The following is a 288358-nucleotide window of genomic DNA, read 5'->3' on the forward strand; positions in this document are numbered from 1 at the left end:
TAGTATATGGATGTAGGTCACTTCATATATAGAAATCCTTGTGCTTAGTGTCTTGTTTATACGACCACATTAAATATACTTGATTACAGCTAAAATGGAACATTTTAATGAAGGTGTACTGAATCGTAGTGGCTGCAGTGAATTGCGCTGGGTACCTCATCACACAGGCAATGGACAAAAATGCCTTTATGCCCCGTTCCTGTACTTACATGCTTGAATTAAACATGTCCATAAGTGTTTGTGATGAGAGCTTATGTCAGCAAATTTTCCTTTGCAGTGCTTGACCTGTGTTTTTTCTTGTAGGGAGAAGTAAAAAGGAGCTCAGTTTCCTAATGGATTAGGAAAACAGATGACTATCTTATGTTTCTCACAAGTTGTGAGCTAGCGAGATACTTGAAATACTGAGGCAGGGCTGGTCTTATGTAGTATGGAGCTCCAAGCAAAGCTTGGGCCCTACATTTTTGCACCTATAAATAATAGTTGTTTTGCTTTCCTGAGCTCCTCAGGGCTCATACTGGTTCATAGCATAGATCCCATCCCCTCTTCCTCTGCTTACCTGGCTAATTTCTCACTTTTTCAGTCCAGGACCCCCTCCCACATTTTTACCTCAATAGTAGGTTCTGGTACTGCTCCTGAATCAGTGGCTAGCTGGTGGCAGTAGCTGGTTAGGAAAGAAGTTCATATGTTAATGGCTCTGTGCTTCAAACACTGGGATCAGCTGAACAGGAGTGTGTATTTTATATATCCCTGTGGACCAATCAGCTAATGTGCAGTAGCATGAAATGGATCTTCAGAAACAGAAGACATGAAATAATTCACTTGGACTGCTTATAACCCAGACTAGTCTTGATTTAAACTGTTCAGCTGTGGGATTGTGATGTAGCTATATAAGCCATTTCAAAATGATAATTAAAGGTTTTAAAACAGGTTTTGAGTTCAGTGAGCCCTCCCTCTCACTTGCTTAAACAGTGATTTATACATATATAATGACTTTAACTGACTTAGGGGGTAATTTATGTCATGATGTGCATGATATATGGATTTAAACAGACTAAAGAGAGGGAAAAAAGAACCATCTGTTGTCTAGAAAACCATCCGCTGTCAGAAGGATTCAAGAACCATGTTTGAAAAATGTGTTTAGAAAACCAGGAATAAATTTATCTAAATTTCTTGTGCTGTCTGGATGACATTCTCATCAGGTATATGTTGCACAACAACAAAGGTTAGCAACTTGAATTTTTAAGCTTTTACAAGACTTCATATTCCATAAGTTGTTCAAAAGCCTGTATTTTTAATGAAAATATATAATGTCTTTTGTCCTGATTTTCACAGTGCTCATGGAACACTGGTTTTGCAGCTATCGGATGGATACAGAAATCCTAACACCCCACTTCACAAGCTTACACGCTACCTGCACCAAACAAGAAAATGGAAGTGACATTTCCTGGGAGTAGCAGGGTTTTATTTAGGGCAGGCAGTTAAAAGCAGAGGTATCATTCTCTGTGCCTACGCACCTAGTAGAGTTTGTCAAGTGAGAAATCTCCTTGTGCCCTTCTCTTATGCAATAGGAGCAAGTTAACTATCGTAAGAAAAACATTTATACATATTCTTAAATTTGCACATGCAAACTTTGTATGATCTTCAACAGAACGACTCATGCATGCAAAATTAAGCAAATGCACAGGCACTTGTGGGATCAGGGCTTAACTTTCTGCCTGAGGGGGAAAAAATCATAGAATATAGATATGTGCAGCAATTAAAATACAAAGGTGGACTGGTGTGTGCTCCAGAAACGACAGACAGCAACTGGAAAGGCAGTTGCAAGTTCTTTTATGTTCTACCTTTTTTTTTTTTTTTTTTTTTTTTTTTTACTACTACAGGGTTGTTGGTTTTTAAATTAAATAATTAAATATATCTGTAGCAAGCTCAGTATTTAACAGCATGCTGGAAGAGACATTTCACTCCAAGGCTACTTTTAAAGTCACCCTCTCCTGGTCCTTCACCGGTGTTTCCTGAAGCCCTTCCCCGCGAAGTACGGAGACAAAACTCGGTCCCCGACCTGACGCCCTTAGGGGAGCACCGCCGACCCAGCCCGCCGCCGGTCCATGGGGCAGCGCGGCCCCGGCGCCCCCCGCAGCCGGCAGCCCAGCAGGGGTCAGTGCTGCCCCGGCGTGAGGGGCCGTGGCCGCCGGGGGCGGGGGGGGAGCAGCCGTGGCAGGAGCCGGAGAGCCCGAGACGGGTAGACCTGGGACCAGGACCGGGACCATCGCCCCCGCCCCACCGCCGGCAATCGCAATGGGCACAGCTGAGCCGCGGGAGAGGGCAGCGAGGGTCCGGCTCCAGACCTGGGATGCCGGTGGTGTACTGTGAGATGCGGAGCGGTGCCGCTGGCCGGTCCGCGTGCTGCGATGGTACCGGTGCCGGCGGGCGGGGCGGGGGGGGCGGGCGCGGAGGAGCCAGCCCATGGGCGGCGGCGGCTCCTCGGCCGGGCAGGTGCCGTTCGCCAGCCTCCGTCTCAAAGCGGCCCCGGTCTGCCGCCGCCTGCCCCGCGAAAACCCTGCGCAGCGGACAGCAGGAGGCGGCCGGCGGCTGGGTCGCTCCCGGCGCCGCTCCCCCCGATCCCTCCGCCCCCGCCGGGGGAGGAGGTGAGCGGCTCCCGGCGCCCTCCCTACATGGCCGCAGGCAGCCAAGGGACGCCAGCCCCGCGCCCGCCGGGCACCGCGGCCGCCCCGCTCCACTAACAGGATCCGCGGCTGGAGGTAACGTGCTCGTCGGGCGGAGGACCCCCCCCCCCCCAACCGGCCGCGGCGGCAGAGAGGGCTCCCCCGGCGCCCGGTCCTCCACACAAAGAGGAGGCGCGGAAACGTGCGCGGACGGGGCGGGGGACGGGGCGGGTGGGGTGGGCGGCTCGGTACCTCCCCGGGGCGGCAGCAGCGGGGGAGCCGTCGTGACAGCCAGCCGTGGGCGAGGGCTGCGCCCTGGGCTCCTTCCTAAAAAGCCGCCGGTCTCTTTCTTCTCCCTTTCCCACAGGGAGCGCCCGGCGCCCCCGGTCGAGGCTCTTCCGCGGGATGGCGGCGGCGGCGGCGGAGGGCCGCCCTGTGGGGCTGGGCGCTGCGCCCTAGCGTCCGCCGGCCTCCAGCCTCTGCGGCGGGGCGCTGACCCGGGCGCGGACCCGGGCGCGGCCCAGCCCCGGCTGCGCCTTAGCCCCTCTCCGCCGCCGCTTGGGGCTCTGCCCGCCTCCCCAGCCCGTCCCCGGCCATCGCAGCAGGCATGGGCTGTTTCTGCGCGGTCCCAGAGGAATTTTACTGCGAAGTTCTGCTCCTGGACGAGTCCAAGCTGACCCTGACCACCCAGCAGCAGGGCATCAAGGTAAGGGCGGCCGGCGGGGCTACGGGAGAACCCCCGGGGCCGGGCTCCGCGCCGTGCGGTGCGGCTGCCCGGCGGCGTCCGTCTCCTCACCGCGTTTCGGTAGCCGGGAACGGAGCGGCGGTAGGAAAAAGGGGTTTTGGGGTTCCGCGGGAGGAGAAGAAAATAATTTCGTAACTTTCGTTGCGGTCGCTCAAGGGACAGATGAATGAGGAAGACGCGTGCCGGTGGGGTAGACGTGGCTTTGGGGACTTTAAATGAGCAGGTGCCGATCACTCGGGACACTCGGCACAAGTATTTTTTTGTACATGCTACCAAAAAAAAAAGGAAAAGGCTGCTGTGTGCACGGGCTGTTGAGCACCAGTGTTGAGTCACTCCCCTCTCCCTCTGCCTTTGGCCGCTGCTCCCTGCCGTGCCCTCCCTGGAGCTGCTCGCCTCTCCGGGAAAAAGGCCTCTGGCATCAGGGCAGAGCCGGGCGCCTCCCCCCGGCCACCGGCGGCGGCAGAGCAGCAGCTCCCCGGCGGAGGGGCGAAGGTCCAGCCTTCGCTCCAGCCCTGTGGCCGGTGGCCTGGTCGGTGGGAAAAGCGCTTGCCCTGCTGCAGCACGCTCGGCGCGGATGAACTCTTCAAAGTAGTCATCTGCCAAACGTTAAATGAGCCCTGACAGAGTATGTGAAAACGGGGATTTTTTTCGAAAGGCCCTTAACTTGGTCCTGTTTGGGTAAGCCTGATGACAGCATGTTTCAGACACTTGAAGCTGCCGTTCAGAAAGCTGGGGACTTGAATTTATTAGCAACATAACAACATGGTTTCAGTGTTGGATCAGAAAAAAAGAAAAAGAGATCAGTTAATCTAAAACTTATTATTGAAAAGGGCTAATCTATTTTACCTAAGATATCCAAAGAATAGAAGTCTGCATGCCTGTATGTTTCAGCTTCAATAATTAAAGTTTGGTGAAGCAACTGGGAAAAGGAAAACCCAAAGCAAGGGAGAAGGAGTCTGAATTTAACAATATCATTTTAACTATAATCTGTGGCACTACCAGCTCTACATGTATTGAGAACTATCAAGCTCTGCTGAATCAACTGCCTGCAAATACGCTCATAAATCCATGCTTAGCACAGAGGAGTAAGCAAATCAGGTGACGCTGGAATTCAGTACCTATGTAGGGTCTTTGAAGTCTAACTTTAGACACTTCTGAAAAACTTACCTTTATCTGTGCACATGTGGGTATGTATGCTATGCATGCATATTGCTTTGTAAATGTGCAGTCGTAGAAGAACTATATTAAAAGAATAATCCACAGAGATAGTCCTACTTCATGGCTGGCTTCATGAATCCAGACCCTGAAAGGTGACAGGTTTGTGCAGCATCTAATAAAAATTAATGTCCCATGGGAAAGAAAAGGTCTGAAGATTTAACTTCTTTTTAAGAATGTGTGACTTACAGTGTTGGGAACCATATAATTTAGGATGAGGGTGTGGTTTCCTACCATTCTTAGTGTGATCTGAATGTGGCATGACGCTAAAGATTTCAGCCCTTCCACCTGCTCCTTCTCTGTCTTGAATCTAGCCATGGAGCAGTCACAGGGTCAGTTGGAACAGTGTGTGGATCTGAGAGAAAAGTAGTGGTTCGTTAACATTTTGGGGTAGGCACTGACACTGCAAAGCAGGGAACTTTAGGGAGAGGAGAATCTATCTCCCTTTTTGTAGCAGTCTGGTTTGTTTTGGGTTTTTTTTAAGATTAAATTTGTATAATGTGAAACCACACCCCAGCGCTGTAGCTCCATGAGCCTTTGAAAACCTACAGAGAGGAACTGCGTAGCTCTGCCCTGGTCAATGGTTTCCAACATTGTTTTCTCCCTTGCCTTTGTACTTGCACAAGTGTTTGTGCAGCTGCATCTGAAGAGCAGCGCATGTCCAGCTGAAGGGTAACTACTGGTTTTCCTTTTGCTGGGTTAGTCTTCAGATGGGTCGGTGCCCTGATATGCTTTGCAGCTGGAGGAGGGCAGAGCTGGGTCTTTCAGCTGAGTGCTGGCTTATGTCATTTTAAACTGCTCAGAGAGCATTTGTGTTGTTTTTATTCTCCAGGTTTCCACTGAAGTTATATCATTATTTCTTAGTGAAACAGAACTTAAAATTTGTCATGTTCTGTCGTTCAGGACTTCAACCTTGGAATATGAATGTTTTGCTTTAATTCTTTCGTTAGCATGTACACATCTAAAAATGCAGAGTCTCACATTTGTTTTTATAGAATTTCATCTTTGGCACTGAGGTATAGATTATAAATGTTCTTACCTATTTTATTTTAAAACAAAGATTTCCTTAGAACTTTGGATTCTCTATGTGATCTTTTGTCTTCACACTTTTGTTGGGTTCACAGCTACACAGGAAACGTGTTTTTAGGTACTCTTTCACAAATCTTGAACAAGGTATTTCAAGAGCAGAGATTTTAGGTGGTTATACAAGCAACTTTGTTCCCTTCTTTTTCCACAAGTAGATGCATATCTGCTAGAAATAAACCCCACAACTTAATAGCTATTTACTGTCTATCTACTTGATATTAGTGGATTTAGTCTTGTTTGCTTTGAAAGGTGGAAGACTGAGCTCAGTGACTGTAGGAGTCCTAGATAAATTTGTTTCTTTGGTGAATCTGGAATAAAGGCATGAAGTAAATACTTGTTTCTGAACTGATGTAGAGTTTTGAAGATGCATTGCTTAGTTTGCATGGTAGTTATTTCTGGCTTGCTATGCTATATGCAGCAAAATATGTAATTTTTGAGTTACTGTTTGTATTAACACATTCTTGGTACTACAGTGGGCTTTAAGTTGTACTTCAGATTGAAACAGCAGAGGTGGCAGAAGGCTAAGACTTTGAGTGCAATTTAGAGATACGTGTCTCTCTGGATTTCAGCGAGCTTGTTAGAGAAAGGAAAGGATTGTTTTTTTCTGGTTCCAAGTGGGGAAGCTGAGGTGCAAAGAGGTCAAGTGACTTTTCCAAGCTTGTGCAACAGGTCAACATCAGAGTCAGGAATAAAGTTCCCAGCGCTCTAGGCTGGCAGCAGCTGACCAGTCTGCTGTGGGCCGTGCTGTCTGGAGGCGTTTGTGATGGTCTCTTCCTTGTAGTTTCTCGAACTGACTTTTGCTTCTCATAGTTTGTTTCTGTTTTCCCACTGTTACCAGTGCTGTTCTTCCTTTATATCTTCATGGTTTAAGGTCAGAACACTGTTGGGCAAAAATGCGGAAGCTGGCTCTCCAGCCTTCAGGTTTACAGCAGGCTGGTTAAAGGTAAATAATCAGGAAAGGCCATCAAATACCTCATAATCTCAATTTTTATGTTTCATTATTAACAGTGAGAAATATTTTGGAGAGTACATGTTTTGAGATAATAAAGCAATGGCAGTTGTTAGTCCAAACAACTTTGGATTAAAAAAGACCCTTCACTAGGTCTGGTACAGTTTGCCTAATCGAAGTATATGGTCTCAGATTGGGGCAGCTTTTCCTCTAAAAAGGATGTTCAAGGTGCCAGTTAAGAAATAGGCTTTTAACAGGCTTTTTCTACAAATATGATAAGAATCAGCTGTTAACTGTAAATCAATCACTTTTCCAGGATTGTTACTTTGACTCATCTTCACATAGATTAAACAATAACTTAGGCATTGTCGTGGTACAGTACTACCTTCTAAGTAGGTATAGCTTATTTGTTGAAGTCACAAGACATGCCAATAGTGTTTTGACATGATACCTGACTGATGGGTTATGGGCATTACATATTTTGACTCTGTTAAGAATTGGAGTAATTGTCCCCACAGAAAGAGATTGTTGTGCCTTGTTGCACTGACTTGTTATTGGAGGTCACCTCTGTGCACCCTTAGAAAGACTGCTATGAAGTCTGTTTGTGATTAGCTGTTTCAGAAAGAACAGTCGTCCTGTAATGTGTCTATAACAGGAATTTAACAACCTTTTTACTTACTTTTCTTGAAAATATAATTTGAGGTAAATGTTTGTTTCCTTTTTCCCGAAGAACTTAAAAATACTATGAAACATCTCTGTTTTATGTTTGTATCTCTTTGATTGGAATAAAGTTCTTAAAAAAAAAAAAAATTAGCTACTGCTCCAGTGAACAAGCTCGCTAATGAGTCTTAAGGCATCTGGTCATTGCACTTTTGAAGTATTCCTTGAAATTCCTCTCTGAGCGCTATTTTTGTGCTAAGTCCTATTTATTTTGACATGTGTGATGGGCCAACAGGAAAGTTTCATTATAATAGCATAGGATAGGTACACTAATTCTTCCTGGAAGACTGTTTACAGTATGTGTTCTGTAAGCATTATTTTATTAGATAGTACCATCTAATAGTGATACTCTAGCCACCATACCAGTTACTGGGTATGTTAAGGTGTTGGTACTTCTGTGGTATAGAAGGCTGTCTGGCCCTCCGTACAGAGATGCATTTCATGGTTGGTAAGCTACACTTATAGGTCGAATCTTTGTCTCCAAAGAAACTGTGTGGTTTTTATCTGGCGAGTAAGCAGACAGATCTTTCTTCGTGATGATTTACTGAGAATTTAACAAAATGAGATCCAACAATCTAAATGCAGGCTTGTGTATCCCAACATGATTAAAAAAATAAACAAAAAACCACACACACACAAATATCTGAAGTAGTGACTGACTGAGGTTAGGAACTGTGTTAAATGACTTGATATGTAAAAAATATGAGTGGGTTCATCAGAAAATTATATATGTTGTTAAGAAACTTACAGAATAATTCACAATATGGTTTAGTATGATACATAGAAATAGAAATAGATAAATACACAATTTCTTAGAAAGTTTTCTGGGGGTTATTCTGACATTCTTTTTTCACTCGCCAGTAAAGGTGGTGGGTGTTTTGGTGTTGGGTTTGGGTTTTTTTTGGGGGGGGGGGTGTTGGTGTTTGGGTTTTTTGTGGTTTTTTTCTCTTTATTTTTTTAATCTAAGCAGTTCAAAATGTGCCAGGCTTCATGCCTTCAAAATTTACTATATACAGAAAATGTGGGGTGCACTTTTGGATCAAGCTAATTTAGCTCTAGGGACTCCAAGGAGTCGATATGGGAATGGTATGCTCCTGTTTTTTTCCCCGGTGAAAATGCTTAATGAATGCACATGTCAGCAGGAAATAGAGCCCTATGAATAGAAAGATCTTACATTTTGTTAATTATTCTAATTGACAGTTGACATTAAAAGTCAAATTGGTAGTCATTTGCTGTGTGAATATGGAATGTAGTTTTTTTATAGTGACTTCTGTTGTTTTATACTTCTACATTTTTTAAAAAGGAAAGCATCTTACTGTGAGAAATTTTCTCAATTATGCAGGTATACTATTGCAGAAATCCTAAAAATCTTTTTAATGGTAGATCGCAGTTGCTTTCTACCTATGGTAATTTGCTTACCACCTACAGTAATTACCAATCTGTAATATCAAAATTCAAGCATATTAAAGCGTGTTCTTTACTTTGCCCTGTTTGGTGTTGATTAATAGATACTTTCAAGGCAGATTCCTCTACATATTCAGAATATTGTTTTGAAAACAATAGTTGATAAAAAGTGAATTGGTTAAAAGGACAGAATCTTGAAATCCAGCTTTTTTTTTTTAAACACTGAAAACAGTATTTAGAAAAACAGATACCATTCTAAGTCTTGTTGGCAACCTCATAATTTATTTTCTTTACAAAGCTACAGTTTTTTTGTTATGTGTACATATTTTGCACAGCAGCAGGGAAACTAAGTAGATAATATTGTCAAGCTCCAAGGGTAAATAAGTATGTTTTCTTCTTTAATGTTGTAGATGCAATACATCTAAGGATTGTTTGTAACAAAAGGGACAAAAAAAATTTAACAAAAATGTGAATTAATGATACTCCATAGCATTTCCATATTAGAAAGATGCTGTTCTTTCTTAAATTTCTATTATGGGTATAAAATAGTCATCTGGTTGCACACTGAGTACAAGATGGTGCATGTGGAATTGTTCACTGTTTCAGTCCTCTAGAAATGGACTGAAATAGTGCACAATTCTAGTTAAAAAAGAATGAAAATAACAAAAGGGCTCATGAACCTTGCTGTTAACTACTTCTCAAAATTACTGTCACATATTTGAAACAGATTACTAATTTCACCAGTATCTTTACAGATGAGACCAGCAATTTTGAATACCCCAGGGGATAACCATAAAATAAATGAACATTGAGACACTTTATTTTCCCTAGGTACACTTAACTAAATTAATGAAACCAGCATGACAGCAAGAAGGAAATCCATTAACTTTTAAATGAACTTACCTCTTAGTGAACCTGAGGTTTGAGCAATAATATTGTCAGAGGGGTCTGTTTTGCTGGTTTCAATGAGCAATAATTTCTTAATATAACCAGGGCAAACGTAAGCTGTGTGAGGTGGCCTTTTTATTAAGCGCTTTTGGATTTCTGTAACTTGGACTGAGCATTTCTTATATTAGAGTATTTAGTGTAGTTAAATATCATCTGGTGATATTTTATTCATTTTAGTTTATTAAAGTTCTTAGTTTATTAAAATTTAACTGCAGAATCGCAACCCTTCTACTTAAGGAAGAAAACTGACAAAAATTTCCATGTAATGTGAGGGGAACTCTTGAAGAGACTGAATAATTTGAATGGTGCTTCAGAAGGAGAATTTCATTAAGAAGCTATAGTTTTATGTCACTTCACACTATAAAATATCTGTTGCCAAGATGGTATTGAACATGTATGAGGAGAATGGTCTTGTTGCATCATTACTAATATCCATATTTTTGGTAGAAAGATGAGAGATTACTGATGCATTCTCCTTTCTTCATTCTTGTCACTTTTTTTTTTATTTTATTTAAACTCTTATTTTCCTCGAGCATTTCATTTTTGTAATGATAGAGCAGCTTTATTAGCTGCATTTTACTCAGAAGTGAGATCTTTGCAAGTGAATATTCATGTTTCAGTATCTGGGTAGAATTTTGCAGTCTGCATTTTTAGTGCACATTTTAGATACTCTCTTTTTGATCAGATCTTGTGCTTGCTACATACCAGTTTAATTTCATAGTTTAGAATGAAGATTGTAATTTCAGTATTGATGGTGCTCTTGTTCCCACTTCTTTCTTTGCATCCTGTGTTGGGGATGGTTGAACACTGTAGGCACTAAGGTCAAAGGGACGTGCTTAGGGTCAAGCCGTGCTATTATTTAGAAGTGAAAAGCCAATAGAAACATTGCAAAATGAGAACTCTGCTGCTTTGGTTTTGCTGCAGCATTAAGAGGGGAACCTGCCTGTTTTGCTAAGTGGGAAATGTGCTTTTTTAATCTCTGATAGAAGGCTGTATTGCTTGGTTTGTGACCATAAATACTGGTTTTTTTTAAAGCTAAAATTTCAGTATCACCTTAAACATACAATACCTTGTTTTGCCTGTTATCCCACTGGTCAGAAGTAGACTCTGCTTAGTGACTCTGGGAGGCAGATGATTACCTATAAGAAAATGGGTTCCGTGTGAGGTATATAAGGGAACGCGGGCAGCAGTAATCACACAGCCAGTGGATTTGCATTCTTTATTTGAGGAAAGGAAAAGAAAAACAGTAGTATTGGGGAGGTTAGAAATCGAGAGAGAGAGAGAAACATTTGGGAATATGAGTGAGAGAGGAAAATAAATGCAATGGTGAACTTTCCAGAGCTGGAAAAAAGACACCTCAGTAGTTGCTTTGAATTGACAGTACAAATCATTGTTATTGAAAATAACAACTAGAATTTAAAATACCCACAAAAGGATTTTTTTATCATTCTTCATGCTAATCTTTAGTAAGTTGAATGCATCATTAACCTATAGTACCAGGAGTGTTATATTAAAGCTTGGTTGTTAGAAGTCTCAGAGGTTTGGAAGGATTCATTTTAAACAAACCCTTCTTTCTCACTGAATGTTTTTAGTCTGTCTTGGTGTTACGTGAGGGAAGAGCATACAAGTGACAAACCCTCCCTCCTACAGGTATTTGTACCAGTTATGTTTAATAAGGAGAACCCTTTACATACTGTGAAATCCAAGTGCTGCTTCCACCTACACTTAAAATATATAATAAAGTCATTATAGTCATGGATAAGTTACTAATGTGGAGGAAAAAGTGGGCTGTATTTTGTATGTTTCATGTACTTATTTATTTGTCAGTTTTTACCTTTTAAACTTTGCAGGGTTACAAATGCCTTTCTATAAGCCAGACAAGAAGACACTCTGTCTTCCTGTAGTTCTTGAAGTTTTGGGTATGTGGGTAAAATCTGTATGTGGTTGAGTGAGCCAGTTTGATAATAAGTGGCTCAGCACTTTACTGTCTTTCCTGTGTTCTCAGGAAAATGAGAACTGAATGCACTGAGGGATAAATTCTTTGGCTATGTGAGACAGAATGCCTTTTAGCAATGGAAAAGGAGGATCTTTTATATCTCAATTGCATGAAAAGTATTTGGAAGGCAGAAAATGGCAGTTTCCCTATGTAATTAGTGGTAAAATTTGGCATGGCTACTAATGTATGTAAGCACATGCTTTAACACTTTGCAGAACTAAGGGCAGTTGAGCATCTTGCAGGATTGAGCCAGAAGAAAGATCATCCAGATAAAAAAACATGGGACCTCGTTCTTGTTTTCCACACACTACATTGCACTGTAAGTTCTCATTTGTCTTAGAATAGGCTATTTGTAGTGTCACCAAAAATATTTTCTATCTACAGTAATATCCACTTCTTATTTATTAAATATTGAAGATCTAGTTTATTATTAATCTTTTAAATAAATTAAATATGGAAAAATTACAGTTCTGGTTTTGGTTCATCAGTTTTATTCAGATTCACAGTGTCACAGTGTAAAGAATTGCAACAAACTTCTTTTGTATTTGGTGGATGAATGGTGGCTAGAAGGAATGTAATGGGGTTTAGTTCTTTTTCCCCTCAGAATACCAGAACAAGAGTTGTCTTTATAAGGGGCTACATTCACAACCATAAGGGAAAATACATTTTTTTTTAATGCCATGCATGAGTACCATAGGAAACGCATGAAACTAGCTACTCAGAATTAAAAAAAAATGAGGAAGAACACTTAGGTGAGTGATGAGGAGTGAGTTCAGCACTGACTTAAACTCAAAGCAAATGGTTAGATAATGGTTAGATATTCCTTCTGAAAAGAAGTAATCTCTGAATATTGGTATGACACGTAATATGAAAGCAGACTCTCCACATCTTCCTACCGAGGGCATCTTAAACTGTCCTCAAAAGTAGCTGGTGTTGGCCGACACCAGAGACAGAAGAACACTATGTTAGACCTTGCCTCTGCTCTAATTCTGTTTAAATGGTGTTATCTATTTGCCTATGTTATAGAAGATGGCTGTTGTTTATAAAGCAGTGTAATCTTCTCATCGAGGCTGTTGAAGGGAAAGGAAGTCACGTGTTATAACCAAATGGGACTGGAAAGCCATGACTGCTACTACTTTTTCAGTTTTTGTTCATGCTGAGGAACCGTCAGATTCTCCTTTCTTGTAGTTTTCTGTGGCCATGTCTGTACTACCTCAGAAAACAGTATAAGGGAGTTCAAGGAGCCCGCTGCATCCTGGGCTATGTGGTGCAGCTGGCCACATCTGCGCTGTGTTGCACACAGCCTAGACCTCCCCCTTTGGGGGTCCTTTGAGGTCTATTTGATGCTGACAGACAATCTCTTGTCTGTATGGTTGGTTTGTTTATTCAATATGCCAGAATAAAGGAAGCTGAGTCTCAGACTATCATAATTCTGATTGTCATAGCATGACTGTAAGGGGTGAGTGATATATATTGGGGTGCTTTGAAGGCACATGCATTGCTGGGTAATGTTGAAGGCTGGCTTGAATGACTGAAGCCAAGCTGTTTATGTTGGGGACCATGCAGCAAATGATCCTGACAACTATGTTTGGATCTCCATTCTCAGGAAATTAGGACACTTTAGAAGGGGTCATGGGAGAAAGGCAGACTGAATTCAGTAGTCGTGATCAGGAGAAAAAGGCCCTGTGCAAATGAAGGAGAGATGCAAATTGACAGCATGGTTACGCTTGCAAAAAACTTTGCTCGTATCGCTGTTTCCTCTGCAAAAGAAGGAAAGAAAGCCACAAGACCTTGTAGTGGAACCTTTTGAAGAGATGTGTGAATGTCCTGACTTGCCCTCAGCTTTTTAGGTTTAATTTGCATTGGCTGCTTCGGGTAGGGGAGAAGAGAGTGGGCTTGAAGGTGTTTTAATATTTTCAGGAGGGAATAAAGCTCTTAAGTTCAAAAGATCAGATGTTTTGCCTCTGTTTTGAAGTGGTCAGATTCTTCAGCAATATTCTTCCCCTTATTTTTTTTTCTCTCTAAATGTCCCTAAGCAGGACCTAGATGTTCCAAAACACATGACCATATGCCTTTTTTTTCTGTATATAACATTTGTCTGAACAGCTTTCTTTCCAGTGTGTACGTTCTTCACCTGGAACATAGCAAGCTCTAAAGCTGTGGGATCATACTTGGAAACAAAAGCTTTTGGTGTCCTTCAAAGGTACCACATTTGTTCTGGATTATTTTGAGTAGTCTTTTGTTCTTCTGTGTTAAGGCTTGACAAACTATAGTGCCTTTAAAATCAAAAGGCATTTTTAAAATTAAAACCAAACTTACTCCAAAAAAAGGAGTGTATTCTCTGCTCTCCCAATGCTCCAAATAGGTATGGATGAGATTTACTATTAAGAAAATGTTCTTGGCCTTGTGATCCTTTAGCTGTTTCTCCAGTGTCCCTGGGCTGTTCCCACAAAAGCCAATTCTCTTCCTCAGGCAGAGATTTGGTAATAATATTTCTTTTTCTTGTGAAAGCAACAGTGAGTTACCAAAGCCTTTCCCTGATTTGGTAATACTTGAAATTGTGGACCTGGTTTCAATTCCAATGAAGACGATAGCTGTTTTGGTGTACTTTCACACCAACTTCAAGAGGAGCCAAATTGGACCCCCTTTTTGGGTTTTTTTTTTTTTTGTGAGCAGGCTCAATTAGTTAATGATGAAGCTGAAAATGAAATATGTTGGATCTTGTATGGAGATGTTAGATGTTTTCCACATCTTTCTACCTTTTAAATAAAAGTTAAACTTTTTCTTAGTCATCCTCGGCCTTTCACCAGCATTGAGATCTTGAGTCTGTTTAGAGCATGAAAGCTGTGTTTGCTGCTTTCATGACTGAATCTTTATTCCATGATCTTAGATCTGTTTTTTCTCTTCTCCCACTTTCCTGAAAGAAATCTGCCATAGAAGCATGTTTCACAAAGTATCTCCTGAAGCCTTTGTTCAAAGACAAACTGCCATGCAAACCATGGTTGTTTATGATGTCTGCTGCTTTGTGAACAGATGAACAAAACTCAGCATGGATGTTCAGAAAAATAATAGGTTTATTTTTGATATTGCATGTGTGTCAGTACAGAAATTGGAGGGATCTTGTCATGATGAAATTAAGTTTGGGGACAAGAATCTACAAAATGTCAGAAGGGAAGAAATTCCTCACTACTTCCTTTCTTTTGTTGTAAATCTTTCTTTGTAGTGATTTGTCCCAGTTGTGTTTTTGTAAGAGCTCAAAATTTTCACTGTGGCATGCAGAAACTCCAGAAGGCAGAAGTCCTGCAGGAAAGCATGCTTCTGACTAGCATACTTTGTTGAGAGGAAGGTTGGATTGGGAGGGAATTAAACCACCTGTGTTGAGTTCACTGCAAATGAATGAAACTCAGCTTTTTGTTATAAATGTGATTTTTTTCCTGTTACATAGTCTGTATCTGAGCCCATGATGTTTTCTATTTTCTTGATTTTTTTTTTAATTTCTTTTTTTGTCCATGAGTATTACGTAGGTCAGGGTTGAAGTTTTGCAATAGGGCAGCATACAGAAATGCTTTTGTTGCTGTGTGTGACATACATGTAGTGTGCTTATGGAACCCTCCCTTCAAGAATATTAATCCAGAACTTCTGATAAGCAAATAATGCACCCATAGAAACTCCAAAATTAAAAGGGTGAAATTTTCTTCAGTATTATTTAATCCTACCATGTGTCTTCTCTTGATGATGATTCTAAACAACTAGATTTTTATACTCCTGCTTGACTGAAATTTAAACATGCACTTGAAAAGTGACAAAAGTACAAGTCAGTATTCATTACTGCATTCACCTGTCTTTCAAAATTACATAAAGCTATGCCCATCTCCATGCTCAACTTGAGGTGATTTTACTGTGTGTGTTTGTATCTAATCCACTAGTGGATTGATGTAATTCTGTTGAAATTGGTGGAGTTTCTTCTGCCTTTGGCTACAGTGGATTAAGGTTCTTCATCTTAATATGCATTTTTTTCCTACATAAATCTCACCACATAGAGCAGATGGACTTAGTATTATTATCTGTAAGATGAAGGACATCTAACAGGGTGCTGCTTATTATCTAGTTTCTCAATCTTGCTCTGATTCATATTCCTTTTCTTGCATACAGAAGGGATATGGGATAAGAAAAATAACTTGAACTGTAGAAAAGTAGTGTAATTGAATTTTGAGCATTGATTTCTGAGTGTACAAAAAATGAAGCGAAAGAATGTACTCAAGCAGTAAATTACGGGAGCCAGCAGAGTGTATAGTGCCTTTAAGAAGCAGGTGTTTGCTATGAAGTTCACCCTGCATACAAATGTGCTTGCATTTTGAGTCAGTTAGGAACAGTTACAGGGGAACAGGAAACCTGAGCGGCCTGATACGGCCTTTTTCTATTCAGTACAGGCTTGTGAAAAGGAAAAAAAATCATAATGCAGGGAAAAGCATGATTCTTCTTAGCTCTTTTAAGTCTGAAGCAGGAGGGGGAGACCAGAAGAACGATTTAAAGGAAATTGCAGTAGTGATTGTTTTAAGTATACACAAAGGAAGCCTTGCGCTCTGTCAGGAGCACTAGCCATTTTCAATGTGGAAGAAGGTACTGAACATTTAATTAAATGATGCCTTTGACTCTATTAGTTTATGCTCCAGCATTCATGATACATGTAGATTTGGGTTATTTTTCAAGTGTACAGCTGTTCCCTCCTGCACAAAGTTGGGGCTGGAATTTTTGTAGAGGCGTCCATTGTTTTAGCCATGCTAGCACTTGAGCACACCGGTAAAACATGAAAGTACTCTGCAAACAGCCCAGGCAGAGACAGGCCCTGCCCCAGAGAGATCTCAGTCTAGGGCTGCAGCAGCACACAAGTGAGCAAATTGACAGTGTGGGAGAGGAGCTGGTTAGGGTGGAGAAGGAAAGAGGCCAAGCTGTCAGTTCAGGGAATATTGTCTCGAGGCGGTAGAATAGCTGCTTAGTCTGGGGTTGCTGCTCTGGTAGTATAAATTTGCAGCATTCTGCTGTGAGTAAATTGCACCAGGTGTCTGCCCCAAATTGTAACTGCATACTGTGGGTAGCTCTGGACTGATGGTTTATGCGTAGCTGTCACAATTTTAGTTAAGGGTGTTCTGTTTTCATCGCAAAAAAAAATAATTATAAAGGTAAACCAGCACAGAAACAGTTTATACCAATACAAATAATTGTTCTAGTTACCTAGCTTAAACTTTCCTTAAGTGAGAAAGATAATAGATTAGCATTAGCAGCTCAGCTGCCCTTGCCTGGGGCAGGCTGGGAGGGAGATACACTGTGGTTCCAGGAGCAGCGTGAATTGAAGAAAGTTTCTAGGCAAGCCTGAAGGTTTTAAGCATCTCTAACACAAAGCTGCAAAGGTAGCTCATCTGCCAGAGGTCTAGCAGGTAATTCCACAATACATGCTGACCTTTTCAAAGCACAGAACCCACAATCTATCAAACCCGTTTGATCAACCCATCTGCCCTGCCAGCCATCAAACCCCCAAATATTAATATTTTCTCTGCATGCGAAAATTGCCTTTCTGACTAACTGGATGTGCTTTCATGGGGAAAAAAAAAATAAATCCCATAGTTTGTTTGGCTACATATCATGATAGTGCTCATGTTATATAGGCTACTCACTTGTGGGAAAAGGGATATGTTGGAGAAGGTTAAAGCACCTTGAAACATATATATATCCTTCTATGCTAAGGATTAGAGCAGAAGAAATATTTTGGTGAAATAACAGGCTTGTTTGAACCCTGGTGGAACAGATCATTTTTGTGATTGTTTTTCTTAATCTATTTCATTCAGATAGAAGACTGGATCTGCTTAAAAGATTTTTTTTTTTTAATTTTGAACAAAGGTTTGTTCTGGTTTTGGGCTCTTGCTTCAACTGGGAATTATATCCTCCAGTGACACTTGATTAAGCCAATGTAAGTCAAGCCAGTGGTTAGGCTTTAGTCTGCTCACGCACATTCTGCTACAGGAGACAAAAAAATTATACTACCCGCTGTTTGGATTATCTCAAATGTGTCAGCTATAATGTATCAAAGCAAACAAAACTCAAATCAAAACAGAAAAAATTATGCATATGAAAAAGAAGAAATTGGAATGATCTGATCTTAGTGAGGAAGATGCTGTTGGTGTCAATGGGGACTACCCTGTATCACATAATCATAGGCAGGATTGGAATTGTACACAAAGGATACAGGCATGATACTTATTTTCGAAAGCATTCAGGTGCTTGCATAAGAGTATTTCAAAAGTCTTTTCTAAAGATTGTGCTTGGCACTCAGCTAATTGTGAAAAACTGTCTCAAGGCCTGAATTACCGGTTACAGAGTAAATATCAGTACAACAGTATCACTTAAATCGAGGTGCCTTTATGATGCCTGGTGTATGAGAGCTGGACCCCCGAGCTGAAACTGGGAAGCAGCATCTTAGTGTTATGAGTTGGCATTTTTTTTACTTAATGAGAGAAAAGGAAAATAGAGGATTTTATGCTGCTGTGTCTGTATTTTTAATAAACAAACAATCCCAGATAATTAAATGTGGATTTAACAGTTTTAAGGAACAGCTGCCGCTAACACAAAGAAATGTTTGCCTCTAAGCACTACAGTAATTCTTCACATAGGGACATATTAAAACTGTATTTCAAAAGGAAGATTTGACTGTCACAGAGTTATTTATGTGGTGACATGGAGCTGAAAGTTGTGTGATTCAGGTAAGTGTGTTACTCTGTCTAAAATTAAGTTCTCCAGCGGGACTACAGTATCTAAATCTTTTACTTGCATGCAGTATTTGTGGGGTCTGCTGATTCTTACCAGTTTCTGTTGAAAAGTTTGGGTACATGATCAGGCTGGTAAGTGTTCAGCTGTGGTAGCTATCCACATGCATGAATAGCAAATATTTAGTAATTTGGTTTAGTTTAGATTGCAGTAAGAGGATTTAGTTGCATTACCTTTCATTTGCATTTGGCTGAAAGCCTGCACAGGTTGTGGTAGTGGTAGTTCAGCTTACATAGATGTCGTCAAGGGTCTCTGATTTCTTTGGAAGGCTTCAAATCTGCAATGATACAGTCTGATTCTTATGGTGGATTTCACTTAGGTGTTTTCATCAGTGCAATGTGTTGGAATTTCTTTCTTGCTCTCATTTAAAATAATTTAAACTTTCTGTTGTCATGGTTGCAGAGAGGAACTCAAAAGCATGAACCCTGCTGAGTCCTAAAACCAGTAAGCCTGCATATTTCTGTGAGGAAGCTCAGAATTAAAGCAAGTGTTAGGAATCCTCTTTTTTTTTTTTTTTTTTCCTATGAAGATAAAGTCATCATTTCTCAATGGCTAGGATTGCTTCTGTAGAGCAATAGAAGCTCTAGAATAGTAGAAGGGAATTAGATGAATAGGGTATATAGTCAATTTATAGTGAATTGCATTATATGAGGGCATGGTCACAAATACATGGTTCATTCTTTATGGGTTCTTTTCTCCTGATCTGTTTTTGAAAACCTCAACTAAAGGAGGCTCCCAGGAGCTCAGCTGCAGTCCTTTGTTACTCTTCTAGTTAGAAGGCTTTCCCTGACGTCTACCCAGGGACACTTTTGTTTTCAGTTAAGCTACTTTCATTTTTCCTAACTTTAGTGGGTCTGTGCATAGACTACATTTGATCCTTAACCTTTTTTAACATGCTTTTTAATAGTATTTTAGGAGGCTTGATGCTAGGAAGTGCTGAAAGCTTTGACTTTGGGCAGGGACAGGCACTCAGGCAATTGTCTGGCACCCAAGATGAGGGAGGTTATGAATATATGGCGCATTAGGTTGTACACAAATGTCTTCCACTATCAACTCATATTCATGTACTTAGGGAAAATATCAGGACTGGTTTGCTTTAGCTGTTTCTCTCCTGCCCAATGTTTTTGTGTACCCCTATGAAACTTCATCATTGTTTCTGCAGTGGGTCCTCACTGAAATCCTGCTTTGAAGTTCCCTTTTGATTTCACTTTTTCTTGAATATTTCTTCTTGTTCTATTATTTCCTTCCTGGATGATAAGGAGAGAACTAATTAGTCTAAACAAACTTCCTAGTCTTCCCTCACCTTCTTTCATTTGTTTTTTTTTCCTAGTCTGGTAAGCGAGAGGGAGACAGAGGCCTCCCAGCAAGCAGATGACAGCATATACCTTGCACCGTCAATGATACAAAAGCAAAAAACTTTGAGCAGTAATTTCATCCATGGGTAGAAGGTTGTGCATAGATTCCCTTTCTCACTGTGTGCAGCAAATCAACTAACGTTTTTAGCATGTTTTAAACAGCATATACTTCTATGCTTCTGTATGGATACTCTTATTTGAGAGGTTGAGCAGCAGTGGTCCTTAGGCTGCTGCCTCTAAGGGTTATTGTTCTGCTGTGTTTTTCTGAGAGTCTCCATTCAGAGAGGACTTAACCTTGTGACTCTGCAAAAGCTTTCGCATCTTCTCCCTCCCCTGCTCCAAACCACAACACACTTTCTGATTGCGTATCGTTATCTCTGTGCTTCACGTGTGTCATCCCTGGAGCTATTAGCTTGGCAGAACGTTGCCCGTTCCAAGGCAGGTTTAAACTGAGCTAGGCTGGGCTCCAGCAGAAATCCAGAAGATGTGATATGAAACAATCTTCTGAAGAAGATGATGAGGAGACTGAAAACTGGTAAGATTGGTCTGCTGGCCAAAGCCTTGAGATGCTATGTAAATGCTTCTACCAGTGTAACCCCCTTAGGAGGGTCTGGACTTCAAGTCTTTGCACTTAAGAAAGGGGGAAATTGTATTTCCTTTCCCTCCCCTCCCCCCATCTTGCTTCATTATTTTGACGTTAAGTTTTGGGAGTAAGGACTAGTAGATGTATTTTTTACAATCCCTACCACAGGGAACTACAGTATTTGGGTGTCTCTTTGTGTCTTATCTCTGTAAATGATGATGCTGGTAATAGAGCAGAAGGGGCAAGTGATGTGAGGGGAAATAAGCACTGTGGTGCGAAACAGCTCCTTTTTATTTTAATTAAAATTGATCTTATCAGATGTAAGTCCTTCTATCAGATACGAATTCTCATACAGTTTGTTCTTAGAAGATCTGAGAGGACCTTGAAGACTGGAAATGTGTTCAGGCAAAAATCTGGGGTTTCAGTTAACCTCAAAGAATAGGGGTTGACTTAAAACAAACCCACAAAACAGAAGCAGAGCGAAAAAATATGCAAACAAACCTCAGCACCAGCTCTGCCAACTTCCTGACCCCTATCCCCTTAAAAAAAATGCCTGCAGCCATAGACAGATTTAATTCTCTCTGCAGACTTAATTTTTAAGTTTGTTGGCTTGGTTTTATGCATCTGATTTTTGACATTTCCATGATACTGTTGCATCCAGTGCCCCTTCCTGTTTCTAAAAGTTTGAATTCACTTCCCAAAGGTAAAACTCGTGATTTTAGAAAGTTTTTGGAAAACTCATGATTTCTAGAAGAGCGCTCTGCTTTCAGGAAGTTCCACAAAGTGAACTCATGTCTTCCACAGGCAGAGTTACTTGAAATTCTGAATGGCAAGCTTTTGCAATTCCGAATTCTCAAGCTTTGAAGGACCTGAATGTGTCATGGCTTCTTATTAGGCAGGTCTCATCTTTCGTATTTGAAAAGTTCTCCAGTGTCTTTGTGGTCATGTTGTTCTTCTGACAGTGTAACATTAGGCTGAATCTGTAAATAGGATTAACCATCTTTCTTGCCAACTGCATTTCTCTCTCTCCAGGTGAGAAAATTACAGAAGTAGAAAAAGGGCATTGAACCAATATTTTCTAGTGTTGCTTCAGCTTGGGTTCAGTTTTACTGAAGTTCTATAGAACTTAAGAATAACAGTTTGTCTCTTACTTGATTCTTGGCTTGCTGAGATGCTTGTCTTCAGGGACAGCCTGTTTTGAGTTACCTACTTGATGGATCTTCTGGGGACGAGGAGTACCTACCTTCATTCTCAGCACTGGCATTGCAGTTGAATTTTTATCATCTGGCCCCTTCTTTTATGATCCAAAAATCCTGAGTGCAGCAAAAATAGAAATGATATGGCAAAGGTAATATTCCCTTCCATTTGTGCTTCTTCCCGCCCAGACTTGCTAGTATTTGTATCTGCGGCAGCAGAGGTGGGAAGGACAGGAGGGGTGCTACAAAGACCTTTGTAAAACTGTTAATGCTCGACCAAATTGAGAGGAAAAATGTTTTTGATTAAGAGACTAAGTGTGCCTTGAACTCTATCCTAATTACAGCTGCGTGTTTCTCCTCTCCTGTCTTGGCCCAGCCCTATCTAAGGTAGCCTGAGGTCTACTTTAATTTACTCCAGTTGGCTGTGATTCCTGAGGAGTTGTATGCCACCTGGCTGTGGCTAGAACAGGGCTTATCCCAGCCACTCCCTTTCCCCACCCTGCGAAGGCGCTGTGGGCAGGAGTGTGTGGGCGCTGGATCTCTTGGATTGCAGCCCGCCAGGTCTCCCTGAAGCGGGGAGCCCCCACTGGGGAACTTGCTGAGAGTTTCCACGTGGAGATGTTTGGTGTGCAGAGAAGGACCAAATGCTTGCTGACCTCCTTCAGATACTCCCATGTCCCCATGATGAAAAGTTTGAATGCTACTATCCAAAGCCCTGTAATTTTAAAGATCAGCATGACGACCTCTGCACTGGAGTCAATGTGTCTTGTCAGGGACCTTCTCTGTTTAAAACTTCTTTAAACAACACTGTGGTGTTTGAGTCAACGGTGCTAATATTTTGTCTCTGAAGCCTTTGCAACAATGTGACCTGCACAAGCAAAGTAGGAATATTCCAAAGAGAAGTTAGTTTCCTTAGTTAATTTACAAAATATGAGTTTATTGTTCATCTTGCTGAAAAGTTTTATCATGCTGTTTCACTTAACTGAGTGCATATGAATGGCAAATGCAATAAATAATTACAGAATACAGTATTACACAATAAAGTCAAGTCATACTTCATTCAACCTGTGTACTGGTTTTTTTCCCCACTCCTCTCGATCAGAAATACTTTAGTAAATGCTTTTAAATCTATCCTTCTGCCTTCACCGCCTTATATAAGGCCATGTTTTGGGAGTCATTATTAAAAATGTTTATGCTGAAGTGTAGGAATTGATTTCTTGTCTATGTTTTTTAGAGCTACTGTTTCTTTAAAAAAACAAAAAGGCACCTCCATTGATGATATGCTATCACCAATACTGTTTCCAGTGTTACCTTCCTGCATTATGTGTTTATTAAGCTTCATGATTCATATCTAGGCCCAGCATTGACTTACGTCTTTGTTGATAGTAGAATTAATACAACCACACATTGGGATGTCTTTACAAGAGTTTACAAAAATAAAGTGCTGTGCCAGTGCATTGTACCAGTTCTAAGAAAAATGTTTTTTGATACACGGGGAGATGTTCTCTGCAGCTTACTTAATCGGCCCATCATTCTAGAAGATAAATATTAAAATGTGTTTTTCTATAATGTTATCACAAAAGCAGAACAAAGGATGGTTTCTTCTTTTGTCCATCTTAACCTTTTCCTTTTATTCCAACTTCATGTTGCAGTAGCGTGTTGTCAGCAAGAGAAGGTTTCAGTTTACCGTTCAGCAGATTAATTAATGGTGAAAAAAATTTGATGTGTCTGGTTTACAGAACATGGGCTGGTTTAAGATTATAGTGAACTACAGTATTTTAAGCTGTGTAACTGGAAATATGAAACTTTGAGTAAATATTGATTGTGAAATTGAATTTTCTGGATTTTTGAGCATCTGGATGTGTTCTGTGCAGTTTACCTGTAGAGTTTTTTAATGGGTTTGGTCTTACTGAGTAGTTATTGAAAACATTACCCTGAAATTGAATAAAAAAATACACAGTGTAAAAATGCCTTTCAAAACCATTTCTTGCCTTTTGTGTGATAGGACATGTGATGAAAGCATGGGGGGAAAAGATCTATAATCTCAAAAAGTTTACTAATTATGGTCATCAAACAAATCCATTACATAACAGTTTTGACTGTATCTTTATTTTATACTATAGTGTCAATTTTTTCATAAAGTTATTTTTCATTCTTTACCCAGAACTTTACTTTTCATCAGTAAATTTGCCATGGATTAATAGTATAATGTCAAAATGGAAAAATTATGCTGATGCTCTTTTGGTAAAGTGAAATAATTGTTTTAATTGGTACTATATCGAAGTTCTGTGCTTGACTGTGCAGTATTTGGCAAAAAAAGGTATAAAATACACATTTTCTGAGTTTATGAAAAGACTGAGCTTTCTTACAAAACAGACTCAAACATTTTACTGTCATGCATAAAATTACTGAATTGTGCATACCTGTTTCTTTAATATTGCTTCCTTTGATCTGGCATGTTCAGTACTTTGCTTGTTGGGCAGTTTAGAGTGGAGTTACCATAAAGTGTTGGGAGTTTGTAATTAAGTTGAGGATTCTGTTGGAAGTTCAGTTATGTTAGGTCATTTTTTTCTTATTTTACATTTTGAGGAATTAGTATCCTGCACGTCCAGCTCTAGTTTTGGTAGTGTTATTCCCAAGTCAGATGTGTTAGTGGTACCAATTCTTGGTAGATGAACAAGTGGAGGACTAATATATATATGTGTGTGTGTGTTATACATATATGTGTGTGTATATATAAAATACATATATAAAAGAGAATATAATATACATAAAAGTATAAATGTACTATATACTCCATCTATCTATCTATCCATCTATTTATCTATCTAAAAAGTAATTGAAAGGCCAGAGCTCTTTTCCAGGAGACTAGTGGCTGAAGAGAGCAGTGTGCTGAAAAACTGCTGTAGCTCATATGCCATTCCTAAAAGTCTGCGAAAGGGTTTTGAACCCTTTGTAAAGGAAGAAAGGTGCTCAGTATTTTCATGTGAGTTAGTTGGTGGTGGGATGAAAGTTGCAGATCTGTTGTCTGTGTAAAATGTGATATTCATCATCTTCACTGACTAGGATGTTGTAAATTTGAAGAATTGGAATTGTATCTTTATATATGTAGCTTAGTTAAATATGGCACTCAGCATTGTGACAACCAAGTGAGTTACCAAAAAAAACCCCACCCCCTGCAACTTCTAGCTTTATTCCCCACCACTCTATTGTGTGCATGAGAGCACGTTTGTGAATAGCTCTTTGCATTTTTTTTCCTCGTATATTTAGTGATCTAGGTTAGATGCACAATTGTTGTGTCAATGGAAATTTTCCCACTGATTTCAAAAGGCTGAGAGTCAGACTGTTGTCACTTTCTCCTTTGTTGAAAAAGACTTTTGATAACCTTGATGGGGGTCAGGAAAAAATGTGTGTGTGTGTTTATGTGTAATTTTCTCAAAAGAAATCTGAAGAACTCTGTTTGTATTACATAAATGTGGTTCTAGCAGAACTAGAATTGTTGGAAAAAGCTTCAGAGCATCAGTATTCACTGGGATCTTTTAATTTTAGATGCAGTTGTGCACACATGCATTCCATAAAGATTGCTTCATGTGTTAATCACCTTTGTCAAGAGACAAATGTAACATGTAAAAACAGTATTTACATAAAAAAGCATGATTTAATATAATATTATGTGACTGCATGATCTCAAATTTTGAGCTGTTTAAATCCTAAAAGTAGTGTTGCTTCACATTTTCCAGTATCATCTTCAAAAAAACATAAGGCCAGGATTTTCAGGTACAGTTTTTAAGTGTTAGTGGCATATTTGGTATCTTACATAGCTTTGTAGATTTTTCCTGACTGTGCATTAAACTTGTAAGCTATGGAATTTGTAAATGTTCCAGATATAGGATTTTTGTATGGTTTATGTTATTTGTGTATGTTTTATCTAGAATTTTTTTATCAGTTTCTCCTCCAATTTTTTTTTCTTTGCAGCTTTTCTTTTCCAGTTCAGCTACTGACTGTTTTAAAATATTGTTAATCAGACTCTTCCCATTGCTTGCATTGGATACTAGAGCTGATTCTAGCTGTATAGCATTAACATTGAGATGCATTTCCAGGTATTTCTGCCTATGACATGGAAAAACAAGGTATCAGGGAAATCGGGTCAGTGGAGACAGAATTGCTTGCCTCAGTGGCAAAACCTTCACAATAGCAGGGAGCATGAAATCCCCCTGGAAGCAAAGAGCTCATTTGTTTTTGGTTTTCTCAACGATGTTTACAATGCTTTGCCTGAGCAGGCCAGGTGTGTTTTTGTACTTGCTTTGTGTGCAGCGGTGTGTTCTGAGCAGAAGTGGGGCCAGACTGGGAAGCCATTGGATATGATCTGAATCTTCCCAAAGTTTCTATTAGTATAATGTTTAGAAGTGAGTTTATAGCTGTTGTCTGAATTTTAAATAGTTTGGAGGCTTGTGAAGAAAATAGCAGTATTACAGTTCCTGGTTCACGACAGGTTTTGTGGAGCATCACTGTGGAAGTAATCTGTCTTGACATGACTGCAGGGTGCCAGTCTTGGCTTGATAAAATCAGGTATGCTTCTGATGGCGTCACAAACGAATACAGTCTTGGCCAGTTTTAAAAGTGAGTAAACAACAAATCTGAACAGCACATCTGGGTCTGTTTCAGAGAATTTTGTAGGTTATGCCTGTGGTTACCAACGCGTTTAGTAACTTTCTGGCAGAGCAATTACATTTTTTTCTTCATCCTTACATGGGTAAGCAGGGGCTGCCAAAAAGCCTCTGTTTCTAGATCACTTCTCACAAATTATTCTGTCCTGTATTCTGTTTGTGAAACACTAAACCAGCTTATCCTTTCACCTGTGTAATAGCAGCAAGCCATGGAGAAGGTAGAGACTGGAGAAATCATGGGATTTTTGCCTTGTAGGTGGTAAATAGTATGATGGGAATATAAAGCCAATCCAGGCAGTGTGCTGTATATTTCACCTGAATGGGAGTGTTCTGTAATTAGACTTAGATGCAGTACCCAAGGGGAAGTAAAAATTATGCTTTTAAAACCTGTTACGGATAAACTGCACAATAATGAGATACCTGACAGGCTCTTTTCTGTGCTTTTCCTTGTGCAGTGCACCTTGGTTGCTGCTTGGTTCCTATTTCATCCCCACTTTCGTCGCACCTTTCTTCTTTCATTCTGTTTTTATTAGGTGTTGTGAGTGCATGCGTTTTTCTTTCTGTCTCTTCGGTTGCTTGCATACGCTCATTATGTATGGTCCTTCTCACCGTGTTGTGTATGTTATGTGATGGTTCTGCAGAGCCCACGTTTCCACAGCTGGAATCTCACAACAGTGTGAGAGAAAGAGCACGGGGCACCGGGGACGTGCAAAGCTCATGTGCTGCTTCCTGAAGGCAGACGTTTGCACTGCTGCCTCTGTTAGGCAGAAGGCAGAGCTGAACAAGGTGCTTGGTATTTCACACACGGCACGGTGTTTGCAGTGGGAAGAAAGAAGGAGCTGTGCTACCCCTCCCTCTGCCTCTTTCTGCTCTTGTGCTCTGCCTCTGTTTAATGCATCTGCGGGTTTCTCCTTCCTGATTGCAGCTCCAGGGACACCCATCCTTCCAGTTCTTTCAGGTTTGTAGCAGGAATAAAAAAGATTTACTTTAAGAAATCAGACTGCGGGCTTGAAATCTTTACTTTGTTGCCCGACTGCGCTGAAAGTAGACCTCAGCTGCTATGTGTGGTGTTGCTTATCAGTATATGAGGCCTAACGCATGACTGCGTTTGGTACAGCTTGAGACCTTTTGGTCTCAGGCACGTGGCTTTCAAGCAAGAGGCAAATTTTGTAAGGTCTTTTTCTCATTCACTCAGCCAGAAAGATCCCACAAAAGGGAACCCTTCATTTTAATCTTTCCAAAATGCATCCATGTCTGTTATTAAACTTCACATAAAAAAGAGTCATCACTAAGACAGGGTTGGTTGAAAACAGCTCATACTGGGTGCATTGCTGCCATTGCTAGGGCTTCCCAGCGGAGTGTGGCTTCCCTGCCAGGCGTGTGTGCATGCGTTGTGTAGCCATGCCTGTATCTGCAGGGTGAAGGAGGGAGGGTTGGTTTGTTGCTCAGCTGTCTTCAGAATTGTTTGGAAGGAGCTTAGAGTTGATGGCAATTAACAAAGCCATCCCTTTTATTATATCCAATTAGCATTTGTACAATCAGTTTCCACCATTTTTAAAAACAAAACCCATTCTCCTCCTAGCTCACTTCTTTTTGAGGAGGGGAACTGAAGGGTGTTTTTTAAGTATCATTTATCTATTTTTGGTGTAGATCAAATCCGTCACGGAAAGTTAAGTTGCATATGTGTCTTGCATATGTAAGTCAGTGTGACACTTTAAATGTTCAGAGTACTTTGTGTCCACCTGACAAAGATAACTGTTAATGTGGGATTTGTGGGGTCTAGTATTACATAAATGGATAAGTGTCAGTGAAATACAGAAACCTGACAAGAGAGGGTGAAGTCCGAAGAGACCTGCTCAGAAATAGCTTCTGTTTATTTAATCTAAAGAATTTAGTAATTCTTTATGTTCTTAAAAAAAGCATCATCCATAAGAAGAAAATATAGTGTGGTTTTTTTATGGCAGATTGTGTTAAATTGAAGTGAAAAACCTCCATTACCGGAGGAAAAAGATTCTGTTTCTGCCTTAAGTGCTAATTTCAATGCAGCTTCAAATCTGGAGCAATCATTATATAAAACATTTTGCTGGCTTATGTAGTTCCAAACCAGCAGACCCAGATCTGACAGAACAGCCTGCCTGGTAAAAGAACCCCAAGAAAGCTAAGTGCTTAAAGATTGGCACTCATCTTTTTTCAGACAAAATGCATTAGCATATACCTTTATACCTGAAATGAATTGATTGTTTTCTTGATCTGCTGTCACATTTGTTCGATTATTTTACCTTTCATATAACGAAACCTAGAGCCTCAGGATATCTACTGACATAGCAATTGCAATGGAATATAGAAGTAATTTTCCCAGCCCTTTCACATTGTTCCTGCTCATTTGGGAGCACATTTTATCCATCACCATTTGAATGCAGTATTGCTTTCTAGCTATAAACAAAATGACTGTTCTGTGAAGAAATCCTAAAGACTAGTGAAGGGATGTAGTCTGCTGGAAATAAAGAATGATATCTGGTATTGAGGTGGGAGAGGGGGGATGAAGTGACCTAGTGTATTTACTGAGTAATCATCCATATTCTTTGTATGATATTATGTAATACAGCTATGACATAAAGCACAATGAGTATGTTTCATGTAAAGTTTAGCTTAACCTTTGTCCTGGTTTCAGCTGGGATAGAGTTACTTTTCTTCCTAGCAACTGGTTAGTTCTGTGATTTGGATTTAGGATGAGAATAACGTTGATAACACACTGATGTTTTAGTTGTTGCCAAGCAGTGGAGGACTCTTCAGCTTCTCATACTGCCCTACCAACGAAAACGTGGGGAACAACCACGAAGCTGGCAGGAGACACAGCCAGGACAGCTGACCCATACTGGCCAAAGGGATATTCCATACCATGTGACATCATGCTCAGTATATAACTGGGGGTGAGCTAGGAGGTGACATGGCTCAGGAACTAACTGGGCATCAGCTCCAGGTGGTGAGCAATTGTGCTATGCATCACTTGTTTTGTATGTTGTTGTTGTTGTTACTATTATTATTAATTTTCTAGCTGTCTTTATCTCAACTCACAAATTTTACCTTTTTGATTCTCTGCCCAGTCCCATTGGGGGAGGGGAGTGAGCTAACAGCTATGTTGTTGTTTTAGCTGCCACTGTCACAGAAGTTTTTGTAGGCTCTGCTGCTACCTGATGCAATGAGAAAATCTGAGCCCCAGCAAAGCCAATGCTTTGATCTAGAGGAAGTAGAGTTTTCCCAGCCAGTAGTGCCTTTTCACCCCTTCTGGACAGAAAAAAAGAAATGAACTCGTTGTCCACCACAGAAGTCTTTAGCTTGAGGATTGCACACACACCCCCCCCCCCCCCCCCCCCCCCTTCATGGTACATAATTTGTTGATTCATTTTCATGGTAATGTGCCTCTGGATCCTTAGCGTTGCTATTGAGGAGGATTATGGAGAGTTTGACTGGCAATGAGCCCTTCTGCTCCCCCCCTCCCCAGGAAAGGAGCATTAGGAATCAGTAGTGATGTAAGATGTCCATGGCAAGTGAAATAGGGCTTAATCTAGAAGAAAGAGAACTGTTGAGGTTTGCTTTGCTTAATGATATGTTTGACAGAGCATGTGTATATCCATTATTTCTCCCCTTCCCTCTGTCCTTTTCCAGTTCTACTCCTGTTCTTCAATGTACCTTCACCCACATAAACTCATTCGATACCCATGTCTTCCCCTACTATGAGCAAATAAAGCTTCACGTAAACATGTGTAAGCTGAGTGTAGCAGGGGAGAAGCGGGCATGGGTTGCAGCATGGCACTGGGTAGGAGTGGAGGGTTCAGGAGTGTCTGCTGGGTTCTGCTGTCAGTGGAGAGGTGGGAGAAGATGCAGGGACGTGGGCAAGGGTAAATGTGTGCAAGGGGAGTGGTAAGAAAGAGGTGAAGGGGATTAATACCTAGTGCATGGTGAAAGCCACTTATCTTGGTATGTGTGGAGTGTGATACTTGCTGATAGAAAACGTACCCTGGGAAATACCCTCAAACAAAGAATGTTTTGCAGCTCGGTGTAGTTGTTGTTCATTAGCAGAACAAGACGTCAGGAGGTTTATTGTTACTGGTGCTGGCAACTGGTTAGGCGGATGAATGCAGCTGGCAGTGCTCTGAGGAAACTGGAAAGATGAATGTGTGAGTCGGGTGTCCGGGCTTTGGAATATGTATGCTTCTGATGTAATTGTAGATAGCCACATGTCCTTCACTGGAGCTGTGATCAGTAACTACAGTAAGTACCTCCTTCATTTTAGGGTGACATCCTGTTAGCAGTCCTGACCCAGAAACCGTTCTGTCTTCATTAGTTAGTGATAATTTAAATATATGCAGTACTGCCTCTTGAGTAATTTGTGCTCAATTTTTAAAAAGTCAGTGATGAGAATTTAAGGTTTCAAATTAAGAATTACCATATCACCTGTTAGGTTGTTCAACATGTTCATCGTCATCACTGTTAATTTTATTTTTTTTTAATACTTAAGGTAAATTTGTGTAGAAATCTTTTACCCATTTCACCTTACTCTGTTTCTTGTTAAAAAGCCATCTGTCAGCTGTCTTCCTTGCGCTGATACTGGGAGGCCCCGACCAAGTCACCCCTTTAATCTCTTTCTGATAGACCGAATATTTCAAGTTTCTTTCACCCCTTTCCAAATGACAAGCTTTTCAGTGCTTCCCTGTTTTTTCAAACCCTGGTCTGAACCATTTTTAGTTTCTTGAAGTATAGATGCAACGAACTAGCTACATTTCTTCAGTTATATGAAAGTGTTGCCACCTTTCTACCCAGATGCTTTTCTGTTCATAGGGCTGTTGTATTCTCCCCTGCCCCCACTTACTAACTGCATCACTGTGATCTCGCATTCACTTGCTTATTCTTGGTGATGCCCAAGTCCCATTCAGAGCAGCGGCTTTTCAGGACACAAACCTTACTTCATAAAATTGGCATAATTTTCTTGTTATAGATGATCTTGCCCTTTGCAGTTTAGAATGCATGCTTTCAGAAGAGCCTGTCTGATAAAGTAACTTTTTTTTTTTCAGACATAACTGGCTTGCCTCATTATTTGTCACTTTAGTAGTTTTTGGGATGTCTACAAATTTTACTAGGGTAGTTTTGTATTATCTTACAGGTTGTAGATCAACTGTTACAAAACTCTGCCTGAAACTGGCAGACAGTTCTCTACTAAGAACTGTATTTTGGGATTTATAATTAGAGCCATTTTTATTCAATTTAATTACTAGTTTGTATTGGGTTTTTTTATTTTTTTATTTTATCATACTGCTTTTTAACAGTGGCTAGGGTAGATTTGCTTCTTAAAATTGCTAGAGGTCTCCCGTACAGTGTTGCAGTTATAACAGGCTCCTAATTTTGAGTACATGTGGGGGAAAACCAGATCCCTATCATAATGCTCATTTATTTTATCCAAAGGAAATTGCTGATTTTTTTTTTTCTCCCTGACTGTGGTTAATTATATTGGGGAAGGAAATGTTCTATATGAAATTTCTGGTGCTAGAGCTGAAATGTTACAAAACCTCTAAACAAAGCTTCCCCCCCCCCCCCCCCCCCATCCTCCAGAATCACATCATTATTGAACTGTATCATCAGACTCCCAAGGTCTTATTCTGTTATCTATTTACACAATTGTATTGGGTTTACAGGGCAAGGTTTTTGTAGCAGGGTCTGCAGGGGTGGCCTCTATGACGGGAGGAGCGGAAAAGTGGAAAGGAAGGAGCAGGAGAGAGGAGCTATTGTGGACTGATCAAAACCCCTATTCCCCATCCCTCTGCACTGCTTGGGAAGGGGAGGAGGTAGAGGAGGAAACGGAAATGAAGTGAGTTTGAGCCTGAGAAGAAGAGGGGGAAGGTGTTTTAAGTTTTGTCTTTATTTCTCATCATCCGACTCTTATTTTTAATTAGTAAATTAAATCACTGTTTCCCAAGTTAAGTCTGTTTTGCCCATGACCGTAACTGATGAGCGATCTCTGTTCTTACCTTGACGCATGAGCTTGTAATCTTGTATTCTGCCTCAGTCCAGTTGAGGAGGGGGAGTGAGAGAGCAGCTGGGTGGGCATTTAGCAGCCAGCCAAGCCAACCCACCATAATAAGGAAGATTTTTAACAAAAAATGTTAGAAGGCTTGTTTCCTTGAATTAGAACAATAATATGTTATTATAAAGTGTTATGATAATGCTGGTCATATTGATGAATAACATTATTGGATAAATGGAAATACATAAAAAAAATTAAGTCAGACATGTGCTTGGCAATAGTCATGGTGGATGACTGCTCTCCCTCCCCAGTTCGAGCACTGAGTTGGTGCATTTTGTTTTATTTTACCACTGTATGTAGTTCAAAAATCTGGTGCAGAAGAAATAGCTTTTTTGACACTTTTGATAATTTAATTTTTTAGGGTTTTATATGGCATTATATACTTGGTGTAAAATAATTACTCTTTTATGTTTTTTAGTATTGGTGCATGGTAATACTATTCTTCCCTTAATGGAAATTAAAAAGATAATTGAAGAAAGGAGGAAAACATGCCAACATTTATTATTCATGGAAGGTCTTTGTAATCGTTTCTTACTGCAAGCTCCAGTCAGTGGGTTTTGGAACAGCATATGAGAAATTAATGCTGATAATGAATTACTGATAGTTTATTTCGGAATGTGGCCAACATAAAATTTTTAAAGCTCTGAGGAGAGAGCGTGGTGAATTAATATATGGATTCAGTGCCTTGTAAGGTGTATTTTGTATTTATCTACTAATATCTTGAACATTGACATACCTGCTTTACTAAGGGGCACTTTCTTTCTGAGTTTTTGCTTTCTTCTTCTCTAATTCTAAGCCCACATAGGCTTACTTCTTCACTATAACTATTTATTGTATTTAAATTAACAGGCACAGATGTACCATGGTGGGCTGTAAAGAGTACATCCCCTGTCTGCTTCATTAGTCTGTCCATAGAAGCATGTAGGGGTTTTTTCCAGTTATTAAATGTCATAGTAGTTGTGGGAACATGGAAGTCACCTATTCAGCCGGGTACTCTTGTTTTCTGTTGAAGCTTTTCCTAGTACAATCAAATCTTTCAGAGGGCTTAAGAGTAAAGTGCATATGTTGAGATCTGTTCCGTCACCAAGATGTTACTAATAACCTACAGTGAAAAAGACTACTTTTATTATTACTGTATTGATAGAGAATAGCAAGCATAAAGGCATCACCAGGTCTCTCCACCAGGTTTGTGAGATACGCACTTGTGAAACTTATTTGTTTCGTGCTCCACAGAGCAGTATGTTTTCTTTTTGTGTCTTCTTTAACTAATGCCATGTGTATCATATCTCAGAGCAGAGATTTTATTTTCAAATGCTCTCCTAGAGACTGAGTTAGCAGAATGAGACCTGGTATTGTGGCTTTGGTTTCATACAGAGACAAGATTTTATTTCTGTTTAAAGTATTGTGCTAAAGCCAGCAAATTAGGAATGAAATTCGATTGGTGTTTACAGAATGTTTATCTTTTTCTCAAAGAAACTGAAAATTTCTAATTGAAATACATGTTAACTGGATCCTGGAACATCTTGTGTCTTTTTCATTTCAGAGACATAAAATTGCCTAAGATTGATTCACGTGTCCTTCTGGATGGATGATGCAAACACTGGCAAGTCCAACTTGCCAACTTTTACATGCTAATCATGAGAATTGCTCTTTCCATGCTTGTAACAAACTCCTCTGCTGGGATGCTGGCATCCCACACATTAGCAGCTCTACAACTTCCCATACCAGAGGCAACTGGCAGACACACTGGTGCCTGGCCATGGCCTTCTCAAGCTTGCAGCAGGTTTGCTGCATATTCCTCAGCTTCAAGGTAGCTCTGTGGCCTGCCAGTAGCTGATCTGGGTGGAGAACGTGGAGGACTTGTGCATCCTGACATGCCACCGAGATGTGTCTGTCTCGTAGACCCTGTGGGCTGGATTTCAAGGAATTCAGGAGCTCTGAAAGAGACAATAGCGTCTGAATAGTTAGGTGTGTTATCATACGGATGAATGAGCCAACAATGTTAATAGTCCTTGTTAATGCCAGTTTTCTGTATTCTTAAACTGGGTCATATAAAACATTTGGAACTATGTTCTCATGTTTAAAATGTATTGCTTTTGTGGAACCTGCCCATGGAAAATGGTGTGATTTGAACTAAAAGACAACCTTCTCCTCCACAGCTTAATTTGTGGATTGAGACCTGATTCAGTTCTCCTGTTTTATAGAGGAATTGGACCAATGCCTAATGCAACAGCTTTAAATCAAGATTTGCTGGCATATCTGTGTGGGGTCCAATTATCTCAATATTCCTTTACAAAACAGTGCCTGGGGCTGCAGTACCACAGATTTGGGCTGAAATTTTGACTTAATTTATTTTCCTTCTAACAGCTTTATAAAGATAAGAAAATGATGGACCAGTAAGATAAATATCTTATTTTCTGCATTATTAACATAAATGTCTTACATGCTAGTTGATTGCGCCTATTTAAACCCATGTACAGGTGTAACCTGATGAAGGGATCAGTTAGATAGCTGCCTATATACCAGAGGTTATGAAATAGCATTTAATTTGGATCATGAAATTACATAAGCTTAGAATGTTTTCTTACATTTGTCTGTATAAAATAGTAAATGAAGAAATATTAGAAATGTTGCCTGAAAGACATATAAGTATAAAATTTTAAGGAGTACACTGGCTTGAAAGAAACTTTCCTTTTAAATGTTAAACTTACACAGTTGTGATGGTACCTAGCACATTATTAGCTGAGACAACTTTAAAATTACCTTGCTTGTTACAACTAAGAAACATATCCTGCCTTTAGGACAATCATCATTTAACAAATTTGAGCTTAAAAAATTTTAAAATAATTAAATTACTCACAGGTCTTGTTTTGGAGATGACTTTTGAAGTGTGACGATGCTCTATGGTCTGCCTGAGTTTTGCAGGCAGATAGCACGTGTTTCTCCCTTATGGAAAAAAAAAAAGAGGAAAAGGAAAAATTCAGATTAAGATAATTGGAATTTGTATTTTTCACCTACAGTATTTTTCACCTACTGTCTTTCTCATTTCTGTGTATAAATGAGGAATGAAGTATAATCTTAGCTTTAAGAAGAAAAATTGATGTATCCACAGATCTAGCTGTGAACTGCTTTAGCTGTAAAGTAAGAAAACTGTCTATGTCTCTAATAAAAGATACATGTAAGAGAGATGTTTTTCTTTATCAATAGAATGTTTCCAAAACATAGCAGATTTGGCTTTATGACGTAGATGGCAGAAATGACACCATTAACAGCTACAGTTCAGTGCTAAGTTCTGACATATCTAGTGTCTATAGTGGCATGGATCTTTTTTAATTTCTGCCAGTTCATGAGCAGTAATTACTGAAGAGTGAAAGATTGATTTCCAGTTTCTGTTGGGACTGGTTTGCTTTCCTCATTTAGTCAGTGTAAGCAAATTCAGTGTTGCATTGCCTTTCCCAGAGGAAAGTCAAAGCATTGTTCTGTTACAATAGAGGTGATTATAGCTAGCCCTGTTTAAGCTGTCCAAACAGTTTTCTCTTTTCAACAGTAATAGTTCATAGTAGTATGTAAAGCTAAGTCGGTTGCATAAAAACATGAAAGACAAAAGTAAATGTAAGAATTGCAAAGTTAGTCATCTATGTTATAATTAATGCTAAGCTATCAGATCATACTGTGCTTGAAATGGCTTCTATGTCGGTCACTGAGATGCCTGTGCCATTGTTTCAAAGTGGACCTGCTGGCAGTACAGTAATTTATTGAAAGTAGGCTGCTTGAACTAAGCGACTTCTGTTAATAATTATTTAAAGGAACTCATGACAAGTGTTTCTGGCCTAGAGTTTTCTAACTATTCTCTTTAGAAACTCCTCAGAGGTAACATTTCTGGAAATTGTGCTAAAGGTAAACAGAGATTAATAGTATGATTGACTTTATGTATAACCTATCTTTGGTTTGTTTGCTTTTAAAGTTAAGCAGACTTGCTGGTTAACACCAGAATATTTCACTGTAGTTAAGAGTTGTAGTTAATATCTAAGAGCTTTGGATAACTTTTTTGAAATCCTGCTTTCTTTTTATATAAATATAAGCAATATAAAAATGAACATAAAATATTTTTGAGGGGGTAGTCTTTATGAGTGTGCGTGCTGTGAGTTAATCATATGCTATCACAGTTTAATAAGAATATTTTTCAGTTTGTGTATTTATACCCTCAAAATATGTTTTCAAGGTTAAAGTGACTAGCATTTGGCTAAACAATATTTTATTGTTGTCGTGGTTTTACCCCAGCCGGCAGCTGAGTACCACGCAGCCGCTCGTTCACTCCCCCCCATCTGGATGGGAAAGAGAATCAGAAGAGTTAAAGTGAGAAAACTCGTGGGTTGAGATAAAGACAGTTTAATAGGTAAAGCAAAAGCCGCGCGCACAAGCAAAGCAAAACAAGGAATTCATTCACCACTTCCCATGGACAGGCAGGTGTTCAGCCATCCCCAGGAAAGCAGGGCTCCATCGCGCGTAACGGTTACTTGGGAAGACAAATGCCATCACTCCAAACACCGCCGCCCCCCCCCCCCCTTCCCCCAAGCTCCTTATAAACTGAGCATGACGTCATATAGTGTGGAATACCCCTTTGGTCAGTTTGGGTCACCTGTCCTGTCTGTGTCTCCTCCCAACTTCTTGTCCACCCCCAGCCATCCCGCTGGCAGGGCAGTGCAAGAAGCAGAAAAGGCCTTGGCCTCGTGTAAACACTGCTCAACAATAAGTCCATAGAACAAAAACATCTCTATATTATCAATGCTGTCTCCAGCACAAATCCAAAACGTATCCCCACACTAGCTACTATGAAGAAAAATCAATCCTCTCAGCTGAAACCAGGACAATTGTCTTGAAACAGTAAGTGTACTGGTTTTAAACTTTGCAGTAAAAAAGTACTGATAATGCCTGTTGACCAGACCACTTTCCAGTGGGGTTTTTTTTCAGTGTTTATAGTGAAAACCATTATATACATTTCTTGTAATATTTTGTGTATTTTTGTGTACAACATCTATTAAAGTCAGGGATACGGGCATCCTTACCCCAAACTACTATTTCCATTAATTCATGTTCAAGTCTAATTTCAGCCAAATGCAAGTAAAGTGATACAGCATTACTCTCTTCTGTAGATTGTGTCATGTATGGCTGTTAAGTTATATGATAGGCTCATTTACATGGGAAGGAACCTCTGAAGGTCATGTAGTCTAGCTGCCTTCAAAGTTAGACCAGATTGCTCAGGACCTTTCCCAGATAAGCTTTGACTATCTCTAATGGCAGATGCTCTATAACTTGCGGGCAGCCTGTTCCTGCACTTACTCACTCTCCAGTAAGGAATTTCCCTTCCTGCATCTTGTGATCATTTCCTTTTCTTACTGTGCATCTTTGATGAGAGTCTGGCTCTGTTGTTTCTTACTGCAACTACATCCTCCCTTGATTTCTCTGCAATGTAGACAAACATGTTCTCCTAGACACCTGTTGTATGTTCACGCGCTGCAGCTCCCTAGCCACCTTTGTGGCCCTCTGCAGAACTTAATTCCATTTTATCTTTGTACAGGACTTGGGTGACTTACTGCCGTTTCCTTTTGTTTCTAACCTACCAGAGATCTTGGTTTAATTTATAACTGTAAGACTGCAAACATTTCTTTATTTTACATTAACACTAGTGTAGTATGAGAGAAGCGTCAAGTAGAGTGGAAAACTCAAAAGGCGTGCTGGGTTCCTATTGGTGTGGTAATCTGTGTGGCGGGAGTACCAGAACACTTCAGCTGAATATCAAAAAGGTGGTGAGCTGCACCTTTGCTGAAGCTGCCTTGGACCATCTGGTAAACCGCAGCTTGGGGTGTTCGTGACAAGTGCTAGTGGTGCTGTGTTTAATTAATATGTCTTTGTCTTCTGTACCCCATTTATTTCTGCTTAGTGATGTTCCAGCTGCAACAGAAATGTACCAATTTGGTCTGTAAGAGCATATCCTTGCAATTTTGTCTGGTTGAATTTAATCTCATTTCTATTGATACTGTTCTTCAGGTAGTTTTCTTTTTGTAAGGTGTGTCTATCCTCTTCCTTTGTACGTCTTAATTTCAGACTGGCACTTATATTAACTGCAGAAATGCAAAAAATGGAAAGTAATCTATGTTCTACCTTCAACCTTAGAGGAACTTGTTTTGGTAATGTTCCTTAAAAAAGTGAAAAATCTCCTGTCATTTTTCTTTAGCCACCCTGTGTGTTTTACAGTTCTTTTACTAAACTCTACTTTATCCAATTTAATTAATAACGTCTCATGGGATACCAAACCAGATATTTTACTGAGCTCAGACTGGTGAGACGTACTGTGTTTTCTATTCTTGAGAATCACTTGTCAGCAGTGAAGGGTGGTTCCTTAGTGTATCAGAACAGCCTACAACCAGTGAAAATGTGTTTTGTTGCATCCTGTTTGCCTGTGTGGCTTTCATAATTGTTTTCTTCAAAATTATTCTAAGTTTTGTATGGTAGAGAGGCCAGACTCACAACCCATTTTTACAGAAGAGGAGGCTTAATCAGTGTGATACAACTCAGGCAGACAGTACAGAGCGAGGAATAGACATGAATTTTCTCATGCCTGCCCATACATAATATGCAAAAAAGGTATCTTTTATCTCTGTCTGGCTTATGATGATAATAAATTATCAAGACTGATCCTAATGAGCCTAGAACTCTCCCAGAATGGTAGACATGTAAATATGCCAAATTGACTGCAACCAATTTTAGCTATTTCAGGTCTGGTTTATGAAGGCAGGCAAAAATAGGTATTACAATATTATAAAATTACTTGGAGGGGGATGCATTTGTGCTCTTCATACTTCTAGTGGCAATCTACTCTGCTGGTTATTTTTAATGAGGCATCTGTTTCTCAAGTAAATTACCGGAAGAATTTGGCAGCAAAGTATCCTTTTCCATAAAACAGAAATCTTAGACTTTCCAGGCTAAGTTATTTAGGTCTTAAATTAGTGCTTAATTTGGTAAATCTTATCTGTTTAAGTGCTTCTGTGAAAGACAGGGTTTTTTGAGTAGTATCTTGTTTGGGCAGTGAATGCAGCATTAGGGCACAATGAGTTGAGTGTCTGCTGTCAAAACAGCTATGTCACCAGTTGGCTTGTCAAACAGTGAAACATTTTGAAGCCTAATTGTGCCACTTGGTTTTGACAGTGACTTCCACAAGGCTCTTTACACCGTCTCTCATAACATCCTCTTAAGCAAGCTTAGGAGGTGTGGGTTGGATGAGAGGACAGTGAGGTGGGTAGAGAACTGGCTGAATGGCAGAGCTCAGAGGGTTGTGATAAGTGGCACAGAGTCCATTTGGAGGCCTGTAGGTAGTGGCGTGCCCCAAAGGTCAGTGCTTGGTCTGGTCTTGTTCAACATATTCATCAATGACCTGGATGAGGGGACAGAGTGTACCCTCAGCAAATTTGCTGATGATACAAAACTGGGAGGAGTGGCCGACACACCAGAAGGCTGCACTGCTATTCAGTGAGATCTGGAGAACTGGGTGAAGAAGAACCGTATGAAATTCACTAAGGGCAAGTGTAGGGTCCTGCACCTAGGGAAGAATGACCCCAGGCACCAGTACAGGTTAGGGGTTGACCTGCTGGGAAGCAGCTCTGCGGAGAAGGACCTGGGAGTCCTGATGGACAACAAGCTCTCCATAAGCCAGCAATGTGCCCTCATGGCCAAGAAGGCCAATGGTATCTTGGAGTGCATTAGGAAGAGCATGGCCAGGAGGTTGAGGGAGGTTATCCCTCCCCTGGTGAGGCCACATCTGGAGTACTATGTCCAGTTCTGGGCTCCCCAGTACAAGAAAGACAGGGAACTACTGGAGAGAGTCCAACAGAGGGCTATGAGGATGATTAGGGGACTGGAGCATCTCTCGTATGAGGAAAGGCTGAGAGAGCTGGGTCTGTTTAGCCTGGAGAAGAGAAGACTGAGAGGGCGTCTTATCAATGCTTATAAATATCTAAAGGGTGGATGTCTAGAGGAAGGGGCCAGACTCTTCTCAATGGTGCCCAGTGACAGGACAAGGGTTAATGGGCACAAACTGGAACACAGGAGGTTCCATCTGAACATGAGGAAAAGCTTCTTTACTGTGAGGTGCCAGAGCACTGGAACAGGCTGCCCAGAGAGGTTGTGGAGTCTCCTTCTCTGGAGATATTCAAAACCCATCTGGATGCAATTGTGGGCAACCTGCTCTAGGTGATCCTGCTCTAGCAGGGGTATTGGACTACATGATCTCCAGAGGTCCCTTCCAACCCCTACAATCTGTGAATCTGTGACAGTGGAGTAATATTACCTTTTCTCCTTCATGGCAGATCTGAGAGCACACATTTTATAGAACAAAACAGTGAGGCTTAGAATATTCTGCTGTTTGCTATATCAACAATGCTTTTGACTTTTCAACAGCTGTGCATTTGAACTATTCAAACATTTCCTTTAGATTCGTCACCTGGAACAATACAGCCAACTGCTTTGTAATAGTTGTTTGAACATTGGGTGGTTTTGTGTGTTGTGAATTGTCCTGTGGACTTAACTGAAGCTATTCTAATCTGTATTAGCTGAAGACACTGGAAAGTCTTGACTCTCTAAGGACTTGTTGCACTAATAAAATTAAACAGATGGGAATTTTTTCTTTTGCCATTGTTCAGTTAATCTGTGCCAATGCAGTTATGATTCTTAAGGAATTAACTTGAAATTGGGTTTCATAAGCAGAAGTGTAATTTTTTTTTTTTTCTTCTAACCTGAAAGAAGCAGTTGCATAGTGAATGTAAGGTTCACTGGTGTATATTTGAAGTGTAGACTTCCTTAGTATAGTTTGGACAATTAATCTGTTTTAGCTACTTGGATCTTGGTATTGTGTGATGGTATTATGTCTAGGAAGAAAAGGCTGAATTCTCCTCTGACATAGCTCAGCTGTATTGATGTAAGTAGATTTATGCCAAAAAATAAGAATGGGCCAGTGAATACACAAATAAGCATTTTAGTGGTTAGTATTTTGTTTCTTAATACAGAAAGGATGAATGATCATGCTTGTAAATGTGGAGATGAAAAATGGAAAAATGTTGATTCTTACTGAGGTACCAAGGGAAGAAGTCCAGAGAAGGCTTTCCTATCACATCAGGAGGAGCTTTAATAATTGTGTTAAAAAAATATTGACCAAAGGAAGTCAATACAAACATGCAAACATCCCAGTCTTCAAATATGAACATACTCTTGTTTTCTTACCTTTAGTGTTAGGTGTATTCTAGTTTCAGTGAGAACATGCGATGTTTTTGTTCTTGCTAATTGTTAGGGTTTTGTAAACCAAGATTTAATCCTGTAGTGACAGACTAACGCAGAGTGATATAAAGAGCATATGCTAAAGTGTTACCTCAGGTATATAGTGATGAGAAACCGCCCCTCTCACCTCCAAACAGTGTTGTTAATCAAATAATTTTGCCTAAGTGTAGTTGTTGTCCTACCTAAGCTGAAAGCTGTAGTGTTTTTTGGGTTATTGCAACTCTGAACAGGGCAACAGATGAATTCCCTTTGTTTAGCAAGACAGATTTTTTTTTGCTTCAAAAATGTTGTCAAAACCAGCAACTCTGAATTAAGCAAAATGCGTGTCTGGGTTTCTGAGTACAGCAGCCTGGATGGACCATTCTCAGTGCAGCTGTGCAAGTGGAGGTGATGCTGCCTCTTATTTTACTTGCTTTCCGTTGTCTGCACCTGATTATCATACTGTGCTGCTTCTATGCCAAAATGTGACATCCCCAAATCCATCAATTCCCTTTCTTAAGGAAATGTCACCAGCTTATTTCAGGCTTTGATAATGTCTTCAAAGCACGGTGTCAGTGCCGCCTTTCTTCAATGTTCCCAAGAGAAGTTTCTGCTCTCATAGCAGGGAGTGACAGCCAGGTAATAGCTGAGTTCATAAAAGCCTTCAGACAACTCTAAAGTGCATAGATGTTAACATTTTGAATGTAAAAATGTGAGAACTTCTTCATTCTGGGAGAATGTCTGAGTCTGCCTAGGACAAGGCAAACCTTCAGTGTCCAACTTGTCTATTTTCCGTATTTTGTTAGTTAACCTGGATGATCTTTGATCATCGTTCTGTCAATGAGGGATTTGTTTTGGTTGGGTTTTGTTGTTATTGGGGTGGTTTGGTTTTTTTTTTAATAGTAGATTAGAATATGGGAAGATACTGGGATTGTGTTGTCCACTCATCCATGAAAGAGAACAACCACTGCATTTTGTGGGGTGTTGCATGGCAGCAGGTCCAGGCTTGAAGTGTCAAAGCTACTGACATTAGGTAATGAACTCCTCGTGAATAGCTGGATAAATGACATGTACATCACTGGCATAGCGTTGTATTCCTCCCAGGCCCAAGCTAGAAGTAAGTCTTGTTTTTTAACAGCGTAACTATTTCTGTTAAAATCTCATGCATTTTACATAACTGGAGGAACCAAGTGCCTTGGAGGCCTGTGCTGTGGCTGGGATAACTGATCACTACCCAGTGTAACCAGTATGGTTTGGGGAACTTTTTTGTCTTAGTACTGATTAGATACTTGTATCCTAAAATTCCTAGCAGGTTTCTGACAGAGACATCAGCAGGCTGTGGTAAGTCAAAATCTGTTGGATTTGTACAGTTTAACTGAGAGATCTGTGCTAGCCTGGTTTATTTTCAGTGAAACCAGGTGAGTTATGCCCCCAAGAGTAGCTCAGCAGAGTGGGGGCAGCTGCGTAGACTGGCATCCATCATCTCTTCAGCACAAGGAAGGGGATGTGTGGCACCTTTGACATCTGGCCAAGCAGCAGCTAGATTTGTTACAACTGGCAAGTTGGGTGGGACTGTCCTTGAGGAGATTTGTTTTGTGAGTATTTGTATTACATGAAATTCTAAGGTAGGGTTTACAAGGCAGATAAATGAGTGCCTTCATCCTTTTTTGTGGCTGAGGCGTTGTGGTACATGATGGTGGCTTGGGAGCCGAGCCTGGGAGAAATAGTGCTGGGATGAATCTTTACTGTGGTGTAGGTGGAAACTGGACTAACACCTCTTAGGAAATAAAATGTTTGGTTTACAGTTTTATGGTGAAAAAATGTTACTGAAACCTACCTGGGAGGTTTTTGACTCATGTAGAACTGCATCTTTCAGTGGGAAGACAGTCTGCTTGCAGTCTTACCATCTGTCCTCCATTTATTAGCTACATGGGATGAAGTTTCAGATTTCACCCTGACTGGAAGGCATCAGTATTTTGGGGGCTGCTTTAAATAATAAAACAGCCTCCTCAACTTTTAAACAATTATTCAAAAATAATTCTAGGTATACCTTGTAACTGTGTACATTGATACGTGTATATATATTTTCTAAAGTTCTGATTTTGCGTGTTGTCTCATGTAATAGTCCTTATGTAGTTATTGTCAGCAGAGAAGTTGCGTAAGAGTCTATATCACCAGAAAAGAAAAAAAAAAGCAAAAATTTTTAAAGTCTTTATTTTACAAGGAAGAGTGCTTAGTAATATTTCACTCTGGGATATGAGTGTTCCTGACTTTCTAATAGGAATTCAAGAAGCACTACCTGGGCATATCTCATTTACTAGCCTATGGCCAGAGGGTTGAGTACAGGCATAGTTGAGGTCCACATGAAGTGGCATGCCTTAAAAACTTGCACAAATGGTGCCTCTTAACTAAAATGCAAGGGGGAACCTAGGGGCTATTACTTTATTCAGTCCTGCTGAATATGCTGCTAGTTTTACTCTAAGTAAACCATATTATTTTACCCTCAACCAATCAGATCAAAAGTGAAGGATGTGAGCCTCCTGTCTTCAAACAAAAGGGGTTTTTTGCCTTTGGATTTCCGTGTGAATAGGATCATGTCCAAATTGCACAGTAAGCTATATTTAATGTAAACAAAAGTAATGCTGCCCAAAGTCTTCTATTCAACGCAGATCAGAGATGAATAATTTTGGCTTCAAAAATAAATATAACCAAGTACATTTCAAGCAAGCTAAAAATGAAAGTAGTGATTTTCTATTGGAAATTTAATGGTGTAGTCCACAGAACAGGTTATGATTTGCCTGCAGTGAAAGAAGTGCACTGAGCATATCCAGTATTTTAAATTAATTCACTTTAAAGCATGATCATTTGCGATTTATCTAGTGCTGTGTGGCAGCGTACAGCTGTCTCTGATGCAGACTCCTGACAGTATACTAGTGGCTTACCTGCAAGCATGTGATTTGAACAGAAAAGTTTTTACAATCAGTTTTCAGTTTCATAGTTTATTTTGCTTTGATTACAATCACCAGTTTTTTACTCTGCTAGATTACTGGGAGGGAGCTGGGAGCTGTTTACTGCCTGGGTCCAAACAAAGGTGATTAAGCTCATGACTCCATTGGCTCCACTGTGAGCAATTGTTGGCCTTACACAGAGTTTAGGCTGAAGGCTTGAAATCCTATTTCTAACATTAATCTAAAATCCTCTGCCTCAAAAGTCAGTAATAAAATTCGTACTGATTTAAACAGGATCAGCCTTTCACTCTATCAAAATTCCCTCTGAGTAAAAGCTGAATGAGGTATTTCACATCACTAGTGGGTTATAAACAGACTTTTTTTGTCTTCTAGTATTAATCGACATTTTTTTCTAATGTGAAATATGTTTGTGATTTCATGTCTGTATTCAGAAAGCTGTTTTAAAATCTGTTTTCCTTCTTGCACAAGATGTGTGAGGAGGCTCATGGCGTACAGCAGATAGCCACCCCCATTACCAAAGGATAGCATGCCTGAGGCATTTTATTAATTAACCTCTTGAGTCTGATACTGAAGATGCTGCAAGGATGCATTTTTCACTAGAGTCACAATATGTAGCCTATGAGCATTCAGGGGTTAGCTGCTCACATCTCTGTTAACATTTTTGTTAATAAGCAGACATATTTGTTAGTTTTCTACTAAATGTAGAGAAGGAAGGGTCTAGTTCTGCAAAATTCTGTGTGCCATATTTGTGTATAGAGCTTTATGCTATGCTTATCACTAATTTGCCTATCAGCTGGGAGTGAAGAAATTCATCCAATGTTGCACATGTATATAATCTCTTTATATTCTCCTTCATGGAGATGTACTACAGAAGTGCTGATTAAGTAAGTTTTTTGTTTTCTTTTTTGTTGCTTCAATATGTGGAATATTTTTGTTAGCACAGGTAGGCAGCCACCATATATATCAATATATTTCATAAATATATATATATCATACATATCATATTATACCATCTATAAGATACTTAAGTTCTTGTAGGTTCCATATCAAAGAACAGTAACGTTCTGTAGGAATAGATTTCAAAGCCAAGATACAGCAGTTCTTTGGTTTGTATCCTCATGTTAAAAATTGTTGGCCTTACCTTTCCCCAACAATCTCGATATGTTAAACATTTATTAAAAAAAAAGATTATTGCAATTTTATTTTTATCAATGAGTTTACAAATTAATCATGGCAGGTTGTACATACAGTTTTAGAAAAATCATTCTGGATGATCTTTAAAGTTATACAGTGCATATGAAATCTTATTTTCTATACATAAAACTGTGGTATATCTGAAATTTTTACAGGTTCATAAAAAGATTTTTCAGAAGGCTGTCTACAATGTTATATGCTATAAAGTTTCAACATAGATTTAGTATTGATGGTCAAGTAGCTACTGAATGTTGACTGGTTGGACATTGACCTACTGTTCCTTATATGTGAACATGCAAAATTGTGTTCTTAGGTATATGCAGTTTTCCCATAGCATATAAAGGCACTTCAAAATATACTAACCATTTCAGGGAACAAATGAAGACTTAGCAGTGAGAAAGTGGTATCCTTGTCTGAATCACTGGGATTAACATCAAGTTACCACTTGAAAGGTTTAATTACTAAAAGGGGAAAGGAATGGAGGTCACAGGGAGAAAAATGAACTGGTTGAAATATGCCAGGGTTTCTCTTAAAACCACACAGAATATTTTGTGCATTACTTTTTCAGAAGAGGAAAGCTGGGTTATCAGTACAGCTCCATGCCCAGGAACTAGTTCAGAACAATACTGACTTTTTAATAAAATCTCTGAGGAAGTAGCTATAAATTCAGTCTGAAAAGCTGGTGGGGTCTTCCTGAATAGAATGTGCTAGGGAGAGGGTTGTTACCATTACTGAAGTTACTTAGTCTGTTTGTAGGTTTGCCAGTCATCAAGTTTTGAACTCAGTCATGAGTTACGGTATTTCACAAAGTTTCATTCAAAACAGTTTATTTCCAGTTATTTCCAAGGATGAAGCAAGGAAAAAAATTGGCTGCCAAAGAAAAGGAAACCCAGACAACTTTTATCTGAGAAAGTCTTGAAGCAAAGACTTGATAATTGCTGTCAGTATGGTCACCATGGCAGGGAGGTGTTGTTCTCTGTTCTTTTAAGGATACATGGACAATAAGCCTGTTTGTGATGCTGAAATATCTCAGGAGAGATTTCCTCCAACTTTATCAGTTAAGTCCTGTAAGGATGCTATCTCTCACCCTCCCTGTCAGGTCCTGGTGGCCACTGCATCATTTGTGTAACTGGTGTTTCTGGTACTTGAGTTTGGGCAGCAGAACTGAAAAGATTTTTCCTGTGTCTGGAGTTGTCGGATGTGTTTCTGCATTACCTGTCCCACAATACAACACTGTGGAGAAATTTCCTGGCCTGATTTATGTAGGGACTAGGGCCAAACTGGTGGGAGGGAGTGAAGAAGTAGATTGGTCAAAGTAGACGAGGGAGGAAAGGCCTGTGATTCAGTGCACAGGGGGTTCAAGGAATATGCGAGAACCAGTGGGGATGACAGGCTGAGGGAAGCAGCAATTTATGTGACAAGGGAGTGTGAGCGTGGGGGGTGCTTTCTGCAAAGACGGGTGGTAGGAAAGGACAAGGAACTGGGAAGTGGTTAGGGAAAACACAGGGGAAAACACCTGACATGGTAGGTAGATCTAATTAAGGAGCTCAGGACTGGCAACCAGGGATGAGGAATGATGCCAAGGAGAAGATGATGATAGTCCTGTGTGACACAGTTACATACATGCAAGAGGCTGAATTAGCTAGTTTGCAGTTGCTTTAATGCTTTAAAATGTTATTTGTGTGTTGTTATTTGAACTTAAGACTTGCCTTGTGTGTTTGTTTATGTGCAGGGGTATCATTATTCAAAAAAAACCTGGCTCAGATTCCGGTTTACCTGAATATGCAGTGCTGAAATCTGCAGTGATTCAGGAATTGATTGACAGCTGAATGATTCAGGAGTGGATTGACAGCTGAATGAGGCACCCTTGCTGTGAGCATGGGGGTGAAGGGATAGGCAGCACTAGTCACAGTATGAAGACCAGCGAGGAGCTGTGACGGATGCGTCCTTTTCATCCTCCTCTGCTGCCACGTCTAGTTAGAGTCCTTCCGTTCCCATGCAGGGGCTTTTTTGGCTTTTTTTTTTTTTTTTTTAGTCAAGGTTGTTAAAGTTGAATGCAGCCCAGTACCAGTAAAATGGTAATTTGACCCCGTGCAGTGTGTGGCACTGGATAGCAGCTCTTGGGGACAGCCAGAAACTCTAGAAGGGGCAGGAGAGAATGCAGGTGTATAGAATTCCCCATTAGCAGCCATTACAGGCTGCTAATTGATAACGTATTCCTGCCCTGGCGCAAACATGTTGACTGTTTTTTTTTTTTTTTTGGGGGGGGGGGGGGGCGTTGCTAAAGAGAATATCTAGAAAACTACTTTTAGAACAAAAATACTCGCAGTGTATCTTCCATTGCTCTCATGAGGAACATCTATTAAAAAAAAAAGGGCATTTTAAAAAATTTCAATCTTTTTTTTGAACAAAATTCCAGAAGATTACTATGAGAAATTTTAATGAGAATTAAGTTTCCAGTAGAATCAAATCAGTTTTATGGGAAGCACTGTAGCAATCAAGTTATCAAAGCTGTACAGAAGAAGTAAGTACATTTTTTAGGATAACAAGTGTATCCTTTTGCCTTCTATTGGCATTGCAGGAGAAAGTAATTTTCTAGTGTCAATCAAAATGAGAAGTTAAACTCCATTAAACTGGGAATAAAACTTTTAAATAATTAAAATGCTATAAAGTTTTGGAAAAGCTCTTTGGGAGTGTGGTTAACGATCATTACATAGACTGTAAAAGGACAGTATGTGTTCCAATGAAAATATGTTCAAACACAGGTGAATCTTAAACTGAAAATAAGCACTCTAATATATGAACTATAAGTTTATATATAAAAAAGATGGTGTTGGTTGGTTGTAGTGTAGATTCATCACCAAAGTACCCAGTTTGCAATTGACAGGTAGCAGGAAGTAGTTTGGCTAGCCTGTAGGAGAGCAGCAAATGAAAATGTTTTCTTGGCAAGGCAGGGGCTCTACGTGTCCTGATTAGGGATGCTCCAGAAATAGACCACAAGCACCTGGCAAAGCAGAAGACAAGTACATGCGAATTCATAACGCATGCACTTGTCGTGCACTCTCACGGATTTATTTTAAATAATTCTCCATGAATACGGAAGATGCATCCCTTTGGACCCACCAAAGGCTGCGAAGCTGAGAGACGGGGCAAGGCCCTTTTCTCTCCAAAGCTGTGAGCAGCTCCACAGTCGAGCAGGGCTCTCATGGGTGCATGGTGGAAGACGAGAGCTCACACCCCAGCCCTGGGCTGCCTGGCCACAGGCAGCGGTGCCCAGCAGGGTGGAAGGGGGAGCCCAACACGCCAGATGCTCTGCAGGAGCCCCTTTGCGGGCAGGCTGCCTGCAGAAGCACGCTGCCCCGGACTAGGGGGAGCAGGGGTCACGCTGCCCACCCGGGAACAGCACCCACCCGGGTGGAGGCTGCTTCACCCGAACCTCACCCTCCTGCACTGTGCCACAGCCCCCCGCGGGCAAATCCCACCAGCAGTAAGAGCAGTGTGGCTCTGCGACGCTTCCCCAAAAGACAGTGCATAAAACCACTCTTGCTCCAAACCCAGGGAGCACATGAATCCCTGCAAGTGTAAAGGCAGCGGGCTTTGGCTGTTTCCGCAGAGCAAAGCTCAGTGCATCCCGAGCCTCTGTATTCTGGCTTGCACCACCTCTAGAGGACAGCTCTGGTTCATAGCCAGCCGGAGCCGCCTTCACAGGTGCCTCAGCAGAGTTTTCTCCTGGCAGAGAAGAGATGATGTACTTAGTTTTTGTACATTCATTCCATATAAATGAAGCATCCTACATTTTCTAGTTAATTTTCTTTACATTATTTTTGCAAAACCTTTTTCCAGTCATTGAAGCCTTCCTTGAAATCTTTCTCATGTAAATTTGATGCAATTTTAAAAATCTATTTTTTATGTTGCTTATGTTGTCTTGTATTAAAATAAATCTGTTCTGAAGCCTTTTCAGTTTTGATTTTGTCACCTTTTCAGTTGTTTTGCCTTATTTCTTGTTTCTTTTGCCCTATTTCCTTTATTCCTTATGTTTTACTGGAGCAATATATCTCTAGGTTGGTTCTATCAACCTACATACAAAATACAAATTGAAGATAAATACAAAGGCACAGTCTTTTCATTTTAGTCATCTAGTTCTGGTATGTTTGGTTCTATTCCACCTCTTTGGTAGACTTTGTGATTTCTGCCTATGTGCAAATGGAGGCACTTTAAGTACCAAAGCCTCACTTCTAACACTCTAAAGTTTTCCTCTGGTCATGGTCAAGTGGTCCAAACACTTTTAAATTAGGTGTTATATGCATTTTTATAGAGCACATTAAACATGGCAGTTTGGGAGCACAAGAACCTACAATTTAAATACGTCATGTGATTTGATCAACTGCAAGACTGTCAGAGGAGAATGTCAGTAAAGAGCTAAATACTAAAAGGCTTTCAGAAAGAGAAAATTTTAAAAATTAAAGAGGAGACACTCATTCTGTCATAGTGTTTCAGGATTTTACTACTACTTCAGCTGTTAAGCAGAGCAGTAATGGAGTAATACAGTTACAATCTTGTAAGAAGTTGGCTTAAAGTATTAGTAGAATTGTGAGGGGGGGTTATGTTGGACTGTTTGGGGATTTTTTAGGAGCAAGAAGAATGGGAAGGAGAAAAGATAAGCGTACATCTTGTTAATCCTTTATTTTGCCATTTCTTTCATTCAGAATGAATAGCTGCACTGTTGGAGTTGAGCATACCTGCCAAAGCTTGTTTGTACAGAGCACCACAAGACTCTGACCAAAGAGCAAACCACCTTCTCACACTCCCTCTCTCCAAGAAAAACCTGAACTTGGTGTCCTGATTAGCACTTGCTATCAGCCCCAATGACACTGTTGCCCTCTTGATAACATTTTCCTTCAGTATGACACCTGTAAACGCCCTCTTCTTCTGTTTCTTAGGATACTTATTTCTGCTATTCCCTGACTTCTACCTGTGTCATCCCACTTTTTTTTTTTTTTATTTCCCTCTAGCTTCTACTTTGTTTCTCTAAGTCTTTTCAAAGCTCTGGTTATGGCGTTAGGAACTTACGATGGTAATTTCCAAATAAATTATCAATTTGTTCTTTAACCTTTTTTCAACTCCCTTTGGGCTATGATGGAATAACACAGAAGTTTAAATCTATGGCTTAAGTCAATTCACATCTTGGACCCCTCTATGAAGCTAAGTTCAAAAAACATTTTTGAAAAATTTCTCTTATCTTCCTTCTTCAAAAGCAAAGGTGGTAGTATCAGACTTAGTTTTGCTGATCATTTGATTCATTTAACTGAACTCAGTATCATTCAGTCAAGAGAAAAAGTTACCAGAAAAAACAGTGGAGTCCTTCTCAGACACAAAATTAATGGAAGACCACAAAGAGAGAATTCATTAATCGAAAGGACAGAGGCTCCTTTTTTTCTGGCTCTGACATTGGTGATGCAGGGAAAGAAGAAAGGGGAAAGTATAACAAAAAAGAGGAGCCCACTCCATTAAATGAGCCTTTCAAAGCACACATATCTTTGTCTCTTTTGCTTCTTTCCCTCTGCAAGATGCACACTCCAATGATGCAGAGCTGACCTTTCTATGGACTGAGCTCTACTGAGGCACCTGTGAAGGCGGCTCCGGCTGGCTATGAACCAGAGCTGTCCTCTAGAGGTGGTGCAAGCCAGAATACAGAGGCTCGGGATGCACTGAGCTTTGCTCTGCGGAAACAGCCAAAGCCCGCTGCCTTTACACTTGCAGGGATTCATGTGCTCCCTGGGTTTGGAGCAAGAGTGGTTTTATGCACTGTCTTTTGGGGAAGCGTCGCAGAGCCACACTGCTCTTACTGCTGGTGGGATTTGCCCGCGGGGGGCTGTGGCACAGTGCAGGAGGGTGAGGTTCGGGTGAAGCAGCCTCCACCCGGGTGGGTGCTGTTCCCGGGTGGGCAGCGTGACCCCTGCTCCCCCTAGTCCGGGGCAGCGTGCTTCTGCAGGCAGCCTGCCCGCAAAGGGGCTCCTGCAGAGCATCTGGCGTGTTGGGCTCCCCCTTCCACCCTGCTGGGCACCGCTGCCTGTGGCCAGGCAGCCCAGGGCTGGGGTGTGAGCTCTCGTCTTCCACCATGCACCCATGAGAGCCCTGCTTGACTGTGGAGCTGCTCACAGCTTTGGAGAGAAAAGGGCCTTGCCCCGTCTCTCAGCTTCGCAGCCTTTGGTGGGTCCAAAGGGATGCATCTTCCGTATTCATGGAGAATTATTTAAAATAAATCCGTGAGAGTGCACGACAAGTGCATGCGTTATGAATTCGCATGTACTTGTCTTCTGCTTTGCCAGGTGCTTGTGGTCTATTTCTGGAGCATCCCTAATCAGGACACGTAGAGCCCCTGCCTGTCATGAAGATACACCAGGTCATAAAGCTATGCGTGAAGAGTACTTTCTGAAAAGTAGAAAAATCATAGTAACCAACATCTTAACCATTCTAAATGAGTGGTTGTGTGCTGCATTTTTGAATTTCATTATTGTTATAATGGTTTCTTTCTTTGATGGAAAAATTATTCAGTGTGCATGGGAATGATGGAAATGATCATTGTTACTCAGTTCTGCAGAAGAGCTCTTTTCAGTGAAAAGTTGACATGCATTATTATTGGTACCTTAACTCATCTGTCATACAGTAAATGTAGATGTTAATGAACTGGATAATGTTAATATTAGAGGATAGATAGTGAACAGATTTTTAAATAAAATTGATATGGCCAAAATCCCTCTACACAGAACCGGTTGCTGCCATTTTATGAAATATCATTCATGTCTGATGAGACATCAGTTTGAAAGCATTAGTAAGTATTTAATTAGGTTTTCAAAATTTAGTTGTCTTTCCATTATTTATTTGCTTTCTCTAAGTTCCCTTTGTTGTCTTACCTGGACTTCAGTTCCTGCTTGGAGCATTTCTTGTAATGTTTGTGCATGTACAAATTGCATTACTTACCAAGTAAATGCAGTTCCTTATATCTACCCCAAAGAAGGAGCCCACTGAGCTGAAGTAGTTTCCCGTAAGCCCAATATTTTGTTAATTATTTCTTGTTAACCTTTTTCTTCTATGTATCTTTTATCAAAGTGCACTCTAGCCAGTAGTTACAAGGGGAGAGTTTTAACTAGCTGGAGACCTTACTACTAGGAACCTGCCCTTCTCTTAAGGAGTTGGCCCCTAAGTAGATTTTTAAAGGTATTTATATATTCAGGACAGATACACTAGTTGCAAAACCAGACAAATAAGATGCGCCTTTGGACATTTTTCTAGAATAGCATTTTCTAACTGGAAGACATTAGATTGACCATTAGTAAAAACAAAACGAGTCTACAGGCATCTTGACATACAGCACTTAAAAGTCAATGCCATAGGGTATATCCAGCAGACAGATCTGGCACTGTGTCGAGTTCTTGGGAACAGAGGTGGGGAGGTCCATGCATGTGTCTGTAAATTTGTGAGGACTTCTCAGAAAAAAAACGCTGGAAAGACACTGGCATGCATGCTGTCAGTGAAAGCTGAGGAAAGAGGGAAGGATGGATTAGTACAGTTTGGATGGTGTATGTGTATGATGTATACTTAGGGCAGACTGTGGTATTACATTTGCATGTGTTAAATCCTCAGTTTCTGAAAATATTTACTTCTGTTACGTGATTGTGTTGGGGAATGTCTGCACGTATAACGTAACGCTAATGTAAATTCTCCTCTGTTTGGACGTGCATTCTGCAAATTAAGGTCAAGCTGTTTTATCTGGATGAATATTTGTAAATATTTAGCATTGTTAATTTAAAGATTTTTCTCTGCTTGAACATGCAGTGTGCAGATTGAGGTCTGGCTGGTTGACCGCCTTGGGGAAAAGGGGTGCCTACTCTTTTTTAGTAAAGACCACCAAGAAATTTGATTTTAGAGCCTTGTGCCTTGTTGCTTTTATAGATGTAAGGTCATGGAAAGAAAACTGCAGTGGTGTCTGGTCTTTTCTGAGCTTGATGTACAGGGGAAAAACGGACAAAGAACAGTGAGGAAGTGTTCAGAGACACCTGTTCCTGTTACGTATCTACCAGGAATGGGATGAACTGGTGGGTCTGTTCACCCTTATTTGCATGACTGTATGCTGCTTTTGTACATACTTTTCATGTCTCCTTAGTACCCTTTTCTTAGGGCAAAATACTGCAGTTTGGTCTCTGAAAATGCTGCATGAAGTTTACTGTCTGGAGTACGTCTGCCTCAGTACACTGATACTGTCTGGCTGGTTTTAAGGCCTTTTTTGAGTGAAGGCTCATGAACTCATCTGCATATTCCTTAGCATTTATAAGGTTCTAAGAGGTAGAGTCTGTGGATTGAATTGCTTGCAGGAGAAAGGCATGATGGGTGCTTGAACTAAAAGAGATGATATGTTTTTTATTTTGTTTTTAATAAAAAAGAGGCTTCACTACCTACACCATTTTTCTTTCAAGAGAGGGATTAGCACCCTACTGAAGCAGACATTGCTGCATGTCTTGCTTTGTCTTTAAATTCAGTTGACATCGATCATGGATCTGATTTGGCCTGCACTGCTGTACACAATACAACAGAGAAAATATCAAAAAAAAATCCAACTAGAGAAACCTCATTGGAGCTAAAAAGCAATGAGCTGTGTGGAAGGTAAGAATTCCTGATGACTAAATATACAGTAATGTGAATATGTTAAAATATAGTATTGTATGTACCATTTTTAAAAGAATGATTTCTTTTTGATTTAAAAAGTACAATTAAAACAGATCTCTCCTGAATGTTCTGTCATTTTGTTCAGCCAGTAAAAACCTGCCTTTCTGGTTTATGAAGCCACAGTGCTAACATGTAAAGCAAGATGTTATGACTCATTCGAACAATTCTTTGTTCTCTCTTGAAAGGATTGCTGATGATATTTTCAAATATACTTGGGTTTACTCCTAAGAATGCAAGGCTCTAGCAAGTCTGAGCTTAATGCAATGCAGATTATGTAATTTTCGCAATGCCATATGATGTGAACGTAATCCTGTTAACATCTTTGATAGTTTTAGTTTGCCGTTTTGCTGAATTTTGTTGTAATTTTATTAGGGGAAATAAGATGGCTTTTCTTAGTTTGCAGAACTTTCTTCAAATGCAGTAAAAATGTATTTCAGGACTGAGAAGTAGCCACTTAGGATTTTGTCAGCAAAACTGCTTTCTTAACTCCACTTGAAGAGGCAATTTACTTGCATGAAACCCTGAAATCATGTGGCTTGAAATGAGAACTTAAATTGAAAATGAGGCTGCAGTGATTTCAGCAAGGGTCGGTGTTTTACCGGAAGAGTGCTCCTCAGTGCTGGGAAAATATGAGGTTAAGGAAGGTGAGGTTAGAGGAGTGTGGGGATACCTGCTGGCTCTCATCCTGAGAGTTCCCTTGTGAAGCACTGCCTTGCGTACATGCAGGCATTGCTGAAGGATGTAGAAGAGATTGGCGAGAAGGGGTACAGAGACTCCTGCACACAGTCTGTTTTGGCAGAGGATAACCAAAGCGTTGAGCATCTTGCTGCTGTAGAGGGGGGAGAACCCCCAGCCACTGTAAGTTGGATGGTTTTGCTCACAGCTGGACCACCTGCTCCTGCAGGACCTGCAATGATGGAAGTGTTGACCCTGCTGTGTCAAGAGCATAAATTAACAGGCATTTATGTTTTCTCTTAGCCTAACAATATAAGTTAAAAGCAGTTAAAAAGTTTTTTACTCATTATTACCCTTTATCTCTGAAAGGAAATAAGGGAGTCTTTCATTTCAGCCAAATCAGGTGTGAAATGTGCGTGTTTCTTGGGGATAAAGCACTAGTTTTAGCCTCCATGGGAGGAAAGCTGTCCCAAAGACTCTTCATGTGGAGCCCACTGCAGTCCTCAGCTGACTGAAGATTTCCAGCCAAGAAGGCTAGCTGAATCCTAAACAGGTGCAGTTATGTAAAATAAACTCCTATAACACTTAAGCTTCTTTGTTATGTTAGTATCTTTGATTACTCCCAGTAGTGTGTTGCTTGGAGTCAGGGCTTCTTGTTTTCCTGTGTCTGTTTCTAGAGATGCCTGTCCAATCCTAAGTTCCTAAGGCATTGTGGTACTGTTTAAATGATAATGGAAACAGTTCCAGTGGTGAAGGTTATTTGCCATATGTGACACATGAATGATAATTACGTGCTTTTTAGTGGGACATCTCTCCTGCTTCTTTGAATAACAACTGATTTAAAGATAAAATGAGACAGGACAGTCTTCAGTCTTAAATCCTTGCCGTCTAATAATTTAACCTATATTTTAAAAAAAAAAACTAAATTGTGTTTTGTTTCATTTCTGTCTTTTTGCAGTAGTGCTCCTGGTAGTCACTCTGTAGCTCAGAGGGGCTGATTTTTGTCTTGCATTGTTTTTAAAAGGCAAGTTCAGTTTCTTGTTGAGGACTCTGATGATAAAATCCTTGTATTTTTCTGCGTTATCCAAAATGCTAAAATGAGATTTAGTGAATATCTGCTCACCTTAATAATGTTTTCCCCCAGATTGTTTTCTGTTTTATGGTTGATCATCAAGTCTCACTGTACATGCTGAGGGAATATGTAATTACAGTTGCTTAGAGTAAACAACCTGTATGATGGCTTTAGACTGTTACACACTGAGAACCTTCTCCTGATTTAAGCAAATATATAGTAAATCTGATGAATAGCATGGATACACACTTCCCCAGCCTACCAGAGATACTTACCTTGTCATGGCTTGCTGAGAGTGTGAGTGGCCATCTGAAATGGTTGTATTGGCCCTGTCCATTTGACTAGGTACAAATCCTGACCAAATGCACCTGCTGAAAAAAAAGGGATGCATCTTTCCTGTCATTATGTGAAGCTAAATTAAATTATTTTAAAATAAATATTACCTGCCATTTTAATTTTGGTATTTGTTCATAGGCTAAAAAATTAAATAGCACAGAAAATATCCCACAGCTTCCTCTTCCTGTTTCTTTTCTCTCTGGTGACTTTACTACAATCTAGCAGTTTATACAATATGAAGCCATTAACCAAAACCTAATTTTGAGTTATGTCCATATTTTCTTGTGGAATTTAGGGCTGTAATAGTCAAAGGCTCTAATTGATTCTGAGGGAGGATCATTCTGTGTAATTATTCTCAGTCTTCCTAGTCTGTTTGTTGTAGGCTGCCAGGCGAACTGACAAATAAGAGGCATTCAGGTGGAAGTGAGCTTTTTGTAAGGCATTCTCAACAGTACAGTGTTGTTTGCAACACTGTCCCCAGCATTGTTTGCAAATACTGGCATAAACCCCTAATGAAGTACTTTACAAGAAAACAACAGGATTATTTCAATTCAGGGTGTTGGATTGCTCCCTCTTCTACTGTCAAAAATATTTTAAAAGAAAACAAATAAAACTTAACCTTCTTTACAAAGAGTAGTAACAGAGCAGCTAACGATGTATAATTTAGATCTTAAGAGCAGAGTTTGGCCTCCTCATCTTTGTTGTCAGAGTTTGAGTAACAGGCCCATACTGGAAGGGAGAGTATGATTTTAGAATTAAATATGTCATGGGGATTAGAATTTTGATCAGAGAACATAAATTTCATAGAAGAATGCAAGATTCACCAGGATCGTGCTTATGCAAGTACACTTGAGCGTTTTTGGGTTTTGGTTTTTTGTTTTGTTTTGTATTTTGAAACTACTGACCTGCCACGTACCTAACAGCGTTTACAGAATGATTCATTAAACCTGTATGAGGACAAAATATTTTCTTCTGTACAGCTGAATTTTTTGTTAAAGGCACTGGGAGCTGCCTCCTTTTTTTTTTTCAGACAAAGCTAACTGAATGCATGAATGCCACTGCACATAGCTGACAAAGGCAGAGCATCTTTGTAAAAAGGCTCTGTAAATTCTTTCCCACAGAAGTCAACGAAAGGGTCGGTTGTCCTGGGCTACGTATTTCGTCACTTAAACCTAGCGGAGATAGATTACTTTGGACTGCGCTACTGTGACCGAAGTCATCAAACGGTGAGTAAAAGGCATGACACATTGGATTTTCCATATGTAAAATTTACCGTGTTTATGCCATTTGCCTGTAGAGCATTAGATTGTCATACTTTCACTAATGTTCACTATTTTCCTGATTTGGGTTTCCAGTAATAATTTCTGTGTGTTTGTTTGCATTAAAGTCTTGGAATAGCCATTAATATCTTAGATAGGAACAGAATCAAATGCTGAATTTTGTTGAAAACTAAATGAAAAAAATATAAATAGTACAAAATTATGATATGAAAGTAAGATTAATATTTTTCCCTTTTAATACTGTGCCCTGAAGCCAGTGCTTGGTGCACTATGCTATCCAGCTTTGCTTGGCCCTGCGATGTCTGGGAAGCAACGTCCTTGAGCATGTCATGGGCTGTTTCACTTGGACCACTGGCTGAACCCCTGTTTCAGAGTGTATCATGTGGTTGGTGTGGTGGCTGCCTGTTCACTGACAGAGACCCAGGTATCAGGGTGTTGTCAATGACATTTTCATTCTGCCCGAACCATCTCTGGGTCCTTGAGCCCGTGTTCTCTTGAGCCTTCTTGACAGGGACTCACCAGACATCTGAGAGCTTTTTCCATCAGGAGATTACAGTCCTAAATATAGGCAAGAAAATCAAAACCAGGCTAATGTTTCAGCCAAAGCAGGCAGTGGCTTGGGGCAGTGCTGTCTGGAGTGCCGCTTTTCCCCCCAACATTGCCTGTGCAGACTTACTGCAGTCAGAGGTGTCGAGCAGGGGATGCCCAGCAGGTTGGACCAATGCTGTATTCATAGGGTGGTCTTCATATTACCATAATTTTATAAAGTGAATAATGCCTGTGGTTAAATTAAGTCAAACAGTTACGCTTTTAAAGGCACTGTTCTGTGCTGAGGGTACAATGACATGTACAATCAAGAGATGTCATGTTTCATCTAAAAATAATAGTTATTGAATTGGCTAAATATTTGCCAATTTTCTTCTGTTTAGCTCAAGTTGAACATTTAGAGCCTGACGTCAGAACAATATTAGCAGAAGATTATTGATTGCTGCTGAGAGCTACAGACTACCTTACTCAGTATATCTTTGTTTCTGTGCCATAGTCTAGACATTTATGAATTCAGTTCCTTGATAAGCTTCTAACCAAGTTTCATTCTGTGGAGAATTCAGATGTAGCTGTGAGCTAAAAGTAGAGTGTTAAAACCAGTATTTTTGATTTCCTGAGTGAAATTGAGGCGTGAATGAAGAGCAGGTAGGTATTTTTTGCTCTTAAAAGTGTTACCTTTTTCCTGTAGAGGCAAATAAAGTAGAAATGGCTATTATTGGGAACATTTCCAGAGGCATACACACACTGTATATTTAGTGGTGTAAATGGCATTATGAACATCAGAGAAGATTACGTCTCTTCTGTGGAAGGCTTAACACATAAAGGTACATTTTAGGATGCATCCTACTAACAGACTAGATGATTTGATTGTATGATACCAGTGCATTTTGTATTACGGTAGTGTGCATGAGCTGTAGGCCATAACCCCATTAACTTGTTATCTCCAAACACAAATACAGCCTTTTTGCCTTTTTCTCTCACATGATGCTGTAGTGGTGTAAATTTAATGTTAGCCTTTGTCTTTTTTCTCTGGCTAGCCCAAGGTTGGGAAGCCACAGTGCTTCTTGATTTTCCCATGGATTAGAAGGCATTCATCCCACCTCCCTTGTTTGCTTGCTCTTGCACCAACACCAGTCATGTCATGGGGATACAGGTTGTACTAGCACAGATATGGAGCTCCATCCTCTCTCTGCACAGAGGTGTACCAGCCCGTGTTTTGCCTGGCTTCTGCACTGGTAGGCAGGCATCTCTGCCGCGTGCTTGTATTCCTGGTCCCCTGACAGGAGTGCTGTGTGTCTCCCCCCACCTGCAGGTTTTTTTGCGGGGAAATACCAGGTGTGTGGGAGAGCGGTACACACATCAGCTGTGTCCTGACATGCTGCTGGGAAGCAGCCAGGAGGTACAAACAGAGACCACAATGGTGGGCCGTGTTACGGAGTGCATCTCCCCTGTCATGTAGATGCTACCACAGTGACCAACTGAGTTTCTGCTGCAGGCTTTGCACCTGGGCTGTGTTGTAGCAATATATTATGAAAATGCCTGTAATTAAAAGTTGATTGTTTTATCTGGAAAGTTCATAAATGAGTAAACCTGTGCTACTGTGTTTAGTTTTTATGACAATTGCTGCTAGCTTGCTATTTTTAGTGGAATCTTGTAAACTCTTAAGAATGGCTAGAATAAGGGAGAGCTTCCACGCAACAAACAACACCTTGTGCTTTAGCTGTAAACATACATTCAGTTGTGCACTGAATTTGGCTAAAACTGTCTGGGTTGTTGTGGGAATTAGTCCTGTAATGGCTGGCAAGAAACCTAGATTTGAATTTTGGATTGGATATGTTTTGTATTAGCCACAATAGATTCCCTAAGGGAAGGGGGAAAAGGTTACCTTGCTAATTAGTTTTAAAACCATGCTCCTGAGTTAGTCTCAGATGGAAAAATGTGTTTGGAGGTTTGGCTACCTATTAATACATTGCTTGTGGTGGGGAATATTTTACTATTTGCTCTGTCAGGTTTTTTTTGTCATACTATATATTTAACTGAATGATGAATAAAGGGTGGACAAAACTATGTATTTTAAAGACTGCAACCCAGTCACAAAAGAAACACTTTTTTTATTAAGGGTTTGAAAGAACTTGTTTAGTTATTTCCCCCATTACTTTTGCACACCTCAGCACTTCCAGGTGGTCTTTTAAATGCTGTATTGGTGTGGTACCTCTTATGTGGGTGGTATCATAATTATTTTAGTAGTACCAGTAGGGCTCTAGTCAGTGAACAGGATTTCACTGTGCCATGTAGTGTATGAATACATAGCATTAAAATGGTCTCTTCCTGAACAGCTAACAAACTAATTAGCAAGTGAGAGAGAATAGCTGGATGGAGCAAACAGATTGACAGAACTGGATGGCACTGGGAAGACCATCAACAGTAAGATAAAGTATGAATTGGATGACACCGTCTCAAGGGTAGTAATTTGTGGATATTACACAAATTTCATTTTAATGACATTCCCCAGAACTCTAATGCTAAAAGGACAGTATTTAATTTTCAAACTCAGGTTCTTGAAAGGTTAGGGGTTGCCAGGACACTTTCTTCTTGCAGTGGGTAAGCTTTATCTATCTTGTGTTCTGAACAAGACAGGACTTCTAAGGAAAAACAAAAAGCATCTTGTAATAATGTGGTGGATTGATGCCGGCTGGAGGCCAGGTGCCCCCGAAAGCCACTTGTCACTCCCGTCCTAGCAGGACAGGGGAGAGGAAATACAGTGAAAGGCTCCTGGGTTGAGATAAGGACAGGGAGAGATCACTCACCAATTACTGTCATGGGCAAAATAGACTCAAGTTGGGAAAATCAGATTATTTCCAATAAAAATCAGAGTAAAGTAATGAGAAAATTAAATAAATCTTAAAACCCCCTTCCCCCTACCCCTCCCTTCTTCCCAGGCCCAACTTCGCTTCCCATTTCTCTCCCTCCTCCCCCGCAGTGGCACAGGGGGATGGGGAATGGGGGTTGTGGTCAGTTCATCACACGGTGTCTCTGCCGCTCCTTCCTCCTCAAGGGGAGGACTCCTCACACTCTGCCCCTGCTCCAGCATGGGGTCCCTCCCACAGGAGACAGTCCTCCACCAACTGCTCCAATGTGAGTCCTTCCCACGGGCTGTAGTTCTTCCCGGCTGGCATTGGCTCTACCAGACATGGGGGCAAGAAGCCACCCCCGTAGCTCCCCCCCGCTAGCAAAACCTTGGCCATGGAAACCCAATACAAATAATTATTTCAAATCCAACATAGAATATTTAAAGAAAAATCTTGTAATATAAAACTATGCCAGAATAAACAGATGGGTTGAACTAAAGCTATAGGTTGTCAGTAGTGTTTCCTAATCTCTGAGTGCTTGGGTTGACAGACTGCATAGTGCTTTTTAATGTAATACATGAGTACCTTTTTCTGTGCAAATACTTAAAAGGAAGACCAGTTTTGAGTGCCACTGAATCTCTCAGTGTGCCTCATCATTAGCCCTTCACCTGAGCCTTTTGCATTGCTGCAGAAACTGCTGACACTTAAGTTCGGCTAAGCTGAGAACAGATACAATTTTTATGCTTCTTTATGTGGATAGTCAGCTGGGTCCTGATTGACAGGGCGATTTTGTCTTTTGTCTCATCTGCCAGAAATATGGGACATTGTGCTCCATCTTGTATTTTCAGGTGAGACATGATCACCAGAATCTTTGTTGCAGAAGCTGAAAGTGACTTAGGAAACTCTGTCCTGCCTTTTACTCCCTCTCATTGTTTTAGTATTTGGGGAAAACTGGCCCAGTGATGTACCTCTTCTTTAGTGAAGGAGGGGCCAAATGCTGGGTAGGTTGGTGTTAGGAGGGTTGTGTAGGTCCCCTCCCCCTCGCACTTCTGGTTCCTGCCATCCTGCAGCTCCCAGGTGCTCCCCACATAGTTCCTTTGCTACTGCCTTTGTGGCATCTCCAGTGTGCCTTAGGATAGTCGTGCTAATTACTGTTCTGGCAGGAGGCCAGTATTTTCTTGAGGCTCACAAAAGAGAGAATGGAAGTGGCAATTTTAACGCATAATATATCAGGAAAAGGTGAGCAGAATTTGATGAGGGAAAGGGCTCAAGGAAAGCCCAAGGGCTTTCCCTTGTCAAATCACAAAGGCATGCTGAAAAGAGTCATGCTATTAGAGCATCTCTTACAAAAAAGATTTTGAAACTCTCTTATTGCAGAAAGCTAGACAACCAAAAGCATTTTAAAGGTCTGTTGATAACAAAAACTTTTTCTTACTTCCAGAAACCTGGTTGCACTTCTCAATCTCACACTGGCCAGGTTGCCTCCTCACCATCCCTAACCGAATTCTCGCATTAAACCTGCTTAACCTAAAGCTGCATCACAGGCTGTGATGCAAATATGCTTTTCTTAACCTATATAATGCTAATCTGACCTGTTATATTCACAATGTATAGTGTATTGATGTTTTCTTAGGGCTCTGAGGGGAGAAATGCAAATACAGAAAGCTGTATAACCACGTTAATTCAGCATAGCAGCCAAGCTAATGTCCCCAGCCCCGGTTAGTTCATGTGCAGTGCTGTGTGAACACGTGTGTACTGCTCCAAAATCTGGAGCTAATATGAGGTGGGCAGCACGTTCTCTCTGTACCATGCATCCACTGTGAAGTGTAGATAAGTTTTTTGTTCCCTGCTATGAGGAACCTTTGTTTTGAGCATACAGACCTGAAAGCACAGCAGGCAGGAGGTAGCCCATGGCAATGTATTTCACAGCTGCATAACCCAGGACTCAGTTTCTTGTGAAGCTGAACTTTTTACTGTGAGTCGCTGGGCTGCAATGGTAGATCAGGTCAGCTGTGGCAAAGCTGAGCCATGGAGTTGCATATCCCTGCTGTACAAACTCCTGTGTCTGAAAGATACTGCTTGATCCATCCAGCATGATTACTGAAGTAACTGCAATGTGCTCAGATTGCCGGTTACTAACCAAATTGGATAGGGTAACAGACTGAACACACTGTATATAACTTAACTGTAGAAAGAAGGGCATGATTTTAACAAAAGGTTTGTTTACGGTCAAAAATGTTTGTTCTGTAGGGAATTACTGGCACATAATGTGGTGTATGTTTTGATCTCAAGATCTTAGAGAAACAGATGAGCTGTACTTAGTTTGTATTTTGTTTCTGTATGGATTTTTATTTTTGTATGGATTTGACATTTGCCCATAAGCATGGTATACTAAATTGTCTAGAAAGAATAAGACTTGTTATACTTATTAAAATAGATGACATATCCAGTGAAAAGAAAAAGGAGACTGATAATTGTTATTAGAAGCTAGACATTTTAGAAGATTGTTAATGGATTGAAACAACTTAGACAAAGCTGATGGTCAGGTGAGTTAAAGGCAGTAAGAGTAAGCTTTTAGAGTATAGCAGGATCAACAGGAAACTCACACTGGCGATCTAATACTAAATATAATAAATATATCTTCAGATTCTAATGAAGAAAAGACAGAAGTATTAAATATATATTTGTATTTTGTATGTAGGAATTGCGTGATGATTTATATATTTCTTATATAATAAGGATGTCTTGAGCTTAGCAGATTTAGATTCTTTGCAATGAACATTTGCAGAAAAAAAAAGACAAAATAATTCTAATTGTTAGTGTTGTCTTAGATTGTGGAAAAATTTTCATAGTTTCAGATTACAATTGAAAAATACTGGGGTTTCTCTTGAAAACTGTGTTTTTTTCTGTTGTAAATGTGAACAAAACCTGGCACGTGTGGCATGATGGGTACAGCTTCAGAAGAATCTGATAAAGACAGCCATTTAGTTTGAAGTTGACAGATTTTTCTCCACCAGACACTTAATTGATTGATACCACAGCAAACATTTCAGCCTAGTTAATATTTTCTTTCAGACAGGTTCGTGGAATTTGACCCAGGTTTAACCCTATGCAGATTCAAGCAATGGAAGATTCCAGATTTGTGGAAAAATGTTTGCAGTCATTTAAAATGGCTAAATATGAAATACTGCATGGTGCTTTGATGCGTACTGCTTACACATCTAGCTTGTATGGGAGCCAGATTTATAAAAGTACGAAGGACAATAGAGTCTGTTTATTCTTAGATATGCTGTACTTGAAAACATAATCTTTTTATAATTTCTACCTAAAAATTAAAAAGTAATTCTTTTCTTTAGTAACATTGTGCATTTATAATCCGTTTTAGTAAATAAAAAAAATACTAAATTAAGCTTATACTATGTAATCTGTGTAAATAACAACTAGTAAACCAGTGACCATTACTTTAGCAATTGGATAGTTCCATTGATTAGGACTACTTAGAAATCATGATTTCCTCCCCCATTTCTTCTGTAAATATTAAATTCCACTTTCAGATTCACAAAATTTATCACCTGCAGTTGCATGGGTATGTACGGGGCCCTCCACCTCTTTGCAGTAGTGGTGAGCTGTTTACAAGTCAGATAACCCTGGCTGTCTGTGCAGGAGAGATACAGATGGGAAATCACTGAGAAGTGTCAAGCTGACTGCCAAACAGATAAAAAGAATGAGACTGAGTGTTGGAGCTACTTTGGCATTCACAAATGCAGAGTTTGTTGTCAGCACCTGCTGTGCAAGTGTATTGGATTAATAAGGCACTCTGATTTTTTGTTCTCTTGGCACTTTAATATGCAACCTCAAAACTGTAACTATACCCAACAATATTTATATGTATATGCAAGCATTTAACATGCATCTAATAAACATCATTATGTATGCATGTGTACGTATCTTGGAGGGCTCTGTTGGAGGGGTTCTTGTTTTTGTAAGTGTTCTCATCTTTATTGTCTAATGTTGGCTTGAAAAATGCCTTTTCATTATCCATGAAATTCCATTCATCTTTGGCTTATAAATAAAATGTTAGAAATCTCCATCTCCTCCCCCAACCCCTTGCATTCTTCAGGAAAATATTGGCAGCCTTTAAAATAATAAATAGCTACAGAGTGATTCTAAGTGTGGGTTTGTGGCATTGCCAAAATGCTAAATACTTACTGGAGAAATGAGAAGGTAGACAAGACTCTTGCCTCTTCCCCACTACTCTCTGTTGCAGCAGTAAACTGTCCTAAGCCGAACTGTTGAACTTCACCTACGCAGCACACCAATCTAGATGCCCATGGTACCCTCAGATGAGCATATTATTTCATGCCAGATGCTGCTGCTTTTCACTAATAGCAGTAGCAGCCCTCTGATGAGGGCTCAGAGTGCAGTTCCTCCTGCTGCCTTGAAGGAAAGGATAATAACCTACAAATAATCAGGTTTGTTCCCTCTCCTCTCTTCAGATTCCCTCTGAATCTGAACTTGCAGTTTTCCCACTGAATTTTGCCGCCCTGCCCCAAGCTTGGAAATTGCCTTCAGAAGATCGTACAAAGAATATAATTTGACTTGCAAGTCAAGTACAGCCTAGTGACAATTAAGACTTCTAACGCAGCTCTGTTTCAATTGTAGTGTCTACAAGTGCCCATACAGTCTTTAATGACCTAGCCCAATTCTGGTTTGTCTCATGGCAGCCAGTGAATCACATGGATACAAGAGGCGGTGGAATTCAGCTTGCAGAGACAACCAGAAATCTGTAACTGTTGTATGCTTGACTTGAAAACTTGAATGATGATCCATTAATATACTTTTTTTTTTTTTTTTTAAATAGCCTATCTACCTATGCATATAAAGCTAAACTGCAAAGAGGGGTATAAGGCAATATATCTTGAAGCCGATTTCATTTCAGAACTTAATGAAGGAGTTATTCTGTGATAGATTTTGATCTGATTTTGAATCTCTTGCAGTGTAACATAGAGCTGCCAATGAAAAGCAAGCTAGCTTGATGATGTGCTGTTCATACTGTGATGCCAGTTTTGGGAAGAGGTCAGGCCACATTCTGACCATGTTGCATAGCCAGAATGCACACTGCAGAGTCACTTAGCCTTTTTTCTGCCTATTGACTGTAAAATCTATTTATCAGCGTATTGTATTAGCTCAGATTATTGCTCCATTGATATGGAGTTCTAGTGGAGTATTTAAACAAATGTGACAAGTTTTTTCTTTCCCACCTTCTGTTGAGGTTAAGAGGGTTTATATTTGACTAGTTATTGGATGTATTCAATACAAGCATGTACCAAATATTTTTTTTCCTTCAAAATTTAGGAAATTTTCTTAACAAATATTCCTGGATTTGAAATAGCAATGGACAAGAACAAGACGTACAGCTGTTTCTATTACAGGTGGACCAGAAGCTAATGGAAGTAGTTTGTTTTCAAGTTTTGTCAAAATAAAGACAGTTGTTGCAACCACTTATGAAATTAATTTCTTGAAATTTTCTACTCAAATGCTTTGTAGTTTTTTTCTGTCCCATTTTTATGCTACTCCTTGCAATAATGAAATTCTCCAGTCCAGAGAAGTTCTCTTGATAGAGGAGGGAGATTTTTTGATTAATCATTTTATTCTATGTAGTTCCTCAGTTAAAAAAGGTATGGGTACTAAGGGAGTAGATTCAATCCACCTCAATTTGCTCTTTATAACAGCTGTGTTCTGCAGCGTTTTTATTTCCAGTGTTTTAAGAAGGGGTGCCAATCTCAGTTGGTCCAGAAAGTTTATGTATGAGGGAAAAGGACTGAAAAAAAGGAAGACAAGAATGATCTTGGCAGGTGCCTCTGCGCTTTCTTCCGAAACTGAATCATAGATATGTCAAGCTAAGGAAGAAATAAGTTGCTGGAGAGATTAAAAGAACAGGATGCTGTGACCTGAATAGCCATAACAAGAAGTACACAGCTGGTCTGTGGTCAGTAACATCAGAATAACTTTTATTAGAAGTTTGATAAAGACAGAGCAGACTAATCAGTGAGGGATTACACTGCAGATTGTCTCTTGATCAAATGTTATGGGAACAGTTCATCCTTCTGTGGTCTGACACATTTGTCCAACTAGTCCTGTAAAACATCTGGTGGAAGAGTCTGTGCACTCCTTACCTTGATGCCAATTTCCAGTCATCTACTTCCCCTGCTGCTAGAAACTGTTTCTGAAAATCAAAACTAATTTTTCTTTGCTTCTAGTTAAGCCAATTTCTTCATACTTAATGGACATGAAAAAAAAATTGATCACTATATTCTTACAGCAGTTTCTCAGGTGTTGGAAGAGTAGTTATGTCGATTTCCCCCTACAGTCTTTGTTTTTCAGAAAACAAGTGAAACCTCTTCATACTTTCCTTGTAGGTCCTGTCTTAAATGCTTTGTTGCTGCTGTTATTTATACTTATCCTGCTTAGCTTAATCTCCCAGGAAGAAAAGAACAAGGTTGCACATCCATATACTAGCTATAGCAGATCAGGTAGACAGCAACAGGTACTTAGTAGAATACTTCTGTAGAGCCAGATTCTTATGAGCCTGAGATGTGGTGGCTCTTACTAAACAGATTTCTTTTTAGGAAGACCCCTACACCCAGAGAAGATACACAACGTTAGACTTGTACAGACAGTGTTTCTCTGATCAGAAGCTGGCACAAGATTGTCATTAGCAGACTGAAGTGTGTTAGTCGGCTAATAAATATCAATATATGAATAAACACAGATTTGCAATTGTTTGGTATTAATTTTCCATGTTAACTGACTAATTTCCTAATTATCTATCTCACAGTACTGGCTGGATCCTGCAAAGACCCTTGCTGAACATAAAGAATTGATAAACAGTATGTATTTAATTTGAACTTAACGTATCTGAAGATGAAGTAACAGAGGCAAAGTTCCACATATACAGCCTGTACAACATTTATTTTCTAGTCACAACAGATTGATAGTTCTTGAACTGTTATTACTACAGTTCATAGCTGTATCAAAATTTCACACATAGATTGAACATACCATCATTTTCCAATAATTTGTGTGATTATCATCCAAAGATTTCTCTGTGCTTAAATTTTATTTTAGAGTAATAAATTGTGCTGTTCTTAACTTGTATAATATAATTATTTTTATAGTAGCTGTGATACCTCTGTTGTACTGTACCATACCATAGCCAACTTAGATTCCTGTTTGCTTCTAAAAGTAAAAGTACTGCTTCTTACTGATAATAGTGTCTACTGTTACCGTCACTCTTCAGATATCACAGATGCAAGATGTGTTATTTTTATTATAATTAAAGAACATGATACAATTATTTTATGTAAGAATTTGAAGACCTTCTATAAAAAGATGTAGAAGTGGAGCATGTGTGGAATAAATGTAGCTGTAAGAATTTTGGTATTTTGTTAACTGAAGCTTTCAGGAGAATAACATTTTTTAAAAGTGAATTAGAAAAGTTCTTCCAAATATTTCTTAATTAAAGTGGTACATAATTTAAGTTGCTCCATAAGATACTTGAAAGTGTGGGAGGGATTAGTTTCAGTGGAAAAAGTATCTAAAGGTCAAAATCAAGCAGTAAAAAACCCCCCAGGCTTGGAGAAATAGTAAGTTAGCAATGAAATCTAAAGTTAAATCTTCAAAATAAGCAAAAATGCCAAGTAGACAGACGAGCTGTGAATACATTAACACAAGACAAGAAAAATAATAATTAAAATCCTTTTCTTTTTTTTTTCTCCTCATGCGTAGTAAGTGTAGATGTATGGATTTACTATGTGGGTGTAAGATTCTTTTCTGAAACTTTCAAGTTTCATAAAATAATAAGATAGGCTTCTTAGTAGCTGTTGTGTAATCAACTAGTAACAATTCATAACAATTATTTGTTCATAACAACTAACTTTGGCACCAAATACTTTTTTTCCTTCAGCTGGACCACCATACACTCTCTATTTTGGCATTAAATTCTATGCCGAGGATCCATGTAAACTTAAAGAAGAAATAACAAGGTACAGTATTTAATAAGAGTGTAGTTTGTTGATTCCAAGGTAGTAATCTATTCCAGCCAGGTGCATATTATTGTGATGTGGCTGGGTTGGGGTTTCTTTTGCTTAAAAATCTGAATGTTTTTGCTTGAACATGTATGTGTAGGAAGAGAATTGTGACTAGCTTCACACTGGTTGGTATGGACAACTGTTTGGAAGCCCAAGATGAAAAGGTGCTGTCTGGTACATCAAAAGCCAAAGAGACTTGATGTGCATTTGTGGTTTTTTGGGGTTTTTTTAAGGAATGTATTGTCACATCTGCATTTATATTGTGTTATAATCAAGTTTAGAGTTTACTTGGATGTCAAATATAAATACAAGGAATTTTCTTCTTTATTTGCCATAGCTTAAATTCCAGAACTGTTTTTCAAGAGGATTTATTTTGGTCTTTCTAAAAATATGCAAAGGAAATTGAAAAGTTGCATGCTTTTGATTCTTTTAACTAAGCTTAGCCTCTACAAAATATGAGGATGCACACACTAACACATGCACACACATGCACACAGACACATACACATGCTTGCCTGAACTCTCACACACAGGGTTTTCTGTTTATTTATGAAAGGTCTCATACAATTAGTTTTAGGTTCAAAAGGACATTTGAGAGTTTGGATAGGTAGGCGGACAAAATTAGTGCTCTGGCTTGCATTAATAAATGCCAAAATATTTCTTTTGATGTCCTAGGAATATGACACATGAGAATTCATTAGAATGCATGTAGGGTTTTTAATTTTCCTTAATCAAAGGTGGCAGCTGTTGCAGCACAGCCAGGATATTTTTCTTGTACCAGAGAAGAAAATTCTTTTGTTTCCATTCTAGCACAGCAGGAACAGAAGTCTCCACTATAACAAGATTGAGGGTGGCGTGGTAAAAATAACAAACACTGTGACTTTGCTGGTCAAAGAGAGTAAGCTGGCCACAGCATGATGCCCCTGTGCTGTGAAAGTTTGATGCAGTTTTCCTGCGCTTTTCCAGAAGCACTTCCAGCCCTGCTCACGGGGGAAGACAGATGGCCCTGGGAAGGGAGCTTTGGCCGCTGAACCTGTTGTGATTGCTACGTGGGAGGCAGGGTGTATTTCTGTCTGGGAAATGACAGGGGCTAAATTTTCAGAAATTTTATTTGTCTCGTGATAAGGTCAGTCAGTGATTTGCACTGCTAATTAGGTGTGCAAATCTAGTCGAGAAGCATTTTAGAATAATTAGCAAGCCTGTCTTCATGTCTGCGCACTGTTTGGGCATGCAGAATTTGCACCTTAGAAGGTAAGAGGGAGGGCATAAGGAAGTGATATGCTTGTATTGACACTCTTCGACAAAACACATTGAATAGTCAAATGCCCTCAACATTTCTGAGCATTTAGTCCTGTAAGCTCTTAAACCTTGGAACAATGGTATACCTTTTCAGAAAAAAAAATCTAACAATAATAATAATAAAACCCCCTTCTGCTTAGCAGGGATTAAAGGCCAAATTTTCTTTAAAATAATAATTTTTTGCCTAAGTATGTAATTCCAGTGATGTGTTAACTGTTTTGTGCTAACCAATGTGTTTCTTTGGAGCATGTGCTTGTTATTTTAATGGGTATGAGAGCAGAGTCAGTTGTTGTTAGATGTTGATGATCTGTGGCAGTGCATGATTACTATTTGCAAATAATGAAAACCTGTCAAATTTGTAATTGCTTCACAGCAGAATCTATCTGGCTTGTAGGCAAAAGGTAACACTGAGGTGAATCCTATTAACATTTTCTGGATGTGTTTGCTAGAGCAAACTAGCACCATTATGTATGCATGACAAACTCGACAGCAGGTCGAGGGAGGTGATCCTGCCCCTCTACTCCACTCTGGTGAGACCCCACCTGGAGTACTGTGTCCAGCTCTGGGGGCCCCAGTACAGGAGAGACATGGAGCTGTTGGAGAGAGTCCAGAGAAGGGCCACGAAGTTGATCAGAGGGCTGGAGCACCTCTCCTATGAGGACAGGCTGAGAAAATTGGAGTTGTTCAGCCTGGAGAGGAGAAGGCTCTGGGGAGACCTAATTGCGGCTTACCAGTACCTGAAGGGGCCTACAGAAAAGATGCAGAGGGACTGTTTATCAGGGAGTGTAGTGACAGGACAAGGGGTCATGGGTTTAAGCTGAAGGAGGGTCGATTTAGACGAGATGTGAGAAAGAAATTCTTTCCTGTGAGGGTGGTGATGCACTGGCACAGGTTGCCCAGAGAGGTTGTGGATGCCCCATCCCTGGAAGTGTTTAAGACCAGGTTGGATGGGGCTTTGGGCAACGTGGTCTAGTGGAGGGTGTCCCTGCCCATGGCAGGGGGGTTGGAACTAGCTGGTCTTTGAGGTCCCTTCCAACCCAAACCATTCCATGATTCTATGATACTAATGACATTTCCAGAAAATTGTTATGTGGTGCCCTGGTCCTTTGAGGTGGAGAATATTAGCCATTTTTTTTAAGGACAAACGTTCGTACTATAATATTTTTCACAGCACACATTCTGGGGGATCATTAACCAGAAGACACTGGTATCCTTATTCAGAGGCTCATCTGGGCTGATAAAGTCTAGTAAGTTTAATTGGATCTTAAATGATTTGTAGATAAGCTGCAGTTACACTTTTTTTTTTTTTGGTGACCTTCCCTGAAATTGACTGAAATTGCAGTGCAGCTGAATGGCTCTATGTAAACAAAGTTGAATTAGTGAATAATGAAAAAGCTATATGCTTGTATAGATGACCATTTTTTTCTTGAAAAAGTTACCTTCTCAGTGTTGTTACCTTTTGTATGAACTTGGTGCAAGAAATTCGCTTAGGATGGTGTGAAACATTGCTTAAATCTATTGCAATAAAACTAGACAAAACCCATATAGATTTTAAAAGATTTCCTGTAAATGAGTATGGGGAGTTGCAAAACCAGGCAGATCCTTTGTTTGATGGATTGTTTTCTTGACTTTACTTTTCTGTTTTGTGCATGTTTCACTGGAAGTGGTCTCAGTATGTGCTTCAAGTGTAAAAGCAGGTTATGACTTTGAAAATTAGTTTTATCCCTGCTATCTGTGTTCCAAGAAGGAGTGTTCCCTATGCCGTGACAGATGCAATTAGCTGCTGATGGTACACCCATCCATTTTTTCTCATGGGAGCATGGACTCCATCAAATCTGCTTGACTGCTCTAGAGTGTGTGGAGAGGAAAATGTTGAGTCAAGAAGTACCCAACACCCAGTTGTCCCTTACTGGTCAGGTAAAACTTTGGCCCTTTGATAGGTTCCTTGTTCAATTTTTCTGATTCCTAGCCCTCTTCCCCACTTCCTGACTGCTCTATGAAAGTCAAAAGAGAGAAATTACGGTTTTAGGAGGGAAATTAATTGTATCTGCACAATTTAAGCAAGTGGGAAACCCGCAGAGTGCTCCACCACCTATGTTCTTTCACTAGATTAATCTTAGTTGTTACTTCAAGGTCAATAGGGGAAAAGTTGTTCAGAGAAGAGTACAGGTTTTGACTGTCACATAGTTATGGTACCTGGTATGTCTTCTGTAAACTGGAAGATGATGAAACATTACTTGGTGCATCAGACTCTATTGAAATAATCACTTTGTTTTCTCTCTGTGTTTTAGGTATCAGTTTTTCTTGCAGGTCAAGCAAGATGTTTTACAGGGCCGTTTGCCTTGTCCAATGAATGCTGCAGCACAGCTTGGAGCATATATAATTCAGTGTAAGTTCTGGTCAACTGAGTGCTTATTTCTTTTAATCCTGTATTGTGATTAATTTTAAGTGGTGACTGAAGACTTCCCTAACACTTCATTCATTTCGAAACAGAACAAAACTTAATATGAATTATTTCAGCTAAAGAACTGTAAATAGATAACCATTCTTAACAGATAATATAGAAGCAATATAGAAGTTAATGTAAAGAAGAAACGGAAAAGTCAGTCTGAAGACCCTGCCAAACACTGTTTGCCTTGCTGAGGAGTACCTCATCATGTATTTATGACTTTGTGACTTACTCTGGATTATGTTTAGAGTATGACAAAACCTTCATAAGGAAGTTTACAGATTTGATGGGCTATTGGCAGCCTCCAGCCAACAAAGTCTGCCAAATAAAAGATTCTTGCAAAAATTACATTCTGTCAGTATGAATGTGCCTATGCTTGAAGAGAGGATGTGCTTTGACCTGAAGCAAAGAATTTTAATTCTATCTGTCATTTATCTGTATTCACCCATCAGAAGTTAGCTTTTCAGAAGTAGATGTTATATCCTGCATACTTGATAGAACTAGCAATCAATTAGAAAAGAGCTGTCTACCAGTTAGTTATTCCTTTCACATTACAGCTCAAGTTCTGTAGTTAAACACAATTGGAAACCAAAAATCATATGATGAGCCGTGCTGGGACCTATATCTGTGATTTATTTTATGTTAAATTTAGATTTCTCATGAGTTATATTTATTAAGCAATGATTAGTTGCATTATTGGTATTTCAAGTGTGACTCAACAGCACTTAATACAACATAAAAAACAGTCCTCATTTCATTTCCATTTTAGAATTACAGGGCAGAATAACTTGTGTATGAAATGGGAGTGGGCATTATACAGAATTTCATGGTGTGTTATATGTGTTTCCAAAAAGCTAAACTTTCAGGCAGCTTTTTATTTTTGTACAATTATTTCTAACTTCACTTTGCCATCTAGGAAATGTGACGTGTCATACTCTGAAAAACTGTTTGCAATGCACATTTCACTTTACTGGCATAGGTGCCTTCCCTGAAAAAATACTGCAAGTATGAAACAGGAAAATATGTAATGATGGTAACATCTTAATCGTATTATGAGAAATGAGTAAAAAGAATAAATTCTTGTCCTTTAGTAATTTTGTAAGGTGGTTAGAGTACAAGGAGCTGTTGTTTTGGTATAAAATGCTGTTCCTGTGATTCTAACCTCAGATACTCTGTTGGAAAACAATGAGGAAGCTCACGTGAGAGAGGAGAATAAAGACATGGCAAAGATTACGTACAGTAGGTTAAAGTTAGCCCTGGCACCAGTAAGCATACATTCCCATTGACTTTATAAAAAGCTTTGTCCTTTTATTTAGGGCTTGCAGTTGTTCAAAGTATATAAAGACACTTGAGAAATGTCTGTGTCAGATACCCAAAATATGAACCCAAAGCATCAGCACCAGGGTCAGTAGCCTTTGCAAGGGTGATGTGCCAGACCATGCTTTTTTCTTTTCCAAACTGAGATGAAGTGCATTTGTGGGAATTGAGTAATAGCTGAGAAGCTCTGCTTCTGCAGTGGTGGTGGTGGTATCTTTCCCAGTGGAGCTAGCAGCTGCTGAGATCTGGAGGAGGGTCCCAGGCCACATAGTCTCCCAGAGTCCTCTACCCATGTCCTGCTCCAGCCACGGGCCCTGCTTTCACCATGCAGGTTGTGTCTATGTGCCATCTTTGGTGTCTGGGCAGGTCCTGTCCTCAGCACATGAATCGTTTCCTCCTTTCATGGCCAAAGACTGCACACTATTATAGTGGTGGTGGTGGTGGAAAAAAATCAGTACCTATGGCACAGTTTGCAGAATATACCAATTTTCCTATTGGGAATGCTGGAGTTGTTGCTGTTATGGTCATTCCTGTTCTTGTTCCTGCTATGGTCAAGGACCACATCGGTTTTACAGAGGTTTTCTAGAGAAACTTGTCAACATCTCTACTGAGCAGATTGCTGTCTTGTTCTAGAAGCATCATTAAATTCTGGAACGAAAGATGAGTTATTAGATAAGTCTTTTGCTTCTTGGCTCTTGATGCCTTCTTTTGGCTATGTTTTTGGCTTAGTGGGCATTGGATAGAAACTTTCCATTAAACTTTTCTCAGAGAAGCCCAGTCTAGACAGATTTTACTCATGGTTATTAAAAAATGGAAATACTAACTTTCACAGAGTTTCTCAGAAAGATGCAATTAGAATTAAGATCCGTAGGAATGAGTTCTGACCAAGGGGCATACCTGTGTTGTAATTGCATGGTAACATGTAAACTGGTATGACTTACGTATTGAAATTCAAAGTTGTTTCAAAGAAAATTATGTCGGCTATTCATTAGGTTATTTTCTTTAAGAAAGTTCTTTTAAAAATTATTTTGATTTTGAAAGTGAGTTTAATGTTCAGGAAATATATTGATATTTTATTGGAAAATGAAGTCTTGTATTTCCTCATAAGAAATGACACCCTTAGAAGCGCATACCTCTAGGTGTCTCAGGATATTTGTCTCCATTCCCATTCCTACACAGACATTTATGTCAGGAGTTCCAGCAAGAATATGGATTAGTTCTGTCTGTAATATTACAGCTTATCATGAGGGTATTCCAAAAACTAGAGTTTGTTTCTACGCTTGTTTTACATCTGCTGCTAAATGATATGTATCATCAAATTTCAACTTTGCTGGCTTGGACAAAATTATATCTAGTCCTGCAGAAGTGGTAGATTACCTGTCAAAACTTCTAGCTCTTTGAATGTTCCGTTTCTCTTTTAAAAAGTTTGAAGACATTTTTTCTTGGATTTATGTGCGCTATGTCTTTGAGTTTTTTCACTGACTGCATGGTAAATTGACAGCTGGAAAGAGGTGCATTGGCAACAAATACATGGATTATATAACATATTTTTTGGTTAACATAAAGCACTGAAAATAGGTGACCTTTCTTTTCTTCTTGTGTCCTCTAGCTGAGCTGGGCGACTATGACCCGTATAAGCACACTGCAGGCTATGTCTCGGAGTACCGCTTTGTTCCAGACCAAAAGGAAGAGCTGGAGGATGCCATAGAGCGGATACACAAAACTCTGATGTAAGAATTCAGTTGGGAACTTGGCCGGTCACATCAGATTTGGAGGTGCTTGGTAGATGGGGAAGGGAACAGTTTGTGGTGCAGAGTGGAGGTCTCTAGGCCTGAGGAAAGAAGGGCATCCAGTTACGTCCCTCAAAGCATAAAACTTTTTACGTATTTAGAGCTGTTCTTTTGGGAGCTGAGTAGGACAATAACTGGAAATACGATGTCTGTCAGGCCTAGGTATGGGTGTTTCAGAATCAGCAGTTTTAATATAGCTCTTATTTCCTCTTAGTTTTGTAGTGGAAAAGAAGGAAATAAAAATCTGTGAGGTCAGTTGCCTGTTCCAGGACAGATTTCCTGCATAATTTTGGACAAATTGATTATTATGGCCATGCCTCAGTCTACTGTCTGTAAAATGGGGATAATAACATTTCTTTTCTTTGTACTGCCCTGTGCATTCAAGTGAAATGTTAGGACAAAACCACTTTTAATCTAATAATGTACAGCACTTGGTACAATGAAGCCTCTATTTTCTTGCCAGATCCTTAGCTGGGGTAATGAAGGAGTGCTTGTAGCAACCTGCATGAATCTTTGTGGGAGCAGCTCATATTGCGGGAGGTACCAGGAAAGCAGTTAGTATGCCCATGGTTTAAGCGATAATCTCAGTTGCAACATCTCCATGAATTAAGGAGACAGTTTCATTTTATAAGCATAAAATCCTTTAATTTTATTAACCAACATACCTTGCATAAAACATATTGGCAGTGGTCTATATAATGGATTCCACTCTAAGGAAGAACATATGATTTGTAAGTAAAAAAGCAGCACCTAGAAACAGTTTTATCAGGCAGTACTGAATAACACAGGGCACTCAAAGTCCTAGTTTCTGGACAAAACCCAAACAAATTCCAAAACTTTGCATGAGACCTTTAAGCAGTGGGAACACAAGGTATCTGGTGGGCCTCAAAATAATTTTGGTTTAAACTGAACAAGGCACTACAGAAGTTCAAAGGCATTGAAACTCTACCTCGTAACATTTCTTATGTATGAGAAGGCAGAAATAAGCTAGAGTTATGGTACTTGGAAGGGGCAACTGTTGAAGAGTTTGCAGGAGGAGAATATTAGACACACTGCAAACAGGACAAAGGAGAACTGCAGAGATCTGAAACATGTATGTCAGGAGACATGGGAGATTCATGCAATCTCAAGCTTCACAAATTTGGAAGAGACAGATTCATTTTTATAACAGAGACTGCCAAACTTTAATTCTCCATCTTCCAGTTCCTGGAATAAAACATGTGAGTTGTACTATCGTTGACATTCTGGATAATCTCTGCCTGATGGTGGATCTCAAGATGCTGGTTTTGGAGTCACCTAATTTTCTGTCAGACTGCAATTTGTGCATACAATGCTGTCCTGGTTTCAGCTGAGAGGATTGATTTTCTTCATGGTAGCTAGTATGGGGATATGTTTTGGATTTGTGCTGGAGACAGCACTGATAATATAGAGATGTTTTTGTTCTATGGACCTATTGTTGAGAGTATTTACACAGGGCCAAGGCCTTTTCTGCTTCTCGCACCGCCCGGCCAGCGGGATGGCTGGAGACACAGACAGGGCAGGTGACCCAAACTGCCCCAAGGGATATTCCATATCATATGACGTCATGCTCAGTTTATAAGGAGCTTGGGGGAAGGGGGGGGGGGGGGCGGCGGTGTTTGGAGTGATGGCATTTGTCTTCCCAAGTAACCGTTACGCGTGACGGAGCCCTGCTTTCCTGGGGATGGCTGAACACCTGCCTGTCCATGGGAAGTGGGGAATGAATTCCTTGCTTTTGTTTTGCTTGTGCGCATGGCTTTTGCTTTACCTATTAAACTGTCTTATCTCAACCCACGTGTTTTCTCACTTTAACTTTTCCAATTCTCTCCCCCATCCCGATGCGGGGGAGTGAACGAGTGGCTGTGTGGGGCTCAGTTGCCAGCTGGGGTAAAACCACGACAAATGCCTTCCCTTGATTACTTGTCAACAGACTGGGAAGCAAAACTGCAATAAGGACAACCAGGAGTTGGAGTGCCCAACAGATAAGCAAAGCAAGATAAGAACTAGTAACCTCTGGCCCCATTGGTTCTGTCAGTGCTTGAGAGAGGAAAACCAGCACCAACATAGAGAGGAAAACAGCAATCTGATAGGGAAGTTGGAGCAAAGAACATAGTTTCCAATAAAGATGGTAAAGCTAGAAAGTGATCTTGTGTGAATATGTCTTAAATACTAGAGCATTTGCAGAAGGTGTGTAGTCTTATTAAAGAGGAGGTTTAACTGTCTCTAGGCATACAAAAAATGTAAAAAAATCCCCTGCGATTCATAGCCACTTTTTGTCCCACTTTTACTCATTTTTAGAAATGGCCTTCTGTGTATGAAGTACTTTCAGTGAGATTAGTTTTAGACTGAAGTACTCCTGGTGTATGAGTAACAGAAGCAGAACCACCAGTCACTTTGTGAAAGCACTGGGAGTCAGAAAGATTTAGCTTCCCAACCTGCTTTCCAAATATTAGACCACAGGGCCTTCAAAAATGTACAACGTGAAGTTGGTTTTGAAAATAAAGCATATGCCAGAAGTTCAACCTACATAAAGCCAAAATAAACATTTACTTGCTTGTCTCCAAGTTCATTTTCCTGGTAAGTATAAAGAAGCTTGTTCTAACAAATCCAAATTAGGTGCAATTGTGATATAACAATTTATTAATATCAGAGCAGTAAGAAACATTTTATGAGTATGTTCATCATACCCCTTGTCAAAGTAATGTAAAGATAATCAGAGCTAGCCATCTTGTATGTAGGTCTAGATTTCTTGATTCTCTTGCTGTAATTGAAGCCACAGTCTGGATAAAGGATAAGTAATTTCTTGCCTGTAGTTTTGCATGTTAGTGTTATTTGTGCCTTGTTGAATAAGAATAGGTATTGACTCAGAGACACAGCTGTTCTTTTTGAAAATTTCTGTAATTGGAGTCTCTGCCAGTTGCCACACTGACCTGAGCTTTCTCTTTCAGGGAAGAGAGTCTCTTGTTGAATAATTATTTCTATGTGGTTGCCTGACTGCTCTGTAGTAATTGATGCATTACAGAGAACCTTACTAGAGGTCCTTTTGTGAAGTAAAAAAGTACTGTTTTTTCCATTCCAGAGATTGGAAACTGAGGCACAGAGAGTTTGTTTGGTTCAACATCACAGAGGCTGTGTTTGAGAAGTGAAACTTGAGATGAATTGCTATGTAACAGGCCACTGATACTAAGCAACCTTCATTCCTCTCACAAGCTTCTGTAGTCATTAGTGTAGTAAATCTGATTAAGATCCATTTGCCTCAAAAAGTTTATAACCTTGAAGATGAAATTCAGAAGCCTGGGGAACAGTGGTTGCAAAGAGGAGTCATAACTGTCCTAACACTCTCTCTAGTGTTTTTATATGCTTACTGATACAGAGCTCTGATACTCTTTTACTGCTGGGCTGCAGTTAGGTGTCAGGGATTTAGCAGCATCAGAAAAGAGAGTGAAACTAAGATGTGCTCATTGCTAGTGCAGCCTGACTGTCATTATCACTACTGCCAGCATTGACTTCTGCACAGGTGACAGTGATCTCTTTAGTTAAGATGTTGGAAGCTAGAATGGCTGAGGGCATATCTCAAATTGTCTCACCTACCAGTTACATTTTAGGGACAGGTTTTAGAAGACGTGGTTTAGAAGATGTTTATCCTTTCTGAAGCTCAGCATGGAAGCACAGGGGTTTTTTGCAAGACAGCTGTGGCACTGCATTTACCTTGCTTCTGCTAGTTATGTCCAGATAAATGATTTTTGGTTGCAGGTTATCTCTCAGGTTTTTACATAGCACAATAGCTATTCAGGGATTCATTCAGGCTGCAGTTTTTTGAGCAAGTTTCTAAATCAAGTAAAGTGAGGGAAGTCAGCCGGGGGGTGTGTGTGTGTGTGTGTGTGTTTCTGTCTGCATCAAGTCTCTGCAGCCTGTCTACTGTGATTGTTGTCCCATCGATAAACCAGCATGACAATCCCAAGGTCAGATAGCTGGGTGAGGTGACCTTATGTTGTCATGCACATCTGGAGGAGCAAGCAGTGGCTTCAGGGCTTGGATGTGACGAAGCAGACACTTGTGCTGCTGGAGGAGGGATAAGATCCCTCAGTGCAAATGAGAGACCTTGTATTGGCCCTCCGACATTGCCTGTTCCACACTGCAGCAGATCTGGGACTAACTGATAATCGGCAAGTCAGCTCTTGGTGTATTTTGAATCGACATCACATGCTGTCAGTGGTGCATAAGGAAAGACAGAATGCCACTCATAGTTGGCTTTGAGAGTAGCTTTCAATATTGCTTAGGGCACTCACGTGTTCTTTGTCCATCTAAACAAGTGGTGCATGTCAGCTGCATGGCTGTTATGTTGCCTGCTCTGTCATTACCAACTGCAAAGACTGTTTTAGTTTGGGGGTTTATTGTCAGGTTGTATGATGCTGGGGAGAGTTTGTGTTTTCATACACGGTAAAACTGGGACAGTTACCCTTTGTAATGGTGGGAATTATTTCAGTCTTGATATTCCTGCCTCCCCTTCACGTTCTGTCTTTTCCATCTGCATTTGGGAGGACTTCTTCCTCCAGCTTCCATCTGTTTCCTTCAGAAGCTCCAGCTCACATCTTTACTTCCTTTAATATTTTTGCAAATGCATTTTCTTATAAATTATATGTTATTGTGAAAATGTTTATACATGCACACACACTTATTTCACACTTGAGCCTTTTGGTACTTTCAGAGGCAGGTGAGAATAGTAGGGTAAGCACATCAGCATTTTTCCAAGTATGATCGGTAAGGAAACACAGCAGTATTTAAATTGGTATTGGATTGTAGCACTAATTCAGTAATGAGGTAATCCACTTTGCTCAGGACAGATATTTAACCTGCCTGCGAACTCAGGAAGACAATACTGCTCCAGTGAGCATTTTGCTTACATTTCTGAGAGCTGCCAACAAGATTTTAAAAAAAATAAAAATCAAGCTGTGGAATAAATTTTTATAGCAGAAGTGGATAAAAGACATGTCAGATGTGACAATGCTGATGTGCTGAATACCCAGTGTTCTGCATATTCTGAATACAGAGATGAATCACAGATCTACTGGGCAATCATGCTCTTGAAGAAAGGGATTTGTCTTGCAAGCTTCAGGTCTGCTGCTTTTCCAGGAGTCCTTGGTAAGAAGGGCTAACACCTGAAACTGTATCTGTACTGCTGTGTGGATACGATGGGCTGCTTCAGCCCATCTCCCAGATACAAAAGTGGCATTTTAAGTACCTGTACTATTGCATTCATCTTAGCACTACTGTTTCATGTCTTTTGTGTTTGATGTGTTTTTTACCTTATCAGGCATAACACAAAGTTGGGAAAAGCTGGAAAGTAACTGCTAGGCTGGAGAGAATGGGGAGACAAGAAGCGAGAATGTGCATATTGCAGGACTTTTCCAGGTCTTGAGTCAAAATGTTGAGCTCTGCTTCACACCTTGAATTTGAAAGGTAGCAAAGGCAGTGAAGTATTTCCCCAAGAGAACAATCACAGGGTGAAGCAGGAGACGCATCTTTTTGAGTTGATGTTTTCACAAGATGTGCTGTACTTTCCCAATAACAATCCTGTAGGTTTCACAGAAGTATTAAAAAAGAGTGAAGATGAAAATGCAGCTTCAGTTATTTCAGGCTTGAAAAAAGAGTGTCTTGCTGTTGTATCAACAGCAGTTATTAAGGGAAGAACAAATTAGATTCTGAGGATAAGTCTGCTGAAAGCTTTGAATTTACTTAGTCATTTTGTTCTTTTTGAAAAAAAAAAAAATAATCCTTCATCAGTGATGTCAAATATGTGCCTAGTAGCCAGTTTTCCCCCCTCCCCCAGTCTTCCCCTATTTTTTCCTACCAACATGCAGCCAATGGTAGTTTTTAGCTGATGAACTGATATTTGCAGATAGTAAAGCAAGCTTGATCTTTTGAACTGGTAATCTCTTGAGACAGACTCCAAACTTTGTTTTCACAGTAGCAGACTTGGGTATTACCAGTTGGTGTCACTTCCTGTAGGTGAGTTTTCATGAAGAAAGAAGTATTTTATCTGAAGTCATGAACCCTACTTTTAGACATCCCTTGTAACTTCTGCTATGGGGAAATAGTACCCCAGTCAGTCATTCCATTCCTGCTTTATTAATAATCAGGTTGTTGGAAAAAAAGGTATTTTGCATATTCAAGCCTAAAAATGGAATGTCTGAAGTGTGTTTGTGACAGCAGGGAAAAGATTAGCCACTGTAGTAGGCATACATTGTATATATGATAGCATCTATCTGTGGCAGAATCTTAGAGCAGATAGCTCAGTAGAAGTTTGTGCTACTGTCCAATCTGACTTGGAGCAAGCAGTAGTATAGTACTGAAAGGGTAATGGTGGTCTAAACAAAAGGTAGGAAGGGTTGTATACCTGTCCAGCAAATTGTATTTATTAATATGATCTATTTTAATATGTTGATTGGAAGTGCAAAATTCTTACACAGAAATTTGTTTACAGGGGTCAACTTCCTGCTGAGGCAGAAGTGAACTACTTAGGGGTAGCCAAATCCCTGGAAATGTATGGAGTGGATCTCCATCCTGTTTATGTAAGTATTGTTTAAATATTTTGACCTTGATAACAATAAAGAAAAATGTTCATGTACTACTGTGGGAGGGAGTATTTATATAGTTTAGTTGCCACAGAATAACTTGAAAGGAAACACTGTACTTAAGAAATGCAAAGGAAGACATATTTACAGACTGAGGGGATTTAGTCATTCATATATACAGAAGCCTAATGGTTTTTAGATGAAAGGCTGTGATTGTATTATACCTATAAAAGACAATCAGTTATACGCTGGAAAAAACAATTCAGATAAATAAGTAGTAGTTAGTGCAAATGTCAGGAGAGACGAGAGCGGCTTATAACCTTTTTCTTTGACACAAGAATTTGCACATTATTCTTGTGTAAATAACAGCAAGTGTGTCCTGAAACCTTTTCAATACCATTGCAAAAACAAGGATGGGGTAGCAGCATGTCTGGCTTTTTTTAATATTCGTTGTGAAGGTTTTGCTAAAGATCCAGAGTACTTTTCCAGCTTTTCCTCTGCTATATTATGCAGCGTTGCAAGTTGTCTGTATTGCCTCAGCAAAAGCCTCCACTTCTTTTGTAAAACAGCATGTATGTTGGGATTGGATCCAAGTCATCACCTGGAGGCTATGTGCTCCTGGTGGAAACATCATTCTATCTTGTTTGAATAATTGTGCTTGTGGCAGGTTTTTCTGAATAAAAGAAAATCAGCAGTTCAAATGGGGAGTTGTAATGTAGATAGTTCACTGAGTTAGATGTCAGTACTTTGTAAAATTACTTGAAAGAAAATAAAGAAATCAAGATATTACCAGAAGATTTAAGTATGTGTTTCCTGCTGAAAATTGTGTAGCCTGCAATACAAAGTATTTTTTAATGCACCCTGTGGCTTAATTGTATTCATATCCCATGCTCCGTGCCCCTCCCACCCATGGAAAGCTGGGGGAGTTACTAGAACAAGATTCAACATGATCCAACAAAATCATGTTAAATTAGCAGAGCCTGGAATTTTTTTTTTCCTCTTAGCTTGCTTTTGCTGTGCAATGAGATCCCTGCCTGGGTAATGAGGGGTGAGTTGTAATATGCCCAAGTTTAACCCATGGATATCGTAATTTCTCTTTATATTACAACAGCAACAGAAGCCCTCATTTGAGACTGAAGATGCACGTATTAAGAGCTGTAGTTCTTTTCCTCACTTGGTCATATTAAAAGTAAAGTTGTCTTTAGCAGTTTGTTCACTGGGGAGCACAGGCAGAGCTTGCAGAGGTGTGCTTAGGCTTTCTCACATCAGTAGTCACACAGAAGGACACTTTCTACAGTCGGTCTGTCTCACAGTTGCTATTTTTTTGCGGTTCATGCTGTGCTGGTTTAGAGCTTGCAGGGCTCTTCCTCGTTGCCTCAAGTAGGCCAATGAACGAGCTTTTGCAGCTGTCTTTTAACCTCATGCACTAAGGTTTGCACTCTTCCAGGTGTAGGGCACATCTGATTTTGGTTACTGACCATAAATTGGGGAGTCAGTGGCCTTCTGCCACTGCCTTGGCACCAAGGTTTTCACCCTGTTCTCTCTCAATGTGGTTTGCGATTTGGATACTGACCTCAGGAACGGTTTCCTTTGGAGGAGATGATGCATGCGACTGTTCCTTGCATGTCACGACCCCTTCTGAACAAAAAAATACTCTGAATCTCTCAAAGGGGCTACTTCACTTGGTAGCAGTATGCAGGTGATGATAGTACTTCAGGAGGCAGAAGGCATCTGTGAGGTTATATTATAGTAGAATGGGTCAGAAAATCACTATTTACCTTCAGCTGAAAGTTACTTGTCTGTTGCATTCATGTTTCAATAAAGAGTTTAGTTTCTGAGTTTTGGCCATTTGCCAAATAGCTGAAAGTAATTCCTTAGAAAAAAAAATTATTTTTGCTTTTCACCATGGCATGTGGAATATCCCATTCTTTCCCTCACTGCCATTCTTTCTCGCCTCTTTGCTTCCATGCTTACAACTTTTCATATAGGAGTTTTTGTTAATACATCAAGTACTATTTTTCCGTTTGCAGGGAGAGCGAAACAGTGTGCTCAAGTCAGTCATCAGGCTGATTTCCTCACTAGATCTTACTGCTACAGTGATACAACTTGCAACTGAATGAATGATGTACATTTTTATTTTCTAGGGTGAAAACAAATCTGAATATTTTTTAGGATTAACACCTATAGGAGTTGTTGTCTACAAGAATAAAAAACAAGTAGGAAAATATTTCTGGTATGTATAATTTAAATGTGCAGTCTGTGCTAAAACAATAACAATGTTGCATGAAAATGTATGTTATGTGATACATATTTGAAAGGTTAATTGTATCAATAAAAAAAAAGTATACTTGGAATTCCTGATCTTTGTCTGAATTATGCAGATTTTAAATTCTTGGATAATCCAGGTATTGAAAGAATTAGTTCGCCTTTACCATACTCATGCTGAAATGTTTCAATACTGTTAATTTCCTGTTGATACATGGTGCGTACCTGAAAAAATATTCTACCTGTGAATTCCTTTCTGTCTTTGTATTTAAGTATATACAACTTTATATTTTATTATGTATGAAATTAAAATCTTATGAGGTTCTGTCTGTCTTTTTTCCAGGCCTAGGATTACAAAAGTTCACTTCAAGGAAACACAGTTTGAACTTAGAGTCCTGGGAAAAGATGTAAGTTTTTATTTAAGCCTGAAAGAAAAAAAACAAAGGTAATCTCAGGTCTAATGAAATGCGAAATTTTGTGTGGCTATCAAAGTCTAATTTATTTTATTGAAATTTACTGCAAGAAGCCATCAAAGTCAAATTAATTTTATTGATAGTTACTGCAAGAAAATTACCTTATCCTCAAGTGTAGTATGCTCCTGATGGTGCTTGTAGTTTTATTAAAGAAAGAGAAGGGAGAAAGATTATCTGTCCACGTTTTGCAGACAAGGGGAGAGAACTTCAGCAGACCAGTACTGAAGTATGAATTTTATAACAAACCTTTATAATTATATATTGTGTTTTGTAAATTAGAGTAGACTACTTCTGCAGTGCCTTGTTTATGAGGTTACACAGTGCTTTTAAACTAGGCTAAATATGCAGGGAAAGCTAATACTAACTGAAATGTGGATGGAGGAAAACTCACAAAGGTGTTAGGCACAAGTAATTTTGTAGCTTGGAAACAGACGCAGCCACATAATATAGCTCAAAACCCATTTCTTTAACTTCATTGTGCTGTTAGACCATTTGAGAGACAGTTGGTTCCAGTGGAGCAAGGATAGCAGGTTGATAGCAAGAGAAGAGGTTTTCAGATAGAGTCAGTGGAAAAAAGAGAACAATATTTATTACCTATGAAGCATGTGGGGCAGGGGGAGGAAGAGGAGAGTGTTGAGGATGTAGGGAAAATTACGAAGTGTAATAAAATGAATAGTTGCAGTGAGTCTGTGATTTTTGGTATCTGGTTGAGTTATATGTTTAGTTTGCTGAGTTATTTTTTGAAAATACTTTGTATGTCTCTTTGGAATACCAGGACTGAAGGCTTATAGTTTTGAAGACATATTAGCCTCCTGGCAGTATTCTCCTTTACTGATTATCTTCATTCATCTATGTAGTCGTTAGTCTCATCCATGATTTTTCCATGAGGCCATTTGGTATGTTTGGTACATTCTGGGAAATGTAAATGTACCACTGAATGGTTGTCTTGGTTTTGTCATGGACAGCGTTTCTTTTGCCTCTGCAGATGTATTGGCAAGTTTTGCTTTTGTTACTCCCCATTAGTTTGTTTCTGTTTTGTGTGGTGATCTATGGGAAGTTTGTTTCTGATGGTGTGTTTATTGAAATCAGAGAGTTGTTTGAAGGCTGGGGGAAGGTTGGGAAAACTTTCCTCAGTGTTTCATGTGAAGAGTGAATGCCTGTTCATGTATAAACAAGTCTGAGTTTGAGTTAGAGTGAATTGCATTGAAGTGATGCTGTAGTTTCTGTTTGATGCCACATATGTATAGTTTTTGTCTGATCCATATGGAATTGCAGAGGTTTAAAATGCCAAGCAGAAAACCTGGAAGCTTTGGAAAACATGCTTAAGTTGAGACTGTGAATGTTGATGGCTGGTGAGTACTTAATATTGTGATCATAAGGCAAACACTTTGACAGCACTTGGTAATTTCAAGTCTCGACAGGTACTTTTAGGAAATAGTTCAAGAGAACAGTAAGTATAAGGGTGTGTACCATCATTAAAATCTCCTTTGCAACTAATACTCATTTGAAGTGTTTCTATAGCGCCTCATATCCTAACAAGATCAGGAAAGGCCAAAATGCCCCAGAAAAATGTTCTTCTCCCTTCTTTTTAAACATTCTGGTGGTGTTACTTTGAACAAAATTATGTGTTGGAATAAGTAAACAGTATCCTTACTCTCTGGATTAAAGCTGTCACAACAATTTATGCTGTTCTGTACCCAGAGGTGGAAAAGCTTGACTGTTCCGATATTCATCAAAAACTTAATTCACCAATTTCTTTTATTCCTCTGGTTTTTGGAATAAATGCTATCACTTTATCCTTCCATGGGACATGAGTTTGCAGTATGTGATAGGAGAGTAAATGTGCCATTTTTACTTCATTCTGCCTCCTGGGTTATCACTTTGTGGCCCAGGGAATTAACACCTGCCTTGTTTCAGATGTAGTATAACATGCCTGGAACGTGTTACATGTTTCCAGTTAGTTGAAGAGAATGCCAGAAAAGATTCAAGAAGAGAAGAAATAGTGGAGACTTTCCCAACTATTAGAGCTTTCCGGCATATAGCGAAGGAGTTTAACATGACATATTAAGAAGAGCAGATTATTTCTGAGTATATTGGTGCTTTGTGTGAATCACATTTTCTGTATTGTAGTGAAAACTCTGTACAGACTGGATTTTGGTTCATGTTTCCACACACTAGCTAGCTACCTTTATTCACACTGGTGGGGACCTTTCATGGGTACACCTGCTCATCCAGAGGAAGCTGTTAGTGCTTTTAGTATGGATGAAGTGTTGCTCTTCCCCTGCATGGGGTTACTTGTGGTAACTTCTTTGTTCTCCCTTTCAATAAATTTGTCTGAGCTTTTTTTAAACCTACCTAAAGAATTTGAATATGTATTTCCCACTAAACGGGTGGAAGTGGACATCCTGATCTCCTTGACAGATGGCAGACATGGCAGTCTAAATGTGCAGGTCTATGTTCTTAGGCTACCTAAAACCTACTCCGTGGGGTGCCTGTGTCAGACTTACTTATGGCTGCTAAGTTTGTTGTTTACATTGTTTCACTTTTCATAAACTTGATGATTTACTGAGCAGAAGATATTTATGCTTACTTTCTTATAATAAAAAGTGCTTTGTCTTTCCTTTTTTGTAGTGTAATCTCTTGTACTTCTTCATATCTCTTCCATGAGACCATTTTCTGTATATTTAATTTCTTTATATTTTATCTGCATACCTATTGCTATTGTGTGCAAGCATGACTGTCAGTATTTTGGGTTTATCTTTCACTACTTTGCTTGTATTATATATTTTCTCCCTAAGGCTATTGTCTCTTCATAAACAAAATACTACCCTTAATATTTGGCCATCTGTGACTTATCCTGACATGTGAGACTAATGACCTGAACCAGCTAACAGAAACTCTTTTTCAGTGGTGTTATTCATTGAATCAGTATCTCATTGTCCTCCCAAGCGGACCCATGCTGTCAATTCTGAGCTAGAAACATGTTGGGCTTTCTGTGAAACCTCTAAGTATCAGCATGAAATTAGGAACCCTTCCCCTGAGAGGACTGCATAGAAAGATTCCCTGAACGCAACAATCACAAAGGATTTTTGAAGATGAGAAAGGTGTATTTTTGCGCAGTTTCTTTTAAGAAAACCGAGAGATCCATCTGATGCCTGTGCACAATTTGTGGTAGCATAGAGGTCAGTTGAGCAACCTTACTGGAAACGATCCAGCAATACAGGTGGCTGCCAGAGGCCCCCCTGATGCAGCAAAATGGAGCCTAGTCACATTGGATGCGCTGTGTGGAAGTCAATAATCAAAAGGGTACACAGCGTACCTCCTGTGCTTTCCCCGTGTGAGGAACACAGCTTGCTTCCTTGATTTCTCTCTCAACTAAAGACATGAAACAAAACAGAGAAAAACATGCTTTGTAGATTGTGTAGGCTCGGAACGTAAATGTAATAATATACAGGAGTGAGAGATGTGGAGCTTTTTTGCCTGTAGGTACCAACTACTTTAGTGCTGTTCCCCACAACCCCATACTGTTTTCTGCAACAGCGCCTTTTACTTTGGTTGCACTGTGTCTGAACATGCAAGTGAATGATTTCACTCCTTTGCAGAGTTTATGCAAAGCTTCTGTACTTGTTACTTTTCATGTTTCTCTTTCACCAAACCAGAAACTGTTGAATGTGCAAAACTCTTGTTTTCATTAATTTTTCTTGTAAGAGAAGGGTCTTTTGGAAGTCTGAAATTTTTGTTTCACGGGATTTTGAAATTTGGGTTGTTTCAAGTCAGAACAAACCCCCAAACTGTGCAATTAAAAATGATTTACACATTTTCAAGACATGCCTTCCTCTGCAGTCTTGCTTAGCCAAATGAAGAGGCCCAGCTCAGCTGAATTCATAAGATGAAGTTGGTAAAGACTGTTTTCAGGAGCAATATCAACCACTGACACAAGCTAGAGGAACTTAAGGGCAGTTCTAAAGCATATAATGCTCCTCATTCTGGTGGCTGAAACTTGTCTAAATAGAAGATTTTTGTGTTCTTTTAAATAGTCTCAGAAAACCCTGGAAATATGCTTTATTTTTTTAATTACTTTTTATAAATGTCAGAAGTCTGAAAAACAATTACATTAATAAGGTAGTCCAGCTATACCCCTTCTTGCCCTGTCACACGCTATATTCTTTCTTGAGTTACAAGTTCTAGGCAGGAACTTTTAATTTGATTTATTCCTTTTGGAGTTTCTTGGGAAGATTGATCAGTGTTTGAAGACATGTTCCTCCTATTGTAAAGTCCACTTTAGCTTAGATTTCAATTACAGACAAAAGTAGCATTTTGATCTTTATTACGGTTTAACAATTACAAATGACTTGTATCATTTGCATTTGCCCCTTAAGCCAGAGAGGTAGTGGAGGGTGGAGGTGAGCAACCACAGCAGTGTTATATGTCATATATGGGGTATTTTTGCACTTTCTTAACCACTTTCTGAGCCATTGCAAAGGCTTGATAACAAAATCTTCAGTAATGAACATTTTTGAACGTGAACTAGGATTAAAATTCCCGAATAAACTTAAATTAATGCCACTAAGGTGCTACTGTCAGCTTTTTTTTTGTTTTTTTCGTAAGTTCTTCTTTAGTCTTTTTTTTTTTAATTGGTGTAAGACGAGGCTGAGACACGTTTGTATAAAGCATTCAATCTTGACATGCTTTATACAAACTGGCACAGCATTATTAGTTCCTGACTTGTATAATGTTCTTAAAGATTGACCTTGTGTAACCAGTAATAATACATTGTCTGTTACATAAGCTGTGATTGGTATGCATTGTGTAAATATATAAAAACAGAATATTTCCTACTGGAGTTAATGATAGTATCCAGGTATGTGCCTAACCTGGCAAAGAATGATGTTGGGGAGCAGTAGCTTCCGAGGCAGTGTTAATATTTCCGTTATATGTATATACAGGTGTATTACATGTACATGCAGCATGCTCTGTAATGGGGCAAGATCCCTCCTTATACTGTATTCATATTCAGTGTGGCTAGGCAGAGTGGTGTGTGTGCTGGCAGGGTTCCTTACTGTGGTTTGGGTTTTCCTTCTTCATTGTCTGAGCCTGGATTGGTGGGAACCAATATGTGTCTTGTCATAAATTGTAGCAGCTAAAGCCTGATCTGAGTCAATGGGTTTTCAAAATGTTTTTGGTCTGTGGATGGGTGCAGTGCTCCATGGAACGGGTGTAAGTCTACTGACAGTGACCCTCTTATCTTTGGAGTAATCCATGAACTTAACAAACGAGGGATCTTCTGGGCCCCAGAGGGAAGAACTGTCATTTTAAGTGTGTGTCTTCTCTTCCAGGGGGACTTGAGCTTGCCCTGCCTGGGCTGGCCGCAAAGCAGCTCTGAGCTTGAAAGCTGTGTAATCATGCTGGTGTGGCAGAACAAGCCAGGAGCTGTTTGCAAAGGGCAGTGTGGGCACTGCTGAACTAGCATGTCAGTTCTAGCAGTTCCAGAGGCATTGTGTGGTTAAGAAGAGTAATGACCCCTCTGACTTGTCTGCATTGAAGGCATTAGTAACATCCTTTCAGTCTTTCAGTTAAGTGTGTGTGGGGGTATGGTGGAGGGCTGTACTGATTACCAGCTGTTTAGTGGAAATCTCAAAGGCCCTGCCAGACCAGTCTCCTGGCTGATTTGAGAGGCAGCATTAAAAAGATAAGGGCTGTGGCTACATGTTTCAGTGCCCGTCTGTTTATAAGCTCGTAGTGTAGTCAAGATGTAGTCAAAGAGCTCAACAACTAGATACTGCTGCCAGGAGTATGCCTATCCTTTTGCAGCCTCTGGCCATGCGGCCTTGCCCCCTCCCTTGCCAGTGCAAGTCACAGATGTGATCAAAAGTGACCATACAAAAGTGGTTTTCTGCTTGTTTGGTGAGCAGAAATGGCTTCCTGAAAGAATAGACAAGCACCAAAGCTGGTTCAAAGGAGAGGGGAGATGTTCAGAGTGTGCAGACGACCAGGACCACTCTGGAAGCAGTAAGCCATCATGGTTTATGATGCTTCACCTTTAGTACACTGGGCACTCGGAAAGCAACAGGATGAGTAGGGAGTAACTTCTGAGGCACACTGAGTGAGTTTGGAATTGTCATTTCCTATAAGCCATTAATAAAAATACAATAGGTCTTTGTTTCGTCTGGTTCAGATATACAAGAAAAATAAGAAAAACCCAGCTAATTCTCATGACCTGTAGGAAATTACAGTTGTTCAAGATGCTAAAAATGTTGCCTTTTATTGGTAACAAAAAGTTCATGATGTTAACAGGTAAGGTCATCCTTGCTTTACCTATATAAAACAATTTATTCCATTAGGGGAGAATGGTTAAACCTGGAAGATATTACTGCCTTCAGTAGTCCTTAATTTTACATATGGATTTATAAATTGCGAGGGTAATCACAGTACTCTTGCAAACCTTAAAAAATCTTAAAAAGTAAACGAAGCCCTAAATCTAGATAAGCTGTATGCAGTGTCATATTGGACTTAGTTGCAATGTTACTGAATCCTTTGCAGAGAAAGTGAAAAATGGTAAAAGAATTATGACTTGTCTCCTCTGTGTTGGTGAAAAACCTTGGAGAATAACATTTTAGGCTTTCTTTCTCTCTAGTAAAATTCAACTGTGCTATTTGACTTATTGCAAGCACCCATTCTGAGGCAACAGTTTTCAGACGTGCACTTTTCCTTCACATTCAAGTAAATAAACCTCAATGTGTCATTGAAAGTTTGTTGGTCTGTCCTCTGATTTTCAGGCAGTTGTTTCATTTTCCAGATCTGAATTCCATAACTTGTTGATAAATTGGATCTATAGGGCTATGCTGTTTTTCTCCTGGGTGCCTTTGATTGCTCCATACTAAGTATAGATGTCTCAGCACATAGTTAATTGTCAAAATTTTTTCCTAACCAGCTGAGATGAGCTTTCTTCCACCTTAGAAAATAATGCCTTCAAATGCTGGAATCAGTAATGTTTGCTGGTCAAATCTTTAAATCATACAGCAATATAGCTGTACCATCCCTCTTTTTAGTCACGTGCTGATTTTCATATGTTATGTGCCATTTGTTCTATATATGGGAAAGTTCAAAAACTTTATCTTAGAAGAAAAAGTGGACAAGTAGAACCTTTTCCCTGATGGGAATCTTTCCCTGAATTCCAGTGGCATTTGAATTGGGCTAATAGTAAGATATGGCGGAAATACCTTATTTTAAAAAGTCTCTTTAAAAAAATCCAAAACGCCCCTGGTTTCTCTCTGCCTCTCCCTTCCCCCAACACTCGGAGGTTATGTAATTAAAGAAATTTAAGTGCCACAGACAATTCTTAGCCCAAAAGTAAAATTTAGGAGTGGACAAAGAAGGAGCAAGATCCTGCATATTTAAAAGTGAGTCACTGAGTTCTTTCCTAACAGAGGTTAAATTGACTCATCGTGTTGCATAAAGTTTGGAATACCACAGGCCTGATCTGATACTATTCTTTAAAAGAGTGCTGGTGACACTAGTTGTGTGGGTTTGTATGAAATCACATCAGATGACAGTCTGATCTAGAAATTGTAATGTATATTCAATCATAAAATATGAAGCTATGTTTCTATTATGTATAAAATAAGCAAATGAAAAGAACCCCTTGACATGTCTTCTTTAAAACTTTAAAACTGTAAAAATGCAATATGATCTTTCAGTTGGTAGACTCTTGTTTCTGGTTGCCAGAGGAGCAAGAGCAATATAGTTACTCTTGAAAATTCTAGTATAAATAGATTTTTCTCATTGACAATCTTCAAGACTCTCCAGGAAGCTTTTTTTCCTCTTTTCCCCCAGTTACTTAGACTTTTCTGTTTTAGAAGAGCTTCAGTTTTTAAGTTTCTGTTTTCACTTTTTATAAATTAAACTTTTTTTTTCGTCCAAGTTAAACCCCTTGTGAATCCTGCAGAGAGATGAAGATCCCTATCAAGCCTGAAATTGTATTTTAAAGAACTGAGGGAATGCATTTATAGGACTTATCTACTATATAATCATTTTCTGCTATGCATAGCAATCTCAGATAAATCCTAGTTTTCAGCATTCTCAGTGGCTATATGTCTTACTGTACTACTCTTTCTTGCTGTGATGCCCTAGAGGGGAAAATGTGCTTTTGAGAGAAGACTAAAGGATGATTATCATTCCTTGGATATTCCTTGGGACTGTTCCAGCCAGCCATTCAACTAACTAAAATAATCCATGGGAGAAAATAAGCTCATGTCTATGTCTCCAGTTTGTTTTGGTTTTGGTTTTTTGTGGGATTTTTTCGTTTGGTTTTTTTGGGGGGGGTGTTTTGTCAGGGAATGAAATCTCAATTATTCTGACCACAGGTGCAAAGTTCTGTAATTTTTAGTTATTTTTTTCAAAGTGGAGGAAAGGCTGCTTTAGCAGTTAATTTGCGATTTTGTGAGGCTGTCTGACAGCCATTAATAGACATATAATTGGCTTTGTTAGAGGTGAAATTTTGAATTCTAGAGAACATACTGAATTAATTCACAGTTTGCAAGGTGCTTGCAGGTCATTAAGTGAAGAGAGGGAGAAACTTGCCAGAACTCTTTACCTATGTATGCATGGCACTGCAGAAGTAAAACTAATACAAGGGCATCCATAACCTCAAATCAGCTGCCGACAGTGGTGTGACTCATACCCCCTTTGTAATTCACATATTGGGGAAATGGTTTTAGGGCTCAGTTTTGTTATAGACGGTTTGTACCACGCTGAGAATCAACTCTGAAGTCAGTAGGACTACTCATTCTTTGTGCAAATCACAGATACAAAACTGAACACTTAAGTTTACTGAGTGACAGATATATGGAAGTGTATTTTATGTAAACATATTTGAATGTTTGGCTTGTTGGAAACAAGCAGTGTGATGTGTCTGTTCCTTCTTCTTGTCTGTTGGAAATATTTTATAGTTTGTGTATGGCTGACTTCTCTTTCATCTCTTCCTGCCTTTTCTCATGTCCACTGTACTGGCTGCCAATTTCCAGTGAATAAGTTTTTGTTGTGTTCCTTAAGAGATTTTAAAGTGGATTTTATGGCTTTTAGCTTTGACCTTTTTCCTAGAATTTTGAATTATTCAGAAGTTAGCTTTTTAAAAAAAAATTTGTTAAATCATTCCTTCCCCTCATCTTTTTTATTTCCAGTTTTACCTTGATTCTTCTCTACGTGTATGTTTTGTTCATGTTCTCTCCGTGTTGTTGCTTCATATTACTTTATCACAAATCTTTGTTTCTTTCCTTCACTTATACTTGCCTTTTTGTATACTGTTAAACAGAGCCTTGGGAGTATATTTTTCCCTGGCATCTGAGGTGCACTTTCAGAAAACATCAGAAACTTACAGCAACATACTGTTTGAAAAAAACTTTGCACTTTTTAACTAGGAAAAAAGCTGACAGCTGTGAACAAGAATGAAGGAACAAAAGTGTTTCAATAATCTCCTTTCTCTTCTGTTTTTCTGTATCTAAGGAATTGATTCTTTAAATAATTATTTTCAGGCAGTGAGAAACAAACCCACCCACTTTTAAATGAAGAATTCTACAGAATTATAGAACCTGCTTTTCTTCATATTTATGTCTTATCTTATGTGCATTGATAAGAGATGGACAGTTCTTGTGTTCAGTGAATGAAGATTGACTTACTGGCAGAATCCCTCATAACAATATTGACTTGTTTTGTTTTCAGTGCAATGAAACTTCCTTCTTTTTTGAAGCACGTAACAAGATCACATGCAAACATCTCTGGAAATGCTGTGTAGAACATCACACGTTTTTCAGGTGAGTGATGCAGAAGTTGTGGTTTCATTACCAAAAGCAGGGAGACTATATTAAGAACCTTGTTATACCTACAGAGTGGTGTAACACAGGCTTGGAAGCACATTTTTCCTCTTGATTATAGAATGCTCTTAAAGGCTGCCTTCTCTTTTCTTACAGTGATGTTAAATGATAATTTTAAAATTGGGTGCTTTGGTGGTTTCTTTTGTTTTAGAATTCTTTTCAAAACAGTATCTCGGATTGCATAAAGTAGGCTTACACAGGATTTGAGCTGCTCTATACATTTCTATGTATTTAATCATCAAATTTTCTGTAGCAGCATTGGCTTGGGTGAGGCCTTTGGATTTCTGACATTACTATTTCCTATAATGTACAGAAATTTTGTTTTTTGATAGAAAGACTCATTGAATTTCCATGATGTTTTCATAGAATCATAGAATACCAGGTTGGAAGAGACCTCAAGGATCATCTGGTCCAACCTTTCTTGGCAAAAGCTCCATCTAGACAAAAGCACCATCTAGACAAGATGGCCATCACCCTGTCCAGCTAAATCTTAAAAGTGTCCAGTGTTGGGGAATCTACCACTTCCCTGGGGAGACTATTCCAATAGCTGATTGTTCTCATTGTGAAAAATTTTCCTCTTGTGTCCAGTTGGAGTCTCCCCAGGAATAACTTGCACCCAGTAGCCCTCATCTTTTCCATGGGACTCCTTGTAAACAGGGAGTCTAGATCTTCTTTGTAGCCACCCTTTAAGTACTGGAACATGGTGATGAGGTCACCATAGTAAGAAGAGAAGGTAAGCCTTCTTTTCTCAATGCTGAACAAACCCAATTCTGTCAGCCTTTCCTCATATGGCAAGCTTCGCAGTCCTTTGATCATTCTGGTTGCCCTCCTCTGGACCCTCTCCAGCCTGTTCACATCTTTTTTGTATAGTGAGGACTAAAACACACAGTATTGCAGGTGTGGCCTGACAAACATTGAAGAGTGCAATATTGACTTTATCTCTGTGGATGATGCCCTCGTTGATGCAACCCAGCATCCTGTTGGCTTCCTTTGCTGCTGTGGTACACTGTTCACTCATATGGAGCTTATTGTCCACCAGCACCCCTAGGTCCCTTTCCACAGAGCTGCTCTCCAGCCACATGGACCGCAGTCTTTGCTACACTCCTTGATTATGTTTTCCTGGGTGCAAGGCCTTACGCTTGTCCTTGTTGAACTTCGTAAGGTTCTTGTTAGCCCACTCTTCTAGCCTATTTAGGTCTTCCTGCAAGGTGTCTCTGCTTTCCAAAGTGTCTAGTTCCCCTCTGCAAACTTCATCAGGGTGCACTTGATCCCACCATCCATATCACTTATGAAGAAATTAAACAGCATTGTGCCCAGTATCGATCCCTGGGGGACCCCACTTGTGACAGGTTGCCAGATTGAATAAGAGCTATTTACCACCACCCTCTGGGTGTGGCCTGTCAGCCAGTTCCCCACCCACCACAGGGACCACTTGTCTAGGCTGTAATGCATGAGTTTCTCTAGGATGATGCTGTGGGTAACCATATTGAAAGCCTTGGAGAAAACCAGGTAGACAATGTCCACTGCTCACCCCACATCAACCTAGCAGGTTACTTTGTTGTAGAAGGTGATCAAGTTTGTCAAGCATGATTTGCCCTTGGTGAATCCATGCTGGCTTTTCCCAATCACATGCTTCATGTGACTTGTGATAGCCTCCAGGAGGATTCATTCCATGACTTTCCCAGGAATTGAAGACTGATGGGCCTGTAATTTCCTGGATGCTCCTTTAAGCCCTTCTTGTAGATGGGGGTGACATTAGCCTTCCTCCAGTCTTCTGGAATGTCCCTCAGTCTCCACAGCTTCTCAAAGATGATGGAGAGAGGCCTCACAGCAACATCAGCCAGCTCTCTTAACACCCTCAGGTGGATATTGTCGGGGCCCATCTATTTGTAAGGGTCAAGCTCCTGTAACAGTTCACATACCAACTCTTCCTTCACAGATGGCAGGTCTGTGTCTGCATCGACCTGGATTTTTGTTCCCAAGGCCTGGGGCCCAGCAGTGCTGGTGATAAAGTATTGAGAACTTCTGCCTTATCAGCACTGCTGGTGACTAATTCACCTCTCCTGTTTAACAGTGGGCCAGTATTATCCTTCTGCTTCTGCTTGGTCTTTGTGTACCTGAAGAACCCTTTCTTCTAGTTTTTGACATCTCTGGCCAATTTCAATTTGAGCTGAACTTTTGCTTTTCTAACCGCATCTCTGCATGCCCTGGCAATGCCCTTATAGTTCTCAATGGGTACCATCTCTGGTACGCTTCTCTTGGTTTTGAGCAGACTCAGCAGCTCTTAGTTAAGCCAGGGGTGTCTCTTGCTCCACCTACTTCCCTTACCTTTAAAGGAGATGAACTGTTTTTGTGCTTCCAGGAGAGCATTCCTGAAAAACTCCCAGCACTTGCTAGCTCATTTATCCTCCAAGGAAGCTTCCCATGGAATCCCTCTCAACTGAGCTCAGAGAGACCTGAAGTTTGCTCTTCTAAAATCTAAACCCTTTGTCTTAGTACTAACGTTGAGCATGCCCAGCAGGATCCCAAACTTCACAATATTGTAATCACTGCAGCCAAGGCTGTCACTAACCAAGATACTACAGAGCAGGTTTTCTTAGTTTGTGAGTAGCAAGTCCAGCAGTGCCTCATTCCTTGCTGGCACATCTAACATTTGTATGAGGAAGCAGTCTTCTATGCATTCCAGAAACTTGATGGATGACATGTGAGCTGCTGTATTGTTCTTCCCACAAATGTCTGGGTAGTTGAAGTCACCCATAAGAACCAGGTTCTGTTGACCCGAAGCTTGCTTAAGTGACCCAAATATTGCTTCATCGGCCTTATTGTTTTGGTTTGGAGGTCGGCTGCACATGCCTATTGTAAGATCCTCCGTGGAGACAACACCTCTGATCTTGACCCAGAGGCATTCCACAGGGCTTCCACAATCACTGTAGTTGACTCCTATACATTTAAGATTTTCCTTAGCATAGAGCACAACTCCTCCACCTCTTCTTCCCTGCCTGTCTTTATGAAATAGCCTATAGCCATCCATTATGATCCTCCAATCATGTGAGTTGTCCCACCATGTTTCAGTTATTCCTATGTTATAATTTTCTGACTGGGTGCAGAGCTGCAAATCCTCCTGTTTGTTCCTCAGGCTGCATGCATTGGTATAGACACACTTGAGGTGGTTGGCCTTCTGGTTCTTGTGTTGGGAGGCAGCTGAAGAACATTTGTTGCTGCTCTGATTGGCCTGGCTTATTCCTCAGTTGGATGTGATGGCATGAGCATTGCCACTTGGGACCCCGCCCCCCCCCCAGTCCTTCAGTTTAAACCCTGCCTTTTGCTTACTTATCAAAGTGTATAAAATGCTTCCAAGATTACACATCTCAAAACACTTTATTTTACTGTTGCAAAAACACTTAACAGAAATGTGCAAGGGTGTCTAGCTAGGAACTGGTCAATGGGATGCTTAGGGTTGGCTTTAGCGGTGGTGTAAATGAGTAAGCTCATAATCCCTCCTGCAGTCCCATTACTGTGGCATGGTGTTTTTGCCTGCTCCTCTGAAATAATAAGTGAAAGGCTGCTATTGCCAGCAGTTTACAGTAGACCCTGAAATAAAGAGGTGTGTAATCAAAAGAAGAGGGCATAAACGTGTAGCTTTGTGGAGGTCTCAACAAAGAGTCTGCCTGGAGGCAGGGATGAAGAGGAACTAGCAGAAAATTATTTTTTTGGAACCTAAAGTTTGTATTTCTCTTTTCTTGGGAAGGGGACTGTAATTGAAACCTATCTATGTAACTTACTCTTGTTTTATTTTTCAAACTATATAGAGTGCCAGAGAATGAATCAAACTCCCTGTCGAGAAAATTCAGCAAGTTTGGATCCATAGGTTATAAACATCGGTACAGGTGAATTTATTTCATTGCTTAAACTTCAATTAATTCCTTCTTCATTCCTTCTTTTCTCCTCTTTTCTTCCAATGAAAGAAAAACCCCACCCAGACTATGATTCAGAGCAGTTCTGCTGACAAGGCATGAATCAGGGCCATTTTTACAGACTCCTTTTGGGAGCGTGGCAGTTTTGGGATAAATGTGAGTTACTTCTCATTCTCCAGATACCCAGAGCTGTCTAAGGCCTGCTGTAGCCTGTAGTGAAAATAAGAGCAACCTTGGCTATGCTTTAAGTCAAAATCTCCTTATAAGTCCTGAAATTATGTTCATGTCCTGAAGGTTTTTTCCTGACAATTGGGGAATACCAAAGCAAGGAGGCAAGTTGGCTGCTGCCTTTCTTCTAGGAATTAGCAAAGGGTTGGTGCAAAGAAGTGTATAAAGTCTGTAACTGTGATGCCCTTCTTTACAGCTGCAGGCTTGGCTATGGCAAGGGTTCTCAATCCAGATGTCTAATACTGTAGCAGCATTACGTCTAATATACTTATGTCTAATACTGTAGCAGTACTACTGGTGCACTGCTGTTAAGAATAAAAATTAAGGCAGATCTGAAGGGAGATGGGTGTATCTTTTCTAACAGGAATAGCTGGCAAAATTGGATAAGCATTCAAGGCTGGAAGCCTTGAAAGGTGCAGTAAACTTCAGACTAAGGATGTATACAGAGCACGTAGTCTCAATTTTAGCCTGAATTAACCAGGCAGACAGTGTGACATAAAGGGCAGTTAATAATGGGATACAGAGGAAGATGTGGTAGAGAGTGGGTTTAAGATCCTCTAGCTGCTGTGCCATAAACGACTAGCAGAATATAAGATGTAGTTAAAATTGTAAGTTATCAGAAACCCAGTAGTTTTTACTGAGTTTTATTGAAACTTTATGCTTTTTGAAATGACAGGGTCTTTGTCTAGTGAGTAAGGCACTTGATTTGGCAATTGGCAACTACTGTTTTAAATCCAGTTCTGTCACATCAGCTGACCATTTTTGAGCCAAATAATTTATGGTCTGATTTTTAGAATTACTTTGGCGTTGCATATTCAGTGAACCTGAAAGGGAGAGTGGGAAGCAGCAAATCAAAACCACATCTGAAAGCCAAGACCCTTTCTTTTTCCATTTTCATTTTCCCTGTTAGTCAAGTGAGGATAAAGATAGTTTGTCATCTTTTGTAGTTATTTTGAAGCTGCTGGGTGAAAAGGCCCTATTTACTGTAATGGCAAATTCTAGGGGTTTTTTCCATGGCCTGCAAATATACCAGGTTTGCTTAGGTTTATTTTTGGCTTGTCTGTCTCTGCTTCCTGTCTGTATTTCCATCATCACTCAAGAAATACATGGATCATAATGGGTAAAGCTGACATTCATTAGTTAGGCAGTTCTTTGTCACTGCCTCTTAAGAAGACTTTACTAAAACCAAGAAATCCATAACCTCTAATTTCCTTAGCAGCTCCTGGATTGGAGTTAGTATCTGTGGTAGGTAGTACCAGCAGTGTGTAATAGTAGCTCTATTACATTTGTAATCAATCAGAATTCATAGGCAGCTCTCTGTTACACTTGAATGTGAGATCTTGCTTTTAAGGAAGGTTACTGATGGAGAGATAACTATGCCAGTGCTGAGCCTGAGCTCCTGTGACCGAATCTCAACTGTCTCCAGCCAGGATCACTGGTGTGTTTCTGTCCCATTTCCTTCAACGTATTTCATAATAGTCCAGATTATTTGGGTTATCACGTTAACTGGCATGATCCAGCTTCTTCAACTGCCTTTGGGGTTTCTAGTTGGATCCTGAATAACCCCATCTGTGAAATTGGACAGGAGTTCAGTGAATTCCTGCGTGGTACTGCGGGTGAGAATTTCCTCTGTTGAACCATTTCAGGAGATTGGAGCAGGGTACTGGTGCTGGGGAGGAGAAAGTTTTGCACTTATCAGGACCTTCCAATCAATTAAAAAAACCCCAAAAACCAAAACCATGAAGTAGTTAACTACACTTGAGTTATTCCTGCCGGTGGTGCATTTAAGTTTGTCTTCCTTTTTTAGTAAATTTCAAGGGTGATCTGCATGACGGTCATTACTGATAGCTTATAATGTCATTTTTGTCAGGAACACATTAAAATATGTATTTCCCTTCTAGTATAAAGTGTTCCCTGTTTTGCTGCAGGGATTCTTGAGGACTCCCCCTGACCTGAGTGGATGTTCTAGTAAATGTAGGTTGTGACATCAAGTTGCACCATATTGATTATACAATATTAATGATAAATAGTGATAATCAGTTGGTGTTTGACATGTTAACTTTTGTCTTGTAATTCAGAGCAGCAGTAACAGCATTTTCCTGTGCTTTGAGAATCTTCTCTTTACTTATCCATCAGCTTTGGTTGTCTTCCCTCTTCGCCTTTGGTCCCTGTTGTAGCACCAAAAGCAGTGACAGTGTTTTGTATCTATATACATCATTAGCTCAAAGCAGAAACCATAATCCCACCCTTTGACTGTGTATGTAAGGGCACCATAATATTATCTTTTGGTGGTTCTTTTTTTTTTTTTCCTTAAATCTTCTAGTTACTGCTCATTAGGTGGCAGACAGTTTTCAGGAAAGCAATTTACTTGTCTTAAAATCAGATGCTTTGTTTAATATGTGGAGATGTTAGTGTGAGTAGAAAGAAGGTCTTATCCCCAGATGTTGTGTAAAACTGCTTCTGGAATTTGCAAGACTGGCATGGTTGCGAAACTTAAAAGTTGAGTAGAAGTGTTTTCTGGGTAACTTGGGAGCAAAAAAAAAAACATTAAATGGAATATCAAAACCCATCATTACTGTGATGTAATGTTAGAATTTGGCTTTTTTGTGGTCCTTTAATTCTTTTACAGATTTTGAGAAGATAAAAATTCCACAGTGCTGACTACCCCTGTGAGGCTATTGGTGAAAATAAGATCATCCTAGTGGAGTCTATTCACATAACTCAGAAAATCTACATATGTAATGCCTCTTGCTATAGTTGTTTGGCACTTGCTAGTATGATACCTGCTTACTTCTAAGTCATCAAACTATGAGTGTTTAAGCAACTTGTTACTTCTCTTGTGTAGTAAGTTTCCAGAAACAAACATGGAGTTTTGGGGAGGAGTATGATGCCTGCTTTACATTTTCGTTATGAACACTTTGTTCTGCTTAGTCACATGGAGAGGAACATTAAAATGAGCATAAAAGAATTTATTTAAACTTAATAAATTATTTATATTGTGCAATGAAGAAGAGCCTTACTCCAAATGGGAATCAGGGCTTCTACTCAATTTGTTATCACTTGGGTCTGTGTTAGTGAAAGTACTTTATTACAGTTTGCGTTGCACAGGGTTTTCCGTGCCTTTTAGGTTGTCATTCCACATGGCAGAGAAGTAGCCCCTTACTGACTAGAACTGAACAATGTTAAATATGTGTTTTCCTGAGATAAAAACTTACAAAAAGAATTTAGGAAGTAATCTAATTTTTAAAGAAAGTCTTATGTTGGAATATTTGAGGTTACAAAAGCTCACACTGTCTTAGCATCTTCCTGATACGCCAGCATTTTGTTTTAGTTGTTTAGCTCCTCCTGAAAATAACTAGTATAGAAGAGGTTGGCACAATCAGTTGATGATTCTGTGAATAACTGATTCAAAACAAAAGTCAGGGTAGTGCTACTCTACTGGAGAACCAGAGCTGGGATGAGAAGTGAATAGCTAACAAAACATGCTGTCCAAACCCCATGCATTTTTTACAATCTAAAGATCCTCTGATCATATTTCCAAGTGTTTTCTCATGATTTTGTTGTGTTTTCAAGTGGCAGGACATCTTTGCAAATGACCAGAGACCCTTCTGTGCAGCTCCCACGGCCTGACCAGCGTATTGAAAGAAGTCGCAGCAAGACTTACCCTAAAAGAACACAACAGACTGGTAAGTCCTTCTCTGATGGGCCTGCAGAAAGATGTCCTCTTCGGTCTGTGGTTCATTTCATTTTCAAGAGGTGACTCAGAACTGCTGCAGTGTCCTCAAGGATCTCTCAGAACGGATTCTCTCTTTTGCCTTAGGTCAGTATTTATACATAACCTTAACTGGATCTAACAACTCCAGCTTTGTGGATAAAAGTAAAAGAGATGGCATAGATCAAATATGATAAAAACCCATGTTAGTAGATCTAATGTAAAGTATGAAAGGGAAGTTTGAAAACAGGCAGTGAGAATATGGGGTTTTTTTCAGGAGTCCTGTCTCTCGCTAAAGAATTTTATACCCATGTGTCTTGATTGGTATCCATTGTGCCAGCTGTTTGACCTAAGGTATTTCTCTTGTACATCCTCTTACCAGTTCGAGGGCAGTATGCCTTTATTTTGATATTAAGTGGAACAGAAGTTAGTGCCATGCCCTCTGCAGTTTTAACATGCTTCAGATGTGTGAGCTGGAAATCTGTTCTGCATGCTGAAGATGTCAGGGGAAGCTGGAAGTTTTTACAGGTGTTAGAGGAAATGTGTAAGATTAAACATGGATCACAAGAGTCATGCCCAGAATAATGGATGTTTCCTGAAATTTAGTAATAGAGGCAAAAAGCTTTCCTAATGTCAAGCTCCGGTTGTACATGTGATTACACATGTATGCTTAGCTTCATCTATGACAGCAGTCATGCAGATTTCAGTTGAACTCGTGCATGAAGTATATATGTATGTGTGTTAGCAGTTTGAGAAAAAACTTGCCTGGACTTTACAATGTAAGTAAGATTTCTCTTTATCATGGGTTAGTATGGCATTATAAACTTTTGAGAGTCCCCATTTTTGAAAAGAGAGCAGGTATGTACATCTGGAAGCCTCCCATGTTTATTCTGGATGCCATCTGTTGACCCAGAAACAGGTGGTGTGTTCTGCCTTTTAGCTGCAGTGGGTCTTGAAGTGGACTGTAATTAAAAGTACTGCCCTTGGAAAACACAAGCAGTTTACAAAAGATTTTTTTAAAAATTTATTTTATTTAGTAAAGTGTAAGAAGAGAAGGATCGTTTTGCTTTTTGATTATGATATCTTTTTGTTGTGTCTGCAGTTGTCAGTGGGTGCCTAAGAGGACAGGAAGCTGTTCACCCTTGAACCTAGTGACTTAGACTTCTGTTCAGCTGGACTGTCCCATTCTTAGGGTGGTAGGTCAAGTTGAACAGCATTTCCCACCTGATTAGTCCCCAGTTCAGTTGTGCAGAAAATTGTTTGGCTATTTAGAGGTAAACTTGTCAGCTGAAACTCAGCCCTTAGCTGAAAAGAATGTTTGCTTTAGTGCAGGCAGTGAAAGTCAGTCTATATTGCTGTAAGGATGTGCGTGTTCTGCTTGTTGATTTTTTTAGGTTTCTTTGGCTGGAATTGTGAGGAAAACTGAAACCTTCCTATGGCCTATTCTGCTGGTGTAATGTGATGCAGAATTCTCTGGGCAACATGTTTGCTGTTTTGGTAGATTTAAATACTTTGTTTTACTTTAAAATAAAAAGGCTGCTTTTCACCATCTTACTCATATGTATTTGTGTAATCTGTATCACCCGTGTAGGTTGTTTTGCTTTTAATTCAATTTAATTGATTACCCATCTGTTCTAAGTGTGCAGTCATTTTCCATTGGCGCAGGTGTATTTCCTCAAAGGATTTTTAAATTAAAGGAATTTGTTTTGTTTCCCACTTAAAATATGGGCTAGAGGAAGAGAGCTATATCATTCAAATTCCATCTTTCCCTATAAATGAGCATATTTTTTAAACTTTATTTTTTTCATTTGTATTTGGGTATTCGCAATGATAAATGTCTAGTATTCTTTCACCACTTAAATGGGCTTTCAGGTGCTGAAAGCAGACTAATGCTACTTCTCCATGTGTCAGACACCATGTGACAGTCTGTTGCATGTCACTAGGATAAATCCACCCCTTTTCACCTAAACTGGTTCTTGGATATAGAAAAGTCCATTTCACACAATACATCAAGTCTGTTTGATATATTTTAAGCATCACTTGTTTAAAAATACTAACCCAATGTAGATTTTAGTTTTACAGAATAATTTTTATCTCGGAAATGAGCCTGATGGTGTAAACAGTTTTATGAGTTACTTAAAACTTGCCCTGATTGAAATGTTTGAGAGACTAGTATGACATTTCTTCTTAAAATAAATGTTGCTTTTGCATAACGAGATTATGCCAATGATTATCATTCATGGCTAGTCCTTTGTTCTTTATTTTGTGTTTCTAGTATGATGTAATAAGATTAAATACGCTTGTTCAACATTGTAAACAGCGTGATTTTAGTTTGCCTGTATTATGTATTTCTTAAAGTGTTTTCTGCCAAATGCTACTTAAATTAGGATCCAGCTGGACATGGCTTATAATTTAGCTTTTTGGAGTGAAAATCAGAGTTCCATTTATTCCCCAAAACCTGATAACAACTTACAGATAGTTCTTGTGCAGTAACTTCCTTCTACCTTCTCAGAGTTCAGCATCTTTCCTCACTCGCTTCTTTACTTTTTTTGCTTTTCTTAAGATTGCAAAGTTAAGTGCACAAAAAGCTGCTTTTCTACAGCCAGTTCAATTAGCCATTCTGGTTTGTTTTGTTTGTCCCAGTAATGGGACCAGCCACAGCTGTGGTTCTGAGGGCAATTAGAGGAACCAGTAGCTACAAATGCATGGCTGTAGCATATGCAGTCTGTATTGCCTCCATCATAGAGGTGCGTGTGAAGTGCTAAAGCCTCTAACCTCTGGTATCTCATTAAGATGTTTTCCCTTGTTTCTTCTTTTTGTGTACATGTTCTGGTGTTATAAGCGGTTACATAGTATGTGTTTTTTGTATTTTTTATCTGTGACCTGAAGGTAGAGGTTAGCTGTCTTTTGCAGAGCCGAGCCACTAATAATGTTTCTTATGGTCCATTGAAGCATGCTAAAGTCAGTAGGACTGCAGCTGCTTTGTGAACTTTGGGTTAAGAGCTGGATTAGGTGCCAAGACAATGATAGGAAATATTTACTTTCATGTTTTCAATAAAAATATTTGTGCTTTAAGAGGGAGATTGGAGGAGATGATACTGTGAACAGAGAGAAACTACCTTTCCTGTATAAAAGCCACTGCCATTGACTGATTCCCCTGATAGGATAGACAGTGTAGACAGTTTGGCTTTAGCATGGCTGATTATTTCCTAGAATCCAGGTTACGGTGGTTTAAAAGGCAGTAACCTCCGTTTTGTCATTTAATACATTTCATATCTCAGTTGTTCTAGGCTGAGTGGAAAAATCAGACCAGGAAACTTCAATGGCTATGCAACCAATGTTTTTATATTAGGGGTTTTTTTGTGCGTGTGTATGTTTAGGTTGGCATTCAAGTTGGTATTCGGTTGGAGAAGGGTTTTTTTTGTTTTGTTCCATAAAGTCTTATATGTGAGATTTAGAATCATAGAATCGTAGAATGGTTTGGGTTGGAAGGGACCTCAAAGATCACCTAGTTCTAATCCCCCTGCTGCGGGCAGGGACACCCTCCACTAGACCACATTGCCCAAAGCCTCATCCAACCTGGCCTTGAACACTTCCAGGAATGGGGCCTCCACAGCCTCTCTGGCCAACCTGTGCCAGTGCCTCACCACCCTCACAGTAAAGAATTTCTTTCTCACATCTAATCTAAATCTTCCCTCTTTTAGTTTAAACCCATGACCCCTTGTCCTGTCACTACACTCCCTGATAAACAGTCCCTCACCACCTTTCCTGTAGGCCCCCTTCAGATACTGGAAGGCCACAATTAGATCTCCTCGGAGCCTTCTTTTCTCCAAGCTGAACAATGCCAGCTCTCTCAGCCTGTCCTTATAGGAGAGGTGCTCCAGCCCTCTGATCAGCTTCGTGGACTCTCTCCAACAGCTCCATGTCTCTCCTGTACTGGGGCCCCCAGAGCTGGACACAGTACTCCAGGTGGGGTCTCACCAGAGCGGAGTAGAGGGGCAGGATCACCTCCCTCGACCTGCTGGTCATGCTGTTTTTGTTGCAGCCCAGGACACGGTTGGCTTTCTGGGCTGCAAGCGCACACTGCCGGCTCATGTTGAGCTTCTCATCAATCAACACTTCCAAGTCCTTCTCCTCAGGCTGCTTTCAGTCCATTCCTCGCCCAGCCTGTAGCTGTGCTTGGGATTGTGCCGACCCACATGCAGGACCTCGCACTTGGCCTTGTTGAACTTCATGCAGTTTGTACGGGCCCACCTCTCCAGCCTGTCAGGGTCTCTCTGGATGGCATCCCTTCCCTCCAGCGTGTCGACCCCACCACACAGCTTGGTGTTGTCGGCAAACTTGCTGAGGGTGCACTTGATCCCACTGTCCATGTCGCTGACAAAGGTGTTAAACAGTGCCCGTCCCAGTACCGACCCCTGGGGAATGCCACTCGTCACTGATCTCTGCTTGGACATTGAGCCATTGATCACAACTCTTCGAGTGTGACCATCCAGCCAATTCCTTACCCACCACGTGGTCCATCCATCGAGTCCATGTCTCTCCAATTTAGAGACAAGGATATCATGCGGGACAGTGTCAAATGCCTTGCACAAGTCCAGGTAGATGATGTCAGTTGCTCTTCCCTTGTCCACCAATGCTGTAACCCCATCATAGAAGGCCACCAAATTTGTCAGGCACTATTTGCTCTTACTGAAGCCATGTTGGCTGTCACCAGTCACCTTCTTATCTTCCATGTGCCTGAGCATGGTTTCCAGGAGGGTCTGCTCCTTAATCTTGCCAGGCACGGAGGTGAGACTGACTGGCCTGTAGTCCCCTGGGTCTTCCTTTTTACCCTTCTTAAAAATGGGGGTTATGTTCCCACTCTTCCAGTCATCAGGAACTTCGCCAGACTGCCAGGACTTCTCAAATATGATGGAGAGTGGCCCGGCCACTTCATCCGCCAGTTCCCTCAAGACCCACGGATGCATCTCATCAGGTCCCATGGACTTGTGCACCTTCAGGTTCCTTAGATATTCTCAAATCTGATCTTCCCCTATGGTGGGCATTCCCCCAGTCCCTGCCTTTGCCTTCTGTGACCTGGGCAGTGTGGCTCAAGCATTTGCCAGTGAAGACTGAGGCAAAGAAGTCATTGAGTACCTCAGCCTTCTCCATATCCTGGGTAACCTGGTCACCCATTTCCTTATGGAGAGGGCCAACATTTTCCTTTGTCTTCCTTTTATCACTGACATACCTATAGAAGATTTTCTTGTTGCCTTTGATGTCCCTGGCCAGATTTAATTCTGTCAGGGCTTTAGCTTTCCTAAGCTGATCCGTGGCTGCTTGGACAATTTCTCTGTATTCCTCCCAGGCTACCTGCCCCTGCTTCCACCCTCTGTAGGCTTCCTTTTTTTGACTTTGCCCAGGCGCTCCTTGTTCATCCACGCAGGCCTGCTGGCGTTTTTGCCTGACTTCCTCTTTGTTGGGATGCGTCACTCCCAACCTTGGAGGAGGCGACCCTTGAACATTAGCCAGCTGTCTTGTGCCCCTCTTCCTTCCAGGGCTTTGTCCCAATGGTATTCTACCAAGCAGATCCCTGAAGAGGCCAAAGTCTCCCGAAGTCCAGGGTAGTGAGCTTGCTGTGCGCCCTCCTCGCTGCCCTGAGGATCTTGAACTCCACCATTTCACGGTCAGTGCAGCCAAGGCTGCCCTTGAGCTTCACATCCCTACCAGGCCCTCCTTGTTGGTGAGAAGAAGGTCCAGCATGGCACCTCTCCTCGTGGGCTCCTCTATCACTTGGAGGAGAAAGTTGTCAGCAACGCATTTCAGGAACTTCCTGGATTGCTTGTGCTGTGCTGCATTGCCCCTCCAACAGATATCGGGGTGATTGAAGTCCCCCATAAGTACCAGGGCTTGTGAACGTGAGGCTGCTCCTATCTGCCTATAGAGGGCTTCGTCTGCTCGGTCTCCCTGGTCAGACTGCTGCTATGATGTCCCCTGCTCCAGTGCTCCCTTTAATCGTGACCCGTAGGCTGTCGGCTCCTTGTCCATTCCCACGTGGAGCTCCATGCACTCCAGCTGATCACTGATGTAGAGGGCAACACCCCCTCCTCATCTGCCCTGCCTGTCCTTCCTAAAGAGTCTGTACCCTTCCATCCCAACGCTCCAGTCGTAGGAGCTATCCCACCATGTCTCTGTAATGCCAATAAGGTCATAGCCTTCCAGGTGCACACACGTCTCCAGCTCCTCTTGTTTATTCCCCATGCTCCATGCGTTCGTATAGAGGCATTTCGGTTGTGCCCCCGATGAGGCTGACTTATTGGCTGGGGTGGCTGGAATTCTTTTGATGTATCTTCCCAGTGTTGGTTCCTGTTGCATCTGGAGCCCCTGGCTCGTCTCCTCTAGGCTTCGAGTGTGCTGCAGTGTGTCCAGCACGTCTCTGAGCAATAGGCTGAGGGCCCTCACCAGCACCCGGTCCCTCCAACCTAGGCACATTGTCCCAAAACATATCACTGGCAAGCCTGATGTTATCTCCTTCCCCCTTCGAGCCTAGTTTAAAGCTCTATCGATGATCCCCACTAGTTCCTGGGCAAAGATCCTCTTCCCCCTTTGAGAGATGGGTTCATCAGGGTTCATCAGGCCTGGTGCCGTGTAGGCCGCCCCATTGTCAAAGAACCCAAAGTTGTGGCGTTGACACCAGCCACAGAGCCGTGCATTTATGGACTGTGTCCGCCTATTACTCCCAACGTTGCTGCCCTCAACTGGAAGGAGGGAGGAGAATATTACCTGCGCTCCCGAATCCTTCAGTGACTGTCCTAAGAGCCTGAAGTCCCTTTTGATTGCTTTTGTGGTACGTGTCTCTGCTTCATCCCCATTCACATGGAGGAGCAGCAGTGGGTAATAGAGGGGTGTACCAGGCTGGGGAGTTTCCTGGTGATATCCTTGACATGGGCCCTGGGGAGGCAGCAGACTTCTCTGAAAGGAGGGTCTGCCCTGCATATCGGGCCCTCTGTACCCTTCAGATGGGAGTCCCCTACAACTAGAACCCATTTTTTTTTCTTTGTTGGGCTGGTCATGACATGAGGCATGGGCCTTTTAGGCCTAGGTGCTACCTCTGCAGTAGGTTGACTGTCATCCATATCCTCGCTCAAGTGGCCTTCCACAGCCAGAGCCTCGTACCTGTTGCACAGGGGTATGTGGGATGGCGAGGTGGGTGAGGAGGAGAAGGTTTGCCTACCATGCCGAGTGTGGACTTGCTTCCATTCACTCCTGTCTTTGAGGCTGCTGCCTTCTGCCCGGCAAGGGGAGGATACAGGGTCCCCGTCACCTTGGTTTTGGTCTGTTGTCGCTGTTTCTGTCTCAGGGAGGGAAGAGCTTGGCTGCACCAGTCTCTCTCTCTCAGCCTCTCTGATGCTCTTATTTGAGTAGCTTGTTTTGTTTGCTTATTGTCCCCATTTCATTTCAGCTGAGAGAGAGTTACAGTTGCATTTTGTTCTGGTTGCAAATCATAACCTCAAACATGGAACAGGATCTCTCATTATTCTGTCTTACTCTCTTAAGGCAAGACTGATAATGTTCAGCTTTTGCAACAGTGCATAGGGTGAAAGTGTTTATTGTTCCTTTGGCTGAGTGCTATACATGAGAAGCTCCTTGGGAACGTCCTCTCTGGACAAACACGATGTGACCAGACCTGTTGCTGTGAGTCTGAGTTTATTCAGCGCTGGAAAACACATTGGTTAGGGTTTGTTGTTGTTTGGTAGCTGAGGACTTGATTTGTGTGCACTGGGTAGTTGTATAAACGGGTGTAAACTAAATGTTGCCATTCTAATTTAAAAGCCAGTTGAAGAATCAGGAGTGGGTATTATGGTAGCTGGAACTGTTTGGCGCAAAGTCACAAATCTTTTCCCAGAAAGTTGTGAGATTGGGTTTGAAAGTTAAATTTTAGAAAATTAATCTTGGTGTAATTTTATCTATTTACTTATTTATTTACTTTAGGCTTTATACTTTAAAGTTTCTTTGGTTTTGTAAAAGGATGGTTGTGACTACTTCATTTCATGCATGTGGTGTGAGATGCACAAATTCTTGAGGCTACAGGTTTGGTAACTAGTTTTGAAAATAACCATTATCACAGAGTAGGCTACACTAGTGTGGACATATGCAAGTCCATTCATTTTTATAGGTTCTTAGTAACAGTGCAAAGCATGAGCTCTTACTGCATGTTTTCCTTTTGATCGCACTATTTTCTGCTCTCATTAATAGATTTAAATACAAACACTGCTTCCAGATAACGTCAGTGAAATGCCTTTAGTTCATAAGAAACAGGCACGATAAGCTAATTAGCTTGCCAGGCTCCTGAGGCTTTGGACATCTTGAGTTTTTAAAAATGTAATAGTCTATTTAAATTGAATGTACAAATCAGCATCAAGATGGCTGTAAAACAGAATGAAAGTGTGCGCATTCAACTTACTGGAAATGTTCAGTGCAGTGAATGCTGACAGTAATTTATCTGACAAAAGGCAAACAACAAGGAAAACCTGCTACAAGTGAGATATTCAAGATTTCTGGTTATCTAAGGTATTTTTGAGAGGGCTATTACCTTGGCATGTAAGAAACAGTGGTATAGATAAGTTATTCGAATGGGGTTAGTGTTCGGGCAGTTTTTCTGGAGCCTATTCTTTTATATTAGGAATACTATATCATACAGAGGTGTATGCTGGTAGAACAGAACTGTAGTTAGTAAAAGAAACAGGAGGTGGAATATACTTAAAGACAATTATTACAGTTTCTGTTAGTGTGGACAGAAAGCTCCTAATTAAGCTAGTTATTTGTACAAAAAAAATGTACAGCAAGAGTGTGTTTTTTTAAAAAAGCAAAGCAAAGGTCTTTGTTGTAGGTAGTGGTGGAGTCAAACCTGGCTAATATGAAATCTTGTCTCAGTAGAAACCTGTTTTATATTTCTGGGTGGATTCTGCCTCTGTGATAGTCACTGGTTTGTTGTCTTGTCTTTTATTTTCCCTCAATGAAGTACTTGTTAAAATAGCAGAGTGGCAACCAGGGTACTGAACAGTGGGAAGGAGCTGCTGCTTTTTTAAGGATTTACTAGTACTGGCTGCTCCAAAGTCTGAGGTGCCCCATGTAGGCTCTGCAGCAACAGCCTTCATGCAGGCTTCCTTAATTGGAAGCTACCTCGCTTACACAGTAATATGCAAAGTGCTGAAATTATTTCCGTTGTTTGAAAAAGTCATATCTTTTCTGATTTCAATACTTCTGTGTGCCAAATTATTATAGTGGATTATTTTATCTTAGGTATTTGATGGCCTAGCAAAGGCAAGCTAAATGTATCTGCATGCAAAAAACTATGGTCAGAAACCCTGAGATATCCTTGGTGTTTCATACTTTGACTTACTCCATTTTCATTTCACTGCCAGTATCTTCCTTAAAGGTGGGAAATTTCTGCTTCCTGTTCTTAAGTACTGTCGTTTTTATTTATTTGTGATTTTTGGCTGTAGGCATCCTTCTCGCTTTAGAGGTCAAAGGAAGAATTTACGTAGCATCTTTTATGGCCTCAGTGAAGATTGGTGATTCTTCTTCTGGTTGTTTTTTCATCCACATTAATTCAAGAAAGTCTTTTGTTCAGTAATTCTGACTTTTTACTAAGCAGGTCATAGTGGCAGTGGAGCTTTTGCTTCATTCTTGAAAACAGAAACTAACTGTATGGACAGATACGCAGTTCTGCAGAGTGTCTGGAGAGTTGGTTGTCTCTTATTGTATAAAATAGAGGATTCATTCAGAATGCCAAAACTTTCCTTTCTGTCTGTGAATCTACGCCCATTCTGCATTTTCTTCTTCAGAATATTCCAAATTCTTCCTAGTACTTATGCCTTCATAAACAATAAGTGCCTTGAAGGAGCAAATATTGTACAAGACAGCACCCAGGCTGCTCCCCTCCCCTGTCAGGCATTCGTCTGAAAAACTAACTAGGGAAAGGAGTAAACTACATCATTAAAAGTGGTAAAGTCGGACATGTAAAGGGCTTGGCTGAATCTGTTTCTTTGAAGCATGTTATATAGGGACTCAAAGCAGAAAGTGCACGTTCCTTCTGCTTCTTCAGGTTCCCTTCCATGGCTCAGGTGGGGACTTACGTGCCAGCAGTGCGAAAAGTGCAGGATCAAAATGGAAAGAGTATTTGGCATAAAATTGGAAACTAGGCAGGTAACTTTCAGATATCGGCCAAAAGTTTCTGACTCATTGAAATTGATTGTCATGGTTTAGCCCCAGCCGAACCTAGGACACTGATCCTTAACGGTCTCTGTCGGAGTATTTTCTATTATCTCTCTCTATTTACATTATTAGTTTTCTAATCCATTGATTTACAGTTATTTTCTTGATCATAACTTTTGGTATATTACTGTTGTTTTGCACTATGTTGCTCCATCAATTTGAAATGGTTTCTTAGCCCAAACATACTCATCTTCCTTTACCATCTAATCTAACTATTGTTTTAGAGACCATAGTTATTACATTGGAGATTCCCAGGCTTTTTCATAGTTTGCATTCTCCTCACACCTTTCTTCTTATTGGTGACGGACCAGGAAACTCCCTTCTGGTGGCATTGGCAAAGTATCCCTTTGAGAAGAACAGCTTCAAACTCCTCTGTCTCATGTGGAAGAGTAGTGAATGCCTCTCCCATGTTAAACTTTCTTGTGATGTCGTATAACTAGAAATGAGGGTAAGACACAAAACGTGTGATCCTTATATACCCTTAGCAAGCAGAGCATGCACTAGATGTCTTGTGTATCATTTTATCTCTCATGCTGCACTGTGTTCAGTAGATGATTATGCTGAATAGGTGTCCCAGCGTATATGCTACAGGGTTGTTCTGTTTGTGGTTTGGTGTTTTTTTTGGTGTTTGGTTTTTTTGGTGTTTTGGTTTTTTTTTTTTTTTAGGTTCTAAGAACATGAGCCAGATTACAACAAATGGGGAAAATGAAGGAACTACCAAAATTATTGCACCTTCCCCTGTGAAAAGGTACGTAGACCAGCAGGTCCCTTCCAGCTTTTAAGATAGTGTGTATTGCATTGGATAGAGGAGCACATTTTGTAATCGTTAGGATCAGTTTATCCTGCCCTTAAGTTTATGGCTGTCTGATCTTGTGCTGACAAAGGTCACAGAGTGTTGCCCAGTAATTTGTTTTAACAAACCCTGATCTTCTGATGAACCTGGAACTGGGGTTCCAGGTGACAGAGAGTTTGGAAACCCATGAATCAGAACACGTTAATGGGAAGGCAAACAGTCTCAGTTTTAAACGTGAAAAAAACAGAGAATGACTCAAGGAGCACTGGTCAGGATAGCTCTGTGAACTCCTATGTGTCTCTCCCTTGGGAGCTGTGGGCTGGCTGGTAGGGCCCTGAGGGCATGGGTCTTCTGCCTTTGCACAGGGCAAGCTCTGCTTGGCATGTGTGGGCAGGGAAGAGCTGGGCATGGCGTCTGTTCCAGCAGTGCTGTTAATCTTGCAGTCCATTACCCGTTACACTGGTAAATCCAGATGAAAATTCATGAGTGTTTGTGCCTGATCCTTAAGAGCAGTGAAGTGCCAGGGCTCCTCTGGACTTGCATGGTCTGCTGCATTTAATTATCAGTTCTGAAGTGTGCATCTCTGATTATTAGGCAAATTTGAGAGAAAGAGGTGAGGCAGAAAGGGATTTATATCTCCACCCTTAATTTTAGGTGGAATTTGGGTGCCTGAATCAAAAAAGAGTGAACTGACAAAACAATGAGTCAAAAACTCAGCACCTAACTTTTTTGCTTAGTTGCCTGAATGTCTGTCTCTGCATGCCCAGTAACCCTGACAAGTTTTTTTGAGCTGAGCAACTCTGACTTTATCTCTCCATTGAAGCTGTTGGCTTCATATACTGGGTATCTGGACGGATCTCTGAAGAAGGGTCTAAAAGATTTACTGCAAATACTTGGTGGATAGTGTTTTCTATTGCCTAATATTTAGAACACTTGCCCCCAAAAAAGAGCTCTGAATGTAATTGCTTCCTCAATTTGAGGGAAATTAAATCCAGTATTCTAGCCCTTAAAAAATAATGGGTTAACAGACAGTTTATGACTTTGCCACTTAGTCATGCTGAAGTTAGGCCATTGAGCAGAAAATACAAACGTATATAGAAATTGATTTGTTTTTCTCTGTGTCTCTGTCTGCACATGTAAAACACCTTTCAGGTCTGCCAGGCTTAGTATGCATGACAGCACACCTAATTTGTGGAGCATTTACAGTTTGGTAGTTTACTCCATCCTGTGTAATTCTCACATTAACTGTTAGTTACGCTTACAAAACATCTTCCAGCAGCTCTTACAAGCTGAGTTTCCATAGTTTAACATCTCATTCACTGTTGAGATACATAGTTGGTCACTTCTGCATAAGTGTTATTAATTGAAGGTAAACTGTAAAAAAACCCCAATAATAGCAATCTCCTGTGAAATTCAGATCCTAACCTTTTCAAATACTTTGAATGAATTCAGTCACTTTTACAATTGCATTCCTGGAGATAATACTGGTATCTGAAGAGCTGCCATGCTCTAGCACTCTAGCCGTAAAGTGTGTGTCTGCTCTGAATGAATAATGATTTAGGAATGTAATGCAGTGAATTCACCTCCCAGGATCATTTCTCTCTCTCTCTTTTTCAAGATTTGAGAACACTATTCAAATTTCTTTAAGCCCAATTTCAATCCAAGTATTGTTCAGTAGTTTATGCTGTGCAAAACCAATTGCTTTTTGCAATACAGGACTGAAACATATTTACCTGAGTTACTCGCTTAGTCTTAGTAAGCACATATTTTTAAGCCTGGGAATAGATTGTATGCACATATGAGTCAATAATTAATGGGTGCAGTATTAAGAAAATGGTTTACCTGATAAAAATGTAATTTAATTTCTTTTCTTGCTGACTTACTGTAGCTTTGCATTTTGTTCACTATGTGAGAATTAAATGATTAACTCAGTGACCTGTAGTAACCAAAGGCTGAGGTTAAAAGTGGATTAGTGAGTTAAGTAGCTACAATTCCTTCATAAAGCTGAGTCTGTCACCTCCTACTCCGGGCAAAGAGCTCTGGTTTATATCCTCTTCTCTGTAAGCATCTGTAAAGCTTTTTTCCCCCCGCCCCCCCCCTGCTTAAATTGCACTTTGGAAAGATATGTTGTATTAATGCTTTTAGTGGATTGCTGTCAGTAATACTTCTTGAAGAGCTCAGTGAAAATCAATGTGGCTATCTAGTTCTGTATCAGGTGAACTGCTTGTTCATGTAGAAAGTGAGCTCTAGAGATGATGATGCAGGAAAAACATGAACTAGCCATTTGCAAGAAGATGGGTGCAAAAGCATGCTTCAGTGGAGTGATAGTGATCAGGCTACCAGGTGCATTAATGGGTCAGAAGTTGTAAAACCTGACACTGTGAGAATGGTAGGAAGAATGGTAGGAATAATGGAAGAATTGGAGCTTCCTGCTGTATTTCCCCCCGTCTCCTCTAGGTAGGATGGGAGACTGGATACAAACACTGATACATCTCTTGAGCCTGGTGACTATCTTGACTATCTTGTTACTTTACCTTGCAGCAGTCAGTGAAGACAGCTCTTTCATATTGTCAGGTCTATGCTCAGTGTCTAGCAAAAAGAAAACATAAGGAGTTACTGGGGAAGGAATGAGAAGAATATGCTACTTTATGAACCTGTGGTCTGTCATGTTTTGAATAGTTATCAGTTCTGCCTTTGTTGCTCCCATCTTAAGGTACTGTAGACCTGGAAAAATGGTAGAGAAATATGATAAGGATAATCAGAGCTACTTGATGATTCCTGTACTGGGAGAGATTAAATAGTCTGTAATTCTTTCACTTGGAAAAGAGATGAGACAGTTGTTAAAAATATATTAAAAAAAAAATTATGAGGTGGAGTTTGTGATTAGGGAACCATCATTCTCATAGGGCTTTTTTTCTTTGTGTAAGCACAGAACTAGTGAGGAACACAGGATAGAAGTTTTGAACCAGGTGGACGTTTTGAAACAAAATGAAGTATTTGTTTATGCAATGGTTAAATACTGGAGCATGCTGCCACCAGGCGCTATTTATGCTAAAAACTCAAAAATGTTTGACTTGTTTAAGTAAATCCATGGAAGAAAGTTCCATCAAGAGCTATGTAGAATAAAAAGCAGATAAAGCCTCTGGTTTGCTAATCTGTTAAATGCATATTGTGGAAGACTGTGAGACCATATTGTATATTTGCCCTATTGTTAGCCTTTTTGCCTAAGCATCTGTTCTTGTTTATTCTGAGACAAGATTGACCTTTTTTTGTGACTCAGTGCAGCCATAATGATGAGCTTGTAGAGCTGATTTTCAGGTTTTTTTTTTCTTTCCTAATCTGTCTTTCTAGGAGAGATTCTTCAACATAGCAGCTGTTTGCCCTCTTTCACATAGCAGGCAAATAGCTATATGCCAGGATGGGACTCTGTAATGACTGTATGCCTTTAGGATTAATTTTTAAGACATCAGGGGGAGAGAATACTTGATCTGTACACTATGGGTTTAAAAAAAAAATATCTGTACTTTTATTTAGCTTTAAAAAGATGAAAAGTGAAAACAGTCCAGAAACCCAAAGAAGTAAAACAAGCGCACCGTGGGAGGAAAATGGCCCACAGAGGTAAGGCGAGGCATGATGTCTTAGGTGTTGTGCAATGGTAAATATCATGCCATGGCAATAGGTTGAAGGATATTAATATAATATATTAATGTATTAACAGGGTCACAATAAATCTATGTTGCATATAAGAATATAGGCTCTGTAATGGATAAATAATCAGTTAAATATTAGGAAAGTAGGTGTAGGAGGAAGTGGTCAGTGGATGAGAGTCACCAGTGGCTTTCCACAGAGATCTATTCGTAGGCCTCCGCTATTGAGTGTATTTGTCAAAGACCTGGAAAAGGGGTGGTAAGGTTTGGTGATGGGACAGAATTGTTTAGGATAGTGAGAGTGAAAGTTGTCTGTGAAGAGTGTCAGAAAGACCCCTAAAGTATGAGTGATGAGTTTTTAGATGGTGGATGACCTTGAGTCAGTAAGTGTATAGAGAGACACATGGGGCAAAAAAATAACCTTAGAGTTCTGAGTAAACTGAGGCACTGGGGAGTTATGATGGGTAACTTCATGAAAGCATCTACAATGTAGCAGACAGAAAAACAATTAGCAATTATTAGGAAAGCAAGAGAACAGCGTTATGCCATTATATAAATTTGTGGATCACATATTTGCTCCATGAACTGTGAGTGCAGTTCTGATGTACTTATCTCAGGAAAAGGAAGAGGCTTTGAGAGGGGCAGCAAAAGTGTAAATGGCTCTGCAGGAAATCTGTAGGAGCAGCGGAACAGGCCATGCAAGACTTTCTTCAAATCATGAGTAGTACAGAGAAAGGAGAAAGAGATCAGGATTGTATTTTGCCACTGGAAGAACTTGGGATCTTCAGATGAAGCTATTGAAGATGGTTTAAAAGTGCTGAGAAAGGCAATGAGTAGTGACTCGCTGTGAGTAGGAGACCTCTGGTCCTCCTTTACAAGGGATGCTGGAAGTTGGTGGATTTCTGGGAGAAGCTGGGTGAGTCATGGAAGAAAAATTCCCAAGGGCTTCTGAAGACAAAGGTATAGCAGATGGCTCAGTAAGTCCCCTGGACTGGGAATAGTGGGGGACTGAGAGAGCACTGCGGAGCTGTCATACATGCTCAACATCGTGCCTCCTGTAGCTGGTTGCTTACGGCCACCCTTTGAAACAGCCATAGAACCAGATGGCATATTAAATGTAATCCAGTACGGTCCTGCTTTTATGTGATGATTCAGATCTATACATGGTGTGTCTTTTGGGGCACCACGACGTTTTACCCTGTGTGCTCCTTCTGTAAACATCAAGAGTTTTCAGAGTAAGGACAAGGCAGTGTGCAAATACTCTCTTGGCTAGGATAGATGTTTATTTATGATTTTTAAAAAAGAAGTGGTGTCAGCTTGTCACATTATGGCTCCAATGTTAAAATTACTTTCAGGATAGCAGGAAGTTTGATCCCCCAGGAGCCAAAGAATGGTAGGACTGAGTTTTTGCAAATCCATCTATTCTAAAGGACTACACATAAGCAGAGGGTATGTTGCACAGAATTTTTCACAGCTTCTAATAATAATTCTTACTGAGATGAACTGTGGCAGCTTTTCAACGATGCAGACCAGTGCTGTAATCAGCAGTCTGCAGAAGCAGGTGAAGAAGAATGTATCCAATTAGAAGGCCAGAGGGGTTTAGGAAAGCAGAAAGAAATACCTGAACTGGAATGTCCTATTTACCATGTTGTGAAAAGGGCTAAGTAATGTTAGATAAAGATGTGAGGTTGAGTTTAGCATCCTTTCTCCAAGAAGTTGTGGAACATCAGTAGACCAACTCAGAGTGATATGTACTGCATCTCAGGCTCTGTTACACTGTGGAAGAGATCCTTACACTTCTGTAGGAAGGTATCACAGGACAATCCCTACAGGGATTTGACAGTCTACATCTAATTCTGTAACAACCCAACCCATTGGGTCCCACTCAGGCTTAAGACATAATGTGAAGCTTGAAACACCTCCACATCATTGGCAGAGGGTTGCATGGATGAACAGCAGAGAGCTGGACCTAAAATTGTTTCATGGTCCCAAGCATTAGATCTGTGATGAAGACATATGTCATGACAGGAACATTGCTTTCATACTTACATCCATGGAAAACATAAAGAATAGAGGTGCATTTGAATGCCTAGCCATTGGTTGGATAACTCATATTAAAGCACAGAAATTTTACTATTCTAAAAGAATATGTGTATACTTGGTTCTACATTTTGTAAGCCTTGAGCTTTTGGCTTGGCAATGCTAAGAGGTCTCTCTCACATTTTCAAGGTTCAGTGTAAAATATTTATTGCTGGAAAGCAGTGCTGTCTGCATTTACATAGCACGCACACACACATATAGGTATAGATGAATATGTATATATGTGTGTGTGTGTGTGAGCCTTCTCATTTTTGTAGGCTGAATCTCAATTCACTGGCCTAACTCTCCTGGAAGTTTTAAAGCTGACTGTTTGCTCTTCCTTTTTAACCCTAGTGGGCTGTATAATTCTCCCAGTGACCGCAATAAATCACCAAAGTTTCCTTACTCTCGGCGACGGAACCCATCAGGTGGCAGTGAGAATGAGTCTGGACAGCCAGTCCGGAGGAGGTAAGAGCCCTGGGGTTAATTACTGTTAGCTTCTCACAGTAGAGAGCTTGAGGTCCTGTATGCTCTGTGTTCACTAAAGGCTCTTGGAGACGCAGCTTGGTCCTGGGAAAAGGGGCACTGCAGTGGTCAGTTGTTAGTCAAAAAACACCTGAGCAAGAATACCAGATCTGCTTTTGAAAAGGAAGCTTTGGTCGGGCTTTTTACTTTTGCACTGTTCTGGGTACTAGGAAAATTATGTTAAAAATAACAGAAATTGCATTATTGGCACATGCAAGATCCTTTCAGATGCTGCAGCCATTTTTCCCTTGTGAAGGAAAGGGTTGATGGATGTTGCTTGCTTGACAATGAGCTTCTACTACAGAGTAGTATTCTAAGGATATTGCTTTGCTTTAAGTGCAACAAGGATTAAACAAATGAGCCATAAATCTGTCTTCAACAGTCCCATGTATGAATTACTTTACATTAGAGAAGATGTCAGCAAAAATACAATTATGAGATACTAAATGTGTTTTTAATGGTTACCTGCTGAATTGAGTAACTGAGAAAAGTAAAATTAAATGGATGTAGATTCTGTGCTGTGCGTCCTGGAGTATGTCTAAAGTGTGAATTGCAGGGACAGTTCTGAAGTGATACAATTTTGAGACTACACGTTACCTGGGATGATTTGTCCTGCTGAGAAGCTGCCTCCATTGCTGAAGAACCCTGGTGCTGTGATCTGCTGTGAAGTATAGACAAGCATAGCTACTGTGCCATATTCATTGCAGTCTTCTAGGACTGCCTTATGAGCACATCTCCTTCTGACATCTCTGAAGGGATTACCTGTTTGGACAGGGTTTGCAAAGGAATCTCTGAAGATGCAGCTGTATCTATGAGGAAATGTCATTAGATGTGGAGCGTTTATATTTGTCAGGTTTCTGAGCTGCTCCAGACCTTTTATCTGCCATTAGCTGTCTAGAACAGGAGTGAAGAAACTCACCCATGGTGTATGCTTAGTGACCTTGTGCCTGAGATAAAGTAAATCAGTGTAGCGCTAAGTCAATAGAGTTATGTTGATTTCCCCTGTTGGATAGAGCCCTTGTAAGTGTTAATAGCAATGTGTATCCTGAATGGGTTTTCTGATCCATTGCTAGTTTAGTTGTCAAAAGGTCTTGTTGGGCTCTGTAAAAACAACGGAATGGAGATGTGCACTGCAAAACTGTCTTGTACCAAGAAAATAACAGTGTTTGTACGCTATGCAGTAGGGAATTTTTTGAGATGCAAAGTGCTTGTCATCTGGGATTTGCATTTGGCTGATCTGCTCGGTGGACAGGTGGTCATGCCAATAGCAAGTTTTCTCTTGGGCCAGCACAAAATGTTTTTCAAAGTCTTATCTCATATGTGAGACTGAAGACTGACAATAGTGGGTAGATTCTAACCTAATTATGTCTTCCTGAATCTTGGTTTTATTCATGCACTTTCCTTTTTCAACTGTTTAATAACAATAGCTGTCTTGTTTATGTACTCTTTACTGGAATTAAGAGGAAAACATCAGGCTTTGCTATGCCTGAAACAGTAGGAAACTCTAAAGGCCAGCATACCACGCTTAACCTTGCAAGTCAGGGGTTTGCAATGAGAACTTGAATGGGATCATGCCTTCGCAACTTATTGTAGAGGTGTCCTGAAAAGTTTAAAACAAGCACATACCCTTTTTTCTCTGACTTAAATCATACTGAAAAAACCCCCACCTTTGTGAAGTTTGTTTTTTTTTTTTTAAAGATGGGAGGTTTTGTGTGTTTGTGTTAAGTAACCCTATGGTATTTCATTAAAACTTCCTTAATGTCACAGGAAAAATCAAAACAGTGGAGAAGATTCAGATATAAAGCAAAGGAGAAGGTAAATATATAATCTATAGCAGCCATTAAATGATAGCGAAGGTACTGATCATATTTTAGTTCCCTGCATCCCCTCCCTTCCTTCCTTTTCCCCCATCATCTTAGATGTTTAAAATGCATGTTTTGTTGCACGCATCTATTTTTTTCTTTCCTATCTTACTTTTGCTAAAACACTCTTGAGTATAACCTCATCACAGCACAGATTCCTACAAGCTGCCTTACACATTGTTACCATGCCATGCTAGAAGCAGTTTGTGGAAATCTACTAAAGGCTTGTCTGCAACTTGAAAGTCAATTCCAGAAGTTTTAGCTTTTGGATTTTGCATATGCTGATTTTGTTTTGAGTTCTCCAGCCTTCCAGTGCACTTTAATTAATCTGTTTTGAAAGCAAATGTACTATCATTTGAGATGAATTGTCCTGCAAAACGTAGGTGCAGAGGCATATGTGACTTCTTAAGGTCTTCTCACTGTCTTGCACATTTTTTGCTGAATTTAAGCTTCTTTTTTTTTTTTCCTGTGCAGTCTTGACTAGTTGTCACATTTCCAAATAAACTGCTGGTGTGAATTCAGGTGTGCCCTTCAACAACTTCAGCTTTTGACAGATTTTTGCATCTGGAGTTCTCTAGTGCCACATCTGCCTGCCATGACTCTGTGCTGTGCTTCTCCTCGCTCCTGTGCTCCTGGCTGCTGGAAAAAGGAGACAGTGCAGTACATTTAGAGTCTCTTGAAGCTTGCAAAGGAGAGGAGGCACTCCCAGGATCTGATTCACTGCTGCAGCACTGGAAAGGAGCTCTGGCAGAAATACAAACATCTCAGGGATGGACAATCACGGGAAGTCAGGGAAAGTGCTCACATACTTTGCACCTATTATGAGATAACAGATTTATTTTTTTTTTAAGGATGTTACCATTACAAGCTGCCAGTGATAGTCCTGTGGTAGATGTCCAGCATACAAAACTGAGAGGATTCAGCTAGGTGTCTGAGGTGGAAAACCCCAGTGATCAGGAGGGACCGCTTCCCAAAGGCTGTGTCTGCTGTATTACATTACAAATGTACAGGCTTGTTATTGTATACTGGAATGAGACCACCTCCACTTCCTCACAATTTGGCTACTCTCATTTTAATCAGAAAAGGACTGCACCAGAATATGAGCCTTGTCTGTCAACTGTTTCTCTGAAATACAAAATCCTGCAACCCACTCCACCCCCGAGGCCCCTCCTGGACTGTATTTGTTTCATGTCTCTTGACAAACCGACTATGCCTTCTTTCTTGCTCCTCGTGTCAGACCTTACAGATATACCACCTGCAAAATATCAAATATATTGCATGATGAAGAAAACATGAGAAAAAAGGATGAAAGGTGCTTTGTAATCGTCAGAGATCAGGATGATCGCATGTGTTCTTGTACCTGGTTTAGGAAACCACCTTTGTTTCCATTTTTGGTATTTTAATTGGTTCAGTAAAAGCTGATGTTTAATATTCAGTGAAAGATAATATTCTGACAGCCAGCATGAGTAGCTGCCACTCAGCTGACAGCTCAGCAGCCCTTCTGTCTCCCCGCAAGTGCTTTCCTGACAGGGAACACAAGGTAATTTGATGTGCAGTATCCAAAAGGTGGATCAGATTTCCATTCCTCAAAAGCTAGAGAAAGGCTTATCTTGAATTTGAGCAAATAGGATGTTTTGTCTTGCACTTCTCCTGCCATGGTGTGATTTTTGGTACCTTATGGTACCTTACGCTTAAATCAGATTAAGAAAATACTTGAAGTGCTGAGAAATGCAGAAGAACAGAGTCATTCTGATGACCTGGAAGTCTGAAAATGTTGCTCAGATGACCTAGTAATGTTGAGATTCAAGATTAATGGAATATTTATTAAACGTCTGATAAGATTTTGGGTGAAAAAAGGTATACTTTTGGGCATGTAAGGTCTGCAGCAGTTCTGGGGCTTTTATTGCTCTGAACTCTCTAAATGTGCTTGAGCCATTATCTTTTGGACGTTGTCTTTTAATCTTCCTTCTTCCTTTGGGGTTTCATTTTTCTGTAGTAACATCCATCTTTCTTATCCTCATTTTCAGCTTCATCTAGAAATGTGCATTTTTACCTGGGGAAACTGGCTATCCTGAGCCTCTCAATGGCTTTAAATTGTGAGCTTTAATTTTGGGGATGGGGAGAGGTTTCTGCTTCTCCTCTGGGGAAATTTCACTTTGCCAAGTCTATTCCCTGCAGACAAGCTGGGTTGAACTGATTTTCCTAGGCTTTAGTTGTCCTATTATTCTAAAACATTTCTGTTTGAATGGGAGCTATTTGAGTTAGTAATTTCCTAGTATGGGAGAGGGGGGAGACCAGACTCCATAGACTCTGAGGCATTTAATGACACAGCAATTTGAGAAAATGAGCTGTAATTCACTGGCATTATGGGCACATTCATGAGACTGTCACCTGTATCAGAAGGACATCTATAACAGTGTCCTAGTTTCTGAGACAGGGTAGAGTGGTGTGTCCCTGGCCAGATAAGACTGAAACGCAGGGGAGGTCCATGCTGCAGCTGTTCTGTTCCCTAGGAAGTCTCTCATCTTCTGTTATCCTGTTTGGGCTCTTCTCCCTAAACTGTGAGAACATACTGTGAGCAGGTGCTTGTCAACAGCGTCCAACCTTGTTATGAAATGCTTCCCCTTAACTTGTTACCTACACCTAATGAACTGCCTTCACTCCTCAGCTTGTTTGAGGTATAGTTTAACAAATCTGATCCCTTAGGAAAATGGCTCATCAAAGAGCAAACAAAAAGCCAGGAGGCACAAGAAAGTATGTGTCTCTGCCAGCGGCATCAGTAGTTCTATTTTCCATTGCAGCAAAACCATCACTGGTACTGACTGGATATCCTAAGTCCTTCTAGGCCAGCTCCTGTTAATATTGGTAAACTTTCCCCATTAATCAATCGAGCTGTCAGGCCACACACAGAGATCATCATTACACTAAAGAATGGTCCAAACCAAATTTTGATGAGAGTGCTGGTTTTTAGGACCTAGCCCAGCGGTACAGTAACAGAGTCCTGGTTTCTAGGACTGGAGACCTGACAGCTGGTCTGTCTGCTGCAAAATGTTGATTGGTGGCAATCAAGGATTTAAGGATCTTAGATAGCAGTGGCCAAGCACTTTCCTCTATTGAGAGGAGTTTGCCTGTAGGTAGGTGTATGCCCATTTTCTTCTCGAAGTTCAGCATCACCATATTCCACCAGTCTTTTTCAGGAATAAATAATCAGAGCTGTAAAAGCTGCTTTACCATTCGAAGCTTCGCAATCAGAGGTGATACTGAAGTAACTGCTTTATTTCTTCTTCCTCGCATCTTTGTAGCTGTGCATCAGGTCATCCCAAATCTCTGCTGATACACACACCTGCCAATCTGTGCCCTCCAGCCATTCTGTGCTTATAGAGATCAGCAGAATCACAGTTGTAGTGGTGTTTTTTCCTTACTGCCTGACACCTGAAAAATGATACGAACTTACTAGAAGCCATGTGGAAGTGGAGGTGAATAGAAAAAGCCAGATCTGGTGAGCATTTTGTTTTGCCTGCAAAACCAGAATTACTGTGTCATTTCTGTTGGGCGTCTCATAGTATGCAGTAAAAGAGCCAGAATGCATACAGCTTAAAGACAAAACATTTCACACCTCAAAGAACATTTCACTGTTGGGTATGCAAAAGAACACTGAGAGATAAAATAAAACAAACAAACAAACAAACAAAAATGCAATGCAGTGATTCAAAAGGAAAATAGCACTCACCTGAGACAGCATTCTGGGTGCACTGTCTTCAAAGCAGTTATTCTCAGTTAAGACAATACAACTTTCAGGTGTAGACAAGCCCCCTAGAGTGTTTTGATTCTCATTTTTCTAGTAATGTCTTTGCAGTGTTTTTCATTCCTTGTTTAGAACTTCAGTACTTCTTACAAGATGTTAGTAGATAAATTCATCTTGAGATGATGTTTTTCTCCTCTCCAGATCGCGGTCTCGCTGTAACACCAGCAGTGGCAGTGAATCAGAAAATTCCAACAGAGAGCATCGGAAGAAGAGAAACAGGTGACCATTATGTATTTTAAACATAGAGACATGAAACACAAAAAAGGAGAGAATGGACTTTTCTCAGATAAACCTAATAAGAAAGAATCTAACATGTTTTATATGTATACAGTCCTCCTGAGGATGCTTAAGGTCCTTTTTTTAATAAGAAGAGAGATAACTGCCAAAATAAATATACATTATAGGTGTATGCCATGAATGTGTACCCTCCTGTTGCTTGGGAAGAAGTCATTAATGAACTGCAAAATCAAGTACGGGGCACATTTATGAAAGACCTGCAATATTAGTGCAAATGAAGTGCATAATGATGATGACAAGATATACACAGCATATACTTCAATACCTCAAAAATTTCAAGTGCAGAATTTTGACAGAAAGTAAGCTTTTGAGGAGAATAGTCAAAATATTTTAATGGATCTGAAAGTCAGTGTTGTTTTTAAATGCATGCATTTAATTGTATGAATATTTTTATTTTATAAGATGCAAAGTGTGAGCCAAAACCCAAAAAGTGTACAGTGTCAGCTTTTAATAGGACAACAGCCATTTATATCAAGTGATGCTAGCAAGTTTTGATTTTTTATTTTTTATTTTTCTTGTCACTGATAACAAAAGTTGGCATAACAACTGATTTATTGTAGCAAAAAATTCCTTTAAAACTGCAACTTTTATGTTGCACTTGAGATAACAGCATTTGAGAGTTACTTATGAAAATGTATTTTTAAAAAGTACATAGAGTTTCTTCATGTTGCATAAACAGAGCATAAGAGTACTGTCACTGGACAAAAGAAGAGTTGTTTAAGCAAATTTTCTATAAGCTGTCTGCACAAGCTGCCATAGTATCCTGTTGTCTCACATGCAGTACTATGAGTGATAAATGATTTTCAGATACTTTGAAGCTCTTGGAAGTAGTTATATGCTAGATAGTGCTGCAGAAGTGTGCTGTATAATAATACTTAAAGCATGATTTGCAACAGTTAGATACTAAAAAAATCATTGTGACATTCAAATGGGCTGGTATAAAGCATAGTTGAGCCATGAGATTTCTTTGGAGTTTACTAAAATCACAGCACAGTCTTGTGAGATACTCAGCTAACAATAACCTAGTGTGCATGGAAGATTTGTTTTCCAGGTGAACTCTGAAGTTTAAATGAAACGCTGAGTGTAGTTTCAGAGATCAGTAGGTAAATGGTATTTTGTATCCCTTTCTTTTAGAAGACTCTTGCCAGGTTCTTTCTCCAGTGAAACTTCTTGTTCAGGGAGCTCCACAAGCAAGTGAAGGAAATTAGAGACTGACCACAAGAATGTTTTTAAGAGCTTCTTGCAATATAAAGATTGGATTGTAAGAGGGATTAAGTACTGCTTATCATTTTCTGAAGAATAAAAGGGCCTTTACCTACCCTTCCTCACCTCATGGAAAACTGCTTAAAATTAAAAAGAAACAAAAAATAAATTTGTGTGGATTGTTATTATGTTTTTTCACATTTTCAGAAATGTAAGATAAATCCAAAATTTTAGTGTTGCAGCACTAAATGAGCTAGAGGTCTGAGACTTGTTCCTTGTCATCAGGTGCAGGAAAACAACCAGTCATGATGAATTTCTGCATTTTGTTAGCAGCCACAGCAGGAATATAATAAGCTGAAAGGGCATAGGCACAGAATAACTTTCCCATTAGCAGTGGTGAGCCAGCCCTAAAAGGGTTAAATGGGACAATATAATGAGGGTTGCAACTGCAGTTACTCAAGTTTTACCTGTTGCATAGATTAATACTAATTTATTTCCCAGTACAATAATCAGACCCCGGGCACAAGTAAACACAGAGTTGTATTGTTTCATTGGAATAAAGTGACTGAATACTCCCATTACCCAAAAGAGTCTGCTTCTGGTCATGGAAGAGTAGAATATATTGTTCACATTAGAAGATATCACTGTGGATGATTTATCAGATGAAAACAAATCATCAGAGAAAAACAGAAATGCAAGTGAGAACTTGTGAAGGTAAAACACTGGAAAAAGGTTAGGGAGAAACTCTTTACGTGATCTCAATCAGTCTTTGAAGTTTCACTCCATCATGTGAATGCTCATATAAATTGAGGAAGAACCTATGATGAGCATATTTCAGTCACAGAAGGAATGTATTTGCTTTTTTAAATGCTGTGGTCAAAATGTATTGTGTGGATAAAAATATATTAAACTAGTTGACAACGTGTACTGGAGCATAGTCTTCTACTTGACTATATTTAGAAGATCTATCAGATTAGAATCACAGAATCACTGAATGGTTGAGGTTGGTAGGGACCTCTAGAGGTCATCTGGTCCAACCCCCTGTTCAAGAGCCAGTTGCCCAAGGCCATTCCCAGATGGCTGCTGAATTACCTCCAAGGATGGAGACTCTGCCACCTCCCTGGGCAACCTGTGCCAGTGCTCAGCCAACCTCACAGGGAAAAAAGCATTTCTTGATGTTCAGAGGGAACCTCCTGTGTTTCAGTCTGTGCCCATTGCCTCTGGTCCTGTCTCCAGTCAGCACTGAAAAGAGCCTGGCTACGTCCTCTTTGCACCCTCCCTGCAGGGATTTCCATACATTGATGGGATCCCCCTCAGATCCTTCTCTTGTTCGGGCTGAACAGTCCCAGCTCTCTCAGCCTTTTCTCACGTGAGACATGCTCCAGTCCCTTTACCATGTTGGTGACCTTTGCTGGACTCTCTCCAGTATATCCATGTCTGTCATGTACTGGGAAGCCCAGCACTGGATGCAGTACTCCAGGTGCAGTGACATCAGTGCTGAGTAGAGGGAAAGGATCACCTCCCCTGACCTGTTGGCAGTACTTTGTTTAATGCAGCCCAGGATACCGTTGGCCACCTTTGCTGCAATGGCACATTGTCAGCTCAACTTGGTGCCCACCAGGACCCCCAGGTCCCTTTCTGCCAAGCTGCTTTGCAGCTGGGCGGCCCCCAGCCTGTGCTGGTGCCTGGGGCTGTTCCTCCCCAGGTGCAGGACTTTGCAGTTCCCCTTGTTGAACTGCCTGCGGTTCCTGTCAGCCCATGTCTCCAGCCTATCCAGGTCCCTCTGGATGGCAGCACCACCCTCTGGTATATCAGCCCCTCTTCCCAGTTTGGTGTCATCAGCAAACTTGCTGTGGGTGCACTCTGCCCCATCATCCAGATTATTAGTGAAGATGTCAAACAGGACTCGACCCAGTACCCCCTGGGGTACCCACTAGTTACTGGCCTCCAACCAGACTTCGTGCCACTCATCACCATCCTCTGGATCAGGCTGTTCAGCCAGTTTTCAATGCACCTTACTGTCTGCTCATCCAAGCCATACTTAACAGCTTTTCTGTAACGATCTTGTGGGAGACAGCATCGAAAGCCTTCCTGAAGTCCAGGTAGACAATGTCCACAGATCTCCCCTCATCTACCAGCACAGAAGTCATTCAGTGTAGAAGTTTCTCAAGTTGGTAAAGTATGACTTCCCTTTGGTGAATCCGTGCTGACTGCTCCTGGTTACTTTCTTGTCCTTCAAATGCATGGAAATGGTTTCCAGGATTAGCAGCATTATCACCTTTCTGGAGATCAAGGTGAAGCTGAACCAGGAGTTCCCCAGGTGCTCCTCCTTGCCCTTTTTGAAGATACGAATGACATTTGCTTTCCTTCAGTCTTTGGGCACTTCTGCCAATTGCCGTGATCATTCAAAGATCATTGAGAGAGGCCTTGCAATGGCATCAACCAGCTCCTTCAGCACTCATGGCTGAATCACATCAGGGCCCATGGACTTCTCTATGCCCAGTTTACTTAAGTATTCCCTGACCAGATCCTCTTTCACCAAGTGTATGTCTGTCTTGCTCCAGACTTTCTTGCTGTTCTCTGAGGCCTGATTTCCTGAAGGCTAGTCTTGCTACTCAAGACTGCATTAAGAAGGCATTCGATACCTCAGTATTTCCATGTTGTGTGTCACCAGGCCCCCTGCCTCATTCAGCAGTGGGCCCTATCCTTCCTTTGTCACCTGTCTACTTGCAGAAGCCCTTCTGGTTGCCTTTGACATCCCTGGCCAGATTCAATTCCATTTGAGCTTTGGCTCTCTCAACCTCATCCCTGCATGCTTAGGTAATGTCTCTGTATTTCTCTCTTGTTACATGTCCATGCTTCCGCCTTCCGCATGCTTCCTTTTCTACCTTTTGTGTTTGAGTTTTGCCAGGAGCTCCTTGTTCATCCATGCAGACCTCCTGGGGGCTTTGCCTGACTTCCTACTCACTGGGATGGACTGCTCTTAAGCTTGGAAGAGATGATCCTTGAATATTAACCAGCTTTCTTGGGCCTCTTTCTCTCTGGGACCTTATTCCATGGGACTTTTTCAAGGAGATCTTTGCAGAGGCAAAAATCTTCTCTCCTGAAGTCCAGGGTTGTGATCTTGGTTTTTTCCCTTGTCTCTCCTCTCTGGGTCCTGAATTCCACTGTCTCATTCAACTGCAGCCAAGGCTGCCTTCAGCCTCAACATCCCCAACAAGCCCCTCATTGTTCTACATTGTACCTAAATGATAACTATCTGCTCACATATTTTGAATGAGATTTCAGAATCAAGTCGTCAGAGTTGCTTGTTTTAAGAGAATTTGTCATTGCATAAACATAGCTTGCTATCATATCACCTGCAATGGGGAAGAAACATCTCTAGGTCAACAGATGAGTGATGATAGTCTTACAACTTTCCTTTTTACCATCAAGTCTTCCTGCAAACAATGTCCAATTTGTCATCGTGATAGCTATTAATCTCAACTGGATTTATTGCACATGCCAGTAATGAGGATTTTCTTTTTCTATAAGACATAAATCAACTTGTTCCCTTGTGGGAGCAAAAAGTGAAAAGAATGAAAGTTGTAATGGGGTACAAGGGCAACACATTTTTGTCAAAAGTATCTTAAAACAGAAACTTAGATTTTGAGTTAAATTTCTTTCTACTTTTTTGGTTTTGTTGTTGTTGTTGCCATCTCTGTTGTCACTGAGCTAATGATTTTGCCCGCAAAGTTTTATGATTTGTTCATTGCATCTAAGTAATGTATTTTATGGAGAGATCGTGTTATGTTGGTCATCCTTCACATTGTTAAATATGAGCATAGTACCTTTCTTTGCAGCTGCAAAATGAATGCTTTATTGCTTCCTATCTCCATCTAGTAGAGTTCTGCTGTAGTATAAGAGTACTTTGAGTGTGCTGACACTGCTTTTTTAATAGCTGCCGTGCTACTTTATATATTTACATTTTCAGTAGTTTGCTCTAATTAAAGAAATAAATAACAGTGATGAATACTTGTATTTTACAACAAGTAGAAGAAAGGAGGCAGAATAGAAATATTAGGTACCTGGAGATAAATGAATGCATTGCTAAGGACTGTGCTTGCCACGCAGCAGTAGATATATAAAAAAGTCAATATTGTTATTAACAATGACAAGCAAATAATAATTGAGTTTAGCAGAAGGGCATATAAAGAAGAAAGCATAAGTGATAGAGGATGGCTGAGAATGTGACCAAATGAGAGTAGGAATGAGTGGGGGAAAAAAAAGTAAAGATGGAAAATAAATAAATTGGATAAGTATATAAGAAGGTAAGACAGACATCTTTCAGTGAGATAAGTGGCACAAGTTGTTGTAGGGGACAGAGAAGACTGAAAGAAAAAAATATGGAAACTAAATGATTTTTTCCACATCAGTTCTTTCAAATAAAAAAAATTAACTTATGTTTAAGACTGAATTTATTTAGGAGGGAAAAGAAATGCTGAAGTAGAATGGGATTACAGTGTGGGCATGTGATGAAAGCTGAAGCATATGTAGAGGACTGATGGAGGAACAGAATCAATACCAGCAAGGCTGATTTCAAAAGTATGAGATGATACACAATTCCTGACTCAGACTTCTGCTTTCTTTGGACTACAGTTAGGACATTATGCTCTTTTAATAAATAATATCGAAACGTTCCAGTGGCCTTTTACAAGGAGCAAAAGCTGTAGTATTCCAAGTTTCAGACACTAAAATTTAGTTTCAGGTTTTTTCTTCAGGTTGTGTAAAAGGTAATGCAAGGGAAATATAGTGCAGTATAAGACAGTGGAGAAAACTTCAGGGAAATAAATCTCATCCTACAATGGTCCCAGGTTTTGCAGAAGAGTTGCTTCCTTCTCTGTGTTCCTATCAAAGAGCAGTGCTGTGCTGTAACATTGTTCTTCATCATCAATCTTCTGTATCTGCAGGGGGAAATATCTACAGGTACCCCTGTATGACATCTGTGCGCTGAAGTCACTCTTGGAGATGACTGAACCCAAGCATCCAAAATGCAGTAGAGTCCTGCACTTTGGTGTCAAAGTATAAACATGATCTAAGATTGTGACCACATCATAGAAAAACAGGGACTCATGTATTTATGCTGTTTGGCAAAAGAGTCAGTGAAGCACATTTTAAGAAGGAGCCTAAGGAAGACTTAAAACCTCTGCATGATGGGATCAGTGTGGTCTGACCAGAGGCATATCCGCTAATGCACTTATTCCAGCACCAACACACTAGTATTTCTTTGTTGTGACCATCTCATATTAATGCTGCTGAGGAGCAGCGTAATGCTACTGCTTAGTTTGGACTTTTTCTTTCTTATTTTGTTGCTATGTTTTGTTAAAAATCATCTTTAAGTGATGCTGAACAGCCTTTGAAATTTTCTTTGAAACCTTATGTTGTTGAAAGCTATTATGGTCTCCAAAGTCTTGAAATCTTTCCTTCTTTTATTTTGTCCTTCTTTACCTTTAAAGCAGAGAGGCTTTTATTTGTGTAGAAGACGACCTTCCTGTTGCCACTGCAGTTTTATTCCCTGTTAGGCTCAAGGGTTTCCATTAGTAGAATGGACTGGAGCAGAAATGATGTGTTTACACCCTTAATGAGAGGTCATTTGTAGTCATTGTGGAAGTGTGGTTTCAAACAAGGTGCAGGATCTCATGCGTTCTGTGCTGCTGTATGGACCTTGTGCTCTGCCGCGTTGTGTAGATTTCCTGAGCAGAATGAGTAGCTCTTCGTTATTTTATGGCAAACATTTGAATGCCTCCCTCAGAGCACAGCTGTCTGCTTGACCTGTTAGGAGTTGTTTGGGAGAGGTGGAACGAGGCACTGACGAGTGGGCAGACCCACCACCCACAGCACCAGCGCTGGTCTAGCAGCTGTGTGTCATCTTTTTGTGCGACTGCCATGTGTGCGAGGCAGTTGGTAGTGTTTATACCATGTGGGATGATTGCTGTCTCCACAAATTGGATTATTTGGGATGAAAATCACACTTCATTACTTATTGCTGTGTGAGTTCTTCTACTAAATCCTTAGATAGAAGTTTATGTTAATCGCTGTCACGAGATTACAGGTTTAAAATTACTTGCTTAGAAATCAAAACCTGATGTTGCTGTCTTCTCCAGATGCTCAGTGCCGTTTGGTCGAGTTGTGGCCGTTTACAGTAGCTGGGAATCCAGCTCAAAATTAATTGTGCATGTGAGAGAAGATCTGATGAAAGGAAAAGCAGCAGCCTGCATAGCTAGTTTAGCCTGATACAATTCAAAACTGAAGGAGAAAGGTACATATATAGTAAAGAGCAATAACAACAGCGTGTTTTGCATTTCCTAGGCAGTCACATCTCCAACGTAATCCCTTTATCTCTGTTGGTTTGTTTGTTTGTTTGTTTTACTTGTCAGTCTTCCTGTTTTTTGTTAAGCTCCTCTGGTTTCGTCAGTATGCCAGTCATACTGTCCTATCAGAGAACCCAGTCTTGGAGTGGTATTTCCCAGGGTTGTTTCTAAATCCCTACTGAATTTTAAATTCACTGCTGTGACAAAGCACGTGCATTTGTTCCATCTTAGCATTTCATCACACCACTCATATTTGCAACCCCAAAACTGTGAAGCATCTGTAGAACTTTGAAGGGCCAAATGCTGGCATGTCGGTTGGCCTGTCATCAGAGTTTCTTCAGCCTGCTAACACATGCGCTGAATTTGTAGGATTTTGACATTTGGTTTAATCTGTACTACATTCCAATAATGGATTCATGGATTTAAAAAAAAAAAAGGCATATCATGTCATTTAGAAGCACACAAGCAGAGACAGGGGCTGAAGCCACAGGCAACAGTGCAGAAGGGGTGCAACAGTGGGATTCTATGTGTCTGGGGCAGCCAGGGAGATCTGGCCTGCATCCTGGGCTTTGTTGCAGGTCAGGGTGAAGGGATGGCTTTGTCTAAGCAGGAACTCATGAAGGGCATCCCTGGAGGATATTCCCTGGATCCTAGGAAGGTGCATGCTGCAACAAAGTATTTGGAAAAGTTGTGGAGCCCTGTATCATGATGTGGGGCTTACACTCGCTGTAGATGAGGTAGGTTAGAATATGTAAATAGGAAAAAAATTCCAAATGTTTGGTTTGGGCTGGGAAGAAGAATTCAACTTGTGAGCCTGTGTTTAAAGGCCCAGGTAATTTAATTTTTGGCTTACGGTGTTTCTAAATGACAAATCAGTGAGTTTTCTTTGATACAGGTTCTTACATTTTAATGTAGTTTGGGAATATTAATTAATATTTAGTAAGATTAAAAGTTCAAGTATTGCATGCAGCATTCCAGTACCTGAAGGGGCCTACAAGAAAGCTGGAGAGAGACTGTTTACAAGGGCATGGAGTGATAGGACGAGGGGTAAGGGCTTTAAACTGAAGGAGGAGAGATTTACATTAGATGTTAGGAAGAAATTCTTTACTGTGAGGGTGGTGAGGCACTGGAACAGGTTGCCCAGAGAGGTTGTGGAGGGCCTGTCCCTGGAAGTGTTTAAGACCAGGTTGGATGGGGCTTTGGGCGACCTGGTCTAGTGGAGCGTGTCCCTGCCCATGGCGGGGGGGTTGGAACTAGATGGTCCTACTTTAAGGTCTCTTCCAACCTAAACTTTCTGTGATTCTATGTTTCTGTGATTGCAGAAGCAGATTTTTGTGTGGAAAAAAATACCACATTGCTTCTCTGAGCATCCTGCATCAGAGACCTCAGACTAAATTCCTGGTACTACTTTTGCAGATTACGGCAAGAGAATGACATGGTTGACTCGGCTCCTCAGTGGGAAGCTGTGCTTCGGCGACAAAAGGAGAAAAACCAGGCGGATCCAAACTACCGGCGATCCAGGCACAGATCTCGATCGTATGTAACCCTTGCCCTCTTTGATGCGAAAATTAAGGCTGCAGCAAGAGCTAGTCAGGAACTCTCTCCAACACCTTGGATGGAGTCCTGGATGGTTTTGTGGCACATTGAACATTAGTTCTGTAATGATGACAGCAGTTCCCCTCTTCTGGGCAGCAAGTCTGTGAAAACATTCAGATTTTGTGTGATAGGTGCGGGCATTTTTGTAAAATGCCTGCACATTTGTTTAATCATATAATGTCTGCAGTGTTGTTCCAGATGAGTCCAGCTACTGATCCCTCCATGTCAAATTAGCATTGGCAAGCAGCAGCCAGTGATTTATTGCATCCTGATGTCAGTATTTCCATGATGGAGCTGTGCTGCCAGGTGGTCCCGTTCCTGTTGACAGCCAGTTTTGACATGGTGAACTTGTCAGCTTCTAAAATTAATTTTCTCAAACTTAAATGAAAATGAAAAAACTAAAATGAAAACGCTGGTTGCTTTTAATTTGTATTTTTCTTCTAATGGCATGTTTTTGGGGTATAGAACACCCTGTTTTGTATCATGTTTGTGTCCAGCCTAATCTGCCATCCAAGCAACCAGCCAAAGCAGCACCAGCATCAGCGTGCCCGGAAGGCAGGGCAGGCAGGGCAGGTCAGGGCACGGGGTGTTGAAGAGTGCCCGGAGAGCAGCTATGAGGCACTGGGAGGGAAGGCAAGAGAGAGCTGTCTTTGAAACTGTATCTCCACCCTCATTGCCCGGCTAACATGGATGAGTTGCCAGCCCTGGTGCTGATGGTGTAATGTGTGACCTCTGTAACACACTTACATAGGTAATTCCCATTAATGTCTTTTCTTAAATTTACCTTTCATGTTAAGACGTACCAAGAGAAACTGCATAATGCCTTAAATGATTATTTCATTCATACTGATTGAAACAATTGAAGTTTCCAGTATTAAAGTCCTCTTGAGCTCTGTTTTCAGTTGCCTGCATTGCTAGAACTCGTTTGTCTCCAGTTTTGTGCTGTATAGTTTTCATTCTTTTATGAGAAATAGAATTTGCTATTAAAATTCCAAATGTTGGAATTTCTTCTTTAACTGGCTTTGTACAGACTTGTTCACTTTCAGCTGCACAAAAGTCAAATGTTATTAGGTGTAATTATACAATGATATATTACTAAAAATCAGGAATATTAAAGCTCACTTGTATGGAATCCACAAAACATAGCTGATTAAGTTTGATTTACATTTTTTTACTATATACAGAAAGTCCTGTAAACTAGGAAATGTATTCAGTGAATAATGGTTAGATTAAATTTATAGCCTACTTTTCTTTTTCCCATAGGCCAAGTAAATTTCATTCCTTGGACAGCACGGGCTCCCTCTTGTGGCTAACTTAACTTGTGAAATGACTTATTTTCCAGCATAGTGACATTCTGAGTTATATTTTATTTAAACTACTATTAGCAAAAAATGCAAATGTGTAGCATCTTACTTAACAAGGAAAAGTCCTAGAGGAAGCAAAGAAATGAAGAAATTCTGAAGATTTTGGATGGGTTCTCATTTTTTTTTCCCTATTGTGTTAGTGATGAATATATTCCTCCTTTTTGTCTCACTCTTCAGTTTTTCAGTTTAAAAAACCACAAAACCAAAACAATGAAATAAGCCCAAACCTCCCAAGTATAGCACAGATCCTTAATATATGCAAGTTGGAACTAAAAAAAGTAAAATGGGAATTCCTTTCAAAGTGCTTTAAAGAGAGTTTAGTAAAAGGCATTTAACCATTAACCTGCAGTAGGTTATAAGAGTATTGATTTAATTTAGTTTGGCCCAGCTGTTTGATTATATGATTGGATGCAGGTCAGAGGGAAGGGAAACACATGATTTCCTGGGGTGTAGGGTGTGCTTGGTTTTGTTTATAAATCTGGTCATACGGTCATTTCAATTTGCTCATTTAACAATTGATACAAACGCTTCATTTTAGCAGTATGGACAAGTCTCACATTAAGTTCCTTATTGCAGTCAGCTTAACGAGAGGTTCACTTTGGAAGCACAAAGTAATGGCAGCAATAGTTGTTACTGTGCCTGGCAGAGTGCATTTAATTTGTTTGATAATGAGTAATATTTATCATTGGTGGTGGTGAGGTGGTGTCTTCTTGGTCTCAGGAATAAAAATATTTGTCAAGAATTTGACCTTTCTGTCTCCTAAAGGAATCAGCAAATAGAGAGAGCTCCCAATTCTAGTTCTACAGGGTTTATTTTCAAGAGTTCATGTAAAACATCTGTGTAGCCAAAGGGCTTTTTTTAATTACGAAGAATGGCCATTAAAATTCCATGGCTATTTAAATTTACCATTTCTGACTCAAACTGAAATATTAATAAGGGTGCAGATGCAGACACAAAAAATAATGTAGACCTTATTAATCTGTAGAGTTGTTCGAGCTTGTGAAAATGAAATAAAAATAAAAAAAACCCTGGGGACTCATCACTTACTGAGAATTCTCATGAGGTTTCTTGTGCATTAGAGGATCTGATTAGCATACAAATTGTCCAGAAGCTGTCGATTCAGATACTGCAATAGGACAATTTGAGTATATATTATATGTCAAAACTGTGCGTTCTAAAACATTTCATAGTAAAAAGATGAAAACAAAGTGAAAGAGGGATTGTGATCTGGCTTTAAAGATTTATTAGAAGAATTGCTTTGTTATGGGCTGTTAAGAACTATACAAACATGAATTTCCTATGCAGTATATGCAATACCTACATTTCACCTTAACAAGACCTTTCTTTTTGTAAGCTTTTCTTCATTTTGCCTTCAAAGGAAGCAGGAACTGGGCCTCTGGAAGGAAAATTCTTTTATTAAGATACTTTGTCATATTTCTGGATATTCTTTTGTGGAGAGTTAATTTGAATAAATTGTGTGAGGTTACTCCAGTACGGTAACACTTCTTAAACAGATGGAAAATAAATAGTGTCAAGATAGGAATTCATAAAAGCAGTTTGCTCTGAGGATTCATTGTGTTTAGCCCCCCCCCCCCTTTTTTTTTTTTCATGGGATGCCATACTGTTAACCTGATGATAGTTCACAGCAGCGGCTTCCTTTTAGTGTACTTGCAGGGGTGGAAGGAGGGAGAATGGGAGAGATCGCAGAATTAAATGCCTGGTGTTGGCTGCAGAAAGCAGGAGGCACAGTTTCTAGAAAATGGAGAAACAAAGATGACTTCTTATTGAACCACTCTCTTTCCACACTGCCCCACAAATTAATATTTCTTAATGTAGTTTTGGCTTCACATTATGTCTGGTGATATGCAAGACTTAGGGCCACATCCTGAACTGTTGTATTTCCATGAATAAGTAAAAGCCATGAGCTGATGAGATGGGTCAGTGGTGTGCACAATACCCTGCTTTGTGGTGATCCTGGGTTCCTCAGGCAAACTAAGGCTTGTAAGCATTACAAAGCCTCCCTGGAGAAGCTGCTGTTTTTCAGGGAGCTTTCACATTCCCCACTGCCTGATTATGCAGCCTCAGAAGAGGATGCCTATCTTCCCAGCCCCAGGGTGAATGCAAGGTTTGCAGCTGCTATTTAGTGAGCAGGATGGTGCATGGAAGGAGAAATCAATTAAAAACTGATGGGTGAAAAGCGCTGTTAAATGCCACTGCATACCAAGCTACTGCATCAGGGAATTAAAAACAGCATGGACAGATGCAAGGAGAGAAGGAGAAGTAAATACAAGAAGGGAGAAGGAGAGATGGAAGTGTGTAAGTCAGAGAAAATTAAATGCATTATAATAAACACAAAAAGCTCTGAATGCTGAGAAGAATGGGACTGCAATCTACTTGTGGCTGTAGCTGTTGCTGTCATGTGGACCTGAGCACTTGGAATGGACCGCAGAGCAGTCCCTCAAAGATGGGAATCATCTAGGGAGGCTCTGTCACGCTGCCTGGAAAGCCATCGCCACCTTGAAGCCTGAGAAGGTTATACATTAGTTCACATTAGTCCCACTAAGGAATAGCAAATGTAAGGTTGTTTATCACCCTTTTGTCTTTCTGTGGTATTTCTAAAGCAGTAAACTAATATCTGCCAGTAGTTCTGCACCTGTAAAATCTAAAAAAAAACCCCAAACATTTACTGCAATATAGCTGTCTCTGAACATTATACCTAGGCTGAAGTCTGGAAATGAGCCACATACAGTAATGGTGAATTAAGAAAACAGTGAAACTGTTAGTGCTAGAGAACAGTTTGGAATTATTTCTGATACAGCTCTGTTGCTGGGCAAGGGAGAGACGATTTAACAGATGCTAAAACACAGAAGTCTGCTGTCCTCTTCTTCATTTAAATTTGGATTATATCACTCCAAAAGTGTATTTGAACATTATAGGCGCTTTTGTTTAAGGAAAAAAAAGCAAACTGTATGATCTGATGATGTAAGACTTGATCTTTGAGAAACTGTGACTTCAGTGGGAGCATTTATAGATGCTGAATCTGTCTAAAAGATGCATCCCCTCACATCTCAGATAGTGTGGAACAGTCTAGCTGTTGGATGTGAGTTTATATAATCCCAGTGAAAGGAGTTACAAAGAATTATCTGATCTCTCCATGCAAACGTAGTCCCTGCCACTGTGTAAAATGCTTATTTAATCTGTTACTCTGCGTGGGTTTTGGTGAATTATAGGTGCAGCTTCAGCAACAGCAGTGGTTTTGCACTAATCCTGCACTAATAAAATAGGATAAGAAAAGTAAAAATAAAGGAGATCTAGTTTGGAAACAGTATCTTCTGTAATTTGGTGGAAAATGTGAGGCATGCCATTGAGGCTTGCTTTACTACCTCTCTATATCTGCAATGGGGAAATTACAGTTTTGGCCAAGTACTTTCCCTGTGAATGAAATATTTGTGTGCATGAGTATGAGTGGTTGCTGGTTTGGTTTGTTCATTGTTGTGTTGTTTGGGTTTTTTTGTCCTGGTAAATGAAGGTAAATGGTAAATGAGCAGAAGTAAAGGTAAATGAAGTGAGCAGAAAGCCTTCCTGGAAGTGACCAGAAAGCGAGAGGCTGTACTGTGATCGCAGCTGAGCAACGGGTCCTCTTCACTGCTGCTCACAGGGAATGGCCAGGGGTTACTGGTGTGTTGGCCTGGCGTGGACTGTCCCCCTTCCTGCCCACAAAGTGCCACAGGAGACATGCAACATTTCTGAGGGCCTTTTACAAAAGTGTTGTTCCAAAACACATTGTCCTCAGCTGGATAAGGGGTGGCAGTAGCTGGGCACTAAATTGTCTTGAGAAGTTCTGCTGTCATTTATATTGTATGCATACTCTTGCTGAAGGCTAGTGGAACATGAATTGTGATTGAGAACCTGTCATTCAAGAAATGACTTTTCAGGTGAAATAAAGCAATTAAGTTAATGCATTTCCTGATATAACAAACCTTAACATTGAAGTCACTGGTGAATTATATTTACCGTGATTTCTTTGCAGGTTCTGTACTGTTAAAATTTATTTGAACAGCAACATGTCAGATGATGGTTTTCACAGTTCTGCCTTTGTTGTCTTTGTTGGTAATTATAGGAGAAGCCCAGACGTACAAGCTAAAGAAGAACTGTGGAAACATATTCAGTGAGTATGGTCCTTGTAGGGTCCAAGTGACTGCTTGGTTTGCCTGTAATGTAGTTACTCACTGTAGTTATAGCCCTGCACTGTGGCTATAAAGCATTACATGCCGATTTAGTTATGTGCCACAGTAAACTATGCAGGTGTTAATGACCTGCTATGTGTAGAAGATACTGCAGATCACTGAATGCATTGAATACCGATGACCATTGTATGTAGATGAATTACTAAAGAAGAATACAGCATCTTAGAGATTTATTCCTCTGTGGCTTCCAAAATGTCGTTGTTCGTAATACTGACATTTTTAGGATAAGGCCCCATATGCTATACAACTACCAGTTAGGAAGATAATTAGCTATTCCGAAGCATGTTCAGTATACACAACGTTCATATATATTGTGAAGCAACAAGACCAGATTAGCAGGGAGGTGAGAGGAAGGTGGAACAGGATGCAGCATGCAGTTGAAGCAATCAAGGTGAAGTTAGACACATTTCTTAATAGGTTTCCTATTTTGATGTCAAGATAGCTTCAGGGCTGACAACAGCTTGTTTCAGTAAATCTTTTCAGCCTAATAAAATAAAAATAAGAATGGTTTTGCAGTTGGTAGCTACTGTTACATTTTTTACTTTGCCTAATCCTTTCTAGGAAGGAGCTTGTGGATCCATCTGGCCTGTCTGAGGAGCAATTGAAAGAAATTCCATACACTAAAATAGAGTGAGTTTATGTCAGAATTTTTCTTTGTGAATATAAAAGCCCACTTTTCTTGTTTTACTGTGAACTCTGTCATACTGAAATAGGAGTGGGTTTACACATAATCTCTAGGCTTTTATCTACTCCAGATGCCCATCTAGGATGGGTTGGGTGAGGCTACTTAATAATTTTAAAGCCCAGTATTTTCTCTTTCCAAAACATGAAAAAAACCGTATCTCTCTCCCACACACTCGTAAACCTGCTAAATGTCTGTATGTCCTGCATGTCTCCCTATGCCATTCATCAATCTGTTTTATGGTGTATACTACAGAATCAGAGAGAAATGAATGCAAACAAGCAAATCCATTTATTTCCTAAACATCTGCTTCCTTCTAAATTTTAATTCTGATCATCTAAGGCACTGTTTGACCTGTTCAACCCCTTTCCTTGCTTGTCACAGGCAGCTGCCAGGGCATAACTATTTCCTTAAGATCCAACATCTATTTCACTGTGATAATTGCCCAGGTGGGATGCCATGTGTCAGTGCAAGCAGCTGCATGTGGCAGAAATGGGATCTCGGTTTGCATTATAATATACTTCCACAACACCACTAAACAGAAGAGGCTGATGTTAAAGCTGTATTTATTAATGCAGTTTAGTAAATAGTTTAATTCTCAAATATGGGCATGCCAGTTTGTGACCTTTGCACTTTTAAAGCATTGAATTCCAAGTACAGACTCATAAGAAAAGCATCAGCCTTTTAAATTCAGCCAATGCAAGAAGCCATCTGTTATACTTTAGTAAGAAATGGGAGGATTTCTCAGGCTGCAGTTGAATTGATGTTTTTGCCAAAGATCTGGCTTACTAACCTACTGTTGTGAATTCTGTGTCTCTCTTAGGACTCAAGGCGACCCAATCCGCATTAGGCATTCCCATTCCCCTCGAAGCTACCGTCAGTATAGGCGGTCCCAGTGCTCTGATGGTGAAAGATCTGTCCTGTCTGAAGTGAAGTACGTGAATGTGGTTATTAGCAATGGGCTGGTTTAGTGTGGCCCAAAAGTTGTGCAGAGATCATGGTTAGATTCGTTGTGGCATAAATGTGGTTGGTTGCTGGCCTAGGATTCAGGCAGCCCTCTAAATAGTAGGTGTTCAGAGCTAAATGACTCAAGCAAGTACATAAACATTTCTGGTATATTCTGGGCCACGGAGGTTTGCTTGATCCACTCAGAAGGGGGGAAAAACAAAAAGCCAAAATAAACCAGTATTGCTCTTCAGTGGTAGGTCATGAAGTTGTCTAAGGGATGACAACTCATGACTTCCTTTCCAGATACCTTCATTCTTAATAGAGTTAAGATGTCATCTGTATTAACTCTGTAACTGGTTTTGCAGGAACTCTAGTACAACCTTTTTCAGCAATGGGTGGATCAGTCTTTCCTAGAAGACTGATTTGTAAAGGCTGTGCTTATGAATGGAAAAGTGACAGCCCTGTTCTCAGTTTTATTAAGGCCTTAATTATCAAAAGCAGTCCCCTGATGATATCACCCACTTGGGAGGCCAGTTTTAGCTGGATGGCACTGTGAAGGAGGTGTGGCACAACCATGATTTCAGGTCAGATTCATCTCGCATGAAGTTGGGCTGCCTCTGTAGATCAGGAGGAGACAGGCCCCTTGAGCAGGGATGGGATGACCTATGTCCAGGTGCCCACTGACTACTGAGGATAAACATGATAGCTTTTGGATGTCTAAAGTCAGGTGATAAGCCTTTTAGATTTTGCCTTTCAGATGTAGCTGTCTGGGTCAGTTTCATTATTCTTGCTCTGCACAGCTGTAGTTTACTTCATTATAGCAATATCGACTTTATAATATTGTAATTTCAGTGCAAAAACTGATCTGGTGCCTCCACTGCCTGTTACAAGATCTTCAGATGTGAAAGGTCCCAGCATCCAGTTGACTCAACAGGTTAGTAATTGTGCATCCTTTACAATTTTCCTTTTTTGGAGGGGGAAAGGTGGGGTCTAGTGCTTTAATTAAATTAGACCTTTGTTTTTCAGTGAAAATTAAAGCTGGCTGAGATTTGTTTCAGAAGCCATGTGACTTGAAATTTTACATTTTGCTTATATTTACACTTTGTTTGTATTTCCAAATATGTGTAGTTCTGTAGCATATGTCCCTGTGAACACCTGCTTCTGCTACTGGAGGACTTCGATTTCCTAGTTTGAGTTTGATGCTTCCTTAAGATGATACCCTGTTTTCCACAGAAGGAGAATCAACTTTCACAATTTCTTAAAATATTCAAGTGTGCTTGGGATGCAGTGATAATCACAACCTACTATCATATATTTGCCTCTTCTTAGAGGTTGTCTTAAGAGTTTTGTTGCTTGGGCTTGAAGCATTGCTTTTTTTTTTTTTCCCAAATGCTGATTTTTTTTTTCTTACATTATTGAAAGCTAAAAAGGATAGGACTTGTCTTTTTAAATGTATTCACTGGCTTTCATCATACATTATGGTACTGTAGCTTTGATAGGTTTATTAAGGTCAAAATGTGAGAAGCAAATTATATTCAAAAAGCACTTGCAGGTCTGTTGTACAAGCACACAAAAGGAAAACCCAAACATGGAAGGGAGAATTCTAGATCCTGAACTTCCCACACCAGTCATCATGTCTGTTAATCTGGCATGTGGATATACCAAAACTGCATGCTGATCCTGTATGTAGTGTGGAAACCGCACAGAATGCAACCAGCAAAATATGTCATATTTTATCTTGTAAGCAGCTAGAACAACTTAAGCTTGAACAATTCTAAAACAATAAAGAGATATTTTTCACTTTAAGGCTAGCTGACACACTACCTGTTCTTTGATAGGAATTAAGTTCAAGGATATTTGTTTTCCTGCATGTGATGGAAACTGAGAAAGATGAGCCATCCTTGATGTTTTTGTAAGGACTTGCTCCAGCAGTGAAGGGGAAGTTGGTATACTTGAAGCTAAGCACATTTACATACTTTGTAGAAATAGCTAACTTGAGTGATTGAGTCCTGTTCAAAACTCACATTGTCTTATTTCCATTTGTATCCAATACAACATGGCTTAGATTCATGCCCTGGAAGGACTTAATGTTACAGTGTTCAGTGTACACAAACACCTTTCCGAAGTTCCTTCTGCCCCCTCCCAATAGTGGCCATTAATTCCTTGTGAGAGCTTGCTTGCAGTGTTTTGCTAAATATCAAATAATTAGTTGTGGCATTTCCTGAATAGGGAATATAAATCCAAATAGCACAGAGAGGCAGCAGCTGGCAGGGGAGAGAGGAGGCAAGAAGGGGGCGAAAGTTCTGTTTGATCAAATAAATGTACAGACTTTAATATTTCTGGTGTATGTTTGTGTATATATATACACATATAAATTGCTATATCCTTTGCCTAAGGCTGTCGTAGCAGCAGTTATCAAAATACAGTATTTACATTCTGCTATACCTTTTCAACAATGTTTTAATTTGTTCCCTTCAGAGACAGAATGGATCTAAAGACAGCCTAATAGAAGAAACATCACAGCTATCCACTAACATTGATGGAAAACCCACCACTAAGATCATAAAAACTGTACAGGCGTCACGCTTCAAGGTGGAGACTTGACTGCTGTAACTGAAGATGGTGAATGGATTTTATTCTTTGGAAACTGAGAACTTGAGTGTAGGTAAAAGGGAAGGAACTGAAGTCGACGTGGTAGCAATTTCTTCAGGACACTCAGAAGCACAGCCTGCTTGCTGGGAAGGCCAAGGCAATGCTTTTATCACCTACACCATCCTAGTGGTGTGACAGATCGAGAAGCTGCCTGACTAGACAACCAAAAAGAAGTCTTAGTAAAACGGAATGATCAGCAGTTACATTTCCAAAAAATGAACACAAAAAAATTGCTGCAGCAAAACAGGCTTTATGGTCTGCTCTGTAACTGAATAGCCTTTTTCCAAAAAAATGACTGTTAACTGACATGATCAGGACCAGATGCTTCAAGAGAAGCAAATTAGTCATATTTTTGGCCAATTGTGCAATACAGTGTGATATGGGGAGAATTATCTTCACAATTTTATATGGGGATCAACTTGTGTCCTGAGCCATAAGGACCGATAGCTCTTATAAGGTTTATTTTAGCCTAGCACAAGAACAGATGTTTGTGTTGTTAATACAAATACTGACTCAACCCGTTTTAGCTCAAAAATGATAGACTTGGTAACACCCTGTAGCATAGAGTTCCAGAGGTGATGCAGACTTAACTTCCCTTGGCAGTTTTAAGTGTTCTCAATTTTGAATGCCCTTTTATCTAGAGGGATTATTTAATTGAACATTCCATGCCGTAGAAATACATCTATCACCTTATAGTAAACCACACTGGGAAAACAAAAAAAAAAAGAGAATATGTACTGACCCACCGTATTAAGACTGCTTAGCAAGGCACTTAAGTACTGGTTAAATGAAACTTGTAGAGTAGGATTTAAGAGAGCTAGGAAATAGCCTTTTTTTTTTTTTTTCCACTAGATTAGTGAAGTCTGCCTTAATCTCTTTTCATATGAAATAATGCTAGTACCTTCTGATACTTTTCTCTGAGCCATTTCTATGATGATAAAATGACAAAGGCAGTATTTCAGGTATGATAATTGCAATTTTTTTTCTATTGTCACAGTAGGAGTAGTAAGTTTTATTGATGCTGCACATTGAGTGGGTTATCTTCTAGTACGTATCTGAAGTGATGCCTAGTTCTTCTCCTGTCCTATCACTTTGTATAAATAGCTGAAAGTCATTCCTCTGCCTCCCATTTGTCCACTGTCGGCACACGCATGAGCCTTCTGGTGTTGGTAACTTAGTACTAAGAAGCTTAGCAAAATCTTTGTGTTGTGAAAGTAACTTTTGCTAAGTGTAATCCCCAAATTAAATATTGAATTTGTCAAACTGCCTTGGAAATAGCTGTAGTAGCTCATGTGCCTTTTTACATCTGTCCTCCTTAAACCTGACCCCCACTGCCTTCAGTGATTTGCAGTGATCCTGTGTGTTCTACCCATAGCAACACCATACCAGGGGACTGCAGCCCTGTGAGGAAAACACTATTGTTTGTGAACTGGAGTGAGCATAAGACATCTAAGTTATGCTTTACAAGAGGCATGGAACTACTAATATACATTTTAACAAAACGGAGAAGTGAAACCTTGTATGATGTGTTTTACTTTCCACTTCATTTTTTGATTCTTTGTTGTTTCATGAGCTGAGGTGGTCAAGTGGATGCTACTAGCCAGGGTGGTAGCCATACAGTTTGTATGTTCCCATCACAGTATGGACTGGTCTGCAGGTTGCGAGATGGATGCTGCATCATGCCAGGGAAGGCAGATTCACGTCAATATTTGTCTTTGATCACTTAAGTTGGACAGTTCTACTTCTTCAATCTCTGTGAACAAATCTAAGGGAAGGAAAGAGCTTAGAACACCTCTGTGGTAAAAATTCTTGTTCACGGAGGTTCTTCAGCATTTTCTGAATTTACTATAGATTTCATCCTAGGACATTGTTGAGCTTGGCTTAAAGTATTTGCTCAAACTATTTTCTAAGTATGTTAAATGGTTGCATGGTAATTGCTCCAATTTAAAGTGTTCTTTAGGATCTGTTTATGACCTTCTGTAGTATTCTCAGAAGCACCACTTAAAAAATCAAACCAAATAAAAAAACAACACAAAACCAACAATAACCCACTAAAACCAAAACAATAAAAAACCCAACCCTATGGCAAAGATTGTGAGAATACAGATTAATCTAGAGCATCACAATCTGTTGGAAGACTACTGAAATACAGCAAACCACACAAGAACTGCTTACAGTATCTTAAGGAAAGCCACTTATTTCTTCAAGATGATGTTCCAACCTGGAGCATTATACACTTGCTTGTAGTTTGTTACTTTCTAAATCCTTACTGTTATCCTGCATTCCTTACTGAGGCACAGGCAAGTAGAACATATCTACTACTTTAGGAGGATTTGTGTTGTTATTATTTGAGAATTATCTGTACGTAGTGTCCGTATCTTGTCGATCCTCAAATATTGATCAAGAAGAGAATTACTTGTAAAGTTTATACCCAACCTCATGTTTCCGTGTATGTTGTCATCTGCCTGTGGGCTTTTGTGTATTATTGCTGGATACCATCAGCCAATATGTGGTATTATATAAAATACCAGTATGTGTATTTTACTTATCGCACATCAGAAAATAGGCTTCTATCTAGTCTAGTAGTGACAGGTTTCAATTCTCAAGTCACAGGAGAGTTGTTTGTTTCATAATCAAGCCAACTTTTTTGCATTTAAATGAGAAATTTACATAGAGAGTCCTAGATTTGAGTTAGTGCTCTTCTCTCCAACGAGACTATGTGGGAAGCAGGTTTTAGCAAGTCTAATGCTCAGTCTGGGGCACTACAATAGAGTTTTGGATTCACAAAAGAGAGACTAAGCTTAACACCTGTATTAAATGTTAACTGTCATGCCAGAGCAAGGCAAAACTTGGACATCACTGTCAGCTAGTAGTACAGAAAAAGAAACTTCTTCCAGGTATGTGAGCCTCCTTTCCCTCAAGCTTCTTTCCTCAGTCATTTGAGGAAAGGCACCTTTTCTTGTGATCTTCTTGGTTTTCTGTGAGAGGTACCTACAAGTGATCAATCACTGAAAGCACTTAGTGTGTCACAGCTATGCTTTGTAGCCCTAAACCACCCCTACGTCACCTGTGGCTGGCCTTTTACAGCTCTGAGGTACACCTTGTGCTTTCCACTGTTGGTACTCTTCCTCAGCTTTCTTGGGGCTTTCACTGCCTAAAGGCAGTTAGGTTTTCAGACCTGGAGTTTGGATGTCAGTCCAAAATGCCTGTACCTCCTGATGAGTCAGGCAGAAGACAGGAGATGTTTAACAGTGTCAGGCAGTTTACCCTGGGGTGGGATGACATACAGAACTGACCTCATATGGACAAAGGACTGACATTTGAGACATTCTCATCCTTATTCTGCCTCTAGTCTGCTAAACTGATCTCAGACCAACAATTCTAACTTTGTGCCTCTGCATTTACATCTTCTCAGACTTCTGTAAGGGCTAAGAATATCTAAGTCCTGGAACTCTCTCACTTATTAATTAACAACACCTACAACATAGATGCACCTCTTCACAAAACATGTATTTTATACAATAAAGAGGGCTTGCTAACCACAAAAACATTTTTGTATATCCCATATTGGTCCCCTTGCTTGCTGTTTTCTTTCATTAGGAGTTAGCCCTGACCTGCTGTTTTTTACACTGCACTTCTTACCAATATCCCATACCTTGCAACTTGTATTCTAATTAAGCTCATTATATTGAAGATGTTGGGGGGGGGGGGGGATCACTACCATTTAAGTTGCCAAATAATCATGTTTATACAGGTGAATATTGAACTGAATAGATAGCACATTTTCTTTTGGGAAAGCCTGTTTAATTCAAAGCTCCCTAGAAAGATGGTTGAAAACAATATACATAAATATATCAATGTGATGCATATGTTCTATGTACATTAAGTAATCATGAAGCAACTGTGTGCTTTATTTTAAAATGAGTTCGATAGATGGCTGTGTCAATACTTGTCTCCAGGATATTTAAAAGTCAAGTAAAACTTGAATTTTTAGGGCATTCCATGGTTGCCTGTGTGTCTTATTTATGTGACACAAAGCAGCAAAGCCTTCAGAAACACAGATTAATTTGACAACACCATCTGGTAAAACCAGGTGTAGTACCAATTAAAATCCACTTGAGGATACAGGTTCTCTAGATTAAGTATTTTTCCTGGTAGCAGAAAGTCGTCAGCATTGTTTTATACTTCCAGTACATATCCGTACTAGTTTCCTTTCTTACCTAAAAAAATCACCAGAAAGCAACAGCAAACTACATAAGCTGTCAAACCAAATATACAGATGCAGAGCCAGTGTGTCTCTCTAATTTCTCTCCTGTATTTGCCTCCTTGATAAGAATTGTTTGATAAGAGTTGTGGTGGGTTGACCCTGGCTGGCTGCCAGGTGCCCACCAAGCCACTCTATCATGGAGGGGAGAAAATAAGATGGAAAAAAACCTCATGGGTCAAGATAAAGGCAGTTTAATAAAGCAATGGCTGTATGCAGAAGCAAAGGAAAACAAGAGATTTATTCTCTACTTCCCATCAGGAGGTGATGTCCGGCCACTTCCTGGGAAGCAGGGCTTCAGTATGTGTAGCAGTTGCTCCAGAAGACAATCATCGTAATAACGACAGCACAGCACTGTGAGGGCTGCTACAGGGAAAACTACCTCCATCTCAGCCAGGCCCAGTACAGGAGTGAAGAAAACCACTGCCCTCCCACCTGGTCACAATTTAAATGATACACCTTACTCACCATGTAAAGTTAAGATCTAAAAAATAGCTAGGACTATGCTGTTATTTCCTCAATGAGGATATCAGAATGTACTTGTCATTCTTCGTAAAATACTACCATTACATTTACTACAAATGAGCCCCTTTGCTAGGCAAAAGCAGTAACAGTTTTACACTAAAGAATGCCTCCACAGGTCACCCACTGATACAGACTGTTTCATTTCAAAGAGCTAGCATCAGTCAACTCAGATGCACTGTGCTAAAAGATTAAAGAGCAGTTTGGAACAAGCCAGTTTCCTTTCTTTGTGCACCTCTTGAGTTCTGGTTTGCAGGCTTTAATACCAAAAGCCCTCTTCCACAGAGCGCTGGAGGCAAGTAATAGAAAGGAGGGCTGGTGGAACTCCAACCTAGTGCACAGACCTTTGTTCTCTTGCTCCCCTAGACCACCTCAGAATCTGTCCTCCTTTCCAGTTTTTCATACTATTAACTTCATCTGTGAGACACTGTGTTCATGTAAAACAGAGGAAGGGGGAAAAAAAAGCATGAAGGAGTCTTGAAGTTTTTTTCAAGGGTACAGTCCAGTTAGCCATTCAAAAATTAAAAGGCAGTCCTAATGTTTAAACACTAAATGTTTACATTACTATTTTAGTAATCAGTGCCCCTTACACCCACCTATTCCTCCCTCTACCTCACTTTTTCTTTGTTCCACCACACTATGAAACAGGTATTACACACTGAGGCTTAAGATTCTATAGTTTTTCTTGTTGAAAGGGAATTAACATTTTAGACAGCCATCATTAAAACTTGGCATTAGCTGTTGCGCTCAAGAGTTTAAGAAGAAAAAAGTCTTAAAAGCTACTCCTGCCAGCCTTGCACTTTAGGAACAAAGACCCACGAGCAAAACTCGTAAACGTGGTATCTTCAGGGAATATAATCCCTAACAGAAGCCCTAAGCTTTCAAGTGCATCCAATAGTTACATGTTGGATCACTAAAAATTAATTACTTTTGTCTAAACCTCCTTCCCTCTTGACAAACTGAAAACTAACTTATGCTTAGACTTTGCATTAGTAATTTGCTTACGTTCAGTACTGAAAAATCAGACATTGCAAAATACATAATTTCAGCATTTGTTCTTCTGATAAAAGTAATTTATGATAAGTCTTCCTGAAAAAACAAGCAGGAATTCCAGTTATTATCCGTACAGTATTTCACTCCAAATTTAGTTGAAGTACCATACTGTGCAGCTGATCAAGGTAATAAACCAAGCTTGCAGTTTTCCATGCTAGAGAAATACCCTTTCCTGCTATTTTTAAACCCAGGTTTGCTGAATTTTAATTTCTACTTTTCCTCACCACAATAACAAATCTCAGCTAATTCAATCTCTGAGTACTATGGAAGACCATTGTTTCAGTGATCACCTCCCATCCACTTAATGTTCCTAGGCTTCACTTAGTCCAAAGGAGTAAACTGGTAGGCCAAAAAACATGTAGAGGAAGTCAGAACTGTCAAACAGAAGCAACTGCTATTATACTTGGGAAAGACAGAAATTCTGAAAACAGAAACATCTATTTTATTGTCTACATAAACATTAGCAGACACTGCCCCAATAGTTACAAGCACCTTGTGTTACTACATGCAGGCTTAATATTCCACCTTTTTGAGTTTTTTGTTTCTTATGGAGTAGTCTTGCATAGAGCCACTGGTCTCAGGCTGGTTCTAACAGCTCCTATGGAAAAAAGTAAACACAATGTGAGATTGGACACATGTAGCACACAGGTGTTTTCACTAACACGCTCGAGATACCTGAGACTGGTACAAAGTTAAAAGGATCAGCTCCCCCCTCATCCCTTTGGAAAAAAGACAAAAGCTAAAATCTGCAAATGTAATTTTTAAAGAGCCTACATCCAAAAGAGGCTCTTCACCTATCTAAGCAAGATTTCAGATCCTACAAGTTGGTGGCAGTACTAACACCTTCTAGCTGTTGGGAATCAATAGAAAGTTTTGTAGTAGTCACTCACGCACACACATCTCTGCATTACATGACAGTTTGAGAGTATTACCCAATAATAGACAGACAAAGTTTAGTAATTGTATGTTGAAAAACAAGTAGCCCTGTTATTATATAAATTATTCAGTGGATTACATATGCATTTCTGTTCCCAGTGTCTGACAGGTTCATACAAAAACAGTGCCCATCTTATCCTTCAGCCTTGCAAAAAACCCCAGTGCCTACGGTACTAAAGGTCTGGGATGGATTTCACTAGTTCATTTTCTATCAATAGCACTGGTAAAGCATTAAGCGTGTCTGTGTTTTTCATGTTGCTCAAGTAGATTTTCACATTTCAATGCATGAAACTTTCCGATTCTAGTATTTTCAAGGGCATTGTGACAAACTTGAAGGAATTTTACCACTTCACTGAAGCTGTCTTTCCCACAAGGAAACCAACAGTGATGTAGCAGATCTTACATCACTCAGGTTCATTTTTGTATGAACATGTGCATGCTCATGCAAAATACTGACCCATCTTCAGTTTAATTTTTCCCCAAAAGTTACTTGAGTAATTTCTCATCAGATCAACCAGACTGGTAGCTGCTGGGAAATCACTTTCTGAATATCTGCCTTCAGCATGGACAACTACTGGAAAACAAATTTCCCTTAGAACTTCACTCAGCTCAGTTTACACAGCCAGGCTTAAGAGCTTGTCATGTTGTCTTTGTGAGCAGCTGTCAACTAATCAGTCTGCTTTCCCAGAATTGCATTCACATTTTGAAAGCTGCTACTGCAAACACCACAAAATTATGCAATCTGTATTTCTCTTCTGTAGTAGTTTGTACAGTACTATTGATTTCTAGCTCAGTGAAAAATGAATAAAAAAAAGGCAACAAAATTGTTTATCACTCAAAAGCCTGAATAATTCAAAAGACTCATTAATGGGTGCCCAATGCCACCCTGATTCTTCCCGAAACTTCTCTGTAACTTTTATCTCTTCCGAGTTTTCTTGGCCAGTATTTACAGTTTTTCCCTGGAAATATCACTGAGCAGGACTCTGTATCAGCACCCTTGTCTTCACTACGTCTCCAGGAGAGCTGGATGCATCAATGAAACAAGAAAAACAAGAACACAAACAAATATGCAAAGATACTTTTGGTTCTTTTTGTGTCCTAGAACATCACTCCAGCATAAAGAGGTTTCAGTGAGGCATAATTGCACAAGATGTGTGAGCAGGACATCTTTTAATGGTTTTCTACTCCATTCAATATAGCCTACATCGCTGTTGTACTTTCACTCTGTTTGTGTCCCAGTTATAGCTGGGATAGTTACTTTTCCTAGCAGCTGTTTAGTGCTGTGTTGTGGATTTAGGATGAGAATAATGTTGGTAACACACTGATGTTTAGTTGTTGCCAAGCAGTCATGGACTTTTCAGCTTCTCGTACTGCTCAGCCAATGAGAAGGTGGGGGGCACCCAAGAAGCTGGGAGGGAACAGAGCCAGAACAGCTGACCCCAGCTGGCCACAGGGATATTTCCATACCGTATGATGTTGTATTGGGTTTGCATGGCAAGGTTTTGGTAGCGGGGGGCTACAGGGGTGGCTTCTGTGAGAAGCTGCTAGAAGCTTCCCCCATGTCCAACAGAGCTAATGCCAGCCGGTTCCAAGATGGACCTGCCACTGGCCAAGGCTGAGCCCATCAGTGACTGTGGTAGTGCCTCTGGGATAACACAGTTAAGAAGGGGGAAAAAACTGCTGTAAAAACAGCAGCAGAGACAAGAGTGAGAAGATGTGAGAGGAACAACTCTGCAGACAGTCAGTAAAGAAGGAGGGGGAGAAGACCATGGTGAGACAGGCCGTCCTCCTGCAGCCCATGGAAGTCCACAGTGGAGCAGATATCCACCTGCAGACCATGGAGAATCCCACACCAGTGCAGGTGGAAGCACCTGAAGGAAGCAGCCCATGCTGGAGCAGGCTCCTGGCAGAACTTCTGGCCCTATGGAGAGGGGAGCCCATGCTGGAGCAAGTTTTCTGGCAGGACTTGTGACCCTGTGGGGGACCCAAGCTGGAGCAGTTGAACTGCAGCCTGTGGGAGGGACCCATGCTGGAGCAGTTGGTGGAGGACTGTCTCCTGTGGGAGGGACCCCACACTGGAGCAGGGGAAGGGTGTGAGGAGTCCTCCCCCTGAGGAGGAAGGAGCAGCAGAGACACCGTGTGATGAACTGACCACAACCCCCATTCCCTGTCCCCCTGTGCTGATAGGGAGGGAGGAAAGAGGGAGAGAAATGGGGAGTGAGTTGAGCCCAAGAAGAAGGGAGGGGTGAGGGGAGGTGTTTTTTAAGATTTGTTTTTATTTCTCATTAATTTATTGCCAAGCAAAACAGAGTATTTTTTCCTAAGTTGAGTCTGTTTTGCCTGTGATGGTAACTGATGAGTGATCTCTCCCTGTCCTGATCTCAACCCACAAGCCTTTCGTTGTATTTTCTCTCCCCATCCAGTTACGGGTTGGGGGAAGGAGAGGAGTGATAGAGCAGCTTTGGTGGGCACCTGCCCTACAGCCAGGGTCAACCCATCACAGATGTCATGCTCAGTATATAACGCGGCGGGGTGGGCCAGGAGGTAGTTTGGCTCGAGATGCTCAGCAACTGTGCTGTTCATAACTTGTTTTGTCATTATTCTCTTCCTTTTCCGTCCTATTATCATTATTTTTGTCATTATTCTCTTCCTTTTCCATCCTATTAAACTGTCTGTATCTCTACCCAAGAGTTTTACATTATTTTTTTTTCTTTTCAATTCTCTCCCTCATCCCACTGGGGGTGGGGGGAGCAGGGGAAGTGAGTGAACAGATGTGTGGTGGTTTAATGTGCCTGTTAGGTCAAACCACAACAGTTTGAGCAACCAGTCTGTTCACAGTCAAAGTCAGTTGCTGCTGCTAAAAAAAACTCCAGGATTTTTTTTTTCTTTCACTGAGTACTGCTCAAAATATTTAACAGCACTCTCTAGCATGTGGTGTAATATTGTGAATCTTTCTAATTTACAAGACAATTGCTTATTTCTTCAGTTTGACTTGAAACTTAACTTTGCACTCTGAATTTCACCTTTGGTTTAGTCTCTATAAATTTAGAGTAGGCTGTCTAATAGTTTATTCTGTATAGTTTACATCCTCTGAAATGCAGGTAAGTTAGCATAATGATTTCTTGGTACTTATCATTCTTGCATAATGTTTCCAATACTGACCAAGAAGTTCCTGACTTCAAAGACCTGGATTACCTGTCATGTCCTTGGATATGTAGGTTACTTAACCCACAGTTTCAGCACTGGAGAAATCTTTGATAATACATGCAATTTTTATTAATGCCTTGTTTGTACCACTTAATTTCATGCTGGCTTGCACTCCTCAACTTTTCAATAGTGTTGGGTTTTCCAAGACTTTACAGGGAAACACCATTTTGCATACAAGATTCTGATCTTTCATATTCACCAGTCTTTGAAAATTTTCAGTCTTTCTATTCTGAACTGCTCCACAGCATCACTCCCAAAACCAAACATGGAAAAGCACAGCCTCCTCTTGGACACACTGGCAGCCACACGCTGCTTTTAATAAGCTACTCACACCAAACTTTTACTTTAGGGTTTTCACTTTGCTTTTGTTAATGAGAACACAGTCATCAGGCTGAACTCACTCTCAATGTTTCAATTCTAATTTCTGCTGTAAAGTCATTCTGTCGAACTGCTTTTTCAACAGAAAGTCGCTTCATTATAAGAAAAGGCTGAAGTATGCAGCTGCACAAGAAATTATTGTCACTCACCTCATGAAGGAAGTTGCAGGACAGCTGGGCAATTGGTACTTTCTAAGTTTTTCTTACACACCCTTCTCATGCTCAGAGGCTTTCACCACATAGAGCTATCTCTGTGAGCGTCTGAACTTCCAGCAAAACATACTAGAATTCTGTAAGAAGCATTCATACTGTTAAGCATTCTGGCAGGAACAGACCTTGCAATCCCCAAGGTGAGAGCCACCGCTGCTAGCAATACTGAAATACACTTTACACTTTAAAAAGTGCATCAAGGAAAGACTGTTCTATGTATAGCAAGAGTAGAATACATTATTATCCAATACGACGTAGTCCTACAGAAGGATTCTTTTTATACCCTTCTGACATCAGACATAAATAAATAAAGGCAAATGCACAAAGGCAAAACATGTCTGTCGTGTCCACCCCCCCCATTAAAAAAGATTTTCATATTTTTGTAGCTAACTATTCTGAAGCTGTAGGTATCTTTTTGCATTACAAAAACTAGACGCCACTGCAGGAGTCTGAAATGTTATGTACTAATTACTTGCAGGACAAACATAAGAAGTTACCATGACAGACACGACAGCTAAATAATGGTAAAAGTGGCCATCATTATTTTATTTTTTCCTCTTTTAATAATTGTCAGAGTCTTCATTTAAAACTACTGAAGCATAAAATCTACTGTGTAACTGCTCAACCATACAATTTCTACAGATTCTTTTTGTCCTTGCAAAAACAGGGAGGAGAAAGGTAAATAACCAGCTCCTTAAAGAGTTTGAGCAAGAATTCCTGTTTGCCTTTTTTGACACCACATTCATTCTGGACAGGAGTGAATGGGCAACACAAAGGCAGAAGTTTAAATGTTAGAACTGATAATCTCTGCAAAATTACATTAACAGCATATGAAAAGGATCAACAGGCAAATACTAATAATCCATAAGAAAATATTTTATACAGACTAAGTATTTAACTAGGAAAGCCAAGCACACCATGCTCTTGGGACATCTGGTGGTCATGCTGGTGCTTGCTTAGGCCATCATCAGACTTCCATTGCTTTCATCTGAAAGAAAAGGGAGAACACACTTTCACTTGGAAGAGTAACTGAGATACATGAACAATACAAAGAGCCTAACAAGAAATACTTGAAATAATTGCCCAATTTCAAAGAACAGACAGCAGACTCTATACGCTCCAGTCCCCCCCTCAAAAGTTCATATCATCCCTATCAGTGCACTTTAAGACTAAGAGCTACTCTTGTTACACAAGTTCCAGTAGCCTGCTACAGCAACCAGGAATTATGCAGAAACCCATCAACATTTCAGAAAGCCAGGCACAGGTGACTGTATGACAGCCCCACTCATCTTTTCCACATTACTGAAAAAAGATTCCTTTAAAATGGGTGGTCCTTCTATCGAGGGTTATGATGCATTTGAGACTGTGCAGTGCTGTCCACATGGCAAAAGCCTGCCAAAAAGATTTCAGCATAAACCAACTATATGAAAAAACTATAAAACTCAACTCTTCCAAAATGTAAGCTTTTGGCGAGTTCTCCAAAGCAGCAGTGAGAAACCTAGACAGAAACCTTCAAAACCAGAAACTCCAGAGGATGAAGGCCCACCGATTCATTCAATGCCTTGTTCCATGGAGGCATGATAACGGGGGAGGGAAGAAGGGGATAAGTCGTTCGTGTGCTAAAGCTGTTCCCCTCACAAACCGGCACCCCAGACCCGGCCATGCTCTCCCAGCTCCCGTGCCCGCCGCACCTCCCACAGCAGGGAGGGCAGCGCCAGGCTTTCGGGGAGGGCGTTTCAAGGCCCGCCACCACCTCCCGTTACCGGCTCAGCCTGCCTCGGAGCCCTGCCCCGCCCGCTGCAGCCTGGCCTACCTCTCCAGCCAGCACCCTGACCCAGTGGGCCGCCGCCAGCAGAGACCCGTCAGGCTCAGGACCGTTAAGGCGCCTCGGTTCCTTCCCCACGCCCTGCCGGGCGGGCTGGCCGGCAGGATCCCCCCGTCCCCACCAGCCCCATCGCAGGTCAAACTCCAACCGCCGCCCCAGAGCCTCCACGCGCGCCGAGGAAGAGACCAGCACCCCCTGCTGCTCCCAGTGTGCCTCAGGAGGGGTGAACCAATATTCCCACATGGGATGGGGGGGACACGCCGTACGCCAGCTCCTCTCGCAGCGCAGAGGCTGCGCATCGGACCTTCCACAGATGCAAGGCTACAGATCCATCGTTTCTTCAGCAGCCGGAGTCCCGATCAGGCGAATCCGCTGGGAAAAAGACGGCGACGTCTGGGGAAACATCGTCCCTGGCTACCTGCGCGAGTACGGCGATGGAGGCACCCCCGCCGCCACCTGCGCATGCGCAGTGCCGCCGCCCGCCCGTTGAGCGCCGGCGGGGCTGCTGTGCTGGGTTCCCTTCGGCGCCGCCGGCCGAAGCCTGAGGGCAGTGCCGCGGCAGTGGGTGCTCACTGCCCGGGGGCAGGCGGCAGCTCCCGCCCCGCCCCGCCCCGCCCCGCCCTGCCCTGCCCTGCCCTGCCCTGCCCCGCCCCGCCGTCCTGCTGCCGCGGGATTTGCTGCTGAGGTGGCCGCGGTGGGAAATTTACTGGTGTAACTGTTCTCCTGTGGCGAGGGGGTTGCCGTGTGTGTGGCGTATTTACACCAGCGAACTGGACGTGCTGTGGGGCCTTCACCCGTATGGCTTGCCCAAGCTGGGTCCCTAACGGTACAATTATGCTGCTACAGAACACGTCTGTCGTGCCTGAAGCTCTCACTCCGTTAAACTTCTCTGCTGCAGCACAGATTCCTGCAGGGCAGCACTGCCTGGAGAACTTGCGTGGTGGGAGATGATCCTCTTGTTCACAGGCCACGTTAGGTTTCCTTTCTGAGTGCGCTGGGGCTGTGTTTTTGTGGTAGCTCTCATGAAAGGTGATGAGGCTTATAGTGAGGCAACTGCACATAAACATCCTCATGTTGTGTATTACTGATTTGTGATCACAGCGGTAGCACTCTGCTGTTTGCTCCCTAGCAGGAGGAACATGTGCAAAGTAAAGATTTGCAGCTCAGGGACAGCTGCCTGGACACAAGTTTAAGTCAAATGGAACTAGTCCAGATTTTGATTACATAAGTGAGTAGTATAGTGAAGAAAAAACATTTAATGTTTGTGACATTTATTATTTGTGCCTGGGGATACAGGAGAGCTGGAGTAGCTCCATGAGAAAACATTCAATCTATAAACCAGTAACATTATATGAAAAACTCAGTCATTCCAGGTGTCCTCAGGAGTTACTACTGAATCATGAAATCACAGAATGGTTTGGATTGGAAGGGACCTTCTAGTCTCACCCTCCTGCCATGGGCAGGGACACCCCCCACTAGACCATGTTACCCAAAGCCCCATCCAACCTGGCCTTGAACACTTCCAGGGATGGGGCATCCACAACCTCTCTGGGCAACCTGTTCCAGTGCCTCACCACCCTCACAGTAAAGAATTTCCTCTTTATGTCCAATCTAACTCTCCCCTCTTTTACTTTAAAACTATTAGCACTTGTCCTGTCACTACAGGCCCTGGAGAAAAGCCTCTCTACATCTTTCTTATAAGCTCCCTTTAAGTATTCAAAGGCCACACAACAAGGTCTCCCCAGAGCCTTATCTTCTCCAGGCTGAACAACCCCAAGTCTCAGCCTCTCTTCATAGGAGAGGTGCTCCAGCCCTCTGATCATCTTCATGGCCCTGTGGACCCATTCCAACAGGTCCATGTCTTTCTTGTACTGGGGCCCCCAGAGCTATACGCAGTACTCCAGGTGGGGTTTCCCAAGAGCAAAGTAGATGGGGAGAATCACCTCCCTTGGCCTGCTGGCCACACTTCTTTTTACATAGCCTGGGATATGATTGGCTTTCTAGGCTGCAAGCGCACATTGCCAGCTCATGTCCGATTTTTCATCCACCAGGATCCCTCTCGTACTTTAACCTGGCTGGCAGCTAAAAGAACCACAGCGCTGTTCGCTCACTCCCCCTTCCTCAGTGGAACTGGGGAGAGAACCAGAAAGAAAAAAAGTAAGACTTGTGGGTTGAGATAAAGACAGTTTAATAGGACAGAAAAGGCAGATTAAAATCATCTTCTACTACTACTACTACTACTACTACTACTACTACTATAAAAATAATAATAAATAAAAATAATAATAAATAAAAACAATAATAATATACAAAAGAAGTGATGAACAGCACAATTTCCTACCACCCAAAGCCAATGGCCAGCTAGTTCCTGAGCTGCCCTGCCTCCCAGCCAACCGCCCCTGTTTTATACGGAGCATGATGTCACATGGTATGGAATATCCCTTTGGCCAGTATGGGTCAGCTGTCCTGGCTGTGTCCCCTCCCAGCTTCTTGGGTGCCCCCCGCCTTTGCATTAGCAGGGCAGTATGAGAAGCTGAAGAGTCCTTGACTGCTTGGCAACAACTAAAACATCAGTGTCTTATCAACATTATTCTCATCTTAAATCCACAACACAGCGCTAACCAGCTGCTAGGAAGAAAACTAACTCTATCCCAGCCAAAACCAGGACAATAGTCGAGTCCTCTGCAGGGCTGCTCTCAATGCCTTCATCCTCTAGTCTCTGTTGATACTGGAGATTGTTCTGACCCTGGTGCAGGACTTTGCACATGACCTTGTTGGATTTCAGGAGGTTCACATGGGCCCATCCCTCAAGCCTATCAGTTTGGTGTCATCCACCAACTTGCTGAAACAGTGAGATACCATAAGAAAACACTGACCATAGTGATTTTCATATAATAGACATGGGTTAGGGACATTGGTCACAAATCTTGTCATTCCTCTCCTTACTGAACAACTTGCAAGACAGTAAAAAAAATCAGTGGAACAATTTACAAAGGACAGGAAGTGAATCTGCATTGGTGGATTTTTTTTTTTTTTAAATCTGATTTAGTCCGATCAGGGATAGGGTTTTTCTGAAAGTGGCAATATAGTTAAAAAAGGAATAACATCATGTCAGGCACTTCTGTGGCCTCTATTCTAGATGATCACAGTGAATCTGAATTCCTTACCTCTGAATCTGTGAACATTTTATTTGTTATAACTGTCCTCATGAAGCCAGGACATGCTAAATTGAGGGTGTAATTAACAACATCATTAATTCTTATTTATCTAGTGGATCAAATATCCTCTTGAGGTGGAAACAGGTATCTTGCTGCCACATTAAGTATCTATGAGCTTTAACAGAAGGTGTTCATGAATTGTGCTTTGACAGGTTAAGACATGCTGTCCCAGCAGTCTGCCTTGTTTTGCCACAGATTACTGTACATGTTGCATGGTTAGCAGAAATGAATTAGCTGCTCTGATACAAAGCCCTGTTGTAGCTTTCATGGTCTCTTATGGGGAATCTGAGCTAAGCCACTGACTGGTGGCATGCAGTGGCTGAGGTATTCTAGTCTGTAAGTCTGGCCACAGGACACAAGGGGAGAACTTGACCCTGCAGCGATTAAGACAGAAAAGCTTACCTTCCTAGTGAAAGATTTGAGACACTCAGCATTTTTTTACTTTGAAGTTAATAGTGAGATATTATTTTCTGTTTCATTTCCTAAAGATGCGATTAATGATTTAATCACTGAAATTATTTTGCTTTGTGTCATTTGGTGATATTTTTTTAAGCTGGTTTCTTTCAGCCAAATTTGTCAAAGGGCTAGAGAAATACTAAGTTCTTGAAGGCTTTGTGAAAAAACATCATCTGGCTAGCCTAAAGACCCACTAAATGTTGCATGCACTACTTGTAATCCCACCAAATGGAGAAAGCATGGGAGGAAGTGGTGGCAATGTCTACACTCACTGATGTATACTTCAGAATTTTCTTTTAAATCCATGAAGCCAGCTTGTGAGTGGCACTGCAATCTTCCAGTGGCGAGGTACCTGTGTCTCTGAGTAGATGTGGACAGTTGTGTTTCCCAGGTCCACTGAGATGCTTACAACCCAACACTGAAGTGAGTCTTACCAGCTACCTAAAATGAGGTTTTCCCTTTCTGTTTAAAAATTGTTGAGCACTTCCTGAGCATGCACAAAATGCCTCTTCTTATCACTGAAGTATCTTATCAGACCTGAGAACATTTCTGACAAATTATCACTGAAAAAGCCTATTTAGACTTTTGATGGCACTCACTTTAGTTCTAGAAAGTACTTCTCAGCAGCAATGATCTCTTAATTCACTCTTATTTCCTATTTTCAGAGCATAATTCAACAGCTGGCAACTGACATCCTCAGATGAGGGCTCGTCCCCCCCAAATATCATGTCAAATTACATTAGTTTCTTATAAATTTACCACTACATGCAAGGGAGAGTGAAGTTAATAATCTGACCCAATTCAATATTCAGTCTCACTCTGCAAAGACAGTGCAGTAAGAAACAGTTCTGTCTCCTTATCCCTTTCAGTAGTCACTGATTTCCTGGAACACTAATAAGCAGTCACAATCTGAATCTGTAATAAACGCCTTTTTTTGTTCCACTCTGGATGTGTCCTTAGTTTTCCTGAGTGAATTCCAACTCTACCCTGTAAGTGTATATTTCCCCGTTGTGCTTTCTTCAGCAAGAAAACTAGTTCCTGCCCTTCCTGGCTTGTGGCCTCTTGTTCCTGTTCTCAGCATCAATTAACTGCTCCATGAGTTTTATCAGTGCCAGTATTTCTGGCAGCATGCCACAAAGCAGGTCACTGAAACTATCAGGATTCCTAAACCCAAGTGATTTTGCTTTGGGCACAATTAAAATGTGCAGTAGAACAAAATAAAACAAAAATAGTTAAATATAACCTTAGTAGAGCCAAGAAAGGTTAGAGTTTAACATACACACTTTAGTTTGGGACATGTGTTGCATAGAACACTTGCAGATCCAACTATTCTTTTCTTTCTTTTCCTTCTGTAGAATAAGGGACTGCTGTGTACACAATATTTTAGCAATGTTACAGGAAATCCTAACACAAGCTGATAGAGTATCTCAAGGGAGCATAGTGAATAGAAGCTGAAATATATCTAAAGTGCTTTGGGAGCAGTGAGTCATTAGTGTGATATTGCTCCTGCCCTGTTGTCTTGAGTGGTATGGAACACTTTCTTTCAACGCTAGACTTTCTGTGTGCTCTCGCTGAATTCCCACCAAAGTTGCAGGATGTAATTTCCTTGGCTTTTTGTCCGCTTCATATCTCTACGATTTTTTTCCTGCAACCCACCAGAGGTCAGTGTAATGCCAAGAATGCCGAGGAACAGGGACGGGACAATAAGGCCATGTTTCTGCTAGTTGCTAGGATCATAGGAATTACTGGAGTGCAGCAGTGATCCGCCTAGCAGCATACCTTGTCTTTTTTTCAGTACCAGATGAATTAGAGGAAGGGTATGAAGCTGGCCATAGGTCACTGGTAGATGGTGAGACTATTAGAGGTTGTCTAAACTCCAGAAGCGTGAAGCCTGCTGTATCTTTCAAAGGTTGTTAACATCAATTAGCAATATTCCAGATAATCTGAAGAGCTAAAGAAATGACCGAGTCTTGTTAAGCGCTTGTCTCAGTGGTTCCTTGTGCTAGCACAGGTCACAGTGTATTTGCAGTCTGAATGAGAAAACAGTTTGATACTCAGTTTCTCACCTTTTATTCAGTTCTATGTTCTTGTATTATGAAGCAGGATGAACAAGTTCCCAGGATTTGTGCCTTCATTATTTTACATATTATTACCATTTTTACCAGTTTTCTACAGAAGAGAGGCACTCCTGCCTTTCAGGCTCTCTTTTTCATTATTCTTATTATGTTTTCCTGAGCTTGTTAGGAAATAATCCCACCTGTTTGAGGTAGAATGCCTGGTAATAGCATACAAAATTCTGGCTGAGTCTGCACTACTGGTTTCTGCAGAAGCACAGTATTATTTTTATTATTGTCCCATCTCCCATTCATTAACGGACTTCAATGTTTCTCTTTCTTTCCCTAACAGCACCTGTTCAGCACCTGTTCATAGAATAAAGGTGTTCCCTGGGCTACAGTGACGTGTCAGTTTCCTTCAGAACTGATAATATTAATTGGAAACATTTTAAGACTCCTAAAGTTTTTTCTCCATTGTACTTTACTTTTTATTTGTTGTCATTGAATTTGTTTGCCATTGTATTTGCCTGTTCAGCTGACTTGTGCAGGCTCTTTTGAAGTTCGTCTCAGCTTCTATTGGTAGCCTGAATAACTAACTATATTTAATTATAAAACCCAGTAAAATACTGGTGCTTTAAGAATTCTGTTAAATGCGTGATACTTTTTCTTTCATAAATTTCTGTAGCCACTCTGTATCACAAGTCTTCATCTGGTGGATTGCATCTGGAGCTTGTTTCCTCGGGGTGAAGTGTTCTTCTTTCCTGTTCTATGATTTCTTTCACTATGAACAACGCAACAGATGAGGTTATCCTGGAGGAAAAAAAAGATTTTGAGCAAGTGTCTTTTGTGGTACCTCCAGGACTGGAAGTTTGGTAGAAACAAGAACTACCTAACTCAGACTCAGGCAAATCAGTTAGTAAACCAGATTTTCATAACTCTTGAGTATCCCTGAAAGAGGACTGACTTACTAATGTATGAATCTGGGTGCCAGTGCCAAATCACAGACTGCTCCCTTAAATATACTTTTAGGCTAACATGTTTCCACAGGTAGATAGAAATAATTCTTAAACTTATTGAAAAAGACATAGAAAGTCAGTATGGGAATTGCTTGATGCAGTCATATCCACAGCAGCATATATCTATTTACTCTTGAGTTAAGAAGAAAACTTGAAACTGGTGCAGGAAAATGACATGTTAATCCCTGGTGTGGAGTGTCCACAGTTCTGCTTAGCAGGCTGTTGTGAGCTGCTCAGCTGCTCTGTGGAGCTGGTAGATGAACCTGCCCCAGCTTCCGCTTGTGAGAATGGGGCCTTTGTGAAGCCAAAGGATTGTTAATTTTTGTGTAGGAGAACTGATTCATTTCAGAGCAAGACATTTTTTGTGTGTATTGGCACTCTCTTGCTCTGTATATGGTATATACACTACACTTGTTTTGGAAAAGTTAAGTCTAATTCTTGATACATTCACGCATTCTAGAAATAGCTTTTGTTTTCAAAACATTAGTTAAGGTAAACATACACCCACTCATCCTTGCCAGTATTGTTATGGCTTTCAACTGTTTATTTGTTGTTGAGAAGCTCAGTCAAGGTGGGCACTGAGTAAATATAATAACTATTTGTTTCTCTAAATTACCACTGTGCAGTAGTGGTAGTGCTGGTAGCTTTTCAGGGTGGTTTGTGAAAGTACTTTTCTTCTTCCCACAGAAGTTCAGCCTATTATGGTACTTTGCATGCTAGCCAGGAGTATTCAGTTCATTTGGCACTGGGCACATTTGAAGTATGGCTTCTAGGTTTTGCTTGACTCTTTTTTTCTCTTTTGTTGGAATAAGGTTCTTCTTGCCTGGTGGAAATAGGCACGACATCAGTGAGAAAGATTACAATATCTTGACTTTTCTTTCAGGGTGTGTTCTGTTTGCAGAGTCCCTTGAACACATCTAGGGCTACCTACTTGTTATTCCCTGTTCTTCACTTTCTAGTGAAAAGGGGTGGAAGAGATCCCTGGTTTGTTGTACAGAAAAGGGCTTATTTATTCTTGTCTGGATAATCAGGAGAGGGCATCTGGGTACTCAAATTACCAGCAGGTTTTCTTGGCAAATGTGTTCTATAATCACGGCTCCTCTGGCTTTGTCAGAATGGAGCCCATGGTTGTGTTGTAGGGCAATGCATCAGTGTTCTGCCTTTTCATTCTGTATAGGTTTAAGAGGTTGTCACAATTCCCTTTGCACTCATTGTACTACCAGCATTTCTCACCCTGAAAAGGGTGCTGGCATATCACTACTATAAGAGCTGCTGTCTATATACAAGTGACTTATCTTGTAAGTCACTGTGTCTCTGTGTCAGTGGTAATCAGGGGAGATATAGAAGCATTGAGATGTGTGGAACAGACACACAAAGTTTCTGGTGAAAGGAGTATTTAAAAATGGCCACTTCAAAAAGTTAACAAATGACACTTTTAAGTTGCATCTTGCCTTTTCTGTAGAGTTCTGACATTTCCATTTCTGGTCCTCATGTGTTCCTGCTAGATGTTGCGGATGTGCATAGGAATTGCCTAATTTGGACAAATAAATGGTGTCCTTTTAAATTCAGAAAATTTTGACACATGCCTGTGTTTGCCTAATGGCCAATTTTTCTAGTCAGTGAGCAGTGTTGTTTTTCCTAATGGTAGCAGTGAGCCCTGCTTCTCAGCCCCTGACCAGAAAAAGCAGTTAACCGTATAGTACAATTCTCTTCTGCTTATATGGTAGATCTGATGCTTCCTAGAAATCTCGAATAAATCAGTGACAATTCCTGAGGGTCCTTCAGAAGGAGGCAGCTAGGTGCAGGCTGCAGCTGCCATAACAATTTGTGCTTCTTGTGACCTGCTTCCGCTAAGCCCTCAGGAAAGAGGGCAGCTGGAAGTAAATTACAGGTCAGGGAAATTGCCTTGGCTTGCTGCAGATAGCCCACAGGACTGGATATCAGTTTAATCCATGCATTTTTCTTCCTTCTTTCTCCGTCCCCATCTTCTGCCATGCACCTCTATAATATTCTTTGATGACCATCGATTTTTGCATGTTTCAGTCTATTTTAATAGATTCTTTCTGAGTAGGATGTAAAATTCCAGGAGATTTTTCTTTTTAAATGGCAGCACTGTGTGATTCAGAAAATGAAATATTCAGTTGTGACACCATGCAATAGTTCAAAAATAATGTTGTCTGCTGGTGGTAAAATGCAGCATTAACATTAATTTACACTAACGCTGCTCATTAACCCTCACCATTGCAGTTTCACTGGAAAAATGTGTTGGCCTGACATAGGCTAAGATAATCAGAGCTTTTCTTTCATTCTGTGATTGCACATCCTGTCTAATTAGGAAATTGCAGACTAGAAGATCCTTTCAGTCTGCAATAAGAAAAAATGTCAGTATTAATCTACAATATTTGTCCCATTCACTAAGAGCAATTATGAGCTATGAATTATAAATGATAAATTATACACTGTGGTATTCATCTGTACTGCAACACAAATAGGTTTTCAATTCTTGTCCTGTGTATATGAAAACCTCCATATCTTTATTCACCAGGAAAATGGGATACAAGTTTTCGCTTGTCCTCAAGAGCTATTGACTCTAACTTAGTCTAGGACAGCCAGTGTTCACAGGTGTCCATTCTATAGAAGATGTTTGTGTTCAGGGACCACTGAGGACATACCCAGCTGCACTGAATGCATGCACATTGATGGCATACCAGGCTGAGCCAGCAGAAGGACTAGATCCCTCAAATACCCATGCCTCCTGGGGCAAATACAATGCCAAAATTCTGGAAAGGGAAGCATCAGACTTTTGTCGCAGCCTTTCTATTGACCGTTATAGGTAGTACTTACTCAAAATACTAGGGTTTTTCTGGTGTCTGTCTGAAATATTTAACTCTTCCTTTGCAGGGTAGAGAGAGATAGGCTTCAAAGCCAAGGGCTACATGGTGTCACTGCAGTACACTCAGCATTGTGGAGCATATATTCCCTGCGGATCTGACCCCTGGTCAGCAAAGTCCTGATTCTGCACTGGGATGGACTGAGACCTCCTCAGGTCAGCAGGGTGATGTGGGTGTGAAGTTGGAAGCCTTTCAGAGCACCCTGATAGCCGTATGAAAACAGTTTCCAAACATAGGTGTCACTATTTCACTGTGTTCGTTGGCCTATTCATCACTATTTAGTGCTGGCTTTGCTTACCAATGTGTACTTGCTGTTTCACTCGGACTTCTCAATGGAGGACTCTGCTGTTATCTGGTTAGGTTGAAATTTGTCATTTAAATGTTTGGAATAAACGCAGGTTTCCAGACTTGATATGTGATTCCCTAGTATTGTATTAATCATCTCAACTGGTTAAAATCTAGAATCTATGCAGCTACTCTGCAAGTTTGCCTCTAAGCTGGCAACCAGGTATGGCATTTTGAGATAGTATTTTGCCCAAATTACATTTAGTTCAAACTTTAAAACTCTGCTTTGTCCCAGGAAGTGACTACAGGAAAGGCTTTTGTTTCTCAGCAGATCTGCTTACTGGATTCAGGCAGGATAGGATAAACAAGCATTAACCAACTTTACCTCCTGTTAACTTTAAAGTCAGCTCGTCTAAAAGGAATGCATTGAACCCTCTTTTTGTACATTCTTCATGGAGTTGCTTACTGAATGCCAATTTGTGTAAGTCCTTTGAAAACAATGGGTTTCCCTGTTCCTGCACAAAGGCAAAATCTCTCTTGTGAATGTTTGTTATCATGATCATATGTAAACAGGAATTAACTCAGCTTGCCTTTCAAATCCCATGCTAAATCTGGGCTTGTCAGAAATTACTTCATTTTAATGTGGACATACTGATATGAAGGTTCCAGGAGAATAATGAATACAGAATGTCCCAAACACCTGCCTAAAAGAAACAAGTTAAAAAAAAAAAAATTTTTTTTTATATGGAGTTGGAGGAGACAAATTGGAATATCTCAGTTACAACTGATACAGTTCAGAGAGGAATGCTTTTACCAGCCACAGATACCAGTTGTGCTTCTTTGTGACATGTTTGGACACCACATTTTGCCTTAGTGTACTTCTCAGGTTTCCACTGCTATATACAGTCAGTCATCCTAGTAGTTATGAGCTCATGGTCTTCATTTCTCCTACCACTGAAGTTTGGCACAAGTGTCACTAGGTGTTGTGTAAAAGAAGCATATGGTATCGCTGTGACTGAGGAGGGATTCCTTGTGGAAGTATGAGTGCTGGAAATATTACATCAGCTGGAAGCTTTTTTTTTTTTTCCCTTAATTGTTATTTTTGCTTTATTGAAACTGACACGTCAGTCTGCAAGCAGGCACCTTGCCACTCCAGCAGATGGGCAGGAGCATAAGTAGCCAAGAGAATAGATCTGTATACATCTCAAATGTGCGATGGTCTGATTCCCAGAAAAAGCTGTCACTGTAGTTCTTCATAGGGAACTTCCTTGGCATATGGCTATAAGTGAGATAGTATATTATCACTCAATTACTTCCAAAAAACAAGCTATCAAAAGTAGTGTGCAGTAAAGTTACTGGGGTTTTCACTCTAATGAGTAGGAGGCAGAATGTCTGGAGTTATCAAAAAAATCTTTTGAGTTTGTGTGTTTATGTGAAGGAAAGACTACCATGAAAAGCTAAAGATGGCTTGTGTGCCATGCCTGAATTGCAGCTGAGTAGCTTAAAAGAATGATAGATTTATTTTATCAGCACTGCTTTTTCTTTTTTGTTCAATATTTAAAGCTAGTTGTACCTCTAAGGAGCAACAAGTCTTGAAAGCTCTACGCAATGTGCTAATATGTGGAAAATGATAATTGATAGTCCCATACCCCATAGAGTGTTTACAACCCAGAAGCAGGCAATAGATAACTGGTGCTGGAGCAACCAAGCAGCTGGAACACAGGCACAGTTAACACAGAGACTGGCTATCACAAATGTATATAATAATACATTTTCTTTAAACATGGTAAGTATTAGAGATTTTGCACATCAAATAATTTTTTTAGAACTCTTCCCTTGTCAGAAATTCTTTAAGCCTAACAGCTTTCAATGGAAGTAGAGCATAAAAACCCCATAGTCTGTACCTTTGCTTAAGCGAAAGACCTAATAATTTCTTCAGTTTTTGTCCAGAAGGGTTTTTCAGAAGGAAAAACACATTATATGTTAATTTTTTACTATTATTGCAACTATTTTTTTGTTAGCCTGTTTTCCTAAGGAAACTATATCTTTGTGATCAGACTTTATGGCTGCCAGGCCTTCTTATAGTTATTAAACCCTTTTGGACATCAACTGATTTCAAGGGGGAGAAAAAAAAAATCTTAGAATGAAGTATACTCCTACAGATCTAATGAAAACTAGGGGCTTTGTAGAAGCAGAAGCCCTCACTGAGAAAAAAAGACAGACAACTCAGCTGTAAGATGTTCTGTTTGGCAGCCCATTAGGAAGCTAACAGTCACACACACAGTTGCATGTTAGCAGCTGCATGTTCTAGTTCTTGCCTTGTGAGAATGTTGTCTAAGGGTATAGAGAATAAAGGACAGAACCCTATAAGAAGCCCTCTTGTTAGTTCTGCTACTCACAGTTAGTTCTGCTACTCTGTATTACTTACAGGGTGCTGTAATACACTTTTAGATGATGAGAAAAATCAATATTTTTGAGCCAGAAATTGATCCAATGCGAAAGGTGTAAAGCAAGATCTTTCTTCAAGACTGCTGATGTGTTGGGCTGGCCAGATCTACATGGGGAACATTAAAGAATATTAAACCAACAATTAATAATATTCAGTCAGAACAAACCAGAACATCCTTTAGTATTGTAGGGGGACAGGAGCTCGGGTCTAAGTCTTGGCTTCCTGTCTTGCACATGTAGAAGGATGTATGACCTTCACTTATGCAGACACCTGCAAGGTTAAATTGGGCCATTCAGGCATTAACAATAACGTAGCCTTAGCAGCATTGCAGAAGCTAGATGCGCAAGTGTTTGTGAGGACAGATTGTTCAAAACCCCACACTGCTGCAATTGCAGTTACCTGTATAAAGCCTGCTGGATCATCTCCAGGAAAACCTCCAACTGCAGGGTAGATATGTCATTGCCCACTGCATACAGCTCTGAAGTTGAGTATCAGATCATGTACTTGCCCCTGAAATGAGGGAATTGGAGGGTGTGTGCGCTAGCCCCAGTAATTGATAAGCATTGATGCAGAAACCTAGCCAGGCATGTACTCTAGCACTGCCTGATGCTCATTCTGGATGCTTCTTAAATCCTAAGTTGCTCATGGACATACTTTTCTATTTTTGGAGCTACTCTCCTTTTTCATTCGATAAACCAAGAAACTTGCAGGGTTCAAATTGAAATCACTTGTTAAATCTAGGCTGATTTTTCAGGTATCTCTGCCTCAGATACCTCTCCATTTTCAATACTGTTCAGATGACTCCAAGAATGGACCCTGCTGTCCTAGATGTGAATAAAATCCTTGAAAATACCATTTCCAGCCTCAAGAACTTGTTATCTGAAGGCCTGATCTGTAGTGAAGAGCTAGTGAAAACAGTTTCATTAGACTACCTGCATGCCTGCAGGGTACAAGTGCTATTAGTTGTGTGCTTAAGGTTAAATGTGCATAAATATAAGATCTGGGCCTAAGAAGGTAAGTGATTTGAAAATAAAGAGGGATACAATTAAGTCTGAATGTTAAAGGTAATGTGAAAATATGTCCACATACTTTTACATTCTTCACTTTGCTTTTATATAATTTTTTAAAAAAAATTGAAAGTAAAAGCAGATACCAGTTAGCTTAAATATGAAATACATTTGGTTAAAATACAAGTTAGTTACTGAGGAAAAATTAAATTCCTGATATGTGGATTTTTTAAGTAAAGAGTACATCAGCTTCTAAAGAAACAATTTAATGCATTTGCCTGCTACAGTGATTGCATAATGCACCACATAAGCAAGCTACTTTCTCACCATCCCTAGAAAAATGGACTTGAAAGCAGATTGACCCAAAACATAGTTTCATAGTTTTGTTAGTGCTTGAGCATCTTCTCTCTCTCTCTTTTTTTTTCTTTTTTTTTTTTTTTTGTAGGGCACTATATATGCCGTGTATCTGAGCTAGCATGGAAATCATAACTTGGAGGATTTTAGAGGGATAGCTATATTTTAGGCCTAGGTTAAAAACGTGTGAGAGAAAGCATTGTTTCTAGTCAAGGGATACTCACAAACTTATGTCACTTTGCCTGTGGAATAACTCCACTGAAATCAGATGCAAAGATGCAGATTTACACAAATGTAAGTGATCTCAGAAATAAGGCATCTGTCTATTTTCATTATCTGATCTTAGAAAGATAAACAGTTACATTAAAAAGAGGCCACAGCAGGTTGGGATTGCAGAAAGCTTAATTTATTCAACTCAAAAAGCAAGTACTAGCCACTTAAAAACCATGTGATTAAGATGACTCACTCTTGGCAGCAAGATACTACACTAGAAAGGAAAATCGTCTTGATTCCAATGCTGTATTACTAAACAGAAGCTCACATATACTATCAAGAAGATGAAGAGGACTTAGAGGCATAGGTTCAAGTGAATTGAAAATTTGGCCATACCTTTATGCTTGCTTTGAAATGATGTGGGAGAAGTTCAGCTGTGTTGCATCATAAACAAAATTGTATTTTTGCATGACAAAATCATGTGTCCTTGCATGTGCTTTTTATGCAAAGCCATTCCATCACAGCATGTTGTGATTTAAGTGAAGCACTGCACAACTTTATAAATGGAAACTTGTTCTAAAGAAGAAGAAAGAGACACAACTCCAAGACCTTGATTTTACAGGACAAAGATGATGGAGATGCTGAAGATCATATGGAGGGCTTGATACAACTTTGGGCAGGTTAAGAGTGTGGAGGAGTAATGGAGTTTTTTCCATAAGTGGTAGAATCCTTAGTAATTATGATTCTACTCCTTTTTTTGGTTTTATGTGTATGCAAAATACCAAGAGCTTTGAATTATTTTTAAAGTAGCTTGTGAAATTTTTTATTCTGTTCTGTTTTGTCTTGTCTTGCTTTGTTTTCTAATATAAGACTTACTGTGTCTAGAGTGGAAGAAAATAAAATTAAAGATGTGCAGAGCTGGATCTTGTCACTCTCATGCTGAAGATAGCTAATATTTGGGTGGAATTTCCAAGCAGTCATGATGCCAAGGCTTGTTGGCTATAATCTGGAGCCATATTAAGTCATCCATTTCTGACCAGTTTAAATGCCGTATCTTCTTTTGAGGGTATGAGAAAGCTCTCACTGGTTCGACCACTGCAGAACCAATCTTTATTTTTCTAAATTTTGGACTTGATGCTAGGAGTTGCTGAACACCTTCAGAGTTACTTCCTTCTGAGTCAGAGAGAGATGCAGTACCTCAGCCTGAGAGAGCATGCTCTGCACAGACTGAGTCCTCCTCATCCCTAGACAGCTAACATAGTTACCTTCCAAAGATCAGGACCAGCTTGTGCAGCTTACTCAGCTCAGCACATAAAGCTGTACACGTGTGTAGCACAAAGCTCTGTGACAGCTGCTGCACGTGGAGTGGCGTGCAGTGTGAATAGGGGTTGTGTGACGGGGGTCCCTCTGTGTCCTCACTGTAGCCCTGGCAGTCTGGAAGCAGATGGAGAGAACAGCGAGCAGATTTTTCCTCCTGGCAGAAGTAAGACTTTTAGTACGTGTGGTCTTGTAGAGAATGATAGTTCAACATGATTATGCAAGGCCCTTGATCTGTTCAGCAGCCTGCATTGTATTTCATATGGCTGCCAAGAAAATACAAACTTTGTTTCCGTAAAGTTTTGCTAACCCCCTTTTCCAGACATATACACACACAGAAATTCATCATGTAGTGAATATAGGAAATATTTTTTGATGTATTCTGTAAACTAACTTCCAAATCAAGGCACTCATTATGTGTTGAGCTGAAAACATTTGCTGCTTCATTACTACAATTCAGTATGGTTCACCAAACTGCACAAAATGGAGCTAATGGAGCACTTACGAATTTCTACTGAAGTTTAGTTGTTTGTGTGCTTTGCTGTACAGATAACCTGATACACTGAAATCAAGTCTTTTTTTAAATAAAGATAGTCACCCTGTGTTTATCTTGTTATGGTCTTCATAGAAAAGGTCAGTAGTAGGAAGTAGGTTTAGCTCAGAAGGATGGCACATACAGGTTGTTGGAATATTCTCTGGATTTTAAATATTGTAAGCACATTTTTTTGTAATAAAGATGGTAATGTCACAAAATATAAATTGGCCATTACATTGTCCAAAGACAATATCATTCTTTATCTTGGCCCTGTGATGTTTTGGATGGTGCTGCAATACTGAGGTATTTTCCAGGTAAAACCTCAGTAGAGAGACTTACCCATGCTGCACTCCATCTGGCCTACCTATAAATTTATATGAATGTGGGATTATTCATCTGATAAATAGGCCAACCCCCTACAGTTTAGCTGGTGACTTTGATCACAGTAATGCAGTTCCCATTAATTTATCATCTATGGGATTTATTCCAACTTTTGAAACCTCTTAACAACAGATGATTGGGGGGGGGGGGGGGCAGGGGCGGGGAAAGAGCATCACAAAGAAATGTTTCCTTCTCTTTTTCAAAATATATAGTTATTTAGGTTTTTTTCTCCAAAATAAACTCTATTAATGTAATAGAAGAACAGCTGAGTTTACCTTTAAAATACTAGGATTGGCTATTTGGGACTCAGCTGTGCTCCATGTTTTCTTCCTATTGTTTTCCTGTGTTGAGATACAATCAACACAGTTCTGAATTGGGATATTATCTACCTCTTACTTGTGACCTTGACTCATGTTAGTAAATCAACCCTTCTAAACACCACCTGAGAAAGCCTGTGTACAGACTATTGGGGAAAGAGCTTATGCAGTAATGTGATGTGATAAACCTACTTTTTTATTTACAGAATTTGATTCTTAACATCTCTGGGAGAAGGACAAATGGTAACAACAGAAGCTGGTTAGGAGTGCCTAAAAATGTGTTCTTTCACAAGTAAGTGAAAGGCATTGGTCAAATGAATGCCTCAGGCAAACACTGAAACACTTGAAATCAGCATTTCTCTGCAATAGTTTGAAGTAATGCTTGGTGACAATCTTTTGTGAGTAAATATTCATTAGCACAAGGCAATAGAAAACAGATGCCCTGTGCAGATACAGAAAGCTAAGTAACAATGCCATGCACAGACTTTAATCATAGAGGAAAATGTTACTGACAAATAGAGGGCAGAAAACTTTTTGCACATGATCTGTGTTTTTGGTGACTCCGTGGGATGAGAAGCCTCAGTACAGTCAGTGAGAGATGGGGAGTGATGCTCCACAGCAGTGAACAGAGTACCTTCCTGGGTAGAGCTGCTGGTGTTTCTCACCTTGCAGATTCTCTAAAAAGCACTCTGGTAGATGCTGTTGAGAATAGGCTTGGTTTGCATAGTTAGAAATTCTGCATGAGTCTTCAGGTTGAAAACCACTGATCATGGCCAATCTTTTCAGATGTGGCCAGTAAACTCAGGTGAACCGCTCTGTTGCTGGGGGTTAACGTAGCTGATGCATAAATGTGCACAGTGCTTAAGATCTCTAAAACTCCCCGTGTGTCTCACACTGAGCTTCTAAACACGGAGACAACCAGAATGAATACCTGAAGCTGAAATGTTGGCTGTGAGTACATTTTTATGGACAGATACAAAAAGTGTTTGCTCTGACTGCACTGAAGTTGCCTGGAAGCAGGCCAGCTCTGGCCTGCAGATCATATAGCTTCATTACCGTGGCTCTGAGCCTGAGTTAATAAGCGGTGCTGAGCAAGCTCATGTGTTTCTGCACCTGTCTCCAGAGCTACGTAAGGAGACAGAAAAAAAGATATGTCCTTTGGGGAAAACTGAACACTTCCTTTCAGATAATTGCCAATGCTTTCTTTTAAATCTACCCTATTAATTCTAAGAGGTTTTCAAACTGATGAACTCAGGTAGAGAATTGAGCTTGTGTAAGAAGAATTTATCCTGAAAAAGAAGTTCAGCTCATTTATTTGTATTGCAAAGCTCCTTGCTTCATGCTGTATCAACGTCATCTCTTTTAATCCTATCATCCACAAAAGCTTCGATATTTTGGGGTACAAATGTACTGAAGGCCCCAAAATCATAGATTTATTTAAAATATTTTCCATTTGATGACACCACAGTCAGTGGAAGGACAAAAAAGCTACTTTTACCATAAACATTTTGCTTTTCATGTAACATTCAGCTCACATAGTGAAAATGGAATAACCTTTTACTTTCTACAGCTGATCATTCCTATACTGATACTTTGAAGGTAACAGGAGTTTTAATTTCTTCACAGTTTTCAAGATCAGACCTACTACATATGGAAATATTTCATTCACAAGCAAAACTTGTTCAGATTTGAAATGAATTTGACTAGCTTTATTTATAGCAATTAAACATTTTGTAAACATAGGCTTGATTTGGACTGATGAACCTCAACTAATCTAAAGTTTTGCTTTTTCAGTATTTGCCACTATTGCCAGTGTTTTACACTGAGTTTACATTGAAATAATTACTGTCACATCACATCACATCATGGTGTCTTTTGTAATGCACGCTGATGTACTTTGTAAAATGAACATCATAATCATGTATTTTCTATTCTCTTAACTAAGGCTCTTAATTTATAAAGTCAAATAAAATGTAGAGTACATCTGATTCAGACTTTGGTACTACCTGCTATTCATGAGCAAAAAAAAAAAGTTGTCATGGCAACGTGAACTGGGAGATGCAAGACAATAATTTGATTCAAATAATTTATTCAATGAATATGTTCTTTCTGTTAATTAATTGTGAAGGATTTGTGGCTTCCTTGTATTTTTCTGTTATTTGAACTAAGTTGCTAAGTAATTTCTATTAATACAATTTCCGAGTACTTCTTTGCATACATTTAATATATGACATTGAAAAGGCTTGTTAGCTTTGATTAAAAAGAACATTCACATGATATGGTATGTTGCTTATCCCTGTATATCAGGTATGTTTCTCTTCCCTTAAGAAATTTCCTTCTTTCTTAGGCTCATGTTTTTTCATGTGAAAACTTTTAAATTTTTATATTCATTTAATAGGCCCTATTCTGGGGGACATTCCCATCTGTACACTCATTTATTATAATATTTGTTGAATATATGAAGACAAAAGGAATTAAATTTGTCATTTGAGCATACTGTAATAGGATTTCTTGGAGGATTTTTTCCCAAGCTGATTAATTAGGAAGCAATTTATTTGACAATATATGACCTTAGTATTTCAAAGAGGATCTATTCAGTCAAATGCATTTCTGTCATGAGTGGAACACTGAAAATTTGGGAAGACTCATTAAGTTAGGATTTGTTTTTCCATACTCTATTTAGGAATCATAAGCAATTTTTACTGAATATTTTGTTTGTCATTTTCGTGTCAGGTTGATGCAAAAGTTGTTCTGGTAGATGAATAAGTATCTGTTTTTACAGAGGCTGAAACTGAAATACAGCTGGGTATTTTTCTGTGAATTAATCAAATGTGGATAATTCAGGGTGCTTGGCTTTGTATTCTAGTTTCTCTTCAATATCCATCTTCCTCATGATGACCATAATCTTTTGCTTAATATTCTACTTTAAAATTTTAGGTTTTTTTCTAATGGTTAGTGAGCATTAAATACACTGGACTGACAGTCATGGAAGCTAAATTCCTCTGTGAATTCACAGTTTTAATCTAAGCTGTGTTCATGAGTTTAGCTGAACCAACAGATTTTCCTAACAGAGCTGCAAATTTACTAATGTATACCAGCAAAGGCCTCCCCCCCCCCGCCCCGGATGGAATATGTCTTTAACTTATTTTGAACTATGGCACTGACCAACATTTCTATATGTATGGCTGCAGTGTGTTAGCAGCGTGGAACTTGAAGAGTTAAACTTGCAGTGATGGAAATGGAGATGCTGATTAATAGAAAGTAGTAAACAGTGGAGACTGTTCTCCCTGATGTACCTTTCAGTGATACAAGTTTTATCTGCATAGGTGAACAGCTGTTCACTTTTTTCTACCCTAAGGTTGAGACAATTCTGTAGTTTCAGTTATATCAACATGAATAAAATTTGCCTTTTTATGTAAAAATCTTGTCTATCCTTCATTTTGTGATTGTGCTTTCTCACAGCAGCAAGATCAGTTTTGGCTTCATAGGCAATTGCTTATTGATTCTCTCTAATCTTTTGGCAAGTGACCTGAAAAACTATTAGTTCAATCCCTACATTATTGTAAGCTTTATCAAAATCACTGCTTGTGCCTAGATAGGCTTTGAAAAAACAATGCATGAAAAAGATCTCATTCAGACAGCATTTCAGATCCTTTCTGAAAACTGTTACAGCAAGCAAAATAAATCAGCTTCCTGATTTTACACCTTATGTTTGACAGACCTTGCTTAGCAGACAAGTAGTTTATGCTTAGGAAGAGATAGACCAAAGCAAGATAAAGAAAATTTTCTTACCTAAGGCCATCACTTATTTAGAAGACTAGTAATTACATAACTACATAGTATCTATGTGTTTAAATACAGTGCAAGTGAAACATTCTGGGAAGCTCTGTTTAGTAAGAAGAATGCAGTGCACATGTAAGAGAGGAAATGAAGACTTATTTCTCCACTGCTTCCCAGTTACTTGTAGAACTTATTTGTGCAAACAAGTGAATAACTTAAGGAAATATCTTGGAATAAATGCTTCAAGTCTGTGTACACAGGAGTACTCAACATGTCACCAGCGCTTACTATAAAGAAAAAAAATTACCATACTGACCAATGCGTACAATTACCTGAGCAGAACAGAGAAATGTTACATGATGCATTACAGCTTTCAAATTGCTAGCAAAAATCAGTTTCCAACTACTAGCGGTTGTTCAGAATAAATGAACATTTTTGAATAACAGTAGTGACAACAACATTATCATCGTACCAGCTGAGTCCAACGCTTCATTTAGTTTCTAACATTTGACTATTTTGGAACTGTACTAAACATCGCTTTCTGCATACTGTGTTAGTGGCTGGAGACTTTAGATTAGAAGAGCTTTTGAAATAACAGGACTTACATGTTATGTGGTTTAAGGGTTTATGATCTTAGATTCAGACATCTAGATTTATTCCCCTCAGCAGATACTCCCTGAAGAGATATTACATTAAACACTTGTTTAATAATTCCTTAAAGAAGTGATATCATAGATGTTATTTCAACTAAGCTTTACACAAATATAATTTTTTGGCCTGTTTGGATCCTGAGTGCCTATAGAGACAAATATTAAATATTAGCAGCACTGTGAGTAAGATGGACACTGTACATGAAAGATGGGCTGCATTAGAAAGAATACAGCCATCAGTGATTATGTCTTTCTGTTTATGCACTTGTGAGGCCACATCTGGAGTACCGTATCCAGTTTTGGGACCCCAGTACAGAAAAGATACTGCCAAGCTCAAGAGGGGTCAGCAGAAGGTCACAAAGATGCCTGTAGCACATAAGGTATTCCGTGACTGATGGAGGTGGATTTGTTTGGCTTAGTTTTCAGAAGACTAAGGGGGGATCTTATTGCAGTCTTCAGCTGCAAACTGAGGGCTATTGAGAAGATGAAACCATATTCTTCTCAGGGGTGTATGCTTGAAGGACAAAAGACAACAGTTCCAACTTGCAGCAAAAGTGATTCTAACTGGATTTTTAAGGGAAAAAAGCTGTCCACTGTGGGAGTGATTAAACACTGGCACAGGTGCCCCAAGAAGATATGCAATGTTCACCCCTAGAAATTCTGTGTCCTGGGCCAGGCCCTGAGCAACCTAATCCAACTTGGAGGCTAAACTTGCATAAAGTTTGGACCAGATAACATTCAGGGACAACTAAAAGTGATTTGACTTGAAGAAAAAGTAAATGTGAACAAGATAAGGAGACAGACAAATCTAAAAATTTCCAGTGAAATTTCCCCAACCACTACTCACTTTCTATGGATTCTGTATTTCCAAAATATTTTTCTTGCATTTATTAAGTGGTAAAAATCAAGCAATTTAAGTGGTATTTTGAATGAAGCTTAATTCCAGCTGTAATAGATTTCTTTGAAGAAAAGCTTTATGTTTTGAGATTTTAAGTCTTTTTTTCTTCCTTTTTTTTTTTTTAAAAAAAGTAGATGTTAGGATATATTGAAGTAGAACCTTAAGTAAATTGGTGTAACATTTTCATGTCTTGTCATTTATTGCATCTTTTTATTGCACTTTGGACCATCCATGCAATTAGCACAACAGCTGAGTCTTAGAACATTAATGGTAAACAATTACACTTCTTATTAGCTAGCTAGCTCTAAAAATAGACTTTATTCTTTATCAGTCAACAACACCTGTGATGAAACTCAATTTCTATTTCCCCCTTTAAATGCACAAACAATGAAATTATCCAGAAGAATAAGATAAAGGAAGTCTATCACGAAAAATAGAAACTGTAAAGGGTAAGAGTAGTATGCTCCATGCACCATCCATAGCAGTTATATCCTTGGCTCTCCCCTTCTGTAAGAAAGGAAGAGGCTCTTTAACATGTGATTTTGCTGACACTTACTTGGTAGAAAAGCTCCCTTCTCTTCTGTAGGCATCCCACTTCCATGAGTTCTAAACAGGCAGCCAGCCCACTGTGGGTGGAGAAAAGAATGATGGCTAGAGAGGAATCAAAGGATCATTTTGATAATGAGAATTACATTTAAACAAAGATGTTTAGTTTGATACAGGTCATATACAAGTCAGTAATGAACAGTTTAGAAAGCTAAGATAACTTTCAAAGTTTTTTTCTGTAAAGCTCTCTTAATTATGCTTGATTTATTTTTTCTTGGAATATGGACCCTGGCTTTATTTACAAAACCTGCTCATGGGGAGTTGTAATGAAAAAAGAAAGCTTTTGGTCTTCTGGGTGGGCTATAAAACAGCCTCTCTTGTGCATTTTTTGCCTGCTTTTCTTTTAGGAAAAGCTTCCAGCTGTCTCCAAGTAATGGTTACATGTTGGTTATAGTAAGAGAGAGGGAAAAGTCAGATAATGAGACCAAAGGTATAACTGGGGTCAAGTTATGGAATACCCCCCCATCCTCCTGAGAGATGGGGAAAAAAGAGGGAGAGAATGGGAAAAAGTAAAATACCTGACTGAAAATGTTCCGTGGGCAAGTATGCTATTTCTTTTTTCCACCTGTTTTGAGATCTAGACCCTATAATTATCTAACAATTAAATAATTTAGAAATTATTTAAATAACAAATTATGTAAAGCTTAATTAACCAGCATACACCCATCAGAAACACAAACAAATGTAGAACAGCAGGGAATAGATCTACCCACACAAATTCTCCTTCCTTCTGAAAAACATAACACAGATAATTGTCTGCCTTTTGGTCCAAGTACCTAGAAAACATTTGGGGCTTTTTAGGATATTCCAGTGAGGAGGAGAGAGTGTGCGTAGAGCTGGGTTAATTTGTGCTGTTTTGTTTATTTGCAATGACACAGACAATTTGGATTTTTTGAGTAGAGAAGGAATCCAATCATTTCATCCTCACCGTCTTTTAGTTTGGGACCAAGCTTGTCTTTGTACCTCTTTCTGGGCCCCAAGCAAATCTAATTTTTTTTTTTGTCTTCTGTTAGCATGTCACTGTTTTTCTACATGAATTTCCCAGCATCACTTCATGCTTCGAATAAAAACATATCAAATAGCTTTTACCTATAGCAACAGGATACCTTTGCCTTTGTTTTCAGCAGAAAAATATACTTAACATTCAATACATCTATCTTCAGTGAAGGGTAATGGCTGAACTTCCCAGGTTCAACAAAATTTAATTTGGTGTCAAACAATACCCATTGTAGTTTTCGTCGAAAGATGTTGTCCTGGAGATTAGACCCTAGAAGAAAACATCTGTCATCATTCCCTTTCTTTTATTTTTCAGGGCGCCAGGTGCAGGAGCACCTTTGGCAGAAGCAGTAACAATATCCCATGAGAAAAGAGTAATTTTTCCAAGTAGGCACGCTATTCAGGTCAGAGATTATGCTGTTAAGTGTCATCTAGAATCCAACAAATGACTAATTAAAATCAAAGAATGCCAGTCCCATGCACTTTCAGGAAGTGGTAGTGATTAAAAAGCAAATCCATTGTCACTTTTTCAAGTTTGGAAGAGGAAACATCATTAAGACCACACTGCAGCACAATAAGGTAAGTAAGAGTAAGGTGTGGATAACATTGGAGAGGTCTAAACTCAAAATCTTTGTTCTAGGCCCAGGATCAGACACCGATGGGAAGAAGCTGCCTTGGCCACTGAAGTAAAAAGATTATCTTAACCAATGTGGAATCTAGCAAGGGCCTTGAAAGCAAGATAAAGAAACATAAAAATAATTTATTAATGTGTGATAAGATGTTTATTATTACTAAGTGGGAGTAGAGGAAAAATGAACAGTTGACTTTTTTGGACAATCTTAGTTTTTCACAGCGGGCTGAAGCACTGGGTTTAAGTCCCAGTGCTGAAGGCGTGCTGCCCCGAGCTGTTTTCCAGCCCCCTCCTGGAGATCACTGCCTTTATGGCAAAGAACATCTGGATGATGACCAGCGAAGCCACTGGGATCTCTGCTGTTTCCAGCCCATGACAGCGGCAATATAAAACTTGGTCCAGGTTCAACTAGTATTCCAACTGGTGAACTGCAGTGATCTGGGAGCTGTTTCACCTAGAGTTCAGATGTCACTGTTCCATGCCGGTGACCTTCAGGAGAGTAGGGCATACAATTGCAAACCAAAACTGCTGTAGCCACCTAACAGCATCATCTACTCTTTCAAGAATCAACACCATAAAGTTGTTGTGCCAAAACTGCTCATTCTGTGGGCTGAAAAGAATAGTATCAGATTTGGAGACAGTGCAGAATTCCTGTTGAAGCAGCTGCATTTGGTCTTAAAATCCTTACCCACATCAGACGGAGGATGGCTGAGCAGATACAAGCGGATGAAGCAGGGCTGCAGTGGAATAATAGCTCCCAGCAACACTGACTTTAGCTGTCAAAACGCCATGCAAATTCTATCAAATATTTGGAACGATGAAATAGATGCCTGCCAAGACATAACCTGTCAAAAACCCTAAGGACTGGAGAACTCAAATGATTTGTTTTTACAAACCTGCACAGTCACTAGGCAGGTTTCTGTGAATTGCCCCAAAGCAGGAAATAAATGACTTTTTCATTACCTTCACCCATATGGAAACCTTCTATATCATGAGAAATGTTTTTTGAGAGTGTTGCACTGATGGGACCAGGATTAAAAATGTATTTTAAATCAAATGGAAGGGAGAGCAAAAAGAGTGAAATACAGACTGTAAAGAAAGCAGATGGCTTCTGATATGATCCAGTTCAAACTTGTAGTTGCTTCACCTCTGTTCACAGTTTTAGCAAAGGCCTTCAGGACTAATACCAACCCAAAGACTGACATATTTTTATTGTCTTAATAAGCTTTCTAAGTGACGGTTGAGACTCTCAGCATATATAAACAAAAACGTTTACACTGTGTTCATGCCTGTGGGCGTAAATACAGGTATCTAATTACTATTTTTGCACAGCTTTGGTAACTGTGAGTGAAAATTGGCTAAAACCACTGCTGTTTTATTGACGTCTTGTTTTTGTTTAGTTTGGTTTGTTGTTTTTAAGATGCTTTCTGTTTCAATGGTCAGATTTCAGTCTATGTACAGTAATGATCCCATAGCAAATCCACACTGTAGGTTTGTGTTCAGTGTACTGGAAACAGAAGACAGGAGCATACATATTGGAAAGATGTGACTAATTATGCGTACATTTCTTCCAGATATTTTAAGGGCATACTTACATGTTTGCCTGCAAACCAGATGCTGCAGTGCTCTAAGATGGGGCAAACAACAGGAATATGTCTATCTATCTGAGCTGTTATTCAGGTTCCCTTTCAGTTTTAGCTGGGCTAGATGCAATGTCTTCCACTAGAAGTCTTGTAAGAGACTGTTCTGTACCCCAGCTGCTGACTCCCTCTTATTCACGGCAGGTCAAGTCAATAGTCTGGCTGTGAATTGCTGCTGCTGAAAGGGAACACACTGCCTTACCTACCACTGCTGCTTTGTAGGTAGCAGATAAGCTGGGAGTGATCACTCTTTAATCTGTGACATATGTCATCTAACTTTGACAATAACCATGAGTCAGAGTATTCAGCAGGGCACAGGCACAGCAGTGTCAGTGTGTTCCTTCTACAGAAGACCTGCATTACGACTTGCCAAGTCATGGTTGTGGGCAGAGCAAGTCCTGCAATACCATCACTGAACAGTGCACATAAGTCCTACACCTTCTATATATATTGCAGATGTTTATAATTTTATTTCTGGAGTTAGATTTAATGCATAAGGAAATCAGTATGCTTAGCTCACTTCAGAGCAAGCACAACAGCATGGCATTGCTTAGAGCGACTGATGTCTTAGCTATAAACAGTGAACAAAGAAGGCCAGATACATGATTGTATGCACAAAAATGCCCCAGGAAAAGCAAAGAACTTAGGCAACCCAGGCTTGATAATTTATACATTGCAGCGGTTTTGTTAGTAGCACAGCTCTGCGTCTGTCTGCTAGAGGTGTATTTTCATCAACACCTTTGTCCACATCATCATTATTATCAACATTACAAGCTTTGCAGTCCTCAGCACTCTAGCAATGCCACTCTACAGTCAAGAGCGCTGTCCTGAAGAGTGGTCCAGGTGTGGGGTACAATCCTTCCCTTGTCTAGCTTCAACAGCACAGCAGAACCAAAGAGATTCATATGTGTCTGTGTGTGAGAGGAGAAGACTTGGGCTGGTCACAGCCAGCCTCCTGTGCTTTTTGATCCTCTGCTTTTTTTGCCTGCTCTGTTTTAATTTGTTTTATAGGTGCAGCTGAGTTCTGAAGTAGGATTGAAATTTCATGCCTGAAATGATTTGTCATACATTCATACTGAAATAATGCATCTACAAACTGATGTTGTAAACAGCATTTTTTGTATCTTACACAAATGTGTGAACTTACTTACTTTATTGGCGCTTGTCTTCCCTACAATAAAATCCATCTGTACTTGAAGCAAAGAGATAAGTCTTGGCTGAACACAGAAATATTACTCTTTGTAAATTCTTACTCTCTTTCCAGGAATTAAGAGTTGCTATTTGCCTATTATCCTGTCTCCATGGCCTAGATAAGTTGTTGGAATGTAAGAATTCAGTGAACACTAACTTTATACTTCTGCTTTGCTCAGTTTAAGACTGTTTCTATGGCAGCAGGAAATGAATTTTTGAAGAAAAGTATTTGGCTCTGGAGGTTTTCTTGTAGAACTAATATTGTTATCTTCAATAAGAGGAAAACAAATAGAGTCAACTACTTCGTTGAACCTTTCTGTACTGTAAGCCTGTTCATTGCCAACCGTGTCCTGGGCTGCATCAAAAGAAGTGTGACCAGCAGGTCGAGGGAGGTGATCCTGCCCCCCTACTCCGCTCTGGTGAGACCCCACGTGGAGTACTGCGCCCAGCTCTGGGGGCCCCCAGTACAGGAGAGATATTGAGCTGTTGGAGAGAGTCCAGAGGAGGGCCACTAAGCTGATCAGAGGGCTGGAGCACCTCTCCTATGAGGACAGGCCGAGAGAGTTGGGGTTGTTCAGCCTGGAGAAGAGAAGGCTCTGGGGAGACCTAATTGCGGCCTTCCAGTACCTGAAGGGGCCTGCAGGAAAGATGGAGAGGGACTGTTTATCAGGGAGTGTAGTGACAAGACAAGGGGTCATGGGTTTAAGCTGAAGGAGGGTAGAGTTAGATTAGATGTTAGGAAGAAATTCTTTACTGTGAGGGTGGTGAGGCACTGGCACAGGTTGCCCAGAGAGGTTGTGGAGGCCCCATCCCTGGAAGTGTTCAAGGCCAGGTTGGATGGGACTTTGGGCAACGTGGTCTAGTGGAGGGTGTCCCTGCCCATAGCAGGGGGGTTGGAACTAGATGATCTTTGAGGTCCCTTCCAACCCAAACCATTCTATGATTCTATGATTCTATGATTCTTTCTATGATAAATGTTACAGTGAACTTCTTTGTGACTGCAGTCCACCCTGCTCTAGAGGAGGCAATGTTGATCCCAGAACAGATAATGGATCCATAGTCTGTTTCTTAAGTACTGGTCCACAGTGAATAAAATAGGATTTTCTGTCCATGGCTTATACAGGTGTTTGAGTAGCTAAGGTACTTGGAGCACTATCTATAATTCAGTGATAAAAACTGTAACACTATACACATGACTGGCTGCTGTTCAAGTATCAGGGCATCCTCAGACTGGGCCAGTGGTATATCAACAAATATTTTTATCCTTATCTGACAGATTCTGAAACTGAAGGAGGGAGTGAATAGCTCACCTCAAATCACACAGCAAGTTAGAAACTATGCATAAATGTTTAAGATATATGTTAAATGCATATGTTAAATTATACAGAGTATTATATAATATATATTAAACACTCATGGGTAGTTTCTAACTCGGTGTGTGATTCACAGTCATGTGAATCCCTCCTTCGGTTTCTGAAGATATAAATAATAAACCCATCAGTGTTTATATTTTAATATTTTGTCCTTCTGTTGTTTTTTCTCATTCTACCCTCATGCTTTTCCTTCCTCATTGGCAGTAGACATGCACCTGGTAGCTGCCATGTTTTGAGAGGTGCTTTCTTTAGCTCTGTCAACTAATCCATTGTGGGTGCTCAAAAACCAGCAGTCTACTAGAAGCATTTCTGAAAATCCTGAGTTGTACTCGAAACTGCCAGTAACTTTAGATTTGATCTATGAAATGAGTAAAACTTTTTAATCTGTAATTTAATCAAAAGCCAATGGTCTCTGACAATTTTGTGTGGCTAATATTTTATTTTGAGATACATAATGATATAACAAGAAAGCCACTAAAATCAAACAGCTAGTAAAATGATCTGGTACTAATTCTTCCTGCAAGAATTATACCATAAATTTAAGTAGATCAGAGGATATTTAATTATTTAGGTTTAGATGTCAGGTGGGACATACCCAAAGTAAAATATGAATGCAAGATAAATTGCTTGCTTCTCTGAAAACAAATGCTGCGGGGTCAGGTACATACATTTGTTTACCGTTCAGAGAAAACACTTCTAACTCATTTATAGACTTCTTCCCTCCCAGCGATATGGAAGCAGTTTTGTGGTCAGTGGGATCTGCTGGATGTCCTTCCCTAGTTCAAGTATTAGATATTGTATGTGAGGCATGCAGTCCTGTGTGTAATGTACTCCATCTGTTACAAGACTGAAAAGAACATTTGGTGCACACGCCTGCCAAGTGAACTGCTGTGAGCTGCCAAAGTGTAACGTGTTAAAAGGGAGAGATGGTTGAATTTCCCGATTCTCTGATGCCTGAGAGTGTGGCAACTGGAAAATAATTTCTAGCATGGCATACAGTGGAAGAATACAAAACTATTTATATTCCCCTCTCTCTGGTGTTTCCAGTCATTTCCCCACCTTCCACCCGTGTCCACAGTTGTCCCTCTCAGCAGTAAGCGGAGGTTTACTGTCACTGGGCATTACTCAGTCTCTCCCTGAGGTGTGCAATCAGGCATCCTGTTTTTCCCTTGGAATCTCCTTGCCTTCTATTTCAAAAATATCAGTTCTCTGCTAGAAGTCATGGCTACCAGCAGAACTGGGGTTTTTTAAGCCTAGGAACCAGACCAATAAGGAGATTCTGGGTGCATGATGCATCCAGCTTGTGCTTTGTAAAGCAATGGAGACCTGAAATAGTTCCCAAAGGGGAGCCTGAGACCCCCATTAAGGTCGGAAATGTGCCCACAGTCACAAAAGAATTCCCTCCATTTCCTTCTTCTTGGTGCAAGGGTGGCTTGGGGTAGACTGGAGGACATGGCACTTGGACAATTGCAGGCTGCGGGTGCGTTGCCAAGGTGTGTTCCTCCCACTCAGCTTAGAGCCCTGTGCTTGCCGCTCCTCAGATTTGCTCTGTGGAGGAGTTAGTCCTTGGTCAGTGGAGGATTGAGGGGGAGGACAGGAGGATTTGGGGAGATGGCTTGGCCTTGACTTGGTCCTGTGGCAGAAAAAGGAAAGTTGTTCACAGGGACCAGGGCAGTGGAAGGTTTTTAGCTTCTGAATTGCTCAGACTGGGCCCTGTCTGTGTCAGCACTGTGTGGGACTGACAACATAAGCTCACATTAAACACAGACTGACCCAAAAGCCCTGTGTCGCCATGGTTTGTGGAAAAGAGGTCTAAACCTTGAGTGAAAACCTGCATCCATTCTGTTGTGGGGACATGCACCTAATGAATGAGTGTATGACACAAGGGACAGACCGTTTGGAAATCTGAATATCTGATATTTGGAATACTTTGCTATTAGATTCCCCGAGGATCATATGTGTGAACAGAGGACATACGGTGATGGATATAGATGCAAAAGGACAAAACACACTGATGTCAGCAAAATAGAAACAAGAAGAAGTGAGTGGGTGTACAATGAGATCTGCAACAGCCGGATCATCTCTCTTTATTGCTGTCCCCTCGTCTTCCATAAATAAAAGATAAGCCTGTCAAGGCTACCATCTAGACTGTGTATTGAAGAAATTTCTGCAGAAACAATGGGACCACAAAACAGATTGCATTGAAACTTGAAGGGTTTAACAGGTTTTAAATTCTGGTTTCCCTTTTGGGAATGTTTGCTTTCAGGATATTCTGCTTGAATAGGTAGGTAGTTCTTGGTTGTGTTGATAAGGTTGAGATTTCCCTTTGCCTGTGCAAACAAAGCTGAAAGCTCTGATTTAGACATAACTATTGTGTGCCTTAATTTAATTGAACAAACACAGTCAGCTATAATGAAAACAAAGTATTTCTGTGCTGTACTGCGGGCGGGTGTTGCACTTCTCAAGGATGGATTACGAGGTTGACAAGATCTAACATAGCACAGTTTGGTATTGTCTTTCCCTTTACTACTTCTCATGGGGATTCATGTTGAAAAACAAAATATATTTAAAAAACCAGAGAAAGTAATGATGCATAAAGTATAATAACTGAACAGAACTGCAGCTGATGTGAAACTCTTTCTAAATGGTCAGTGAGATTATTTGTGGGTAATGGTGGCAAAGCACAGGGAATATATAGCTTAATAGATCAGAAATTTTTTGTAGGTGGTCCAGTGCAAGTTGAATTTTAGATACCTGTTCTGTCCATGACTACTTTTCTGCTTGGCTGGTAGCACATAGTTTCCCCTGGGTCCTGTCTCCTGACTGCTTCAGGATGGAAGGCACACTGTGGGAAATGCGCAGGGCCACAGCATTACGGCTGTTCCCTGCTGCTTGGAAAGCTGTGCAGTGCCATTGAAGCTAGGTATAATTGAAGGTCAGCAGTAATGCTGATATGTCTCAGGCAAAGAACTAGTATGGCTCCAAGGGTTAGGTGGTCTCCCTCTAACTCAAGTCCTGTGACATACAGAGCATGAGTAAACCCAACAATCCAGAGATAACAGTAGCCGCTTGAGAATGTAGATATGTATTTCCAGTATGTAGTGATCAGCCCAACTTTTATGCCCTAGCTAAGAAATTTAAGGCCATGGTGTTATTAGCTCCTCTTCTTATCACAGGTCTGTGCATCTGTGGGAGAAGCAGGATGACACATGCACGTGTATCGCGTAAGGACCCAACAGCAAAAATGGCAGATAAAGCAAAGGAGGAATTTTACTCACTGATAAAACAAGGTGTTATTCACATAAGTTCAGACAGTAACTGAAGGCATGGTTAGTTTCATAAAAGCAGACAAAGTAATAACTTGCCTAAAGCCAAAGTTTTAGTGAAAGCCACAAAATGGAAACCCACAGGAACAGTGTGAGAGTATGCTTACGTTTCAGATTTTACAAGTATTTTCAGGTCAAGCACAAGGTATCACCTCATTTATACCATAGTCTCAACTTTTAAAAGTTTTACTGAGGACTCCTGGGGGATTCAGTGGGAGCTAACCCTTTGGATAGGCTCCGGGACCTAGATGCCAAACTTAGCACATTGAAATAACTGCATTTGCCTCAGCAACCATGTGGCGTGAGACAGATCTTTCAGGGTATGCTGCTTGGGACAAGAATGATTAATACTGCAGTAAGCAGTGGTGCAATATTCTGCAGCACATCGCAAAATAAAAAAAAAAAAAAAGACTTTGAAGTGGATTTCACTTTAACTTGAAAGAAATTAGTTATGTTTTAGATTACCTACCTACGTAGACAGTGACAGAAGATTTGACCAAGAAAAGAGGAGACAACTGTACAAATGGAAAGACTTCCTCAGTTGCAGCTCCCTGACACAGATGCCTTTGCAGCTGACTGGTACAAACAGATCTCTCATTTGTCTCCATGGAATGTATGTGCTGAAGCGTACATTTCTTGAGTTTAGAAGGCACTGAGAAGGATGGAAAGAGAAAAGTCTTGGGCAATTAAGAATTAGGTGCCCCAGAAGCACTTCTAGATATTCTGAGATTAATAAAAAACCCATGATCATGGCCACTGCAAGACAGTAGTGTGAAGGACAATTAAAGCACTGAGTAGTTAATTGTCCTGAAGGACAATTAAAGCACTGAGTTAATTCCAGGAAGAAAAACAGAGACAAGTGAAAGCAAGCTAGAGGTAGAATACGGTTGCAAACACTTGCATGAACACCTTTGTGTAGAAATCACTGGAGGTGGTGGGAGATCTTCAACCACGGGGAGCCACTGGCTGAGTGGGAAGGTGGCTCACCCGGTCAGCACTGGCTGTTGAATATAGCTTGCTTCTGCAGCCCACTCCCTTTCCCCCTGGACGATGAGCTCACAGCAGATACTCTTCCACTTGGCTGTGTGCCACATGCTGAAGTGGATTTGGAATGTGAGCTGTATTAGCAACAGACTCGTGCTATACTGAGGCAGTTCCGAGCATATTGCTTTTGCTGTAATGCCCCTCATATAATGATGATTTAATTGTGATACAGTCATTCAGGCTAACCTATGGCTGCATTACCTCATGCTTTCCTGTGGGCAGACTTTACTCAGCCTGTTTGGCAACTGTCTCAGCAACAGGCCATCGTAGGACTCTTCTTCTGTTTGTTTATAAACATATTCCTGCTTGATAGCATAAGATTACACATGGATCTCAAAAGGTTACGCTAGCCTTTTTGACTGGTAGTTTCTGTAATTCTACCTGCTTCCATCTCAAGAAACAATGAAGCATGCATATCTCCCTTGCACCTAACCATGTATTTCTATGCCCCAAACCTGTAATTATTTCCTTCCCTAATGGTAAATACCTTTTCTCTTTCAAAATGGTGTTGCAGGTACTGCAGATAAAATGCAGACTGAAAGAACAACTGAGATGCAATGAAGAGGAACAAAAATGCAAAACTAATTCACTCATTATTCTTTAGGAAAATTCTTTAAGTGTTATAGAAAGCTGCAGGTGCAATCATCCTGAGACCAGGGTGTAGGCTGTTCTGATACTGCAGTGGCCCATGAACATAAGCATGGTCTCACTCCTGTTCCTACACTGGGAATGTAGCAAAGATTGCCGAGGGTCTCAAGCCAATTAGAAAAGAAATAAATCTTAAGAGCAGCAATGTTTCCAAGCCTCACCAATTTGAGCTAAGCAGTAATCACCGCTGGCTACATTTGTAAGAGGGACAGAGACAGATCCTATCCGTGCCTGTGGATACAGTTGTATAGGTACACAAATATGCCTGCAGATGTTTACTCTCCACTTGGAAAGCTGTTGGCAAGAGTGGGATTGTTGGAAGTAGGCTGTGAGATGCACTTTGTGCACAGATTGCTGCTGCCAACTTAGTGGAGTGCACGCTGAGTGGTGCTCAAAATGCCTTCTGATCGATATTACAGTGGTAATGCAGGAGCACATTTTGCCACATCTTTAAGAGTGTATGAAATAAATTTCTGTACAGGCAGTGAGAAAAAATGAATAATGCAGGTGTAGATTAGAGACTTTCTTGAAGCAATAACCTGTGACAATCTAGGCTGCATCAGCAAAACCATAAATGGCAGGGTGGAAATCACTGCCTTTATATTGGCTGCGGTGGTAAGTAATAGGAGAAATCTTCCTGTATTCTCTCCACAACATTAATTTCCATCCTAGATTAAATTTTGTCCTCTGCTATTCTGATTATCTAAATGATGATCCCCAAGCAAGGTCATCTTGCACAGCTAAGAATTTACCACGTGCAATAAGGTTCAAGGACAGCCAGTGTACATCGTAACAGCATCTCATGCTCTGGTCCTAGTACAATGGTGAATTGCAAATCAGAAAAAGGTGCACCAGGAGCAGATGTATTGTGATTAGCTATGGCCCAGTAAAGGGGTGAGGAAATCACAACTTTTAGGAAATCAAAGAAAAGTTCCAGATATTTAATTAATTTTCTAGAGCATTTTTTTCAAATATGTTACTTCCCTTCATACCAAATAAAATGTCTTTGGAGAGAAGATACTGTTTCTCCTATATCAATTATCACATAATGGGGAAAAATAAGATATTTTTTCTATAAGTCACAAAGAGCTAGGCAGAAATGGTCCTTAAATTTTGTTTCATTTGTCTCAAATCCTGAGGAGATGGACAGGAAGTATATTGCCATCAGGGGGACTTAAACTTTTGTGAGTTTTTATGTTGTTTAGCTAGAAGAGAGGCTTCCATTGGTCTCATTGAGTCAAATATTGTCTTTTTGACAGTGAGGACAAATTTTCAGAAATCAGTTAATGTTTCAACACCTCAGCTTAAGTCACTGTAATGGGCCCAGGGTTTTGCTTTGAGCTTCAGGAATATGCAAAACACTTTCAATGAATGCAATAAACATGTGTCTTTGATCATAGAAGATCTTGGATATGGCTACCAACTGACAAGTGCACCAGATGATTTTCTTCCTGCATTTGCTTTTTTTAATTTACTGATTTCTTGCTGTTTGGGATTCCCCAGCTCTGTCTTTGTATTCTCCCTGTCATTCTGCTTTTCTCATTTCTCAAACTTGCTACTGGAAAAGGTAGTTGTAGCAAGAGAAAGAGTAGAAGAGGGCTATTCACAGTTAAGCTTGTCTTTTAATTTCTAATCAGCATTAGATAAATTAGCTATATACATGCAGACTGCAGTGGAATTGAATCTTATTACTTGTATTTATTCTTCGTCAGTTAGAAGTACATCTAAATCCCAAGTAGTACTGAAAACTAAGTATACAAGACGGTAAACAAAACCAGAGCATGTCAAGAACATCCCTCAGGACTTTACAATCAAATTACATCTTCTCACACAGAACGTATCCAACTGAAAGTAAAAAGAGCAGAGGAGGGAGCGGGGGAAAGTTCTTACAGAAAGAATGTTTTGATTAACTGAGAGATGCACCGCACCAGGTTTTTGACATAGAAGAGCCAGATCTGAGGAGGTCATGACTTGCATATGACATGTAACAGCACATAGGGACAGCTAGAAATCATGTCACAGGAAAAGAGAAACCTGGTGCTCCAGCTCTTTTTTGTTAGGAATGTCAGTGAGCAGAGTGAAGGAGAAGAGGAAAGGCCATCATAAAAATGTGGTTGTATTAATTGCAGGGATCTAGGGCCAAGGGAGACATCTAGACACTGCAGGTCATTGAAGGTGACTTCTGAAAATGGGTGAAATGTTACATGGAGCAGGAGGGAGACAAGCAGGAATATAGAAGTGAGGCTTCATATGAAGATGAGGTAGGGAACCGTGGCAAGGTTGAGCAAGACAAAAGGCAAGGAGGAAGAAAGAAACGCTTGCTTTGAATAGATAGGGAGAGCAGGACTGATGGTGGAAACACAATGCTGTGAGAAGGAGAACAAGGGATTAGAACAGGCATGAGGTGATGAGGAGGAAGGGAAAAGGTAGAAGACAAAAGGGCAATGGGGAGGAAGCAGAAGGCAAAGTGGCACACATATGGTGAGACAGTGGAGAAGTGACACCAAACAAGCACTGAAGCACTGGGGGAAGAATCAATAGCACAGAGGAGTAATCACTGAAAACAGGTAGTAAACAGTCTGCCTGTAGGAAGCCTGGGAACGTAGCTCCTGAGTGAGCCACTGAGGTGCAGAGAATCAGGTTCATGAGCAAGGTAGAGCAGTAGGACAGCCAGGCTGCCTTGTTTGTGGTTGTCCCTGTGAGTAACAGCTGTCAGCCAAAAAGTGGGGTATCAGCAAGCCTCTCAGCAGTGCTTCTATGAACAAGACAGAGTGTGGCTGTGTGCAAATACTTTTGAGGATGTGGGCTATCCTGATCTGATTTTGATGTTAGGAATGAGCGATATATGGACCAGAATCCTGGCCTGTCTGTGGGGAAAATCAAGGAGGGAGAAGGGAGAACTGTCTTTTCAGCTGTCTCTGAGTCCCTACTACTGGAAGCTCCTGGTGTGCGAGGTGGGTAGGCTGGTAGCAGAGGCTGCTTGAGGACTGTTATCCTGTACTACACTGCTATACTATACAGCATTATTCAGCTGTGCTCTCTTGTTCCCCTTTGCCAAGTCCCTCTGTTGGAAATGAAGAGCCCGAAGTGGGTACCAGTTTGATTCTCTAAGGAATGACAGTCTTTATCTCCTTGCTTAGTATTTTGCTTGTGTAGAGATCTCACATTTCTAGTCTCAAAAATGGTTTAGCTTTCAGTAGCAGTGAGATGTGAGCAACTGATTCAAAAGAAGATTTGACTGGAGCAGTGGTTATTTAGACATAACCTCAACGTTACATTAGCCTGCAAACTAGTTGCACTTATTTATCGGCACAAAACATCGAATTAGGGATTCATTTACCTTCATCAAGATGTTTATGGAAACTTGATCAGAAAGGGTGGCTGAAAAATGCAAATATTAATTTTGAAATCTCATAACATGAACTTAATATCCTTCTGAATAATTTAGTGGGACACTGCAGTATTGGTAGATGTTATTTAAATTATTAACAACATAGCTTTCCATTTCATAGGCAACACAGTTTTTACAGGAACCTTCCTATTTAATCTGATCAGACTGATTGCATTTGTTAAGAATTCCAGTCAGTACACTATAGTACAGTGTGTACTGCTAACAACAACAAAAATAGTAATATACAGAGGTGTAATTCCACAATTTATACAGAATGATCTATTTCGTAGTATTTGGGGCTTTTCTTTTAAGAAACAGTACTTGTGCCATAATATTTGTGTGATTTTTTTTTGTTTCAGCAGTTAGTGGTTATTGCCTGAAGTGTATTACTTACACGGTACCATAAATGCACATGGTGCTTTACAGCTAAGTGTGCCAGATGCTGTGCTGAAGGATGTGTCATTGAACCAAAACAGATACGTGTAATGTTTTGCATTTAAAAATCCACGTATCTGTCTGCCTGCCTCTGTTTAGTTACTTGATTTACCATACACCTTTTTAATTCTTGTATGACTGTAGTATCTGGCCACCCTACAAACTGATGAAATTCTACATTTCTTTATAATTTCAGACCCAAAATAGATCAGGTGCTGTAACTGTAGTGATGATCAGTGTTGGACAACATGCTAGCTTGATTACAGCATGCAGAGATGGATACTTCATCCTGCTTTTCACAGGAAATGCTAGTTCCAGCAGAAAACATCCTGCTTCACCTTCCAGGTTCTTCTCCCAAGAGTCCTCAGAAGCAGAGTCAGTATTTGCCATCAGGATGGGCTGCAAAGTTATGTCATTCAGTGGGTAATTTTTTTTTTTTCCTGATACAGACCCTAAGTTCCAAAGAGCTGACTGGTGTGAAGTACAGGCTGGAATCGTAATGTCCTCCATCAGGCACCGTTGGGGTGCCCCACTCATGTGGTATCAACAAGAGCCTTTACGCAGTTCCCCGTCACTTACCGCTGAACAAGACAACACCTGCCCCAACGTGTGCTGTGGGATGACTTTGCTGGGTTGAAATTACAGCTTCAAATACAGTTGAAGTCACCAGTGACAGAAAGCTCCACAGAATCTGACAGCTACTCAGTAATCTCAAGAAAGCTGAGTTTCAGCCCCTTCCCAGTGAGAAGTGTTTCATGCTGCAAGATCCACCCTTAGCACTTTGTCAGCCGCCTGTTGGAAATGATAGATGTAAGATCAAAAGTGAAGGCTCTGGTCCTGAAAATGCTTCCTCATCCAAATATTCCCACTGAGGTAATTTCTGTGAGGTTTTTCTGGTCAGGCATGTATTGGGCCAGAGCCCCAGATGCTAAAGAAGGTCCTTCCAGCTAAGGGCCAAGTTACATTTGAGAGAAGAAGGCTTTTGCCCTTCTGGGTCTAAGCAATGGCTTTCAGATACTAACATTAACAGTTGATAGTAACAAATTAATTTAAAAATCCTGATTTGTGGCCATTTACTGTGCCTTTAACAAAATCAAACCCATTGTGCCAAGTAGGATGGTGCATAAATTAATAAATAAATAAAGAACTCATAGCAGCTGCGAAGCCAATGCTTGCCAAAACCGTATATAGCAGTTCCCAGAGACTACTGGGAAGCTGTAGAGGAAAAACAGTTTTAAAATAACATTTTTAAGTACAATTTTTAAGCCAACTAATAATTTAGAATGTAGCTGCATCTGTGGATTTGTTTAAGTAGAATAAATCTGGAATAAATGGAATATTGATATCAAGCAAATATTTAAAAGGATTGATCAGAAATATACTCTTCCTCCACACTATCCATCTTCTAAGCACTACAGATTTAGACAAGTGATTCAGACATCATCTTGCATCTTGAAATTTGATACAAATTCATTTCCACCCCATTCCTGATTTACAACCTGAAGGATCGTGAGTCAAAGGATCATGAGTCCTGCTAAAGCAAGAGAAAATGTTGACTCCTGAGTATTGTGTGCCCGATCTTTTGAAGAAGGCGAAAAGTATGTAATGCTGAGTGCATTCAATTCCTATTGCAATAACCAGTTTACAACCATCTGGGGTTTTTTTGTTTTGTTTTGTTTTTAAATGCTCATTGCTTAGCACTTCCCATTGTGACACCAATGAATGGACTCCCAAGGACTCTGTGCTTGATATACATTGCTTTTCTGAAAATCTGGCCTCAATTATGGGAATGAAGAAGTTTTCAAAATCTGTCCCATATTTTAATTCTTAAAGTTGGCTCATAATTGAACATGAAATTATAAGCGGGTTACAAATATCATTAACAACATAATGCAAAATTGAAGAGCTCTTGCCCTGTCCTCCCAGTCAAGCCTCATGCACATGGAAGAACCTTCAGCTGGAACTGTAAGTTTTGGAAAGGTTTCCTAATAAGTCACATGGCACAGTTCAGATGTGCGATGACTTCTACTTTTGAGCACTGGAAGAGTTATGAAATGTACTGCCTTGTTCTCTGCCTGCTATGGGGCTTTGCACCCAAATGCTTGGTTTAAATCAACCTCAGACAGGCTTTTATACATCCGTTTTGCACTGCTACATCAGAAATACCTGTATAAACAATTCATAGCTGTGGATGTGCCTACTCCTGTATGCTAGTTTAAACTAAGTTTAATAGACTTTTTTCAATAAAAATATACATTTCTTTGTTGCAAGGAAGAACAGTTGAAAAAGGCGATCTGGCTTCTTCTGTTTTGGGGATGATCAGCTTCAATATTCTGGTGAAACCTTCACTGGAACAGTGCTTAGAAGCTGAAAGCTCCAACTTTAATGGCTGGCACGAAAGCAAAAACTTGTGGTGGGTATTGCTGGTTACTGGAAATACAGAATGGATAGATAACCCTAGTAGATCATCTAGTTTTCATCCAGTGGAAACTGGTGAAAAAGAAATTGATTTTGAATTATATTCAACATCAAATAAAATAGTAGAGATGGTTATTTAAAAAAAAAAAAAAAAAAAAAAAAGGATTAAAACTTTGGGTGTCCAAACTTGGATACTGTTAAAGAGATTTTTTTTTAGAGATTGAGGTCTTCTTAATGCATCTAAACTTGATGCACTAAAATTGTAGTCAACTTTGAAAATCTGTACTACTTCACTTAGTGGAGCAGTGCACAACATGCTCATGACATGACAAAGCATTAAAACAATATGGACAAATTTCATTAAAGTGAAAAGTAATTCTAAATTATACTGCTAATTTAGCTATCTAAAATTTACAACCCACAGGATACATAGCCATTAAAATGTAAATGTGATACAGGATGCTTCTGAAGCTAAGAAAGAAAATCCTGTTGCAAATAGACATATTTTGTAGTATAAGAAGTCAGTGTCTAAGCAGGGGACCTCAGGTCGGTACATAAAGATACAAGAGTTCATGGAAAGGACTAATAGTAACAGGTAAATGCTCTCATATTTTCTGCTTTTCTTGGGAGAATACAAATTAATTTAATACCAAAAATATTTTGATTCATTGGATCAAATTATACTATGGGTTATAATTATGCAGTTTCTGATTATAATTATACAATTCCTCAGATTAGCTGATATGATGGAGAATAGAACTGACCTTCATTTCTGATTTAACAGTTCTGGTTTTAGTATGAGCAAAGGCTTGGGGTCTGAATTAATTGTTATATTAATAATGAGATAAGTTATAGATGTGCTTTTCATTAGCACTGTAGAACATTAATATTCAGTACATACTGTTATATGTACTAGTCATTCCTTAGTGACTAATTACATTGATGATTCCCGTGATATATGAAATGCTGACCACTTCGTTGTTGCCATGAAATGCGGATAAATTCATGTGCGGGCTGTATGACGGTATTGCATGCTGTATGATGTAAACCTGTATTAGCTTGCAAACGTGTATAGGATGGCTTCAAGACTAAGTTAATAAGATCACACTAAAAGTATGTCACTCCAGCCAGTAATATACACACCATCATTATTTATTTTGTATATGCCACATGCTTAACTGAGAGACTATTTAAAATTTGTTGACGATTTCTCAAAATAATATTTTAATTTTTTTTTTTCATCACTCAGCATTATTGCCACGTGCAAGAGATCTTTCTAGGTAGAAGAAAATTGTAAATAATGGCAGCAAAATACCTGTAAAATTATTTTTTAAAATCCTCTACATAATAACATTTCAATCTTTACTAGCCTTGAAGAAGGTGTTGAGCTTATCACTACATACATAGGATTCTTTACGTCAATGTCTTTGAGATATTTGAGATCTGTAAATCTGTCCTTGATTATCAGTGAATATTCCTCATCTCACTGTTAATTCACTAATTTATATGTGTAATTTGTACATGGGGTCGGGGGAAGACACCACTTTTCCATGAAAAGCTGTGATGGCTGACAGAAATTTGAGATACAGGAAGAAAGATTCAGCTGGTGAGAAGTTGTAATAGGCAATGTATAGGTCAGAAAAACAAAGTGTAACTTTTGGAGAACCAGATCTGTGATGTCTTTCAGAATTTAATTTTGAAAGACAAAACTTCTGGCCAGTCCTCAAGGCACCAGTGCACTTTTTACCCCTTCTGGCACTAACCAAAATAATTCAGTGTATTGTAAAACTCATTTTAGGAGCTGTGTATCCTAATCTTGGCAAGTGGCTTCAAAATACACCAGTAGACACCTAGTGAGTATGGTGTTGTCAGATGCACATACACGTGCCATCACTAGATTTCTCTTGGCTGGCCATAGTTTTGAATAATTGTTGCTTTTGTGCTTAGTGTGGAGCCTGATGCTCTTGGGGTGTGTTGGGCATGATTTAAGCATGCCTGCTATACTCAGTGCCTTGGGACTGAGGTAGGGATCATCCATGGGCCTTGATGGACCTCACTGGAGGGGGCCAGGCACTGAATTCAGCAGTGATGTTTCTGAAGTCGCATCTGCACAGATGCTGAGCTGAGCCAGAAGCACCCCTTAAATTGCCTGCCTCAAATCTTAGGTGTCTCTAAGATTTACTTAGCAGATTGTTTAGAGGCTTGCATGTTTTGCCTGAAGCTCTGGGTATGCCTTACTTGAGAGATCAAAATCCTTTTATGGATCTGAGTCATAGGCTTGCATCTGTAACATGAAGGCTGTGAGCAGACTGCTGCATCTTTATGGGGACAAGGGTCTGGGATGACAGCCGTCGTCAGATTCATGGCTTTAAACTAGTAGATGACTTGTCAGTCTCTGATGGGAAGGGTTAAATATCAGCTTCATGCTAGCTCCTGATAGCCCCTGTTCCGTGGACTAAAATGATGCACAGGTCTGGGGCAGATCCTTCTCCCCAGCCATGAAGATGAATTTCACCCACAGGGAGTGGGAACTCACAGGGACTGAGATACTGAGCAGTGGCATTACTCATTAAATAAGGAAAGAAGGCTATTTCTAGTGAATCTGAGGATGAATCAAATACCATGAGTACAAATAAAATAAATAATAATAAAGGCAAGAATTTTATACATTTAAAACAAAGAATGAGAAATTAGTCAGAGATTTCTGATCCACTCCATATTCAGCTGGTTTTTTTATTGTTGTTTAGGAGGTGACATATTTACTCACAAGTTTACACAAATGGAAACATGGCATTCATGAGTCATTGATCTTAATGTAGTATTAGGAATGAAAATCTAATGCTTCTTGACACCTATCTTCAGGTAAGAAAACAGACTAGCCAAGGAGATAGTTCAACTTGTCTTTGAACAAGTATTAATCCGGAATATGATAATACAGAACTTAATTAAGCAAATATAGTAAAAGATTTATGTGGAGAAACACAGATCATAGAGCATTACTATTTTGGAATTGCTGTGCAACACCAAAGACCTAGCCAGTGGGCTGCAGATGAGGCTGTAGCATGTGTCTTATTTTAGAAAAGAACATGTGATGGAATGACACAGGAAAACCAGAAAAAAAACCTCTTATATACAAATCTTCCACAGTCTGTACAAGACAGGATGTTCACAAGGCCTTTTGGGCTGGTCAGAGAGAAAGAGTCTCCTATATTCACTATCTTGTATGCAGTATAGTGTGTCATGCCTGTGAGCACTAGCTAGTAGCTCCCTTTTGTCTTTATGGTGTTTGCCTCGCTTGTGAATTCATTTGCCAGACCCACTCTTTGTGTAGACCATTGCTCTGAACTAGTTTGTGCTTTGGGTAGTAGGAGCCAGAGCAGAAGGAAACAGGTGAAACTTTCTACATATCATTCTTCCTTGCTCAGTAGAATTGCAGTCACGTGTATCTTGAATAATATGGCTTTACCTATGCCATGCTTTGCAAGTGGTGTCAGAAAAAACTGTGAACACCACCATTAGGATCAACTTCTCTTCCTAATCCACACAACTGCTACACTGGCTGCCTACAGGCAGTCAACAGAGAGCCTGTCTCCTATAAGGTGCATACTGAGGTGCCAGTAGCTCACTAAGGTGGTGAACATGCCTGGGCATGTGGTACACTTCATAAAGCGGCCCCCAGCTGCACCTGGGGCAGTAGTTTCTATCTGTATGAACTGTGCATTTGGTCTTGAACTTTGCCTTGGGGCATCCTTTACAAATGCAAGACAGATGTATCCTTTGTGCCTGTAGATGGAAGGACCTTTGCCACAGAGTTGTAGAGGTCTGCTTTTTGCACAGCTGTATTTTATATAAATGTATAAATATAGGCAGGATTTCATTTGAAACTAACATATTCTTCATGAAGGATAGTTAAAATCCTGTAGAGGTTTTTTTCCATCCCATAAGTAATGTAGTAGAAGAAATTGGAATCTATTATGAAAAGCCCATGTGATCACAATTGCTTAAGATGATCTACAGCTCTTTTGTGGTATGGAAATATATTATTTATACTTCCTTTTTGTGTTTCTTGGTTTTTTTTTTTTTGGTTTTTTTTTTTTTTTTTTTGTTACAGTGTTCTTAACTGACTCTATCTTGGCCCAGGATCAGTGTTTCTAGTACATCCAGAATTACATATTTGTAGAACTTAAGTACTAAAGATGTACAATTTGTTCTTTAAAATTTGGCTCCTCTTGTAATCTTCACTTATAAACCCAGATAAATAAAAGAACACATGCCTGGCTGAAATGTACAACCCTTGCAGTTCTGCCTAATTGCTTCCTCATTGCAGTCCTCTTTCAACCCTTTCCCCTCCAGTTTTCTTTCAAGACTTTGAAGACACTTCTGCCTGGCTTCGTGTTTGGCAGATGACTGAAGGCAATTGCTAGATAAACTTGGTCACCATTTAGGGGCCCTATAAGACAATAGCTACCCAGCCTTCTGCATGATGCCAAGCCAAAAACTTGTCCAGCATGAATCTTTCTCCATTTAAGCCTAACCTTTTATATGGAACATTTTCAATAAGTCAGCAGAAAAAAATATTTTTGCATTTTAAATAACGTGCTGAAAGTACCCTGACCAAGAACGCAGAGAGTAATTGGTTTTAGCTCAAATGGCAGGCTTGTGCAGGTAGGCTAGCATACTTACTAGAGGAAAATGCTGAAGCAGCAGTTACAGACACTGCCAGCAGTGGGGCTATTTTTGTATGCGAATATATGGCAACTATCAAACTCTTCCAAGAGATGCTACTCAATCTTGTTAACTATCAGAAAATATGGTCGACTGGTTTCTTTAGCTTTGATTTACTAATTTTTACTCCAAAGCTTACAATGTTACATGCTTGCCTATACATTAGTGTTTCCTATGCAGTAAATAATATATATCCTACCTGCATTTGAAGGAGAATGAAACAGATACGCTTATTCTATAATATCTCCTTCAAGAGGTCACGCCTTGGCCATGTCAAAAGAATTTTGCTTGGATGACAGCTTCAGAAGTGTGCACAGATTATCCAATTTTATCTGAAAGGTGCTTTTAAAAATATAAAAGTCTAGAAAATTTTACAAGAGGATGTTAACCTTTAACCTGTGTTTGCATAAGAAGTGCTTTACTAGAATGAAAATACAAAAGTAGTGTATGTTAGCACTAGGGCTATAAAGGGAAAGATTTGCAATTTATATATATAGCAAAGCCACTGTGGCCTCCCACTCACCTGCCCCCCAGGAGGAATAAGTTATTCTTTAGAAAAGATGTTGTTTTTCCTGTAAGGTCTTTTGTCAGTATAGCTGTGTCGAGTAGGGCTTCATACTCTTCATACCTTCAAGCAAATTCCTTGTAGTGTAAACCTAGATGAGTATTGGATTTTTACTTGCAATATCTGCACTTGGTGGTCATTTGCTCATGTTATACCTCCCTCCTCCTTCTTTCCCAGCAAATAAAAGCTTGATCCTTGGGTATGACCTTTTGGCTCAAACTTTCTTCTGAAGTGCTCTATTCAAGCTGATTCATATTCTTAGTGCCTTCATCTAGAAAATTCTAGATTTTTCTAGAAGTTTCCTGTCACAGATTAGATTATATTGTGAAGAGGAGCTGCCTACAATATTTCATTAATATAATATGATTCATCATTTGTTTGCTATTGCATTGGTTGCTATACAATTGCCTGCTAGAATGAACCCTTGGCTGTTTCCAGTAGTCTATCTCATCACTTATGTAAAATTTTACCTGCGTGCTGAGTTCTTCACCATGGCATCGTACAGGGAAGGAGAAATCCAGGCTGGGAGCTGAAACAAAGCTCTTTGGCAAACCTCTGAGGTATGGAAGAAGTGAGAGGTGGAGATTTCTGCAGAACATGTCATACTCAAGGAAGAGCTCTGCAACAATTTATTTGTGGTATAGACATAGTCAGTACTAGGTTTGTTTAGGGAAGGTAGGAGCAAAGACCTTTTATTGCCTAAAGGACTCTGATTACTGGTAATGCTTCCTCTCTCCGGAGGAAATCAGACAATGCTTCACCTGAGAAAGCTGTTTGCATTCACTGGTGTTCCTCACTTGCAGACTCATGGCATATCATCAGCATGGCTCTGCTAGCAGAATTGGGTAGAGTGGACCTGGCCTAAGTGGCATTTTGACCTAGCACTTTTTGTTCAGTGAATGACATCTCGGATATATGTGCTGGCAGCATGAGCCAGTCAGCTTGCTGAGTAACTGTGACTGGTGCTTGGCTGAGCCAGTTTTGGGGAAAGGCAGGGGTGGGGGTGGCCAAATCAGCTCCCTGCTCCTGGTTCTCCTGACCTGAACTACAAGCTCTGAAAAGTTGTTCTAATCCTCAAGGCAACAAAATTTGCTTTGTCTAATTGGCTGAAGAAATGTGAACTGGCTCTGGTCAGAAGAGAAGCCAGGTGGGGTAGATAGTGTAGTGTGCTTTGCACCTGATGAAGTTTATCTACAATTTCACGTGCTTTGCTTCCTGATTGGTAAAATATCAGCAAGGACAGATGTTAAAATCAATGTGATATAGATAAGTGAGTTTAAACCTGGTTAGAGAGCCTTTGTGTTGAAATGCTAACTTCATAAAAAAAATCAGCTTAGGCAGGTCCTCTGGAGATCATCTAATCCAACCTCATACTCAGGTTGAATCACGTGGCTTGGGGCCTGGCCCAGCTGAGGACAAGACACTTCCGAGGATGAAGATTCTGTATCTTCTCAGGGCATCTATGCTGGTGCTTAACCACTCCCATGGTAAACACTTTCTCTTTATATCCAGTTAGAATTCCTTTTGCTGCAAGCTGTGACAGTTGCCTCTCATCTCCTCACTGTGCATCTGAGATGAGCCTGTCTTCATATTTTCTATAATCCCCCCTATTTTAAGGATGAAAATTCTCTGTACATGACTACACTGGTTTAGTCTAGTTGTTCCCGGGATGCAGGTTATCAGTTATTCAGGTCCAATGGCACATTTGCCCACTGTGGCTGTAGTTTTTCTACAGCTTTTGCAATTGAATGGATGGCAAAATCAGAGCTCAACAGAATGTAACTTAGCTCATGCTGTCCCCAGCTCCTACAGCCTGATCTTAAGTCAGTCTAATGACATGTCATGAATATTTCTATAAGATAAATACACTTTCATTGTTCCAGTAGTGAGGTCACCTTTTTGAAGTGACTAATTCTTATTTTAAGCTGGTTCTGCACTGTAGAGAAGTTACTAGTTCAGCACCCATTTATTATGTGCCTTTGTCCTCTTTCCAGTCCCATTCTCCATGCTGATGGGTCTCAGTAAGATCTCACATGTGTGTCTGGACAGAAGTGAGGCAGGTCTGAGAACTAGCTGCTTTGTTCAGCATTTTCCTTGCAAAACCTAGTGGAAGCCAATACAGTATGCAAGGCTTCTCATTAGATATTATGTTGTGTGGTTTTCCTATGGAAAATGTATGGCTGGAAAGGAGAAATTGGACAGGCTGCAGAATGTCTTGTGTCAAACCTCTAGAATGCAAGGAATTTGGGAGTCTGGTTTCCTCACATAGCTCTGTATTCACTCTTCAAAAGAAAAGCATCAGAAAGAGGAGGCTGTTTGTCATGTCCTGGGGCTCTTATGTCCTTTATTGACTATTTACTGTAGGAGATTATGACACAGACTTATGTTATTGTAAAGGTCATTTTAGTTTTCTCACTGGGAGAAAGATGGAAAGGGAGGGGAGGAACAGGAGGGAGGAAAAGGAAGTAAGTGCTCCTACCAAGTGAAATTACTACCCATTGGCAACACTGCTGCCTTTCCACTAGATTCTATTCGGAGCAAAGCAAAGGATGGCATCGGTCCATCTTGTTTAACGGCATGGGATTTGTTAGCAATGTAACCATCCCACAGAAACCTTCAGTAGTGGTAGGTAAATAGTGATGCTGAGAAGAAATTTTGACCATATGTAACACACTCCATTCTTTTGCACATTGTCATTCCTAATGGTATTACTAGCAGACTTCAGTGACCTCCAGTACCTGTTACTTTTACTGGGGTTAGGAGACTATATCCCAACATTGCAGCCCTCTCTAATATTCTAGGAGTTTTCAGTACTTTTTCATGAGAAAGGAATTGCTGTAGAGTCTGAATGTAATAACAAAAACTACCATGTAAATATCTTCTATTTTGTAAATAATAATTTTTAAAAAAAATGTAAAATCATGAAATGCAGCTCAGAAAAGAAGGCATTTTCATTTATTGATATGTATTGCTGTACATGGAGATCACAAAGGATTGAAGGGTGAAGCACATAAGTATTTAATCTCCCAATTACATTTATGATTCTGATATGTTTGAAAGTTGAAATTAACATTTGGACTTGGTTTACACTCTATGAATTCTTCTACAAAGCCTTAATTCTTTTCCCCAGGAAAGTCCAATTGTCTAAGAGCATGATTGACATTTACAAACAGCAAATAATATGATTTCAAAATGCAGTCTCCAAGGAGAAGTACATACTTGGATTAGTAGAATATTAGAATTCTTTCCCAGCGGTTCTGTGCTTTGGCAAGATATCTCCTTGGTTGTTGGTAACCAGCAACTGCAGATGGGCTGAAACAGCTGAAGAGGGAACATCTGAAGTGATTTTTACACGTAGATGTAAGTCACTCTTCTGTTTTAAATTAGTAAGATCTAAACCATCATGGTAGCAGATGTCCGTCTCTGAGGCTAAACACTTCAGAACAGAAATCTGTCTGTCTGTGTTTCTCTCTCTGCATATAAAATCTTAACAACACACAAACATATTTTTGTCATTCTGAGAAATGTTTTCACCTACAGTGAATTGCTGGCTTATTTAGAGGAAAGTTGTTTGTATTAACAGTGTTAATAATCTTCTTGTGCCTGAGTGGAGTAAACACCAAGGGCTTATGAATATGTCAGACAGTCAAAAGAATAATTCTTTATCTTTTTGTTCTCCTATCCATACTCATTACTTTTTAAAATTGGGGGCTATAGAGGATCATGAATTAACCTTTGGACAACAGCTTTTCATTTCTGCATGAAAATCTATGTTATCCAGAATGTGGGCCATGCTAACAGGTGCAGGAGAAGTGAATGCTGGAAGATATATACATTAAAAAAATCAGGATTTCAACTTCAGGTCTATTGCAGAGACAATATTTTCCCAAAGAGCTTTCAAAAGTTCAAAAGGTATTGATTGTTAGATTATTTGAAGTTATTACTTATATTTCAACAACACACAATACATTTCTTTTATAAATGAGTTGTCTTATCATCAGCATTGAAAACAATCCCTTTCTCCCTCTGCGAAATCTAACATATTTTGTGTAGGATCAGATAAAAACACTCCGAGTTTCCAAAAAGAGTTTCTAGTTCCCTCAGGTAAGGTAAGTTTAGAGTGGATATTTTAATGCCAGTGCCTGGCACTGGCATTTAGTAGTGATTAAAAATGGCAAGTGATTAAACTTATCATAAGATGAAGTTTCTCATTTACCAATTTAGAAATTAATCAGAAACATTAATCAGACCCGTGTTCTTAATTTTCTCAATCTATTATGGAAATCGAGAACAGATCTTGTGTTTTCTAAAGATGGCGAAAGAACCTGGAAGACATAACACAGAAGCATACACGGATTCCTTTTTTTTTATTTTTGGCAACATAAATATTTTAAATAAGGCAGTTTTATTGTTTACTTTAAATGATACCAAAATTTATCATACTTGAGAAGAATGACTGTCTTAAAACTGAGGCTTAGGAGAGTTAACTTCAAACACAGGCCTGAAAAACAGATGTAGACTCACACACCTTTCTCTTACTAGCACTCATGGCAGCATTCACCAGCGAGAACTGCCTAAGTGGAGTAAGCTATTTTTGAGGAGTCCTCATAGCTGGTCTTAGCTTGCTGTTCCCTTTTCAAGGTGTTCAGTTGGTGGGTGGAATCCTGAGGTTTGCTGGTAGCGAGAGAGATGCCTTCAGTAAGTTACACACTTGGAGACTTTTTTTTTTATTAGAACAAGGTGTTCAAGTTCTGTGTCCCTGAATACAGAAGAAACAGAAGGAAGTCAGAAAATTTCTTCCATGAAGTAGCATTCATTCTTAGGGGTTTGTGGGTTTTGGATTTTTTTTCCCTCTCTCTGAATACCTTTTTATACCCCCCCCCCCCCCCGACATTTTGTCCACCTTTTTGTCTCTTCTGGGACTGGAAGAATTGCAGTGGAGGCTGAGTCCCCCTGTCTCTTTCACCATCCTCTCCAGTTGGGTTAAAGTGTCTGAGTCATTCCAGTAGGAGTCTGGCAGTGTAATGCATCCCATTGCCTTCTCTTCCACTCCTGTGATGATCCCTTTCAGAAACACACCCACATTTTTGATCCTGGCAGACAGCCCACTCTCCCATTCTCTGAATCTGCTCTGGGGACCGCCCATTGATTTCTCCTAAGGAGTCATGTAAACTTGCTTCTTCTGCTGTTCATATGAAATTCCTCCCCTGCATGTTCTTCCTTCTGTTTGCATATCATTCTGTATTTGGCCCTCTTTCTCGTGATTTTCTGTCTATCATCCTTATGCCACCTTCTGTTTCATCTCTTGCCTATTTTCGTAATTTCTTCTTCTCCACTCTCTTTTGGGAAGAGCTGCTTCATCATTCTCATTTTCTGTTTCTCCCTAGTGCAGGCAATCTCCTTCTTAGTGATATCTTTCCTCTGGTAGCTTGCTTCCTCTCTTTATTGTCTTTACAGTCTTCCAGAGATAATCCATCTAAGCCAGGGATTCTTTTGCTCCTCTTCTCTATCAGGTACCTCTCAGTCTTGGGTTAGCTACGCATTTTCTGCTCCATCACGATGACAAATCTCTGTTGAACTCTCTTATTCTCTCCAGCTGCAGTTAAGTCTTGGGTCTCATCATTTATTAGGTTAGTCAGGCCAAACTGCTCATCCCTGCAGAGACAGTGGATATCCCTCTGCCTCTGCACCCTCTCATTTTGTCATGCCAATCCTCAGGTCATCTCCACTTCTCTCCGTGTTTTGCCACTGCCAACTTCTTCCTTTTCATTGGTCTTAAAAAGAAAGGACAAACTCTCCCAACCTTTCTTTTACACTCTTTGCTTTACTCGTTACATTTTATAAAATGGAGAATGAATGTCATAATTAAGAAAGTTATGCTTCTTTCCTCATGCATAACAAAAGCAGCTGAATTCCTGCTTTAAATGCAAAATTCAACTCTATATCAACTGTGGAAACTCAAGCTGTATAATTAGTTGGTGATTTTTGCAAAATCAAAAGCAAATGTATGGGATTGTATGCAAATGTTAGTTAGTAGCATCTGATTCAGTATTATGATGTAGGGGAATAAAAGGAGAAGGATGGATTCAGGAGGATCCTCAGCTAGCTAGTACTGATCAATTCAACTCCATTGCTAGGTAAATTTTTCTCTACTCAGGACGTTGCCAATAGAATTGGACAGATATTTGGAGAAATAGCAGTTTTGCTCATCAGCAATATCTGAATGTTGTCAAATGCAAACACTCATATCCATTAAATCAATGAGACTTAGAAGAGTATGAACTCAATAGTCTACAATTTTCAAGAAGTTCCAGCTTCTGCCATTTAAGCACCAAATAAAGTTTAGATTTTGAGGAGGCACATCCAGCTTAGCATCTGACAGCCAGTCATAGCTCCCAGTCACAAGACCCTTCTGAGTCCTTGCTGAGTTTGAATGACAGAGGTTGCGTATCAGACAGAAACTGGTGTTCCAGAAACCATACTTTCACCACAAGCTTATGTATCTATGTCTGATTTGGTGAAAACCAAAGGTCTAGATTTTCACAAAGTCCCTGTGACTTGAAAGTAACCTCCAAATGGTAATTTCAAGAGTCAGTCCTCATAATGGTAGTTCTGAATTTTAAACCAGATTATCCAAAATGATCACTCTTAGAAGGCAACTGAAGTATCTATTTCTTCCTCTTAAGTATTGGAATTCACCTGGATGATTCCTTTCAAATAACCAGTTCTACAAGTGCTTAATAAAAGCAGCATTTGCAACAGATACATTTGTTAAACCTCATTCTTCCCACCAACCAACATAAATTTTTGCATTCCTTTTATTGAACCTCGTGCAGTTTATTGCTTTGAAAATTCTCTCATTTCAATTCTATTTCAGTGAGACATGCGGCCCTCCTTGCAGGAAGTATAGCACTTGCACTTTTATGATTGAATATGAAAACTCATATCATCCTCTATTTTGCCTTACTTTTGCCTTTTTTCTTACTGAGCAATCTGCTTTTGCTGCTGCAAGGAGCTCTCTGTAGCAACTTTGTATTTGACCTTTCTCATAGTGCAGGTTATTCATGCCAATTAGGACTGCTTCTGAGGATGGCACTTTGTGTGGCCATTTAAACTGTAAATTAATTCTGCTTTTTGAACCATCATTAAAGCACCTTACAAAGATTCCTCCACTGATGGGACAGGAAGTGTACATTTGCTAGTGAGTAAGCACCACGATAAGGCCAGCACCACTGCTCATGGGAAGGAGACACAGTGTTCCAGGATGAGGTGCTGACCTGGATAACTAGCCATAATTTTCAGACCAGGTTTCTAGCAGATCATATGCTTGCTCCTTCCTTCCCTTTTGTATAATTTCCACCCCCTTTGACCAGGGAAGAAATTCAGACATTTTCTGGATTGCCACACAAGGAGTTTCACATTTATTTTCTTCTCTTCCATGAGTTTCTCCCCTTCAAATACAGTTTGAGGGGAATTCAGAGGAGAGAGGGCTGCTACAGACCAAGGTGCTAATCAGCACGAGCACTGATGACAGAACCAGGTCTTCCACTGAGGTTTCTGGTTTGTTCAACCACAGACTATTAAACTCCATAGCAGAGTAATACAGAAATTCTGCTGGATTCATGGGTGTTACAGATGGAAATGTTATATTCAGTCATTTGGTGCACCCTTCTTAAAGCACAGGGTTATTCAGCAGGACATGTGTTTCTAATATTTTGTCTAACCTATTTTTATAGGCTATCTAATGAGTCACGGGGCTTATACCATCCCTAAAGGAACAATATTCTACAGCTAATCAAATTTCAATGCCGGGAAGATATTTTTTCCTGCTATAGATTTTCCATTTCTTAATTTTTTTTCATTACACTTGCTTATCTCTTCTAAACACTTCCTCTCAGCTTTTGTGTTTAAGCTCTTCAGCTGTATCTTTTCTCCTATCAGATCATGGTATTTTAAATAGGGCAAGTTGTTGACGCCTGTCTTTGGTTTTGCCTGGCATGTTGCCTTATAAAACCCTGTGTTCATTAGTGTATCATTTAATTATTTTTTTATATAAATATATTCAGACTTAAACATTTTGGAAAGTTCAGCCATATCTGAGAACTATATGAGGCAAAAATACTCATGTTCCCCTCCATGTTAATATAAGCAATACAGTCATTCAGTGGAAGCTCCGCACGCCCATGCTTTGAAGCTAGGCTGTGAAATTTGGCAGGGAAGGTGGGTGCTTACAACCAAAATGTGCCTTTTGCCATCACTGCAAAATGTATTTTAGAGAAACGATAACTGTAAAATAGAAGTCAGTTCTCAGGAGCGCACTGGGGACTTGTCAGAGTTTGGCTGTTGGCTTTCCATTCTGGAAGATGCTCTGTCCAGCCAGGGTGGCTGTGCGGTGTGCGGAGCATGGCTGCTCCAGGGGAAGGTGATCAAAAGCAGGGAGAAGGAATACATTGACAGACAGAATAATAGACCAGAAGAGTAAAAAGAGGGAGACAGAGAGGTGTGAGCTCGAGAGGAGATAAAAGCAGTCAAGGATAACAGTATAGGCTAGGCATAGGAAGGAGTACAAAACTCCATGTTTATGGTCCCCTGCAGAACCTGGTGTATGATAACCATTAGAAAGTCACGTTCTTCTGTATCCTATGGAGATGGGCACCTGTATTTTGCAGTCCTAGTTTTGCAGACCTAGTTTTCAGTTTCAGACTTTATTTGCCTGTCCCCTGAGTAGCTCTGTTCCCATCTCTCACCTCCTGTCCCATGTTCTCCCAAACATCTTTCTACCCGAACGCAGCTCCCCATTTCCCACTTCTAGTTCCCTGTCTGTCTCTGTAACCTATATGTTTATGTTACCTCCACCTCAGCTTGTATTCCTCTTCCTTGCCACGGCAACAAATTGTGTATGTCAACAAATTTAGGGCTGTATTCTTTTATCAGGTACTGTGAAAGGTCCAGAATGACTGATTTGTGAGAACTGATAGGAATCATGACTACTATTATTTCAGTAACTATCAACATGGCATGAAGAGTGTCTCAACAAAAAATATTGTCTAACACTTCTTATTTCAATGGCCTTTTCAGTTTGACATTTAATAGTACTTCTGGTTTTGATAAAATCAATATTTTATAAAAATATGTAAAAAAATATTTCTCTTGACCTAGGTGAGATGAAGCAAAAATGAAGATTGCTATTATGCTTTAAAGGAAAATACAATTTGCTTTGGTAGTGCCCTATTTGTAAAGAAGGTAAGCAAGTTGGTGTTTTGTCTCCAGGGTTTTTCCTTCAGTAAAGGCTAAAAAGCTGCCCGGTATCAAGGCTAAAGTTCTGAATTACAATACTGGAGTATCTTTCACTGCCTGGAACTTTACAATGCCAGTCATAAACCAATATAAAGTTGTATTTATTAGTCTGCTTGCTGTCAGTTTTAAAGCGGCTTTTTAAGATCATGACTTGAGAACTGAGATCACTGTAAATTCAGCTGTTGTGTCATAAAGAAATCTTTTACTGTTGAACTGGGCATGTTTATGCTACTGCAGTAGGAATGGCTTGTAGGGAAATGCACTTGATGTTTTTGGATTTCTTAATGTTTTATCATCTAACTCCTAGTGTATGATTTTATTCTACTGTGTTTGATTTCTTTTGCAATACTTATATTCTTTGATTCCTCTGCAAGCAGTCATTTCAAGGAACAAATATTGCTACATCACCACTGGAAGAAAAGAAAAAACAGTTGCTACTGGTTACCCAATTCCCAAATCCAAGCCATTACATTTCCTTGAGTATGACTTATCTTTGCTTTCTGAACATAATCCTGGATTTGGAATCTTTTTAGTGAATGAATAGAAGACGTCTCCTTTGCAGGAAGTATTGTATTTAACCAGCTGTGTTTCAGGATTTAATGTGCCAGGATTTATTATGACCTATCACTAAGCTAGTTGGGATTGTATCAAATACAAAGTTTGCATTTAAAAAAACCTGTGCATAGTGATCTGATGTTAAGGAATAACTTGAATCCTTTCAAGTAGCAGAGATCATTCTGTTCAAGATGTATTCATTAGTAGGAAAATATTAAGAAAACTGCTATCACAGAAATGATAGTTTCTTTTCAGTGTCTGTTTGAAAGCAGTAAATCTTTTACATTAAATTCTCAAAACCACATTTGTCAAAAACTTTATTATGCTCTCAGCTATCTTTGTGAGTTTCTTTTGGTATTGCAATGGATATTTTGCTACCCTTATATTAGTGTTGAAGAAGTAAATAAATAAAGGGATTAATTAATTGTATGGTATATATGAGAACTAGATAAACTTGTTCTTGCTGAAATTAGAAGCAGATAAACTCTTTTCACTTGTATTTACCCTTGACTGCATTGAAATATTGCAGTTAATTTTCATCTCTATCAATCACATGCACACCAACACACGTTGTACTCTTTCATTTACTGAAGCAATCCAGTATTTGAGCGTATGTATAAATGAAAAGAGAGACTTCTACTTGGAGCTAGGTAATTCCTTCCTCCTCATGTAGCCCAGCAACCTCTAGGAGTGCCAGCCCTTCTTGCTTTGAGTCAGTACTGTGGGAAGGGTGCTGAAAGCTCTGTCCTGAGGAATAAACTGGGCAGAGTGCATGAGTGAATTACTCATTCCTGTGGGCACAAAGATTCCCATGAAAGACTACAGCTTCTTGAAGAAAACTTTCCTTGGTGCTCCTCCTGTGCACTCTCCCTTACATACAGTAATGACATGAAAGCCACCATCTAATCCTAATTACACAGGCTGAGTCACTGCAACCACACAGTCGTACCCACAGCTTTTGTGTCTTCCCTCCCAGTTCTCCCTGCCTGTGACTTGCTTGAAGTACATGACAAGCACCTTTGGATAAAGACGGCCTGCTGCTCTGCATTACTTCATTGTCTAGTGCAATATGGTCCAGTCTTGATTTGAGGTGCAGCTCAGCACTGGGAGGCTACTGGTAAACTAAAGAGAGAATATTATTTATAAAGGAAGGATTTTCCATGTACGTGTAGCAAAAGAATATGCTGCCGCCAACATGACTGCATTAGATTGCAGGGTATGAGGTCCGAGAGCAGTCAAAATATAACCTGGTGTGTTGGAAAATATGACGAGGTATTAATATACAAATGCATACTTCTCTGATGATTTGTATATACCTTTATATTTTGTGAGTATTCCCTTGCCTCTAAAACATTAAGGCTGTCCAGAATAAACTCTTTTTGTCACTGCATCTTTCCTTTTGAACAGGAAGGAGAAACCATCAGGAAAAATACTCATTTCATCTAAGGGTGAAGCAGGGATAGCATCATGCATTTTCAGCCCTGGTGATGTCTCAGTTCCATGGAAAGGCAACAGAACCTTGAGATGGCAGCAGTGCAAAGGAAGAAGTTTCCAAATCTGGATTTCCAGAATGCAGTCTCAAAGAAGAGGACTTCTTTAGATACCACTTGTTAGAGGTGATAAGAAAGTCTAGAAGCCAAGACTGGAGAAAAGGAAACAGAAGATCCTGGAAGATCATTAAGAGACATTCACAGGAGAGGCAAGAGAAGGCAGGCAGGATCTGCTTACATTCAGGAAGCTTAAAAGCTACTAGGGTCCCAGGACTTGGGACAGAAAAGCTACTTCATAGATATTCTTGTTGGGAAGTCCAGATGGAACAGTAACAAGACTATTCAGTTTTTTTTCCCCAGAACTTATAATGAATCTTTAACAATGATTCTTCAGTCCAAAAGTCCTGCAAAAGATAAAGTTACTGTAGGGCAGCTAGGAAAAAATGTAGGCACTCAAGTCCAAAACTGCACTTCTATAAGCCTTCCTCTGTAGGTATCCTACTGCTGTAGCTACTGCAGTCTGCCCCCTTTGAGTTCTCTGCTTCCTAACAGTTTGTGTCTCTACAGGTCCACAGGAACCTCAGATTTGTCAGGGCAGAGAAACTTGGGTGTCCAGCTTGTATCTACAACTGTTTTGGATTTTTGAATGAACCCATCTGCCTAAGCCTCCTGAGATCCTGCTCCCAAGGATGCCTGAGAACACACTTCTCCTGCACAGACCAGTGCCCAAAAATGATTACCTTAGATGGGGACAGCAGCATACAGGAAAGCTGCCCAGCTGTATTTTCTAACCACAGCTATCCAGAAATTTAATCTGAAGAGACAAAAATGGACGCTTCTTGACTGAGATATTGCACTCACTGATGAGAAATTGTTTGGAATTGCCTAAAATTTGAGTGACTGCACAAAAACATTAATTTTGAGCCTGACATCTCTAACAGCAAAGGAAGAACAGATTGTGAAGGCATTTGGTGTCATAAGTACTATGCCTCTGGACCCAGGAAGAACTGCATCCTAGCAGACTCTTAGGCTTTCTGTTAAAAGTGCTAAATTATTGGCACAATGCTAATCAGCTCCTTTTGGTGATCTGAAAAATGTGGCATTTAACACATCAGTTAACATGTAATCTAGATATGGATAAACCAAACCACCTAGTAACTGACTAATATGCAAACAAGTAGTATTTTTGAAGTCTCTCTTACCTCAGGTTTCCTGCCATATTCTCCAGCTGCTACTTAAAAAATTTTGCTTGTGTTATTACCAAATTGCATATTTTAAAAGTCATCATGCAAAAGCTGGCTGATTAAAAGCAAGTTACTCATCAAACTCATTACAGCTTTCATGAGTATCTGTCTCATAGCTGCCGGAAGAGTTATTTTGCTATAGTGGCATTTTCATTAAATCTTCTATTTTGGTTTCTGTTTATCAAGCCTCATTTCTCCAATGATTAGTTGTCTTACAAATGTATCCAGCATTCTTTTGATTTTGCCAACCAACTTCCTTGAATGAGGAGGTCTGGCCTGAAAACTTTGCTCAAGACCATCAACTTGTCCTTTAAAACTCATATTTAATTTCTCAATTCTCGCTGCACAGAGTTGCATTCTTTCTGATCGATGAAACCTCCCTTTTGTACCTGCTCTAAATATCCATTAATTCCTTAAGCAAAACTCAATTCAATGCATTGCTGCTTATATTTGTATCTTCTAATGTCTTCAGAGCAAGCTGCATTGGTGCTTCCTTAGTTGGGATGTTACTGGGTTTTTTCAGCTTGTAAATTACAGAACTTGTAAAGCTTGTACTGGAGTGCATTAATTTTCCTTCTGTTGAATTCAGGCTTTTCCTTGACTATAGTGCTGAAGCAGTGCCAGTGATATTACAGCAATGATACATTTAACCTCCCAGTTCTGTTTTCAGCTTCTTTTCTTCATCATCTTCAGACAAATTCTCATGGGTTTCCTGCTTATTCAGTGCGGGAAAGGCATGATAATTTTTGGCTATGAGGGTTATTAAAAATATTCTAAACTGCCTTCTGTTTGTTTGCTTCTTTGCTTCTGTGGCTACATTTTTAATTCAAAGCACAAAATAAAGGCAAAAAAAGAAAAAAAAAAAAGCTTTGGTGTAAGAATGTTCTTTGTTTCCAGGGAACTCCAGCTAAGTGGCTTGAAAAAGTGCCAAAGTTCACTTACTCACCTGACAAGAAATATGAATTAGCTTGTTTTTTCTATTACAAGTGCTTAGCTGGAATTCTTAGCCCAGGTGAGTTCCTGGGCATGTCTTGAAGGCAACATCAGAATTTCAGAAGACACTGGTTTTATATCATGATAAGAGCTTCACCATCAGTGTGGGCAACACCTGCATTGAGGACTATCCTTTCATTTGCATTCACATAATATTTCTGAGGACTTCTGGCATAAAATGTCCTATTAGAGTTTAGAAGTAGTTATATTTATATAACTACCACCATCTAGGGCACCAGTGCTGACAGAACAATGAGAGTTTACAGGTGTTGAGTATAGATAAACTTATAGTTTGGTGTCAATTAGAGGGGAATGTAACACTTAGTGCTGAAAATCTGATAGCTGTGGCTTAAGCACAAAGGGAAAAGCAAGATAAGAGGAAGCATGGCTTAGAAGATCTGGATGCTGAAACTGCTGTTGCTGGAAGAACTAAAACTTTTAAACAAGATAGTGAAGGCAAACATATCTAAGGTTGCTCTATGAAAGACAAGAACAATTTGCTCTATGTTGCTTTCTTATAAAAGCCCTCTCTTTAACCAGCCATAGGTGAAACAAGCAGTTACTTTACACACAGAAAAAGGATTTTCCACAAAGCTTCAAGAAGTTTCATCGTTCTACTGCTGTCAGAGGAGGATAAAAGGGGTGCTATGGTAACATCAAAGCAAAAAGCAAAGCTTGGCATGTGACAGGAAGCCAGAGCAATTCATTCTAACTGTGTTGCTATTTCATTTTTTTCCTTTCTGTTCCACTTATCTATGATTATGGAAAAGCCTTTAATGGTTCTGGAAGAAAGGATATTGCAGTGCTGGTTTGTGACACCAACACTCAGAACTGCCATGCTGCTTCTTTGGGATGAAATACAGCACATAGATCACTGCATCATCCCTGCCATGTGAACTGAGGACTTCAGAAGCCTTTTGAAACTTCAGGCACAAATGACACTTTCCTTTTTCCTGAGAATTTAACATCAATGAAGTGCATGATCAGAAAACTGCCTTGCTACAGCTCCAGAATGAGTTCTCCTTCGTATCAGTAACATGAGGTATTTTTAGATTTTTATAGCATCCATAAAATTAAACTTGTATCAACTCAAATTGGCAGCCTTGTGTTTTAAATAAAAATGTGATCATCTTTCCAGAGAAGAATGGCTCAATGGTGTCAAAACTTTATCAAACATTGAGATATATAGTGTGTTCATTCTCAGTGTTACCAAGATTGGAGACCCTACAAGTGATCACAATAAATTAAAATATTTCTTACCATTTAGTTTGTTATAAAAGTCTTTCAGCAACAGACAAGAGGCTTATCAACAAACAAGTCTAATCTGTATTTTAGCATAGTGCTCAGACAGGCTGTTTGAAGTGAGCTGTGGTTACAACCTCAGTAATGTTCTACCTTCCTTTTCAACTTTTCTAAACATTTTTTTGTTTTTTTTCTGTAAACCTAAACCCACTTTAAGAATCTGTGAGGGACTGTTTAAAACTGGATAATAACATTGTGTACCTCTGGTAAAATCAGCTAACTGTGAGTCCAGAAGTAAAACAACCATCTTCCAAGAAGCAGGCCTAGACACAACCAAAGCCCTGAAAGCAACTGGGGAAATATTTTCACTCCCAAATACTTTCCTTTCCAGATTATTATAAAAAGCAGTCAATATCTAATATCCCTGTAGGAACTAGAAACCCATTGTCATGAAGGGAACCCACCTTTTCGCTTAAAAGAACACTATGGATAAAAGTGATGTAACAACATTTCGAGTTTTGTAAGCAAGCTAACAAGAAGCTAAGAAAAGCCGTCTGCCACTACTACATAGCCGCTTACATCTGGGATCCCTGGCAGCCAGAGTTCAAATGAAACAGAGACACAGAAACAGCTCTTTTAGATTATTTTTGTCTTTCTATAGAGAAAAGAAAGTGTATTCATTCTTGCATGTTGGGTCTCCCTTATATATGGCAAACCTGTTCCTCAGTCCTTCTCCATCTCCAGTAGACTGTGGGATATGGTCAAAGTGTTAGAATAGCATAGGTCTTTGCATTCAAGTGAGGGCAAGAACAAATAGACATGCAAAACTATGCTATTTCCTTTCAACTCTGAATGCTGAGTCCTCAGTCATGCAGTCTTCTCTATTGTGGAGATCATGGCCACTATAGATATGTTGGCACAGCTACTATGGCAAGGTAAGAAAATAATAATACAAATAATATGTAGCTCTAGAAAGGATAAAACATTCTCTTCATTCAATCCAGTCCAAACAAAGGTAGTAGTGTCACGAACATCAAAAGTGCTTCTGAATTTCTGGCATCAATAATTTCTCACATTATTAGTCATATCTACCTTCTGATGACTTAACAAAAATAATACAAAATGAAAACAATGCCCAACTTTTATTCATTCGGTGGCAGACCTGGCTTCTGTTATCACAAGATATATTTATTATCTTTAGGGAACTGGTTATGGCTTCTCATTGACACTGGCTGCCATCCCAGACCATGATATATTGGAAGTACATTCCGGTGGAACTGGTGGAAGAGAGAAGACAATTGACCCTTATATCCAGTAATAAAGTTATGGACTTTGATAAAGCTTCAGCAAGTATGAAATGCAACAGCCCGTTTTCTCTGCAGCAAAAATCACTGTGATTAATTCATGCTGGTGTTGTATTTTCTGTTTGCTATTTTCTATTCACTTCCTTTTGAAAATCATGATTCTGTAGGGTAATGTTTTCAGTTGTTTCACGGGATTAGTAATCAGAAATAGCCTTTGACAGAAATGTTTTGCAACAACTGCGGTATGCTTGACCAATAAAATAGGGGTAGGCTTAAAAGTAATGAAGGCAGAACTTCCATAGCAGCTCAGTGGGTACCAGACTACACATTACCATTTCTGAAACAAAAATGGCTCAGATTTTCTCATAAAAATAAATGGAAAAGTATTTTTTTAACTTTCCCCTAAAATGAGTTTTCAGATTCAAAACCTTAACTCAGACAAACACAGACAATATGGTAAACATACGGTAAAATAATCAAGCTAGTCCTTACTCATTCTGAGATAAACAGGAGAGAGAGACTGTGAAAGAGACTATTATGGTCATTTATATTTTTAATACTTCGGAGGTGTAAAAACAGGTATCTAATGAAATACATTATATTGTCTGAATGATAAAAAGAGCTATGTTATTTGGCAGAAGGTAGAAAAAATGGATACACTTAAAGAGCTATTCGGCTCTTGAAATTGGTAATAGGAGACTTTTCACTGTGAATATGTTCTTACGTAATGCCAAGAAAAAAATTAATACATTCTTAGTCTTTAAAGTGAACTAAACCCATTCAGAACCGGTATGCCAGAGAATGCAGATACTTGTGTTAGACTCAATTAGGCAGAAGTTTGGAGAATTTCCGTGTAATTTCTGCAAAAACTTTTAAAGCTTCCTTCTGTTGCTTTTTTGGTTTTGGTTTTGGTTTTTTTGTTGGGGGTGTGTGTGGGGGGAGCGTATGTGTGTGTGTGCAGTCAACCCACACCTATATAAAAGGTAATAATTGCTGCCCATAAAGGGAACGAAGAATACCAGATTCAAACTTGGAGTTCCTCTTCTTCACTGAAACAAGGTTACCAAACGTCAGACAAATTTCATCATACCTCAGTTTGATCTTTCTTGCTGCTACGCTGCTTTTATGCCTTTATTACAATTGATCTCTTCAATCGAAGCATGCAACTCATGAAACATTTTTAGTCAATAGAGCTCCAGCGTGAAGAAAATGTGGATCCTTTTCTCTAGCTTGATCTTTCTAAATGAGCCCCCAAATGCAGGTAACCTGCTGCTCAGAAGGAAATGATACCCAATGTCCCAGAACTCCAAAGACAGCTTATTTTCCTAGAGATCCTGTGCCTATTTCATTCACACAGGAAGTACAAACATAAGTCAAATGCATTCTACCACTGAAAAATATAGAGAGCGCAATTTTATTTCAGTTTATATTTCCTTGTTCCTACTAAGAGCTATTTATCATGTGCTTCTGGGGTGCAATCATTCTGGGGGTATTCCTATCTGAGGTCAGTACCATGAGAGTCTAAGTGTTATTATTTTTCTGATTAGGGGCATTTCTTCCTTTAACAGCAAAAATCACATCATAATTTATTATGGACTGTGTAACATTAGGGTTTTGCCTTGTAATCAAATCACAGTAACTGTGAGCTGAAGTGATGTGCCCTTGTTTATCAAAAAAAATGTTGGCAGATTGCTGTGGTCATAAGTGAAGGCTAAAAAGGAATTACAGTATGTCTTGTTACAATGATATCAAAGACAGCAAAAAAAAGGTGAACAGTTCTTCTAAAGGACCCTCTTTAGTGCCGTGTTTGTACAGGGGTGGTATCTGCTGTCTTTCAGCAAGATGTCACTTTTTTGCCACAGTACTGCCTGGACAACATGAGACACAGTTTAAGAGATTAAATTAATTCATTTGCTACTTTATGCACTGTTTATCAGTGCCTTACTTTAAAGCATTCATGCATCAGTAAGCAATATGCTAGTATGATTTTCAGAAATGAACACTGCAGTGAGTACACTTCACATTAAGTTCAGAGCTATGTTTCCTTTTCATATTAGCAGGTACTTAATAAATGAAAAGAATATTCTATTCTCTTGTTGAACTGATTTTATAACACTCTATGGCTTCATGAGTAAGTATTCAGGATTTCACTAAAAAGGTTCTAATTAGTCCATCTGCACTTACACTTATATACCCTTCATGTGTAATTAAAATCTATTTTTGTCCTAATTGTGGACTTGATTTTCTTAACTGGTGATATCAATGCAAATGCCATTTTATGCACTCATAGCCACATGTTGTTAGAACTATACATGCATACATGACTAGGCACTCATAACCACAAATCAGCAGAAGTTAAGTTTGATATGGTATTTTTCGTCTTATAACTTCAAGACAACCTCTTGAAGACAAATCTCTCTGTGAATCCATTTTCTATATTCTGATAGTACATTCGCAGTTGCTGGCTTTCAAGATTCATCAGACACCACCCGACAGATGCTGTGATGTAAATTCAGAAAAAAAAAAAAAATTATGGTGGGGAAAAAAAGTATACCTTGTATATAGAGCCATATTTTCTTTGTTCCTTCAAAAATTTAGAATATAATTTTGAAAACAACTGTTCAGAATGTAAATTAACCAGTTAACCACTCTTACCCAAAAGTTTCATCCATCACTTGACAAGATTACATTTAGGATGGCTAACACCTGTACCACTTAGCCAGTGCATTTACATTTCCTTGGTGACAGTGTTGAATAAAAGGGGCTTAAGGTCATGAAGTACCTTGACGGACTGAGTGAAATGTCTGATGAGAATGCCAGTAATTAATGTGATGTAGATCTGGGATAAAAGTTATTTTGAAAGAATATAGGCTTGTCAAAACTTCCTGCTGTCACGCACATTTGCACAGCTATAGCTGCCTCTTCAACTTGCCCTTTGGACCATGGCAAAGCTTGACACACATTTGCTCTTCACCCTTTCGGTGAAGAAATTTTTCCTAATAGCCAATCTAAACCTCCCCTGGCACAACTTGAGGCCATTTCCTCTTGTCCTATCACTTGTAACTTGGGAGAAGAGACCGACCCTGACCTGGTTACAACCTCCTTTCAGGTCCTTGTAGAGAGTGATACAGTCACTCAGCCTCAGCCTCCTTTTCTCCAGGCTAAACAACCCCAGTTCCCTCAGCTGCTCCTCATAAGACTTGTGCTCTAGACCCTTCACCAGCTTCATTGCCCTTCTCTAGACATGCTCCAGCACCTCAATGTCTTTCTTGTAGTGAGAGGCTGTGTTGGGTTTGCATGGCAAGGTTTTGTTAGTGGGGGAGGGCTACAGGGGTGGCTTCTGTGAGAAGCTGCTAGAAGCTTCCCCCATGTTTGATAGAGCCAATGCCAGCCGGCTACAAGAGGGACCCGCCCCTGGCCAGGGCCGAGCCAATCAGCGCCTCTGTGATAACATATTTAAGAAGGAAAAAAAAAGGAGGGAGGGCTTTTGCAGCTGGAGAGAGGAGTGAGAAGATATAAGAAACTCTGCAGACATCAAGGTCAGTGCAGAAGGAGGGGCAGGAGGTGCTCCAGGCTCCGGAGCAGAGATCCCCCTGCAGCCCGTGGAGGGAGGATGAGGGAGTGTAGAGATTCCACCTGCAGCCTGTGGAGGACCCCACGCTGGAACAGGTGGAGGCATCTGAAGGAGGCTGTGACCCCGTGGGAAGCCCACGCTGGAGCAAGCTCCTGGCAGGACCTGTGGATCCGTGGAGAGAGGAGCCCACGCCAGAGCAGGTTTGCTGGCAGGACTGGTGACCCCGTGGGGGACCCACGCTGGAGCAGTTTGCTCCTGAAGGTCTGTACCCCGTGGGAGGGACCCACGCTGGAGCAGTTTGTGAAGAACTGTAGCCCGTGGGAAGGCCTCATGTTGGACACGTTCGTGAAGGACTGTCTCCTGATAAGAGGAGTCCTCCCCCTGAGGATGAAGACGTGGCAGAAACACCGTGTGATGAACTGACCAAAACCCCCATTCCCCATCCCCCTGTGCCACTGGGGGGGGCAGAGGTTGAAGCCAGGAGTGAAGTTGAGCCCAGGAAGATGGGAGGGGTGGGGGGAGGTGTTTTAAGATTTGATTTTATTTCTCATTCCTCTACTCTGTTTTGCTTAGTAATAAATGAGATGAATCTCCTCTCTAAGTTCAGTCTGTTTTGCTCGTGATGATAATTAGTGAGTGATCTCTCCCTGTCCTTATCTCGACCCACAAGCTTTTCGTTGCACCTTTTCTCCCCCGTCTGGTGAACGAGGGGAGTGATAGAGCGGCTCTGGTGGGCATGTAGCCCCCACCCAGGGTCAACCCACCACAGAGGCCCAAAACTCAGCACAGTCCTCGAGGTGCAGCCTCACCAGTGCCGAGTACAGGGGGATGATCACTTCCCTGCTCCTGCTGGCCACACCATTTCTGATACAAGCCAGGATACTGTTGGCCTTCTTAGGGTGACTTTGTGGTTCACAGCAGCTGACAAAGTCCACTCTTTTGAGCCAATTTTCATCTCAACCATGTTACTAATGCTTACTACTGTTGAGTAAACCTCACAACTGAACACCTGGTAGACCTCCACCACTGCTACCACTAGCCAGTTGAGTTTCTAACTGCACAGTGATGAGCTGGGAGCATGTACTTATTTGGCTTGCCCAGCTTTGAAAAGCAGTAACAAACTGTGTCTGGAGGATTGTTACTCCTCTCATTTGCTTGTCTTGGCACTGAAGGACCAGGGTTAGCTTTTCATATGTAAGTTTTTTAGCTGTTGTTCATAGATTTTGATCTTTCAAGAGTATGATTTTCTGCCCACTCTGCCTCTGAATAACTAGTTTTATTGGTTATATTAATCGATGTCATTCTGAAATGAGGGTGTGATTGTGCTGTACAAGTGGGGACCAGCCAAAGAACAGCATGCAGCTGCCTTGTCATGTCAGCAGCCACTGTGTCTGAGTAGGCAGTGGGTGGCCAGGTCGTGCGTGGGAGGCCAGAACAGGTCACCTCTGCACTATAATCATACGTTCAGACAAAGATGATAGGGTGCCCTTTTAAAGAAAAGGTTGACTGATGTAATCAATGACTAATGCAACCAGCTTTGGATTCCAAACTTAAATGAGTTGGGCAGCAGCTATAAAACAGTAAGTCATCCATGTTTCTTATGTCAGGGCTTAAGATTTAAAAAACACTTTCCCACAAAATTTTCTTGACTGACATTGATCATTGGAGGCATCTTGTGGTCATTGTTGAAGAGACTAATAGTTTCCCACTTGTTTCAAAACAATGGCCCTTTGCTCAGACTGCATGAAAACCCATGACTTGTTAGTGCAAAATAGCTCTGAGCTGATAGAGGTGTCAGTCTGCAGTTCTTGCAAGGAGTCACTGAATGTGCCAGTATTATGACTGTTGTCCTGGAAAGCACATAAAGGAGTAATCCTGAAAGTTTTGCTACTCATGGAAGCTGTAGTGTGAACATCTTTTCCAAGCTGTCTTGCTGAAACATTTCCTTCTGTTGCAAAACTGTGTGCTGGTCTGTGGTTTTGGTCCTTGTTTAAATCAGAGCATGACCCATGACTCAGCTCTGGAATGTCTATTTTTAGAGAAAAACTGAAAGAGATCTAGCAGCAAACTCTTCACAAATTAAGAAGTTTTCATGTCAAGTAACTCAGTTCTGCACAGCCAAGAAAAAAGATATAATCTAGAAGATGTATGACATGAGCCACTGTCTTACCCATACTTATAGTGGCTTCCAGAGAAAACAAAAGTAAACAGCAGGTGTCTAATTCACAAATTAAAAAAAAAAGTTTGAAAAGCTTCCAGCTACTTTAGCACGTTATTACAGATGCAGACATTAAGAAATATCTTAAAAAAAATACAAATGCAGTCATAGCTTTGAACTGAACACCAGAAAAATTATGCAAATGCACAAAACTTCATTTAGAGCTTTAGAGCTCTCAGGAAAACAGTGATTAGTTTCTAGTTTCTTTGGGTTTCTTTGGGTTTTTTTTAGAGATCTGCATACTTTGATACTCTGACACACTGTGTCTTTGCTTCCTAACAGTTCTTTTTGTTTTTCAAACTGAACACATTTGTGAAAATACTGCAATATTGAATAAAAATACTATTAAGAGTTTACACCATTGCATTTGGAACAAGTACTTTTGAGAAAACAGGAAAAAAAAAGAAAGAAACAAACAAGACCAAACCTAGGTATTAATTTTCTGAGGGATCTTTGTCCTGAGGCTATGCTGTTTCCATACCCAGATATAAAGCAGACTGCCCAGAAACCAGAAGTACAATTTGAGATTTTTGGAAACACATGGAATTTTTCAGCTTCTCCTGCAAAAGTGTGCTCTGCTTCTCAAGTAATTAAAACATTTCAGAGGGGGGAAATAATCAGAGTTAAGAATAGAGTAAAAATCTCAGTGTGAAAAAAAGGATCATTTTATCACTTTCTTCAACAGTGCTCTGTAGTCCTTTCATCAAGTTCTTTGTAATATTAGCCAACATTTTGATTTTATTTTTAGTCTGGACTTACAAAAGCTACACAGTCTAAGGCAAAAATAAATATGTAGCAAATGAGATTCAGTCTCCCATTCCCTCACCATTGCTGTGAGTGGGTATGTATGCACTTGGGTTCACATTTTTCCCTTCTGTGAATGCTTCCTCACAGCCACATCTCTGGTGGCAGCAAGTGGTGCAGTGCTAGGGGTTGGATGTGAATTAGATAATCTCCTGAGGTGCCTCATAGTCCTATTTTTCTGGATTTGTATGACTTTTATGGCTCTGCAGCACCTTGCCTCCTAGGATGGAGGCCAGGAAAGTCAGCTTGCTCCTTGTCCTATCTGAAGCAGGCAGTAAGGTGATGAAGAGTCCCCCTGTCCTAGTCTACATTGCAGATGAATCAGAACGCTGCCCCAGACTGCTTGTGCTAAGTTCCCTGCTACAGCTTGGATGAGTCTTACTTTTGGCAAAACAGAAGGTTTGTTGCTAAATCACAGGATACAGATGATGGCTTGTGCGACAGAGTCTTCTTGGTAAATTGTTCCATCCAAGTGGGTCAGGATTTCAAATTCCTGAAAAAAAAAAAGCAAGCCTTGGCTGTTTTCTGGGATGGGGCTGGGCAGTCAGTGAGTACCTTTCTGTCCATTAGCTCCTATCGCTTTGTTTATCTCAAGGCCATGCTTTAAAATTCAAATTACTTCTTGTCAACACATTGCCTATTTTTATTTAATCTCTTCATTTTTTTCTTTCGAATATAAACATTATATGTTAAGCCTGAATTACTGTTTTCCTGGAAAAGGTTTAGGCTACTTCAGAAACACTTCCATTTACTTTCCATAGCTTCCTGTACTATGAACTTTCACAGTTGTATCTTCTTCATCCAGCCCTATCATATCCTCTTCTCTTGAGTTTAAGTCTTACTAGAGGGTGCTAACAACTGAACAGTATAATTAAGCTGCAGATTATTAGAAGACAAATAGAAGTCAAACATGCATTTTTACTATTTTGTCTGCCACACCAAGTCAGCAAAAACAAAGCTTAGAATAACAAACAAACAATTATCACAAAGCAGATGCTTTACCCTATTTCAAGCTTAGGCATATTTGCTCATGTTAGACGTATCTCTGGGTGAGGCTTTTTTGTCAAAATAGCACACAAAGCCCAAGATGGTTCAATAACACCAAGAGGGAAGGATCATTGCAGAGTCTCTTTTGTCCCATTCAATCTGTGCCTAAGGACTGAAGGTATCTTACCTTGTAAAGGGGAAATCAGCTTCACCCACACCAGGCCTCAGCATTGGGGCTGTGGGTGAGCAGAATATGGAAGACCTGATGAGGTGACATTTCCAGCCCTCTGTGTTAAAGCACAGGGTTGCTTTGTGGCTGGTATTTTGGTCTATAGGAGGAATGTAGCCTCTCTGCAGGAGTTGCCCGTGATATTTGAAACACTGCAATTGGATAAAAGTAGTTCAGCAGCTCATCTCTTGGCTAACTCCTCCTGTGTTACTGTGTGAATATTGCTGGAATGAAGTGTTCACACCAGCATGCTGGCTGTCCATACAGGTGATTTGTGTTGTCTTTTGCATTTCTGATTTTGCATTTTTTATTTCTTTTGCAGCATTACAAGAGGTTTTATGAGACCCAGAAGAACTTAGAAGTTGTGTTCAGACAGTAGAAACTTCAGCTCATCCTAAAATGTATACATTAATCTCCCTATTGTAATGAGCTTCTAATTTGTTAATATCTTCCAGAACTTCTCTTCCAGCCCTAGAGTGTCCCTCTAAATACTCTGGCCCAGATAGTAGCTAACTTCTAATCAGGCTTATTTTACTGGCAGTAAAGGCAGATGTGTGCACATTTGGTTCTGAGCCCATCACCCATCATAGGCAGTTGCTGGCGAAGGTTAGGTCTTTACAATCTCTTACCTAAATAATGCATGGCCGCATTCCCTCCCGCTGCTGCCCCAATCTATTTGCATACTTGTGGCATGCTTTAGAGTAAGATCACACATATGCTATTATGGTATACATGTTTTTCTTTTACCTGTCTTGTATGTTTGAGATAAACAGTCATATTACTCCCATCACCCCAGAGTTCCACCTTAGGAGCGCTGAGACAAATGCCTTCATGCTGCTATCCAGCAGGATCCAGTTTTGCAACACATCAGCAGAAAAACACCAACTGTGCTTCTTCAGCTGCACTACTCATTGTGTTGAGGAGGCAGAGCCAAGGTTTTACCCTGACCTTACACAACTGATTTTGTGGGGTAAACATGTGATAAGCATACAGTCTGCATTTCTCTTCCGATCCCTTAACTCAGATTGTAGTAATTCAGGGCTTTAAAAGTGATTCCTGTTTTTGTTGGCAAATAGTCCAGTTGTATCTAATTACTTAATTATACATATTGGCTGGGTAGTGCTTAGGTGCATAAGATTGGTGGGGCAATAACTGCTAATGGCTGGGCTGCAGTAAAATAATAATTTGACTGGGAAGACTTGAAGTGAGAGGGCTGTGACATGACCTGACAGAGCCATGAAATGGTAAAACATCAGTGTTACTGATGGAAACTAAATGAACGGTGTTACAGTAATTCCTTTTCATTTTCAGCCATAAAACAGATTTTAAATGGATGACCATAACTCAGTTCATTCAACCTGCTCAGGCTTGAATGTCCAACATTTCCAGTGTTGCACATGGCATAACCCCAAAGTAAAGGACGTATTTCAAGCAGAAGTACCCTTGAATTTCTTCAGTATGTGTAAGATTACTTTTTTTTATGTCAGTTTCAGTGTTTCTATTGTCAACAGTACAGTCACCAACCTTGCTATGGACTAAATCAATTTGGGTCTAAAATAAATGCTGTCCCTCATGTTGTTTAAGACAAGCTGGCCTAGTGACTACTAACAGTGAGGAAAGAAAGTAATTTTCTTCTGTGTGATAATTCACTGACAACATGTTCCACACTGGCAGGAGAAGATAAATGCTAAGAATGGCCAGTCAAAAAATCATCATTCCTTCTCAGAAATTGACTTTCTGAGAAAGCCAATGACTAAAAGATTTGACTGAAAGATTTTACTGTTGGCAAGATATTTTCTGCTGATATTTTTCTGTTTTAAAACTCAAATACAAAAAGCCAACCACCCCACCCCCCCCCCAATCCAGTTTGCAACACACATAACCTGAGGAAAATTTTTCATTTTCTTTGGTTTATTTGCAATAAAAAAACCTCCAGGAAATGGTTACTAAATTAGAACATTTGCACAATCTATTCTCTCAACACCCCCCCTGCTCCCATCATTTGTTGGATGCTATTGACTAGCTCTGCTTTTGAGGAGATTTTTGAGCAAAGAGAAGGGAAAAAGAAAAAGAAAAGTAATAAATATAAGCATTCCTTCCAGATATATAGTAGTTACGCACTGTAATTTGTAAATATTCTTTTATATTCATTTTATGTAAAAAATTATCTCCTATTTTCTCCAGCTACAGAGAAAAAGCAAAATAAGCCTTAGGCACCAGGGACGCAGAACAAAGGTATTTCTAGGGCACACACTTGCTTTCAGTAGGACACTAAAGCCTGTCTGTGGGAGATCCAAGTCTTCTCCACAAAATGTAAAAATTTGAAAGTTGTCTAAATGTTGGGGTTTGGAGTGAGAATAATAATAATGGTAAAGAAGCTCTAATACTTAAGGTTTTCAGGAACTTTGCTGGCATGCCTCCTCTTTTAGAGATCACTCTGTGGGAAAAATCTACCATGCATACAGCCGTACAATCTGCCAAGAGCTGATTACCTCTTCTTACCTAACCTGAGTGTCTCTAAATATTAATTTTATATTTAGATTGATAGGATCTTTTTCCACCATCAGTAATGTAAATGTGCAGACCTCTCTGCTTCCCAACCTGCTACAGAGGGGAGAGATCTAGGCTTTGTCCAGATGGTGCCTCCATCAGGCAGAAAAAGCAATGCTTTTCTGTGCAGCTGCTGACTGCTGGTGAAGCAACGGAGGACAGACACCCTATGTTTCAGTCATGGTGTTACACACCAATGAAGGCGCTGCTGAGCCTGGAATATGGTTCAGACAAATGATAACTGAGTACCCAGGAAAGGCTTGTTTGCCAAGGTGAAGAATGGAGTAGCAATTGCCCTAAAAACCTCTTTAATGATGTCCTAGTGGATACCTGGCTTTAACATTGGAGAGGCAAGAAAGTGCCAAAATGGGTTTTTGGTTTTTTTTTTTCTGGTCAGCAACAATTACAGCATGAAAACTACTCAGTCTGTAGTATGCCTCAGTATCAGGACACTAACAGCTGATAAACTAACCTCTATAGTAACCATTGCTTAATGTACACAAGTAAAGGTCCTTCTTGTTTATAGCTCTGATGGTCATCTCACACCCGCTGCACATGGCTTGCTCATAGCCACTACAGCACACTCATCTTCAAAAAATGAGAGATTCACCATAGCAACAGAGAGGTTCCACCAGGATTTTCCATGACCACAGGGTCTCCTGACTACTTCTGTTCTTTATGCTTGATGTTCCCCCTGCTTGATTGCCAATATGAGGAGGGGAGATAATACAATGAAGCCCAGGATTCAAGTTAGCCAAGAGACAGACAAGAAATAACACAAGAGCTGAAGGTATAGGAGGCATGGTGCTTCACTGTTTAATTAAGATTTATTTTCTTCATAAAGTTTATTACAACAGCAATACACAAGTACAGCCTGTGGACTGACAGAGAGCAGCTCTGGAGCTTGTGACTTGAAGTTTGTTTCAGGATTAGCTGTTTGAAAATGGGACATTGAGTGAAAGTGCTGCAGATACAGGAACAGGGGAAGAAAATGGGTATGGTGAAGTCAGAGGAATGAAGAAACTTGTGTTAAGTCTTGGTCCTAAGCTGCACCAGTACAGCTGAAGCTGCTTCTTCCTTAAAACTCACCAAAGGCACTTTACAACACAGATCTGTTGATATTTAGTTATCTTTCTGCAGAAGTAGTAGTGAGGCAGCACTTTGGAAGATACACACTGTTTTGCTTAAAATTAGAAAGTGGTGATTAGAGGCTTGAGATTAGGTGCTTGATCCTTTTGTAAATTTATTTCAAGGTGTTTACCCTGGGGCCAGGGGGTGGAGTTGGAGGGAAAGTACATACAAATTAGATGTTAGACAATCAGTGCAGTGAGCTGATAGCCTACATCCCATTTTTTAAAATGTCTACATGTTTGGAAACCTACATCTAGACTCAACACTTCTGAAGATTTTACCATAGGTCTGCCAGGTTGCAACTTGTTAATGTGATGTGAACCTACTTAGCTAGATTAAATACAGATACTTTAACTGGTGCCTTTTTTTTTTTTTTTTTTTTTTTTTTAAGAACTGTGTAGAACAGTTGAGGTAGTACAAAATCAACTTTGGTTGTAAATCACCAGATTTTTCAGTACTGTGAATCATATTTAATTTCAGGAAATAAATAAAGTCAAGGTTGTGACTGTCAGATGTTTTGATAAGATTTTCCATATTGAATGACTGGAAACAATTAAAGCCAATTGCTTCATTAGAATGGCTATCCTTTGTTAAAGCCTCACATAAATCTGAACTGGTACTGGATGAGGATTACTCTTTCATTTTATTTGAGTAGGCATGATCTTAGTAAGAGCAAAATAGATTTTTAAGGCAGTTCTAAATTCTAAGTATGACTGGTGTGGCTGACACTCATGAGCAGCATTCAAACAGCATGATTCCACATGGCATGATATTAGCAGGAAAACATTAGGTAAGATCCTATTAGAATGCAAACATGTCTTTAAAAGATACAATATTGAATCTCTTATGTACATACTAAATACAATCATTTTACATCATCAGCTACTGCTTCAGGTGCCCTGGTAATTTGTTCATTTATACCTGGTTGGTGCAGCCTCAAGCCATATTAAGTTTTGTGAGGCAATGTGGTGGGACATTTTTCCAGGCTTCCCTGGAAATGACAGAAAACTTCCCTTAAGGATCATGGCTGTGCCTCAGATGTGTTCTTGACTGGATGGCTCTGCCTAATATGCAGAGGTTCTCCTCAGGGTACCATATCTCTGACAGAAGCTCTGTCAGAAAATACAAACAAGATTTTCATCACATATTATAAATGGAGCTTGTTAGGAAATCTGTTCTTATAGAGGATAAGGCACTAAACAAAACAAAATAAACTTTCAAATGTTTATTAACAAGTTGAGAAATCGGAGCTAGAGCAATCCCACATACCTATGACAATGACCTGCCTTTATACTGTGCCTAAGTCAGAAGAGCTCTCTACCCAGACTTCTGCATACTCAGTGAAAAACCATATGCCCTTCTGCAGAGAGATTTGCTTACATTTCTCCATTGACTGTGTACCAGTGTCTGACCTCAAAAACTAGAGAGGAGTATGCTCAAGATTTAAAAAAAAAAAAAAAAAAAGTTAGAGGTAAAACACATCTATGCCAAATGAGGCCTGGTAACAGTCATCCTAGAAACTCATGCTATAAAGAATGCTTTTTGTAACTAGACTCAAAATTTGATCTCTTCAAAAATATGGACGTCATTAATACTACATGAAAATGACAGGACGTGTGATCAGTTGGCTTGGAAGATATTGCTTGTTTTGGAACAGGCTGTACTCAGCATTCTCCTCTGAGTAATTCAACATTACTTCAGCTTTCTTGTTCAGTCTTTTGTCAGTCTATAGATGACTAACCCTGCTCCACAGCCAGGCACTGCATCAGAAAAACCCTCCATCCTTTATTTCACACTGTTGCTGAATTGGTTCATGTCCAAAGAACTGAAATTGGGTGACTGCAGAGTCAAGTGAGGAAAGCTGGTAGTGATTCATGGAGCTGATAAAACTCAAGATTTCCCCAGTCTAGAAAGAGTCTCAACTGGACTCAGATCCATTAGATGAGTCAAAGGGAGCAGAACCCAAAATGCTATTTCTTAACTGAATTTGTTGCTTATGGAAGAAAGTTCACCTTAAGTTCTAGAGACTATGTAAGCAATGCAGACTCCCTTGTATGAGATGAACAGATTGCTGTCTTTCATCTGCACTATTCTCACTGGGATATCTAGACAATGGATGTAAATATGAGAGTAATATTAAAAATGTTCACTTGCTCTGTGAATGAACTGGTCACTTATTCCCTCCTCTGACTTCTTCCATGGTTCTATTAGGATGTGCTCAAGAAAAATTGGCTGGGCTGTTGCCAAGACTTTGTTTGAAATTATGCTTTCAGTGTACCAGGATGAGTTTCACTTTGGCCTCGTAGACAAAGGCACTCCTCAGTCAGGATTCTTCTGAATGTGTCTGGTTCTTCAACTTTTTATTCTGCATCTGTGCAGTGCGAGGTGCAGTGGGTTGTAGTAACCAAGCTGAGCTGAGCATGAATCATGGTAGCAAGGCTCTGGGCCAAGAGGAAATGACACAGGTTTTTTGGCTTAAAGATGGAAGGATGCATTTCTTACAACTGTTGCTATTGATGTGTTCATGTGCAGTAGCTAGCCTAACATATGCATGCTCCCTACTGGCATATAAACATATAGATAAAAGACAAGTTCAATTTCTTGGATAGCTCCCTGACTTTGCTTCTCTTCATGCCAGCACCAGTTCTGGCATGTCTGAGTCAAGCTTGAGGCAGCTGCTGGATAGGTACATGCAATCAGTTTAATACTGGGGTGATGATTCTGACTCGGTCTGCTGTGAAGAAGTTATTATTACTGATGTTATTCCAGTCTAATGCTGAATTCCTGGTAGAGTGCACCATGTTATGAAGTGTCCAGTAGATGATGATTTGATGTAACTTATGGGAGTGAAGTAAGTTCTTCAGTCTAGGTAAACATGTATCATGAATAATTTACGGTTTTTTTCAGCACAAGAGAGATCTCACTCTTCACTGAAAATGTGGAATTGCTAAATTATATACTGAGGTCACCCAAAGAGATTGTCAGATATGGAGAGTTCTGGGAAATAAACTTAATGGTTGGCAAGAAAAATTATGTGCTGTAATTTTACCCAGGATGGTAGTTAAAAGAGTGCTTGTTGTGATTTTATAGACTTAAAAGAATTTGATTCTGTGTACGTGAAATCACAATGTTATAATATGTCATAGCATGTGGGGCTTTTGTCTTGTAATTGTTACCTGCTGTAAATATTTTAGTGCAAACATTCTCAATAGTTTAGAAACACTGCTGACGTTAGGCAGAAATAAGACTTATTCTTATCCTTGGGAAACCCAACAGTATTAGTATGATCCACTATCATAAACTTTGGTTGCTGCTGCATTTCAAGAGCCACTTCTAGCAAACTCAAGCCAGCCAAGAACTCAGTGAGGAAAAGAGACAGTTAATACTACAGCCACCCTCTGATTTGATGCACTTGTTTCCATTTAATTTTCTCACAGTGTGATGCCTGGATGGTATATCACAAGAAAAAAAATTAAGGAAGAAGATTTGGGTGACATTGCCTTTTATCACTCTGATATCACAGACGAACACACAGAGGAGTGACGTTTGAGAGCTGTAGGATGCAGATAGGAAAGAACTGTTGAGTAAACCTCTTTTCTTTTGGCAACATCATACAACAGTGGAGTCAATGCAGACCACTTGTGGAATAGTTTCTGGACCATCTCACTGCTGTTTCATTTGTTGACACTTCTCAGTACCAGGACACTGTGGTGGAGAATGATAATTTTTCTCTGCAGGAAAGAGCTCTCAATTTTCACAGAGGTCACAGAGCACAAAAATAAGCAAAAAGAAGTAGTAGCCATTTGATATTTGTGGAATTATTTGATAGCAAGTCTCTAATGAAGCTTTTGGCAACACAGGAAGTCAATCTCCAGAGCTGTCTGCCAGCACCTTTAACCCTCTCCATCATGCTGCAGCTGAATTACAGTACTTAATCTATTGTATGAGTAATTGCTGTCCCTGAGGAACTGCAGTCACCCTCACCTTGCTGGCCTTCTTTTGTGGATCACCAATGGCACCCAATCAATGCAAAGAAAATAATTCAGGAATGAAAAATGCTCTGAACAGCTTACCATCCTATTCAGAGATGCAGTGGGCAGCTACTGTCAGGGTACATTAGGGATAGCCCAGTCCTAGCTCCATGTGAAGGCAAAAATTCCAGTGATTTTGATGGAACGCTAAGAAAGTCAATTTAACGAGAGACTCTTTCCTAACTAAGGAACAACAGAGGGAAGGGAGAGGATATCCATTGGATAGGGACTACGGATTGCTTGTGGACTAGTGTTATTGTGTTAGCTGGAAGGAAAAGGGGTGCAAAAGTGAGCAGAAAAACAATGCAGGGGGACGGAGAGACTCCGTAGACGAGAGAAGGGACACAAACCCTAGGCTGGCCAGGTACTTTGTTGAAGATATGTAGAGGAAGACTAAAGAAAACGACAGTGGAGAGAATAAGTAGCTTTTGACAAGTGAGTAACCACACAGAAAGCAGAGGAACCCCAACAAACCCTGAAAAGGAAACTGCAAGTATACCATAGGGAATGGTTAGCAGTAGTGGTTTTCTACTTATAGCTGTAACAGTTTACATAGCACATCATTAGCTTTCCATCATGCCAAATCTGAGTCTTTTCTACCAAGCCTTATGTAGACAACATGTTCCCAGAAGCCTGCTCTACACCATACATTTCTTAAATTAAGAGCTTCCTGGGTCCTTAAGTAAAAGTCCAGTTGCTTTTCAAGCAGTTGAGCAGCACCAGCAAAGCTGTCACATAGTAAGTTTCACCTCTGTTTTTCAAAGACGGGCGATAGGAATAGAAGCAATATTTATGTGTGACTGTTCTTGGACAGATGCTTTTGTGAGGTACCTGTGGTCTTACGTTGCTCTTGGAAACAGCACGAGGGGCAGCATTCACCTGCAGCCCCTGGGGGAGGGCCATGCAGAACCCGAGTCTGTGTGCATGACCAAATACAATACCCATCGACCTACCTAAATGATCCCTTAAAATGGGTCTGTGGAACCAAGTGAGGTGAGAATCTTGGATGTAAAGTCTGGATCCACAAGGGAATGCATTCAGGATCCAGTATTCCTAGTTTCTGCCCGGAGGAGTCAGGGGTCCTGCAGGTATAACACTCAAAAAGCACAGATATGCATCAGAAGTTCTTCAAGGAAAATTCATTTTCACAGCAATTTCACTTCACATTTGGTTACTACCGACCTAGGTAAGAGTGAAATCTGTAGTATGGTAAATTAACCTGTAGTAATTTCATTAGTTAAGGAGCATATTTTCAGTAGCTACTAGAAATGGGTTACTACCCATTTTAGATCACATTCAGGAAGTGACACCAATCTGAAAAAAGTACTTGTTTCAGTGTTGTGGAGGAAAAATCACTGACCTCTTTTCAAGTTTCTATTACTTCCCAAGTACTTCCCAAATACTCAAGATAGACCTAGAGGTGCAACAGCTTATCTGAGCAAGCTTAGCAGCATAATGGTGCGTTGGGTTTGCGTGGCAAGGTTTTGGTAGCGGGTGGGGGCCATAGGGGTGACTCCTGTGAGGAGCTTCTAGAAGTTTCCACGGCGTCTGACAGAGCCAATGCCAGCCTGCTCCAAGATGGGCCCGCCCCTGGCCAAGGCCAAGCCAATCAGTGCCACTGTGATAACCTTTTTAAGAAGAGAAAAAAACAATGTGGGGAAGATTTTGCAGCCAGAGAGAGAAGTGTGAAGATATAACACCAAGGTCAATGCAGGAGGAGGTGGGAGGAGGTGCTCCAGGCACCGGAGCAGAGATCCCTCTACAGCCCGTGGTGAAAACCACGGTGAAGCAGGCTGTCACCCTGCAGCCCATGGAGGGAGGATGAGGGGGTGTAGAGATTCCACCTGCAGCCCGTGGAGGACCCCACCCTGGAGCAGGTGGAGGCACCCAAAGGAGGCTGTGGCCCGTGGGAAGCCCAGGCTGAAGCAAGTCCCTGGCCGGACCGGTAGACCCGTGGAGAGGGGAGCCCATGCCAGGGCAGGTTTGCTGGCAGGACTTGTGACCACGTGGTGGACCCATGCTGGAACAGTCTTCTCCTGAAGGTCTGCACCCCATGGAAGAGACCACGCTGGAGCAGTGCATGAAGGACTGTAGCCCGTGGGAAAGACTCCATTTTGGAGCAGCGGAATGTTGAGAGGGAGTCCTTCTCCCGAGGACAAAGAAGCGGCAGAAACACAGTGTGCTGCACTGACCACAACCCCCATTCCCCCCACCCCCACCCCGTGCCGCTGAGGGGGGAGGAGGTTGAAGCCAGGTGTGAAGTTGAGCCCGGGAAGGTGGGAGGGGTGGGGGGAGGTGTTTTAAGGCTTGATGTTATTTTTCTCATTGCGCTATTCTCTTTTGTTTAGTAATAAATTAGATTAATCCCTTTTCTAAGTTCAGTTTGTTTTGCTCGTGACGATGATTAGTGAGTGATCTCTCCCTGTGCTTATCTGGACCCAGGCCTTTTGTTATACTTCTCCTCCCCATCATGCTGGGGGAGGGGTGAGTGAGCGGCCGCGTGGTACCTTGCTGCCGGCTGGGCCTAAACCACGACAAATGGCCAAATTAATTCCTGAAGAAGTCCAAGGATTTTCTGAAGAGCTATACCAAAAGTAAATTTATTTTGTGTGTTAAAAAGCAGGAAAAAAAATCAAACCCACCTTCCCTGTATATGAGTGATATTTTTAATCTACGCTCATCTTTTTATTGTCTTTGCCATTACCCTTGTCAATATACAGAAATCTATTTTGGCTCTTAAACTGTAATCTCCAGTCTAAATGTATATTTGCATTTTATACTGCTTTGTTTGTTTAGGCCTTTATATTGCTGCCCACACCCTAATTTTGTTCAATCTCACCCTATTACTGTAAAATAGCCCCTTGAATTCTTAACCCTTGTGCTATTGAAATATAAAATGGCTTCAAAATTGTTTTCAAACACTTGTGAAGAAAGGAATAATGAAAGAAAGATTGCTTGCTAGCTTTTTCCAAAATCTTCTGTGTAAGACTTAACCCAGGGCACTTTTATTAGTTGAATAATAACATCTTGAAAATGGGAGTTAAACGGAGAAGCTGACAGGCCATGAACTTCACAGTACGACTGAAACTCTCTGTAATTTTATAAATTTTCCCAGTGCGTTTGGAGTCTTTTCTTTCCTCCCTAACCCAGAATGACAGGTCTGTTATACATATATATGCTAAATGCCTTAATGGATTTGGTCAGCCTCTCCCTGATTTCTGTGATGTAGTCAGCAGGTGGTTCTTGGAAGCAGGTGCTATTTATGGGTTGAGCTCTGCTCCTCTTGCCTCTCCCCTGCTAACCTTTTCATCTCTGCTAATGATTAACAAAGATGGGGTTTGAATGGCACCAGGGCAGCAGCGGTCTCAGTCACGCTGCCGGGGAGTTTTGTTTCAAACTTGCTTGTCTCTCCCTGAGAACTGGGCTTTGAAAAGAAGGGAGACCTGTATGTTTATATAGGCACTAAGTCAATATTTACCTTCGGTTGATCTTCCACCCTCCTCACTTACAGATTTTTCTGCAGGTTAATCTCTGTGCCACCTGTCTGTCCTTGTACTCTCACACCGCTCCTGTGTTCCCCCTGGTACGAGGGGACCAGTGGCTGAAGCAGGTCATCTGCAGAGGCTGAAAAAGTGCTGTCCCACCCACTGCTGTTAGCCATTTTCTTTGCAGCTCGGCTCATGAAATTTCTAAACGACCAAGAGCAGAGACTACTGGATAATCCCAACCTAGCATGCAACTGATCCCACTACACCTGTAGTATTTCCTAACACCTCTGGTTAAGGACTGGGAGAGGATGCCCGGCTGTGTGCTACCTGAAGGAGTGATGCTTGGCCTGGCAAAGAGTGAACGCTGCTTTAGTATATCCCAAACATGTGTCTACACCAGCACTTTCCGAACAGGAGGTGTGGCTGCAGGTCTATCTTGGACAGGTGTTGATGTGAGGGCACCATATGTTACCTCACTACCTAGCAAATGAGATGCCTTGCAGCAGTTTCCTGCACCTGACATGGGCAAGCAGATGGCCAGATTGTATTGCTAGGTGCTGTTGCCAGCATTTGTCCTTTCCTGGTGGTCAAGACCAGAGCAAGGACACAGTTTGATCTGTGGCATTGGTTAACCACCAAGGCCTTGCAATTCTGTGTCCATTGAATTTCACTTAAAGCAGTGAAATTCAATGTTCTAAGTTGCTCTCCTCAGACATTAATTTTGCACCTTTTTTTATATTCACTGTTATTTTTGTAGGAAAACATTGTCCCCAGGCAAGAAATTTATTTATATATTTTAACCTTCTCTGATACTTAAAATAGAGACGCTGACTACTCCGTCTTGTCATTTTACATTTCTGAAGTGAAAATAGGTAGAAGTGAAAATATGTTTGCAATATTCCTACAGAAATAATTTACTTTACTTGTAATACAGATATGAATTAAATCACTAAGGCAATGATTAAGACAGTGTATATATCAAATGAGCGATCAAGGTGTATGGAAAATACGGGATATCTTTAGCAGAGAGATAATAGAATAATACCTTCTTCCAACTACCTTCATCAGAAAACTCCTTGGTCAATAATTCTTTGCTTTCCATTTTTCATCAAGGACAATCAAATGGCTGAGAAACATTAGGTAATAAAGATGCAGAGTCCTACTGGTAGTAGAGGGAGGCCTGGCAGGATCTGTGGGTTGCACAGTGAAGTTCCCCCGTCCCCCGTCACATGTTTTAATTTGGTGGATTTGTAAGAGAGTTTGGGAGAACTGACATTAATCATCACGCCAACAGGCTTCCAGTAAAATCTCAAATGAGGAGTGATATGGTTCAGAGGGGCATTTTATAAAGAATAGCACAGAAACTTGACCTTTGCAGCAAGACTTATGGAAAGTGCGCATTTAAAGAATTGTATGACACCACAGGAGAAAGATGGTGGTTTTGCCAGTATGTCCTCCAATATAATAACCTGATTCAGCTGCTCTTACTGCTACTGTGTACCATAAGTACTTTTAACAGGAGGCTTACATACCCTATCATTTCCCCTCCCTATCCACCACTGGTCTGAGCATTTATACCAAGAACATTACTGTAATGGCAGCCAGGAAATGGGAAAGGCTTGGAGAAATATGTATTGTTTCCCAGTTTTGGCTCATAGCCATTTCACAGCAGCATTATTGATGAGAACAGGCTTTAGAAGGAGAATATTAAAGAGAAAGCAGACTTAGTAGCTAGGGACAGAGGACACTCCAAATGAAGTATTTTAACAGCTTTTTTTCCTCTCAGCCATAGATGTAAAACAATCTAGCTTTGTTGTTAAAGTGCCCTCCAAAAGATGGTAGTCTAAAGAGGGAGAGCTCAGAGTGAGAAGAATGTATTCAGATCTGGTGGGGTATCCATGCATTTTTTCTAAAGCTCCCAAGAAAGACTGTGAAAAATTATATCTTCTGAGTGCTTGTTGAGACAGGAAAACCAGAGGCATACCACATTAAAATGAGGGTGAATTCTGTCATCTATATCCAAAAAATGTTGCTTTAGAAAAAACACACTGGTATACGCAGTAGTGTTTTTACATGCTCTGCATCTTTCTGTAGGCTGCATAATTTTTCTGCAGGGTAGCCAGTAATAATTTGGAAACATAACATTTCTCCCTACAAAGTTCATTCTTGGCAAAGACATGACAAGAAAATGTGGCCTTCTGTTATTTTTATGGGCCTATCCTTAAGGTTCAAAAAAGGGAGATCAGGGCTCAGTTCTCACTGCTTGCTGCTTTATGTAGCGAAAAGTGCTGTTATTTATATAGGTATACATGTTGTGGGTGAGGGCCCAGTTATACTATATGCTGTTGCAAAGAATATCCCTGACATTTATGAGGACTTGAATGAAAGGGCCCAGAGACAGCTTGAACTGAAGATGATGTTCTCTGGGAAAAACTTGCTGAACTTTTTGTTTGGTTACAATGAGACAGTTCTAGGCTAAAAGGGTAAAATTATGATTTGTTTACAGCCCGGATGGTTCTTAGATTTGCATTTGCAAGCATGACAACTGAGAAATGCAGGAGTAAAGGAGAATAGAATGGCACCTGCAACAGTGCCCTGTGAGAAACATGGATGGTCAGGCAAGAGGATCAGACTGCAAGAATCTGAGAGACACATGAAGAGAAGCAGGAGAGGAAAGAGCCACAAAAGTCAGGAGAAAACAAGACTTGAAGAAGAACATGGCGGACTTTCCACAAAGATTTCTGACAACTGAATGAAGATGGAAGTAAGCTCAAGTAAGGAAACTTTGGAGGTGATACACAGAACCATAGAATCATACAATGGTTTGGGTTGGAAGGGAACTCAAAGCTCATCTAGTTCCAACCCCCCTGCCATAGGCAGGGACACCCTCCACTAGACCACATTGTCCAAAGCCTCATCCAACCTGGTCTTAAACACTTTGAGGGATGGGGCCTCCACAACCTCTCTGGGCAACCTGTGCCAGTGCCTCACCACTCTAACAGTAAAGAATTTCTTTCTCACATCTAGTCTAAATCGACCCTCCTTCAGCTTGAACCCATTACCCCTTGTCCTGTCACTACACTCCCTGATAAACAGTCCCTCACCATCTTTCCTGTAGGCCCCTTCAGGTACTGGAAGGCCGCAATTAGGTCTCCCCGGAGCCTTCTCTTCTCCAGGCTGAACAGCCCCAACTCTCTCAGCCTGTCCTCATAGGAGAGGTGCTCCAGCCCTCTGATCAGCTTAGTGGCCCTCCTCTGGACTCTCTCCAGCAGCTCCATGTCTCTCCTGTACTGGGGCCCCCAGAGCTGGACGCAGTACTCCAGGTGGGGTCTCACCAGAGTGGAGTAGAGGGGCAGGATCACCTCCCTCGACCTGCTGGTCACGCCTCTTTTGATGCAGCCCAGGACACGGTTGGCTTTCTGGGCTGCAAGCGCACATTGACAGCTCATGTTGAGCTGTTCATCAATCAATACCCCCAAGTCCTTCTCCTTAGGGCTGCTTTCAATCCATTCCTCGCCCAGCCTATAGCTGTGCTTGGGATTGTGCCGACCCACGTGCAGGACCTTGCACTTGGCCTTGTTGAACTTCATGCGGTTTGCATGGGCCCACCTCTCCAGCCTGTCAGGGTCCCTCTGGATGGCATCCCTTCCCTCCAGCGTGTCGACTGCACCACATGGCTTGGTGTTGTCGGCAAACTTGCTGAGGGTGCACTTGATCCCACTGTCCATGTCGCTGACAAAGGTGTTAAACAGTGCCCGTCCCAGTACCGACCCCTGGGGAATGCCACTCGTCACTGATCTCTGCTTGGACATTGAGCCATTGATCACAACTCTTTGAGTGTGACCATCCAGCCAATTCCTTACCCACCGCGTGGTCCATCCATCGAATCCATGTCTCTCCAATTTAGAGACAAGGATGTCGTGCAGGAGTGTCAAATGCCTTGCACAAGTCCAGGTAGATGACGTCAGCTGCCCTTCCCTTATCCACCGACGCTGCAACCCCATCATAGAAGGCCACCAAGTTTGTCAGGCATGATTTGCCCTTAGTGAAGCCGTGTTGGCTGTCACCAATCACCTCCTTATTTTCCATGTGCCTGAGCATAGTCTCCAGGAGGGTCTGCTCCATAATCTTGCTAGGCACGGAGGTGAGACTGACTGGCCTGTAGTCCCCTGAGTCTTCCTTTTCACCCTTCTTAAAAATGGGGGTTATGTTCCCACTCTTCCAGTCATCAGGAACTTCGCCAGACTGCCAGGACTTCTCAAATATGATGGAGAGTGGCCTGGCCACTTCATCCACCAGTTCCCTCAAGACCCATGGATGCATCTCATCAGGTCCCATGGACTTGCGCACCTTCAGGTTCCTTAGATATTCTTGAACCTGATCTTCTCCTACAGCGGGCGGTTCTGCATTCTCCCAGTCCCTGTCTTCTGTGACCTGGGCAGTGTGGCTCAAGGATTTGCCAGTGAAGACTGAGGCGAAGAAGTCATTGAGTACCTCAGCCTTCTCCATATCCTGGGTAACCAGGTCACCCGTTTCATTCCGGAGGGGACCCACATTTTCCCTCGCCCTCCTCTTACCACTGACCTATAGAAGCTTTTCTTGTTGTCCTTGACATCCCTGGCCAGACTAATTTCTATCAGGGCTTTGGCTTTCCTAACCTGATCCCTGGCTGCTCGGACAGTTTCTCTGTATTCTTCCCAGGCTACCTGCCCCTGCTTCCACCCGCTGTAGGCTTCCTTTTTTTGTTTGACTTTGCCCAGGAGCTCCTTGTTCATCCACAGGGGCCTCTTGGTGGATTTGCTTGACTTCCTCTTTGCTGGGATGCATCGCTCCTGAGCTTGGAAGAGGTGACTCTTGAATATTAGCCAGCTATCTTGGGCCCCTCTTCCTTCCAGGGCTTTGTCCCATGGTATTCTACCAAGCAGATCTCTGAAGAGGCCAAAGTCTGCTCTCCTGATGTCCAGGGTAGTGAGCTTGCTGCGTGCCCTCCTTGCTGCCCTGAGGATCCTGAATTCCACCCTTTCGTGGTCTCTGCAGCCAAGGCTACCCTTGAGCTTGATGTCCCCTGCCAGGCCCTCCTTATTGGTGAGAAGAAGGTCCAGCATGGCACCTCTCCTCGTGGGCTCCTCTGTCACTTGGAGGAGAAAGTTGTCATCAACACATTCCAGAAACTTCCTGGATTGCTTGCGCTCAGCTGTGTTGTCCCTCCAGCAGATGTCAGGGTCCAAGAGGACCAGGGCCTGTAAGCGTGAGGCTGCTCCTATCTGCCTATAGAGGGCTTCATCTGCTCAGTCTCCCTGGTCAGGTGGCCTGTAGCAGACCCCCAGTATGATGTCCTCTGCCCCAGCACTCCCTTTAATCGTGACCCATAGGCTCTTGGGGCTCTCCTCCTCCATCCTCAGGTGGAGCTCCATGCAGTCCAGCTGGTCATTGACATAGAGGGTGACACCCCCTCCTCGCCTGCCCTGTCTGTCCTTCCTAAAGAGCCTGTACCCTTCCATCTCAACACTCCAGTCACAGGAGCTATCCCACCACATCTCTGTAATGCCAATAAGGTCATAGCCTTACAGACACACATGTCTCCAGCTCCTCTTGTTTGTTCCCTATGCTCCGTGCATTCGCGTAGAGGCATTTCAGTTGTGCCCCAATGAGGTTGACTTATTGGCTGGGGTGGCTGGAATTCTTTTGATGTATCTTCACAGTGTTACCCCGTTGGTTCCTGTTGCATCTGGAGCCTCCGGCTCATCTCCTCTAGGCTTCAAGCGTGCTGTAGTGCATCCAGCATGTCTCTAGGCAGTAGGCTGAGGGCCCTCGCCATCACCCCGTCCCTCCAACCTGGGCACATCATCCCACAACATGTTGCTGGCAAGCCTGATGTTATCCCCCTCCCCCTTCAAGCCTAGTTTAAAGCTCTATCGATGATCCCCGCTAGGTCCTGGGCAAAGATCCTCTTCCCCCTTTGAGAGTGATTAATCCCATCAGGGTTCATCAGAGCCAGTGCCGTGTAGGCTGCCCCATTGTGAAAGAACCCAAAGTTGTGGTGTTGACACCAGCTACGGAGCCATGCATTTATGGACTGTGTCAGCCTGTTCCACTCACCATTGCTGCCCTCAACTGGAAGGAGGGAGGAGAATATTACCTGCGCTCCCGAATCCTTCAGTGAGTGCACTAAGAGCCTGAAGCCCCTTTTGATCACTTTCATGGTGCGTGCCTCTGCTTCATCACCATTCACATGGAGGAGCAGCAGTGGGTAATAGAGGGGTGTACCAGGCTGGGGAGTTTCCTGGTGATGTCCTTGACATGGGCCCTGGGGAGGCAGCAGACTTCTCTGAAATGAGGGTCTGCCCTGCATATCGGGCCCTCTGTACCCTTCAGATGGGAGTCCCCTATGACTATAACTCTCCTTTTCTTCTGTGTTGGGGTGGTCACGACCCGAGGCATGGGCCTTTTGGGCCTAGGTGCTACCTCTGGAGTAGCTTCACTGTCATCTATATCCTTGCTCGAGTGGCCTTCCACAGCCAGAGCTTCGTACCTATTGCACAGGGGTATGTGGGATGGTGAGGTGGGTGAGGAGGAAAGGGCTCACCTGCCGTGCCACGCATGAACTTGTTTCCACTCTCTCCCCTCTTTGAGGCTGCTGCCTTCTGCCCGGCAAGGGGAGGATACAGGGTCCCCTTCACTTTGGCTTTGGTCCGTTGGCTGTCCCTGTTTCTGCTTCAGGGAGCAAGCAAACATAACTTGTTTCATTTTAAATATCCATGTTGTGTGCGTCTCTCTTCTGTATATGCTGTGTATGTAAGAAGGTCCTATTACAAAATAAACTTCTAGAGGAATTTTTCAAACTCGTTATGTACACTGCAGAAAGAATAGGCAATATATGCAAGATGCGTGGTAATGAACAAATGGGCATTTGCTTGTACTAGAATACACGTAGTTCTTTCCTGTCTGTGAGCCTAATGAAGTATGGAGTATCCAGGGATCCAGACCGTCATCTATGTTATGTGAAGCTATAAATTCTGATCCTTGCCATTCTGCCATTTGTGGAGTTCATTCTTTCTCTTGCATTTTCTCTGACATACCATTTTTGCTGAGTGAAGACAGCAAGAACAGAGAATGATGGGTATATGGATATAGACATGTTCATGTATGTGTAGTATACAAATTGACAGCTTGATTTTCTAGGATACTAAATAGCAACAGCTGAATGAGAACTTTCAAACTTCCAATTAATTTGAAAATCAAGCCACTCATTTGGATTGCTAAGTATAATTTTGGGCCTTCTATTTTGAAATATTCACACTTCTTTTTAAGTGCTACTGAAAGAGAATGGTGTGACTATGTTTTAACTGACACATAGCAGCATTACTGCTGTCCTCAACGGCACTATGTCAGTGCAGAAATTAGCCTGACTCCTTCAAAACGCACAGAACAGTTAAGTAGATCTCATGGTCATGATTCAGATGTGTGGTTTCAGGTATCAGAGAGGTCACTCTGTTCAGGATTTTGCATTATGCAATGATATTAGATCATCCAAGTAGTATCTGCTCATTCATGTCTTAAGGAAGAATTGGACTTCATGCAGTTAACTGATTTGGAATCTGACCAACACATCTCTTATATGGGTGAAATGGGAACTGAATTCTCTCAGACCATTTAAGCTGAATTTTCTACATTCAACACACTTTCTTTCATCATTTACTACTTCTGGCACTCACATGGGCCTGTGAAGTTGAAGTGTGTTAGGTTGATCTCAGCCAATTTACTTTTGTCTGGTTCTGCCCTGAGCAAATGGTGGTATTAGACATAACAATAACACACAGAGCTGTGCCTCCAACAGAGGGTAAACACAATCTGTGTAATTCATTTGTGAGGAATAATAATGGGAATTTACCCAGTACCAGTAAAATCCAGGTCAGGACACTTTCAAGGTCTTGCACTGCTCCAAGACAATACAGCTGATACTTGTCCTGTGCACACAGTGCTGGTAAGGATGACCAGTAATTTGAAGTTGTATAATATATTATACAGTTGTATAAAATATTCTTATTTATCTTGTAGTATTTCATTGCAGGAGTAGACCCACAGAAAAGCTTCCTGTCAGTTGGCAAGTAAGAACATCAGAATCCTGCCTTTGGTTGTCAAATTTTAAAAAATTACTTAGCCTGTGGACTACATATGTCAACAGCTTCAGCACTTAGAAGGGTAATAATTTAAGTTAGCAATGGTTTTCAGCTTTCAATCCAGAAGCTCTTAAGGGATGCCTCTAAGGGATCCATAAAAGGCAGTTAAGGAAAGCAAAGTTATTGTCAGAAGCATTCTGTTTTTAGAAGAAACACAAATTGAAAAAAGATTGACAGTTACAAAAAAAACCCCCAAACATTTGTATTCGTATCCTTATCTACCACACAAATGGTGGAAAATAACTATGCACAAATTATATGTGTCCAGAGGGCAAACACAAATTTGACCAGTATACTGGATATACTGTAAATATTTGGTGACTAGTGAATTCCCATGCTAAACAAACCATCATGGGCCAACCTGTAAAAATTTATAACCTCTGTGGCTCCTCCCACCTTGTCAGATTCAATGAGAACAGGTAGCATTATCATGACAATGAGTCCTTCCATGCCAGGCTTGCAGGGTTAACTGCAGAAGACCTGATTCAGTCCTTATTCGTACAAAATTCCATTTTCTCAGCAGGAGTTTGGGTGAAGAGTTTGGGATTTGACAGGCAATGTTCATGAGTTATACAAGAAAACTAGCTGAAATAGCAGTCTTTGCAGCCCTTCCTAATAGATTTTTTCAAGCAGCTGGAAGATTTTCTATAATCCCTCCAAGCCCTAAATTTCAGGTTTACAATTATGGCTTCCAATAAATGATGGAAATTTCTTCCAAATTACCACCTCAACCATGTGCCTTAATGAGTTCTCCAGGAGAGCTCACACAAGTTACAACAGGAGCTGGAGGAACAACTGCCTGCTTGAGGTGCAGAACAGCTGCTCACAGATGGTTTGTGGTGAAGAACCACTCCCAAAGCCTCTCCCCAGCTAGAGGAGATTCTGCATGTTGACGGCACAGTTATGCTAGGCAGAACATTGCCCCTTTTCTTTCATGTCTCTCTCAATATAACCTGCCTGCCTACCTGCCTGCCTTTTCAGTGAGGATGGGAGAGGGGCACAGACACTTCATCTGTTAAATCTTGGTGGGTCTGAGATGCATGAATGTGTGATCCATGCTGAAAAACTGTTTTAGAAATGATAGACTGAGTAGGAGATTTTCTCTTGCATAGTTTTGTACTGCCTACTATGAAGGGCAGAAGACAGTTTCATTCCGAGAATATAGCTCCACGCTTGCTTTTTTTTTTTTTAATTAATACAGGTTTTAAGGATATTTTAATCTAGTAAATAATTTTGTACAGTTTTAATTCCAATTTGAGAAAGACTCTTTCTTTCTTTCCCAGAAAAATCATGGTGTAATGTTTTTAATACCCAACCTGTGAAGTGCTGAGTATCTTCCCCTCTCTGTAGCTACTGGGATAGAGCATGTCTTGCTAGTATGAAGGGGTCATTGTTTTCTCATTTAAAGTGCTCCTTTTCTTTGGTTTGTGTATTGACAGACTGAACCATGGACTGATATGTAGTCTGCAATTCAGGTATTTCACATTTGGAAGCAGATACCAACAATATAGAAGGGAATGCTTAACACACTTCACTTCTGTACTGCTTTATTCCAAAAAGTTATTGTGGGATAAAATGTCACTTTTTATTTGGAGCAAGTTACAGTCCAGTGCAAGACATGTAGCAATAAGAAGAGTGGTGTAGGCATGAATCATTTCCAGCATCTCTTTGTCATGGAGATTGCTGCTTCTGTCTGGCTTGATGAAAGGACTGTGTGAGCTTACCAGACTTTTTTAAACTGTATCAGCTAGCTAATAAAAGATGCTATCTCTCCTGAAAAGCTTAGCATTTTTACAATAGACATATACAATAGAAGAGTTAAGATTGCATGTAAACTTGCCTTGATTAGTCCTTTATTTTATGGGCAAAAGCATGAGGCTTCATAAAAACAAAAGCTTTATACTCTGCAACTGCATTTTTGTTTCAATCAATGCAGAAGCTTATATAAATTTTAAAAAACAAAGAAGAACAGAAGATAACCAAGAGTTGTTTCAATTGTATACTTCAGCTGTGGGCATTAACGAAGATCCACAAGAAGACAGGGAACCCTAGACACTGGTTCATTATGTTAAGGATCCCCTCATCTCTTGGAACTGCCTCCTAGGGAAAAGAAAATCCCTACGCAAGACAGAAATCATGATTTCCAGAGATATCATTAGTTTTCCTTGCAGCAAGACACTTTCAAGGTTTTCCCTGCACTGTCTTCTTTGGTGAAAAGGAGTGGAGCAAGACTAAAGACTATCAGTGCTTGTTCCACTGATAATAATTCCATGGGGAACTGAAAGGAGCAAAACATGTATAGGACTGCTTTACTTCTACTCCTTGGCATCACAGAGCATTAGTGTTAGGGTGAAAATTAACAAAAATTCCTAGAACTAAGGACTGCTCCGTTAGCCCACTTTGCTGCTTTTACATGTACTCTCCTTTTTCTTCATTCTCTTAACTGGATCTCCTGGGAGAAACTGAGGGGACCTTTGCCTGGACTGTATGACCACTTTACTAAAGGAGTCCTTTCTACAGCTATACCCTTAGAGGTCATGTTTTCTATTTGAAGGGTCCTTGAGAAATTTCTATCTTTGATCCTTTGATTGAACCTTGAATCTTTTTCTAAGATAACTTTATCTGACACTTTCCTCTCTCTTAAGCATGTCTGGGGAATCAGTGCGATAGAGCACAGTGATTGCACTAGATATTAATTTGGGAATATGAAGATTGTCTTAGAGATGAAAGGATAGAAATGTTATGCCTGAACTTACATTCTGTACATCTGCCTTACTGGCAGTAAACAGCTGCAATGATTCACATGATAGTGCAATCTTGTATAATTGCCTTTGAGTTGCTGGACTTTCAGAAAGTGCTTTTTCTTCACATTCTCCTCAAATCCACTTTCTTTGTAAGTTTCCCAACTTTGATCCTGAGTTTCACATAACAAATATGAAAGGAAAAAAAAATCGTATGGGTATCACTGGAAATTACTGTGATTACTTATTTGCAGCTGTTGTGTTCTTGGACATCTGCGTTTGGGCAGGACTCAGCACAAGACTTACTAACAGCATCTGAATTCCCTGAATGCAATTATTCTCCCTGTAAATCTGAATGAAAATTGTTCCCTAAGGCTCTGTCCTGTCACACCTAGGATTTCCCTAGGAACCATGGACTCCCCTTGGATGATACAAGTCTAGTTGATACTAAACAAAGATTTGGCAGCAACTGAGAGTCTTGTTGATGATATCAGTAGTAATATAATGAAAAATGAACACCTGGGAATGGTTTTGCTAAATCAGAGCTGAAGTGTATTGATGTGGAAGCTGCCGACTTGTGTTTCTGCCTGGGGAATAAGAGGCACACTGCCCCTTCTGAGGGGATAGCTAGAAGACAGCACATTTCATAATCACTACATTTACCTGTCTTAAAAATATTTAGGCTAATTAGGCCTCAGTTCTGTTAAATTTAAACCAAGCTGAGACCATCACTCTCTGGTCACTTCTTTTTCTTGACCAACATGCACATTTTGATTACCTAGGGTGTATCTGAACCACTGGCTAAACCGACAAGTTCTGACCTCTGTTTGCCAACTACTCAAGACACAAAGTCCCCTCCACAAGTAACTTTATTAGGTCAAGCTTTTGATAAAAAGCTTTATTCAAAATGCATGGCTTCTGGTAAGTCTAGCTTTCTGACCTGGTCTGAAGACTGTTTTTTGTTTAGTGAAATCAGTGATTTAGCATTCCTACCTTCACCACTTCTCACTAGTCTTGTGCTCCTGAAAGCTACATTGTTTCTTAAGATCCAAAGGGGAAAACCCCTCCAATTCTTGTGGAATCACAAGGTGATGTTAAATACAACTGTTCCACAAAAGTTCAGACATCAATTCTTCCCTGTGATCTATTTTAATGGAGAGAAACAAGGAGAGAAATATCAGAATTTTAAACAAGAATGCAGATGTCGGCAATTGTGTGTCACCATATGATGGAAGGTTGGCAAAAATATACTCCAGATGGACTTTTCTTCCCTTGACTGTATTTCCAGTAATAATGAACGATCCAGAACTTCTTTACGAAAGATCTCTTTGTCAGCTTCCTTTATGCAGGGTTATAAAATTAGCTTCAAGAGGAGAATGTGAGGGACTTACCCATGGGTGTGTGGAGTTGCTCATAAATTTTTTACTAAGATCCATTATCAAAGAAGTGCCACATACAAAGTAATGAATGATAGAATCTCAGTGAAGGTAAGAGTTGGCAGTTCTGCAGTGCTTCAAAATTTAAAGCCTAATGGGGCATCCTCCAGCAAGGATTTATGATAGCAGCATTGGATTCAAGGCTGTGTTGCCTAAGCTAACATTCTGTTCTGGCAGCTATCCCACTGCAATCTAAAACTCTTTGCAGAGAAATTGCTTTCCACTGAATACTGGATCTGGCAGTACTATGTTAGTATTGCAGATAAGAGCACAAACTGGCAATACATTTTACAGACCACTGCTCCCTTTCTCCTCAGATACTTGTTATGAACTGTGACGAAAACACCCACCAACCCTACTAGAATAGTTCAAGCAAATAATTGGTGTTGCACTCCTTGGACTGCCTACCTGTAGGTATTTGACAACAGCTCTGTGACAATGGGCTTAGATGACCTCCTGTGGTCTCCGGCTGTTTCAGGGGAGTCATGTATAATAATGAAATAAGGTGAGAAGCAAGGAGCCTGGTGGCAAGGAACAACTCTGCCAACCTCTTAGTTGCAGCAAGTGTTAGTAAAGCACAATCAGATGAATCTCCAACTGCTGCATACAGAATAGTAAATGATCTATTTGTATCTGCTGTAAAGCAAATTCAATGGCAAAAGTGTGTTTATTTGACCCTCATTCAATGAATACTTCTCCACAGAGAAGATTTGAACAGACTGGTGTAACTTAGGTCTTGATTATGCTATGTATGAGCCTCACACTCAGGTGTTGTGTAAGGGTCTAGCCTAAGCCTAAAAAGATCAAAAGCATTTTTTTCTGTGTCATATTGTTCCTTTTTAGGACTTTTCAGTGTCATCTATTACCAGAATATAATTTTCCAGTTAAAACCCACTGCAGGAAATTTGCAGGTAGTTTCACACCATTGGATGTCAGCAAAGTGTCCCTGAAGACACCTAGAAGTCTTCTGATTGGGTGAAAGTTGTATTTGTGTATTTCTTAGTGTCATGGTTTTGCCCCAGCCGGCAGCTGTGCACCACACAGCCGCTTGCTCACACACACCGCCTGCTCCCCCGCCAGTAAGGGGGTGGGGACAAGAATAGGAAAAACCCCCAAACTTGTGGGTTAGATAAAGACAGTTTAATAGGATAACAAAGGAAGAGAATAATAAATAATTAACAGTCCAGTAAACCCAGTTGTCCCTTTCCTCTACCTGGCTGGAGGCAGGGCTCCTCTGGTCACAGTATTCATTATTGATGAATGGTTTTGTGTGGCGCACGTGGGTTTGAATCTCATCCTTGTTATTCATTTTCCTGGAAGAACCTCCCATTATTTTTTCCTTGCAATTCACATACCCATGTCTCTAGGATCGAGGTAGGTTTTCCATCCCACTTCCTCACATCCTCTCCGTGGTCATGCAGGTGAAACCACAGAGTGGCTTGTGGTGTATACCCTCCATATCCTCTGTCTTGAGTAGAGGAACACTTACTCCTAACAGCTGAGATACTGGTCTGTACAAGTAGGAAATTGGACTTACTCTCTTTGACTTGCCACATCTCCCAGGACAGTTTCTCAAACAAGTTTTTGGATTTTTCCAACAGTCTTTCCACAGCTGAGACACAGGCCACTAGGGAGGGAGAGAGATTTTCTTTGTATTGCCAGAGTTGGCCAGCCACTTCATTCACTGTTGGTGCCTCTTTGTACTGCCAGTGATTTGGCATACGCTGGTAGTGCGCTCTTTACAAACCTCTGCCACATGGGTTGGGTACATTGGACTTCATCAGCATCTGTGGGTAACTGCACATTGTCCAGGTCATAATAAACCATCTCCCACATGGCTAATTCCCTCAGGTACTGGGTAGCTCTCACCATTGTGGTCCATTTGCCTGGGTGACATATAACATCTTTGAAGGGATACCTTTCCCTCATGACTGACAAGAGTCACCTCCAGAGGGCTTGTGTCCCTTTCCCAATCACCTTGTCAATGCCCCCTTCCCAGGACAGGGATCCCAGCTGCTTGGCCTCCCTGCCCTCTAATTCCAGGTTACTGGCCCCGTTATCCCAGCAGTGGAGCAGCCAGGTGACAAGTTGCTCACCTAATCAATGACTGAAATCTTTTCGCATATCTCACGGCTCACTCAGGGACAGGGATTGGGTGGTTATATCTGGTTCTGACTCTTTCTCCCGTAATTGTGCTGCCCAGTCTGTTTCCAAGCAGCGATCCCACCTCCTGGCTTGCTTCCCCAGTTGTATAGGGAGCAAGACGTTACATGGTAGGGAATATCCCTTTGGCCAGTCCAGGTCAGCTGTCCTGGCTGTGCTCTCCCAGCTTCCTGAGCACCTGGCAGGGTGTGGGAAGCTGAAAAGTCCCTGACTTAGTGTAGACACTACAACTACCTAGCAACAACTGAAACCATCAGTGTGTTATCAACATTATTCTCATCCTAAATCCAAAACACAGCGCTGTACCAGCTACTAGGAAGAAAAAATAATTCTATCTATCTCAGCTGAAAACAGGACACTTAGACACCCAAGTATTTCAGTAAAGATGGGGACTCTCTATCTGGATACATTTCTATGTGGGAAAGAATCCCAGCAGGTCCAGAGGTCACAGATCCAGTAAGATTTTTCCCTCCTGAAGCAAAAGTGCAGGGAGGGAAACAGACAAAGTGAGATTTATTTCCCAATGCAGCAGCTGGCAGGTGTCTCCTGTAGTCTAATCCACATTTGGGCCCCTGACTAGAAAGAGATTAAGGTGCTGTTATTAACTCCCTGTCAGCCACCTCACTCTGCCAAAAGACAGTCAGACCTAGACACCACAGACAATCTGATCCCTTGTCTGCTAGACTTTGGAGGGCAGACTTCCAGCGAGTGAATTAATACACAGCTAAGGTTTCAGGTAAGCAAAACTGTTCCAATAGCAATTTTGGCTACATAAAGCCCTGCAATTGCTCTTGTGAAAAAGGCATGAAGGACCTCATCTCTCTGCACAGTCCCCTCAGGCTGTGCAAATCTGTCTGTGGAGTTTCAGGGCTAGCATTTCTTGCCGGGGAGGTGAAAGACAGTGCTGTTTCCAGGGTGGAGACAGAGGTCTCCATCCCAGCTGCCAATATGGCTGCTTCCTTAGAGTAGCCTAGCTTTTTGATTCTTTGTATGATTTGAGTTATGAATCCTGTTGTTTCTTTCGCATGAGCAATTAAGGTGCAAATACTCATCAGCATGAACTGTTGTGTTGCATTCATTTTATCCATTGTTTCCTCCTTACCAAAAGTTCAGTGAAATTTGGCATATGCCTTTTCTGGAAAGTAGATGTTCAGTATCTGAGCACAGAAGCTTTTTGCAGCTGAGGGAGAATGGGCTGGGAGAGTGGGATGCTGCCTGTCCAGCCTTGCATGGAGACCCTCCTTTCCCAGCCCCTCTGTTCTCCCCCACTCACTATACTCACATATTCAAGACTCCCTGTGTGCTTAATTGCAACTTTCATACCAGTGGCTTTCATTAATATACAAAAAATGCAATCAGGCCTGAATGCTGATGAACTGGTGTTATTAGAGGTGCAGGCTGGTGATGTGCTATGGAGCAGCATTTCTCTTAGTAGCATTTCTGCCCCTCTGCTCTCATGAGACCCCACCTGGTCTGGGGTCCCCAGTACAAGACAGACATGGAGCTGTTGGAGCAGGTCCAGAGGAGGGCCACGAAAATGTTGAGAACATTGGAACACCTCTGCTAGGCTGAGAGAGTTGGGGTTGTTCAGCCTGGAGAAGAGACCTTATGCAGCCTTTCAGTACTTAAAGAAGGCTTATAAGAAAGATGGAGAGAGGCTTTTTATCAGGGCTTGTAGTGATAGGACAAGGGGTAACAGTTTTAATCTGAAAGAAGGTAGACTTAAAGTAGATATAAGGAAGAATTTTTTTTATGATGAGGGTGGTGAGGCACTGGCACAGGTTGCCCAAAGAGGTTGTGGATGCCCCATCCCTGGAAGTGTTCAAGGCCAGGTTGGATGGGGCTTTGGGCAACCTGGTCTGGTGAGGGTGTTCCTGCCCGTGGCAGGGGGGTTGGAACTAGATGAGCTTTAAATGTCCCTTTCAACCCAAACCATTCTGTGAGTCTATGAAAAAAGCACATAAGTGAAGCTAATGGATAAACCACATTCTCTGCACCCTCAGGGCAGCTGAATAAGGAAAAGTGCATTTTAATTCTTAGAACTCTCTCTGCATCATACTTGGGCAAGGCACTCACTTTGCACTATTTTTTTTCCATGCAAATCTGAAGGTGGTTTCATTCTTTGGGAACACTGGGAACTTGTGAGTTGCCTCTGTGGCTGGTTTTGCTAATACAGTAGAGAAAAAAAGTCTCTATTATCTTAATTTCTTCCCATTACAATGCTTCTAGATGTTCTTGAAATGATAAGTCTGTCTGAATTTTGATATACAGTGTTCTGTGGTCACTTGTTAAGGAGGTTTAGATCTAATTTGTCAAAGATATTCAAATCCCATCCTAGACAGAAAGGCTAAAGAATAAGATATTTCTGTATTGAAAGTAAAGCCAGTTTTGGGTTCATTAGTTGATGGTCTGCAATAACTCTAGTGATTAGATCTTACTGCTCAGGAACATATTTTCCTAATTTTTTTTAAGGATGTTTAATTTTCCTCCAAGGAAAATAAGCTCAGTGAACCAAGGCCTCAATCTTCATCTTTCTCAGGGAATGTCAATTTCTCAGTGAACACTGAAAAGAAAATGCTACGCTGTTAGAGAAGTTACCCAGGAGAAAAAAGGCTTATGTTTCCATTTCTGAAAGCCAGTCAGATCCAGCAGCCATTACTCAGTGTTTTAGTCCATCTATACTCAGGGTTGAGTGCTTCTCCCCTTTGGCATTTCCCCCTTCTTTCCATAAATACTATGTTGAAAGGCCAGACCACTACTGATGCTGCAGAGACAAACCTGTGCAATTACAGAGAGAACTATTACACCAGATTGCAAATACCAATTACAAAAACAAAACAACAAAAAAAAGAAAAAAAGAAAAAGATTTTCCTTTCCTAAAGTGTCATGCAACAGCACGCAACAACAAAATTTCACATTTCAGTTGTAAGCTTCATGCTCCTAAGTCAGAGTGAGATTGAGTACCAGATTCTGTGTTGCAACATGATTTTGTCTCCCAATCTGATAGCAAATAAAGACTGTACTGTACATCAAAGTACATTGTATAATAAGGCTGCCACTGAACTGGAATGAGGGCAAGCTGCCATGCTTTATTAGTGTTGCTGCTGAAACTAAAATAAAAGTATAAAAGCCAGATTCTACCCTGTGTGCTCAGTCTACCCTTGCAAGTAACACACCAGAGGGATCGTTTAGCCTATGGGTTCTGCTGCTGGAGGAATATTTAAACTTCAGAACCTTCTTCTCCAGAGGAGACTGCAATAGAAGCATGAGAAGATAACAGGATGGGAAGGCCTAGTTTGGCTTTCCCACAGACCATGGGGTCCCTGGAGGTTCAAAACTGCACATGGCTTATGTGGCCATTGGCCTACAAGGAGCAGATTTTCTTCTGTATGTGTTTCATGTGTTTTATTTAATATAATTAAGGCTGAATCAGAATTTGACTCACAGGTAAGAATGCCATGCATTCCAGTTTTGGAGTGCAATGTCTACAGTGGTGTAGCACATCCCGGAAGTGTGTCGCAGTCCCCAGACTAAGTACAGGCAGCTACAGCCTGTGTTGTGTTGTATCATATGTGTAAGATAAAGTTCACTGTGCAAATCCGTAACATATTACAGTGACAGCTGTAGCTATGTAATGAGCTAAAACTGGATTCTGCTTTCAATTACCTTTGCACAGGACTTCCTCCCTTTCCCAGGATTTGTCAGGCTACAGCTGGAACAGGAATCTGACCCTGAGATCCACACTGTGGGAGATTTACAGGTCTGTACTGTAGAGCAGAAATAGAAAATATTTCTGTTACTTCTTAGTTACAATCAAGTAGCATCTATACCAAGTACTGTTTTACTACTTCGGCTGGCAAATGCATGACATTTGATGTTTTTACAGTTTGCATGACCGAGTTTCCAATTGAGAATTGTTTCTTCAAGATAAGCACAATACAGGCATAGATGAGCAACTGTAAAAAGTTTCCAGAAATAAAATGTCAGTGTCTGAAAACTACTTTAAATGCTTTGCACATATGCTCAAGATTGTTAGTAAAAACATACAGATGAACCAAATCCTTGTCCCACTAAGAAAACTCCCATTATGCTAGTAAAATGTGGTGTTGCTTGTGACTTTTATCAGGACCACTTTATCAATGGTTATTTGATAAAACTAGAAAAGTTTTCAAGGCATCCAGAACTCCCTTCTTCCTTCCATTAGGCCACTTAGCATAGCTGCCGTTTTAGTGATTCTTCCTAGATAGGGTTTGGCAAGATGAAGGCAGTAGTAAGTGCACCAAGAACAAAAATAGCAAATGCAAAACACTATACTAGAAAAGCAGCAAAGCCAAATAAGATGCTAACTTTAAAATTCTCTGCAAATATTACAAAACTCTGTCCTCTCAAGTGAGGACCATGAGATGAAAATGATACTATAGAAATAAAATATTACCTTTATAGAGACAAAAGAGTTAAAACATGGTGGTTTGTGGTTTGTTTTATTTTGTTGGGTTTTTTAACGTTGCCTGGTAAATGGTATAGTTTTGAGGACATTGACTCCTTTGGCAATTAGAACAGTGAATCAAGTAAAAAGTTAATCAAGTAAAAAAATTCTACTTTGCTGTAGAACTTTGCAATATGTTTGATTTCCATGATTTCTAATATGAAATTTTTAATAGGAGTTTGTTTTTCCTGTTATGATCTGTAAATTACATTACTGCTTGTATCTTTTCAGTACATTTAATGTCCTTTTAAAAAGAGTGCAGTGAATGCAACTGCATTTAGCTTCCATGCAATAAAATGTGTAGTACAGTGTTGGCTGTCTTATGGCTGATGAAGAACAGCAGCTGTTTAAATTCACATTTTATATTATATGAAACAAAAATATATTTGTTAATTGCTATTAAATACAAACACTGTCTAACACTCCTTTATCAGTCCAGTTCAGCATTACGTACTCCTGATATTACTTCCAGTGCATAGAGGCATTGGTGTCAGAGCAGCTGAAGAATGATGTCTGTTATACATAGAAATGAACCATCACTCACAGGTTGTTCTTTTGCATTTCTGACAACCCCATGACAGAAATAGCTGACAGTAGGCCAAAAGTCACAGCTGAATATGTGGACGTCATTTCTGGTTAGAAAGAAAAATAAACTTTCTGCAGCATTTGTACATATAACAGAGTCATTCTTCCTGTATTTGAACTGTGCCTATTCTTCTACACTTTTTGTCAAAGACTGGGAAGTATCCTGATAGTTTGCCTCGGAAATGGAGGTGATGCTGAGCATTAAACATGAGGTTTCATTCACACAAAAATCATATTCCATCAGTGAGTTACACCCTTTATTAAACACAGATGGTACTTTTCCTAGGGGCAATACTAACACCAAGATTAAATCCTTACTCATATACAATCCCTTCTATATTATATCAGTTATTGGCATTCGTCGGCAGTCTGGCTTCCTGATGGAGAATATTAAGCTCTTACAACTAATGCTTCAGCTTAGGCACTGGCGTCTCGGGGAGCTATTTTGTTCTCCCAAGAGTTTTTAAACAAAGGAAATTCAAAAAGTTTAAGCAGAAGCTATTGTGCCAATTCTCTGTGAGGACCCTGCACACAGATGCCTAGCAACTGTAACCCTATATACGCTACTGCTCTCATTAAGCTTGTCATGGGCTTAATTGCAACCCCAAAGCGAAATAACATTAAGGTTCAGAGAATTCAAGCATTTTCAAACAGCTACAGGTAATTAATTTGGCTGCATTAGACTGGTACCAGGTATACGCTCTTATTTTAAGGCTTTGATAGAGCATTAAGTAGATAAGAGATTTTCCTAGCACCAAACCATTATTAGATTTATTAGTATTGAATGATAAACAGATGGTCAATGCCCACCCTGCCGTGACACCGAGGCTGGCATAGTGCTGTTGCAGTGTAAAAATCATGAGGATCTTTCGGGTAGGAAAGGTCAACATCATGTAATTATACACATCAGTAAAAATCATGCCATATTGCTTACTATAGCGTAGCCAATTCAAGTGGAAAGCACTTGTTTTTCAAGACAGTATATTTAGCAAGAGAGACTGCAGTGATACTTTTGAACTATAAAATATGATGTGTAGGTGTTTTACTTGCCATTTCCTCATATTTATGGGATGAATGAACGTGTTACAAGTATATCCCTTTTTAGAATGATCAAATACTTCCATGTGAATGATGCTGAGCCAAGGGAAGGGTATAGCATAACTCTGCAGATGATAGGGTGGGATAATGGCATGCAACATATGAGCACATGATATGATCTTGTGAGCATGAGTTTGGGATAGCTGTAAAAGGGGCAAATGTCTAAGTTGCAGTGGACATAGCCAGATAACTGGACACATGATCACCTAATGCTTTTTTTCTTAAAAAATGGCCCTTTCAGTCTTTGCTCTCAACCTACTCAATGTGTTTCGGAAAGTGGAAACTGCATCTCCTTGTCCTGCACAGACAGTGTGTCAGATAAGGATTCAGTGGTAGGAGCTAGTGGCTAGTGTTTCCATTGGGAGAGTATTTTCTCATGGATTCAGTAACAGTCTGCTAGACAAGGTGGCATTGGGAATGTGCTGAATATGCATCTCTGCCAAACACCTTAACAGTCGTCTCTTCAAACAGAGATGCTCACTTTTTGAGCAGTTCTGGCAATGAGTCAGCCCCACAACACACAAGCGGTGTGCTGGCATTGCAGGTAGCTGCAACACCCATCTCTGGCTCTTCCTGTGATGAGCCTGTTTGCCAGCAGGCATCAGCCCTTAATCGATTCTGGACACTTCTGTATTTTTCTGTCACATAGTGCCAACTGGAAGGTTGATGGCTGCCAACATACATGACAATGATTTTTCTCTTAGTAAAAAAAAAAAAAGAAAACATAAGTATCAGAGATAGAGTTTTTTATCTGATATACTCATTAATTGTGGCTGCAATGCAGAGTTTATATATTGGACTGGTTTGTATGTACTTTTCTGCTATCTTTAATTTATGATAAAGGCACAATTAGGGGTTAAACATTAAAAAAAATAAAATCCCTTGTTAACAGATAATGATTAAAAATCCAAGTGTTATATCCCACAGACACCTCTGCCTGGAAGCTGTGCTTCACAGAGTATGTCCAAGGATGATGGATGCTAAGTGCTATATGCAGCTCCTAAGTGATGGTGGTGCCTAGTGCCATAGACTTTTCATATTTTGAGTATTCATTGTAGGAATGCGTGTGTGCTATTTATCTATCATATGTCAACAAGAAAATTTTAATCTTGTCCATCTAGGAGTACGAGGGTCATTGGCTAAGTAGTAAGAATAATTAGATGCTTCCTAGTACAGCAAAAATTAAGATTTACTCCTCTCACTTCATTTTTATTGCTCTTCTCTCCTGCCTTCTCATTGTTCTCACCCCTTAATTGCTTAGTTTAGATTGGAAGTAAGTGTTACATTTTTCAGCCTCTTACAGAAAATACTAAATAGAAATGAAGGGTTAGAGTCATGCTGTTGCTTCCCACTTCCAGTAGTGGGAAAGCTACTTCAACTCTTGCCTCTGTCAGGGGTATTGTACCCTCTGTCTACCAGGAGAACATCTCAACATTAATTTATTATGGCTCAGTGAGTATTTGTATTACGCACAGTGGGAACAGGAGAGGTGGAAGGATGCCTGCTTAGATGTTCGTTGAGGTAGGCTTAGATTGGTCAATGTCTGGAAGTCAGCTGGGCCTGCCATAGTCTGTGTTTATTTACTGAAGTAAGGACAATTCCAAAAAATACACACTGATAGTTCAGCATCCCCAAACATGCCATACCATGCTGTTTGAGACACTTTCTGGGAGGGGGAAGACCAGAAAATCAAGTCTGTGTCTTCCATATCCTATCTCAACATCAGGCTGTGCCTCTTTCACTGTGAAGTCAATACTGAAAATATTGGTTTCTTTTATGGCACAGAAAGTACTTGCTGAGATGAGCACCTATTCGTCAAAGTTTCAGGGTGACTGAAGTACCATATTTTGGTAAATAAACTCTGCTTACACAGCCTGCACCCAACTGAAGTCTTGTGTCTCTCTTGGTCTCAAGAGAGGCTCAGTTGCTCCACTGCCTGCAAGGAAACTGTCCCCTCCCATGACAGGGAGGTGGAGAGTGATGGGGCGCTTTATTCTGTTTTCCCCGAGATCCAGCCAGCAGGACCTGCTGCCCTTGATCAGTCCCAGACACATCAGGCTTCCCCACAGGATCTGTGAAATGGACTTCTGCCCCTGACAGATACCCCTGCTCCTGGAGAGGCCCACAGATGGTGGTGGCCCTCACTCAGGTCAGTTAGAAATCAGTCTGGCGTTCTTTCATGTACATCTATAGATTTGCGTGTCCTGGGTGACGAACACATTTTAACAGTGCATCCCAGGAAAGGGCTCCAGAATTAAAAAGTCTCATGTAAAGTGTGGTGACTTCTGAAATGCTTTTACTCTTCTTTTACTTGTGCCTTTTCTGTTGCCTCTCTTCCCTCCGCCGCACCTTCTGCACACCTGGCTGTTAAAACCAGACACACGTAAGTGCAGATATGTTTAATGCTGTCTAGACAAGCACCCTATTAAGCTGGGCTGGGGCAGCAGTTGCCATAGTGATGAACAAATAGCTGAAAATGAGGTAGTGGGAGATTCATACTTTCTTCACAATGTAGTGGCGATATCAGAGTGAATTTGCAGTATGAGAAATGGCAACTCTGTGTTAACTATTAGCAGAAGAGCTATAAATAGAAAGTCATATAGTTAGTTAAGGAGTAGACCTTTCTATTTCACAATGGAGGTGAAAAATCTGAGTTTTGAAATAATAGCCTCAAAACTGCTCCTGAATGCAAAGAAGATGACTTAAGTTTGCAGTATTTCTGTTTGGTAAAAAGCATGATCTTATATTTTATGCTGCTTTTACTTTAACATTTGAATTTTATGCTGAAGTTTTAGTTTAACAGGTGGTAGTTTTTCCACTGTGAGAGGGGCTCAGAAAACCCTTTCCAGTTTTCACACCAACTCTGTCTGAAACAGCAGTACCAGGGAATCACTGGGGCATACTCCGAGAGAAACCACGAGATTTTTCTCACTGCAACAAACATTCAAGTGAAAAATCTTTCTCCTTTTCACGGTATTGCATAATACAAAGACAAAACCACCTCTCATTTCTGATGGAAGAAGGTAAGCTACAGCAATCTGTTTGGAGGCTGCCAAGGGGGAGGGAAAGTGGCCTCAAAGCAGCCGCACGCCATGCCAGATCTTGCTCCCCAGCCGCTGCCGCGGCAGCCCCTCCATGGCTCACAACCCCTCCAGCCCCACACGTGGTGGCACAGGGCCCATTATAAATCCTTTTTGGTTGTAAAGGAAACCAAGCACGATGTTTGCATGGCATGATTCCTATACAAATTGTTTTTATTTCCATCTGAAATTCCTGAAATATCCTTCATGGAAGAGAAAAATATTACAACATAATTGTGGTTGGAGGCAATAAAGCAAGGAAGTAGCACTTCAGATGGTGTTATGGCATGCTTATGAGTTCCTTTTCTCTTTATCCCTTTTGCATAATTTTTATATCAGACTGTTAGACATAGCTAAGCTATATATTTTAATGTATATGTTAATGTACTCAAGCCTGTGAGCTGTAAGACATGGACAAAATATTTTCCTAATAGAACAAGTTGAAACAAATATTAAATTACCACATCTAGTCTTAGTCCCAAATTTTTCATCTTTGTAGTGGAACTTTTCTCCTTTTCAGAGACAGGCAGATGTGGGCTCACAGATTCCAGGAGCAAAAATACACATTGAAGCGCAGAGGTCTTAAACTCCTCTTACTAAGGTGTATGCTTGACCACAATACTGCTTGTTTACTTCAAAGGGAAGTGAATAAGCTGACCATTTCTGGAAGTTTCACTTCAAAAGGGGAATCATAAGGGTTATAAATCACCGGAAAATTCCAGGGAACAGACTGACAATTAAATAGATTGAGCTAGATGATTCAGTCTTTATATTTACAAGCCTAAAAGATTAAAAATTAGCAAAAGTACTGAAAATGCTTACTAGTACATATAGATAAAATACCAATGTTTTCCCAACCACAAATCTAGTTTTTTTAATGTTTGGTTGCTGATTGGGATGAAATGCATACTATTAGAGATTACTGTTTCCACCCATTTCTCACGTTAACTTTGACCTGGTTCAAAAGTTTGCTATTTTTGGTGCACATAGTCTTGTAGGTAGAGTGAGATGTGCAGAAAGCACTATAGCTGACTGTAGCAAAGGCAGCATTTTTGCCAGTATACCCTAAATCAGGTCCCTAAGGAGTACAACTTGTATCAATGAAAAAACTTCTGTGACAGGGTAAACTGAATCTATAAAATCCTTCTGCTGCTGCAGCCCTGTTGATGAGGTCTGTATGCTTTCCTGGCTCCTTGCCAATGTAGGTACCTGGCTAAAACTTGCCAGTGTGGCCTGCATCTCAAAACTGGATACGTGCAGAGAGAACTGAGACTTGGCACTCCTGCTGGGATACACTCCTATGGGGTTAGGCAAACTTGGAAGTTAAGGACATTTTCCTCAGGGGTATGTTAAATAAATTATTGTCAGTGTTCCTATTGAGCTGTAAATACCCAGGTTAGTAACTTCATAATATATGCGGGCATTTTGCTGTTACTGAGGATGTATCCATCTACTCTGCAAGAATGACTTCTTAAACACTGCAATGTATCCACCACTATTATTTCCAATAAATTGCCCTGTTCAAGGATCAGCTCCATCATTATGAATAGTGAAGACGGAGGGCCAAATTTCTGGATTGTGTGTTTATAGTATATATCATAGAATCACAGAAGCATTCAAAACATTATTTTCAAGGCCCCAGAGACTGCGATTTCTGAAGCTGTTCACAAGCTGACTTTGTGCAAAATGAGAAACAATGTCTATGCATTGTTTTGACCTATGCTAAGAATTTTCCAAACCTAGGTCCTTATTCATGCCCCTGATTTCAGTGTGTTACTAAGTTTGAACAATTTTTTACACAGAAGTATTTTAGGTATACTTGGTTGCTCAATATATTTATATGTATTTTTCTCAGTGTAACTGCATTTACCAAAGTGCTTCTGGTTTGTCAGTGTGTTTGACTTACCCTCACTAGAATTTACAGTCTTTTAAATGGTCCTTCTTTGGCTTCTAAGATTCCAATTTATTACAGTCTAAACTTTATAAATTGATTTGAATCTTTTCTCAGCAAAAGTGGAAATAGAAGCAATACATTTTGATTAGCCTTTCATAATACAATTACAAAAGTTTTACATAATTTCTACAAAGTTCCTACAAGGTCTCTCTTCAAAAATATTATTGATAAAGGAATCATTTTCCCCAACCTACACTATTTTCAGGTAGGTTTTGCATCTGCTTGGTTAACCTGTTTTGGAAATCAGTTTATTTTCCTTGCAGTTCTGTAAGACAAAAGAGACCTGTCAGGTACATAAAATGTAATGATTGCTAAAAGTCTCATCCCAAGTTATTGAAGTCAACAAGAATCTGGGCAGTTTAAATGAGTGTTGGATTAGATCCAAGGTGAAATGCAAATGATTCACTAACTGAAGAGATCCACAGTTTTACCTGGGGAAGGTGCCGTAGTTCCTGTGTATTCCTACTCTACCGGCTGGTTCATCCCAACACCAATACTACTGCCAGAAATGGCACGTAATAAACTCTTAAGACAAGTTTTTCTGGATTGTTTCTTTTAGCACTGATGGGTTCTCAAAGGAGAGGAAAAGAAACAGCAATTTACTTCAGGGCAACACAAGTATAATATACTTTTCCAAATATATAGGGTGTCTTCATGCAAATCATGTAAATCAGGCCTTGTATGCTTCCTAAAAACTCTTGTGCTTTGTTTTACATAGAATCCCTTATATATCTTATTAACTCTTCTGCAAAAAGTCTATTCAATGTGGGATTTTTGTCCTCTACTCCAGTGCACAGCTGGAAATGTATTCAACCTTCTGCTCATCAGCAGCTCTTGGCCATTTGAGTCCAACCTGTGAGGCTTCCCCAGTCCCTCTTTTTTTGCATTCTGGAAAGGACAACCCAGAAAGAGAGTAGTGGGTAGACTGATACATTATGAAATCTCCTCTTTCAGTTCTGGAAGGAAGGCAGTCCATGTAATAGCGGATGTCTCAGAAATAACCCTCGCCAGCTGTGGCATCCTTCACATTTTCTACAGGATGCTTCCCACTCTCTTATGCTTTTCCATCCCACCCTTAAATATCCCTGTCGGTTGTTAATAAAAATAGAGAAATAATCAGTGTTTCAGTTTCCTGAAAAGTTTATGACAAGGAATGAAGAGAGAAATTGGGAGAAGAAGGAGCAAGGTAAAATGTCAGAGGAATGAACTTCCAGGGTTATTGAGTCTAGTCTTTTGCTGTGACAGATATCACTACATATAATCTTTCAAAAATGTATCAAATTCTGTATTAAATGTTGGTTATGCCCTTTACACCCACCACTTCTGTGGACAAGGTTGTTCCAGAAAGTCATGTTTATTCCTAGCACATCTCTGGCTGCATCTTCTCCAGCTTGCCATTTGCCATCCCTCAGAGTGTCCCAAGCAGACCAGCTGTGAGCAGCGCTTCTCTGCTGGAGTGAAAATGCTGTCCTTTGATGCAAATGGCCTCCTGTCTCCCGCTCTCTCTGTCTCTGCACCCTTGATCTCCAGTCTTGGCTCACTCTGAGGGTGAGCTGTCCCATTAGAAGCTACTTACTCTTTGGAGTCACAACAGTGAGCTTTTCAAAAAATGTATTTAGTCTGTAGAAGCAACTCTGAAAATCGTCTTTCTTTTCCACCTGCTTAGAGATGGCTAATGCTATCTGTTGCGGTTAAGAATGGTTCTAGCATGATTCAATTTTTTACTTTTTACGCAGAGAAGCTCCAAAAGATTACTTCTCTCTTCTGACCTTAAAACTAGTCTCTGTCTCTTCTGCAGTGTGATGGGTTTGTTGTTGAACTCCACAGTCTTGGAACAACACAAACAACTGAAAGCGCTCAAGTTGACTAAAAGTGCTTCAGAAGTTTACAGATCACATAACCTTCAGGTAACATGAGTTAGTATGAGCTCAGTAGTAAAATTTATGGCATGCTGTAATATTGCTTGACAAAATATTTTTTATTTATCAGCTGATAGAAGTGTGAGTTCTCCTGCTGCTGCCCCACTGGAATTACGGTTCTGCCACTGTTGGTTTCTTTTGCCCATTGTAAAATGTGTATCATGTCTTAGGGCACAGTAAGCAATCAAATAAGAGGACAGAGCCAGTTTTTTTCCCAGTGGTGCATGGGAAGAGGATGAGAGACAATGGGTGTGAGTTGAAATCAGTGGTTCTGGCTGGATTTAAGAAAAAACTTTTTCCCCATGAGGACAGTAGAGCAGTGGCAGAGCTCACCCAGAAAGGTTGTGCAGTGTCTGTCCCTGGAGAGTTTCAAGCCTTAACTGGATAAGGCCCTGAGTGACCCTGTCTGATCTCAGATGCTGACCCTGCCTTGAGCAGGAGGATGGACTAGAGACCTCCTGAGGTCCCTTCCAGCCTGAATTATTTTGCAATTATGTGATCTGAAATAAAAATACCCAGAGAGGTTGCCACAATTTCATGGCCATGAAATAATCTTCTGCTACCAGCATACAGATCCATTCTCCCTGCCAGGCTGGTAAGATAAGTGTTTAATTACATGTGCCCCCACACCATGCCCTGATGGACACATTATAAAGGTGCCATCCAGATATGAAGTAAAGCAGTTTGCATGGCAGATCATTCTATTATGAGCATACACACAGTCTTCTAGGAGAAAAGAGCAAACACAACTCGGTCATCATCTTACAGGCAAGAAATACATAGGCATGGAAAAGGTTCTGAAGGAATCAAAGCTAGCAGAAGTTCAGATCTTGCAGAAATTCACACTTGTGAATTACAACATGAAGGAGGACACACAGGCCACTGGATCTAAGAAGCAGAGAAACCTAGAAGTCCACTCCAGGCAAGAGGTGAGCTGCTGTGGTAAACACTATCTGAAGCCTTCATTTCTTTACAAAAAACTAATTAACGGCCAAATCCATTGTAGTCCAATGAGACAGAGCTGCAGGAATGCACTAAGGTGACCATTTCTGGATAAGGCAGTCTCTTGGCTCATAAATACAGTGAAGCATTTAAAGTCACCATGGTTACCTTCAAATTCAAGCTATAGTTATTATTCCAGTAAAATTGAGGGTCTGCAAACTGCTCTGAGACAAGAATAATAAGCCCTTCATTAGTTGGGCAGATATACATCACTGTACCTATCACGTTGCAGGGCTTCCATTTTATATGGGGTGAATTTGAGCTAAGCAACTCGCAGCTGAGTACCTGTCATTCTCAGGCAGCTGGAAAGCAGAGACCTCAACTTGTTCTCCTGAAGATGAGACTAAAGGCTTGATTGAAAGCCCCACTGACTTCAGCTGATGCTGAATCAAGCTGCCAGACAACAGTAGTAATGAAAGTACTGTAGGCCAAACCACCTGGTACTTTTCCCCCCCGCCGTATATTTAAATCCAGATTAGAGGAGGAATGTGAGGGGTGCATCTGTGACAAATCAGTCTGTACTTAATCAGTATGATCTGTGATGCATTTTCGAAAAAAAACCCCATGCTCTTGGGAGGTGTTACCTTATATGGTTAGAACCTGTAAGGGGTAAAATCAGATAGAAAAGCTAAGATATTCTTTACTATTTCTTTTTTTCACACTTCATTTTCTTAGATGCAGAATGTTTCAAATCAAAATTCATGTTTTTTTTCCAAACACAGTTTTGCCAAGCAACTTTGAAAAATATTACCCAGATCCTCTGAGCAACCCTGGAAAGATCCTGACTCTCAACATAATGTAACTATACTGTTACTACTTTCAAGCTGACCTTAGAAAACACACAGATTTGGGATCTAAAGTTTGGGATCTAAAGTAATTAAATGATCATTTTTCTATTGTGATAGGTTTGAAGTCTGAATGTTCCTTATCAATCTACGACTTAAACACAGTATTTTTCTTGGTCACACAATAAATCTATGCAATCTATCATTTTCACCATTTTAATTTGCCATTGTGTGTGAGTAGAAAGTGAACTTTGCCATTAGCCATCTCCAGGGCAACACACTGTGATGATGTAAATTAAGGATTATGGCTTCACCATAGGATCAAGCAGCAGAATCTGAACAGTGATGGAAAGCACTTATTAAATAACAAATATTAGCAGTAAAAGTGAAAGAAAAACATACAATAGCATGTATTCTCTGTTTAATTTAAAGTTTGGAAACAATACCTTTATTTGGATACTACAATATTTAATGATACATAGTGGAGTAACAGAAGAGGACAATGAGACAGTCAGGATTGGTTATGAAAGACAAAACAAAAGCAAAAGGCAGAAGGTTACCTGTCCCTCCATACAGCTGACAGAGTGTCACAGCACTATTCTGAAGGGACTTTCTCAACTGGTCTGTATTGCTTTTTAGTCTGCCACCTTTCTGCTGTGTCAGGAAATGAGAATGCCCATTACTCCTGACAAGATTGCAAGGATTAAGTGATATAATATCAATTATGAACTAAGATGATCCACCAAGACTTTCACACACAGTCATTAAACTAGTGTCAGACATCAGGTGGATAAATGGAGTCAGTACCTCCACCAGTTTCCTATCAAGATATAGAAAAGTATCCAATTAAATTAACTTAGAGCATGCTAATCATGTACAAGGTATTGAAACAGCTCACAATATTCAGTAGCAACTCTTCAATATCACCTTTGCATCCTGTCTTAGTGCAATATATCACAGAATCACAGAATGGATATCTGCAAGGATGGAGACCCCACAACCTCTCCGGGCAACCTGTGCCAGTGCTCCGTCACCCTCACAGGGAAAAACTGTTTCCTGATGTTGAGAGGGAACCTCCTGTGTCTCAGTGTGTGCCCATTGCCTCTGGTCCTGTCTCCAGTCACCACTGAAAAGAGCCTGGCTACGTCCTCTTTGCACCCTCCCTGCAGGGATTTATGTACATTGATGGGATCCCCCTCAGATCCTTCTCTTGTTCGGGCTGAACAGTCCCAGCTCTCTCAGCCTTTTCTCATGTGAGACATGCTCCTGTCCCTTCACCATCTTGGTGGCCCTTTGCTCGACTCCTTCCAGTATAACCACATCTGTCGTGTACCGGGGAGCCCAGAACCGGACCCAGCACTCCAGGCGTGGCCTCACCAGTGCTGAGTAAAGCAGCAGGATCACCTCCCTGACCTGCTGGCCATATTTTGTTTAATGCAGCCCAGGATGCCATTGGCCGCCTTTGTTGCAAGTACCTGTTACTGGCTCATGTTCAACTTGGTGCCCACCAGGACCCGCAGGTCCCTTTCTGCCAAGCTGCTTTGCAGCTGGGCGGCCCCCAGCCTGTGCTGGTGCCTGGGGTTGTTCCTCCCCAGGTGCAGGACTTTGCAGTTCCCCTTGTTGAACTGCCTGCGGTTCCTGTCAGCCCATGTCTCCAGCCTGTCCAGGTCCCTCTGGATGGCAGCACCACCCTCAGGTGTATCAGCCCCTCTTCCCAGTTTGGTGTCATCAGGAAACTTGCGGAGGGTGCACTCTGCCCCATCATCCAGATCATTAATGAAGATGTTAAACAGTTTAATATTACAGAACAATATAATATCATGTGATACTACAAATGTGACTGAACGCACCCCTTCAAACCTCAGCTTTGCCTATTCACTTCAGCAGTCACTAGCCATTCTTTACCCCAGTAAAGGCACTGAGCCAAAATTCTTCAGATTCAATTCTATTGTGTCAGTATTTTATCATAAGATCAACTAGATCAATTTGAAGTACTTTTCAAAGTATTTCAGTAGTAAGCTCAGTTACCACATTTTGAAGAAAATAATGAAAGTGGACTAACTCAGATACCACCAAGCAAAACATGCTTCTCTAAGGGACAGGGTCATTTCACAGTTACGTCACTGACATTACTAGAGGGGAGTATGAGCACAGTGCCAGAACTGCACCCTTATAATAAATTGCATTACTGATATAACTACAGAGAAAAATGAAGGGCACTATTTTTTGTAAAAATAAACATACAAACATTTTTTCAATATGATATGAAAATCTTAGTCTTCAAATTGTTTCTTATACTTCTGCATTGTGGTGTCAGTGAAGAGCACATCAGATAGAAATCCTTTTTTTGTTTGTTTTTGATGGCTGGAGGTCAGAATTTAAGACAGAAGGGCAACAAACAAAAATCAGCAAATAACAAAAAGACATGACAGGGTCCTTACTGAGTCGCTAGTTCAGTTATAAAGTGGACCTCTATGATTATATATGGCATTCCAAGGTCCAAAAATCAGTAAAAGGTTGGGCATGGAAACAGTTAGTGCCCTAGGGACAAAATGGAAATGATACACAGATTGGTTTAAAGGAGGGAAATATAATAGCAGCAGGAAGAACTATTACGCTCAACCATCTGAACCTCTTATATTACACAGCCTATAGGACTTGACTGAGTTAGTGCCACATTTACATATATAGCTAGACTCCTGGAGTATAAAAACTTGCACACCAGATGCTGGGACTGGGTCTGCTTAGCTGCTCTGCTAATCCCACCATGACCACCTTAGTCAGCTGTACTGCAAGTTTTCTGCCTCCAGCAGGTGTTGTAAGAGTAGATGGTGAGTTTGTGCAACCCAAGTCTGTCCGTAGCTGAGCCCTCTGAGGTGAAGTCTTTTACATCAACCCACACTGATATTTAAAAAGAATACTCTCCAGACGCTTGGATGCCAGCATCTTCATTGAGACTCTCCTGACTAAGGTCTGGACAGAGCAGTGACTGTCACCAAAGTGGCTTAAACCTCAGCTAGAAATATAACACTGGGGAATGATGAGGTGCAGCACTGATCACTCTGCTTGGCTGATGCATCTCTTGCATTATGCATCACTCCCTGCAAAATTTAATAGTAGCTCTTCTAGTTCTAGATACAATATTTCTGATCTGTGTTAAACAGTGAAAGGCCAAGAGCCACACTGCCTTTCAGTATAAGCTCATTTATTTGATTGCTAGCAGTCAGCTGGGGTTTCATCCAGGCCATGGGGATTTTGAATTTCTCTCACTTTTTAATCAAAACATTGTAAATGCCAAGTCAAATGTCAAACAGAAGTTGTTGCATCAACTTTATTTGCTTTATCAGCCAAACTTGTGGTCTCAGTCAAACAACTATATCAAGTTACCATATGCAAGATAACAGTTTACCTCTCTGGCAGTGTAAATAGACCTTGAAGTGGGTGTCAGTCATGTCTGCTTTAGAAATGCATAAAGTGCCCAACTGTAAATTAGAATCAGGATCTAAATCCTTTATCGGGAAAAATTGTGTCAAGACGTGAACCAATTTTCGGAGACAGAAAAAAACTTTCATTTTTAATGAAGTGAAGAAGGACGATATGTGCTCATTGCCTTTACAAATCAAGTCACTTTGTACATATGTAACTTCAGACCCTCCCATTGGGAAATGTTGCCTCCACTGGTTACTTTGCTTGAGAACATTGCTTTTCAGTCTAATCAGCTGTTCCAATGTTGGCCTCTTAGCCAAGGAGCTTGTCCTGCTCTGAACAGTCCTTCAAGGAGAGGCTGGTGGCAGCCATGCCTGTGTCCCCTTCAGTGGCAGTGCAGGAATCAAGGAAGGGCCTTTCAATACCACAGGAAAATCCATGACGACAAAATTCCACTTTTAATTGCCAGCTTGTATCTCTATGGCTCTACCTTTGTTTTTTAAAATACAAATTATGATTAAAACTAGCCATTCATGAAACAATAGAACTGAAGGGAAGCACAGCTTCATGGAGTCCACAGCTGGAGTGAAAATGTTGCAGTCAGCCTCTTAGTGGAGATAAGTAATTATTTTTCATTACAAGCCTGATGTTGACTAGATCACCTTCTAAAACACCCCCTTGTTCTTGTTTCTTATGTGCAATCTCTGACCCAAGATACATTTCCCCAAGAAAGGCTGGAAATTAGACAAGATGTTTTTGAGATTTGGGACTTTGAAAGGAAGTATGTTTTTCATTTCGGAGAAAGACTAACATTTTTGAAGTTTTTTTTTAAAGGACTTGGTTTTAAATGTGTTTCTTATTAGTTCATCATAAAAATAACACTCAGAATTAAAATTCTGGAACCCTTCACTATTGCTGCTGGAGAGGGTTCTGCTCTGAGAGTACACATTTTTGCAAATGATGCAAACTGCGTGATGTGATCATAGAGTGTTCACAAAGACAGAACACTTGTCAGACATGCTCTGTATGAATGACTGACTGGGGCCAAAGGAGGAAATTTAACATCATTAACATCCATCATTTAACTTGAATCTTTCCTACTGCCTGTCAAATATTATTGAACAGTTCTGAGGCTGTTCTTTTGCATTTCCATTCTAAACTTCCTTATAAAGGTGGTTGGGTTTTTTTGAAAGTAGAAATTCCCCTCAGCTGTGTAATTTTTTCTGGTAGTGGTAAATAATAAGCTTTGAGCACTCATCAGAGTTTAGAGTGGCAGAGTATACCTGCTGAGTTAAAAAAAGCGAACACCAAAAGGATGATCATGAACAAAGCTCTTTTCAAGTACTGCCAGATACCAAGAAAGCAAGCTTCCACTTGAAATGTATTAACTATCTAGGAACCATTGCCATCTGCTGAGGTGACTACACTCTGGACTGTAACATGCAGCTCCCTAGGCATACCTTCTGCCTCCAGCTCTCCAACTCGTGCATACCATTTGAGTACTTCAGTTGTAGCTGCTCAAGAGGAGGAAGTGCTAGCTTTGAGAAATAACCACGACTGCCCTTGATAAAAACATTATGCAGTTAAAAAAATAAGCCTGTAGATTGAAGGAGGCAGCCTACTGTATTTTTATGGCTATGTTTTAATGTAAGAATGAAAAAAGTGATCACAGTCTTTTGGTGTCAGATCAAAAGTCCATTTAACCCAGCACTGCCTATGACAGTGGCAAAGCAGGTGTGTAGGGAAGACAACACATGTACAAAGCGCGTATGATATTCTACATAGGATATCTGGCAGATGCCAGGTGGGGTGTCTACCTCTCCAGGGCCAGGATTGGATTTTCATTCATTGGTGTAAAATACGGCATAACTGATTTACCATCTGGTAAACCTAGGAGGGATTTTGTCATCAGGAAATTTTGTTGTTGTTGCTGTTTTGTTAAAAATGCATCATTTCTTTTTATGACATGCTGAGATTGCTGAATCCCAGGCTACATCACAGTGGCAAAATAGACTGAGTTTTGCATGTGCACACACACACACAAACACACACACAAACATACACGAAGTGTCTTCAAGGAAGCAGCTCTGTTCACCAATTTAGAAGGGATCTTTTAATTTTTTCTTCTAACTTTAACCTTTTACTGCCTGGGTCTTTGGTCACTGTTATGAGAAGTACCAGGAAAAAGAGAAAATTATTAGATGAAGGATAATGCACTGAAGTTTACTGTCTTCAAAATGAACAGGAGACCTGTTGTTGCTGAACAGAGTCAGGACTCTTTCCTGCAGAGTAAAACAACATGGCTTTAAGTGAAGTTCCAGATACACCCTGCAGGCATCTGAAGGAGGAAAAAAGTAAACTATGATACAGTTTGTGATAGAAAGCACAGTGCAATGCTTTAAAAAAAATAAAAGAGCATTGTGAGGCAATTAAATTCTGACCATCTCTTTCTGTAGTGAAGAAGTTATAACTCATTATGGTTAAAGGGAAAATTTAATTTTTGGTTTTAAGTCTATGAAGCTAGCCAAAAACAAAAGTAATTTTCTTGATACAAGGCCTAAAACACTCCAAAGGAAATGTTATGTCCTATAATACAGGATTAAGGGGCCCCTGAGCTGTAGCAATTTCACTTACGCCCTAGGTACAGTTGGGTACAACGGCTGATATTTTCCTATTTGCCAGACAAAAATATTTATGTTTTTGTCTGACCCAAACTGTGTTCCCTTTTCTAATTACTTTTAAAACCCTACTTTCCAGGTCTAGGTGCAGAAATTTCAGGGGTATTTAATTGGTTTCTAATATAATCACAATGCTGTTGTAATACAGTCTGTTCAGATCATCGAAACTGTCAGCGTGACTGGCAGTGGTGAACCTGAGTGTTTTTATACTTAATCTAGAGAGAAATTTTCTTGATTGAATCTATTTACTTCCATTATAGTGAGAAAAAAAAAGCAAAATCTGGAAATTTGCAAATAAACCAACTGAACTGATTCAAATCAAACTCCTATAGTCTAAACCTGCTTTTCAAGAATTGGTGAACTAGCAACAATTAACCCTCTGTTCTTGCATTCCAATAAAATTAAATTTAATCTTAAAGTCAGCTTTATAGCTAAACTTAAGCTGGGCTTAAACTCATCAAGTGTTGACTAAGGTAATCTTGCAGGTTCTCACTAAATTGCTGAGAATAATTGAATACATGGCCCATAATAGAAAAACTGTAGTTTGCATTTTTAATTCAATGAATTCTCATTAATTTAAATGAAACAGACTGTGTTTATTTAATTGACTTGAATAGAAAGGCTCATCTCTTGAACCATTACTTGGAACAGCATTTAACACATTGTCTTCTATGCAACCACTAGTGTGAATAAATGCTACTTCAGAAGTGAGTTACAGAGTTGGGCTTCAGCTCGTGTCTCTTAAACAATACAAGTACGACAACATTGCACATACATATATCAGAATAACATTCACAGAGCATCAATGTAAGTTAGGAAAGGTCTTGTGTTGGTTTGAGCAACACACGTACTGTTCAAACTGCTATCTGCTTTGTGTGTGATTTGCTTGGCTACTTATCAACAACAAATCCTGTGATCTACATTTTAACTTTTCTTCTGAACTTTGATAATGCCTACAACTTTCTCTGCTGTCTCCCCTTCCTGCTCTTGATCTCCCTCTCCAGGGAAGACACGCTAATTCTTTATCCTAGTTGGCAGAACTAGCACTTCCCAGTCACTCTTAGTCAGAATTACATGTTCTACCACTGTTTTCCACATTAAAGCACCTGACTTTGCAATGAGTCAAACATAAGCTGTAAACTCCCAAGTTTCTGAAATGTCTCATTCAAGTCATTTATCATAATTTCTGTGCAAGAAAACTAGGCAATGAAGTACATATCATACCATGCTACATAGAACTTTGGTTAACGTTATCTCTGAAACATTCAGACACTAACATGACAATGCTCCCTCTGTCATAGGACAAAGCAAGCCACGTGCTTGAGAGTGACCACACATAAGGGTCATCTTTTGAACTCAGGAGATTCAGTGTTCCCTGCATCCACATATTTATTTGAATATTTTGGCAAGCCAGCTGTACAACTGGAGGACTTTTTGATTTAATATGAAAATACAAGATGAAGGTCAAGCTAAGTTACAATTAGTCAGGCAGTTCTTGAATAATATGCAAAATTTCTTCAAAATATAATCCATTGGCCATGAATATGTCTTCTGATCTATCAGTGTTTAGTATTCTAGTACAAATATTTGGTTGAATGGAGCTGATAACAAATCAAAGTGTCCTAAAAGTAAAATGCATAAGCTCTGAAAAGATAAATTAGAGCAACAGGTTCTAGGTTTTGTTACATCATTCACTAATGCACATGATTGTCCATTTCTGCATTTTGGGTCTGACTCTACAAAAGAAAACTTAACTTTCTCTAAAATATATGGGAATTGTGAACCCTGATTAGAGAATCATTATTCAGTTTTACTCAAACATAAGAATTAGGAGATAATTGATGGACTTGTCAAGTAGGAGACTTAAAATGAGACATGGCATTTTTCTGCATACAGCACAAACAGCCACAATTTTTAAGATTCAGTAGGGCAACTGCAATAATTTAAACATGACTGGGGCCTGCTGGAGTTAACCAGGTCACAGAGGCAGTATGTTTCAAGGGAGCTCCCCTGAATTAGGATCCAGGAAGAGTACCAGGCAAGCAAGCCACTGCAGCCACTTTTTTCCGCCTCCTGTGTTGCAAGTGCAAGAGCAGGACTTTACCTGAACTCTTGGGCCCCTGTATTGGTACTGTGGCTACTGTTTTCCAAATGCATGCCTGCAAATCTGGAAATCGTGAATTGCTATTGACTGAAATGAAATTAAATGAAATGAACGCAGTACCAGTATGTTTTTCTTTCCTTCTATAACAATTGTCTTTACCATTTACTGTTGCTTTTGGAGCTCCGCTTGCCTCACCATGTCTCAGGGCTGAAATTCGCTCCATTTTTTTACATTTTTTCTGTCCATAGTCACAAATCACGATCCAATCATATTGATTTTTCTTCTACAGCATTCTCAAATTATTTTGCTATCTGGTCTAAGGGAAAAAACATTTTATCCCAGTTCATAGCAAAATTCCCAAGAATTTTAGTGGATTCAGAATTTTACTTTCAGTTTGGTATGCTTAACTTCAGCAGTGTACTTAACTGTATACATGTAGGTAGCTTCACAAAATCAAGGGGACTTAGCTAACAGTACAGGCCTTGCCATGACTTTCCTTCCTTTGCTATATTTTTGAAGTATTCTGCATATTTTACATCTTCCTGTCAAGTGTTCAGTGACAGTCAATATTGCAGAGAAACTACAATAGCTGAACCAATAATCCATTCTGGAAGTGTGAGGAACTTTAGTTTGCTAAAAGTAAGTATGTTCATGTAGCAGCTGATGCTCTTCCATCCAAGCTCTGTTGGAGTGCCAGTAAAAAAATCCTTACTATTTGGTTTACTTAATGACAAACTAATCTTAACTGGAAATCTTCCAGGCAACTTGGAATAACTTCCATCAGTTATTTATGCACAGCTAATTTTGTTTGGTAATAAATGAAAACAAAATTCTCATCGAGTTGGAGATAAGCGGGAAAAAAACCCACTCTGAATCCAGCCCTCAGAAAACTAAACTGGAAATAGAGCTCACAGTTTATGTCTTCTTAAAAAAGTCAATTAATGGATAGTCTTCCACTCTAGCTTCAATCCATTTGCCATAAAAACATCACACATAATTTCTGATAGCTAGTTTATAATCTATATTGCCCCCTTTACGGCTATGAAAATCTGTTGAAGTTTGGGGGTTGGAGGTTTTTTGGTTTTTCAGCAATGCAATTACCCATTTTCCTCCTTGAATAAATTTATTGATGAATAGAACTTAAGAGTAGGAACAGTGCAAGAGGCATAAGAATCTGCAAGAAAGGAAAGTTGCCATTATATGCTGTATCTTCATGCCTATGTGGTGAGTTTCTTTGTGGTGCTATGTGGTGCTGTTAGGATATATCCATGACAGTGCTACATTGGTGCAGATATTATTAATGGAAGCTGCATATTCACACTTGCAAACAAGTATAACCGAATTTGGGGTTTTGGATGGTTTTACAATGAGTTGCATGCATGATCTGGCTCCAGATGCCAAACCACCAGCTTCACCCAGCATCTCATGTGCCTCCCTTCCACCTTCTTATTTCAGGTGCTCCAGGCAATCCACAGCCAATTCATCGCATGAGCTGGCAGGTGTCTACACTACCTCTGTGTCAGGCTTGAATACGAGGCCTTTCCAGACCAGAGTCTTGTTAGTTTCCCTTGTGCACAATTTTGGAATTGGATGGCTGAAGGATGGAGGTCAGAAGATGAGTGGGAATTGTGGCCCATAGTGCAGGATACAGCTTCTCTGCTCCCTGTCAGAACTGGGAAGGACAACTTCTGAGTGATTCTCTGGTGACTGTTTTTTGCCAGCTGTGGACTTTCCCAGCTGCTGATATATTAACAGTAAACTTTGTTCTGCTGCTTTTACCTTCCTCTCAGCCATAAGGGCCTGTTCCGCTCCATCTGCTTTGCAAGCCCATTCTAGGCTATTTGTATAATCATAATGCTTTGTAGGTCAGGGCTTTATCAATTTTAGGGTTTATGTCAGCGCAAAGTGAGAAAGAAAGAACGGGAATCAAAGGAAATGGTGACAGATGAGAGGTAGCAAAACTGTAGCCAAAAAGACAGGCCTGTAATGAAGGCCTACTTGTATTGTATGTGCTAAAAAACTATTCATTGTTACTTTAGGTAGAAGGCTAACAATTCTTAGAATGAGTACCTGTTACACATCATGATAAAAAGGAGGAGCTACAAGACACTTCGAGGTCCTTATGTACGTACTTTTCAGAAAGGGAGGACACTAATTGCCTCCAGGAGCATCCTTATCTTCCTGAGGCATATAGTGAACAATTACTGGGACCGAAGTATTGAGAAACTAGGGGAAAGGTAACTTGGGCCAGGGTTCCCACGACCACCGACCCATAAGCCCCCTACCCAAATTATACCACCTACTCAAAAGATAGAGGCGGAGAAAGGAACTAAGCATGCATTCTAGTTTGCATAGCAGGTGAAGAAATATGAACCAATTATTGTAATGGGGAGTGTACCACTTTGTAATCTTTGTAATATTCATGTATAAATATGACAAGACAACCAGCATTAGATGTGCCTGATTAGAACAACTATCCTCCTGACACCCAGTGCTGCAATAAAAGGAAATGCCTGCTTCTTAATGCTAAATTGGTGTTAAGGAGTTTTCTTTTATTCCCGAATTTCAGTGACAAAAAGAACAAACTTATCCTCCCTACCTAAATCTGACTGCACAACAAAATCGGACTGGTTTAGGTAGCCACAAGGTACAAAAATCAGGCTTGGACCTAAACCTATTTTCGTGAAAACAGCAGGACAATTTACCTGAATTTCACATTTGTAATCATAAAGTTTTATATGAGTGATTAGAGACTAAAAGAGGGAAGGCTGGTGCTGGACTCACAGGCTGCAGGTCTCAGCTGCAGGTGAAAAAATTTCCACTTCCTCACAATGTAGCATTTTAGAAAGGGCAATATTTATTCCTAATAGGCTGGTCACCTATTTGTCTTTCTCAGGATCCTTTCTGATGTTCTTCTTTAACAAAGAAATGATGAAAGATTGTATTTCTTTTGATGTATTTCTTCACTAATAATTTCAGTGTTTTTCAAAGATATTTTCAGTGCAATCTTAACATTTTGTTGGAATTGGCTCTTAACCTTTGTTTCCACCTCACTGTGTGGGATCAACATCCTCCATATTATGCTTATGTCTCACAAACCTTGGACCTGTAATTACATTTCCAGAACTAGCAGTGACAGAACCTCTCCTGTCCCACAGTGGGGCCTGACTGACTGCTTCTCTTCTCCCATGCTCACAGGCTTTTGCTCTCTTACTGCTGTTACCAGCTGAGCCTTTGTTTCTGAGTTTCCATCAGAGCTGCTAATGGAAGCTGGCTAAGGGAAAGGAAATTCAAGACCCTGCAGCCAAACTAAACAGTGCAGACTTTAAGTAGATCCTAGCAACTTAGCTTGTCACAGACAACAAACAGGTAGGACTTTCCCGATACAGTCAGGTACAAACAGCACAGCAAACCTGGTTGCTTATCTGGGGTAAGAAACCAAGTCACTGGGAAGAAAGTGAAGGCTTTAAGGGCTCAGATGGAGGTTTACACCTGTCCACAACCATTCTTGGTGGTTCCAGTAAGGGACTTGAGGATGTGGGTAGGTTCTCAAATGGGGTGTGTGTGGGGGAAGTGGTATATATGAAAAAAGGACTACAGAAGCTGGGGACACAGGGTTTTGAGGCAGCATAAAAGGGAGAGAGACACCACAGCTCTAGTTGGGAGCTCATATCTCTCCTCCCCACAACTTTTCAGCTAAACCTACATAATACCCAACATGCTCTACGCTAGCTTTGGCATGCTGAGTCCACTTCAGCATTTGTGACCCCTGCTCCCGACCCCTGGTAATGTTGTTGGCATAACTGAAGCCATTTTGTAAGGCAAGCAGCCATTCCCTGTGACCAAGCGGGTCATGTATTTGTGCCCTTTCCCCTGTTATCAGGCCCTGAAGGTCCTGTGCACCAAGCAGGCAAACCAGACTTCTTCCCCTCCCTTCCAGCCTCAAGGTTCCTGGGTACCAGGCGATTACTCCCTTCCTTGCCGGCCTTGAAGGTCCCAGCACCTGCCCAACCTGGTAGTGGTGATGAGCCTGTCCCAGAGCGGGGAAGTGTTAACAGCACCCACGCCACTGTCTATAAAATCAACCCAGTACCAGTCCTAAGTGGGGAACTTGGACCAGAGCTGCTGCTGGACAGTGAGACCTGTGACCTCCCAGTGGCCAGGGATACCTCCACCGTCCTCTGCTTCCTCCCAGGACTGAGTGACTCATATTCTTTTATAGGTTTTTCTAGTCTAGATTATGAGTGTTATACTGATACAGCAAGTCATGTACCCAATCTGACCCAATCTGCAGAGGGTTCAGGTGATTAGAGTCATAAGTTAAGTTAGGATATAGGTGATTAGAAATTATAAGTTGTTTCATAAATTCTGTGCTATGCTACTTATAAATTGTACTACATTGATTCTTCTTGTAGAAATCCTGTGCCATTCTAATCATAAATTCTGTGCTATACTAATCATAATATCCTGTTAAGAATATAAATTTTAATTGTAGCTGCATTTAGCACTATCATCATTCTGCCAAGGATCCCTAAAAGAAACTGTCTGTCCCTTCAGTGTCAGGTGACAGCATTGTCCACTTCAGCTTCTTAAGGGCTTCATTAACAGAAGCTTCCCACCTCTGCAGAGTTATATGTCTTTGGTATCTAGTTTCATTCCCCAGTGTCAAATCTCTACACTTCATCAGCTAGGAACATGCTCCCCAGGTCAGAAGACACACCTAAGCCAAATGGAACCCATTGCTCTTGGCTGGGGATGTGCCATGGAGGGCTGCTACCTCCACTGGGCCTGGTATTTATTCAGCAAAAGGTTAGAACGGTGCTCCTTCACTATCTCAAGATAAAATTTTAAATGTACAACCTCTAATGTGCTTCAGTCCTAACAGCTGATTGACGACAACCTGTGGAGAAAGCAGGCAGAATAGATATGCAGTAGGAACTATGCATTTCTGAGGCTAATGATCTGATCCTAATGCACTGAAGTTAGAATTACTATAACAGCTTACCAGGGGTTTAAATAACAGGGCTGCTTATGTTCCACTTTTCTCCCTTCCAGCTGCTGAATTTTTCTTAAGCTGACAGGCTTGTAAAGGATTCCCAAGGATGTGGCAGCTGATCAGGAAAGTGCAGAGACATGCTAGCAAGCTGATTCCACTCAATAAATGGAAATCCTATGTGGACCACAGAAAAATGCAGCTTCATGGCAAGATAAATAAAAGTGGATTTGAAAAACAAGGTTAGTTGCTCAAAACCTAGGCCTAATAGAGAAGGCTTCATCTTCTTTCAGCCTGCAGCATGCATGATTTCATAGCATTTTAACGACGCTCGCCTCGGACATTTTAACCTTGAGGAAGGTAACTACACATGCTGCAGGGTAACAAGGAATCAGTTTCCTACCACTTGTGTCTCTGTTTTTTGGCCATATATCCCTGTATAGCATTTTAGGGACAGACACCATCCAGCAGCATAGCATCTCTGTCTTCATCAGTGAGGTATGTCCACGCCGGTCCATTTCCCTTGATGCCTTTGTAGCAGGATCCTTTGCATAGACTTTCGTGTTGCAACATTGCATTTCACTCGGCTGTTTCCGTCCCCTGTCCTATGCCCCACTGCTGAGAACTGGGGCCACTGATAATAACGTATGAACTTACATTGCCCCCGCAAAGCCCGTGGGACCCCTCCCTGACAGACCCTGCTTGACCGGCCACAAACGCTCTGCGGAATGCCGCCGCGCTCTCTGCGCGTCCTGCAGGCACAGGCGGGCCGCGGAACCGACCCTATCAGTGCTTGTATGTGCCTGCGCTCCGGGACGAGCCCGACCTCCGTCCGCGCAGTGTCACTGCCTCATGTCCCCGCAGGCGGTGCCTGAGCCAGCCCTGCAAATGGGGCCCGGCTGCACCTGCGGGGCCGCGCTGACCGGTCGCTCTCCCCTCACGCCTTCCAGCGGGGGTCCGCACCCCCGGCTGGCTGCAGGCCGGCCGCGCTCTCTCCCGGGTATCGCTGCTCTCCTCCGCGTCCGGAGGAGCGCGCTTTCCCTCCCGGCGCGGCGGCCCCCTGCCCTTCCAGCCGCTCACCGGCCCGGCGAGAGGCCAGCGCTGCCCCAGGGCGCACCTCGCCGCAAGAGCGAGCACCGTGCGCCCCCCGCCGTGGCCCCCGCCGGCCTGTGCCACAGCGCTGCGCCCCCTCCTCCCCGCCCACCATTTTCTTCCCTCCCAGACAGGCGCGGGCGAGGCGAAGCGGCGGGCGGCTGCCTCTGTCTCCCTCCCCTTCTCCTCAGATGCCCTTTGCTGCCGCTGCAGGGTTATTATTACAGTATGTGGTTGCTCCTTCCCCCCTCTTCCCCCCCCGCCACCACACCCCCTTCCCCCCGGCTCCGCGCCGCTGGCCGAGCGCCGCCGCTGTGCAGCGCCTTGGCCCCGCTCCGCGCCTGGCAGCCGCCCAGGCCCCGCGCCCCGCTTCTGCGAGGGGGGCGCCGGGACCCGCGCGCGCAGGGCGGCGCGGGGACACCAACGGCTGCGCGCCAACGGCTAACGGCTCTCCGCCCGACCGGCCGCTCCCCTCAGCGCCGCGGGCGGCGGCGGCCCCACGCCTCAGGGGACGTCGCCGCCGCTCCCCCGCCCCTGGAGCTGCCCGACGGAGCGCGGCCGGCGGCGGGGCGGTCGTTGCTCTGGCTCCCAGACAGCAGGGGAACGTGGGGCTGCGGATTATTGCAGACTAAGCAGTCTAGCGCTGCAGCAGCGGGCGGGGGGAGGCGGGCGGTAGCGGGCGGGCAGGCAGGGGGAGTATATATGTGTAAGGAGGGGACGGGAGGGGAGGGGGGAAAGCTGGCAGCCAGCCAGCTACCATCAGAATTAGCTCATTGTTCAATATAACCGTACTGGCAACGAGAAGCCAGCCTGAGAGAGAGGGAGAGAGACTCCCCCAGCTACCCCCACCCCTTTTTCTTTTTTCTCCAAGGCTGCACTTTGGAAGAGGTGCAGTCATTCTTCCCCACACCCCCTACCCGCTCTCCACTCCCCCAACTATAAATTCCCTTCTGTAGCATGCTGCCCTTTTTAAATCCACATTTGTGTTTCAGATCATGTAGAAAGGACAGAAAGTGAGCAGGGAGCGGGGGCTTTTGTCTGTAAGTATATGCAATTCCAATCCACAGAATTTTATTTTTTTTTTTAATTAATCCTCTCTCTCTCTTTCTTTGTTTCTTTTAATTTCCTTCTGTCCTTAGTTGGACTTTGCTGCAGCTCGCCTTTCCCCCTCTCGGTGCACATTTACAAACAGCCTTTCTTAAAGAAGATGAGAAAATGTGCAGTATATGTATTTCTTTGTCTTTATGTTTTAAGGCTCGATTTCTAGGCTGGGGATTTTTCTGCACACATGCAAGGGGAGATGAGAAGTGGTTTTCTAAAACTGTTTCCTTTTTTTCGCTTTTGCACTCCACAGACACCAAAATGCATTTTTGAACCTAATGCACTTAGCTTTTTTAGCATGCATGCAAGGCTCTAGGATTGTTTTTTCATCTCTTCTTCTTTGTGAAACGAATCTCCCTCTTCTCCGCCCTGACACTGGATTCCTCTTCAGGCTGCTGGGGTTTATTTTTAGAAAGCAGTCATTCTTGCAACAGCTTTCTGCATTTTTGCATGTGCAGCAGTTAAATTTTGGGTGGTTCTTTTGAGGGAAAACAAAACGAAACCCAAACGTATTTTCATGGACATTTAGTGATGCGCTTTCTTTCAAATGTTTATGCATACATTTATAGGTATATGAGTTTGCAGTTTTAAATCCTCTGTGTGTGTGTGTGTGTTTGTGTGTAAACATGACTCATACCTAATTAAATTTCATATATACTCACTATAGGTAAGAAATATATAATCAATAAAAGAGAACTTTACTTTTTTCACTATATGAAAAGTGATAAAGGAGGTATGCTGCAAATCCAGTCAATTAAGACAGTGGTAATTTAAGGTACCATTTAAATGAGGTAGGACCTTTTTATTCTCTCTTTTTTTTTTTTTTTTTTCCTCTCCCTATTTAAAGTAGGGGGGTGTGTGGAATAGAGAGAGAAAACTGGAGGTTATGTAATGCAGTGCCATTTCCAAAAATACCTACTCTCCAGGCCATTACATTGTGGATGCCTGACGCTTATACTTGTTTCTTGATTGCAAAAACCCACACTTTGTTGTGTGCCTGGGAGCAATAGACCACCTTTACAGTAAGCATAGGGTGACTTTTTTTGTCCTCTTGACTGATTTTTAGGTGTGTTAACCATTAAGTATAGTGCTCTTCAGAGATATACCAGGTGCTAAGAATAGCATAGGGTTCTGCAAATCCAGGTACCAGGGATTCCTTTGTCCTATATTTAAGCCTACAGTCCACTGAAGTACAGAGAAGCATGATATATAAGCATACATGTGGTGAGAATAATTTGCATGACTTTAAGCCTAACCACTGAAGCGTATACTCAGCTCACCTACTGTTAATGCTGGCAATAAAAATCCCTTAAATACTGCGACAGTTTGAATGACTTTTTTTTTTCATTTTTATTTTTTTTTTAAATTGTTTTCAGATTGTTCTCCTTGTGCTACTTGAGAGAAGCTGCAATCCCAAGACTAAACAGAATCTAAAAATGGTAAGAATTAGTTGCTTTAGCAAAGAATCAGTAAATTTTTTGTATAAATAGAAACCAGTTTTCCCCATCCCTAATACTGCCTAAATACAACCTTTATAAGACATACTTTTTGAGGCTGTGGGGATTTGCCATACAATGATTGATGTACTCTGAAAACCTCCATATGTTGGATCTTTGATTTTCTTGCATTTTTTGAATAAAAATCTGAAATCCCTCTTTGTGCAGTAAGGCTTATTTAATTGAAACAAGCAGTGTTTAGGTTACTATGAAAAATACACATCATAACACATGTAGAAATACATGCAGACAAAACAACATCCACTAATTTCAGTCCTGCCACCTTCTCCCCAAGAAGAAGAAATAGGTCATTGCACTTAGTAGGTGAAGCAGATTTAACGTTATTCTGTCAGGGAAATACATAAGATGCAAACTAAATTTTCTTATAATTTGGTGATTTTTTCAGAAGCTTAGCCTTTCTTTGTGATACAAATCTGTTCCAGAAAAAATGGCTAGGCCGCAGCCCAGCTGAACTTACAGGCGCTTAGTTGGAATGTTTTGAACAATATTCGACAGCAAGCCATTTCCTTCAGTGCTGGTCATGTTTATATTTTTACTGATGAAAGCCCATTTGTTATACTCTGAGATACTACTGCTGACAAATACCTAATTTTAAGGATGAAACTTTATACATCTAAATATTCTCTAAATATGATATTCTGTGAGAAGGACTGAGTGTCTCAGAATCAGCAGGACAAAGAAAAATTTTTTTTATAGAAAAAATAGATAAAGTAGGCAGAATTAGTTTAGAGGCCGGGTAGCATTCTTGATTGAAGATGAAGCCATCACAGAAGCGTGTCTGAATATATGTATTGACATAAATGTGATATCTTTTGGGTGCTACATGATATTATCATGGTCAAAAAATCTGTTAATTTGTATGGGACAATAGCTTGTCTGAAGTACTATTGCCTAGGGTGTACATTAGCACAGAATATTTTCCAAAGTGTCCTGTTCTCAAGGACGTATTAAGATTGGGTTAAATTAATTGCATCAACTATATTATCCTTGTCTGGTTCTTTGGGGGGGAGGGATGATCAAAGGATATTTAAAGTAAGGAAATATGTAATCTGTTATAAAGGCTTTTATTTCTTTTTGGATCCTTGTTTTATATCATCCCTATCTGCAAAAATAAACTTGCAAATTCTGGAGTTTTAGTCTATTCTGGAACCTACTTTCATCAAAGTGCTTTGCTCATCTGTGTATAAATGAATAGTTGGGGGTGGGGAATTAAAAGGGAAATGATTCACTTAAACTTTGAATAGAAATTATGTTAAAATACATTTTGTTCACATAACTGTGGAATATTGCATAAGCCAACTGTTTTCGTACCAACACCAAGGTGACAATCAGCCCACATTTTGAGATGGTATGCAGGCTGTTATGTGCAATATATGCCTATCTATGGAACAAAAGATTATTTTAAGTTTTGCTAGGCATAAAATAGCCACTGATTTTTACCAGCAGATGGTTCTATGAATCTAGCAAGGTTCCTGTAGTAGTCAATGAAATCAGTTTTGTAAAGTCAGTCTCCAGGCCAGAACATAAAATACAACTTAGAACTGCCCAAATGCAGAAAATAAAATGTAGTTGCCCACCTTTCTAGTTCTATTGTTTGTTTTGGAGTGTAACATAAATAAAAATCTGAACTGGCTGTTTTTGAAAAGTTTTTTATTTGTTACAAAAAGGCCTAATTCCACTTTTTTGTGACTGTTGATCAGAATTTCAATGTGAGAAAGAGTAGGTTTGTGCCCCAACTTGCAAGGTTGCTTAAGATGTGATACTTGGCAGAATCTCTTCCCCTACCACTGTTTTTTTCCCTTTCTTTCTTTTTTTGGTACAGTAACACTGAATGTAATTTGAAGTCAGACCACTGACATACGTTCCTTGCAGTAGTGGATGCACTTGTCTTCGGCATATTTCTTGTTATTTATTCCAAGTGTCTTCTTAGCCATTCTAATTTGCAGGAAAAATTCTCCTTTACATGTCAACTCTTTCTATGCTGACATACATGATTGTAAAAGTGCTTACTTTGTTTCTAATATAACAGCATATGCAAAGGCTCTATTCTGCTTTCACTGGACAGTGGAAATTTAGCTATTACATTTCACCAGTCTGAACTAAACCTTAAAAAATGGTGAAAAATGGCCTGCTTATTCCTTTGATAAACTGAAAGTTCATTAATTATTTAGTTAAGCTTACAGCAAAATTAAGAGCGACTAGAATAAACTTGTTGAGTGAGAACCAGTGAGTTCTTGGTTTAAGTAAGTTCACTGTCTAACCTTCTTAAATTCTTAATGTTCTTATTCCATAAAATGTTTCTTAAACTGCTTACAAGTAAAAGTAAACAACTTAGCACATTAGTTTTCAATGCTATTTCTCCTTTTCCTAGACTTAGAATTATGATTTCCTCATACCTGGTTAATTAATCTTTCTTGGACCTGTATAATAATACCATGATCAATAAAGAGAAATAGGCAGAAGAATGTACTTTCTAATCTCCTTATAATTTTAACTCATGGACATTTTGAGCCATCTTACACAAGAAGACCTGCCATTTAAGGATCTGTCCTCACCTGTGTATAATATATTTGCTTAAGTGACCCCCTAAAGGAAGAAAGAACCTTCTTTATTTATTTGCAATGTATAAAGTCCTGAAGTAATTTTAATTGCTATTTTTATTGGAAATGCCAGAATTTCTGTATACCACCTTCATGGAAAGTACTGTATGTCATAACATACAAATCTAGATTTTAGTTCTAATTGATTAAAAAAAGTTGTAAGTAAAAGAAAAAAAAAAGAATTGTTTTAAAAAATTATTTGGCCTATGTGATCCTGTCATTGAAATAAAGGATCTTGTCAGAAGCATGGAAGTGAGGAAGTCTTAAGTCCAGTTTTCTGTGACCTCAAAGACGACTTTTAGCAAAAACAGGAAAGGCTTTTTTTAATGGTAAATGTTTGTTTACAAAGAAATCAAACAGGCAAGAAAGTGGTCTGCTTGCTTGCTTGCTTGCTTCTAAAGCACTCAGGTGTGTCTTCTTACCTTGCTCGTGTTGCAGTTCTGAGAGTTTGCAGTAAAGGCACTAAGAAATTTAATAACACTAGTGAAAGGCTGTATCAGTAAACAGATACCTCCTTAGTAATTTAATTTTGACCTAATATATTCTAGAGCAGCTTATTAATTTACTTCTGACTTACCACGATTAGATGGCTTTCTTCTGAAGCACTAGTGGTGTGGCATCTCTAGGCCAGGTGGTGTACAGTATAGCTGTGCCATCTCAAAGCAAAAAAGGCCCTGGAGCAAGGGCATTTGGACTGAACACTTCCTGTATCCTTGCCTGAACTGGATCAGTTTTGAGGTTATTCTAATCATTTGCATTCTCTGCATTTTATAGTCTTACCTGGGGAAAAAAAAAGAGATAAATGGGATGATGGCCTTTTGGAGAGAAAAACAGCAGGGGAATTAGCTTTTCTTCATTAAGTCAGAAAGAAATGACAACCTGCATTTGGTTGAAGAGAAGAAAGTCGCCATCCCATTTCTTTTTTTTTGCAGTTCATAAGGAAATGTATAACATCATTTGTTAGGTGAAGAAATTTATGAGGCAAAGCTTGCATTTAAGATTCCATCCCTGTTTAGCCATTACACTCACTTTTTCCAGTGAGTTATATGCAGATATCTTTACACGTTCTGTAATGTTCTGTGTCTATAAAATGACTTCACCTTAGTTGGAGCAACTGTTCATAACTTTAGGATTATCTCTGAAGAATGCAGCCTGGGATTAGTCTGGCTGGGGTGCAGGCATTATTTTGTACATTTTATATGCTCTGAGGAATAAGAAGAAGGTACCAGGATGAGATATTATGTCTAGCCCAATACTAGATTCACACTGGACAAGTGTAGTTCCTGGTCTGGCATCAGAAAACTCATACTTCTTTGTTGATTGTTACCGGGTCTGGAACTGGAACCAGAATCTCTTGTAGTTCAGAATGCATAGGAGCTGTAGGACTATATC

The 288358-nt window shown here is 40.5% G+C and overlaps 2 protein-coding genes, 1 long non-coding RNA gene and 1 other non-coding gene across 11 annotated transcripts in view; 2 read left to right on the forward strand and 2 right to left on the reverse strand.

Annotated features, from left to right (window-relative positions):
• Positions 1 to 2652: 2652 nt before the first annotated feature.
• On the forward strand, positions 2653 to 149474 carry EPB41L4A (erythrocyte membrane protein band 4.1 like 4A). 3 transcript variants are annotated; one of them, XM_075740051.1, is made up of 24 exons: positions 2657 to 2759; positions 3031 to 3369; positions 57823 to 57927; positions 68215 to 68266; positions 69343 to 69421; positions 73057 to 73154; positions 76141 to 76261; positions 82824 to 82911; positions 85059 to 85147; positions 85523 to 85586; positions 95370 to 95461; positions 99331 to 99408; positions 103237 to 103349; positions 114302 to 114383; positions 117963 to 118046; positions 120509 to 120622; positions 122447 to 122494; positions 126488 to 126565; positions 135613 to 135732; positions 141277 to 141324; positions 141965 to 142033; positions 142909 to 143019; positions 143886 to 143967; positions 145512 to 149474. In XM_075740051.1, the coding sequence occupies exons 2-24, from the start codon at positions 3271 to 3273 to the stop codon at positions 145635 to 145637; spliced, it is 2040 nt and encodes a 679-aa protein (XP_075596166.1). In that variant the 5' UTR covers positions 2657 to 2759; positions 3031 to 3270; the 3' UTR covers positions 145638 to 149474. The 3 variants fall into 3 exon arrangements, with proteins under 3 accessions (XP_075596168.1, XP_075596166.1, XP_075596167.1); XM_075740053.1 differs by lacking the exon at positions 117963 to 118046 and having other exon boundaries at positions 2653 to 2759; XM_075740052.1 differs by lacking the exons at positions 2657 to 2759; positions 122447 to 122494 and having other exon boundaries at positions 2934 to 3369.
• Positions 149475 to 150127: 653 nt separating this feature from the next.
• Positions 150128 to 158200, reverse strand: LOC142599439 (uncharacterized). Its single transcript, XR_012833000.1, has 4 exons — positions 158068 to 158200; positions 157172 to 157242; positions 156195 to 156334; positions 150128 to 152122 (listed from the first exon to the last, which is right to left on the reverse strand). It is a non-coding gene; the product is annotated as an uncharacterized LOC142599439 (long non-coding RNA).
• Positions 156902 to 157033, reverse strand: LOC142599622 (small nucleolar RNA SNORA13). Its single transcript, XR_012833200.1, has one exon. It is a non-coding gene; the product is annotated as a small nucleolar RNA SNORA13 (small nucleolar RNA).
• Positions 158201 to 281905: 123705 nt separating the features above from the next.
• The window catches only part of LOC104631767 (neuronal regeneration-related protein), a 22115-nt gene continuing 15662 nt past the window's right edge, over positions 281906 to 288358 (forward strand). For 2 of the 6 annotated variants that reach the window (XM_075739799.1, XM_075739802.1), the window contains exons 1-2: positions 282647 to 282788; positions 284226 to 284288. Coding sequence is in view for 3 of the 6 variants with exons in the window: in XM_075739802.1 (XP_075595917.1) it covers positions 284286 to 284288 (3 nt within the window). In the remaining 3 variants the exon portion in view is untranslated. The other 4 variants (XM_075739801.1, XM_075739804.1, XM_075739800.1 and 1 more) reach the window with 4 other exon arrangements.

Source organism: Balearica regulorum, chromosome Z (assembly GCF_011004875.1).
Source record: "Balearica regulorum gibbericeps isolate bBalReg1 chromosome Z, bBalReg1.pri, whole genome shotgun sequence".
In the NCBI taxonomy this organism is placed as follows: Eukaryota; Metazoa; Chordata; class Aves; order Gruiformes; family Gruidae; genus Balearica; species Balearica regulorum.

Coding starts and splice junctions, on each gene's coding strand:
- EPB41L4A (XM_075740051.1), top strand. CDS start 3,271: ATGGGCTGTTTCTGCGCGGTCCCAGAGGAATTTTACTGCGAAGTTCTG. Junction 118,047..120,508: donor GAGGAAAATGGCCCACAGAG/GTAAGGCGAGGC, acceptor TTTTAACCCTAG/TGGGCTGTATAATTCTCCCA. Junction 126,566..135,612: donor CATCGGAAGAAGAGAAACAG/GTGACCATTATG, acceptor CTACTTTTGCAG/ATTACGGCAAGAGAATGACA.